At 39.8% G+C, this 266420-nt stretch overlaps 9 protein-coding genes and 4 long non-coding RNA genes across 15 annotated transcripts; 5 read left to right on the top strand and 8 right to left on the bottom strand.

Moving 5' to 3' along the window:
* The first annotated feature begins 27170 nt into the window (after nucleotides 1-27170).
* Nucleotides 27171-57579, top strand: LOC124256998 (glycoprotein-N-acetylgalactosamine 3-beta-galactosyltransferase 1-like). 2 transcript variants are annotated; one of them, XM_046690963.1, is made up of 5 exons: nucleotides 27171-27283; nucleotides 35145-35294; nucleotides 53236-53490; nucleotides 55954-56600; nucleotides 57255-57579. In XM_046690963.1, exons 3-5 carry the CDS (start codon nucleotides 53280-53282, stop codon nucleotides 57372-57374), a joined length of 978 nt encoding a protein of 325 aa, XP_046546919.1. In that variant the 5' UTR covers nucleotides 27171-27283; nucleotides 35145-35294; nucleotides 53236-53279; the 3' UTR covers nucleotides 57375-57579. The 2 variants fall into 2 exon arrangements, with proteins under 2 accessions (XP_046546919.1, XP_046546918.1); XM_046690962.1 differs by lacking the exons at nucleotides 27171-27283; nucleotides 35145-35294 and adding an exon at nucleotides 47570-47734.
* On the top strand, nucleotides 34524-37210 carry LOC124256992 (probable glycosyltransferase STELLO1). The gene is made up of 5 exons (XM_046690957.1): nucleotides 34524-34528; nucleotides 35145-35294; nucleotides 35445-36484; nucleotides 36608-36966; nucleotides 37196-37210. Exons 1-5 carry the CDS (start codon nucleotides 34524-34526, stop codon nucleotides 37208-37210), a joined length of 1569 nt encoding a protein of 522 aa, XP_046546913.1.
* On the bottom strand, nucleotides 55601-64368 carry LOC124256999. Its single transcript, XR_006893157.1, has 3 exons — nucleotides 64244-64368; nucleotides 59892-59901; nucleotides 55601-55611 (listed from the first exon to the last, which is right to left on the bottom strand). It is a non-coding gene; the product is annotated as an uncharacterized LOC124256999 (long non-coding RNA).
* Nucleotides 64369-79943: 15575 nt separating this feature from the next.
* LOC124256997 lies at nucleotides 79944-89992 on the top strand. Its single transcript, XM_046690961.1, has 6 exons — nucleotides 79944-80698; nucleotides 83735-83875; nucleotides 84491-84532; nucleotides 84913-84974; nucleotides 85697-85904; nucleotides 88476-89992. The coding sequence occupies exons 1-6, from the start codon at nucleotides 79955-79957 to the stop codon at nucleotides 88662-88664; spliced, it is 1386 nt and encodes a 461-aa protein (XP_046546917.1). The 5' UTR covers nucleotides 79944-79954; the 3' UTR covers nucleotides 88665-89992.
* Nucleotides 89993-96216: 6224 nt separating this feature from the next.
* LOC124256994 (glycoprotein-N-acetylgalactosamine 3-beta-galactosyltransferase 1-like) lies at nucleotides 96217-101597 on the top strand. Its single transcript, XM_046690959.1, has 4 exons — nucleotides 96217-96362; nucleotides 97768-97983; nucleotides 99500-100116; nucleotides 100878-101597. The coding sequence occupies exons 2-4, from the start codon at nucleotides 97824-97826 to the stop codon at nucleotides 101010-101012; spliced, it is 912 nt and encodes a 303-aa protein (XP_046546915.1). The 5' UTR covers nucleotides 96217-96362; nucleotides 97768-97823; the 3' UTR covers nucleotides 101013-101597.
* A 5944-nt stretch (nucleotides 101598-107541) lies between these two features.
* LOC124257001 (glycoprotein-N-acetylgalactosamine 3-beta-galactosyltransferase 1-like) lies at nucleotides 107542-114450 on the top strand. Its single transcript, XM_046690966.1, has 4 exons — nucleotides 107542-107692; nucleotides 111650-111876; nucleotides 112168-112775; nucleotides 113247-114450. Exons 2-4 carry the CDS (start codon nucleotides 111684-111686, stop codon nucleotides 113373-113375), a joined length of 930 nt encoding a protein of 309 aa, XP_046546922.1. The 5' UTR covers nucleotides 107542-107692; nucleotides 111650-111683; the 3' UTR covers nucleotides 113376-114450.
* A 1530-nt stretch (nucleotides 114451-115980) lies between these two features.
* LOC124257000 lies at nucleotides 115981-151829 on the bottom strand. Of its 2 annotated transcripts, XM_046690964.1 has the most exons (23): nucleotides 151710-151829; nucleotides 148435-148509; nucleotides 147960-148054; nucleotides 141052-141147; nucleotides 139753-139860; nucleotides 138748-139035; nucleotides 137506-137638; nucleotides 136107-136299; nucleotides 133937-134615; nucleotides 132996-133161; nucleotides 132519-132636; nucleotides 131339-131533; nucleotides 125646-125682; nucleotides 124605-124871; nucleotides 124306-124362; nucleotides 124008-124177; nucleotides 123363-123558; nucleotides 121775-121894; nucleotides 121255-121409; nucleotides 120256-120372; nucleotides 118421-118535; nucleotides 117690-117783; nucleotides 115981-117069 (listed from the first exon to the last, which is right to left on the bottom strand). In XM_046690964.1, the coding sequence occupies exons 1-23, from the start codon at nucleotides 151772-151774 to the stop codon at nucleotides 116934-116936; spliced, it is 3675 nt and encodes a 1224-aa protein (XP_046546920.1). In that variant the 5' UTR covers nucleotides 151775-151829; the 3' UTR covers nucleotides 115981-116933. The 2 variants fall into 2 exon arrangements, with proteins under 2 accessions (XP_046546920.1, XP_046546921.1); XM_046690965.1 differs by lacking the exon at nucleotides 148435-148509 and having other exon boundaries at nucleotides 151710-151823.
* A 6611-nt stretch (nucleotides 151830-158440) lies between these two features.
* On the bottom strand, nucleotides 158441-185469 carry LOC124256991. The gene is made up of 22 exons (XM_046690956.1): nucleotides 185366-185469; nucleotides 184822-185076; nucleotides 182024-182153; nucleotides 180530-180722; nucleotides 178953-179619; nucleotides 178152-178316; nucleotides 177764-177770; nucleotides 176831-176945; nucleotides 174058-174258; nucleotides 171961-171997; nucleotides 170990-171142; nucleotides 170186-170299; nucleotides 169998-170042; nucleotides 169283-169455; nucleotides 168183-168378; nucleotides 163895-164014; nucleotides 163094-163248; nucleotides 162248-162367; nucleotides 161808-161922; nucleotides 161196-161289; nucleotides 158695-161060; nucleotides 158441-158563 (listed from the first exon to the last, which is right to left on the bottom strand). The coding sequence occupies exons 1-21, from the start codon at nucleotides 185397-185399 to the stop codon at nucleotides 160925-160927; spliced, it is 3225 nt and encodes a 1074-aa protein (XP_046546912.1). The 5' UTR covers nucleotides 185400-185469; the 3' UTR covers nucleotides 158441-158563; nucleotides 158695-160924.
* Nucleotides 185470-188380: 2911 nt separating this feature from the next.
* On the bottom strand, nucleotides 188381-192610 carry LOC124257003. The gene is made up of 4 exons (XR_006893158.1): nucleotides 192501-192610; nucleotides 190787-190855; nucleotides 190017-190114; nucleotides 188381-188508 (listed from the first exon to the last, which is right to left on the bottom strand). It is a non-coding gene; the product is annotated as an uncharacterized LOC124257003 (long non-coding RNA).
* A 6992-nt stretch (nucleotides 192611-199602) lies between these two features.
* On the bottom strand, nucleotides 199603-202230 carry LOC124256990 (uncharacterized protein K02A2.6-like). Its single transcript, XM_046690955.1, has 3 exons — nucleotides 201721-202230; nucleotides 200178-201146; nucleotides 199603-199947 (listed from the first exon to the last, which is right to left on the bottom strand). The coding sequence occupies exons 1-3, from the start codon at nucleotides 202228-202230 to the stop codon at nucleotides 199603-199605; spliced, it is 1824 nt and encodes a 607-aa protein (XP_046546911.1).
* A 20775-nt stretch (nucleotides 202231-223005) lies between these two features.
* On the bottom strand, nucleotides 223006-245031 carry LOC124257004. The gene is made up of 5 exons (XR_006893159.1): nucleotides 245020-245031; nucleotides 244873-244878; nucleotides 227329-227334; nucleotides 223155-223226; nucleotides 223006-223042 (listed from the first exon to the last, which is right to left on the bottom strand). It is a non-coding gene; the product is annotated as an uncharacterized LOC124257004 (long non-coding RNA).
* Nucleotides 245032-252995: 7964 nt separating this feature from the next.
* On the bottom strand, nucleotides 252996-253616 carry LOC124256988 (vitrin-like). Its single transcript, XM_046690954.1, has one exon. The coding sequence runs from the start codon at nucleotides 253614-253616 to the stop codon at nucleotides 252996-252998; it is 621 nt and encodes a 206-aa protein (XP_046546910.1).
* Nucleotides 253617-256513: 2897 nt separating this feature from the next.
* LOC124257005 lies at nucleotides 256514-265898 on the bottom strand. Its single transcript, XR_006893160.1, has 4 exons — nucleotides 265862-265898; nucleotides 261152-261290; nucleotides 256898-257011; nucleotides 256514-256560 (listed from the first exon to the last, which is right to left on the bottom strand). It is a non-coding gene; the product is annotated as an uncharacterized LOC124257005 (long non-coding RNA).
* Between the last annotated feature and the right edge of the window lie 522 nt (nucleotides 265899-266420).

Raw genomic sequence — 266420 nt, 5'->3', positions numbered from 1 at the left:
CTAGCTAGTTTTAACTCAATTTGTGATAACCTAGTGGTTTTACTGTCCTTTGCTGACAGGGTTTTATATATTAAATGTATGTATTATGAATTTAGAACTAGTTTTAGTCACGATATGGCTGAAATATTGCCGATGTGACTTTAAATCTTAACTCACTCACTCACTCTAATTTATGCAAGGAAGGACAGGCTCTATCTCTGAAAACGTTGGGCTCTCAAGACAACGATACTCATGTCAGAGATGAGTGCATCTTCACCCAATGAACCTCTTGTAATACAGAGTGTGAATAAACGATTCATACAGATGTCACCTAATTATTTTAATTTCATCTTGATAAGATGTTATATCGTATATTTACCATGGCTCAACCAAACACAATAGCGTGCATAAGAAGTATGCTTATTTTCTGATGAGGACATTACTTCAATCAAATATTTGAAGCAGGTTTTTGATAGCATCGTTTACTGATGGTGGAACAGTAAACTGAAAGTCATTTACCAAACCCAAATATATCATGAATAGTGTTTTATAACCACAACTGATTCACACAGTGCAATGAAGCAAATATATTTTGACACTACTACCCCTACCCACGCAGACACACACACTTGATGATTCATTTTAACAACAGTACAGCTAAATCACCAAACCGTATACACAACGAAACAGTATATGCACCGTGCCTTTCAAGATCATTGAATAAACACACCATCCAGCAATAAAGAAGCTTCTATAAAATAACTCACGCGTGAAGAGCGCCTGTGCGCCCTTGTGTCGGTGGATGGCCGGAGCCTTTGCCTAACGGACCGATTCGACACTTACTTCACCAAGATGAGTAGTAGAATGGGCCCGGTTCTATCAATCGGCTGGTCACGCCAAGCCCTGTGTTTTACTTATATTTGCACATTGACAACAGGTATGTCATACTCTGCAGCTGTCTCACATCCTCCTATCATTAAAACAGCAAAAGAGACTGTTGAATCATCATATTCACAGGCCAATATGACATCGTCTTCTGTTGGTTACCAAGCCATGTTGGAATCTATGGTAACACAATGGCTGATGCTGTTGCCAAAGCAACACTCAACATATCTTTGACACCACTGCTGAAACGTACTATTAGATGCTGCATCGCAAGCTAAAGAACCGAAGTGGGTACAAATAAATTTAATGCAATAATACCAACTATCAGTTACACCAGATTTGATGAGGTTACATTACGACGAAGCCGTATTGGCCACAACAGATAAACACATGAATATTTATTATAAGGAGAAGTCTATTTTGTATCCTATGATGAGTGAATCACGATCAAGCACATTTTGCTTGACTGTGTGGAATTTTCTCTCACAAGGGATATGTATTACAAAGTTTCAGATTTAAAGGATCTTTTTTATCAAAATCATTTAAGATTTAATTACAGGGTTTTAAATGTAATAGGATTATTCAGCAGTTTTGGACTGGATGTGTTTTAACTGAGGCTGATGTCCCCCTGATGAATGCATAATAGTGTTATATCAATGTGTAGACAACCTGAGTTATATTTCTTCAATTGTATAATATTGTTTGAATTTATGGCTAGCATTGTGCACGACTGCTAGTGACTTAAGTGATGGTTTAACACCTGTTCGGGATTCATGCAGGAAGCTGAAGTACTGTAAGTCCCTATAATCCCTAGTAAGGTGGCCTAGCTTTAGTGGTCCATAGCCAACTTTTTATATCATTAAAAGTTACATGGATTTGTATTGAGTAGATTATTATAGAATTAGAAATGATTAGTTTTTAGACTCGAATTCTGTTATAATTGATATTTACTTAATTTGTTCTCGTCACTATATGGGGCTGAAATATTGCCGATGTGACGTCAAACTTTAACTCACACACTCTTTAAAATGCCTGTTCACGCATTGGCGTACATAGTTACATAACGCCAAAAAAACATTTGAATGCACGAGTGCACATTGATCTATAACATTACCCAGTATCGTCATCATGCTCATGACACATTCTATACAACTAATTGCTTTCTCAGAGGAGAGTTTACTACGGAGGTCTTTTAGGGCCATTCGCGGTATTTAAATTTTTCTTCATATGTATTAATAGCAACAAATCGCATGGCCCTAAAATGCTTCCATAGTTTACCTTAACAAGTAACGGCGTGTTACAGGACAGTTTATGCATCCATTATCAACAGGAGACATTGTGACTTGGGCGTTTTACATGTACAGAGAACACTGTGTGTGTGGCGCAGTTACAGGTAAGTAGACAATTTTTACCCATGTCATTTTAACTATTGGTTCGGGAAATGTTCGACAGTGAACATAGGGTATTCATTTACCTGTGTTTCCCCCACCCATTTATAGCTATATTTCTAAGGCACCACGCCCTTCTGTCAGAGTGCATGCCACTTTGGGAATAAAGGTGCGCCTTTTGCAATTCTGCCACCCCGCACTTTTTGTATTCTGGGGGAAGCACTATTTACAAAATCTATGCTATATTTTGCCATTCATATGGCACGGCCATCATCCGATCAAACTTCAGGCTCAGAAGCCACTCGAGAAGAGCAACCTCATGGTGAGTGCTGGGTAACGTTAATATCTTTTCCCCCGTGTGACACCTGAGTAGAATGTGTCAACAGCACTCCGTTGTTGGCCATAAAAGGAGGAAGGGCGTCTGGTGGTTGAGGCACTGGTTGCAGGAATAGTGTTCTGTCCCTGCCAGTTGTCATCAGAAATTCTGGCTGCCTGGCATGAAAAGTTTATAGTTATTACCACTGATAACGCCTCAAATAACATAACCATTATATGTAAACATTATTACATAAACTGTTTGATGAAAGAGCTTGGTATACGTGACATATCAGATAATGCCACATATAAGACCAGTTTGTTAACTGAGGAAGAAATCTGCCTAAACAATTCAACTGGGCTGTCAACGTTTGGCTTGGCTCTAATACCTGAAGACATGTTCATTCTTCTTTTGTACTGGACTCCAAAAACGACATAAAATCGGTACAAGCCGACGTGTGTTGCTAGTTCCAGCAAATGTTCCAGCAAATTTCTGTCTCAGATATTAACCATAAGCCTTAATACTATCAAGGACGGACTCTCTCGATATTCACAGACAGTTAAAGTTATGTGGATTTTCATAAACTGAAAGGATTTACTTACATTGTTAGAATCTCAGAAACAGTTTCGTCAAAACATTTGTTTTTCAACATTGTATACAACTATCCCACATAAGCTTAAGGGAAACCTTCATTCCTTGTGTTTTTTGTAAACAACCGGGATGAACAAAGATATACCTACATGTCTACATTCAGAGGTTCAGGACAATTTGTCAAAAAATGAATGAAAGCAAGTGTCATTTGAAGTTTACCCAGAAAACAATATGTGAAATGCAGCCCTTCTCATTGATAACATTTTTGTGACATTTTGAAGTAAAACATTTCGCCAAGAAGTAGGCATCCCCATGGGCACCAATTGTGCTCCCCTACTTGCGGATCTGTTTCTTTATGTATATGAATCTGAATTTCTGCTTGTTTTGGCCAAGTCTATTGGCAATCTTGGAGCTCTCCCAAACATGAGATAGAATGCTGAATAATTTGTAGATTCGTGCTTTGTGCTGTTATATGCATATACCAAAGGCCCAACGTGGCTCTTCCAATCCTTCTTGCTCACTGGGTCAAGTATTCCAAGCATGTCAAGAAGTGTTCTAACTCGGCCAGGATGACCTACGTTGTCTCGAAGGCAAAGCAGCACTCCCTTACGGCATCTTGTTGGAAGCACTAGCTGTTCCTGTACCTCACCGTTGTCTTGGATTACCCGCTAGAGCACACCTCTCTTCAGCTTGACATGCTCAAAGCTCTTCAGTAGAGTAATCATCTCTTTCCAGTGTAGTCAGTGTAACATGGTTTTGTCCGATTCCGAAGATGGAGCATAATGATATCCAGAGATGGATCTCTTCCTTGAGCTCTCCGCCAGTCTGTAGCATTGATGGAAGAGGTTTCATCAGTGTTGTTAGTTCTTCACCAGGCAAAGTATCAGCTGACAAACAAACCCTTTCCAAAATGTTTGTAGGCAAAACTTTGCCACAAACAGCCTGTACAGAGTCTTCAGAGATCAATACCACATGTTCTTTTGCTTGTTTGGATTCTGGAAGTCTCGACAAAACATCTGCATCAATGTTGGCTTTCTAGGGCAGGAAACAAACCCATTTTGGGGGGGGTGATTTGATCAAATTGAGAGGTATGCATGATCTATATATCAAATTAAAGCCGAGGACATATAGAATAATATTAGACATGATGTGGAAATATTCGCGTGGACACTTTCTGGTTAAACCGGATTTTGGGTCGAAAACACTAAAAATCATAATTTTCCAAATATCTTTATTAATTTTCAAACTATTCAAACAAATTCCCCATCTAATGAAAGGTTATTCTCTGTACAATAGAAAAATAATAGTGATTCCAATATTTAGACATAAAATTGTCATTGCATGCTTGAAAATTTGGGTCAAAAATGTAATTTTCGGTCCTCCTCTTTGACAATATTTTCCAGGTATGATATTGTAGAATAATAATAAATTTAATTGTTATAATTTCAAAATTACCTATTAATCACTCATCACTATCATCATTACAGATAAAGATACATTAATATATCTAAAATAGAACATCATTAAATATACTGAATTATAAGTGTAATGTGTTAGGAACCAGCAATCCTTCAAACTAAATTCATTTGCTTTCTTTTTGTAAAGCAATAGTATGCCTTTTGTGTTAAAGGTTATTGTAATAACTTTGAGAAAGAATAATCTCAAATATGAATTTCAAACAATTATACTGACCAAGCATTCCATACTGGACTCGTCCAATTTCAGGTTTAGTTACACATTAGATCAGGTTTAGTTACACATGAGATCACAGTTTGTTGCTTTCTTCGGTAAGAATTCCTCCATCCCAAATAATGTATAGTTAATATATCCTAAAATTATTAACAAAACCTAACACGACAATTACTAGAGATCTCACAAAAATACCTAAAAGCCCAAAAATTAATTACAATATATAGGGTCGAACCACGTTGTATGATAAGGGCCCCAGGCACGGTGATGTTACAAACAAATATGGAGGAACGGAAGGAAGTCTTTCCCTTTTCAGTTTCAAAGTTCTATTTTACAATCTTCATGTCATACATCAAATAGATTTATGAGTATTACACAGGTCATTCTTCATTGTCACTGGTTATCTTCACCAAGATCATTCATGGGGTTAGTGCAATTTTGTCCACCCTGTCCTTGCTTGCAAGGACACAGTTCAATACAAGGCAGATTGCTCTGTCTACAAATGCACCGCACTGAGGAGGATGGGGACTTGCAGCAGGTGCAAACAAGGCAGTCAAGAACTTCCGAAGCAGTTTGATGTTCAAACAATGTGGGGTGAGCAATACATTCACCCATGTCCAGCCAAGATCTTCAAGGTTACCAAACTCTGGTTTACCACAATGAGAACTTGTCCAGATGCTAGTTTGCCACATGACATGCTTAACATGCTTTCGAAAGCTTTCTTCGCATGAGGGAAGTTTGGCAAGCTCAATGTCTCTTAGTCGACATAGTCATGTCATTCAAAGAGTGACGTGGTTTAACCTTCTTCCTGGGGTCATACAAGGCTGATGTTAGTTTGCCTGCAGACCTCCACTACTGCATCAAGGGTTCCTGAAGATAAGACTTGATCACTTGAAAACAGATCTTTGTCTTTCGTCATAGCCTTGTTGACTGTCGTCTTGCCAACATGAAAAAATGCTGATGACATATCTCAGCCAGTAAAGGCATGGATTCCTGGCAAAGCAAATGACATTGATGATCAAAGAAGATGACAGATGTTATGGACCGGAATAAACCGTTGCTTGTCCGTGACTGCAGAAGACACTCCAGTTTTCACGGATATGCTCCATTTGTGGACAAAAGCAGATATATAGTATGAGAACATCTGTATCAGGGGACTTGATGATATGTCCTTGGGTATGACTCTCTTCAAACTCACCATTGCAGTACATGGCGTGGAAGAGCATGCGTGTATCAGCTTCTTCTTGAGAACATTCAAGTTATCAATGCAAGCATCACCAGTGGGAGGGATGAACTTGGTCACCATTCCATCTTCATATCTTCCTGAGAGATACAATCTTCCTTGTGGTTTTATCCCCACATGGGTACAATGTGTGAAGCCCATTTCTGGTGTCCCCCGCCGTGATGTTGCTGGAATATTGCTAAAAGCGGCATAAAACTGAAGTCATAAAGAGAATTCCTTTCTTAAACATAAAAGGTCATTATGATTTGGGTTAAGAGCAACATTTAAAGTAAATCCGTCTTACAAATACAGGTAGGATTTATCAATAAATAAGTGATACTATATAGATAAATATATATATATATCTAAAAGGCTCATGAGAGAGTGATCTTTTTAGGACTTGTCCTAATTTCACTGGCTTTGGCTCCATTTCTTCAAAGATTTAAAATATATCATTGTTACAGAGAGGAAAACATTTCATGAAAAGAAATGCCCTTCTTAAACACAAAATTTCATTTTGACACAACAAAATAAGTGATTTTCGTTATAAAAAATAGAGTTAGGATCTCATCACTGAATAAGTGACTGTATGCGAAACTACTGTGACAAACATACATACCTAAAAGATACATGAAAGTCTTCAATTTTGAACTTAACCTATCTTGACAGAATTGGGCACTTATGTATCTGTATTCCATGTGCACCTGAAATAAGACTAAGTTTAATCTTTAAATCTGTTTACATTCGAAATGTATCAATAAAAAGAAGAGAAAAACTATTTCAAAAAGGGAAATGCCTTTTTTAAAAATACAAGCTTTCATTATGATGCTACATGAAAATGATAGCAATTTAAAAAAATATATGTACATTGTATTTGAAAAGAATCAAGATATTATTAATTAATAAAAGAATGTATGTGAAACTACTAAAGGTAAAACTTTAACAAATAAATAAATTTAGTTCGCAGTTTTGAAAAAAACCTTTGCAATCAATTTTTTTGTTAAATTTTACCCAAAAAAAATCAAATAAAACTTCCAAGGTATTTTAGGGAAAATAATTTTTGACAGCATGCACATATTGAATTATATCTATGTTTATAAAATAATTAAATAATGTCGAATTTTAAGTTTGTGTTTATATTTTGGTGAAAGAAAAATATATACGGAAAGCCATTAAAAAATGCAATTTGACATTCATACTTTCTTTACTCACACTAATTTCAACATATATAAACCTAACTGGCAGATATGTTTTAAGTGAACATCTGTGAATAATTTCATCTGAAAATGTCCAGTCAACAACAACATCAGTGACGCAACAACGACATCACACAAAGGAGGGGTCACTTGCAGTCAATATCGTGTGTCTCCACCGTGCGCTGCAAGACATGCTCGCAGTCTTTGGGGCATTGAAAGACACACATTTCTCAGGAACAGCTGTTGGATGGGTCTGCAGCCTATGATGGTCTGTGGTCTGATCATGACACCAGCCCCGCCAAAACGATCATGTTCAAGGACACAGTTTGGCGCAAGTCTTTCTCCTTTGCGTCGATAAATCTGTTGACGTCCGTCTGCAAAGGATAAGTTAAACCTGGATTCATCTGAAAAAATGACATCTGGCCATGTCCTAGGCTTGTTGCCAAGATTGGCCCCATTTGCTGCCCATCGCTGTCTGGCAAGTCTGTGGCGATGCAATAATGTTGGACCAAGGTACGGGTGACGACACCGGATGTTGAAGGCAGCAAGGCGTCCTTGCACCTTTTGGGCGCTGAAATGACGTTGACTTGTCCCATGTCCTCCTTGCCTAATCATCAGCTGTTTGGAACCAATTTCGCAAGTGTAAAACTCGGATATTGCGGTTTTGTCGAGCTGTTATCACAGGTGGTGCACCATGTCGCGGACGATCAGCAACACTCCCGGTAGCCGGAAAACGTTGTCTGAGTCGACTTACACTGGATGGATGCACATTAAAGTGCCTGGCAATCATCACATCTGAAGCACCTTGGCTGACCATACCGATAACCTGATTCCTTTCGTCTTGTGTCAAGTGTGGCATTTTCTCAAAGTGATTGAGTTCCACAATTCCTTGTGCTTTTACAGGGCCTGGGTGCAGGTAATGCATGTGCACAACGTGTTTCATGAATGTGGTTGTGTTTACAAGAAATGTCAAAGGTTCAGTTTTAAGTATCAAATTTCATGTGAGAGGACTCGAACTCGAAATGGGCCAGAATAACAGCCTTTTATCCCTACATCCTCTGTATCGCAGGAAAAAATCTTCAATAAAACTTTTGTAAGTTTCAGGACAACAAATACCAATTGCGTTTTTAATGGCTTTCAGTATGTACAAATTATGTTTGGGGAAATTATATACGTTAAGGAAGAAATGATAAATATTCATTTATACCTTTTTATAATCAACATATGTTCTTTCAAAATCACTTCAAAACATAGTTTTTGCTAAAATTGGTGTGTTTTGGTAGTTGAGGTTCACAATCGGGTAACATGTTGTAGGGAAATATTGCTAACATGTTTAGGTCACATGCTTACACTGACCAGGCATTTTAAACAGGGTGGCCCTCTTAGGGTTTGAGAATGTTATCAGTACATGCTTTGAAAACTTCTTTGAAAAAGAATCATCAAAAACCTAATAAAATAATAATTTTATAATATTTTAAATATAATTGGACCAAAAAGAAAGATAAAGCATAAGATTCTCTGAATGTCATTTGATGAATATTTTCATCCTTAAAATGGCCTCTCAAGGAGTTTCATCAGTTAAAACTTTAGAGTTAGTTATCTTGAAATCTGTCAATGAAACAGTTGACTTTAAACATGTAAAATGCCATTAAAATACCTTAGAATATCAGGTACAATAACAAATACCTATTTGAAATGCATTTCAAAATTTTATAATCAAACAAGATTAGTGCATAACTAACCCACAGGTAATCTTCTGTAATTTCTATCATTGAAACATAAGATTCTGTGGAATTGTACATAATTAGAAAACCACTTACCTCAACAATGACATGGAAGAAATCTGAAGACTTGTCAATGCTTCGAATGAAAATCTTTGGAAAAAGATCTAACAAGTTGTGAAGTTCCAAATGTCAACACTGCTAGGACAGGAAGTGGTATCAGCAGACTGCAGGAATAAGCTGGTTCCCGGCTCCCTTTGCTCGCGCTAACGTTCGCCAAAGCTATATTGCGATATGCGAGACGGGGCCCAGCCTAACTGCAGGAAGTACTAGTAGTACTGTTTTCTTGATGACTCATTTTATGGCAGAGTTTCTCTACAGACTTTATTGGTTTGACATAAACATGTTTTCACAAGAAAATGTCGACATAAATTTCACCACATCATTTTTTCCCTTAATACTCAGATCACAAGCTTTCACTTCATGTATAGATTGTGTATACCTCTCTCAGATATCAAAAACAAATGGTTTTTGAAGGAACATCAGGTTTGTGTCCTGCCCTATTCCCTGCTCTGTACGTGATGGCAATGTTGTATGATGCAAGGGCAGCTAGCCATCGTTGTCTTGTGGCATCGAGCTTGGCACTTGTGAGGATGTAAGTGAGCAGATTGTTATCTGTCAGTACAGTGAATGTCTGTCCATAAAGGTAGTCATGGAATTTCACACAAATGGCCCATTTCAAGCCAAGAAACTCAAGCTTATGCGCAGAATAGTGGCGCTCCAACTTGGTTAGTCTGCTAGAGTAAACAATTACTCGTGGGTGCCCATCTTGTTGCTTATATAAAATTGCTCCAAGTCCATGACTGCTGGCATCTGTGTGCTGCTCAAAGAGGAGAGAATAATCCACATAGCCAAGAACTGGAGGTGTTGATAGACGCTTTTTGAGCTTCTGAAAAGCACTCTCTTGAGCTTTACCCAACTGCCACTGAACTTGCTCTCTCTTATGAAGGTGGGATTTCTTTCGAGGAATCTTAGGCATCAGTTCGGATAGAGGCCTGGCTATTTTAGAAAGGTTCTTTACAAGCTTTCTATAGTAGCCAGCAATCCGAGGAATTTTCTGACGTCCTCTGGTGTGCAAGGTGTAGGCCAATCCTGAATCTGATTGATCTTTCCTGGGTCTGCCTCAACTCCATCTTCAGAAACTGTATAGCCCACATATTTAACACTTGAAGAATTGGCATTTTTTCGGAGCTAGCTTCAAACCGCATTCCCTAAGTCTCTGTAGGACACGTTCCAGTTTCTCTAGATGTTCCTCTAATGTTCTTGGAAAGATAATCAAATCGTCGAGAAAGATTAGACATATATCCTGATTTAATCTTACGAGGTACTGTTCCATTAGCCATTGGTAAGTTGCCGGTGCATTGCACAAACCAAATGGCATATGAGGATGTTCACAGAACCCAAGAGGAACCAACTGTAAATGTTGTAGGCTGCTTATGTTCTTCCTCTAAGTGCTTTGGCGACTTCAGTCAAATGTTTCGTTGCCAGTGGTTTGGCCTCTTTGTAGCGACTGGTGACATCCACAACTTAGGCCAGGAGCATTATACATGTCATTGGAAAACAATAGTAGAAAGCTGAATTTTTTAGGAAAGCTTCAGAACATCATTGCCATGTACAAGATACAAAGTTCTGCAAATTCTACCTTGTGGCATTTTCAAAAGGCCGCCAATTTCTAGATGGCCTCCAAAATCCTTAAAATGATTATGCAAACAGATATTTTGTAAATAATTATGCCATGTGATATATCAAATGAAAGCTCATCTCACAGGAATTCCAAATATATTGATATCATGCCTTGTGGCATTTTAAAATGGCCGCCAATTTCAAAATGGCCACTGGGACCCGTGAAGAGCCACCTCCTCGTGGTGGGTGCTGGGTAACAGTAAGCACTCTTCGACCCCCCGTTGTGGACCCGGGGATATATTTGGTCCACCAACCCGCTTGCCGTGGGTTGCGCCCCTGTGTCGGTGGAGGACGGGAGTCTGGTGGTTGAGGGCACTGATTCCAGGAACAGCGTTCCTTTGCCCAACACACCACTTTGCTCCTTACTTCACCTAGACGGGTGGTAGAACTGGCCCGGTTCTATAAATTGGCTGGTCATGCTAAGCCCTGTACATGTAAATTTTGCTGTACAAATTTTTAAAATTATTTAGAAACATGTGTCTCGGCTTTATGATAATATGTTTGTATTTTGACTGTACAACTCCAATTTAGTATTTTGCCTAGAGTCCTATGTCCAGAAGGGAGTGGCTCATGGGCCAATCTGGTGGAATAATTACTTGTTGATTATTCTGCTTGAGTATATCATCCGGGTATCCTTGGTGCTGCAAGTTGGAAATCCACTTGGGATACTCTGTGGTGGGTGGGGAGCTCGGATGACGAATCAAAATAAACTCAACATGGCTTACGAATCACCCCCCCAAAACAAAACAAAACCAGAAGCGTCCACTTGATACTGATTACGACGAACAGCGACCTTCAAAATCCGTTGATCACTGGCCACGTTTTCTTGTTCTTGAGACTCTTGATAAAACTCAATTGAAGCTAAATCCGTTTGCAATATCCAAAGGTGTCCACGACATAGCAGGTGAAATTAAACGCTTGCGTACAGGAGCTCTATCACTCGAGTGTCACAGAAAACAGCAAGCAACTAACCTGCTGTCCACAGAGCTGTTTGTCGGAGTTCAGGTTATGGTCTCTGCACACAGAACACTTAACACCAGTAAGGGTATTGTACGAGACCGAGATCGTCTCTTTGCAGATATGGCGGAAATGGACATTGTAACGGAGATGAAAGATCAAGGAGTCCTTTACATGAAAAGGTTTACAACCCGTAAAAATAATGAAACTTTGCAAACCAATACATATCTCTTTTCTTTCTCTGCCCCGAATCCTCCACCATCAGTCAAGGCAGGTTACTGCAATGTAAAAGTTGATGTGTACATCCCAAGTCCTCTGCGGTGTTTCAAATGTCAGAAATACGGACACGGTGTTAATACTTGCACTTTGTCTGTTGTGTGTGCTTACTGTGGTGAGAAGACACATACAACAGAAGATTGTGTCAGTACCTTTAAGAAATGTACCAATTGTGCAGGTGATCACTCATCGTTCTCAAAAGATTGTCCCATTTGGAAAGAGCAGATGGAGATAAATAAGATAAAGTTTACTCAAAACATCAGTTTTGCTGATGCCAAAAAGCTTGTCTTAGGATCTGAAATTCAGGAAACCTATGCTTCCAAAGCCAAAACATCTTCAGACACAACCCCATCAGTAACTACATCATCTGCCAGCTGTCAGACGAACTTGACTTGGATAAAAACAAGTAGTAGATATACTGGGGGTACGAGATCACTTTTCAAGAAAGGTCGCTATAAAGCTTTATTTCACAAATAAAGCTTTTGTCAGGCCCTTAGATCTCGCCCCCATCGTATATACTACTTTTGAATCCCCAGTTAACTTCCCCGCCACGTGTGACACTATTGTGCCACTTCCTGATCACGTGGTGCTATCGTGATAGCTCTATGTCGTGTTGACCTCGATGAAACAGTTTAATGTGAATCGCCTATGATCTCTTTGGTGTTCGTAATGAAGGCTTGCTGGGCTTTTCGTACCCCCTGTTCTATGTACTTTTTTTTCTCATCTTCGCTGATAGCAGACTTACGAGACTTGGCCCGGATTTCTTGTTTCATCTTACGGTACTTGTCGAGTTCAGAGAGGAATGAACGAAATTCCTCCTCTGAGATCTTACTGTCAGTGAGTGCCATGGAAATACGCTCACTTATCGTGTTCAGCTTTGCTTCGGCTAGAACCTTGATCTCGTCGTGTTTCAGTGCCTTACGATGCAGTCTGCGTGATGCAAACTTAAACACCAACCCTGCCACCCCAGCTGTTATTTCAATGCCTAATACTATAGGTGCGGCCACGACTGTGGCTAACAACCCAACACGTGCCGCCTCTAGTCCCATGCTGGTTGTTGTAAGGGCCGTATCAGTCCCGTCCACGATATTGAAAGCTCTATGGTACTTCTTATATAGTGCTTTCCGCGTGTCGCGGTCTTGTTCTAGTTGGCATTTTACATCACATAACTGCCTCAAGCGGAACCCGTCTACGGTTTCCAGGGTCTTCGCGACTTCTTCTACGACAGGGTACAGCCCCATCCTGTGTGCATATAATATATACTACAAGAGATATTTTAATTGGACTTCATTTAATAGTCGCTCAACGTACTTGAAGCTTATAAGGTTTAGATTCGCGTATAGGAAGATACGGGAAAGGTCAATAGGTAACTTCTGGTCTATACTAATCCCCGACTGGTCTATTGAGGGTGGAAGTAATCTCGGTGGGTTTTCCCCACATTGTATGACGATACGGCAACGTATGGGGGCTTGTGCGGTGTCCCAATGTATTATCACCCCAGGTAAAAGGTGCAGGCCTGAATCCTTAATAACGCCCATAAGCATGACTTCTATAATGAGTGTGGAGCCTGGGCCCACAAATGGGTGGACATCGGACTTTAACTCTGACTCCACGACTGAAACTAACCTGTTGCCGCTGCCTTGGTGCTCTGGGGAAACATACACCTCACCATAACTCGGAATGAAAGACATGAGGAAGATGCCGTTGTTCATAATTCTGGTGACCTGTCTATGTTCGTTTCGTGAGATATAAGGTGCGGTGAGGGTCATGTTGATCAACCATTCGGGCTCCTTAAAGTCTGCTAGAGGCTGCCGTATGTACACACCATCTCTTAATAGCAGGACGTACAAGCCGACATCCTCGACAGGCTGATCGAACCCCTCTGTGTCTCCTAGATCATTAAGCGTGGCGTTGTGCCGATGATTGGCCATTGCTATAATACTGTTACGAGATAGTTTCCAATTGTTTTTCTGATAATTTCTCAGGGGTGCACTTCACCCCCAAGATGTGTATGTTGTCGGGTAGGAAGATCTTCGTGAGTGATATCGTGTCTTCCACGGTCACGGTCATGAAGCCCCCCCGATCGGTGTAGGCGTCGACACCCAAACGAACGTAAATAGTGCAAGTTTGATACTGCATTTGTTTCATCCACAGGAGTTTGATGCCCTTCACGATTTCGACTTCATTCCGCGATGATTCCCCTAGGTATACTTGGAGGACCAGTGTGGAGTTCACCGGTAGACTCTCCAGGATGTTGACCACGCCTTCGAATTCAGACACCAACTGCAATGTCACGTTTTGTATCCCGGGCTTGCTAGATAGCATGTGGGCTGCCATACTGGAGAGTGGACTGATGATTACACTACGTCTCTGCGTCGGGATGTAAGCCACGAGAAGGGTTCCGTTGTTCACGACTTTGTTTAGATAGTTGTCTTTGTTCTCCGTGAACACGTAGGGGGAGCCGAGCCTAATATTGAGAAACCAGTCTATTTTAGCGGGTAACAACACCCACTTGTCGTTGTTGGTGAAGACGAGGGTATACTGCTTGTTTCGGGCGATGGTCGTGCTCTCAACATCTTCTATGTCGAACAGTTTCCCTCCAAACGATGGGTATACCATCCATCTGTCATCACCGGTGCGGACTAGGTCGAACCGAGTGTTGAGGGCCGCCCCTGAGGTATCTACTATGTCACCTAGTGTTCTACCGATGGAGGGGACTTCAACGCGTTTGTAAATGTTGTTTTTCAGTTGCAAGGCGTACAATTTACCATCTACTCCGGGGTCGTCGAATCCGCGTGTGTCCCCGAGGTCGGATATCCCCGCAATGATGCATTTTTTCAACTTCATTCCGGGACCTTGTGCGCTGGTCATTTTATGTGCAGCGTTATTCACAGGATTATGCTTTATATCTAACACCGATATTATCAACTCAGGGATGTTGCCCCGAGTTAACCTCTTATACTGCCACGGTGAAAACGACTCGGTTCTACCGTATTTCTCCGTTTTCACCGGTACGGCTCTCAGTATCGTGGAAGGGTGCCCACCTTGAATGTTTTCCGTTGTGCTCAACTGACCGAGATGAATGCACAGCTCTCGGTACGGTACTAGGTCGGGCAACTTCGTGCCTGTGACGGTAGTTGTGGGTTTTATCTCATCAGGCGGCATACCGAGTGTCCTCGCAATGGTCAAGGGGTTTATTCCGTTGTTGGTTAACACCACTGTGCCTTTTGAGTTGTTCATCTTGAGTTCGGCTCCATAGGGTTTGAAGACCTCGTTGCTTAGTGAGCACACGCTGTAGTAGCCGGCGATTATCTGGTTGCGGGCGCCACTGATGAACAGCTTATTATTGCTGGCGTTGATGTTAGTCCATCGCGGTAGGTAGGTGATATCGCAGAGTGCGACTTTGAGTTGACCCGACGTGTTATCGATCACGTGCATCAGCTGAACGGCCTCGTTGCTCGTTATTCCTGGAAGTGTTACGTACATGTTAGAGTATATATATCCATTATATAATACTTTAAAAAATATACAAGCCTGGAGTGTTTTACCCTAAGATGGGCATAGACTTCACGAATATGAAGATCTTGGTCGCTGATGGGCTGTATTTCGGCGCCCAGTTTATGGATGTATTTGCCAGGTATAGGTTTTCGGTGACTAACGCTAAGGTAGTCCACGCTTGGTTCAACAACCCAATGCAGTTCTGGCAGAATCAACTCAACTTCGCCGTCTGGTGTGCGACGACTGGGTGTGGCTTGACATTGACCGACACTCGGCGGGAACCGCTGAGTCAGTCTGTGTTCATGTTCCAAGTGTACTACCAGATCAGACGTATCCTCAAAGAGATCAGCGCTCCGCTCCCACAGGACAAAGCATGGGACGCAGTGAACAACCAGTACGATAGACGGGCCTACGAACGTATTTGCAACGAATTCAAGCTAGACCCAAAGACGGATTGGCGTTTGCCGGGACCGAACCATGGGTTGGGTATCCCCATCGTTCACAACATGCCCCTCGTGGATGCCAGCGAGAAGATGAAAGAATGGGGGTACAAGTCGTATCATCACCTCACAACAAACGAGTGGGATGACCGTTACATGGCTTTCGACAACAGCAAGGATTACCGAGTCTTGAGGTTCGAGCAGGGGCCAGCGGATGACTGGGAAAAGTTCATGTTGGACACGTCGAGGGGGTTCACTCGTGCCGGCATCGAACGCTTGAACGACTCGATTCGAACGTACGTGTGGGCCGTGCTGGGCGCTCAGAATCAAACGCGTTCCAGTATCATCGGTATGGGTACTGCCTTATAATATTTCGTAAAATATTTCGTTGTTGTAGTTTTACATGTTCATGCTAGTTTTAGACTCCATCTGTGATACTCTAGTTACTTTACAGTCCTTCGTGGCTGATTATTTAGCAACTTTAATTTATTGTTTATCTAAAACATTTCTCGTCACTATATGGCAACACAATGGCCGATCTTGCTGCCAAGGCAGCACTCAACAAATCTGTGACACCACTTCTTATCCCATACTCTGATTATAAAGCCAGCATTAGAACATACATCCGTGATCTAATGCAGAAGTGGGACACCATACTAGGTATTAATAAATTACATGCAATAAAACCCTACATTGGTTACACCTACTTGGGTTGTCAGTCCAGATTTGAAGAGGTCATTGTGCGACGATGTCGCATTGGCCACACTAGATATACTCACGAATATTTACTGGAAGGCGAAGATCCTCCGTTTTGCATCCCTTGTGATGGAATATTCAACACAGTCAAGTATGTCCTGCTTGACTGTGTTGAATATTCCATCACAAGGGATAAGTATTTTAATGTCAAAATATTGAAGGATCTTTTTTATAATGTTAATTATCATTTACTAGTTGTATTTTTAAAAGAATTAGATTTGTTGACTGATCTGTAAATAGCTAAATATTTTATTGTTGGTAGTTTATATTAGTAACTGAGATTGTTAGTGGCTGTACCCTCAAAGGGGGTTGACGTAGCGTAAAATTATTGTCCTCCTGAGAGGGTACGTAAGTCCCAAAACTTTCAAAGTCAATTTAGACTTGCCGGGATTTTTAGACGTAGCATTCTTGTCATTTTAATTGTAGCTAACATTTCTTACAATCGCCAGCAGCTGAAGGGATGGTGTAAATCCAAGCAGGGTCCATGCAGGTAGCCAAGGTACTGTAAGTCCCCATGGTCCCTGGTTTGGTGATCTACCTTCTGGTGTTGGCGATCTATAGCTTGTTTTTATATTGTATTGTCTAAATAGTGCTATCAGTTTTAACTCTCCATACTAGTTTTAGTTGTAATTGTGATATTCTAGTTGTTTTACTGTCCTTCGTCGACAGGTTTTTATAATATACATATATTTCATTTCAATATCAAATGTGTTCGTCACAATATGGCTGAAATATTGCCGATGCGACGTTAAATATTAACTCACTATATGGCTGAAATATTGCCGATCTGACGTTAAATATTAACTCACTCACTCTCTCACTCACAAGATATACTCATGAATACCTATTGAAAGGTGAGGATCCTCCATTTTGTATCCCTTGTGATGAAAGAATCACAGTCAAGCATGTCCCGCTTGACTCTGTTGAATATTTCATCACAAGGGATAAATATTTTAAATCACGAACTATGAAGGATCTTTTTAATAGTATCAGTTCACATATAATTATTGCATTTTTAAAAGAATAAGATTTGTTAAATGATTTGTAAATACATAAATATTTTAAGATTGGAAGTTTGAATTAGTAACTAAGATTGTTAGTGGCTGTATCCTCGAGGGGGTTAAAGTACTGTAACATTATTGTCCCCCTGAGAGGGTATTGTAAATCCCCTAACATTCGAAGTAAATTAAAACGTTCCACTTTTTTAATCGTAGAATACCTGTTCTTTTAATGTATGGCTAGATTTGCAAAATTGCTAACGGCTGAAGGGGTGGTGTAAATCCAGCTGGGGTCCATGCAGGAAGCAAATGTACTGTAAGTCCCCATGGTCCCTAGTATGGTGATCTGCCTTCAGTTGTTGGCAATCTATAGCCTTTTTTATATTGTATTGTCATCTATAGTTCCAATACTTTAGATTTAAATGCTAGTTTTAAATGGATATCTGTGATACACTAGTAGTTTTACTGTTCTTCGTCAACAGGTTTTTAATGTCCTACTTTATTTATCTATAATATAATTATAAACTGTTCTGGTCACGATATGGCTGAAATATTGCCGATGTGACGATAAATATTAACTCACTCACTCTAAACGCCCTTCAAAGATTTGATCCGACATCAACATGGAGATGATGCAGTAATATCCTTCAAGTACAACAGGCCCATCATCAAGAGCGTCAAGACCAACAGGCATCCAACTTTTCTTAGATGGTTAGCCGAGACAACAACCTCGACCCCAGAGGATTCCAACTACCATCGTCTCTACGTTCCCCGTGATCAACAAGATCCTTCACCATGCCAGCTCGAGAATAATCCAGCACCAGATCCAGCACCAACACTCACGGAAAGCCTACCGCCAGACCCTGATTGATAGCACCAGAGCTCAACTTGAACACACCCTCCAGCCCGGCCTCTACCAAAAGACCCAATCCTTAGCCGACTACACACCTGATGAAGGAGCAGGCACACTCCGAAACGTCGTGTTATTCACAATAAAAAAGTTGACATTCATAAATCTTGCTTTTCTTATCCCCGGAATGATACATTTTATTTGAACAATTGACTTTATTTAGTGTTTTCTTTGAATAACATTTTTTCAGAATTCCAAAACTATCTAAAGACACCAGTTCACCACTAGACCTATCTAAGTACCACGTTTTGTGAAGAAATATTGTACACTTTTTGTACTGGAAGCTGTAACCACCCCCATTTTAAGTGTAGGTCAAACACGTTGCCACGGAAACTCAATAAACAGAATTTCAGAAATCTCAAAGTATCAAAAGACACCAGTTCTTCACTATTACCATCTATATGTCAAGTTTGATAAAGAAATACTTAATAGTTTTCAAGATCTGCTCCGGAAAAAAAGCACCCGTCCCATATGAAGTCAAATTTGTTGCCACGGAAAAATTATATCCCAAACAATCGAAAGGCACCAGTTCACCACTAGATTTGTCTCTGTGTTCAAAGTATGGTGAAGAAATATAGAACGGTTTTAGAGTTCTGCTCCGGATAAATATTTTATCAGTATGTGGCCAAAATGGTTTTGAAATTAAAATGATTCAAAGCATATTTCCTGCTTGGATGAAGGAATCTTTTCTCTAGAGAATATCTATCTATCTATCTATCTATCTATCTATCTATCTATCTGTACCATTTGCTATCTCACCTTCATCGTTGTGTGATATCATGGTAACCACATTGTAACCAAATCTAACATGCTAAGGGACCGCCTCCGTGGTGTTGTGGTTAGAGCATCCGCCCGGAGAGTTGAAGGTGACGGGTTCGATCTCTGATCGCGTCGTACCAATAGACGTTAAAACATGGCATGCGCACTTGTTGGCCCTCGACATTAATGGGTACAACAAGGACAGTGAGCGAGCACTATAAAACCAGCTCAAGTCTGGGCTAGTACAAGCATCCACACATACACACGCATGCACGTCGCCATATAAGCGAAATATTCGGAAGTACGCTATATCCCATGTCACCTCACCTGACATGCAAAGAGGTGTAATACTAAGTTTTCTTATACAAAGGAACGTGATATTTTCCTGCAATGACATATCATGCCACTAAACTCACTCACTCACTCATGCCACTTCAATGAATTCAGTTGTATTATTTATCGCTATGACAACGTATGCAGTAATATGAAGCCGAAAACAATCGTGTGACCTCACTGAAAACTGATATGACGCCATATGAAAATACCAATATCACAATATTGTGTAAATGACATACTTGAACGCGCTATTTCAATGATAAGAGGTTTCAGTAAAACCTCATATCTTTTTATCTCTTGACAGAGGACCAGATAAGCTGCGTATCCGGGTAAAATACGCATAGAAAATTTCCAATTACGCATTGAAAAATAATTGTTGCGTACCAATTACGCATTTAAAATGTTAGATACGCAAAAAGTTTAAAACAAATGCGTACGGAATATATTTATAAAAATCGCTTGCGTAATGAAAAAGACATCGATTGCTATCAAGTTGTACTGTTAGTATAGGACAAGTGTTGTACTGTCAGTATAGGATGAGTGATTTTTTATGAAATCATTTGCATTATATTTAACTATGTTTTGATTAGGTATGACATAAGGCAGAACATACCCGCTTAGTAAACTTACTCAATGACATAATACTTAGGTGAGTAATATGACTGAAATGCGCACATATTTGAAAGCAGTGGGTAACGGAAAATAAAAATACCCACTCAACATTCATAATACCAACTCCAAAACAATACAGTGGGTACAGTACCCACATGAGGTAAATCTTATCTGGAGCTCTGGTCTTGACATGTAAAAAACAGTTTCCACATATACTTTTCGGCGTACCTCGGTGAGACATACATAATATTTGACTAGAAAGACGAAATATTCTGTGGATACTTTAGTGTTGGTAATTTATCCAGTAGTGATATTTACTTCATCCAATCATAGAAATCGAAACAATTTGCATCGGTTCATTTTGTCTTAGGTGCGTCTTTTCATTTCTTTGTTGAAAGACACAATTGTTTGTTTTGAACACTTATTCTACCATATGACCAACATACTGACAAAGCTGACACAATGACACATCTAGAAAGAAATGAATGTCACTTACCTTTTCTGTCCGTAATTTCTCGAGGACTCGCTGAGGCACATCGCGAGACCGAAGGTATTCCACAATATCGTCAACACTCATAGTAAAGAACCTGTGTTCAAACACAAAGTACACCATGAAAGAACGGGAAAATGGACTATGCTGCACCAGCTATTTATCATCTTCTACGTAGGAGATAGTAAGTCCTACGTAGGAGATACTAAGTCCTATGTAGGAGATAGTATGTCCTACGTAGGACTTAGTATCCCTACGTAGGACTCAGTATCAAAGAGTCAAATCAAAGAGTCACTCATGTTAATCGGTTCACGTAGATACTAAGTCCTACGTAGGGGATAGTATGTCCTACGTAGCAGAAACTTAGTCCTACGTAGGAGATACTAAGTCCTACGTAGGGGATACTAAGTCCTCCGTAGGAGATAGTAAGTCCTACGTAGGAGGTACCCGCTTAGGAGTTACTAAGTCCTACGTAGGAGATACTAAGTCCTACGTAAGAGATACTAAGTCCTACGTAGGAGATAGTAAGACCAAAAAAACCCAAAACATTTCACCGTGGCCCTACTACGCTTCCGTAGTCCTCTGATGAGGATAGTAACACAACTAAATTTTCGGGTGCATTGAGCAGATTTTTGGCTGTATATACTGCTGACGGTGAATCACTAAAGTAAATCCATTAGCCACATCCAGAGCGATTCATAGCCTTGTTGGTGACGTTCAAACTGTTAAAAAGATTAGATCTAGTTTTCTCCTCATTGAGTGCAAAACGGCGAAGCAATCGGCTACCCTCATAGCCACAAACAGCTTGTGAATACCGAAGTTTCTGTTTCACCTCATAAGTCCCTGAACCGCAGCAAAGGAATCTTGAGAGGTAGAGACCGTTGGCTTGCTGAGTGAAACCGAAATAGTAGGAGAATTACAAAATCAAAGAGTCACTCATGATAATCGGTTCACGTTTAAGAAAAATGGAGAAACTGTAAACACAAATACTTTCAAAATTTCTTTTTCTCAACCTTTACACCCAATGTATATGAAAGCAGGATATTGTAACATCAGAATAAAACAATATATTCCAAACTCACGTCCTTGTTACAAGTGTCAACATTTTGGACTGGGAGACCAATCCTGAAGTAAGATATGGTGAACAAACTCATGGCGGTTCAGACTGTTTGTCTTTTTCAAAATATGTAAATTGTCTCGGAGAAGATATGTCTTCATCAAAGTCGTGTCAAATCTGGAAACGCGAAAATGAAATTATCAAAACCAGACGTCAAAGGATTATAAACTATCATGAAGCAAAATGTGTAGTAAATGCAGCCTCCCCTCAGTCATCAGGTATAACATAATCTGCAGTTGTTACTCGCTCTCCAACAAAATCTGTTACGTCTGTTGCATGTCTGACAGTTATCACCTGGGCTAAAACAGACAAACACACAACAATCACACCAGCTTCACCTGTTGACGAGAATATTCAAGATCAGCATGCTAGACTGAATCACGAACAGTATCTCATGCCATTAAGTAGATCACAGGCAAATATCCGATAGCTAACAAAAGGACTCGCGTGACGCTGTATATATCGATAATAAGTTTCAACTTTTGGAAGATATGGACGTCGCCGTGCGCGAAATAGCAGCAATTCGCTTCGGAAGGGGAAAAGTAGATCCTCAGTACTTCCACCTCATATAACATGGATTATATCTCCCTAAATCAGTGGAATTGCGGAGGACTTAGAAAGAATTTTAACGAAGTACAACTACTAGCATTCAGTTAACAAGATGTTTTATTTGAAACAAAACGATAAGTTCGAATTGAGTCAATACCATACTTATCATTCATTTTCACACCCGGGTGACAAAGCCACTGGTGAATCTTTCATTTTGGTAAAAAACATGGCATTATTCACAGCCCTGTCCCTCTGTTATAAATGCAATCCCAAGCTGTGCCTGTCCGTTTTACTTTACATACAGTCATTACTCTGTGTCCTTTGCGTATATTTCAGTTGTTGGCGATCTATAGCCCATTTTTACATTGCATTTTCCAGATAGTGCTATCAGTTTTAACACTAGTTTTAGTTGTAATTGTGATATTCTAGTTGTTTTACTGTCCTTCGTCGACAGGTTTTTATAATAAACATATATTCCATTTCAATGTCAAATATGTTCTCGTCACGATATGGCTTAAAATTGCCGATGTGAAGTTAAATATTAACTCACTCACTCACTCACTCACTCTTTGCGTATCTCACCATCTTCAACTCTTCACGAGTCCGATTTTCAAGATTTATTTGACTAACTACCTAAACCCTGTATCATCATGGGTGATCTTAATGGACATACCTTACTATGGGGAAGTACTGATATCAACATTAAAGGGAAACTTAAAGCTTCTTGAAGATTTTATCTCTAATAATTATGTATGCATACTCAACGATTGCTCTAACACACATTTACTCCCTGCAGCGGGAATATATTCTGTTCTTGACCTGCCACTCACCTATTCAAACGTTTATGATGAATTTGAATGGTCAGTCCATAATGATCTCTGAGGAAGTGACCATTTCCAACAGCAACTTAACACTTTTGATTGAGGCTATGTTGAGAATGGAGAGAGAGAAAAGGGCTTCACTTTAACGGACCAGTTCTCTTTACATAAGGCATTTTATAATACCACAAAGTGATATTTAGGTAGATATAGTACCAATTTATTGATTTAAACACATTTCAAGATACATGTGTGAGGTTTAAGGTGCGTTTGAGAGCCCGGACCAAGCCGGACCGAAAGCTTGTGATAGTGTGTCTTTGTTGAGAATGTATAGAAAATAGGGCGTCACTTTCAGCAGGGTGTTTGCTTCACATACAGCACTTTGAGACTACAAAGACGTACTTAGGTAGATATAACTCTATTCTATAGATACAAACACAAATCAGTATACATGTGAGGTTGAAGCTGTTTCTGACGGCCCGGACCCAGTCGGGCCGAACAGCGACTTAACACTTTTGATTGAGGCTATGTTGAGAATGGAGAGAGAAAAGGGCTTCACTTTAACGGACTAGTTCTCTTTACATTAGGCATGTTGTAACATTACAAAGTGATATTTAGGTAGATGTAATACCAATCAATGGATCTAAATACAAATCTGGATACATGTGTGAGGTTAAGGTGTTTTTGAGAGCCCGGGCCTAGCCGGACCGAACGCTTGTGGTATAGCTACCATGTTGGGAACATAGAAAGACGGCATCACTTTGAGCAAGGTGTTTGCTTCAAATACTACGTTTTGAGACTCAATAAAGAGGTATTTAGGTAGATAGAATACTAATCTATGGATTAAAATACAAATAAGGATACATGTTTGAGGTTTAAGTTGTTTATGACATCCCGGGCCAAGTCGGGCCGAACAGAGACTTAACACTTTTGATTGAGGCTATGTTGAAAAATGAGTGACAAGGGCTTCACTTTAACGGAGCAGTTTTCTTTACATGTTGCATTTTATAACATTACAAAGCGATATTTAGGTAGATATAATACCAATCTTTGGATTTAAACACAATTCAAGATACCTGTGTTACGTTTAAGTTGCTTTTGACGGCTCGAGCCAAGCCGGACCGAACAATTGTGGCCGAGATAACGTTGAGAATGTGGGGAAGAGATCGTATCATTTAAAGTTGGCATGCTTTAAATACGATGAATAGTGAATTTAAGGGGTGGTATGTGATTGGATATAGATGTAAAATTATTTTCGGGCCGACGGAAATGTGTATCGGAATTGAATGAAGTATTTATACGTTTTAAATCCTGTTTCGTGTAACGATTCCACTTTTAGACGTAACCTCGGTTAGCCGTCTTCATGAGTTTTAGCCGATTTACTCGTAATAAAGTTATTATGGTACGCGTTTGTGGCTTCCGATTGATCAGTATTATCATGAGTGTATGTTGCATTAATTAAAGGTAGGCATGGTTTTCGTTAATATAATGAGTTTATTAGCCAATAATATATTTGGGCCGCCTTGGCCCGGCCCGGCCCGACTTTTAGACCATTTCTTATCACGGCATTGTTTCGTTTGGTAGCCAAGATACCATTTTTTCCAGTGTGTAAGTGTATTTAACACTGAGTCGTTTTCATAAGTGATTTGTAGTTGCAAACCCACAAATGACCACAGCTTTCATTCATTTCCACAGACAACCTGTGGGTAAAGTTGTTTGAGTTCAGGCTCTCATCTTCGTGTAAACTCGAGTCTCGTCTCGTCCCATACCTGTTCATGAAAGAATATGAAAACTAATATTGCAATGAATGCCCAATATCACATCAAGTACAAAACAAGTTAGGAGTTCCCCGCCGTTTATCAATAAATTATTTCCGAATGAAATGATGAGTCCGAAACCACTCTATGCCCAATATCACCTGTTCCAGTAAGCAGTTTACTGTGATATACATGTACATGTATGGTATATGTTCTCGGGATCTCTATGCGACAGTAGGATAATTGACTTTATCAACAATCACATTTAAATTTCTTATGCAATATACAAGCGTTTGCAAATTATGTGATATCACTTAGTCATTTCCCTTAACCCTGAAATGTAGGTGCGATGGGTGCGGAAGAGGTGAGCCAAGGGCGTATGTACGTTTGGTAAACATACCTAAAGAATCTGGGGATTATTGTTGTCACTTTCATTTTTGTTCAACCTTTACAAATATGATTGCCATGATAGTCTCGGTTAGCAATTACGCTAGTCTGCACCTCATGCCTCACTACACCTCTTATAAAATATTGCTGAATCAGAGTACAGACCAGTAGGTACTCATAAACCGTGAATTTGTTGCTCATCACCAACAATGTTTATGTCACATGAGGCAATAATTTTCCGACGATCTGTTAGTATGTCTCTTTTTCACTCGTGAACACATGCAACGAAATATTTCCCATGATAATAACCTTCCTCCCAGGATTGAATTACTAACAAAAGCTGTTATGACACGGATGCTGGAGGATAGTCGAGGTCATCCTGACCTAACACAACACACTTAACCTGATTCACCCTTTTGTATAGCTTCAACTGTATGTATAGCCATGTGACACGCCGAGAGCATGTGCTACTGAGCTGTCAGCAATGCACTTCGACAAACATGTCCCCCCCAAAAAACCGTCATATCACTCTTGCTCAGAAGTTGTTTGATCAAGGATACAACATTCGCGGCCTCAGTAAAGCTTTCAAAACGTTTGTGGAGTCATTTCGAGGACATCGGTGACAAAAATGATGCAATTCCCTAATTTGACTTGTACCATACGTTCACAAATTATTTCAGGTGCATAATTGACTAGACTCTGGATGTGCTTATGATGGTGAGTGTGTGAGTGAGTTTTGTTTTACGCCGCACTCAGTAATATTCCAGCTATATGGCGGCGGTCTGTAAATAATCGAGTCTCGACCAGACAATCCAGTGATCAACAGCATGAACATCGATCTGCGCAATTGGGAACCGATGACATGTGTCAACCAAGTCAGCGAGCCTGACCACCCGATCCCGTTAGTCCCCTCTTACGACAAGCATAGTCGCCTTTTGTGGCAAGCATGGGTTGCTGAAGACCTATTCTATCCCGGATCTTCACGGGTCAGTATATATAGGAAATACGTTACTAAAATACTTGATCATAATTGACAAAAGTCTTGAGTATATATCCTTACGTCCTTACGTACATCGTCATATTCACAGATCTTTGTTCAAATATGAGTTTTCAATTTACAATGAATATGTAAAATCAGTTCTAACAGCCATAAAACCTTAAACCCAACTGCTTTATCAAAAATGTTTTCCTGTAATATTAGAACTATAATATAATGTTGTGTATTAAGTCCACCTATTTTTATAATTCTTAATAACAAGCGTACATCAAGCGTAGTTTTCTAGTTGAAGAAGAATGGCATGTATTTTATATTTGTGAAACATATTCTGTCTGTATCAGTAAATACAATTACGAAAGAAATATGTTAAATAGTAATAGCAGTGATGTAATAAGTGGTTCATGTCTAGGTTTGTACCCTGTAAATAAGACAAGAAAAATGTACATGCGCATTGTGTAAATAATTGTGATAAAGTTTGTAAGTTGGACCGGAGGCCTTTTATGAAATAAACTGCCTGTGTGTCTGTCTTCCTGTCCATTAAAGTCAGTTCACAATTCACAGGCATGGAATGCCGTATTTAAGATGCATACAGTTGAACACATTCAGTGTTCATTTAGCTCTTTTTACTACAGCGACGAAACTAAATTTCGTTTTTTTTGCACTTTCAACACATGGACACAGAATAACACCAAACACTAAAACCAGCTTAATACTTAAAGCTCTAATCTGTAATGTCTAACTGACAATCTTATGTGTGTTGCAGGTCCAAGGAACATGGGTGTTTTGCGCCGGAGCCGGTCACGGGTTATAATCCTGTGTGTCGCTTGCGTGTGTCTGTTGGTGGTTTACACGATTTTGGCTGGTCGACTGAAGAAGACCAAGAGTTGGACATCAAGGTTACTCAAGGAATTAGGAAATAGTACTGTTATTTACCAATCATAACGTATTGTTGATACGTTAAGGGTGCAACGGGATAGTGACTGGATGAAGCAAAATCCAGAACACCGGTTACAGGGTGAGAAATTTATCTCATGTGCAACAACACACGGTGAAACAATACATGATACAATATATACAATGTCATGCTATATACACAATATATATACAATGTCATGCTATATACACAATATATATACAATGTCATGCTATATACACAATATATATACAATGTCATGCTATATACACAATATATATACAATGTCATGCTATATACACAATATATATACAATGTCATGCTATATACACAATATTTAAAATCAGTCATTACACCGTTGAGATGAAATACTAGTCATACATATTCTAAACACGTTAACAACAAGGGGTGATAACTCCTTGAAGTTGGGATTCAAATTACTCTCCTAATTCAGGACATTTAGACAGAAGGTTGGGCTCCTATGGGTACAAATTGCGCTCCTCTTCTTGCTAAGCGGTTCAGTGCATGGGACGCTTTCTTCTGGGATGGGAAAAAGTACCAAACACTTCAGAAGTATCTATGATCTGATGTATACTGGACAAAATAAATTAGGTATATTGGTATTTTTTGATTGATATTTTGTCAGTGTGTCAATGAATAAACAGATCATTCTTCATAATTTCAAAATTTACATATATCCCTAACTATTTTTGTCCAGTATAGTATACGGCGGTTAACCCTACGGTTTTACCCAACAGAGCTTAATTAAATGGGTCCGGTGAACCGTCCTCATCGATGTCCTTATTAATCTGTGCATAGAGATCCAAGGACAATTAATACACACATGGCTGTAAGAAGGAAGGTGGTTTCCACGTAGCAAAACCCCCTGAACCTCATATCCCGAAGCTTGGGCAACACTGCATCACACTGCATCATACTCTCTACCCAGAGTTCCATGTGGAAATGGGAACTGCCAGCCTAGTAGGTGCTCTTTGCCCTCAGAAATGGCAGATCCTATAGGTAAAGATGATTCCGACGATTCGTACGTTGCAATGGGAACTGGTTTGGCCAGGTATAAATGGGAACTGATCCTATAGACGTCCTGGATCTTGGCGCAGGTGCTGGCTTTGGTGTAGCCGGTGCCTCAGAAATGGCAATTGATCCTATAGGTAAGAGGTGATTCCGATGAAGGGTCCTCTTCCTCCCCTCTCCTGTTTCTCTCTGCACAACAAACACAGGGATATCCTGGTTTGGCTGCGAGAGAACAACAAACGGATCCTCTTCCCAGCGATCTGCCAACTTATGTTTTCCATCGAAGGCAAGTGCCTTTACTAGCACTCTGTCTCCAATCTGAACAATCGCGCCACGCACTTTCAAGTCATAGCCAGTCTTCTGTCTATCTTTGGCTGTCTCTGATGCTCTGGCTGCTAGCTCATAAGCCTCTTTAAGTTTCTTTCGAAGAGAATCCCCGTATGATGAAACTGATCCATGTCCCTGGCTGGTTTCAATGCCAAAAGCCAGATCAATTGGCAGGTGAGGCTCTCGACCAAACATCAAGTAAAATGGGGACTGGTTGGTGGATTCATGCCTAGTACTGTTATATGCATGGACAAGGGGAGCAACATAGCTCTTCCAATCTGTCTTCTTGTCAGGCTGTAGAGTTCCGAGCATGCTGAGCAGTGTCCTGTTGAAACGCTCAACCATTCCGTTGCCCATTGGATGATATGGAGTTGTCCTGCTTTTCTCCATTCCCAAGATGGTACATAGTTCCTTCATCAGACGGCTCTCAAAATTAGCTCCCTGGTCACTGTGTATACGCTTAGGAATGCCATAGTGTAGAATGAAGTTTCTAAAGCACACTTCTGCTGTTGTTTTTGCAGTCATGTTGCGTGTTGGAATCGCTTGTGCATATCTTGTAAAATGGTCAGTTATGACAAGTACATATTTATGACGTCCTTTAGAAGCTTCTAGAGACAAAAAGTCAAGACAGACTAACTCCAAGGGCTGGGAGGTAGTTATGTTCATCAGAGGTGCACGAGCATTGGTAGGAGACTTCCTGCGTAAACATCGGCCACATCTTTGAATGTAATCCTCCACATCCTAGTGCATTCCTGGCCAGAAGAAACGGTCACGTAGGAGCGATAATGTGCGGTCTCTCCCAAGATGTCCAACATCATCGTGCAATCCTCTCAATGCATAATCTATGAAGGCAGAAGGCAATACCAGCTGTTGTCGCTCTTGTCCATCCAGGATAACCTTTCTGTACAGAACTCCACTCTGTAATGTCAAGCTGTCAAAGTGCCGATAAAAGCATTATTAGCTGGACATGGTGGATAATCCTGTCGTTTTGGCTTCTTCCTTGCTTTAACCAGTGCTATCCATGATCTCAGAATGTCATCTCCAGTCTTGCTGTGTCATTGTTGTGAGATGCTGTCCAGGTGGATCCATATCTGTGTCCTCTGGTGATATGGAGAAGGACAGTGACTGTATAACAGGGTGACCTTGCAGAGTATTGCATACTGCTCTAACTGACTCAGCTGGCATCTGGGACTGTTGATGACAATCCTCTATTCCCGGGAGTCTGGAGAGTCCATCCGCATCAGAATTATTGAGGCCTGGCCTGTAGACAATGTGGAAGTTGTATGCAGCTAAGGCTGCCAGCCATCGGTGTCCTGTGGCATCAAGTTTGGCTGTGGTGAGTACATAAGTAAGAGGGTTATTATCTGTGTAGACAGTCAAGCTATTACCATACAGATAATCGTGGAACTTTTCAGTCACCGCCCACTTGAGTGCTAGAAACTCAAGGCGGTGAGCTGAATAGTTACCCTCAGACTTGCTAAGCCCTCTACTTGCATGGCTGATGACTCTTTTAATTCCTTCCTGTTCTTGGTACAGAACTGCACCTAGGCCACAGGTGCTGGCATCAGTGTGCACCTCGAATGACTTGCTGCAATCAGCATATCCAAGGACAGGTGGTGAAGTGAGAAGATCCGTGAGCTGACAGAATGCTGATTGTTGAGACGGTCCCCACAGAAAAGGTTTATCAGCATCTGCAGTTCTTGTATTTCCACGTTTCTTGGGTCTTGTACTGGGAATTAAGGAAGTCAATGGTTTGACAATCTTTGCAAAGTCTCGTACAAACTTACAGTAGTATCCTGGAAATCCCAGAAACTTTCGAACTTCCTCAGGATTTCCAGGAATTGGCCAACCCTTGATCCGTTGTACCTTATCTGGATCAGCTTCTATACCATGCTCTGAGACGACATGTCCAAGAAATTTGATCTTAGTCTTGAAAAAGGAGCACTTGTCTGGGGTGAGCTTCATTCCAGTGTCTCTGACTCTTTGAAGGATCTGTTGAAGACGCTCCAGATGTTCGTCATAGGTTGTGGAGAACACGATAATATCGTCCAGGTAAATTAGACATATTTTTAGGGTGGAGTCCATCGAAACACTCAGCCATGAGCCTCTGATATGTTGATATGTATCTGATATAGTTATGCCTTGCCAGTTCCCCCTCTTGTAAGAGCATATTGCGGAATGCTATATACCATGGTGTATGGATATCAGCCTTTTGAAGAAATCGGCTTCCACACTGATTCTTGCATTCATCCATGTAGCAAGATAAAATATTTGTGCCTAGCCGCACTGGGACTGTGGTGTGATACGGGGTATCAGGGACAACAAGCATAATGCAAGGCAGTTTAGCTGAGGTTGCACCTACACCCTGTACTTCAACGTCTATATACCCATCAAAAGGGAGGTGCTGGCCATCTGCACACTCTATCTTCAGAATAGCATCTAAGGGCTGTAGGGGTGTAGCTGATAGGGAGTGAACGTAAAAACTATGGGACACAGTTGACAGTGTTGACACAGTATCCAATAAGGCTCTTGCCTCTATCCCATTTACAAAAACCGTTCCTTCATTAGGTTTACCTATCAGGGTGGCTACCGGCTGACTGCTGTTGGGTGGGCGTTTGTGATCAAAGCCTATGGTTTGCCCCGTCCCATAGGCGTCTTCCTGTTTAAAGAGAACTTGGAATGATCCAGCCTAACTCGACATCCATACTGTAAGTGTCCTGGCTGTTTACATCTGAAGCAAATAGGCTCTTGGGTGTCTGGACGTCTAGAACGATGCTGGTCCTGGGGAGTTCTTGAAGTTGGTTGATTCCACCTTTGAACCTGTGGTCCTGTGGGGGGCAATGACCAATGCTGCCCTGAGATGGGTATTGTGGATGCCAGTATGATTCTGACCCAACCGCTGTATTAAATCCCTGATGGCCATGTGAGTATTGCCATGGTGTGCTGTTGTCAGAATATGAAGTGTCCCGTTGCTTCTTCAGCTCAGCAACTTCAGTTGTTAACTGTTTCGAGATCCCCTTGATCTCCTTCATTTCAGGATCCTGGACTGCTACAGCGGCCATATTGGGGGTTGCACCCTTCTTCTCAGTCCTTGATCCCCTTTGCTGCAAGTCAGCCTCTGCTCGCCGAAGAGCTCGTAGAAGATCTTCATAACTGTTGCCCTGGTCAAATACATGTGCTGTCAGATCTCGCAGATCTGCTTTAGATCCTGACCATAGCTGGGTCCTCAACATCTCACTCCTGGTCTCCAGTGGGATGGATCCCTGTGTTGCAGCCTGGTTCAGTAGGTGTTCGAGCCTACAATCCCAAACAGCAATATCTTCCGACTCTCCCTGGCATGCACCATAAAAGCATGCTAACATTGACTTGTTCCTGTCATCGCTGCCGAAAATACTTTCTAACTTTGAGATGAGCTGTTTTAAATCAGCTTCTGGCCCTAGGCACATAGCAATAGTGGCTGCCTTCCCACGTAAAGAATGCTGCACAGTATTGGCAACAGCTTGTTGAGACAACGGTTTGTTCTGTAGCAAACATTCAACTTGATACTTCCAGACTTCGAATGAAGTCTTGCCCTTCTGTTCACCTGAGAAGGATGGTAATCTTGGGGCTTGTGTCAAGGTAACTGGTGACGGAAAACCAGAAGGAGATTGCTTCTGAAATTTTCCTGAACTAACTGCACCTTGAGGTTCATCTTCAGCCTCTACCTTGGTCTGAGTGTAACTCTTCATCCATTGTACTATGTCCTCTGGGCTATCGGACTTGGGCCAGGTCTTGAGCGCCTTGAAAGCTCCAATCAGATTCTTTACTTCTTCTGGTGTTGGTTCAGTCATAGTGACAGAAACGAGGGAAGTAGTCAAAAGTAAACGAAGAAAAGCAGGTGTGGTAACCGTATAGGTAAATGTCCAAATGTTCGCGAAATGAGCTGGCCATTTGACCTCATGAAAGATGAAAAATACCTTAGCTTGATACAAGAAAACCCAAAACCCCAAAACAATTAGGGCTAAATGCATGAGAAGGTGTTAGTTGTGATCGAGTGCTTGGGATGGTCATGAATCAGCTAGGGCAGCAGGGTAAGGGGACACCCATAGGGTATGTCGACTAAACCTAACACAACAACTACCCATTCGTATGAACCTCAACATCAAGCCAACAGAAGGAAACACAATTACTCATGATCCATGAAACCAGAAGCCTAAACACAGAGAACAAACCATGACCATAACCTGTTGAACAACACAACACCTATTTATGATATTAAAGTAGTTGTTGGTCTATTTACATGAATGCATAAATGCACTTTATTTGGTTTACTGCATGGAACTCAAACATTCATATATGTTGGGTATTCTCATTCACGCACACAATCACCGAAGTTGAGGTATAAACCCCACTAAATAACAGCTACGTTTATGGAAGTCAGTACTGAAGTGTATGAGCGCTCATTCTAAGTCTAAGTATTCACAACACATGCATGCAACAATATCTAAATTGGCCAAGAAATATTGTGCACGCAGGCACAACCCGGGTACATGATATTCAGAAAAATGTACAAGCAAAAATTCAGAACATGTTCAAACATTGACATTAAATAATGATCATGTGTACCTGAATTCCGTGTCTAAGTAATGGTTCCTTGAACCGCCGTTTTCAAACGTCAAGTATAACATCAGTACAGATCTGTACATACACAGTGTATAATATGTGTAGTTCGACCTACACTCAAGTGTCTCTATACCTGCAGGTAACAAGATACAAGTTGTATATCACAGGACAAAACGCACCTCGCGTCACGTTGTTCCCGTTGATCACGTCGTGGTTCCGTGAGCAGTTGTGGATAGGATCTCGAATGTTGATGACAGCAAGCTCGTCCTCAAATCTCCAGTTAGGCCATTCCTCACTGGGGGCTCCAATGTAGCAGGACTGCGTCAGTCAAGCACAGACAACAGACGCTACTTTTGTTGTTCTTCAATGGCCGATGTTTTATTGGAGATATGCGTAGGTGAAAACAACAACCCTGAAACAATCAGGTGTACAATATAATAAATGCAGCAATATACACATATCCTAAACACAGATATACACATATAATTCGTACATATGCTATAACATTACAAAATAGTTGCTTCAGTAAACAACTACTGTGTACAAAATGTATTTCATTTGATATACATAACATATATACAATATATAAACCTACCAGGTGTGTGGGCCTAGGTTTATTTCACACCTGGGGACGCTGCTGTCTTTGTATGAAATGTTCGTCTGTAGAGAAAATAACAATAATATGTACAGACATGCTACTAATGAACACATACAAAAGTATCCTCAGCACTGATGCAGTAATCACACACAAATTTGGCTGTAGCTGAGCAAGATATAAAACAATGCAAAATAAGACCTCATTCATTCATTCATTCATTCATTCATTCGTGCTTATTTTCATTCACCCATTTATGATTACAAAGCTATACTTGTGTTCATCCATTCATCACATGCTCACATGGTTAACCTTGCCTTTTATTAATCATGTTACTAATATTACATTATAATGAATGTAGAGTATTTATCACCAACTTCACAGTACTAATTTCAGATTAACACACACTGATACAACTACAAGTTATATCTACAAATGATATACATGAACAATAAATAGATAAAATATCCAAATTACCTTAGAATGTGATCCAAAGATATGTTAAGAAAATCCACATGGAATGTTGCTCATCTGACGATTGAATGTGGAGTGACCACAAACCTTGTAATGTGTAAAAGTGTAAAGCTTAGCTGATTGCCCAAGCTGGCTATAAAGACAAAAGAACGTAGGTGGGGAAGGGCTTATGTTATTGTGCTGTGTGGTGAACATGCGGTAAGCATGCTCAGTGAACTGGCTGTGGGTGATAGTTAGTTAAGGCAGGCTAAGTATCATGATAAAATAAAATGACTAAAGCTGTGCAATGAAATTTAAAGCATTTATTTACATGAATTCTTATCAATTTACAACATGTTAAAATATACAAAATCTGTTTCTTCCACATATGTACTGTCATAAACCTTACTGTCGTAGTTGTGGAAGAATATATATGTAACAATGTAAAACATTGTGAAGAGCGCGCCGAAAAGCTTGCCTAAGACCAGTCTCTTCTTATTATGAATATGCGCGCTTGTTACAAACAATTGTTGGTTTGATGTCACAACACATATTTCTCGGAAGTAAGTCTTTATGACATGACAACTGTTATAATTCATCACATCAGATGTAGTGGGGTTGGTGCACTTTATTTACTTGAATAGGGTGTGGGTGTTGGGGATGCGGGTGTTTTTTATATATTTTTGGGAAGATTAATCAGATAACAAAAAAATAAAAATAACAAAACAAAAGAACCCAAATACCATCGCCTTGTAACAGTTGCGTGGATATGTACGCTATATAAATATTCTATAATAATAATATAATAATAATATAATAATAATCTTTTATCTAGGCTACCAGACAAGTTCAGCACAGTTTCGTCAGATCGATGGATAGTTGTGACAACCATCTTCGACCCCACACCAGACATCAAGTTCATGGCAGAGATACCCGGGTGGAAGCTTGTTGTTGTCGGAGACACCAAGACTCCAAAGGACTGGAGGTAATGTCAGGGTCTATATGTATATTCAGAGGCGAAAGTAAATGATGACTGAACTATTAACGATTCCTATAAATGTATACATGATAATATATATTACCGTTTACCAATTCTGACACTAAACTTCCATAATAATATATGTTATCATTTCAGGCACCCAAACTGTGAATTTTTAAGCTTAGAAGATCAACGTAGTCTCGGTTTTGAATCAGAGTCACTTGTGCCGGAAGGGAGTTATGCCAGAAAAACAGTGGGATATCTGTTTGCAATAGCCCATGGTGCAACTGTAATTTATGAGACTGATGATGATAATCGTCCTCTTGATAATCTGAAATCCTTCATAATAGATCCAACAATGTGGGGAATCTTGTACAGAGGGGAACGGCTCTTTAATCCGTATCGTCATTTTGGACAGCCGACATTGTGGCCAAGGGGCTATCCACTTGGGTCTGTAGGGGAAAAACCAACATCTGAATATCTACTAAATCACTGGAAAACTCCATCCATTCAGCAGGGTGTGGTCAATGGTGACCCGGACATGGACGCTATTTTCAGACTGACCCGGAAACAAACCAGTTCTCAGCTGAATGTGACCTTTGATGTGAGAGCTCCACCAGCACTTGTTCCAGCGGGCGTGTTCTCTCCCTTTAATTCCCAGAATACCCTTTTTCTGTATGATGCATTTTGGGCACTCCTGATTCCAGCCTCTCCGACCACCAGAGTGTGTGATATCTGGAGAGGGTACTGGGCTCAGAGACTTCTGTGGGAGATAGGAGGAAATGTTGGATTCTTCCCACCAAATGCTGTCCAGAAGAGGAACGTCCACTCCTACCTGAGCGACGCTAAAGAAGAGACCGACCTCTACTTCCAGACAGAACGACTTCTTAATTTTCTGACCAAATGGAGGTGTGGGACAGGTTTGACATTCTTTGCTTGTGTGACTCAATTGTCAGCTGACATGGCACATCGAAACTTCTGGAAGGAAAGAGATGCAAGACTGACGAATCTTTGGATCAAGGATCTTGTGTCACTTGGCTACAAGGAACCACAAAGGATATGTTTTGGTTCTCTGAAAGACGGTGCTCAACACATACCAGAGGAGAAACTGCCAAACCAAACACGTCTGGCGGATCATCAGGTCAACCTCACATTCTGGGCAGCTGAGCAAACCCCACCTCAGATATATTCCCAAGGTACACACTCACCTGCAGTGTTTGCGCATGCTGCTAAAATAGCTTCATATTGTAGTAATCACTCGTTTACAACGCCAGAACTAAAACCAGTCATAACCTATCCAAACATCGTGTTAATTGTAGTGTTTAACTATCCACACTATGAGAACCTACAGTTTCTGGAGACAATGTACGGCATGCATTTCCCTCACATCGTGTACTGTGGAGCCAACAAAGATATATTCAACACCCACGCGAAGATACTTCCCAAGCCGTTGACCTTTATGGAGGTTGACCACAACGATGGCTGGTTTTTTCAACACTGTTTGATACAAGTGATGAAGATGCAGTTTCGAGTTGACGGCTACTTATTCATAGGAGACGATGTGCTGCTTAACGTGTGGAACATTCATAAGATGCCGTTAAACAAACTCTGGGTTTATCGCGCTCCAGTTGTACAACTGTCTAAAAAGCCAGTTGGCCATCGTGTTGAGCATCCCAAAGTAGGTATGACGGCATACAAGGCTGGTCTACAAGCTTTGAAAGCTGTGGATAGTCTCAGATACGAAAGTTTTACAAAGATGCTTTTCACCAATTCAAGGAAGAGAGACGGGTTCTATATTGGCCAAGCAGATATTCACTATGTTCCTGAACAATATAAAGATGACGTCCTTTACTACCTAGAACATTTCTCCCGATTTAATGTGTATATTGAGTTGATATTTCCCACAGTTGTCCGTGGAATAGAAAAGTTGGAGAATCTTTTCATGATGCCTGGAACCTACTTTTTGGTTGGTCCAGTCTCCAAGACGAAGAAGTATTTTAACAAAAATCACCTTTTTTGTCACACTGTAAAAATATCAAAAACAATATCTGTGAGTGAAGGGTTGGAATTTTATTGCAAGGTATTCTTCCCTCTTTCGTTGAACAATTAACCACTACTAGATTTGCCATGCAAATTTCTGTCACAGTGTAAACAAGTTCAATATTTTGTTAACTAAAACTTCAGTTATCCCAAATACTTGATTGTCAAACATGTATTAAAAGTATCAGTACCCCTTTGTCTGTTTAAGGGGCCGTGGGGCAGCCAAGTTGTTAAAGCTTTCGCTCGTCACGCCGAAGACCCGGGTTCGATTCCCCACATGGGTATAATGTGTGAAGGCCATTTCTAGTGTCCACTGCCGTAATATTGCTGCAATATTGCTAAAAGCGGCGCAAAACCATACTCACTCACTCATCCACTTGTATGCCCCTCTCCATCAGGAAATGTAATGTGAGTTTGTATGTCAGTAAAGACCCCGTCACCAGTGTCCACGAACATGGGACCCGTGAAGATATGGGATTATTATTGGTCTTCAGCAGCCCGTGATTGTCGTAAGAGGCGACTAGCGGGATCGGGTGCTCACTGACTTGGTTGACATTTGTCATCGTATCCAAATTGCGTAGATCGATGCTTTTGGTGTTGATCGCTGGATTGTTTAGTCCAGACTCGATTAGTTACATACCTCCGCCTAGTCTGTCTCACAGTCCCTGAACCACATTAATTTCCCTACTGCCAAGCCCTCTCTGCAGTGCTAAAGTCCTAAATAAAGCAAGTCTAGATTTCCTCAGGTTCAGGCTGAATCTCTGGTCTCCCTAGGGCTCCTTTTCAATATAAATGGACTTGTTTGTTACTATCAAAATTATATATATTCAGAGACTAAGCCTTAGTCTAACCTCCGCCATGAGGTGGAATATTGCTGAGTCTGGCGTTAAACAACACTCAATCAAAGTATGCAAACATGGGTCTCTGACGCTGCGCCACGGTGCGCCAGGATGCGATGTTAAGCCATCTATTACAACAAAGACATATAATTAAAATACTTGTGCAGTATGTTTTTCATAAATGGAAAGATTCCATAGGGATCGGGATAGATCTGATGGCCGTGTCTGGGAGCCCAGGAAAACATCTCATCGTCGTTACTAAATATTCAAATCCACACAGTAACACATGTAACACACGCTAACATCCCTCCTTAAAATCATCACACCCATTAAGTAACAATTTTATAGAAGATGATTCACCCGTTTTGTTACCCTGTCCAGTTTATATACATGCCAGAGATGACCTGTACGATAACTATATCTTAACTTGCACAGAAATTGCTAATTTTAATGATACGCAGAAAGTAAGTATTTTACTCGCCAGATCAGACGTGATTTTAGCAGTGGTCAAGGCCTGCAAAAAATGTTCATCTGCATACTGTTGTGATATTTTTAATGATGCTTATGTGATATGTTAATATTTTATAATTAAATAATTTATCACAACTCTCACACAGGGTGGTTTGTTACGTCTTAATATATGTTCTTATGTATGTATAACAGTTTGATTATGTAATGTAACCAGGTGACACTTTAATAAACTATCTGTCTCTCTGTCTGTATGTCTGTTTATCTCTCTCTCCGCGTTTGTTTACATGACGACTCCCGTGTGTCCCATTGGCTGTTTTCCCTGACGATCTACTCGTGAAGATCCGGGTTATAATTGATCTTCAGTAACCCAGGCTTGTCATAAGAGGCGACTAACGGGATCGAGTGGTTAGGCTCGCTGACTTGGTTGATACATGTCATCGTATCCCAATTGCGTAGGTCGATGTTCACGCTGCTGATCCCTGGATTGTCTGGTCCAGACTCGATTATTTACAGACCGCCGCCGTATAGATGGAATATTGCTGGGTGAGGCGTAAAACTAAACTCACTCACTCACTCACTGACGATCTATTTGGTTGTCTAAGTTCATTCAGTTTTCACACTCATAATGACATGTTTTAAGAAGTGATACATATTTGTACATAAGTATTGCAATGTTAAATAGCTTTCCATTTCAAAACAATAAATTTATACATTATATAACTTATCAACTTTAATTTTAAGTTAAGTCGTTTCTGGGATCATTCGTATCTATTTCAGCGTTTATATTTTAAAATTCTTCCAAGGTTAAAATCAGTGAGGTTGCATGCTAGTTCAGACAAATGGAAGTCACCGCGTACACTAAATCATTAAAGGACTCCCCACGTATCCTTCAGTCTGAGATATATTTAACATTTTCAAGTCATTCTTGTGCATCTGTTTTGGGACATTTTACTGTTGGCAAAATATATTCTCCCAAAAAAGAAACGCATCATGAAAATAGCAATTTCATGCAGCAATGAATTAAAACGTGATTCATTTTACATAAGGTTTTGCTCTGTTTATGAGTCCTATGGTGTTTATGTTTTGAAACATCACAACAAAACGCACCATCCGTAAAATATCCGTATTTAACAGCATGATTTTCAATTTCGGCGTGTAGTGTCACAGAATACACAATTCACATGCAATGCACGTGAAAGGTGGGGATCAGATAGTCTCAATGATGGGTATAAAAGGTTGATCGCTGTCTGTCGATTATTCACTGTGTTTGGAATATTGTTGATGAACGCAAAATGCCACGTCTAAGTGAAGCCAACCGTCATATCGCCATTGGTTTGCTTGAAGCTGGCCAGTCTCAACGTGCAGTTGCCCGACGCATGAATGTTCACCAAAGCACCATTTCACGGCTCTGGGAGAGATATCGCCGGCAGAATGCGGTAGCAGATGCCCCTCGTAGTGGGCGACCTCGAGCGACCACTGCGGCGCAGGATCGCTACATCCGGGTACATCACCTGCGTCATCGAACAGCTACGGCGACCAGTACCGCTCGACAAATACCCGGATTGAGGAGGCTTTCTGCACAGAGCGTCAGGAACAGGTTGAGAGAGGAAATCCGACGCCCACACCTCCTTCCAATCATTGATCGCCAGAGGGAGTTGTTTCAACTGGACAATGCCAGGCCCCACACACAGCACGTCACACTAGAGACTTCCTCCAGAATCACAACATCAATGTGCTCCCCTAGCCCTCAAGATCACCGGACTTAAACCCGATCGAACATCTGCGGGATGCCCTAGACAGACGGGTGCGACGCCGTAACCCTCAGCCCCAGACACTTCAGCAACCCGCAGAGGCACTACAGGCAGAGTGGGCTGCGATTGGGCAACACGAGATTCTGAGACTTATTCGTTCGATGCCGAGGCGATGCCGTGCAGTTCTGGATGCCCACGGTGGTCACACGAGGTATTGACTTTAGCGCCACCACACGTCTCCATGTGACATTCAAACTGACTTTCCTCGAGTTGGTGCCAAAGACGGATCAGTCTGCATTCCAAGTTTGCAATTTCGCTATATTTCATTGACTCATAAAGCCTACAAGATGTTTAAAAATAAACAAAAATACAGTTGAAATTCCTATATGCGTTTCTTTTTTGGGAGAGTATATTATTAAAGTTACCTATTAAAGAAACAAATCCCATCTACGATGCTTCAGGCATATTTGGAAATAGAAACTTGCAAATAAAAGCTGAGCAGCTGTTATTATTATATATATTTTCAACAAATCCTCTTTGTATTTAATACATCTTAAAATCTTATAAAATCGCCAATTTTCGACTGCTTCTGCAACTTTTATTACTGTTGGAATTACACAGAAATAGAGTAGGTCTGATGTTCATAAGCCAATGTGAAATCCTTCCAGATGGGCACGATTCGCTATTTGGCTTGTCCCGGAATAACACGAGTTGGTCACGAATGAGGTAGGGACACACGCTGTGAGTTGCGTCCCTTCAGTACATCAGAAACCTGTTTGTTGGTTCGAATCCCGGTGAGTGCGGCGTTAAACAAAAAACCAAACAAACACTCAATCGCCCTGATTAGTCAGGACAATTTAAAGATTGGCGTAAGAGGCGACTAACGGGACCAGGTGGTTAGGCTAGTCATGGTATCCCAGTTACGTAGATTGATGCTCATGTTGTTGATCACTGGATTGTCTGGTCCAGACAGATTTACATACCGACGCCATATAGCTAGTGTATTGCTGAATTCCGCGTTTATCAACAAACAAAGACGACAATTTAAGGTCAGAAATGAACCGACAAAATAAAATATCTCTGATTACACAATGCCATTTAGAAAGTGGTCAAATGTAACATATGTTATATTTGTAATTACACTTACTTAATAAAGTAGTGATTCTAGTATTTTTGTTGGGTTGAGTCCCATCCGGGATTCGAAGCCACACTCTCAGATTCGAAGCCACACTCTCAGAGTCAGGCACCAAATCCCCAGCACACAAAGTCAGCCACCTAACCCGCTTAGCCACCGTGACTTCCACACAGATGGAAATCGGACAACTGTTAGTCTAGACTGCGGACTTTGTGTACCCATCTGACAAGTGTAAATTGACACGGCTCCGGCGGCCGAAAGAACAGATTCGAGGTGGCTGAGCGGGTTAGGTGGCTGACTCAACCAAACAAAAGTACTAGAATCTGTACTTTGCTAAGCAAGTGTTATCCCAAATATAGCATATGTTACAAACAAATATTCCGTGTGACCTGATCAGCTGTTGACGGATAGATGATACGTTGATGGCAAGTTAATGATTTATATATTTATATAATTTACATTTTCCGGATGCCAAAGAAAACAGAATACACTAGTCTCTTCCTCTCTTCCAAATAAAGCAGAATCAGTGTTACAGATCGTTACTTTTCTTTTCTGATATAATAATAACAACTCTCATTGTAGTTTTTTAACCGACCGACCGGCCAAAGATTTGATCATGGTAGCTGCATGAAACATAAAAATGCACCCCGGTTGTGTTGACAAATCAAGATTATAAACCGTGTTGAATGTACGCACGTACTGTCATAGGTTTTTAGCAAACGGAAAGGACGTAATTCTTCACACCCAATTACAGCATCTTTGAAGTCGGTTTTATGTTAAATCTAAAAGTGATTCCGATATAGTTTATGGAACGTGTCGACCGAGTACAAGACTCGAGGCTCGATTATTCGACCACCGTCATTGCTTGAAATATTGTGTGGCGTGATCAGTCAATTAATTACTGCAAATATGAATGAATGTATGAATGAAAGGATGAATGAATGAACGTGTGTCTGCACGAATAAATAATGATAATTTGAAAACAATTTCCATAGAGCATGAACATAATTTCATCATGAATCAAATTGCATGTCCTTGAAACCTTTACTACACAGCCAGATCCAATCTTGAAATAAAATACATGTAGCACTGCTGACAGTCGTAAGTATTCATCAGTAGAATAGCAAAGGGAAGATAAAAACCCAACGTGAGACACGCGATAACGAAAACATTGTAAGCAAAATCCGTGCTCGAGGAGTTGTCTCCCTCTTTGCTCTTGACAGAGATTGATGCTCATGTTGTTGATCACTGAATTGTCTGGTCCAAACAGATTTACAGACCGAGCTAGTGTATTGATGAATCCCGCGCGTATCAACAGACAAACAGACAAAGACGACAATTTGAGGTCAGAAGTGAAGCGACAACAAAATATCCTGTTATTACGAGTACACAATGCCATTTAGAAAGTGGTCAAATGTAACACAATATCCTGTCGGGCCAGACAATCCAGTGATCAACAGCATGAGCATCAATCTCTGTATATTTGTGATTACACTTTCTTAGTAAAGTACAGATTTAGTACAGACTGCTGCCATATAGCTGGAATATTGCTGAGTGCGTCGTTAAACAACAAACCAAGTAAACATCCAAGCGTAACGCATTGTTAATGAGGATGGCCATGGCGTGCTACATTTAGACAATTCTGGAAGGTACTACAGGTACTACAACCCTATTGAGCTTTCCACTGTATTCTGAGTGAGTGGGTGAGTTTAGTTTTACGCCGCACACAGCAATATTTAGCTATATGGCGGCGGTCTGTTATAAAGTATATATCGCTTGTAGATACTGCGTGATCTCGCACAAGTGGAAACCAGTATTGGATGGCGAATTACCTTTGCAGTTGTACTGCCACGTTTGGAAATAAATTGTTTATTATATCACATTGCTTTGTTGGTTTCACACATTGTTCTTTTTACAAACTGATTCGACTTTTTAGTTTTAACTTGGAAATCAACAAGACTAAGTGAAAAAATTGAGTTTCTACTTAGGATCATAATCGTTTACAACATAAACATGATGATCGTTTGCAGGACACCCAAACGATTGGAAATGAACTTTTGTTGAAAACTGCTGCAAGGTGCACATTAGTTGAAACCTAGTTTGCTTTTACATTATTCAGACTATTTTGAGAAGATTTTACCATGAACGCGTGCCTGTGACCAATCTTCAACTAACAATCATCTGACTTTCTTTCAAACAACTCGTGAAGATCCGGGTTCGAATTGAAAAACATTGTAAGGAAAATCCGTGCTCGAGGAGTTGTCTCCCTCTTTGATCTTGACAGAGATTGATGCTCATGTTGTTGATCACTGAATTGTCTGGTCCAAACAGATTTACAGACCGAGCTAGTGTATTGATGAATCCCGCGCGTATCAACAGACAAACAGACAAAGACGACAATTTGAGGTCAGAAGTGAAGCGACAACAAAATATCCTGTTATTACGAGTACACAATGCCATTTAGAAAGTGGTCAAATGTTACACAATATCCTGTCGGGCCAGACAATCCAGTGATCAACAGCATGAGCATCAATCTCTGTATATTTGTGATTACACTTTCTTAGTAAAGTACAGATTTAGTACAGACTGCTGCCATATAGTAGAGCTGTGTATCGTGGCCTAAGTGGCGAGACGATATATCCCGATACTAGTTTAATGAGGCGAGACGATATATCATGAAAGTATTGGCAAGGAACCTGCGAGACGATTATCATCACGATACAGTGATGGCGATACGATACTTATCCCGATACTTTACAATCCTAAAAACAGGACATATATGATAGATAAAATGACTGAATCTTTATTTGTTATTCAGCAGAACATGTGTTACATTCACACACACTTAAAAGGCTGTTCATGTAATAAAGTTTCAGCATTTAATGCTTAAGAAAGTACAATCAAACATATTCAGTATACCTTGCTCTAGGTTTCCCTTGGAAAGTTGTGTTTCTGCACCAATGCTTGCACAGGCAATTTATACAGTAATTTATACCAGAATCACTGCAAAAAACTCATAAGTATGCTTTCTAAATTTTATCTTCTCTTTCTTAACAAAGCTAAGACATCGTTCATAGTTCTTAATAAATGGTGTTATTTGTCAAACAACTAAAACATATTTCAATTACTTAAAGACAAGTCTTTACAGTTCACAGAGATTGTTCACATTCTTTCTCTGATACACTAACTCCTTTGTTCATGTAACAAAGATGGCAGACACAAACAAATTCCTTTTAGGTTCAGTTTGTTTTTAAAATTCAGAAAAATTTCAAAGAGACTCCCTTCCTACTACTTATGCAATACTCCCTACAACTTTAAGTAATATTTAAGTTGTATCGGGATATATCGTCTCTTGTGGCGATACATCGATGTGTCATGGACCCTCGCGCTATAAATATCCTGATATATTGCCTAAACGTGTTTTGTATCGATGCACTCGTATCGCGTAGTTGACGATGCAAACATCGATACTATCGATGAATCGTTACACCACTACCATATAGCTGGAATATTGCTGAGTGCGTCGTTAAACAACAAACCAAGCAAACATCCAAGCGTAACGCATTGTTAATGAGGATGGCCATGGCGTGCTACATTTAGACAATTCTGGAAGGTACTACAGGTACTACAACCCTATTGAGCTTTCCACTGTATTCTGAGTGAGTGGGTGAGTTTAGTTTTACGCCGCACACAGCAATATTTAGCTATATGGCGGCGGTCTGTTATAAAGTATATATCGCTTGTAGATACTGCGTGATCTCGCACAAGTGGAAACCAGTATTGGATGGCAAATTACCTTTGCAGTTGTACTGCCACGTTTGGAAATAAATTGTTTATTATATCACATTGCTTTGTTGGTTTCACACATTGTTCTTTTACAAACTGATTCGACTTTTTAGTTTTAACTTGGAAATCAACAAGACTAAGTGAAAAAAATTGAGTTTCTACTTAGGATCATAATCGTTTACAACATAAACATGATGATCGTTTGCAGGACACCCAAACGATTGGAAAATGAACTTTTGTTGAAAACTGTTGCAAGGTGCACATTAGTTGAAACCTAGTTTGCTTTTACATTATTCAGACTATTTTGAGAAGATTTTACCATGAACGCGTGCCTGTGACCAATCTTCAACTAACAATCATCTGACTTTCTTTCAAACAACTCGTGAAGATCCGGGTTAGAATTGATCTTTAGTAACCCATGCTTGAGGATTGCAAGAGGCGAATAACGGGATCGGGTGGTCATATTCGCTGACTTGGTTGGCACATGTCATCGTATCCCTATTGTGTATATCGATGCTCATGTCGCTGATCACAGGATTGTCTGGGGTGGTGGGGTAGCCTAGTGGTTAAAGCGTTCGCTCGTGAAGCCGAAGACCCGGGTTCGATTCCCTACATGGGTACAGTGTGTAAAGCCAATTTCTGGTGTCCCCCGCCGTGATATTGCTGGAATATTGCTAAGAGCGGCGTAAAACTAAACTCACTCACTGTAATGCATCAGTTACATAAATGTAGGTAGCATATTGGCACAAAACCATAATAAAAGGGATCCCTCTAACATTTCACACAACAGAATGTTGGAAATTCGTCCACATGGTCTTGCCGTCACAAGAGCAAACATGGTCGACAAGCATGACGGAGACATATGGCGGTATTGATGTTCTCTTTACATTTGTTCATGTCAACTAAACTCACTCCCTCACTTTCTTTCACCAAAACAACAGGTCCATTTTGACTGCACCAACCTAAGTTAGTTCATAGCCTGTTGTAAGTGCAAGCAGACAGAAAACGAAAATTCATATGTTTCGCTCCTCCACTTTGTTTGTCCACGCTACAGGCTAGGGCCACCTAGTCTGTCTCACAGACCTTGAACCACATTATTTCCCCTACTGCCAAGCCCTCTCTGCAGTGCTTAAGCCCTAAATAAGCTCTGGTTCTCTGGTCTCCCTGGGGCTCTTTTTCAATTTAAATGGGCTTGTTTGTTACTATCAAAATTATTTATATTCAGAGACTAATCATTAGTCTAGAGCCACCCCTACAAGGCCCAGAACAAGAATTTGATACCAAGATACAAATCTACACCCTTTTTGTGTATAGTTCGGGGATCAGATATTGATCTTCGTTAAGTTGTTACACCCTCTAAAGAAACGTCAGTGTTTACTGTGTACGTGTATTTTACAAGACGCCCCCCCCCCCTCTCTCTCTTTCTCTACCCCTCTCTCTCCCTCTACCTCACGATATGGCTGAAATATTGCCGATGTGACTTTAAATCTTAACTCTCTCCCTCTACCCCCTCTCTCTACCGCTCTCTCTCTACCCTCATCTCTCTCTACCCCCCACTCTCTCTACCCTTCCCTCTCTACCTAGCCCGTGGCTAGTAAAAATCCAGTTGAGCCAATAAATCTCCTATGGCCCGACTGTCATAGGGTCATTTTGTAAATATCACTCTCTCCGACTTGTTATAATGCACTTTTATGTCATGCAAGATTATAGCCTGATGAAAATGACAATGACTGAAAACTCGGGCATTGTCTTTGTAGCCTGAAGGACTGTATTATGATTCATGTACGTCTTACCTCAGTTATTTGACCATACACAAAACATTTCAGAAATTCAGACATGTGTTTTCCTATTTGTTTTTGAAGGTATTTTTACCTATTTATAATCTCTTGCTTAGTTTCTACATTCACATATCCGGCTTGTGAATTATTTTGTTGGCTAACAACTTTCAGGCAGGGCTAGCCCGACTGGCTAGCACAATTGAGAAACTACTTTGCACACTGCTGTATACCCCTCAAAATAGCACCCCTACCTCTCTTCCTCCCTCTTTTTCTCCACCTATCTCTCTCACTCTCTTTCTGTCACACTCTCTTTTTCGCTCACCTTCTCTCTCTCACACACACACACTCTGTGTGTCTACCATGTCACTGTACCCCCGCAGATTGTTCAAAGCATATCTCGCCCTTCAGTGTTGTCAGCTCCTTTGTCATCAGATTTCAATAGCTCCAGTTCAGCGGGTACGCCTATTTGAGGGCGTTAAAACGGGGAGTTCTGTTACACCCGGAACAGTACGCTGTCAAGATGGCGGCCTCTGTCAGTCGAGTTTGACAAATGAATTCGCGACATACTTGGAGTAACAGCATTCTGAAGAAATGTACGGAACTTTCATGCAACGACACTACATGAAAACATGACACTGACAAGCAGGTATGGTCGTATTTCATAGTGTTAGTAGTGGGGCCGTAAAAATAGATGTTACGTTTTCCTAAAACAACTTTTTCTCGGTGTACGTTCGCGATAGCTAGTTATCTAGCCTCTGCTCGGTATGTTTTCACCGTTATAACGTTCACGGACCCGGACAGTGTTTACAATGAACGATTTCCCTGTTGATGTTTTCCAACCTTTTTATACAGCATACCAGGTAGAAATACGGTGATTCGTTGCTCGTCGTCGCCATATGTACAGTTTTGTTTGGTGGCATGGCTATAGTCCCGCTTGAGCCTCCCTGTAGTCTCGCGTCAGTGAGCATGGAACTGTTTATCATGTCTTCTATACGAGTAAAGCTAAGAACCGCTCCCATAAAGATTTAATGAATAACATCATTTATACTCCATATGGTTCAAATAGAGTCGATGAACGTACGAATAAAATGTTAAAAAGTCACTAAGATGTGCCTCTCTACACCATGTTTGAGCCAGCATGCTGGTGAATGACCGAGTTTATAGTTGACGTATTTCAATACGTACAGTCCAACCTACCCGTGAAGATCCGGGTTAGAATTGATTACAGACAGACCGCCGCCATATAGCTGAAATATTGCTGAGTGTGGCGTAATACTAAACTCAATGACTCATTACTGTCTAGATACGCACATTTCCTGAATCTGAAATCTCGAATATCTGAACACCTCCCCTATCCGAAGTCCGCAGAATAAAACACCCTCTAGTTTAAAATGCATATTTTTCAAACTTATAAGCAGTCAAAAATACGCCGATGTCTATCTGTGAAGTTAGGTTAGGAAACACCTGATCACAAACGTGGTCAGTAAAATGGGTACTTTTTTTAAATAGCAACTATATTCACTAAATAGTACTCAGGGGCGGTGGAGTAGCCTAGTAGTTAAAGCCTTGACTCGTCTCGCCGAAGACCCGGGTTCGATTCCCCACATGGGTACAATGCGTGAAGCCCATTTCTGGTGTCCCCCGCCGTGATATTGCTGGCGTAAACCTATTCTCACTCACTCACTCACTCACTCACTCACTCACAGTACTCACTGTATATTGTCATACCTTTTAGTCACTGTTTTCCATACACCGTGATACATGTATACCTTCTGTTCACCATATATATTACTATATATGGGTCCTACTCATTGCATCTTGTCACATCTATTACTTTGTATATATCATACACCCATTGTATATAATTATTATCCCACTCGTACAAAATCATCCCTTCTACTTTTTGTATAACATAAATATGTACCTACTCTGTGTATATCATTTCACCTTTTAATTGTTGGATAACAAAGTATACCCTTTACTCTTGCCTAAAAGTTCTCGAATTTCTTATTGTATAACATACTATACATACCACCTACTACATATCATAATGTACCTTCTACTTTGTGTATATAATGTTACCTTATTTGTATACAAATATACATTTTACTCTGAATATCGATAAAAAAGTATACATTTTACTTATTGTATAACATAATATACTTCCTACTTACTGTATAACACCATACACCTTCTATATAATGTTGCCTATATTTGTGTAATAAATTACCTTTTACTCTGAATATCAAGTATACATTTTACTTTATTGTATAACATAATATACTTCCTACTTACTGTATAACACCATACACCTTCTATATAATGTTGCCTATATTTGTATAATAAATTACCTTTTACTCTGAATATCAAGTATACATTTTACTTATTGTATTAGATAATATACTTCCTACTTACTGTATAACACCATACACCTTCTATATAATGTTGCCTATATTTGTATAATAAATTACCTTTTACTCTGAATATCAAGTATACATTTTACTTATTGTATAAGATAATATACTTCCTACTTACTGTATAACACCATACACCTTCTATATAATGTTGCCTATATTTGTATAATAAATTACCTTTTACTCTGAATATCAAGTATACATTTTACTTATTGTATAAGATAATATACTTCCTACTTACTGTATAACACCATACACCTTCTATATAATGTTGCCTATATTTGTATAATAAATTACCTTTTACTCTGAATATCAAGTATACACTTTGCTTATTGTATAACATAATGTATCATTATTATTCTACTTAATGTATAACATAATATACCTTCTACTCTCTGTGTATAATTTACTCAATGTTTTGTGTATAGATATATATTTGTTTAGTAGTAGTTTAAATTAGTAACTGAAATTGTCATTGGCTGTACCCTCGAAAGGGGTTTAAGCATTGTAAAATTATTGTCCCCCTGAGAGGGTACGTAAGTCTCCCAAAACTTCAAGTCAATTTAGCTCCACCAAACCTTTAATCGTAGTATATTTGTTGTACAATCGCCAGCGACTCAAGGGCTGGAGTAAATCCAGATAGGGTCCATTATGTAGCAAAAGTACAGTAAGTTCCCATGGGCCCTCGTATGGTGATCTACCTTCAGTTGTTGGCGATGTATAGCCTGTTTTTTATATTATCCATTATCTAAATAATGCTATTAGGTTTAACTTTACAATCATGCTAGTATTAATTCTAACTGTGATAGTCTAGTTGTCTTACTGTCCTTTGACGACAGGTGTTATAATTTATACATATTGTTTTCTCGTCACGATATAGCTGACAATGTGCCGATGAGACGTTAATTATTAACTCACTCACTCAAATAGTGCATAAAACCATATATTGGACTTATCATGTATGTGTATCAACATATGTCCTACTCACTGCATGTCAACATACCTTTCTACCTGTTTGGTATAGTGCTGTACATTATATTGAGATAACACCCGTGAAGACCCGGTTAGAATTTGTCTTCAGCAAGAGGCGACTAACGGTATCGGGTGGTCAGGCTCGCTGACTTGATTGGCACATGTCATCGTATCCCAATTGCGTAGATTGATACTAAGGATGTTGATCACTGGATTGCCTAGTCCAGTCCCGATTATTTACTGACCGCCGCCATGTACCTGGAATATTGCTGAGAGCGGCGTTAGACAACCAACAAAATAACAATAAATATGTAGTTTGAGTCCCAAACCCCAAAAGAGTTCAAACGACATTAGGCAACATCGAAACTCTGAACTACGCTCAACGATCCGATGATGAAGTAAGTGAATGCTGTCTACCATCGTATTCCAGCTTTGGGGTAGCGCTTAAAGCGTTCGCTCGTCATTAACCTAACCTGTTTATATTTATACAGTTCTATTCCCCACATGGGTATAATGCGTGAAGCCTATTTCGGCGTGAAGCCGTTATTTTGACTGTTGTTGGATCTACATTGTACCCATCTGCAGTGAGTGGAGTGGTTGAGTTTCAGTTTTACGCAATATTTTAGCATTACTCCAGCAACGTCACAGTGGGAGGGGGGGGGGGGGGAAGGGACCACAAATGGAATTCGCATGTTGTACGGGTCTTTTGCGAACGCTTTAACCATTAGGCTACCCCTCCGCCCCATATATATTCAAGTGTGACGAATGAACACATTAAGCACTAGGTTACACCGGTTAGTAGAAAGTGTCTGAAACAAAATTGGGTTTCGATGCTATATTTCGGTTTGCACTTTTCCCCTTCATTTTTTGTCATTTAACGGATTGGACGTGTTTTCTTCTACACCTGCCACGAAATAAAGTACATATATTTTTCTCGTCTGGAAGAATACAAGTAAGGGGTCATTATTTACAACTGAAAAATAATTTGTAAATATGTATGTGCCCTCACTCACTCACTCACTCTGTGACTATTATCGTTTCTCGCCGACTGGAGACCTTATAATGTCTAATCCCCATTAGTAATGACAACAGAAATGATATTAAATCGGACTAAAGTATCCATGATACAGACAGATTTTAATTTTGTTGCGGAAATTTTCAGAATCATTAACCTAACCTGTTTATGTACTAGCCATCAAAGTGTTCTTGTGAAAGTAGTCACGATGGCTAGGGTGTGAGAACTGTTTATTCGCTGATTCAACTGATGACAAACTCACACCCTGTAACAATGAATGAGATAATAAGAATACAATGTATCTCACAATTTGACATATAGGGGCAACAATTTACATAATCATAAGTAATACAGACATTAATACTTTATATAAGAAACAATTTACATCATCATAAGTCATACAGGCATTAATACTTTATATAAGCTTGACATATCGTAATCTTTGCAGTTACGCATGCAATACAGATATGGCATGACATTCTTTGTGTTATATTCAATTAATTAGAATGTATTTATGATATAAAGAATATATACATGTATATCCTAGTGTATACACACACATGTATACTATACTATACAAATATATGTACACATATGTACCCTGTAATTGTTGACACATGATAATCTTGTATCAACCTGTTCATGATATCAGGCATGCCCTGAGTACTATTTACACATTTAAATATTTCATCTAAACTATCAATTCTGTAATAAACTGTACAAACTACTACCATCTCAACAAAACCACACATACAATCCGATGTGGTATTTCTTATACATATCCACTCAACACAGAAAGTATATGTGACATGTGAGGTGAGGTGAGGTGAGGTGAGGTGAAATTGGGTTTTACGTCTTGCTTGAGAATATTTCGCGCATATGACGACGTGCATGCGTGTGTATGTGCGGCTGCTTGTACTAGCCCAGACTTAAGCTGGTTTTATAGTGCTAGCCCACTGAGATACCATGCCGCAGTGAAGCATGAATACCCCACTCAGACACATTATACTGACTCAGAGCCGACCAGTCCTTGTTGTACCCATTAATGCCGAGCGCCAGGCAGGGAGCAACAAGTACCATATTTTAACGTGTTTTGGTATGACGCGGTCGGGGATGGAACCTGCGACCTTCCGCTCTCTGGGCGGACGCTCTAACCACTACACGACGGAGGTGGTCATATGTGACATGGTTAAAACCACAACATTGATATGATCTAGATATATTTACATGAAGTCATTTATACATTACAATGGCATAAAAAGAACGTAATAGTAAGTAATTCTTTTAATTTCCGGTCCTGTGTCTGTCTCAAGTGTAGGTTGTAAGTGCCAGTGACAAGAATGCATAATGTGGAAACAAAGGGTTTGGAAGTAGGACACCTAATTTAACACTAGCCAATCATTAAAATATCTAGGCTTATACTTTGATTGCTAGCTGATCTACCCGACACTGAAGTGGACTTACCCAATGAAATTACTTAACAAAAAAAATGAACTGTTATGATCTTACTTTGCTTACAACTGCTTAAATATCTTATGCAGCCTGAAATGAGAGATTTGATTATTTATAAATCAGTGAAGATGATTTATAGATCTGAAATTAATGGAATAAATAGTTGTTAATTACTGTATTGCCTGAAACATACAAATGGCATTATTTTAAACATGTTAAAGTAAAACAGCTAAATGCTAAAACATAATCACTATGTACAGAACTCAACCACATTTATATTTGATTATTTTTCAGACACAAAATTGTGAGGTAGTTCAACAGTCGCACAGTTGTCCCAGATGAAATACTCCACGATCCACCTTCTCTGCGCCTTTGGTTGCGGTCTGATCTTCTCCTATGTGTTTCTCAGCAACCCCGTTCTACAGTCACAGACGAGGATTCAGGTCCAACAAGACTGCCCGGATGGTGTCAAGTTACGCCCTGTGGGAATTGATGCCCGAAACATCCTCAGCGAACACAGAGAGACCGTCCCCAAAGTTGATACCCATGGTAACCAGTTTAAGATGATTTGCAGCCCCCTCTGCAGCCATACGTACTGCATCCGTAAACCCCCTACGGATACATACACGCTAGCCTGTTGTTAAAGGTTACACAACACCAAATGTTCATAGACTTCTATCGTAACGTTATAATTTTTTTAAATCATCCAGGCTGTCAACAGCCATACCATGTACACACGAGTACAGTCTGGCCTTTAAACGACAATAAAAACACAAATTCCGGCTAACTTATCCGGCAAATATTCCGCGCAGAGGAAGCCGAACACACCAACACCAGTTCCGCACCAAATGTCACCTACTGGAAAATATCTGTGACGCAATAAGCATAAGTCATGGTGATAAAAATGACAGCACTAAATACTTAAAATTGTGGTCAGTTTTAATTACTGGATGGATGTGCTATTTAAAAAAAATTCTTACACCATTTCATTCAATCACAGCTGTCACATGTCTCTATCTCTTCAAATGTTTACATACGCTACTCACTCAGGGAGCATGTGATTCTGATTTAGTGTAGTGGAATCTAAAGTTATATTTGTGTGTCCCTCGCTATGATATCCCTTAAAGCGGCGAGAAATTGCTGGGATAATGTTAAAAATGCGTAGATCGTGACTCACTCGAACCTAGCAATGTTCCAGCTATATGGCGGCGGTAGAAAAATAATCGAGCCTGGACCAGACAATCCAGTGATAAACATCACAGCAATTGATGTACGAAATTGGGATACGATGATATGTGTCAAGCAAGTCTGCAAGCCTGACCATCCGATCCCCTTAGTCGCCTATAACGACATGCATGGGTACAGCAATTCTAACCGGGATCTTCACGGTCAGAAGTATAACTGAAAAGCAGAGTCGAGAGTAAGATTCCGACTATATCCTAAACATTTGTTTATTAATCGTATCCAGCCCCACCGATTGTCGATGTCAAACACATTCAAAGGCAAGGCAATTGTTCACTTGAAACAAACCCACTAGAATGCATTGGACATAAATCGTGTCAGTGAAGCGTCTAATTTGGAAATGGCAACATTTTTCCAACATGTAAGCTTTATTATGGCTTTGAATGTTGTAATCCTGACTAAATAACTCTTGAGCAAGTGGCGTAAGACGCATTATAAATATCTTCGCAAAAACTACAATCTCGATTGTACCTGTGAAACGTATGCATCCAAGGTTGAGTTGCTGGAATGTTGTTGGATATACAGGAGAGGTGAAATATTCCTTTTCGCCGAACAAGTCTTGCGAATTGTATTTTGTTTTGTCAATCTGAAAATGTAAATAATTAAATACGATAAAGATGAGATAATTTCACTGTTCTCCATAATTATTTCAACAGTGCAAGGGGGTTGGTTATATTTGAGCATTGATAAAAGTGTCAAATTTCGTCTACATAATTCCGATAAAAACAGTTCAGACCAAGCTGTTACAATGCGTTTACTGACATTATGTTTTCCAGTACTGGAATACCATTCCCGGCACTTTCCTTATATATATTTTACAGTTCATGTCTTTGTCAACCAATGATGACCTGAAATCTGGCAGTCTCACAACAATCGAGCTCGTAATCAATTTGTGGCAGTGGACTATCAATGCTCACAGCGCAATAAATCCTCCACATTGCACAATCCATGTCTTTGTCAACCAAAGCTGCCTCACAACAACTGCGTCGTAATGGATGTGTGGCAGTGGAGCGTCATTGTCCACAGTGCAATAAACTTTCTCTACATTGCATAATTCTTACTATTGACTATGACCACATCTGGATAGGGTTGTTTATCATAGAAGACTAGTACTCTTAACACACAATACAGGATACGGCGTGTCCTGTTAATCGATTCCAGATGAATGTATTACAGTTTGTTTTGAGATATACTCGAATTGTGTAATTACTGAATTAAGCTGTTCTTTGTCATATCCTAGCTGTATTAGGGCTGACAACAGAAGAAATGGGCAATAACACATTTGGATAGAAGGGCCCCGATCCTGTTACAGGAATATCAGCAGAAATGGGCTTCACTAATTGTACCCACGAGGGCAATCGAACCTGCGGCGTGAGAAGTGAACGTTTTAACCACTAGACTACCCAACAGCCCCCCGCAAATCTTGAACTACTGTTTGATGTTAATTTTGATTATATAAATCTTTTTTTTTTCAGAAATAGCTATAAACAAAGGATAATCAAATACTCATTTTCAAACAAAGGTGTGGTGCGGAACACCTGAATTAACATATCCGTTGTCTTGCCATTGGTCAAGATAAGGTTACAGCTCCGTTAAATCCCTGCTATATTTTTTATGGTCGTGCACAATAATTGCAGTATAACAGGATATCTTATATAATATACAATGATTAATGGTTGCCAGAAAACAATTGCTCATGGTTTGAATGACCCGCTTTTGATAAGGACTATTATGTTAAGTTTACACATCTTGGTGATCACCTTTTTTCAGATGTTGGAAAATGGCGTGATATCAGCAAAATCAGAGTCTTGTGCTGGATAATGACTGCGCCAAAGAATTTGAAATCCAAAGCTCAATATGTCAAGGAAACGTGGGGAAAACGATGCAATAAGCTCCTGTTCTACAGCTCCACCACTGATGAATCCTTCCCTACCATTGGTCTTGGCGTACCCGAAGGAAGGGAACACCTTACCGCTAAAACAATGCAAGCCTTCCGCCATATTTATGCAAACCACCGGACCGAAGCGGACTGGTTTCTTAAGGCGGACGATGACACGTATGTCCTGGTAGACAACTTGAAATATTTTTTATCCAAACAAAATAAAAACGAAGCAGTATATTTTGGGAACCATTTCAAGCATTATATCCCGGAAGGATACAACAGCGGAGGTGCTGGTTACGTCTTGAGCTATGAGGCTTTGAAAAGGTTCGGCGAAAGGGGAAGTAACTTGTGTTCCAAAGATGGCGGCGCCGAGGACGCAGAGTTCGGCAAATGCCTTGTGAAACTTGGTGGGAAAGTTGGTAGATCCCTGGATGAGGAGGGGAAGACGACATTTCATGCGTATCATCCTTTGACACACATGGCAGGCGCGTATGCACAGTGGGTGAAGTCTCATACTGTGCATGGAGCAAGAGCAGTGAGTGACTGATGTTGATTGTAATGGGATTGTTTACTTCATATTTTCTGCTGCATTTTACATGTTTTATATTCTGCCCAGTTCACTGTTTACCACAGAGGTAGTAACAACTTAATAGCAACGTTTGTTAATTGGTTCTTATGCCAATATGAGTTTGCTGTGTACGGGGAATTTCTTTTAAAATAAGACGCGTTACTGTGCTATATACCCGTGAAGGTCCGGGTTAGAATATTGATCTTCAGTAACCTATGCTTGTCTTTAGAGGCGACTAACGGGATCGGGTGGTCAGGCTCGCTGACTTGGTTGACACATGTCATCGGTTCCCAATTGCGCAGATCGATGCTAATGCTGTTGATCACTGAATTGTCTGGTCCGGACTCGATTATTTACATACCGCCGCCATATCGCTGGAATATTGCTGAGTGCGACGTAAAACTAAACTCACTCACTCACTCACTACTGTGCTATATAGAAATATTTTGTCATCCCGTTCTTTACAGAAACGCATTCGATCGAAGTGCTAGATAACTTGACACAATGTGTTCTGATAATATATACATCGTTTGGCTTTTTACGTCTACGTTTTGAAGTAGTAATGGTGATATACTGAATTTGGATCACTTAAATTCAAATATTCTTGTTCTTTTGTTTCAGGGCGCAGGGAACATCAGTAGTTTTCCCATTACGTTTCACTATGTCCGAGGAAATGAGATGCTGGCTCTAGACTTCTATATATACCACGTGAAACACGCTAGCGGTGGGGGAATGGATTGAAATGGGGGAAAGGAGGTTTAGTCAGACTCTCAGCTATCTAGCTCTGACTCACTTGTCAGAGGTACACAGAAAATTCTTGATATCAACTATCTGTTGTCAGACTTCCATTTCGTGGGAACCGGAGTGGCTGTGGGTACAATATTACGTTGTTGAACGAACCACTCAGCAATAGTCCAGCTATATGGCGGCGGTCTGTAAATAATTAGTTCTTGATCAACATCATAAGCATCAATCTACGCAATTGGGATATGACGACATATGTCAACCAAGTCATCTAGCCTGACGACCCGATCCCGTTAGTCGACCCTTACGACAAGCATGGGTTGCTGAAGACCAATTCTAACTCGGAATCTTCACGGGTCTTATCTTCTGAGTGCACTCGATCTGTATTCTCATTTCCCGAGTCTGGAGGAATAGTATACAACACAAGCTAGCTGTGATTCATTACAGTCACATTACCACCTGGTACAGCCCTGTATCCATTCCCTGCTGAGCAAGCAGATACACATTTCGGACTTTCCCAGTTACTTGCCTGAGGACAACTTATCGCTTGTTTTACTGAGTGAAAGTATGAACACTCTTTCAAATGCATAGTCTGGTTTTTGCGTATATAATTTATTTTTATATTTTATTATCCATTATTGAAGGACACAGGGTAGTATTTTTCCTGTAAGTCCCAACGGAGGTTACACCTTTTGGTGATTTTGATTGGCTGTTTCAGAAAGTAAAACATCCAATCAACGCATGGGGATATGGGGAATCTCCACATCGAGGGGTTCCTTATAAAGAATGCTGGTTTTATATCGAAAATTGATATGGGTAGCAAAAACAATAACCAAATCGTGCCGAGGAATGACAGACTCGCCAAGGCTCGAGAATTACTAAATATAACTCGGGAAAGATAATCTGTCATTCCGCGTAACTCGTCAGTTATTGTCAAAATAATGTCTTCATATTTGTATATCTGTATAAATCATGTAAATCATCTGGGTAAATAAATTATGATGGCTCAAGCTGTTCTTATTGCAGAAGTAGTATACACATATATAACACCACCATGAGTGAGTGAGTGAGTATGGCTTTACGCTGCTTTTAGCACTATCACGACGGGGGACACCAGAAATGGGCTTCACACATTCTACCCATATGAGAAATCGAACCCGGGTCTTCATCGTGACGAGCAAACACCTTAACCACTAGACAACCCCACCGGCCCCAACCATGAGTGAGTGAGGGGTTCAATGCTATTTTAGGATTAATGGAAAGACCGATGTCATGCAAGTTCTAGATATTTCGCCAGTTTGGCAAGGATAAAGTGTTAAGTAAAATATATAAAGCATGATTTATTGAAAAGGCTAATCACATAAAAATCACTTGATTTAACCACATTTGGAAAACATATTAATATGTAACCATAATTATTTAACTTTGCCACAACAAAGGTGATACGAGTATTTGTGTGAATGGTACTAAACAAATTATACATATGAGAACATTTATATAACGCATTTAAATGAAAGAAATATTCATTATAAAACACTTAATCCATAACCCAAACGGGGCCCTGTTGGTAATTCCTGTTTTGCATGCAGATTTCGCGCTTTCAAGACGTCCGTGGGAAAAAAGGCATATAACGTGCTCTTGAAAAAGTGTGTCTCTAAACCACGAATCATTGTCACCCAAATCATTGTTTAGACGTCGACAGCCCAACCAAAAGGTTTAACGTTGCACAGCAGTTTAACGTGCACAGGAACACCATATGCCGCTTGTGCAGACGCCATCAATAAAACGTCAATGTTGCAGACCGTCCCCGGAGTGGCCGTCCATCTGTAACCACATCACGCAAGGGTCGTTGGATTCGAACCATCCATCTGGGCCAAAGATTCCAACCAGCCACACTGACAGCCTCAACAGTTCCTGGTGTCAACAGGATATCAACAAAGGACCATTTGCTGGCGTCTGGCTGCACACGGGATACGTGCTATATGTCCTGCTAGACGAGATATTTTGACATTACATGAGTACGTGAATGGTGAGTGGTGCAGACAACAACTGCGGTGGAGCGCACGCGAGTGGAGACATGTTCTCTTCACTGATGAGTCCAGATTAATCTTACACCGCGCTGATGGCCGAACCCAGATCTGTCCCCTATCGAACACGTCTGGGACGAAATGGAGAAGGGGTTGAGACGTTGGCAAAATCCCCTAGTCTCGCTTCAGGAGCTCCACCAGGTGCTTCCACAGATATGGAATGCCATTCCACAAGACTTCTTACGATGTTTGATTGGCTCAATGACGCGCATGTGGTGGACATACACGTTATTGACTATGTGAATTTCATGTTGAACGTTCTCTCACTGTGACTGTTCTTCCACTGAATACGGAGCGGTGGGGTAGCCTGGTGGTTGAAGCGTATGCTCGTCACACCGAAGACCGAGTTCGATTCCCCATATGGCTACCATGTGTGAAGCCCATTCCTGCTGATATTCCAGTGATGTTGCTGGAATATTGTTAAGACCTGGGCTCTTCTTTCCAAATGTGTTCTTGCCCATTTCTTGTGTTGTTAGCCTTAATAGAGGAAGGATGTGATAAAGAAGAGCTTAATTCCGTATTTACACAATTCGATTATTTCTCACAACAAACTTTAATACATTCAACTGGAATCGATTAACAGGACACGCCGTCTCCTGGAGTGTGTGTTAAGAATACGGTTTTATGATAAATAACCCTCTCCAGATGTGGTGATTGTCAATAGTAAGAATTATTCAATGTAGAGAAAATTTATTGCACTGTGGACAATGACGCTCCACACATTCATTACGACGCAGTTTTTGTGAGGCAGCTTTGGTTGACAAAGACATGGACTGAACAATATCTATAGGGAAAGTGCAATGATTAGTATTTCAGTCCTGAAAAACACAATGTCAATAAATGCATTAGTGGTCGAATTGTTTGCTTGCAGACCCGGGTTCGATTCCCCACATTTATACAATGTGTGAAGCCCATTTCTGGTGTATTGCTGGAATATTGCTAAAAGCGGCGTAAAACCAAAGTCACTCACTCCATTGTATATATCGGTCGCGTAAAGCAGCACATGCGACCACAAAATCACGGTAGGTGTTTCCAAGTTATTGGTTAAGGTCAACGATAAAGTGGGATGTAGTCGTACACCCCTTCATATTATTACAAATGCACGGAATATTAAAATGAGCATTCATTCTGCTGCCTCATTAACCAAAAAATATAGTAAAACGCAAATATTATGGATGACAACTTTTTCTTTATTGTACGTCACAACGTTTCTGGGCTATTCCTTCCTTCCTTGAACACCAACTTCTAAATGCCTGTCAAGAACCTCAAAACATATACTAATACCTCTATACAAGTCAAGATGTTGCCGCATAGTCATACATCTCGATTGATTGTATGGACGTAAGGCCTCTTTTGTTCAAAAGGATTTCGTATTTTATTTATTTTCATATAACAGAGCTCGATAAGGGCTCGTCAACCAGAGCGCAAGGACTTTGCCCCGCATAATATTTTGTCAGTGGATGAAACCCATATCCTTCCATGCGTATGTAAACCGTGACATGATCATATCGGGTTTATTTGACCAGCTGGTTCTCCCCATGGTCTGTCCGCAACAGTGAAGCTGTAGCAATAGTGAATTATCCAAGCGTACGAAGAATTCAGTGTAGACGTCTCGTAGGAGAACACAATCGAACAAGGATTTGCATTTCTATACGAACCGTCAATGCTGGAGATCAGTCAGTCCCGAAAACAGATTCCGTTGGGTTGTGGTGAAAATTATATACATGGATGACTAAGGACACCAGGTGTTCGCAAAAAGGATAAGCACGGCCGACAGAACCCATGATTCACACAACTGGCTGAAAAAGTAAATGTTTGTAAGGAAACAGACACCTGAAACAGATTTCGTCTCTCTCTTTGCTGCAATATACCCGTTTTGCACTCATTTTAAAGCTGGAGCATGAGGTTGAACACATCTGTAATACTGAATGACAATAGAACAGAAACTTCATGATTATCTGATAATCGTGAGTCAGCATCGTAAGTTGAATCTGCAATGATTCTTGGTGTATAAGCATCGTACCTGTCGCGCTCATAAATTTCGCCAAAGGTTTGTTCGTCCAACGTCACTTTCCTTGACCTCAAACCAATGCAAACCCAAAATCTGTTTTATGCAATGTTTCGTGATTGGTTTCGGAATATAGAGACGACAGGTACTCACGGCGATAAAAATAGGAACTGTATCATGACAACAAGAGCTCTAACCCCAGGGAATACCACCGCACGGACAACAAGACCTCAACTGTTTACTGATATCATCGCAGGAAGCCATGACTACAAAACCTCAAACACGGAGGGCAGTAATGACAACGAGACCCACACTCCAGCGGATATCACCCGGGCAGCCATGACAATACGACTTCGGACAATAACGGTTGTCACGGCATGGAGCCATGATAATGAGATCTCAGATATCAGTGAGGGCAGTTATGACTAAGCAGCTTCACATTCCAACGGATATCTTCCGGGCAGCTATGACAATAAGACCTCAGACACCAACGATACCACAGTATGGAGTCATGGCAATAAGACTTAGAGATCACGGACGGCAGCCATGACAAAAAGACCTCAAACACTTACGGATATCACTTTGGGTAGTAAGTCAATGAGACCTCCCACTCCAACGGATATCACTCGGGCAGCCATGACAATAAGACCTCAGACACCAACCAATATCACGGCGGACCGTAATGACAGCAAAATCTCATACTCCAACGGATATCACCGTATAGAGTCATAACAACAAGACCTCATATGTCAACCGATATCACCGCATAACAACTTGGACGGCAATGGATATCACTGAGGTCAGTCATACAACAAGACATCAGACAGATATCATCCCGGGCATCCATGGCAACAAGCCCCGAGATCGCTGCGGATATCACAACACGTGGTCATGGCAAATGGATATCACTCTTGACGGCCAATATATTACCGCCAACCAACGTTGGAACACAGACTAAAAAGAATCACGGATATCACCGAACGAAGTCTCGAAAGACGACCTCACAACATTACGGACGACGGCTTTCATCGCATGGAGACATGACAGTAGAATGCGGACATCACCAAAGCATACACTCTGAAAGGTAAGGATGAATGCGATGCGCTAGAACTACTGTCATTCAAGCAAAAAAATTTTAACTGATGTTTTTACATACCAAATCTTGATTTGGTAAAAACGTTTTATTCTCAATTGCGTAATTAGAACTTAGCCAAACTTCGCGATAGATCTTAGATGATGTCAAAAGTGGCAAATATTGAATCCACAGTGAATATTAAAAACCAGGCAAGAGTTGATCTACTTTGGTAAAGTCGTAAACTGTAGCGTGAATTCTCGTCGTCAGAAGTGTGGTGTTAATTAACAACAAACAAAACACGACACACAATTCCCTAACCTGGTGAGGTTCAGGACATATTTATGTGTATTACATAAAACGAAAATAGGAAGTGTCGCCTTTAAATTGGAATCCTTTTAAACTGAATTCAAAATTGAAATTTTACGTTACTGAATATATATATATATGTGTGTGTGTGTGTGTGTGTGTGTGTGTGTGTGTGTGTCTGTGTATATATATATTTGTGTGTGTGTTTGTGTATGTGTGTGTGTTTCACACGCGTTATTTTGCTTTTTTGCTACCTCAGCAGCTCAGTTGACCAGGTGCACACAACATATCGATGTTACTAATGATATACAATCATTTTATTTTGTTTTGAGTGAAGGTAAATGTTTGTTTTATCGGGGATACGATTAACATCGAACCGAACAGAGGATACAAGAAGAAGTTTGCCAAATGCCTGTATCATTCCCATGGCCCTACACAATTTGGTAGGTATAAACGCTGTTTGGTCAATTTCTGTACACATACAAACGTCTTGGTTCAATTCTTAAACTAAGGATAACATAGGATACTTGCTTGTTCTGAGTTTGATTACTGTTTCAGGTTCATGGGATAGTATATCGTTAGAGCTTTGATAAATGTGTCTAAATAATGTCCCCATCGTATTTATGACAGTTTTACAGCATTTGAAAAAGAAGAATCAAATCTACATTAAATAAAGATACACGAATCTAAGAATTTCATTTTGGGTAAATTAGTTAATTAATTGTCTGACAATTTCTGAAGAGAGTATGTTTTAAGCGTCATATATGCTATATGCATATATGACATTTGCTAACAGTCTTTTCTAGTTTCAGTATGCCATTATGTGTGACATTTTAGCGAATAAAATAATCTAAGTATGAATGTGTTTGTTCAAATGTTATCATGTTAAAAAGCAAGGAATGTCAAATGTATGATACTAGACACATAATATGTCTAATTAACATGTGCGACCGTATCTAATAGTACTGAGTTTTTCTTTCTCGATTGTGGCATTCGGTTTTGATTGTGTTTATATGAACTCTTCAGCATGATGAAATACATGATCAAAGTAGCATTTTCGAAGGGATATTTTTGGATCACTTTTCACGTGAACTTGGTGGTGCGAGTGTCTTGGTCGTGTTTGGTGTAATTTATGCACAATTTTTCGGATCATTTCCGAATGCATGTCTTGATTGTGTTTATATCAACACTACTGAATGATGAGTGTCATCTTGGGGTAATTTACCGCCAGCACATGTAGGTGGCAGTGTGTTGTGACTCATGGTATTAACACGGATACTTGGTGTAATGCATTCACAAAGTAGCATTTTTTGACGGACTTTTTCGAACATTTTCGCGAGTATTTGGGGGCGGCGGGATGTCTCAATCGTATGTATAACAACACCGAAACGTTCTCGAAACGTTCGTAGCCCTAAGAATTCTTAACTTTGATCGTAGCAAATGTGATAAGAATGGGATTAAGAAGTTCGTAGGTCTACGAACGTTTCGTGAATAGCTAGCCAGGTCGTTATACTAACGTATGCATGTAGTGGCATTTCTAAACGGGATTTTTCGGATCATTTTATGCGTGAATGTTGTGGTGGTATGTCTTGATAGCATATATATAAACGCTATTAAATGATGTTTTACATCCACAAAATAATACTTCCAACGGAGTTTTAAGGATCACTCTTCGCGGTGGTGGTGGCGATGGTGATTATAATTCTTGATCCTCCTTCTATTAATAATGATATATGGAAAGAGTGGCATTTGTGTCTGAAATTGTGTGGATAATTTTCCGCGTGCACTTCGTGGTTGAGGTGTGTCTTGATTGTTGTTGTATTAACACAGATGCATATGCATACACAATGTAGCATTTACTGACGGATCTTTTCGGATCATTTTCCTCGTGCACGTTGTGATGGAGGTGTGTCTTAATTGTCATTGTATTTACACAGATGCATGTGCATACACAGTGTAGCATTTACTGACGGATCTTTTCGGATCATTTTTCGTGTGCATTTTGTGGTAGGTGTGTGTCTTGATTCTCATTGTATTAACACGGATGCATTTGCACAGTGTAGCATTTACTGACGGATCTTTTCGGATAATTTTCCGCGTGCACTTTGTGGTGGAGGTGTGTCTTGATTGTGATTGTATTAACACAGATGCATGTGCATACACGGTGTAGCATTTACTGACGGATCTTTTCGGATAATTTTCCGCGTGCACTTTGTGGTGGAGGTGTGTCTTGATTGTGATTGCACAGATGCATGTGCATGCACAGTGTAGCATTTACTGACGGATCTTTTCGGATCATTTTCCGCGTGCACTTTGTGGTGGAGGTGTGTCTTGATTGTCATTGTATTAACACAGTTGCATGTGCATACACAGTGTACTATATACTGACGGATCTTTTCGGATCATTTTCCGCGTGCACTTAGTGGTGGAGGTGTGTCTTGATTGTCATTGTATTAACACAGTTGCATGTGCATACACAGTGTACTATATACTGACGGATCTTTTCGAATCATTTTCCGCGTGCACTTTGTGGTGGAGGTGTGTCTTGTATTAACACAGATGCATGTGCATGCACAGTGACGGATCTTTTCGGATCGATTTCCGCGAGTGTATTATGGTGGCAGGATCACTTGACCGTGTGTCTTGAACACCAGGACACACACACATATATAAAGGAATTTCTGGGATCATTTCACACGTGAATGTTGTGGTGGTGGTTGTCCTGGTTGTATTTATATTAACACTAACGATTAGTGTGTTTATGAGTAGTACAACGTAGTACAACGTATAGCAATTACAACGGAGTTTTTCGGATCACTGTTTGCGTGCAGTACTGTTGTTGACAGTGTTATGCATTGCATGTGTTTGCATTGGCACTGGTGAATAGTGGAATACGTACATAAGGATATTTGTTTTCGGATCATTTCACACGTGAATGTTGTGGTGGTGTGTCCTGATCGTATGTATATCAAACATAACAAATTAGTATTATCGGATCACTGTTTGCGTGCACTTGGTGACAGTGTTATGTCGTGTATGTGTTTGCATTGGGACTGGTGAATAGCGGAATACCTACATAGGGATTTTTCGGATCATTACTCGCGGGAATGTTGCGCTGGGGGTATGTCGTATTTATATCAACACATATCGGATCACTGTTTGCGGGCACTTGGTAACAAGGTTTTGTCTCGTATATGTTTGTATTGGCACTCATGAATGCTGGAACCCGTTAGAACTGGTCTTCAGTAACCCATGCTTGTCGAAACTAACGGGGTCGGGATCGTATCTCAACTATGTAGATTGATGCTCTGGATTGACTGGTCCAGAATCGATTGTTTAGAGACCGCTATCATGTAGCTGGCATTTTGCTGAGTGCAGCGTAAAACTACACTTAGTCACTCACGAATGCTGCGATACGTACATAATGATTTTTTCGGATACCTTTCCGCGTGCCCTTACTGATGGCGATGGTACATGGACGTCTTGATCGTGTTTATATTAACGCTGATGAAGCATTTGTGTATGTGAAATTGTTACGATCATTTTCCTCGTGCACTGGTGGCGGAAGTATGTCGTTATTGTCATGGTTTTAACACAGATGCATAGTGTAATGGAAACACGAAGTAACACTTATTGAGGGATCGTTTCGAAGGTCGCGGGCTCGATCCCCGACCGCGTCATACCAAAACACGTTAAAATAGGGTACTTGTTGGTCCCTGCCTGGCGCTAGGCAATAATGGGTACATCAAGGACTGGTCGGCTTGGAGTCAGTATAATGTGTCTGAGTGGGGTATTCACTGCGGCATGGTATCTCAGTGGGCTAGCACTATAAAACCAGCTTCAGTCTGGGCTAGTACAAGCAGCCCCACATACACATACACACACATGCACGTCGTCATATGAGCGAAATATTCCCAAGCACGACGTTAAACCCAATTTCACCTCACCTATGCAAAATCGATATAATCACCCATAACTTCTGGAAAATTTCCCAATTCAAAAACAATTTACACAAATATAATTACGCACCCTAACGCCCCATTCAGGTTGCCATACATTTCGGTCAAATCACCCCTCTTTCGGTCAAACACATTTCCGGCCCATGTGCGAAACGCGCATTATGTCGGAAAGCGCACGTTAAATCTCCAAACGATAATCATCATCACAGTATAATTCATTCAGTTTCTGCTCGCACTCAGTGGCGGCGACAATGTCTGTATCATGTGTAAAGCAGACACGAAGTCTTTTTATCTTTTTATCAGATTACTATTCGCGTTCGCTTTTGGGTGGAGGTGGGTCCTAATTGCAATAGCGTTAACACGCACGCACGGTGTAGTTTATACACAAAGTAGCATTTACCTACGGACCTTTTCGGATAATTTTTTCGCGTGTGTTTGGTGGTGGCGTTATGTCTTGGTTGTATGTATAAGAAAACCAATCAAGGTAGTAAAAACATACCCATCCGCTATTTCTAAACACTTGATAACAGTGTTATGTCTTAAATTGTGTTTGTATCGACAATGACGATTTGGCGATTTGTTTGGCGTTAAACGCCGCCGTCCAGCTATATCGCGGCTGTCTGTAAATAATAAAGTCTAGACCAGACTATCAAGTGATCAACAGCATGATCATCGATCTGGCATACGATGACATATGTCAACTACGTCACCGAGCCTGACCACCCCACCCCGTTTAAACGCCTACGGCAAGTAGGGGTTACTGGGTCAATTCTATCCCGGACGTATTCTGATCCTGTGTGTAAAACGGGGCGGTGGGGTAGCCTATTAGGTAAAGCGTTCGCTCGTCACGCCGAAGACCCGGGTTCGATTCCCCACATGGGTAAAATGTGTGAAGCCCATTTTCTGTCCCCCGCCGTGATATTGCTGGAATATTGCTAAAAGCGGAGTACAATCAAACTCACTCACTGTGTGTAAAACGTGATCACCAGATCTCGCTTGTCGACTCTTATGACAATCATGGATTGCTGAAGACCAATTCTAACCCGGATCTTCACGGGTGTATTGGGCAAGGGGCATGACATGTATATGCACATCCATAATATTATGCAAATACGTGGAACGTCGCTAAAAGGTACATTAAAATCTGTGATTAAGAGGATATGTGTACTCTTTGTTTGGTTACACAATAAATGAATGTGTTTACTCAAACGTAGTTTGTGGTATTGTTTTGTCAAATTTATCGAGAATCTGTTTAGCAATTCACGCTTAGGCAGACGCGATATATTTCAACAAACGGTGGAAGAGCAGTCCTTGAGATGGATTTTCATTCGCTGATGTGGTTGAGCAAATGACCAGCAAATCTGAAGTTTCTTTGTCAACGAGACGGATTTGTGTATCACTACAGCAGGTTGTAGTTTCGAATGAATGCAGTTTCGTGGAATGTGATCAATGAAGGACGATACGTTTTCTTTACGGAAATTTCGTAAAATAATTGCACTGATATCCCGTAACACTTATTTTACGATTACGAATACTGTAACATGACCCAATATTTAACAAATATAATCCAATTTCATGTATATCATTTTAAAGAAAACTTTCAGGGTAAGGAAGTAACCAATGTATGGAAAAAATATTTCATTAATGAGTGAAAAAAATTACAATAGATGAACATTTAACATTTGCAAAACGCGTAAAGCGTAATTAAATTGTTTGTATTGATGCTATAACTGAACACACCTTTGAATAACGATATCATATATACTGATGTGCGTTTATTTATCTAACCCCCAAAGGCAATACTGTGTCAGGTGATTAGGAGCAGACGACATAGTTCTACTTCCTGTTGGGCAAGAAGATGTGATTTCAGATGATACCACTGAAAAATGACCACTTGTGGAACGGGTATGATGCTGCCAAACCAGAAAGAATCAATGAGTTCCTAGTCTAATTCAACCCATGCTCTGTATATTGCAACAACTAAGATCGACTGCCCAATGAAGGTAAGTTGAGGAAGATGTACCGATATTGAGAATACCCTCAATGGAACGAATAGATTCTGAATGTTATCTGGGGTAAATGCTATTGCAAACAAGGTGTTCTTTCAGGGGCAAGACGTTGCAGATTGTTTTCACAGCCTTTGGCAATATTCCTTGTGCGGAAGATGTACAATGTACTGATATTTCGAGTACTTTCCATGGAACGAATAGATTCTGAAAATTAGAGTAAATGTAATTTGTAAACAAACTGTTTTTTCACTCAATTTGTCTTTAAGGGGCAAGCCGATGTACATGGTTTTACAGAGTCTGTACCAATATTCCAGCATTGTCGGGATGAATGCAAAGCCTGTACTGACTGTTTGCATATTATCTTAATAAAATAAGAGCTATTCAATGTGGACTCGGAACGTGTATTTATCAACAATGAGAAAACTACCAAAAAAACGAAACATTATCCATTTAATAAAAATAGACACATTATGATAACTTTACACATTGGTATTATTTACAGGCTACTGGCAGATTATTTAGATCAACAAATGCAACAAAGATTCAGTAAGTCCTGGTGAAACTGGTCAGGCAATGAAACTGGTCAACACAGTCTCCTTGAATCCCTGCACGCAAGCCAGAAAGCGAATGGGACTTCTTCCAGGTGGCGCTGTCCAGTCGAACCGGCCAGAAGTTGCAGAAAATGCGAGGACTCTCTCATGTTCCATTCTTCTGCAGTACCCACATTTTCACAACGCCCGGGTCCTAGGCTGTAAGTGGCGATGGGATAGCCAAGTGGTTAAAATGTGCGCTCGTCACGCCCCGTTCGATTCCCCACATCAAAGCTTAAGTTATTACTTTACAATATGGGATTTGGATATATATGGGAAAGACAGTATATTAGTAGCTTAAATTCCTTCCTGTCTGAATTTATGATCAGGGCTCAGCATATATCCCATCAAGAATGGCATAACTCGTTATCATCAAGTTCTAACACGTATTCATATTCTCTTTTCAAGTGTAATCTATCTATGGAACCATATCTAAGTGTTATTAACGTGAGTAAATTTCGCATTGCACTCGCACAGTTTCGCTGTGGTTCCCATCAATTAGATATTGAGACAGGTAGATACACAAATAAGCCCAGACATCACAGGTTATGTAACATGTGCGACAATGGATATATAGAAAACCAGTATCTTTTCCTTTTAGTGTGTACTGTATACAGTTCCTTGCGCACTTTATATATTCCTGCCAAGTTTTACACATACCCTTCTTTGTCAAATTACAATATATTGATGACCTCAAACAATACCTTTGTCATCAGAAATGTAGCAATGTTTGTTTATTATGCTGTAAAGCACCGCCAATCATATATGGCTGCAAACATTTAATATTTGTATTATGGGCCGATGGCCTACATACACTCTGCGAATAAAGAATTTGACATGGGTACAATGGGTGAAGCCCAATTCTGTTGTCCCCAGTTGCTGTATTCCTGGTATATTGCTAACAGCTGCGCAAGACTAATCTCTATAGGCTGCAAAACACGAATACACTCCCAGCCATGGACTTATCAAAATGACATGGTCTGTTTATCCCATATGTTCATGGTTCGGTCTGGTTTTGTTTGGATATGTTTGAATCTGCATTATTAGTATGATGATAGTTGTTATTGTCAGCCATTATTAATATAAGCGTTATCCTTGTTTATTATTTTCGTTATTCAGTAAACATACAATGATTAAAAGGTCAAATTTGCAAAATACTAGTAATATATTATATTGAGGTGAAGAAATATGTATCAAAAGTAATATCACAGTAGTTTGTAATGACCAGACAGCGAGAGGATGGTAGATTGACATACAAACATCAATCCATTTTATTATCAATGGTAGTATAAATTAGCAAACTGCGATTGTTAGTGGCTGTATCCTCAAAGGGGGTTAAAGTATCGTAAAATGATTGTCCTCCTGAGAGGATACGTAAGTCCCAAAACTTTCAAAGTCAATTTAGCTCAACCATGCTTTTTAAACGTAGAATATTTGTTATTTTAAATTATGGCTAAATTCCCTTCCATCGCCAGCGGCTGAGGGGATGGTGTAAATCCAGCTAGGGCTCATGCAGGTAGCAAAAGTAATGTAAGTCCCCATGGTCCCTAGTATGGTGATCTACCTTCAGTTGTTGGCAATCCATAGCCTGTTTTATATTGTAATGTTCTCTTTACAAATATCGTTTTATGATAGCATGCTAGTTTTACTTTGATATCTGTGATACTCTGCTGGTTTTACTGTTCTTCGTCAACAGGCATTTCATGTCTAATTTTATTATTCTGTAATACAATAATTAATTGTTCTCGTCACGATATGGCTGAAATATTGCCGATGTGACGATACATATTAACTCACTCACTCACAATCTTTGGGACAGTCAAAGAGTGAAATTGATGTATTTTGTTGATGTTTAAAGGTAGCTATTTGACTATGCTACACATGTAGGCGTTCAAAAGTGTTGGGTATCAGATGTTGTGAATAGAATAATCAACATCTGTAACATCTGTCAAGAACTCTTGATTGGTTTTTCCTGGGCTGAGTCTAAGCTGCCCCAACGCTGCCAAGAAAGGATTTGCATATACATCACGCTACAAATCTACACCGTAAACCAGGTTCAAGGCGTGACATTATTATTCCAATCAATGGCCGCCATTTGGTGACTATTGCTGAGTGGTGCGTTAAACAACACACAAGTACAATCAATGGAACAGTGTGTTCTGGAATTCCATTCTCAGCTCATGACTTTTATATTGTTACCGTTCATCGAAGTAAAAGTATATTGAATCAAGGGCTGTCTGGTAGCTTTGCTGTTACAGCATTTGCTAGTCACGTAGAAGTCCAGGGTTCGATTCCCATATTGGTACTATGTAAGAAGCCAGTTTGTGGTATCCCCCGCCGTAATATTACTGGAATACTGCTAAGAGCGGCGGAAATTCACTAGTTTGAATCAACACGTCATAATGGAATACATCCTTCTGAACTGTATGTTCTATCACCAAGTACCTTTTCAAACAAGGATTATACAAAGGTGATACATATTTTAACTTGATTTTCAGACTCTACTGTTGCATTGTTGCTGCTGTTGCTAAAAGCCACAGTAACGGTTTGTGATCAAAGTCAAGACAAGGAAACTTTTATGTAAATCATAAGGATGTAATTGTCAGTACGTCAAGACTAGGAAAGTTTAATGTAAATTATAAGATGTAATTATCAGTACGTCAAGACTAGGAAAGTTTTATCTAAAAGATAAGATGTAATTGTCAGTAACGATGAACCCCGTCGGATGTTAGCCAACAACCCATGGTGTCACTTGTTAGTTTGAGAGCAAAACTGTCACGTACAGATGATTTTGATAATATTTTCTAGTTTGATATTCTATTTATATTCTATCCCTGCAAGTATTAATTTCAAATGATGGTTCGCAAGGTTCATTGATACGCTAGTAAAATATGTATCATTAATAACGGTTTGTAATTGTCAGTACGTCAAGACTAGGAAAGTTTTATGTAAATTATAAGATGTAATTATCAGTACGTTAGGACTGGAAAAGTTTTATGTAAATTATAAAATGTAAATGGCAGTACGTCAAAACTAGGAAAAGGTTTATGTAAATTATTAGATGTAATTATCAGTACGTCAAGCCTTAGAAAGTTTTATGAAAATTGTAAGATGTAATATTGTTGTCAGTACGTCAAGAGTAGGAAAGTTCTATGTAAATTATTAGATGTAATAATCAGTACGTCAAGACTACGACAGTTTTATGGAAATTATCAGATGTAATTATCAGTACGGCGACACAAGGAAGGTTTTAGGTAAATTAAAAGATGTAATTGTTATTACGTGAAGCCTTAGAAAGTTTTATGTTAATTATAAGAGATAGTTAACAGTACGTCAGGACTAGGAAGGTTTTATGTAAATTAAAGGATGTAATTATCAGTACGTCAAGACTGGGAAAATTTTATGTAATTATAAGATGTAATTGTCAGTAACGATGAACCCCGTCGGGTGTTAGCCAACAACCCATGGTGTCACTTGTTAGTTTAAGAGCAAAACTGTAACGTACAGATTCGCTTGGTGATTTTGATTTTGTTTTCTAGTTGGATATTATTCTGTGACTATTTATTGCAAGTGTTATCCTCAAATGATGGTTGGCGAGTTGCATTGATGCGCTCGTAAAATATGAATCGTTAATAATGGTTTGCGACACCTAGTGTATCAGAGTTAACCAATATAAGTTTCCGTTGAATGGCAACAACTATCTATTTAAAGACGCTTCGTGAGGTGACAGTTTCCAGAGGTCAGGCTGTACCTGGGAGTCGAGGCCCCGTTTTACTTAACTTGCGACGTATATATAGTATGACCAGAAATAATTGAGAATTATGTTTAATTGGATTTCTAGTATAAACAACCTTGACTAGCTATCAAGTGCTTGGTTTCATTCAAGAGAGACAGCTCCGTTAATCCTTTTTCATTAGTTTGTGAAGAGTTTTTTCCCCTTTGTTTACTTGCTAGCAGACGACATTTTCAGTGATCCTCAGTATGGAAGATTTAGAGAAGAGGGAGTCGATTTTTAGAGTATTATAACAAGGACATCAGATCAGCTAAAGTGATTTCAAGTAGAACAGGCATCCGTATGTCCACTGTTTATCGTGTTTCGAAAAATATTGCAAATGGATATGGCATTGAGCACCAGGGAGGCGCAGGTAGGCCCAGAAAATTGACTGTCGGTGACAGGAAGCGGCTTGGTATTCTTGTTTTTAAAAACAAACGAAGGAGTTTAGAAAACGTAAGGCTGGAAATGATTGATAGAGGAACTGTGGCTGTCTGTAAGGAGACAACTATGACTGAGCTGCATGCAATGGGTTGGCAGAAAAGTCGAGGAATTCCATCACCGATCATGAAACCTGAACAAAAGGAGCGAAGGTTGAACTGGTGCTTACAGCATAGCAATTTTAACTGGGACAATGTGATTTTCTCAGATGAAAGTTCTGTGTGGCTGTTTCCTAATACACTGAAATTCTGGACCAAACAAACTGAAAAACCTTTGTATCATCGACCAAAGTACAGTCCAAAATTTAACGTGTGGGGTGGCATATCTGTGTTAGGGGCGACGGCCCTCTGTGTATTTGAAGGGGAATATGAACAGTGAGCGGTACACAGATTTTCTCGAGAGACATTTACTTCCATCTGCTCACGTGTTCTATGGAAATGTTTTGGTTTTCCAGCAGGACAACGACCCAAAACATCGTTCAAAGCATTCACAGGCCTGGTTTCGGACCCAAAATAGGACATTATTAGATTGGCCAAGCTATAGCTCTGACCTGAATCCAATAGAAAATGTTTTGGGACTTATGAAGGAAAGTGTCAATAAGAAATGAAAGAAGAGGTGGTGCGATATTGGGACAGCATGGACCACGACTTTCTGACTTCTTTGATCAGTAGTATGCCCCGCCGCATTGAAGCCTGCATTGCTGCCCATGGTGACGTGACAAAATACTAACTGTTCACCTGTCTTTGAATCTGGAGTTATGTTCTGCTCATATTCACATTTAATACATGCGTAATGAGTGAAAAAAAAAATTTACAATCTTAAATTCTCAATAATTTCTGGTTGTACTGTATTTGCTCTTTCTGAAGACATCAACATCCTGCCATACTGATTCCTGGATTTAAGGGAGTGAGTGATTGTTAGGACAAAGTACTGCATTTAGGCTTGACAAAATTTATCCATGGACATCTATTTAATGAGCGTTAATGTATGTATACCAACGTTTAAGCTCCTGTGAGTGAGTGACTTTAGTTTCACGCCGCACTAAGCAATATTCCAGCTATATGGCGGCGGTCTGTAAATAATCGAGTCTGGACCAGACAATCTAGTGATCAACAGCATGAGCATCGGTCGACGCCATTGGTATACTGTGTCAATCCAGTAAGCGAGCATGACCACCCAATCCCGTTAGTCGCCTCTTACGACAAGCATGGGTCACTGAAGATCAATTCTTACCAGGATCTTTACGGGTGCCTAGATTTAAGAGCAGAGCACGTGCGTCAGTTAACACATTCGATTGTGATACAGTTTGGACATTCATGAAAGCACTGGCATATTTTAGGCCTGTATATCATTGCTGTGGCCACATTTTTACCCACTTGTATTACTTTGTATGGTTGTAAGCCCGTGCGTTTCAATATACATATTTTTATTTATTGTTCTTGTGTTGTCATTTACTGCTTTCTCTTCGAAACAAGGAAATCCAGAAATGTTCATAAATTGAGTGAGTTCAGTTATTTCCAGCTATATGGCGGCGGTCTGCAAATGATCGAGTCTGGACCAGACAATCCAGGCATCAGCATCATGAGCATCGAACTCCGCATTGGGATACGATGGCATGTGTCAACCAAGTGAGCATGCATGACCACCCGAGCCTCTGAGTCGCCTCTTACGACAAGCATGGGCTGCTGAAGACAAATTCTAACCCAGCTCTTCACGGGTCTTTTGTACACGGCGATTCTGCGATGCTGGGGGTAAAATGGCATATTTGTATAGTGTAGGTATCATGATCAGGGCGAATCTGGAACTCCCAAAAGCGCTTTAAGAACGTTATTATGTGAAATTTATTTTGTAAATAGACAAAATATCGATTATCATTTTTTTCTTCTGTATGCGTATTGCCATTCCTTATTAAAGTTGCCCTGCGGTGTGGAAGGGAAAATGATTTACCCGAACGAGTCAGTATGGTTTTACGCCGCTTTGAGAAATATTCCAGCAATATCGCGGCGGGGGACACCGGAAATGGGTTTCACACATTGTACCCATGTGGGGCATCGGACCCGGGTCTTCGGCGTGACGAGCCAAAGGTTTAACCACTAGGTTACCCCACCGCCCCCACTTCAAGCTGATGGCTCACGACTGATGGCACACACGACTGATGGCACACACGACTGATGGCACACAGGCGAGAGACTGAACAATGTCCACAGTCATGTGCTCAAGAACATCGATCGTCTTGCAAACACCTGGTGTCTGACACACATTCAATAATCCAGTGACATCCTTGTTCTTTACGGCCTCGGGAATATGCTATGGTAAATGAACGAACGAACGAGTGAATGAATGATGTGTCGATGGATATTTTCACGTATGTATTTATGAAGGAATGAAAATGACACCTTCCTGGAAAAAACTATTAAGCTCTAGAACACATGGTGTGCCGCACAAAGATATCCTATGACTCGGCATGTTTCGGATAATTGCATATACTAGTATTAGGTACAAAAGCTATTCCATATCTTCATTTATGGCTGCAGGGGTCTTTGTTGAACGGCCTATACTGTTAGGAGACGTTAAAGGGAAACTTTGTACTCTGAAATATATTTATTCAGCTTGTGGTTAGATTAGAATCCAACGTTAAACGAATCATTTAGATCACAATACGCCATTGGTCCGTTCGTTAAAGCGAATACGGAATTCTGCTCTGCAAGTTTCATTTGTTTGGCGTTTAACGCTGCACATCAGCTGTATCGCGGCGGTCTGTAATTAATAGAGTCCGGATCAGACAATCCAGTGATCAATAGTATGAGCATCAATCTACGCAATTGGGAACCGATGACATGCCTGACCACCCGATCCCGTTAGTGGCCTTTTACGACAAGCATAGGTTACTGAAGATCAATTCTAACCCCGATCTTCACAGGTCGATGGATGGATCGATGGATGATCGATAGATGAATGGATGACGGATGGATGGATGATGGATGGTAGAGTGAGTGAGTGAATAAAGTTTTACCCCAGCTTTAAGTTTAAAACCCATATCCGAAGTCCAGACTGAAAAACAGGATGTGACTCAATAGATATGGAATCCCGAATGGAGTCATCTAAATGTAATCAATAGATAATATACTGAAATTAATTTTGAGAATACTAAAATTCAAATAGTTGTGTGCAATATGAAACTTCACTGCTGACTTTGACAAAACGACAATAGATTATTTACACGTAGTGAATGTGGATATCGATGTAACTATAGAAGGTTTGCGTTATATCATCTCACCCTCTGGCGGAGATCAATGACCCCCAGATGTTGCACAGTTAAGACATACTCATGGGCGCATGACACAGGTGTCATATATATTGTGTTTCAACATTTGGGAACGTGTTTGGACGTTTCATTCATTGAAAACGGTTTGCAATGCTAATTGTTTTGAAAACGAAACGGGTTGAGATCCCGATTTTCGGTGAAAATTCTTTTGTTTGTTAATTTCATTTGTTGAAGGTCAATAATCAGGAACACAAAAAGTCCAGATTACCGTTACATTTCCACGTCATACGTTTTGAAGTTTTATCTATCGTTGATATTTGTCAGGTAATGTGGGAGCTCTTCGTGAAAATGTTTTTATTGTACACATTTGCACACATTTAATCGTCTGATCTTTTGGTGAGGCCTATCACTCACGACGGTAACACGGCATTCTATATAGCTTTAGTAAACGAGTGAATGAGTTTAGTTTTACGCCGCTTTTAGCAATATTCCAGCAATATCACAGCAGGGGACACCAGAAATGGGCTTCACACATTGCACCCATGTAGGGAATCGAACCCGGGTTGTCGGTGTGACGAGCGAACGCTTTAACCACTAGGCTACTCCACTGCCCCTTTCAGTAAACGACACAAAGATGTTGGGCCCAATCTCGGTGTGAAAGAAGTCTCAGTATTGCTAGACGAGACGAATGTCAAACGAAGTACCATATCATAGGCCCAGTTTCTAATCCGGTTTTGAGTGAGTGAGTTTTGTTTCACGCCGCACTCAGCAATATTCCAGCGAAATGGCGGCTGTATTTAAATAATCGAGGCTGGACCAGACAATCCAGTGATCAACAGCATGAGCATCGATCTGCGCAATTGGGAACCGATGACATGTGTCAACCAAGTCAGAGAGCCTGACCACCCGATCCCGTTAGTCGCTAATCTGGTTTTGATGTGGTTGTTAGGACAATGTACTGAATTTGGGCTTGACACCATTCACCAATGGACATATATTCAATGAACGTATAGCAACGTTTAAGCCCAGAGAAGCTTAGCTCGTCGCATTTTACAGGTGTATCTAAAAGTTCATGAGGTGTCAGACAAACATGAATGCTCTTACCGTTACATATGGACATCGATGAACTGGTAAATATTACGAAGAGTGATGGCAGTTATGATATCTTGATTGATTGTGGATGACATATTTTGCTTATATTTGCAGATGATGCTTCAATACTAGCTGATTCTGTCATAATTCTGAAAAAAGTAACTAGTTATAACTAGAAAGATACTGCTAGCAGGGATTAACTGTAAAGAGTAAATTTATGATATTCAAAAGCAAAGTTCACTTAATAATTAGACATCGGTTTGGATTGGTTCATCGAAGTGTGATATAAATATACTCCCAAGAAAGAAACGCACAGATGATATTGATATATGAAATTATAAATATTTTTTCAAAATGAATGTTTGTGATAATGTTTCCATTATAGAGCTGAACTGTTTTTGAGTGTAATGTGTCAACAATAAACACTTCAATATATTATATTTCAATTTAGATCCAAAAGGAAACGTCTGGAGGCTAATATGTTTCTGTGGCGTAAATGATAAACCGCACGATTTTTGTTAAACAACCCATGATGTTCACAAATGACGTTTAAGGGAGCCTAAACATTCCCCGAAAATTTGTTGGTTGGGTGGACTACCTTGGCAGCCCTCCCTTTTAGAGACGGAATTCAATGCCTGTAAAGGGAGAGGAACTGGTGAGGAATATTACCCGCCTGAAGGGGGTAGAATCACCGAAACCTTCTTTGATACGGGCATTTGTATCATTCGGTAAATACGAAAATGGACTCTTTGATCTGCCTTGATATACGCCCAGAGATTTAATTGCTTGCTGCTTTGTCGTGCACTCTGTCACATGTACAATCCATATACACCACAAACGCGTGTATAAATGTGCTGACGATACGTACTTTCAGTTTTTAAGAAACGTGGAAGGTGTTTGGACCCAGAAATGTTATTGTTAGGAATTTACGATGAAGATTTTCCCATTTTAGTCAAGTTAGAATAGACACCAGCACAAAATGCATGTAGTAACGGTGAATGTGTGTATCGGATGGACACACTCGGAAAATTGGTTGATTGGCTGTCTTCTGCTCACTAAATCAGCTACGTGTTGATCATGTCTCTATTATTAACAGACCGCCGCCATCGCGTGAAATGTGTTAACAATAAACTCTTTAATACACTATATGAAAATTTTGATCCAATCGGAAACGTCTGGAGGCTAATAAATTATGTTCCAGTGGCGTAAAATGATATACGCACGACAACCCAAAATTTGTTGATTTGCGTACTGACCTCAGTGAAAAAAGCAAAACCATGATCAAATCTAGAATAAGCTCCACTTTGTGAATCATTTTTCGATCAGTGATCATATCGATTTTCATAACTACAAGTAACTTACGTACGTAATCATAAAAAACTACAAACTATAGCATGATATAAGATCCAACACTCAATTATAAAATTATTTACACATACATAGATGATACTCTCTTGAATACAACAGTAGTTCGTGATTGTTACAAAGAAAACACGTATCAATATTTTGTGAATTATTGTATATATAATTTATTCAGTTTGTGATAGGTGAAATTTTTATTTTGCTTGAAGTGCAGGTGGCAATATTATTATTCATTATTATTTCATGTGGACATGTCCGGGTTCGAATCCCCACATGGGTACAATGTGTGAAGCCCATTTCTGGTGTTCCCCGTCTTGATGTTGCTGGAATATTGCTAAAAGCGGCGTAAAACCAAACTCACTCACTCACTCATGTAGACATGTACGTGTCAGGTGTACACGTTGTCGACTTACCGCAGCATAGGAGCGTTTTCTAAGTCATTGATTTAACGTCATAATGAATACAGTGCTTCTTTCACAGAATGATAAATGTGTCAAAACCACAACCTGTATTCATTCGCTTATCTGTATCGATATTAAATTCCAGAATAGTCCAACGTTGAAACAGGCTATAGAAAACGTCGATCACACACTGCACGTTCATATGAATCAATGATAATTTATTCTGCGGGTCTGGAAAGTCTAACAGTCATAGTCATCATGAAAGTGGCTTTGGTCGGATCTCTCACCCTTGTGGTGGTCATCTTGACCTGTACGACTGTCCACGGGGCACGTATTAAAAGAGATGGCCAAGGAAGTCCAGGATGGATGCAGACATTGTTCAATTCTCTTTTTGGAGGTGGGAATGACAAGAAAAATGGGAGCCAGACCACCAGTTCAGGAAATAACACTGGTACCCTTATGAAAGGATTGGCAGATATGAACCTTAACGGGACCTCAAACTCTTCTGCCTTTACAACAATGGGAGCTCCTGCTTCGTCAACACCGACACCCTCTACGAGGATGTCGCCCACGATGTCAACGACAGCAGCTGGAACCATTGCACGTTTCATTACGACATTATCAACGACGATTTCAACAAGTGGGAAGAAACGAAATCCCGAATGTGTCAAGGCAAATGATATGTCGACCTATTGCGAGATGTCCGAACGATTTCAGAAGTACATGAATCATAACACAACATCTGATGCAATGGCGGCCAAGCTGTTTTCTTATAATGTCGTTGACCAACTGCTCAAAATGTGCAAGCCAGGAGAGTGGTGCTTGTCTAACGATTACGTCAAGGCCTTTGCCGACAGCATGAGCACGGTGTTCAACGGCCCATTATGTGAAAAGGGCCTCCGAAAATGTATTGAGCAAATGCTGTACATGAGAGAGGGGTGTCCCGATATGACGGTAAGTGACATACGTATTTATAGAAGGACTACACTCAGTCTTTTCGAGCTTAGGGTCAATATCTCTAATTTCATACACAATTTGTATATGTTTCGCAAATACTACTAACTTGTTAGAGCGGTGAAAAGTACATGAATGAAGATTCTGAAACTTAAAAATGGGTACCAGTGTTTAGTTCTTCTTCGGATTTGCGTGTCGGAGTCAAGAGTCAACGAGTGAGCTTAATATTAGGCCGCTTTTAGCAATAGTCCAGCAATATCACGGCGTGGGGCACCAGAAATGGCTTCGCCCATTGTACCCATGTGGGGAATCGAACCTGGTTCTTCCAGCAAACGCTTTAACCACTAGGCTACCTTAACGGCTACCCAGGAGCCAAAAGTCTCAGATAAATAATACTAGTATTCCTCCTATATGGCGCTCATATCCGGGCAGATTGCCTGCTCACGGCGCTATCCCCGGTCATAGGACACTATCGTACTTTCCGATATTTTTTCAACTCCCTGGGGATCATCGGCCATGTTAGGCACAATAAACTAAACACTCACATTGCGAGCACATCCTCACGGGTACCCATTTTACAGCCGGGTGAACTGAGACAATGTGGATCTAAGTACTTGTCCAAGGATACTACGCAAATGTGCCTACCTCGAGACCCGAACCTAGGTGCCTCAACCGGGGATCGAACCCGGGCCTTCAGCGTGATAGGTAGACGCCTTACCAATGCACTATTGTACCCCACAGATTACACCTGAAGTTCACACCTGACTTATTTAGGGGTGACCGTTCGTCGACAGATACAAACACAGCGAATAACGGTGTTCATTTTATTAGTCTGTTTCACAATCCTTTAAACATAATATATTCCTTACGCCAAGCCCTTATCTGCAATGAGTGAGTGAGGGAATATTTAACGTCACATCGGTAATGTCTCAGCCATATCGTGGCGATCTAAATGAAGCAAGTCTAGATATTCGTCATCTCCGATGATTAAAAGGGAGTGGTTTCACTACGACATTCCACTTTTTCAGAGACTAAGCATAAGTCCACGTTTTATCTATCAACACTCTTGAGTATTATGAAATATTGGCATGTATTTTACTGGTAGTGCAAGACATTGAGCAATTATTTTACTAAGGTCAGATACACATCACAAAAGTTTTCATCCAACTTTTTCACGAAACTAGTTCCATTAAATATCAACGAACGTAGAAATTCGATATAATTTTTAATTATGTTGCAAATCGATGTCACCTTCAGAATACCTTTGTAGTCATGTATGGATATTCTTGTCACAGCTGAACTGTGTTTACGTGTTATATTCATGTTGACCGGATCGAAGACACTATCAAAGGGAGAGTATTGACGAGGACCATGTCACGCGAGCGTTATTCAGTGTACCATCTGTGACCAGTCTGTATTTATCATGTTGGAAACTGTCGAGCCGCAACTACAACGCTTACCACATCATGACAAGAATTACCTTTTTAAACATTGAGAAATTTTAGTCCTCAAAAATATCATTTCGTTAGGCAGTTAAAACTTTATGACCTTTATGAATGACTACCTGATTACCACGAGACAATGACATTATTTTAAATTAATGTGATCAATTAAAAATACATATTGTTTTACTAACACAGGTTGATGTTTGGGTTTTTTTCCATTGGGTAGAAAATGGGCACTGGGCCGCAGTTAATTGTACCTTCTTTTGATAAGTCAAGTCATGGAAAGCTCACTTTGTCCGGCACTGTCAAGCAGATAAAATATTGCTGAGTAAGGCGTTAAACAATTATCATGTCGGACCCTCGAATTAATTATGTATGCTTTACTAAATAATTTCCCTAAGGGACCGTTCATAATTTATGGCTAGGGGAGTGTGATGTTGGTGTTTAAGGGGGTCACTCATTTTGTTCTGGGGAAGCAGGAGGGCTATCAATTTTGTGCACACGTACTGGGTGCTGTCATTGTTTTGTACCTGACATGCAGGGGGTCACTTACTTTGTACATAAATGTTAGAGATGTGGGGTTGGGGTGGGTGGGGGTTGTCATCCACATTGTACATGCTTCTCCATAAAAACATCATCCATCCCCCTCATCCCCAAACACCTTAGCCATAACTTATGAACGGTCCCTATTTACACAAAGTGAATTTAAATTTTAAATTGTGCAAGTGTAGACAGCAAATCGGATATGATGTAGAAAGCAATCTCCCTTTAACGTTCATTTAACGTCCATGTGTAATGATAAACCTCAAAGTTCTTAAGGTTTTCTAAGTGTCCATAAATTCGAATGAACATTCACTCCTTCACCTTACAAACAAGTAGATGAAGGAGGCACTTGCTGTTGGCTTCGAGTGAAAGCTCGTTATTCCGAAACTGTCTAGAGCTGTTCTATTAAATGTTTTTCAACCAGCCACTCTGCTACTTTGTTCGAATGCCCATTTATCAAATCAACCATGAGGTGATCACAAAGGGCGAGGTCTATAAATACCTGCCCTAAATCCCATGGTATCCCGCGACATCCGAGACCGCATTGGGCTACCGACATGGCGGATTTGTTTACGTAGTACACACCCATATGACGTCGGTCGTATCCAGGAGATACATACATGCGGCAACAAGTGCTTGCACGGGTCAGGTGGGACGGGAATTTATAAAAATGAATATTTAACTATAGTACAACATATGAGCAATTGCTGAAAAAGAGTTATTGTCTCGCAAGCCAAGGCTGAGGCTGTGCGTGTCCTGCTCTCATTTTACGGTTTCACTCTCACTCTGGGAAGGGATTGATACTTTATATCCTTCTTTGTCGCTCACACTCTCTTGATAGATGGATGGATGGATGGATGGATGGATGGATGGATGGATGGATGGATGGATGGATAGATAGATAGATCCACACCGAACGTCTACCAGTAGTCAGGTCTCGTAAGCAGCGTGAATCAGGTACTCGACCCAAAGATCATCCTATTCCACAAAACCAGTTAGCATTGCTCACTCATTTAAACATAATAAAGATACATTTCTTTTGTTTCAGCGTCTGGCTACGCTCGACAATGGCCTGTCCCTGGTGTGTGAGATGTATGCTGTTCCTGAGTTGACCCCGGAGTGTTTTGGCCACACCCTGGCAACACTTCACGTCACCCTAGCGGATGAACTCCGAAAGACTTCGAAGAAGGTTGGTTAACTTCCAATTGCTGCGTCCTCAGAAAACGCACTGTCTTGTGCATTCTGGTTAAATGTTTCTTAAATGCATCAGGTTAACGTGTTAACGTCAATTCTGGCACAGAGTAGAGTCACTGAACGTATGTTCTTCGGCGTGAGGCTTATGCATGCCTAATGCACAACCAGCCACACGTAGGTGTCCTTTTCACTTGGACACATACATCCTGAGTCAATATCCCAAGATTTATATCTTGGAAGACTGACATGGATGTTTCATAAAATTACACCACAGCAGTCGTTAATAAATAGAATGTGTGTATATCACGATGGAGAAAACTCTGAGAAATCTGTTTCTTCTGTCAATTTTCATTATGTAAACAGGAAAATTAAATATTTTCCTTGTCTTCTAAAGCACCCAATTCTTCAAACCTTGCAAATTCTGACTTCTTATAATGCTCCAATTTGTCCATCCGTCCTAATGAAGATATGGTGTGGAAGCACTTGGACTGAGCGACTGTTATTGAACTGTACTGAACACGACTCCAGAAGAAATATACAACAACCTAATTTGGAGACTCCATCTCTATACACTATATCTCTGAATCAAATGATACTTTATGATTTTCAGAGGCTTACAGGAGATGAATTTTGCCTCGGAGCCTATGTTGGTGTGAGTAAAAAGACTGTTGTACCTCAACAGATAACTATAAATGTGTGAAAGCACGAGTATTATTTTTGGTAAATTAAAGTAAATTTCTTTGAACATTTTCAATATTTTTTTCTCATATTGTCTGGGAATTTTACATATATCACATAAATTCTGTACAACTCAGTGCTTCGTATGATCAAAGTGTTTACTTACTTACATGTAGTCAAGACATCCCGTTTCCAAAGTTGTTTTATTGATAAAAAAATTAACGTTTAAATTTGCTTACCATAACAGTATCATTTCATTTGCCAACAAACTTCGTATTTTGTTTAAATAACGTGCGGTTGGGCGGATTTCTTCTTCGACATTTCCAACAAAGAGATAACGATTTCCTCTTACAGATGACAAGGAAGTTTATGTGCACCTTGGAGAAATGCCCTCGCCACAAGCAACTGTTTGACAAGTATGTGTTTCATTAATAATTTTACTGATCTGTCTGAGTAATTAAATTTTAACTCACTGTTAAAATAAGAGTATTAAGCAATCTTGCTATAAATACTAATTTTATGATACTGGTATATCAAGCGATCATTACGATATTCAGCACTGTACAAAGAAAGCCTGTGTTATATATCATTTCAGTCGGCCATATTTATCGTATTTACATACATATATACATACATACAGACAGACACGCACGCACGCACACACACATACACACATACATACATCAAGCGACCATTACGATATTCAGCACTGTACAGAGAAAGCCTGTGTTATATATCATATCAGGCGGCCTCAGTTATCCTAATTAGACTAAAACATGACCCGCTTCTGATAACATGTATCATATCAGTCGGCTACAGTTTTCGTGTTTAGGATAAAACATGGCACGCCAATGATAACATGTGCCATAGCAGCCGATCAGTGTTGTCGCATTAACGACAGTCAAACAAGGAAAAGATATGATTAGCTGCTGCAGACCATCGGTATGATACTCACAATACAGTGTCATACAGGGTAATCATATGTACTTATATATATATATGTATAATCATCACTTTTATTTTATTATGTTTTATTTATCTTGGGGGCGGGGTGGGGTTTTCTTGTTCAGGTAAATAAAATGAATTTACTTGTATAACAATATGGACATGTTCAACAAATCAATACTTTTCACTCAAGTTTCGCCCCGTGGAAATGGTTCATGGAAGATGCCCCTGTCATCAAAGAAGTGTGTAAGCTTGAAAGCGTCTGTGGGGATTTAGAAGCAAGACAGGAAGCATCGTCTACAACAATTACGACCATGACGACATTAGCTACACCCTCGCAGATCCCCCCATCTAACGAGTCCAACCTTGCCGAAACTGACGGTGGTGCAGAGTTCGAAAGGGTAAGGATGTATACGGAAAACTATACTACAAAAAATAAATAAATATGGGAACACCCTAAAATTTGATAGTAATATATAAACTGAAACGTGGTAAGGTCATTTATACTCTCAGGTAAATGCAACTTTTTGTGTGCTTAATGAGCACTTTAAACGACATGTTGGAACATGCAGTGGAGCAACTGATTCAATATTCGTTGAGTTTCAGGGAAATGAAACACTGTTAAAAACAGCGAAAAACAAGGGTGCTGAAACACACCAGCACAAACACAACAGCCTAGTGCATGTGGAAGACAGACTTCCCATGCAGCTTGTGGCAACATTTCCTGTAAAAGAAGCTACAGACAGTATTGAAGCCTCACATCTTCTTCACCATGCCACAGCGCAAACCGTTATGCGCCTGCAACAGAAGCAGGACCATGTTTACAGGATGGTGAATCCATAGGAAGTGTTGCTCTCCGTCTTCAGGTGTCTCCCTCTGTCATTCACAGACTGAAGGACAGGTTCCAGGCCACTGGTAGAGTAAAGGACAGACCTCGCTCTGGAATACCCAGAATAGCATCAAGGGCAGATGACGGATATGTTATGTTCCCAGCCCTTCGCAACCGATTCACAACTGCCTGTGCCCAGTTGCCACAAGCTGCATGGGAAGTCTGCCTTCCACATGCACTAGGCTGGTGTGTTTCAGCATCCTTTTTTTCCGCTGTTTTTAAGAATGTTTCATTTCACTCAAACTCAATGAATATTGAATCAGTTGCTCCAATGCATGTTCCAACGTGCCTATTAAGCGCACAAAAAGTTGCATTTACCTTAGAGTATAAATGACCTCACCACGTTTCAGTTTAGATACGACTATGAAATGTTAGGGTGTTCCCATAATTTATGAATGTAGTATATAATGTAGCATTACGTAGAAAGCAATAATTCCTAACAGACATTCCAAGGAGATATTGATATAATTTGTTCTATAATAACAAAGTTGGGTTCTATCAGTTCTATATGGGAGGCAATCCCGGAGTGAAAGGGCTTAGGACATTTGCCACTCTTGGTCATACAACAAGTAAGGATATTTCAAGAGACCAAGAATAATTTTGGATTCGTTCCCGTAATCATTGGATTATGACACGCCTAAGTGACGCAAATCTCCAATAAGATGTGTGTCGTCTTAGGCGATTGGGCGTCCATTTTCCTACTGCACAAACATACCGAAGCTGTAGCATTACCGTTTATCTTACCTCACACATAAATGTCGCTTTCTGATTGGCTGAGCGCTCTTCTGTTATTTTCAATGTACCCCGCTTACAAGCGAGTAACATTTCAATGTACCCAGCTGTCAATGGCAACTCATTCTGTACTTCGTGGTAGTAATTCTTTATCTCGAATAACATTGAATCAAGTAATGATGTATGGAAATTACCGATGTTTTGCGAATGCAAATCGATGGAAGGGAGATAACTCTAAATGTGTTTTTTCTTGTCAGTAAAATCTAGCGATGGCTACAAAAAGATTTGTACCCGTGCTTCAAACACTTCAAAATTAAAATCAAGGTGTTCGGGCTCAGGGAACATAAACAAACATCGAGGGTACATCAACCCATGCCCCCCTCATGACCAGTGAACAACTTATAATGTACTGATGTGAGCTCAGAATTCTCGTTCAAGTAATTGTCTATTCCCTAGTGTAATCATTTCCGCACTTTTTAGGGGATGGGGTGGGGTCGGTATTCTCCATACTCTTGAACCTATTTCTAATCCTGTTATTGGCCTGTGTTTGAAACCGAGAGTACGTAAGATATTCGACATCTGCTAGATGCAGAGTTTGCCTGCAAGTTATTGTTGAAAGTAGTCTATCAAAGATATTTGAAAGTTCATATTTTGAATATATGACAAGTTTTACGGATAACAACTTCTGTTTATTCTTTACAGGACGTTTCAGAGATCATTCTTGATCCTTCACTATTCACCTAAGACTCTTTACAGGTAGTCTCAGAGCAAAATCCTGCTCCTTCTTCATTCACCTGACGAGGGAGCAAGAATTGTGAAACGTCCTGTAAAGACTAAAAAGAAGTTGTTATCCATAAAACGTGTTATGTATTTCACCCTATCAAGATTTCTACGAATTAATTTTGGTTTGATCGTAGAAACCCGAAGATATTGTAATATTTTGAACTCTGTAAGGTATTGTCCATTTTGTAAATTGAATTTTATATCGAAGATGAACACCATGTAATATTTATCTGTAATAATTACAGTCACTTAGAAAAACCTACCTTTGTAAATTTACACAGAAATATTGTCAATTTGTACAACATTTTGTAAATTTGATGTCTTCAACAAATAGTGATTGATGTTATTTATAATGTATGTCCTCTGGAGAAAGTCCAAATGTTAAGGGAAAAGGTTAATACTACTTTATTACTTTGCACATAGGTTAAACATTTTGTAAAGACTGTATTTTGGGCCTATGGTCTTTTACTGAACAAAATATGTCTGCCTCTCTATATTGACTGTTGAGATTAATACTAGTAGTTCAGAGTTTACATTTAAAGCATCTTCTTTCTTTCCTGTTTTTCAGCCTTTCTTTATCATACAGACAACGGACGAAAACACAAGACTGCTCATTGGCATCGTCACTGGAACACTTGTAGCTCTGCTTGGCGTTGTGGTTCTTCTCTGTGCTGTCCTCAAACGCGTCCGGAGGAAAGGCAGGCCTCTTCTCACAAAGGACGGCTATACGAAGCTTCCGAGTGAAGAGGTCCGTTGACTATTACGCAAAGAATAAAGGCAAAATGTGTTTGTCCTGGAGACAAACGAACCAATGACAATTTCATGCCTTAACGTATGTCCATTTCCACAGAAACAAGTGCGTTCCAGTTCATTATATTTCGAACTGTCGAAAGTAAGCATGACCTGCGACGTCTAATATTTAATAATTATAGTACCAACATAGTAGCTCTGGTACCCGGCTAACTTGTGAAATTATACTGTGGGATTGATAAACGAACTGTGTATAAATTGTACATACAATGCAAGTACTTAATTAACAACCAGAGAGGACAGTTCGAATCTATTTGAATGGGAACAGATACATCGTTATTCTTTAGGCGGTATTTGGTAGATTTAGCATATGTTTATTAGCTCTACTTATTTGTAATATAATGTTTCCATTTGTAAATGTCAACATTATTACTAAAAGAATCCATACTTACACTGCCAATACAACGGAAAAAACAAGACCATCAGACACTGTGGTTATTTGACCATGTTTGATAAGATTCCAACCCAAAGCAAAATACACATCAAGAGAGGTGTGTTGTTAAATCCGCTGTTGTCACAGTAAGTGTACATTGTGTAAGTGTGGAAACTTTTAGAATTGAAACTTCTGAACTAACGTACCTAAGCCACCTTATTTTCGTAAATGGACATTTCGATTTTTAAGGTGGGTTTTATTGTGTGAAACAAAAACCAATTCATGCCACTCAGTGCCTGCAGACCCGCTTTATATAATTATCTATACCATCTGTTATAGGTTGTACAATAATGTATCCTGTCAAGTTAATGAATTCAGTAAGGCCTATTCATAAATATGTTTTCTTCCCACATAGAACCGATGTTCGAAATAAAATAAACATTAAATTGTTTCAAAAACATGTGATAAATTTTCAGTGAGAAAATATAGTGTTATACGTCATGGAGGGTATTTCGAATTTCCGTTAATCTGCTCTTTTTACTACTAGTTTTGTAATATATTGCAAATTTGGAATGATGTCAATAATATCAATGCCTGGGGACTCGTTATATGCACGCATTATGTGCAGAAGTCCTAACAGAACACATACTAGTATCATTATAGCATCCTCAGTATTACAGGACTTGCGTCAGTTATTCTATGCACGTGAGTGATCACTCTACGGTACAAACGCCAGTTATACAAGACGTGTGAAGCAACGAATAAATCTACAACGGAGAGAAGTCAAGGTACTCCCTCAAGAAATGTGATGTTATTTGGCAGATACTTACCTTCTTACATTTTTTTCATGTAAATATGTTTGTTTATGTGTTTGAAGATATAAACTCATTACAAAAGTTGAATCAACCTGTGTTGTTGTTTGGTTATCTGTAAAAACATAATAATACTCACACCCTCAGAGTCAGGCACCTAATCGCCAGCACACAAAGTCAGTCGCCTAACCCGCTCAGTTACCGCGACTTCCACAAAATGGAAGTCGGACAACTGGTAGTCTAGACTGCAGACTTTGTGTACCCCTCTGTGTGCTGGCGATTAGGTGCCTGACTCTGAGGGTGTGAGTTCGAATCCCGGATGGGGCTCAACTCAAAAAGTACTAGAATTTGTACTTTACTAAGAAAGTGTAATCCCAAATATAACATATGTTACATTTGACCACTTTCTGAATGGCATTGTGTAATCATAGTTATAATAGTTCAAGCGTCCTCGTACTTTAACTATAATAGTTCAGGGCAAAAGTGTGTTTTATTACACTATACATGGTGGTAGAGCAAACTGTATTTCTTTTCTAAGATGCCAAATGTAATACTTTCTAAGGATAATTACGATTAATTTAAGGCAGAAAACAAACGACGGTGTCGGTGACCTAAATTGAGAATGCTCGCACGGGGCTAACAGGCGCGATGTCCAATTGATGTGTCTGCCCCCTACGTTAAGACGAACGTTATCAGAAAAAAACAAATGATAACAGTTTGATTACGGTTTACGTTCGGATAAAATATCTTCTCTGAATTATTTTAATTACATCTGTCATTAACGTAAACCATATGGGGCAATATGAACGTCGCATTTCTACTACCAACGTAAGTATAGATCAGTACATCCAGAAGAAACTGAGTAGTCAAGCGACATTCCACGATTGCATTGTGAGAATGTAAACATTGCGAACGTTACCGTGTCGCTGAAAACTTGTGAGTCGAATTGACACAATTTAACCGTCGTAAAACATAAACGTAATGTTTCCACCAGTGTTGTTAGCTGCTTGAAGCAACTGCAAACCAAGAAACGTGATGCTACGGAGTAGTTTACTGTAGGTGGCCGTACGAGGCGATGGCAACTGACATGCATCGTGACGTCGCTTACATTGTGACGTAATGTAAAATGGTTCGATTACGAGGGGGCAGACTAGAATGGCGCAGTGACGGGATAACGTCATTCAATTGTTACGTCATCCAAAAAACTATACCTTTATTGTCTGATAATGTAATTTTTTTTCGATTGTTCTAACCGCTAGGCATCTTAGAATTCCAGACTTAGGTAGACATGACAGAAATCTGTTCGGAGTTTGACAAATGGTATCATGAGAAGTGTTCCCCGGTTGTCACGATGTTGATTTTAGACACATGGCTGAGTCGGGATCGATAACGATACGTGATGTTTGTCGATTTGGCTGTAACATGTTGTACTTGGCGGCATCTGTAAACCTAATACCTCTACATGATGTACAATAGCACCAGCATAACTACACAATGAAGGTATGAGAGTCAGGGAGACATGGCTGTGCTTGTCGGCGAGAACAAGACTACACGGCCGGAATAAATTGCACAAATGGTGACTGCTTGACACAATGTTGATGCATGTATTTCACATTTAGAGCCTTTTAATATATTCATGTACACACGCATGTCTCATGACATTCTTAAAGTAATAGACCGCCTCCGTGGTGTAGTGGTTAGAGCGTCCACCCGGAGAGCGGAAGGTCGTGCGTTCTATCCCCGACCGCGTCATACCAAAAGACGTTAAAATATGGTACTTGTTGGTCCCTGCCTGGCGCTCGGCATTAATGGGTACAACAAGGACTGGTCGGCTCGGAGTCAGTATAATGTGTCTGAGTGGGGTATTCATGCTTCACTTCGGTATGGTATCTCATTGGGCTAGCACTAAAAACACAGCTAAAGTCTGGGCTAGTACAAGCAGCCGTACATACACATACACACGCATGCACGTCGTCATGTGAGCGAAATATTCTCAAACACGACCTAAAACCCAATTTCATCTCATCTTAAAGTAATAAATAGGAAACAATGCAGCCACTGGCAGCCATTTGATTGCCATACTTTTGCAGGTTGTAAGCACGTGACCATTAATAGACAACTCGTCTCCTACCACCTAAAAGCAGTAATACCAAATACGTCCCACAACCTATATCTGCGACCTCCAGACCAATTAATACCCATTACCCCCTATTATATTTTGTGTCTTAGGTTTGTTTTTTTTTGGTTCGTTCTTTGTTTAACGCAGCACTTAGCAATATTCCACCTATATGGTGGCGGTCTTTAAATAATCAAGTCTGGACAGGACACTCCAGTGATCAACGTCATGAGCATCGATCTACGCTGTTGAGATAGGATGACATATGTCAACCAAGTCAGGGATCCTGCCACCCAATCCCGTCAGTCGCCTCGTGGGTTGCTGAAGACCAATTCTAACCCGGATCTTCACGGGTTGCCAGTATGCACTGACTGCCGTTTTGTTAGAATGAAACAATATACAGATTATATTGACAACATTATGCACAGGTGGCCTATTACTTCTATGAAACCATAAACGCCCAATAGGTCCTGTTACCTATGTATGCGTCCTTCTGTAAACCATAAAATCCAAAATGTCTAACTACTTATAGCTGCGACCTACTTAAAACTAACATTACCGAATATGTCAAACTAATTATATTAGTGACCTCCTACGATAATTATACCCTGCTTCGTATACCTGCGACCTCCATATTAATGTTAACACCAATATGTCTTACTATTTACATCTGTCATCTCCTTATTATCATAAACAGTTTTTTGGTTTTTTGGGTTTGTTTTTTTGTTGTTGTTTTGTTTTTGTTTGTTTTGTTGTTTGTTGTTTGTGTGTGTTTTTTTTTTTTTTTGTTTGGTGTTAGCCCAGGAGTTCGTCACGCAGAAGACCCGAGTTCGATTCCCCGCATGGCTATAATGTGTGAAGTCCATTGCAGATGAATTGCGTATGGTGATCAGCCTTCAGTTGCTGGTGATCTATAGCCCGGTTTTATATTGTATTGTTGTCTATAGTGACATATTTTTATGAAAGCGTACTAGTTTCAAATTAAGAGCTGTGATATTTTAGTAGTTTTGCTGTCCTTCTATGACAGGTTTTTATTTTCTCAATTAATTGTTTTTAAATTGATATGAATTACATTGTTCTCGTCACGATATGGCTGGTATATTGCCGATGTGACGTTTAATTTTAACTCACTCACTCACTCAGATGAATTGTTAATGTATCTCTTCTGTGCGACCACTTTAAATCATTTTACCCAATACGTCCTGTTCCTGTATATGCCAGCGACTTAGAATCATTAACACTAAAACGTCCCAATATATATAATTCTCAAAGCTCCTTAAACCCAAAAGGGGCGGTGGGGAAGCTTATAGGTTAAAGCGTTCGCTCGTCACGCTGAAGGCCCGGGTTCGATTTCCAGTGCGTACATATACATACTTACATCAACATAAATATATCAAAAAGACATCCAGTGTGGGGGCGGTGGGGTAGCCTAGTGGTTAAAGCGTTCGCTCGTCACGCTGAAGGCCCGGGTTCGATTTCCAATGCGTACATATGCATACTTACATCAACATGAGAATATCAATAATACATCCAGTGTGGGGCGGTGGGGTAGCCTAGTGGTTAAAGCGTTCGCTCGTCACGCCAAAGGCCCGGGTTCGATTCCCCACATGGGTACAATTTGTGAAGCCCATTTCTGGTGTCCCCCGCCGTGATATTGCTGGAATATTGCTAAAAGCGGCGTAAAACTAAACTCAATCAATCAATCATCCAGTGTGACATGTGTGATCAACTGGCATGTGGTATATTCGGTAGAGTGTAGGATGTCAATATAACTTTCTTCTCCTCATATGACCCACCAGGTATATCTTATTCCGAAGCACAATGGAAACTTTGCAGGCAGCGGACTGGCTGCAAGCGTCAGTTACACATGTAACGTTTGTTATAATGTTTTGAACATCCATATATACAAGTTCGCGGTATGCAGTACGCAGATGTATGGAAAACCGTGTTCACATTTATTTCGAAAATTACTGATATCTTTATTTATTTATTTTTTTCTTCAATTAAATTAGACTGATCTTAGAATGAATTAAGATATTTCGAATGAAGAAAATATAAAGATCTACAAAAATTATTTCGGAATACATATGATGTATATGATTAAGCCTGTTATTGATATCGTAAATATCAGCAACTGAAATGCTTATATCTTAAAAAGAATTAATGATATCAGAATAGGATATAAAAGTTTTAAATGGCATCAGTAATGTAATCCCTGTTGTCTTGCAAAATAGATATCAGTAATATTATTATTAACGTCGTGAATTGGTAATTATATTCCATTCTCCCTTGAAATGATTTCTCGTTCGTTCCCATTTAAATTTTCCAAAGTTACACGTTTTTGAAAAAAGAAGAATTTGCGGATATGTGGCCGGAAGTATTGGAAGATATCTGCAAATCATTTCACACCCTCGTGGGCATCGAAATAATTGGCTTACCGTTCTTTCTTGTAGCTAATATTACATATATCAACAATTGTTGGAATTGTCATATTTGACGCTATCTTAAATTTAATCAAAGATGCCTCAAACTGAATTAAAAATATCGTAAACGATAGATATCATGAAATATTTTCTTGATATGTGTCAGACAAATTATGAAATATTAGACAGTAATTCTATTTCCATTATGAGAAATTGAAAGTGGTGTTCAGTTATGTAATGATATCTTAAAAACATTATTGGTATCTATGAAAATATTGCAGATGTCTATAAACAATTAAAGATGTAAAGATTTACTTGATAATAGAAATGGTAGGAGTTGATAACATAACAGATGGCGTATTCCAACTTTGCTTTATGTATGATACATGAAATGGAAAATAAAGATAATAAATAACGTCACCTAATGCAGCCCAAGTGGGATACATAACTGAAATATAGTTGAAGTCCATGCCTGACATGAAACAAAACAAAATATGTGATGAGGATATCATGCGTGCTGTTGAGATACAAATGTGATTTATGTCGGTTTACACTGTAAACTACACGTTTTAGTACGTTTTTTTATTCAGCCCTAGCCAGGATTCGAAACCACACTCCACGAGTCAGGCATCTAAAAGCATACAAGTCCAGCGGCTAAACCTAATCAGCAACATCGGCTTCCCATAGTCTAGATACTCTAGACAATTGTATAGTCTAGATTATACATTGTTTACCACTCTAATGAGTGTAAATTGACACGACATCCATGGCAAAGTGAGTGAGTGAGTATGGTTTTACGGCACTTTTAGCAGCATTCCAGCAATATCATGGCGGGGACACCAGTAATGAGCTTCACATATTGTACCCAACACTTTAACCAGTAGGCTACCCCACCGCCCATTCATCGGGGAGGCACTTATATGATGATCCTAGTAAGTACCATATTGCACACTTTATTGAGAAGTACACTTTAGAATGACATTGTGTCTTCATAGATTCCCGCTGTGGGTGCCAATTTACGATTTGTTGGGCTTTTGGTGACATCAGTCCACTGGGAATTAACTAACAGTGAGAAATATTTTTCGTATGTTCATATTTATATACTTTGTATTTACACCCGATGATTCCGTTCCATGGTTAATACATTAATTACTCCCGGGAAAGAAAATGTTCTGATCGTGACACTAAACAGGAGACTAGATGAAGCAGACGCACTGAGAGCAGGCAGCTTCACGTATGGCACTCAACACAGAATTTTCTGTTAAGATAAATTTCAAGAGATGAAAGTTCAAATACACAAACAGAAATACCATGTGTACCGTGAACAATGTTCTGACAAAAACTTGCCCTAAATTCATACACGCTCGAGCATGCATTAAACGATCAATCGCAGTTCGGAAACCCGATCCGTAAACACAAACAGCACTATTGACACGTCCTTGTAATATACCTAGAAAGGCAAAATATGACCTGAAACCAGTTCTGCCTTTGTGGGTATATTATTGGGACGTGTCAATATTGGTATTTGTGATTAAGGATCAGGTGTCATTAGACATTAGTCATTAGAATGACTTTGAAACAAAGGACGTAAACACAACGCTGATTTGTAAAGCAATGTTTTCATACAACGATACTGAAGGTTCTGCTTTAACTGTTTACCTTGATGCTATTGTAACATGGCACAGCTGGAAAACTTGTTTTGTTTAGGGATTCCGCGTGGTCAATTCCATATAAATGTTTTGGTCGATATGTGTAGGGATATCAACATGGCATTGATATTCTTGTTGAAAACCGGACGAGTCCTGACGTAGGGAATGTTCTCGCAAACAGGGAATACCTTCGGAGGCAGTCACAACAGCTTTCATTCCTTCGCATTAGCTTCAAGAGTGGTAATTACAAAGCCATCTTGATTCTACCTCATGTAAGTACAGCACATACATTTTCTGCAAACACTATTTGCGGTTTTCCTTGCAGTCTTTATTTATGGCATAAAGATTATATAATTCATAAACAAAGAAGTAGACTGATTTGTTTGAGTGGCATTCTAGAAGTTGGAGGTACAGAGATGACAAAACTTTATGAAAATATGGAAGTTGATCATCCATGAAGTTTTGCCATCTCAAAGAAGTAGAAATATCTTTGAATATTTCTGATTTCCGTTACATCTTACAAAACGACATTTATGTTATAAAATACAAAACATAGGCGTAGACACTTGTTGTTTTAGTAACTGCAAACAGTTCCATATTTGTTCATCTACTGCAATAGTTTTGTCTTTTCCATTTATTTAAAAAATGTATTTTTAGTCTGTACACTATGAATATGAAAAACAGAACACTTTTGAATTTATCTGTATCTCATGTACAGTGAATTATTATGTATTTATCCCCGATGGAAACATATGTTATCAACAGAAGAATTAAAAATGAAAATGACATTTATTCACGATGTAGGCGTAAATGCTTACATCTTGATTTCAATTTGATTATAGGGTGATTTCAACAATTCAGTATGTTTTTGTCTGAAACTGAAGTTTAGAAATAGGTAATTATCTTTTGCATTCATATCCCAATGAATTTCGAATGCAATGCCTACCTAGAAGGACTAATTTCATCGCAACATAATCTAGGAGAATCCTATTGCATGTTGAGGGAACTCTTTTGCAGTCTCAATGTATGTGTTTATGTAATTTTAGCGTTTTTTAAATTAGCGATCCGGTTCTCATCACCCCAACCCACTTGATATTCCAACTTATTATTTACCCACAACCTTTATTATGGCCATCCATATCAATGTAATTAATCTTTTCATCAGGTATTACCGTGTGTAAATTATAAAGATTCTACATCCATTTCAAGCGCAAGCTAATACTTGCCCTTTCATCAGGTATTAGCGCAGAAACGTCGTGTGTAAATAATAACGAAGTTGTACATCCATATCAAGTGGGCTAATACTTGCCCCTTCATCAGGTATTAGCCAGAAACGTCGTGTGTAAATAATAAAGAAGTTCTACATCAATGTCAAGTGGTGCTAATGCTTGCCCCTTCATCAGGTATTAGCCCAGAAACGTCATACAAAATACTACAGAGATCCATCGGAGGAAATTCCCCTTCAATAAGGACGTCCTGGACAAACATTCAGAAGTTGTACATTATCAAGGTATGTTTTAAATGCCTATCAAACGTGGTTAGTGAGATCTCGTTGTATGCTTTGAACTTATCATAAGCTATGCTAACGCTATTCATTACCCAATGAACAGGATACATTCCAACATGGTATTTAATCTTTTCTACGTTAAGTACCATGTATGCATTCTTTGTTTCCAGCGCAAGCTGCCATTTGTGATAACAGTGTAACGTCTTAACGATGATACATCTCCACAATGGTCAACTCCCACTGGTATATGGCCTTAGGCTTGATGACTGGCTTGATGACAACGGTGATAATGCTTGACGCGTTCGCGTCACGTCATACAAAACTACAGAGGGAAACACGGAGGAAATTCCCAATAAGGACTCCTGGACAAACATTCAGAAATTCAGGTATGTTTTACTACACGTCGTTAGTGAGATCGTTTAACGCTAACTCGTGAAGATCCGGGTTAGAATTTGTCTTCAGTAACCCATGCTTGTCGTATTTAACGGGATCGGGTCATGCCCGCTGACTTGGTAAACACATGTCATCGGTTCCCAGTTGCGTCGATCGATGCTCATGCTGTTGATCACTGGATTGTCTGGTCCAGACTCGATTATTTACCGACCGCCACCATATATCTGGAATATTGCTGAGTGCGGCGTAAAACTAAATTCGCCATGTTGATGCTGGAAGAAAACCCAAAATGATGAAGATCTGAGACGTTCATCACTTTGGTGAAACCCGAATGATTAAAACTAGAAACCTGATCAAACACAGTATTCAAACAAACAATCTTAGGTTTCTTGTACCCCAAGGTATGTAGCCTTTTCCTTTAAATGGCATAGAGAGCGACAGGGTAGCCTGGTGATTAACGTTTTGATACCAGAACAATTGGCCTCTGAAAATTGCCCCGTCAGAGAATCCAACTGCCCCAAGTAATGTCACACAAGGATCTGTTAATATTCCCCTGCTGAATACCCTACTTATTATACATGACACATTATACCGACTCCGAGCCGACCAGTACTTGTTTTACTCATTAATGCCTAGCGCCAGGCAGGGAACAACAAGTACCATATTATAACGTCTTTTGGTATGACGCGGTCGGTGATCGAACCCGCGACCTTCCGCTCTCCCCGCCCCCAGGAACTAAGGAGATCAAATCGTGAAACAAACCTAATTCAAGTTTATTTTTTGGGAAATAAAAGCTCAAGTACATATTATGATATCTATTTTATAAAATTCAAAGTATAGAAATTGCATGACATGGCTCGAGAGAGTTGTAACAGTGACATGTTTTCACTTTTTTTTGGTCCTAGTATATATCGGTGCTAGAATGGGTAAGTATTTACAATCAAAGTAAGTTTTCAAAGTTACTTACAGTTTGCGAATCCTTAACGAATCGCTAAAACATACTCCGATACTTGAGGATCCAAAACGAACACCAACACGTGCTTCAATGTCCCACACAAGGACATGTTTCACGTGCTCACGTTAGCCCCGCGCACTCGGTAAACCCGACACACTCAGACGCGTATAGATTCTAAAAATAGCTCAGAGGGCATGGAGTACAACTGATTTATGATGGATTTTGAAGCTTTGTCATATAATATAGGGCAGGCAGGGAACAACAAGTACCATATTTTAACGTCTTTTGGTATGACGCGGCCGGGGATCGAACCCGCGACCTTCCGCTCTCCGGGCGGACGCTCCAACCATGGAACCAACCTCCATGGAGGCGGTTTTCAATAAATAGTGTTGAAAAAATGACTTCTCAGTTATTCGTATCATTACTTGTCTTGTGTTGTATCAATCGGTGATTCTTTGGGCAGTTTCCTACTGTGGCGTCATAACGGGAACAATGCTTTCTTAAAATCCCCTTTTCATTTCAATTCCGCATAATAGACAAAAACATAATTTCAGGGATCAGACTCCTGTGCTGGATCCTCACCCAACCCTGCAATTTTGCCAACAAGACACGATCAGTCAAAGAGACATGGACGAAGAGATGCGACATTACCTTATTCTTCAGCTCAGAAGCCAACAGTGAAATACCCACCATTAAGCTGGATGTTCCTGAAGGACGTGACTACCTGGCTGATAAGTCGTTCGCAGTATTAAAGTACTTGTTCAAACATTATCACGATAAAGCGGACTGGTTCTACAAGGCAGATGATGATACTTATGTCATAGTAGAAAATCTACGTCACTTCCTAGGAATGCAAAACACAAATGGACTTTATTATTATGGTGAGGTGTTTGACAGAAAGGAGCTTGGGGTTTACAACAGTGGAGGTGCTGGTTATGCCCTCGGAAAAGAGGGTTTAAAAAGGATCGCTTTATTCAGCGACAATGTGGATGCTTGTCATCAAGCGGAAAGTGAAGATGTAAGGGTGGGCGTGTGTCTCAAAGCACTAGGAATTGATGTTGGAGAGGCAACAGACAGTTTTGGAAGGCCTATATTCAACTGGAACAAACCTGTGTCTATAATCCAGGGGGATTGGCCGGATTGGGTGATAGGGATTGCCTATGTACAGTCGGTAAGTTGACACTTTCAGTTAGATTATTTATCTCACGGGTATCAATCACTGAACGAGATCAATAATTTGTGATTCATCGTTTCTTCAATAGCCACGCTATATGAGTGCGACATGTCAATAATCAAGTGGACAAAGTATGGCATGCAAAAAGTGAAGTTACTGGCCTTACTGACTTAGGTAACTGGGAAACATCACTAGATTGTCTGGTCCACTGTCGATTTCTTTCCAAACAACATCGTACATCTGTAATACCGCTGAAACAAGCATATACTCGTGATACAGTCACCAGCCCCCAGTGCTCCTCTACAAAAAAACCCACAAAAAACCCTGTTAAATATGGACGAGATTTTGCCTTACGATTGCGTTTTGTTGGGGTTAAAACGATATTACCTGAGAAATCTTTACATTTCTTTTTGACATAACGACCTCAGTCAATAAATTGAACTTTTACTAGGGAACGTTGAAAGATTTAAAATATGTACGTATACCTCTCAAAACTTTGTACATTTAAAACATGTCATTACTGTTACTAAAATGACTCCGAGCACTGTTCACTTACGTCATCCTGATTGTAATTCATGAGGTGTCGTCTAAGGTTGCACAATCCTTTGTGCGATCTGCAGATTGTAAGTTATGTCACTGTCACAGAGAAAATCTGGGCGTAACCAAGAAGAAATAGTCTTCCTTTTATGTCACTTTTGAATTCATGTCCCCGTTCAGTTCCGGAATTTAAATACTCAATGTCAGGTTTCTTATTCCAGGGTGTGGATGCTGTTTGTCCCGTGGCCGCATCATTTCACTATGTGGGTCCAACTGCAATGCGAATCATGGACTTCTTCTTGTATAACCTGACAATTCATGACTATGACAAACCTCACAAAAGCAATCTATTCTAAAGCTTCATATCACGATCAACTGATGAGGAACAGAGAGCTTCAATCAATATTGGTTCCTAGCCGAGGGACATGCCAAAAGAACAGCACCAGGAGATCAGAACGTCCTCAACGATTAATCTACCTCAGTGTTAACGTAGGTAGAAGAAACGAGATTTTCAGAAGAATATGTTGAAACCTTCACTGAGACTACTTTAAAACAGTCAACGAAATCAACCACGAATACAAACAACACCTGTGGATCAGAAAGTCCTGTGGTATCAAAACAGTTTGACAGATACAGTTCCTAATTGTCGTTTGTCACTTCACTTGGTGACAGAGATTCCTGGATATGTTGTAATGCTGTATGCGTTAACAGTACCGAACATATTTATATATATGTAACAAGACACAATATCAATGGCGATGGAATATCGCTTAAATATTAGTTTCGACAGTTTGCCATTGTCAAAACTTGCCATCGATATTTTAAATTAAATCAAACGCTTGATTACTTCTACCTTGATGTATGAAGGGACTATTATCCTTGGTTTATCAGTATTAACTGGGAGGTACTTTAAAGTATAAATATATGTCTACGACTTGCAAGACTTCGCTCTCTTTCCTCATCATTTCTGTGTGAGTTACAAATACTGCGGTGTGACATAGCACGCACGTTATTTAGCAATGATCTCTGAAAATACTGCAGGAAGAGCTATAATATTGCTGGGTAACGATATCATCTAGTGTCCCAATGAAGTTCCCCGTTTCCCCGGCGGGACGTGAACTCCCAGTGTGGACCCAGTAGTTGGTTAGTTTGTTATTTAACTCTGCAATATTCCAGCTATATTGCGGCGGTCTGTAAACATTCGAGTCTGGACCAGACGATCCAGTGATCAACAGCATGAACATCGATCTCCGCAATTGGGATACGATGACGTGTGTCAACCAAGTCAGCGAGCCTGACCACTCGATCCTGTCAGTCGCCCCATACATGGGTTGCTGAAAATCTATTATAAAGTGGATCTTCACGGGTGGGCACAAACATGGGTTGCTGAAGATCAATTCTAACCCGGTTCCCCGCGGGTCTGAAGGTGTTAGATACAGGAGGTGACTGTCGATGTATGTCTGCAAAACTGCTTTCGCAGATTGAACCCAGTAACTCAAGGAATATGTAACATAATCATGTGGGCCACTTTAATGAGTTTTAAGCGATTTTAAAAAATATTCAATAAGAGGCATCTTTTCTACAAACACTACATCTAATTTACAAACATAATACATGTAGGTTTATCTCCTAAATGCACAAAAAATACCGCTTCCGATCGAATCTAGTACTGCATAGGTGCTGTCAACGTGACTGGAATTAATAAACGAATTTAAAAGGTGAGTTTTCGCTGTCTTATCTGATCCATGATTTTAGCTTGGAATAACGGAAGTAGCTGTCTTTGGTGAGTCGTGGCCATGGCGTATAACCTTTGAAATAATGATCTGATTGTGACCATTTATAGCTCATTTTGTAGGGAAATCATCTATCTTTTGATCCGTAGGCCTCGGTGGGGCCTTAAAAATACTTTGCGTGATGAAATCTAACTTTGATTGAGGTGGGGGGTGGATTACATCCCTTTTTTTGTATATAGTACTAGGGTTGGGTTATATACCTATATATCTTTCTAACGCTGTTTTTAAGCGCGATACGCCCCTGTGCTTCACACCAGAAATTGTACCCATGTGGGGAAACGAATCTTCGGCGTGACGATCAAACGCTTTAACCACTAGGAATACATTCTATTTCTGAGATAAGAAAAATCATATTGAATAAAAAATATTTCTGTTTTCATTACTGTCAAAAACGCAACAAACAACCAGTGCATATTCCTATCGAATTCCAAGATCCGCCGTTCTAACAAAGCATGGGTAAACATTGGTCAAAAGTTCATTTCCTATGGATCTCGTAGCGACATCTGTCATTTGTTTGTTGATGCAAACATCTGCTTCGCCCAATGTTCAAGAAGCGATGGTGGAGCGTAAAAGTAAGCATGTACATAGAAATCGATGAGCGTCAACGTGTTGAACATGGACCGAATAATGACCTGCATGCCCCAAACTACAGTGCTAACAATATTTATCGCCCACTGACGGTGCAATTAGTTGAAGATCATCCACTTTGCAACTGTAATACCTGATCAGCTAATGATTTATCTGCTCGAGAACACATTATTCACTCACTAACAGTGAAACGCATTGGACGGCATGACAATTTTAGTTCTCATGTCGGCTGAACTCAATGACTGCTAAACATGACGTATCTGCATTAGAAACCGGCATTTGAAAACACCCATAACTTGCTGTCACCAGATGTGTGCATGTATGTATGTATGTATGTATGTATGTATGTATGTATGTATGTATGTATGTATGTATGTATGTATGTATGTATGTATGTATGTATGTATGTATGTATGTATGTATGTATGTATGTATGTATGTATGTATGTATGTATGTATGTATGTATGTATGTATGTACATGCATGCATATGTATGTACATGCATGCATGTACGTACGTGCGTGTGTGTGTGTGTATGTATGTACATGTATGTACATGCATGCATGTACGTGCGCGCGTGTGTATGTGTGTGTATGTATGTATGTATGTATGTATGTACGTACGTACGTGTGTGTGTGTGTGTGTGTGTGTGTGTGTACATGTCTATGTAGAGAGATGGTGTATTTTCATAGTTTTACAATATAGAGGGGGCAACTTGTATAAATTGTATACATGTAATAAAGCAAAAACGTAATATCTGTGTGACATCTTAACCAAGAATTTGGTCTCGTTCAACCCTAATTTTGAAATGATCCCTTTTAAGGGTTGATGCGTATATTTCAAAATGTCTAGAAACCTTTTTATATGTGCATAGTCAGTGGTCCGCGCTCCTTCCTATATAAATTAAAAACTTTACTATAAAACTAGTTTTAAAAAATGACATTATGAATAATATTTTAAACAATCGCCAATAGGGCAAACAGTCTTCTAAGCGCACTCTTGCTTTCTGAGCAACCCGCGGCTTTCGAATGCTTCCGAACGATGTCAACGTGGTTTTAAAATGACATAACAGACTGATCAAAGCAATATTGTTAAAACTTTCATATCGGGTATGTGAAGTATATTGATTAATGATAATGTGCGATATAGTTTTACCGTTAGCAAGACTGCACTGATTAAACACGACTCGATTTTATGGGTTTATAGTGATATAAATCGGACACAACCCATTACATTCTACCTAGTTATGTTTTTGGAATTCCAAATATAGGCGTGCTTAAAGGTACACCAATACAGCGGTCTGTGGTAAATGGAAAAGTCAGCTTGGCAAGTAAAGTGGATTAGGTAATGTCATAGACATATATGAAGTTCTGGTTCTGCATGACTTGTCGACTTGTTTACATTCCAGAAAATATCCTTTGCAAACTCCTTAAAAGCAACATCCATATAGATCTGGTAACTCAGATCACTTGGCGAGAATTTGCTGTAAATAAGGACACAATATTTTCGTGGATGTTTTGTTCACGGAATTATCGAAAACAATCATACTCAAAACATTTGTGTCAAACGCGCACCTGGCCAATGAGTATACGCCATTGTCTTGTCTATAACACAACATAAACAAATTCAATGAACAAGACATATCCTTTACAAACGTGTGCATATATACATTTCATAAAATAAATAAATAATTTTTATTTATTATGTCAGTTTTACTTAAAATACTAAATGATGATAATGAAATTAGTTTCATGAAACCATATGTGAACGATACACAAAGTATACATTAATAATACAAGTGTAATCCGCAGGGCAGTGTGATTGTGTTTACTCTTATTCAACCGACCTTCACCTCAAAGAAATTGCCACATATGTCCAACAATGTTGATGTATGACATCACTACCGATGACCGATTTCTCATGAAATGGCGGCTTCGTGGATATGGGTGTCCATGATTTTGCGAGGGAACCTTTGTCCATAAATGTATGATGTAAGTAATCGGAAACATTCTGACTATCTGCGTATGGTTGTTTGTTTTTATTGTTTTCATTGAAAAAGTCAGAAATGCCGATAATTGCCTATGTCGTTCTCCATGATTTTGCGTCTCGCATGGCGTCACGCTTCACAGAACTTTCGTATGAATATGTATATCAAATTTCAGTATTGTATCTGTTTTAAATTTTCTAGGTCTTGCTACGATACTCTTTCCATGTATATTCTAAAAATATTGAGCTCATGCATGCTACGAATAGACGAACTGATGTCTAAAAAAAATTGAGAAAATGCTGCACAGTATAAAATCTGATTTTTGCTTTGTTTATATTTCTAGCAAGCGCTGTGTAATGAGCACAACGTCCCGTTTTCACCCCAATATGTTTCGTTGTTTCTTAGACACTTGGTGTTAGTGACAAAGACCATTTGGAATTTGATTCTAAAATGTATGAGGAATTTAGCGATCTGTATTTTATTGTAAAATTCCCGGAAAATTTAGACACCATGCCGGTCTAATCTGCATGATACTAGTGAATGAAAATCAGCTTGTATATATATGGCATTCATTCCGTTTTACTCAATATACCTTTGAGATACATTGTCGTAGTCTTATCACACACTGTAAATGATTAGTGAAATAATCTACTTTTGAATATTATGTGTTTATGGGTGCGAGTGTCAGTTGCAATGTTTTGGGATACGGAATATCAATGTGAGTCATTTCGTACGACCTATTTAAAGAGCATGTTAGGAGGGAATGAATGCCATACATGTATGTCATACATACATACAATAAATAACCTAGAATACATTTAAATTATACACCTTATTATCGACATTATGGGTTTACGAACCTAAAAACAATTCTATTTCGTTAAAATTAGCATTCAGTTTTGTTTATTTCGCAATGATATATTCACCGAGAAAATGGTTTGAGATAAACACCTTGTAAGTAACATATTTACTAGATATTATATACAAATGATGATTAGACCACATATAGTCATCCTTGCACGTACCATTTAGAACCTGTGAAGATCAGGATAAGAATTGATCTTCAGTAACCCATGCCTGTCGTAAGAGGCGACTAACGGGATCGTGTGGTCAAGCTCGCTGACTTGGTTGACACACGCCATCGTTTCTCATTTGCGAAGATCGATGATCGTGCTGCTGATCACTGGTTTGTATGGTCCAGACTCGAGTTTTTACAGACCGCCGCCATATAGCTGGAATATTGCTGAGTGCGGCGTTAATCAACAACCAACCAACCTGATTATAATTATTCATAAAATTTATGCAAGTTGGAAGCTTCAGTCAAATGACAATGAGTGTTGCCCATATCAATCACTCATGGCTAAAATAGATTATTTACATGCAGTCTTGAAGGATGAACTACGGATGAGACACACCAAGCAAACATATTTATTTAAAAATGAGACAAACACATGAGAACATGGTCACGAAAATCTATGAATCAAGTTCAACGTAGCATCAGAGTTTCGACAATTGAAGCTTAATATTACAACATTTGTCAAATGTTTATTGAAAAGGAGTGCGTTAGTGAGTATGGTTTTACGCCGCCTTTAGCAATATTCCTGCAATACCGGAGGACACCAGAACTGGGCTTCACACATTGTACACATGTGGAGAATCGAACCCGGATCGTCGGCGTGGCGAGCGAACGCTTTTACCACTAGGCTACCACATCGCCCCTGACAGAAAAGGAAAGTGTTAATGGTAACAAAACGTCATAACAAATTATGTTTTGTTCATAAACACGCGCATGAAAAGGATTTGCTGTACTGAAATAAGCACAACTTTCTTGGAAAACTACCCCGTACAGTTGCTAGGGGTGGGTATTGCAGAGAATGTTCATATTGCGATATATTGCGATGCGAAAGCATGTATTGCGATATGTATTGCAATATATTACATGAAGTTTTTTTAAACAAAAAACTACTTATAATCGTGGTAATGCTTGATTTATAGAGCAAATACAGAGCAAAATCACTATGCTTTATTAACATCTTTTATTCATGATTAAAAATAAAAATGTGAATAATATTTGGCACAAATGAAACCAGGAAATATCCGAAGATTTCCGTGTGTTACGAAGTTTTCCGAATGCAAGTCAAAATACCGGTTTTCGATCAGCGTATCGCAATACGTATCGTTTTCATGTCTGAACCGGTAAATACCGGTAAACCGGTTATATTGCACAGCCCTAACAGTTGCTGAGGCCTAGGGTGTTCATTGTGAAGCTAACATTGGCCTATACTGGTATTGACTGGTGAAATTCTCCTGACACATACAAACACAAACTTCAATGTATTAATTATGAACAAAAACGAGGCCATGTATGTCTCACAGGTTCTACCATGAATAAAACATAAGATTCACAGGAGCCGTATCTGTTCGAGTCGGCCATCTTAGTTAGCTACCGAGCTCCCTTCTTACTACGCACGTCGTTTGAGAGCGTGCACAGCAGGTGTTTTGTTCAGTAGGATGTATTCAGACGCGCTCACTCGCATCCAACGGCTTATTGAACGCAATTCAGGTGTTGTCGGCTACAGTTTCGTGTGTGCATCGACAAGTTTCCTCCATATTTGTCGACGTGAAGGTTTTACATCCCGCCGTCAGAAAAACAGGATGTTTCCAAGAGGTAAGCATTTACTTTGATGGATCAACCATTCCTGTAAACAGGTACCATGAGGTGCTGGTTCTGTAGTCATGTCGTGGTGTATGTGTCTGTGATCCTCATCTGTTCTGTAATGAATCGGGGCGGTGGGATAGCCTAGTAGTTAAGGCGTTCGCTCGTCACGCCGATAACCCGGGTTCGATTTCCCGCATGGGCACAATGTGTGAAGCCCATTTCTGGTGTCCCCCGCCTCGATATTGCTGGAATATTGCTAAAAAGCGGCGTAAAACTAAACTCACTCACTGTAGTGCATCAGTTACATAAATGTAGGTAGCATATTGACACAGGACAATAATGGGAGGGATCCCTCTAACAGAATGTTGGAAATTCGTCCACATGGTCTTGCCGTCACAAGAGCAAACATGGTCGATAAGCATGACGGAGACATATGGCGGTATTGATGTTCTCTTCACATATGTTCATGGTCAATACTGGCCTAGGACAAAGAAACATCCGATAATCTGGATGTTTTGGTCGGATGCTGGCTTCAGTCCCATCGTAATCAATGTTTCTTGATGTTAATATACTTGTGTTGAGTAATATGTATACTTCTTTAGATACAGAAGCTCTGCATATGCTGACCCGTGAAGGTCCGGCTTAGAACACTGGCCTTCCGTAACACATGCTTGTCCTAAGAGGCGACTAACGGGATCGGGTGGTCAGGCTCGCTGACTTGGTTGACACATGTCATCCGTTCCCAATTGCGCAGATCGAGGCTCCTGATGTTGCTCACTGGATTGTCAGATTCAGACTCGATTATTTACAGGTCGCCGCCATATAGCTGAAATATTGCTGAGTGTGTCGTAAAACTAAACTCACTCACTCACCCCGCGTACTCTAGCCTAACATCTAGTCTCAGAAATTAACATATTTTACAGGAAACACTGTTCACAAAGATATTCAAATGAAATATAATATATATAATATAATCCAAAGGAGCCCGGAAGTTTCTTCAGTTTCAGAAACTTTCGAAATCTAGACTAGCCACATATTTTGGACTTGCATGGACTTTCTTGGATAAATTTGTTTCAGGGTCTGTATGACAGACTACGCCTATGCTTGACATATCCTTCTCGCGAAAACCTAATGTCATCACGAATACTAAATGTAGTTTTCATCGCTGTTATAACACGGGGGTGACCACAAAAATGGTGAATATATTCTGGGTATTTTTCAAAGCAGTAAGGAGACGCATAAAACCCACGGCAATGTACATTTTGGAACAAACCATTTGTATTTAAAATATTTATAACGAAGAATCATAAATAGGGAGAGTCATACACTCCAACGCAATACTGATCCTGCAGCAGTCGTGATTTGTCACTAATGGGTCAAAGATCATAATATGGGGACATGTGAGATTCCAACCACAGACTTCTTTCTTCATTCTCTTCCCACAGAGGTTACTCCTGTCATATCTTCCTACGTAACCTCTGTTCTAATACGGCCCTTTCATGGTGTGAGCGTTCAAGCCTCGTGAATGGAGGCCATCAGATTTAGTTGTGCAATCAGCGACGTTGTTTCAAAAGTGATCATTCGCAAGGCCTCGGTAATTTCCGTATGCTTCGAGAAAACTAAACCTCTTCCCCTGCGCGATGCGCAAACGTTTCTTCTAGACAGAACTCAGTCATGTTATGGCGGATCAGTGGCGTCTCCATCGCCCTCGTTGACAACGGACAAGCTAGCCATTAAACGTCTTGTGTGTAATATCAACACAAGTCCCCGGCAGATGGGGATATTTGTGGCCCCACATTTGCTTGTGTTAGTCAAGTTGAATCTAAGTCGATGTAAAACGTGTTCTGATTGGATAGAAAGAAGGGAGATAATTCGTGTTGCGATCTTTTGCCGCTAGGGGATTTTACGAGAACCGGGAAATATGGCCGTATTAGAACAGAGGTTCGTAGGAAGATATGACAAGTAACCTCTGTGGGAAGAGAATGTTCTTTCTTATGAACGGAAATATCGACGCTTTAAGTTGTCTAATTTGCTTAAGGCAGGAAAATACCACATGAAGAGTTACTTCCCTTATATGTGCTGGGTACCGATGGTCATAGGTTCTGTTCAGTTGTTTTGTCAATATCAGCCTTATTGAACGACTGAAACATTAATAGTGAACCTGTAGTTACCCGAACTACAATCTATATGATCCTTGGCGAGGGAAAGGTGCTTATCATTGTGGATAAAAGGTGTTTGAAGTTGAAAAATGTGTGAGTGAGTGAGAGAGTTTAGGTTTACGCCGCACTCAACAATATTCCAGTTATATGGCGGTGGTCCGTAAATAATCGAGTCTGAACTATACAATTCAGTGACCAACAGCATGCACATATATCTACGCAACTGGAATACGATGACATATATCAACCAAGTCAGTGAGCGATCCCGTTAGTCGCCTCCTTCGACAAGCATGGGCTACTGAAGATCAAATCTAATCCGGATCTTCACGGTCAAAATTGAGTGAGTTAACCTTTACTGTGACGTCAGCAAATAGTTTTCATCCACATTGTGACTGGAACAACAGTACCTATTAAAATACATACATCATGGTATATATAATCTGTCGACAAGTACAGTAAAATATTCAGAGTATCACACAGTAATACATTTAACAAGCATCTAACCTTATAGCTGCACTACTCATAACGGTGCATTAAAACATACTCTGCAGGTCGCCAGCAACAAAAGGTAGGCCACAATTAAATTATTGATGTCAGAGGTATCCTTTGTAACCCTCATCCCTATACCAAGCACCAGGATTGTCATTTTAATGCTGAACTCTTAAACAGGTCAGATTCTGGTATGCATACAATGTCTGAATTCGATGTCTTAGTGTCTCGACCACGTAAACGCTTGATACATAATTACAAATAGGCTTCAGATTATCTTCATTCGCTCTCCTTGTCTGTAGATATTCGAATTCCCTGCCACCACGATCAGTTTATAGGACAATGAAGGAACCCTTAAACAGATTAAATTTTGACATGCACACAATGAGAAAATTCGATGTTTGGATGTCACGACCACGTTAACGCTGAAGAGAAAATACCGACTCGCCTTCAGACTGTCTTCATTCAATCTCCTTGTCTTATTGCCAGTAGATGTTCCCTGCCAGCACAGTTAGTTTTAGGTGAGATGAGGTGAAATTGGGTTTAACGTCGTGCTTGAGAATATTTCGCTCATATGACGACGTGCATGCGTGTGTATGTGTATGTGCGGCTGCTTGTACTAGCCCAGACTGAAGCTGGTTTTATAGTGCTAGCTCACTGAGATACCATGCCGCAGTGAAGCATGAATACCCCACTCAGACACAGTATACTGACTCCGAGCCGGCCAGTCCTTGTACCCATTAAAGTCGAGCGCCAGACAGGGACCAACAAGTACCATATTTTAACTTCTTTTTGTATGACGCGGTCGGGGATCGAACCCGCTACCTTCCGCTCTCCGGGCGGACGCTCTAACCACTACACCACGGAGTCGGTCGGTTAGTGTTAGGACAATGAAGTACGATGTCATTTTAATGATGAGCTCTTAAGCAGGTTAGATTCTGACATGCATGCAATGTCAACATTCGATGTATGGATTTCTCGACCACATTAACGCTGGAGAGATAATACCGACTCGGCTTGAGTGAGTGAGTGAGTTTAGTTTTACGCCGCACTCAGCAATATTCCAGCTATATGGCGGTGGTCTGTAAATAATCGAGACTGGACCAGACAATCCAGTGATCAACAGCATGAGCGTCGATCTGCGAAATTGGGAACCGATGACATGTGTCAACCAAGTCAGCGAGCCTGACCACCCGATCCCGTTGGTCGCCTCTTACGACAAGCATGGGTTACTGAAGATCAATATTCTGACCCTGACCTTCACGTGTTACTCGGCTTGAGATGATCTTCATTCACTCGCCTTTCTTATTAATTTTAGATATTCCCTGCCAGCACGGTCAGTTTATAGGACAATGAAGTACGATGTCCACCCGATGGCTGTATCTGTGGGTGACTGGTTTCACTTCCGGCGTCCTGGGCGTGGTGTGTGTCTACTTGACCACTCGGGTAGCACATCACATCGACAAGCAAAGGACAGGAAGAAGCCCAAGGACTTGCTTGTGCATGCTCACCCTACTGAACGTGTAGCGGTGCACAGAAAAACAGGTGCGTATTGCTAGTACAGCTGAATCCAGTTCGGTGGGTATCTGAGTTGCAATATAAGTGAGTGACTTTTACGCCGCTTTTAGCACTATTCCAGCAACATCACGGCGAAGGACACCAAAAATTGGCTTCACACATTGTGGCCATGTGTGATGAGCGAATGCCATAAACACTAAGCTACCCCACCGCACCTGCAATATAAAGACTGCTGCTTTCAGGTACCCCTTCAATCATCCAAAGTTCTTAGTAAATTCACAAAATATATCATACGTTCTTCTCCTCGTCGGATTTCAGATGTCAACATCCTCTGCTGGATCGTTGTCCATCCAAGAAACTTCGCAAACAGGAGTATGTCCGTCAAACGGACTTGGACAAGAAGGTGTGACACCATCCTCTTCTTCAGTTCGGAGACAGATCCATATTTCCCCACAATAGGACTGAACATTCCTGAAGGAAGAGACAACTTACCTGCTAAATCGTATGCGGCATTAATGTACATATACAAACACCATTACGACCAAGCTGATTGGTTCCTCAAAGCTGACGACGATACCTACGTCATCATGGAAAATCTACGTCACTTCCTCCTGAACAAAAACACGACGGAACCGTATTATTACGGCCAGGTGTTCCGGAATTCTTACAACAGCGGCGGAGCAGGGTACGTCCTTGGAAGAGAAGCACTTCGTCGGTTTGGCGAACAGGCTCCAAACACGGGCATGTGTACGCATGGCCTGTCTGAAGACGTTGTGATTGGTCAGTGTTTGTCCTTCTTGGGGGTGATGCTCTGGACAGGTACAGAGGACACTTTAGGAAGACCACTGTTCAACTGGAATAATGCATATGGGTCTCTGAACGGCGACGTTCCTGACTGGGCAAGGAACTCCACTCCCACCATGACGGTAGGTTTTGTTAAACAGTGTGAGTGGGTGAGTTTAGTGTTACGCCGCTTTTAGCAACATTCCAGCAATATCACGGTGGGGGACACCAGAAATGGGCTTCACACATTATCCACATGTGGGGAATCGAACCCGGGTCTTCGGCGTGACGAGCGAACGCTTTAACCACTAGGCTACCCCACCGCCATTTAAGGCGTCAAATGGGTCACTTTTCGTTGTTAACGTTTACTTCAATATTATTCAACAAACACACTTCTAACATGATCAGTGGCGGGGTTTGTGATTTTAGTGTTTTTAGCTAGTGTTACTTTTTATGGTATCAACCTTAGAAAAAGGGGCACAGTGCCAGATTTAAGAATTGTGTGCTGATGGAAAAATAATCGTATTTGGTTTGCGTTATTAGATTATGAAATTCATCTGTTGTGTTCTGTTATGAAACTGTAAATATCACATTTGTTTTCATTGTATTTTCAGGGTCCGCATAGCGTCAGTAATATTGCAGTTTCCTTCCATTACGTGAAACATCCAGATATACAATACTTTGAATTTTTCCTCTACAATTTGAGTGTGCATGGCTTCCACAGGCCTGTTTGGCCTATATGATCATGAACACTTATAGACTGCCTGATTTATCATCTGAAGGAAGTGGAATTAATTACCAGTGCGATCGTCGATAGGCATACGAATGCTACCTACACCACGTATGATTGATGGCACTCAACGGCCGTATGATGATTCATCACCTACATAATATATGGGTCTATTTATCATACAATAGGTTATGAAACTGTGATGATATATGATCGATCAAACACATGAATGTTTGACCACTGCTGGCTTTATTACTGATCACTGCAGGCTTTATTAATGATGACTAAATTGTTTAATTGATGATGATTAAATGCTTTATCAATGATCACTGCAAGCTTTATTACTGATAAAGTAAGGTTCTATGGATGATCATTTACAGGCTCTATGTTTGATCACATGTGTGCTGTTTCAGTGATCGCCTGCAGGCTTTATGGATGGTCATTTACAGGCTCTATGTTTGATCACATGTGTCCTGTTTCAGTGATCGCCAACAGGCTCTATGGATGATCATTTACAGGCAGTATGATTGATCACATGCGTCCTGCCTAAATGATCGCCTGCAGGCTTTATGGGTGGTCATTTACAGGCTCTATGTTTGATCACATGTGTCCTGTCTAAATGATCGCCTGCAGGCTCTATAGATGATCATTTACAGGCTTTATGATTGATACGTGATGTCACAATCAAAGCAGGAAGGGAAAGATCCACCAAACAAAAATGAAATCAAAATAGTATGCAATGCTTTATTTCTCTATAAACAGTACCAAATAAAGTGCATGTGGCTGAGGATAAGTAGAGTGGTGTTGACTATTGAATACAAACCTAATGTGTGCTTTCTACCTGCAATTAAACCTCCAGCTCCATTATGGTGCTTGAAATACATGTTCTTTTGAAAATGTTATTTGTGATTTACACTTTAATTTACACATTGTCGGGATAAAAATTGGATTTTACGAAAGCTTCTAACACCCGAGTGCCGCTTTTGCGAGAAAAGAAATTTTTATACTTGTACATTGCTTTATAATCCGGACTGAGCAGGAAGTCCGCCTGGCCAATAAACCTTGAAGAAACAATCCGTTGATAGGTTTGTGTATTTGTCTTATAAACTGAGCAGGAAGTCCGCTTGGCCAAGACCGCTTGGTCTAGCGGTGAACACTTATTCACATTTGATGCGATTAACACTAATTTGTAAACTATAATTGAGATGATCATGTAAACTCAGTGTCAATGTCACTATGCATTTGAGAGGCCTTCAGACACAGTGTGATATCAAATCAGGTCAAAATGTCTGAGCGACCACGAAAACGCCCGCGTACTGAATTGTCACTTGTAACCAAGATAAATCTAATCAATGATTCTGAAGCTATTCGAAAGATTTTACAGAAAGACTTGGCCGACAAATACCAGATAAGCAAACAAACTGTATCTGTCATTTTGAAGAAAAAGGAAGATTACAGATCACAGTTTGAGATAACTCCATTAAAATCTGTGTACCTCGGACTAGCTGTCTAATTTGGACATTTTAGTCGGTCCAAAGCCGGTCCGAATTAGACAGAGTGCACTGCATATATATAACAGGGCCTAACAGGAGCCGGAGCTCCAGTGTGTTCAGTCACTATATTCGAAGGGATGGTACTTTCTATCAGTGCAAGAAGTGGTGCTACGAGCTGATTACACAAAAATATCACAGCAAATCCTACACAACCAAATGAAGCAATAATATCTACATGTATGGTTGAAACATATTTATTTTCTGAAACCTGGGTTGGTAAACAAGCATTGTTATGCTTATATAAATACCACCCCAGCAACATAACAATTCCAAAATCATGATGGTTACAAGTAAAGGAAAATAATTAACAACTCGCGTGTTCTTAGATAAAGAAGCATGTGTTCATAAATAAATGAAGCAAAGGTGCGATTAACAACATGATGGCGAGTGCTGCAATGACGGTAAACGTACAGACATACAAGAGTTCCAGCTTTTTTAGATTTTGCAGTCATAATCATACGAAAGTTGCCTAAGCATTTACAAATCGATTGCTTTCAGTTATGAAGTTATGTACAGATATTAATATATCCATTTCAACATTTTTGCTTAAAGACTTGTTGCCATATAAGATAGTTTCTAGATTATATCCGTGGGTGTAAAAGAAGGCATTTTTCCTGATTTCAGTATATTTAGTACAATTTAAAAAAAATAATGATATGAGTTCTCAATTTGGTGCCCACAAGAGCAGACCGGGTTTGCTGATATGTGTATTTGGAATTTGTCCCAGTTAAGATCACTACATCCTAGTCTCAGTCGACTATGAGTTATTTGACAGTTTCTACTACCATAATATACGTCAAAGTAAACATTCCATCTATTTTGTTCTTTGATAAGGGTTTGGAAGTCAGATAGAGGCATACAATTTCTAACTTTGAGAGGCAGTGAAGTCCAGAGTTTAATTGTATCTGGAATGAATGATTTGGCATATCTTGTTGTTCGGCAGTAAATGCTTCTCAAATTAGTGCCATCACGTAAGGGATAACGACTATTTTCCCCGACTAATTGGGGTAACAGATTGCACAGATAATGATGATACATTTGATAAAATGTTGGCAATTTATAGTATTTTCGCCTTTCACTCAAAGAAGTGAAGGAAGTTTCGCGATAAATCTTTTCATGGCTTGTTCCACGGACAGCACCACATATTGTTCTAAGGGCATCTAGATGTAGTTTTTCTAAAGTTAGGGCTTGCTGATCTGTACAGTTGTCCCAAATATGAGAGCAGTAATCAAAGAAAGGAAGAATATAGGATTTGTACATGGTTTCTTGTGTTATTCTAGACAAGCTATATTTGAAACTTTTAAGACAATTAATCATGGGACTAACATTTTTTTATAACGTTGCGAATGTGTGCGTCCCATGAACAGACGCTCTGCAGTGTTATTCCGAGGTGTTTATGACTTTCAACGTCTTGGATAACAATCCCATTCATAAATAAGTTAGGCTTAGGGGTGAGAACATTTCTGCGCGTGAACTGCATAGTTGCTGTTTTTGAAGGATTAAAAGTAACTTGCCACGTTTTGGCCGAATTAGATATTTTTTCTAGATCGTCATTTAAGCAGTTAGCTGCTTCAGAGGGATCGTCTACGATAACATAAATGGACGTATCATCAGCGAGAAGTCTGATGTTACTGTTAATCTACATGAATATGAAATATATTAACACCCCCAAAAGATGCATGGTCATAGACTAACATCATATCTATCAGCGTGTCAGATTGAATAATTGTGTAATCATGCCCCCCCTCTCTCTTGTGTAAAATGTTATTTCTACGACGACTATTATTCTTATTATTATATGTAAACACAGATACTAATCACACAAATAATGACAGTTATCTAAACAATGGCAGCGAAGATACACCATAAAATACAACCTAAACAAACCCACAACAGTATAAGTATTGACAGAAATGACTTGGAAATAATATAATCTGAAACTGTGCAATGGTTACAAATTAAAAACATATCTGTTCTGATGCTACAAACTCAAATTTGGTACATTCGACATTATTAAACTAACTAGCGTAATAATATGTTTCATCAGAAGATGGTGTGAGACCGAACGTGGCCTGGAGTTTCCCCAACACCTCGGCAAATGTCGGCCGTGTTTCGGGAGAGCTATTCCAGCAGCATCGCATTAGTTCGTAATGCCTGTAGAGAAAGAACTTTAACCTTACTCCGCAAGCACATCAAAATGTAATGTGTAAAGGGATAAATAATGGAGTGAGTGAGTGAGAGATTTTAGCTGTTAAAGCAACATTCAAACAAAGTGAACCCCTGACGAGAATCAAACAGGGAAGCGCTTAAAACCCATTGCTTAAACTTAACGATATTTAATATTTTGTCTGGTTCATTTTCACAACCATCAAAAACCAAAACGGGTGGAAACATTATTTTTCACGAAAATAGACACAAAGTATCGGGTGGTCAGACAAGCTGACATGGTTGATGCATGTCATCGTTTCCAAATCAAATAAATCGATGCTCATGATGTCAGTCACTGACATTACTGGTACATATTTACAGACGGTCGCTATACAGATTAAAACCTGCTGAGTTCAACAAGAGACGGACAAATGAAGGGTAGAACTGACAAAGAATCCAAGAGGTTATCAAACCGTCATAAGGCTGAAAACAGTCGCCGAACAATACAAAATTTCAGGTTCAAAACATAACGATTATATATTTGTTTTTTTGTTTCCTTTGAACAACCATGAAGCAATGGTTGTACTGTCCTGTTCAAATGAGTATATTTACACAAAACTACTTACACATCTTCTGCAAGTTCAGGTCTTTCGAGTCGGTATCCGTTTTGAATCTTTGTAGGAAGATCTCGACTTCTTACAGCATCGTATGGAGTCTTCCCTGTTTGTAGGTTGAGAAATGATCATTGTTTATACTCAAGAAACCTTCTCGAGATCATATCTTACGAAAGACATTTCTTTTTCGTCATCTGTTGCCTCATTAAAATATTAAGAGACCGCACCTTCCTTCCGCTTATGCCATGGACATTATATGGCCTTGTATCTGCTTTTTCGTTAATTGTATTCATTCGTTTTTGCTAATAATACAGGTATAGATCTTGGACTGACTGACTGACTGAGTTAAGTTTTACGCCGCTTTAGCAATATTACAGCAACATCACGGCGGGGAACACCAGAAATTGGCTTCACACATTGTACCCATGTGGGGATTCGAACCCGGGGCCTTCGGCGTGACGAGCCAACGCTTTAACCATTAGGCTACCCCACCGCCCCATAGATCTTGGAGGGCAGTGATGTTACATGAACATGTTAACCAGTTATGGTATATGATTAAACGATACAAAATCTGAACTGAAGTTTGCCTGCAAACTGTATATGCAGGTCAGCTTTTATCTGATGGATGACGTTGACGAAACATATTTGTATAATTATAACCAGTTAAAATTGATATAAACATTACCAAAAAACAGCATATATATATGGCGATGACAAAGTTGAAAGGAATAAAGTTTACTAACCCATGCTGAAGATCTCCCACATAGTCACCCCAAAGGACCAGATGTCACTCTTCTCATTGGCTCCCTTCAGAGACTGAAGGCATTCTGGAGCCGTCCACTTCACAGGGATTCGATCCTGGAAAATAGGAATTTTTGTAACTGGTGCACAAAATCCTCACAAAAGAAGCATCCCTTTAATCAGATTCAAGTACTGGCGATGCTGTTATCACATGAATTTGGCGATTCAGAAAGCTGCAAAACATTAAATCATAAACTGCTGTACGAAAAAGTACACATTCGACACTTGATTATTTTTAGAACAATTCTAATATTTTGGAAAGTGTTTTGATTGTCTCCTACATTGTGTACAGTTGCCAAAACAGCAGAAACATTCTTCACAGTGCTGTGAGTAGAATCTCAAGTAAATTGTGTTTCTGTTGAATCGCAGGTCCATGATATTCGCCAACAGTTTGATACACAGTCGACTGAGTTTGTTATACCTGTTAAAATAACACATCAAAATACCAAGATTATCAGCAGCGGAGAGTGGACGAGCCATTGGAATGACGCAGATGGGGGCTTCGAACAGCCAGAATGTTCGGCATTTCAAGGCAGACCATCATCAGACTACTGAGACGCGTCAAACGGACTAGCCGGACATCAGACAGTCCAAGTGGTGGCAGACCAAGCGTGACCACCCTGAAGACCACCATCACCTGCACATTTCCCATTTGTACAACAGAAGTAAGTACGTGGGTGAGTTTACCTTTACACCGCTTTTAGCAATATTCCAGCAATGTCACGACGGGGGACAGCACAAATGGGCATCACACATTGTACCCATGAGGGGAATCGAACCTGTGTTTTCGACGTGACGAGCGAACGCTTTAACCACGATGCTACCTCGACGCCCCGGGACAAATGGACGTTCACAGTGACGTGATTGGGATCAACAGCCTCGGTGATGAGGCGACTGCGCATGCTGCGGGCATAGGGACCATGTCATGAAAGATAAGCATTGACTGAATAGCCTTTGTTGGGCTCTGACAGCGTTGCATGAACGTTGCTGTCGCATCAGCTTTGCTGCTATTCTGCTGTGAAGAATCTGTAATCATGGGAGTCGCCATTTGCTCTGTCCACTGGCGGACCTTTCCGCGGTTTTGGACTAAATCTTACGAATGATCTGTCACCATAATGTTCTACGATATGATAAATTTGCGTTGATAAAACGACCTCTTAGCAGATCTTAATGAAAGTGACTAACTGTAAATATGATACAGTAGAATAAATGTTGCTGAACTAAATGGCGGATTCTGATATCCCTTCGGACTTTCTGGTTCGTCTATCTTGTCTGAACGACAAAATAATTTCCTTATCAGTAAATCGCAGATCAGATGAAATATTTTCAAGACAAATATTATGTCAATTCATATCGGCCTAATAAGACTAATATCACCAGATGACTTATGTTATTTGATGTTATGGGGAGTTCTGTTGAGAAATGTTTTTTGTTTGTTAGATGATGTTTGGTGACGGATGATGATAATTTTATGGATACGTTCTATGTTGAAACGGAATAAAGAAGTTGTATATCCATAAAATTATCATCATTCTTCATCACCTTAACTTCAAGTACGCCCATCAAAGAAGTCATGTTTTTTTGTTGAGTTCAGTTGAGAAATGGTATTTGTTAGATGATGTTTGGTCTTATGGAGAGCTCAGTTCAGAAATGATGTTTTTAATGGATGAAGTTTAGTGTTATGGGGAGCTTTGTTGAGAAGTGGTATTTGTTTGTTAGTTGATTTTGGTGTTATGTGAAGCTCAGTTGAGAAACTGTATTTGTTAAATAAACACACCGATTTAGCCTTGTCGTCGCCATCCTCTTCCAATTTGCAGGGACCAAATCCAGTGATCTTTATCTCGTCGGAGGATGTTAGAAGGCAGTTACGGGCCCCTAATTTCCGATGAACGATCTGTGTTATTTCAGAAAGCATAGAAGTTAATCATAAAGTAATGAAATATTTATTTTGTGCCATACTTTGCTAGACAGAACATGTTAAGATTATATGCCCTGTGCTGAGAAATCAATACTGTCAAATTATTTGTCTCAAAATATTTTCCTGTTGGCTTTTGTCTCCACTGTCAGCCTAATTAAACTTAGGCTCAGTATTATTCGTTACACTGTTATACTGAGTCTAACAAACCCCAGTACGGCAGTAGAAGGTCGCGTCAACTAACCTTTGAGTGACTTATGACCGCCCAATCAAACGCGAGACGGCCGATTTAACCAATCAGACAACGGCTACTATTTTAGAGTTCGGCGGGATTTTCTCTTACCCCGTCGCTGACACTGATCTCTCAGCAAATGAAAATCCGCACAAAACACAGATTTTGATCTGTAGTATATACGCTTAGGGTTTCTGATGACATGGTTACTATAAGCTTATATTTCCGCAAGATGACATCCTGGAATATTGAGAAAAACGTTATTGTCAGCGACTGTTTACTCACTTGTTGTGAATGATGGCGTCCTCCATGTGTATCGGAAGCGATCGTGCGGAAAATAACATTCGGAATCGTTCGAGTACAAACGTTTTCGAGGTAAAACTTCAAACGGTATATGCGAATGTTAACTTTCGCGATTTGGTAAGCTGTGTTCTGATTGGTCAATTCAAGAAGTTAGCTGACGCGACCTTCTACTAGGGTTTGAAGACTCAGTATAGCAGTGTCTTTTCGTTAAGATTCTTTTTTTTCTGAAAAAAGTGTATAGAAATAATAACAATTTCGCCCGAATCATTCTGGTCAAAACACATGAACCAAATGGTGAATGGTTTGCTGATGTCTATGCAACTCACGCCTTTGTTCGTCAGGTAGTCCATGCCCCGAGCTACTCCAAGGGCAAACTGTTGGATCTTCTCCATGATGTCTTCACTGATCTTATTTTGGTGGCTTGACAACCATTTGTCCAGCTGTCCTTTCCGGCACAATTCCAAGACCATCACTGGTCCCACTGTAAAGAATACGAACATTGAAATATTGAAATACGTACAGTGTATTTCTGCTCCCGATCCGGTTACTATTTCCAGATAACACTTTCAAGAAGTGGCCTAGCACACAAATCGCCCGCATGTATAGTGATGTTGTAGATTCTGCTTGGTTACCATGCTCCTACCACTGGCCCATATTGGCCATTGTGGACTAACATTGGTTGCTGGTGAACTTTAGCCCGGCTTTTAAATGGTCGTGTCAAACCCTTTCAAATGTATTTGTACTTCAAATGTCACAGTGCGATCCTGTGATTGCCACATATCACCCAGTACTGAGAACGACGTGAATAACACTGCGATACGAGTCGACACTAAAATGAATACATACAGGCATCGTTGTTGACAACAGCCCCGATAAACTTCAGGACATTCCTGTGTTCTCCAACCTGGGTTGCTGCAAAGTTGATCTTTGCCATCATCATAAGTCTGTTGTCATCATTCACATCATCTGAAATGCACCAAACGTCCCACAATGCTTGTAGATGAAAATGCCCAAATATCTTTGAAATGTTACCAAATTTGTTGGATTCTGGTCTGATTGCCATCCACTGATTGATTAACTTAGAATTGGTAGAACTGGTTTATTTTCTTACAATGTCATCTGTTATAATATGCTTGTCAATGTTAGATGTGCCAAGATCTTTACGCATGGTTTTATATTCTGTTGGTTATTTGATGTAATGATTTTGTACCTAAAATATAGATGAATATTGATCTTAGGCATAGATCGATGTGAGTGAATGAGTGAGTGAGTTTAGTTTTACGCCGCACTCAGCAATATTCCAGCTATATGGCGGCGGTCTGTACATAATCGAGTCTGGACCAGACCATCCAGTGATCAACAGCATGAGAATCGATCTACGCAATTGGGAACCGAAGACATGTGTCAGCGACAAGTCAGCGAGCCTGACCACCCGATCCCGTTAGTCGCCTCTTACGACAAGCATAGTCGCCTTTTGTGGCAAGCATGGGTTGCTGAAGACCAATTCTACCCCGGATCTTCACGGGCCCATAGATCGATGTGCTACTTAAATGTGGATTGTCACCATCATATTATCATCATGCTGCGCATGCCACTGATCAGGCAGAGCTATATAGGATCATCTTAGTTGGATGGCTGGCAATGTTCAACGAGCTTGACTCCTGAGAGTTTCCAGGTCTTGGGTCCACTCCAACATTGAAACTCATGGTACATATGTCTTATTTCGAAGGAGACTGTTGACCCAGTGGTTATGTGTACACGTTAGAATTAGGTGGTTCAAATTTACCTAGTAGCAACTCGTAAGACTGTTTTGGTTAAATACTCCCCAGGGAGTAGAGAATGAAATTTGAATGCACACCGCGCCATCGACAAACGCATATTTAGAATATAAATTACAGTATCGGAATATTTTAGATTTGAAACATCTGCTCCCATCGCTCAGCAAATTGTGGTTGGTTTACTCCTGTATGGGACCGGAATTCGATGTGACGAGTTACCTCCCTTAGACACGACCGGTCTGACGATCATAGGTCCCAGTCAGATCTTTCCCGTTTGCCGTTAAAACCAAATTCAAGTGGTCATTGTATTGCCGGATCCAAGTGGAATTGGAACCTTTGATCAGCGGATTCATGTTCGATGAAAGAACGTAACTCAGTCCAGTGATGTACGACAGCTTGGACCATACATTCAGCGGTATCCCCAGTATTTATCGCATTCTTTCTTTAAGGTATTTAAATGTACATTTGGCCACTTTGGCCTCGGTTGTTTTTTCGCATCTTAGGGCAGCTTGGTTCTAATGCTCCTATGGGCGTATAAAATGAAATTCACAATGCCTCAAAGACAAGCCCAAACTTGGAATCATGGTATCAAAATGTTTTAAAGCAATTGTATCTCCTGGTTTCCTCTCACACTTTCTTTAGGTATCAACATGTACCTTTGAGTAGTTTTGCGACCACGTCAGTTGATTTTCCGCCTTGTTTGTGCGTGGCCTTGAGTATCCGAGCAAACCTGCCCACCTTCAGCTCCTGCTGCAGCTTCAAATTATCTTTAGGGATGTACCACAGCTGCTCCGACCCGAACTCCATACTGCCATACAGGTAGATGTCATCGTCAACATCATATGCATTGTTCTGCAAGAGATAGAACAAACATTCCTGATTCGTCCTGACTTTGGTTCTTGTTTTGTTAGCAAAACATCCACCTCTATGAGTAGTGACTCGTGATGATGACAATCCTGCTGCTAATGATGATGGATTAGGATGATGGTGATGATTGTGATGATAATGATGATGGTGGTGATGATGATGAATTTTTGATGATGATTGATGATCATAATTGAATGTGGTGGTAGTGGTTGTGGTGATGATGATGGTGATGATGAATGTTTGATGAAGATTGATGATCATGATTGAACGTGGTGGTAGTGGTCGTGGTGATGATGATGAAGATGATGATGATCATCATCATATATTCACGCTCAGATATATAAAGTGTGAAGAAGTATTATTGATCACAAATATAATGCATCAAAGAATGATAATCACTGAATGAAATCCTCGAAGGAGTAAGTATTTATTACCTTGTAAGCCTTCACTATGACTTCAGCATTGTTCATCTTTCCACGAGGACGTTCCTGATTTGTGCGCCTAGTGGTGTAGCGACTTCGCCGCCGTTTCATCATGGCTGCTGCCTTCCCTGTTTTCCACAGGAAGATGCCAACGCCAAGCACTACTACTATCAACAGAGCCCCTGGAACAAAAGTGTGAGTGAGTGAGTTTTTTTTATCGCATATGTTTTTCAGAAAATACACGACTCAGTTATTCAGACCAGTCACCAACTACGGAAACATACTCAGATGTAACAAGGGTAGTACCCACCTACTGCTATTCCAGCAATGGCTCCTATGCCAATCCCAGGTTCGGCCGGAGCATTCACTGAAATAATAATCAAATTGTTAAAAAAAAAATTCAATATCAGTATATTTGATTTCTGTTCCTGAGAAGTGCCATTAAATTTGTGAATGGAAGTAAGTAAATAAGTTACAAGTCGTACTGGCATTTTTCAGCTACTTCCCGACAAGACCAGCTTCATACATCTACTAAATTTGTATATGGAAGCAGGCAATTTAAAGTGCATACTTTATGACATTTTGTCAATCGGAACTACATGTACTCACATGTCTTAAAAGACACAGCGACCGGTTTACTTTTGATTCCGCCATAGTCTGTTGTGACCTTGACCGTGTAGGCTCTACTAGGGTCAAGGTCGGTCAGGTCATAGTAAGTGGCGTCCTTGTAAACTTTGATCATGTCAGAATGTCCAGTGTCCCATTCATAGTTTATCCAGATGAAGGTCCGGGGATAGCAGCTCGGAGAGTGATGCCACGTTACACGGACACTTGATTGGCTGATTTCCTCTGTCTTCACACCCATTGGCCCAAAATCTGGTGTACCCAATACCACAGGGATAATATGCTATTTCAACATGCATTGTTCGTATACGAATGTGAAATCGCTTGAACCTAAGTTCAATATACTAGATTTAATTGGTTGGTTGATGGGTTGGTTGGTTGGTTCTTAAACGCCGCTCTCAACAATATTCCAGCTATATGGGGGCGGTCTGTAAATAATCGAGTCTGGACCAGACGATCCAGTGATCAACATCATGAGCATCGATCTACGCAATTGGGATACGATGACATTTGTCAAACCAAGTGAGCGAGCCTGACCTCCCGATCCTGTTAGTCGCCTCTTACGGCAAGCATGGGTTTGCTGAAGATCAATTCTAACCCGGATCTTAACGGGTAGAGCGATGTCGGGAACAAGGGCGGTCGCGGTATCTAAGGTTGATCAGAGTTGGTTCCCTGTGGCGTAGAAGTATTTTATGATTGTGGTTCGAACCACTTATCATTAGGACCACGAGCCTGATCTTTGATTTCACCAAAGTGCTAAAAGTCTAATACTTGGACCAGTTTCCTTCAGCACCAAGCCAAGTACACATGCATATGAAAATGATGCAACTGGCTAGCCTTGTGCTTTTAGCGTTCTTTCCTCAGGCCTTAGACTTAGGTTAGATTCCCGACGTCTGTATGAGATATGGCCGTACATAGTTAAGTGCTTGAAACCACTCACCACTCACAATTTCAGCAAGGTAAAATAGGTCTACAGTGTCTTTTACAAAATTATTCTTATACATTAGCTACAGAAGTCATCCTTACAGGCTTCTGTTCCGTTCAGTGATGTCAAATTCGTCAACTGAAAAAACAGAAAATATGAAAATACGTCATCAGGCAGACTATGACAGCATCCTGACGTGCGGTTCAAATCTACCAATCACTCACTAATACTGGATTGTTCGAATCAGTGATCACATGACCAGAAAGACAACATGGCTATTACCGAAATTGTAGTCGATCAAGACAACCAACGATCCGTATATCATGGTGACATCTCGATAAAGTATAAAGTGTCCACCCCCTAATTAACAGCTGGTTACTGATAGAGAATAAAAGCTAGTGGTGTGCATGGGCAGGAGAGTTGCGATGTCTGCAGTTTGTTTCTTCTGCCATGTGAATACGACCTGAACTGCGGCACATGTCGCAGATAGTAATATCATCTTTTAGAAATAAACATATTACAATTAAACATATCTTACCTCACACATAAATGTCGTTTTCTGATTGGCTGAGTGCTCTATTATTTTCAATGCACCCCGCTTACAAGCGAGTAAGATTTTGTATGTTACCAACTGGGAATGCTCAACTGTTAGAATTCATTCGGAACTTCGTGTTAGTACTTCTTTATCTCGAATAATTGAATCACGTATGATGATACGGATATTACCGATGTTTTGCGAATGCAAATCGATGGACAGAAGGTAACTCTAAATTTGTTTTTCTTGTCTTCCGCTAGAAAGGCTGATTGCCTAACTCTGGTACTATTTACCAACCATCCGATACCCGTGCATCAAACAATTCAAAATAAACATTGATGTGTTCGGTAAGATAAATACGTTGTTCACTTGTCCTTCGGGGTTCATGGGTTGATGTACCCTCTATGTTTGTATACACCAATCCATGTCCCCCTTGTGACACGTGATCAACTTATATTACACTTTATCTTTACCAAGTCTGACCATCAGTTTTGAATGTATCTAAGAAATTGTGTTTATCGTTGGAAAACCATGTAAACTGTATGTCAACGCATTTTTTTTCTGCCATGACACTGGCTAAAAGTCTGTATGCAGAGAAACCTCGTTAATGGAGACAGTGTACTGAATGTCCGGCTTAATCAGTTTCCGGAATAAGGAATCAAATACTGTGTAGCTTAACAGTGTGTATGAGAAAAAGCAATGTGTTCTGAATAACGAGGTATCCATATACTGCAGGTTTGTATAAATGATTTATGTTAATGACTGAGGCGAAACCGCATTATCAGTGGTTCAAGGGAGGTTACTCTCTCTCACACTGCATCGGACATGGCTACAGAAGTCATCCTTACAGGCTTCTGTTCCGTTCCAAGTGATGTCAAATTCGTCAACTGAAAAACAGAAAATATGAAAATGCTTCATCAGGCAGACTATGACAGCAGCCTGACAGTGCGGTTCAAATCTACCAATCACTCACACATACTGGATTGTTGTAATCAGTGATCACATGACCAGAAGACAACATGGCTATTACCGAAATTGAAGTCGACCAAGACAAGCAACGATCCGTATATCATGGTGACATCTCGATAAGTATAAAGTGTCCACCCCTAATTAACAGCTGGTTACTGATAGAGAATAAAAGCTAGTGGTGTATGTGGGCAGGAGAGTTGCGATGTCTGCAGTTTGTTTCTTCTGCCATGTGAATACGACCTGAACTGCGGCACATGTCGCAGATAGTAATATCATCTTTTAGAAATAAACATATTACAATTAAACATATCTTACCTCACAAAATGTCGTTTTCTGATTGGCTGAGTGCTCTATTATTTTCAATGCACCCTTTACAAGCGAGTAAGATTTTGTATGTTACCAACTGGGAATGCTCAACTGTTCATTCGGAACTTCGTGTTAGTACTTCTTTATCTCGAATAATTGAATCACGTATGATGATACGGGATATTACCGATGTTTTGCGAATGCAAATCGATGGACAGAAGATAACTCTAAATTTGTTTTTCTTGTCTTCCGCTAGATTCTATGTCATCGGCTGATTGCCTAACTCTGGTACTATTTACCAACCATCCGATACCCGTGCATCAAAAATTCATAATAAACATTGATGTTTTCGGTAAGATAAATACGTTGTTCACTTGTCCTTCGGGGTTGATGGGTTGATGTAACCTATATGTTTGTATGCACCAATCCATGTCCCCTTGTGACACGTGATCAACCTATATGAAACGTTATCTTTACCCACTCTGACACTCAGTTTTGAATGTATCTAAGAAATTGTGTTTATCATTGGAAAAACCATTAAACTGTATGTCAACGAATTTTTTCTGCCATGACACTGGCTTCTTAAGAGTCTAAAGTCTGTATGCAGAGAAACCTCATTAATGGAGACAGTGTACTGAATGTCATGCTTAATCAGTTTCCGGAATAAGGAATCAAATACTGTGTAGCTTAACAGTGTGTATGAGAAAAGCAATGTGTTCTGAATAACGAGGTATCCATATATTGCAGGTTTGTATAAATGATTTATGTTAATGACTGAGGCGAAAACCGCATTATCAGTGGTTCAAGGGAGGTTACTCTCTCTCACACTGCATCGGACATGATATGAACGCCATCGGTTCAGATTTTGACCTTTGATGATATAGATAGGGGTCATATGCAAATCACAGATTTTTCTGCTTGCGGCGTTTTACGGCTACTTTACCGTGTCGAAATCATTATGGGATATGGACGGGTTCCGAGAATATTGCGTTAATTTAACGTGCTTGACGAGTCTTGTCAGCTTCAGTGTGAAGTATGATAAACTTCCCATCAAAATAATCACACTCAATTATAGTGATAATCATGACAGACGATTGTCTTATTGTTGCTTTTAAATTTGATGAAACAAAATTTCGATAAAGTGCATTTTTTATCACTGACGCTAAGTGACTGATTTCACTTTTAAAAAAATGAAATACAAAAGGCGATTTATATACTAGTAATTACTACTGATGTCAATTGCCTAGTGACAGCTGCTCTGGGCCTTACACATGCTTTGGTAAAATAACATGCTGCGTCTTTTTGTTTAGAATGAATAAAATCTTTACGCATGTGTTCGTTTTTCATCACTTAAAATGTTTTTCAATTGTGATTCTTGAAAGATAAGAAGAGTAGATTTACTCAGCCTAATTATGAATTTTGAAAGATAAATTACTTCTGATGCCTTTGTTTGTTGGTGAGGTCGTTTTCGTTCTTTTACATAACTGCAGTCAATATGTCTTTTTAAATGCTAAGATTTGTAGCTTTACTCACTTTTAAAAAAATGTGGGCTCTTTCACAAAAGGTCTCTATGAGAAAAAGATAAGTGGGCCCACATTTCTATTTTCACTTTAATATATGCAGTTTTGTTGCTGCTAATATCGTATGTAGAAAACGCTTTATATCTACAAACAAAGATTATGAAATTGCCACCTTTCCTGTCTCATATATCGGTTACTTCAACATCAGATGATACTCTTGGATTCATTAATATTCGAATAAAATATGAGCCCACATCCCCCTCTAACAACCAGCTGGTAAGTGATCCACAATTCAGTAATATTAACATATATGTCTAACAATCGTAAAGCAAAATGCTGCTATTCATACATCCTCGATAATCTCCAGGGTGTACATTACGATAAATCTCCACTATACGCTGGCTGCTCTACTGCTCGGCCCGATTATTTATAACCTCCCTTGGCTGGCTTTTTATCGTATCAGGTGTCTACGCTGGGAAGTTGAGCGTACTAATCACAACTCACTTTCGCTTCTTAAATTATCTAACCGATAAACTTGGCAACACAAATGATGCAGAGGTACTCTGAAAGAGGTATTCTATATATATTTTTTAAAGTTTCAGATAAATTTTTCTGTATGGTTCCCCTATGTTGAGACGGACTCAATATATCAACTCGCCAATAGTGTTGACCTGGCAAGCTTTGTATTTCAATTGGATGCGCGTGGCCAGCAAGGGAGGTAATAACATTCCCGTGCATTTAAAGGGTAGTTGTACATCGGAGAGAATTATGGTACCAAAACATGCAACATAAGATTTTTGCCGAGTTCAACAACAGAAATCTGAAATAGTCTTTACATTTATGCTAATAATACAGGTGGTGTAGAAATACGAATTAACGTTTTTTCCTAAACAAATAAATGTTGAATGTTTGTGTTACTTTACTTAATTTTCGTTTCTTTATTGAAGAAATATTAATATAAATGTTAAGTCTTGATAAATAAGTTTCCCGTCAAGCATGCACATCTTTATCACAGCGTCCACTATGGCCAACGATTTGCAGTCGATTGTTGCAAAGGTTTATAATTTTTTCTGATTGAAAAGGACAGAGATAAACCTTTCATTAGTATAGAAATGGTTATTACAGAACTTTGTAGCGCTGTTGGTATGTCTTACCAACAAGTTTACAAAATTGTTAACAAATCAGACAAGACAGTGACCGTCTCAAAAGCAAAACCGGGACGTAAAACCATCCTTGATAACTTTGACAAGGAGTGCTTAGACGGGCGGTCTACAAACTTTATGAGAAGAAGAATATAAATATTCTAAAGAAGCTACACCAGTAACTTCGTTAAATCTTTGGCCAATGTTCACAACTAGATTAAACTGAACGAATTACATCCATATTTTTTCAATGAAATATACTGTTGACATGCAAAACATTTATTAAAACGTTGCACATTTCTACAATCAATCGATAAGATAACACAAGTGATAGGATTCTTTCCAATGTACAGTAATTCGTATGTTTATTTCAAAACAAACACACATACAGAAATGATCCCTTACATAACCAATACGTATACTATACGTACACGTATTCAACATTTTGCAGAAAACATCTATTGAGATGACCCCTCGCCCGAGCGTGTGCTCAGGTGTCAATTTCACCTGTCGATACCGTGGATGCTGATGACGTAACACAGGCAGTTAATGTTTGTATCAAATAACGTCCCACTACTCCTTATTTTCTAAGTTTTGGTATTTTCATCAGTAAAACACATTTGAGATCATGTCTCAAAATTTATTCCCTCGGTCTACATTAGGTAGATGTTTCTTGAAGTGATATTTGTTATTTAAAGTAACTGTAATACCTCTGAATTTTAAATATAAGTCAAAAAGCATTTTTCTAGCATTTCCGACAGTACTTTAATCACAACTCACTTCGTTTCTTAAATTATCTAACCGATTAAACTTGGCAACACAAATGATGCAGAGGTACTCAGAAAGAGGTAGAAGGAGTTCTTGCATATATTTTTTAAAGTTTCAGACCTGTCAATTTTTCTGTATGGTTCCCCAAAATCTAACCGGACTGCGAACAAACCTTCGCCGCTGCGACTGAGTATCTGTGAGAATGCGCTGCCAGCAAAGGGAGGTAATAAAATGATCGGACTGAGCCATAAATGCATCCAGGGTGGAGATTATCGATGATGCTATTCATATAGATGGAAATGAAACTTATCGGGCCGAGCCATAGCTACTCAGGAGATTATCGATGATGCTATTCATATAGATGGAAATGACTCGCTAAATTGTATAGTTTTAATGATCATCTGAGTACGGAGGACGCAGTTTATCGCTTTCTCAGCTTCATGCGTTTTTGGATACGAAACTAATCAGTATACCTCCAGTCTGTATCTAGAGTTAGCTCCCTTCGCAACTCGATCCACTGGTAATGCGGTTTCGCCATGACTGATGTAGCTCACCTGAAGCACTTTGGAGGTCCTGAGACCCGCTCTGTTCACCACGTCTACGTTCAGGTTAACGGCGGCTGTCTGGAGGGACGTCTTGGACACCATCAGCCAACAGTTGCTAATGGCAACGGTGCTCACACGATTGTAACATACGTCCAGTGAATTCGGGCAGTAGCATTTCGTGACCCTGTCTGTGCACCCGGACATCTGAGACACGAATTCGTGAAACATTCATATAATTGTACGTGTAGTAACGCCGCAATATACCAGGTTCATATGAGGGCGGTATCTAAGTAATCGACCCCCAAGACATAGTAGAAGGATTTACATAATGAAAAGAAATGAGAAAGGAATACTATGACATCTATGACGTTAGCGAGCCGGAAAAGCGACCCATTAGTTACAAGTATGGTATATCCCCAGATCATTTGTAACAAGGACTGACTGACTGACTGAGTATGGTTTTACGCCGTTTTTAGTAATATTCCAGCAATATCACGGCGGGGGACACCAGAAATGGGCTTCACAATTTGTACCCATGTGGGGAATCGAACCCGGGCCTTTGGCGTGACGAGCGAACGCTTTAACCACTAGGCTACCCCACCGCCCCTTGTAACAAGGAAGAACGGTGGGGTAGCCTCACGGTTAACACACACCGTTCGATCCCCCATAAGGGTGTGTGAAGCCCGTTTGTGGTGTCCCCCACCGTGCTATTGCTGTGAGTGAGTCAGGTTTATCGCCGCTTTTAGCAATATCACGGTGGAGGACACGAGAAAAGGGCTTCACACATTGTACCCATGTAAGGAATCGTACCTTCGGCTTCGGAGTGACGAGCGAACACTTGAGCCACTAAGCTACCCGCCGCTCCGAATTGTTACTTAAGTTTCTTTTCATGAACACCATCGTGGACATGCTGTGTCGCGGGACAGTTCCGGGTAAAAGCAGGCCCCAGTTTGCTTGTCTTAAGACGCGAATTATAGATCTGGTAGTGACTGGGTTGCAGTTGATTGCGCGCCATGTAGTTCGATGACAATCGGATCCTAGTATCCGCATTGGGCCTGTAGCTGAGCATTTAATTGTTCTATCGATCTTGGATACAAATTGTTGTGTGGGAGGGTAGGACAGTAATTTCACAGGAATATAGTTAAAAACGACGTAATATCAAATTACTCAAACTATCACTGATGCTTACAGGAATAGATGACATGGGTATTGTTTTGTTGGTCAGAGAGACGCCGTTACTTTGCTGTGTGACCTTGATCTCTATATGCCCAAGACCACTCTCCTCGTCCATTGCCGACAACTCCAACCTTTAAAACACAGCAAGATCAGTAATGACCCTGTCGGCGTCATATTTGTACCATTTTTCAATTCAATCGTATACAGTTAAATATGTTTGAAATCGATATAAATCGTACCTTAACCACGTAAGTGACCGTTCATAATTTAAGGCTAGGGGAGGGGCGGGTGACTGTAATGGGGAAGAATGTACAATGTGAATGACACCCCCAAGTCCCCTGCATGTCAAAGACATCCACCCCCAGTAAGTGTGCAAAATGGATGACACACCCCGACCCACACACCCCACCAAAATCGGTGAACCCCCTTAAAAAATGTTTAAATTTAATTTGTACTTTCTTGTAATTAGAGAAAGGAATGTTTTTCTTACCTCGAACTAAACGGAATATTTGACTGTTTATTTCTGTGGAAGTTGATGTTTGGGAACTCGGGTGGAGTGAAATCATAAGTGACACTTGTTGAGTCCACTTTTGAGTTGTCGAGGATGTCGAGGGCTTTGATCCACACTGTGAGGGTACTGCCGCTCGTGACATTGTCTGGAAGACCAAGTTATCACACCTAAGTGTTTCTGGGAGCAATGAACTATGTACATTGGACCAGTCGAAGCTGTGTCTGAAATTACTCATACGAAACAAACAAATATTATGGAAAGAAATTTCATTCTTCAAATGATAAAATATGTATGCAGAGGTCTGCTAGCATTCGTAACACTTCGACGACACACTATGATGTTTGCATTCATATTGGAAATGGGTACCATCAGTTCTCTAAACACAGACTTATACAGAATACTGTTCGAGCTAAAAGAAATCATGGGCGAGCTCAAAGAAATCATGTAATCCCAGATAGAATAACACATGTGACAAGACATTTTCTGCCACCTTCAACAACAAGTCCCAAGACGCTGGGGGGTGGTGGGGTAGCCTAGTGGTTAAAGCATTCGCTCGTCACGCTGAAGACCCGGGTTCGATTCCCCACATGGGTAAAATGCGTGAAGCCCATGCCTGGTGTCCCCTGCCGTGATACTGCTGGAATATTGCTAAAAGCGGCGTAAAACCAAACTCACTCACACTCACTCACCTAGACGCTGGGATTATCCAGTCATTCAAGATTAATTACAGGAGACATCAGCTCAATCACCTTGTTGATTGCACAGGTCCTCTAATTGTCCTACCTGGTTATAATGCCACCCTGGATATAATGCCATATTTTCTCCTGGAAACAGTGGCATTATATCCAGGGTATACTGTACCTTGAATATTGTTAAGTGCGGCGTTAAATAACAAGCAAAACTCCTGTTTGTCACGTTACCTTTAGTTAGGCTCAGATGGAAGGAGGTGTTCAATCCAGCAACATCATTCCAGTTAGGTGGTGCCTCTTTGATTACCCCTCCGGTTTTGTTGATGGCACTAGTCCACAGGAACCGGACAATACCTCTTAGGTTTGGGATTGCAGCAGTCGTCCTTCTTCCTTCGTGGTCATCACTCTTATTGGCCACACTCTTAAATATCGGGGGGTCGTCAACGATCTTGACATTGAAGGGTAGGATTCTGTTGAGAAATTTGCCATGTTCATGGACATAGTTCATGAAATGATTCTTCCAGTCCACAACAACAGGTTTGGAGACATCGGTAATCCACTGAAACCACTTCTCCTGGTGTGCTGAGGATATGTTCAGGGCATGGTTTGGATCCGTGGTGACTTTTGACTCTTTGTCATAAAGTGCAAACCTTCTCATGTATACAGAGTTATTGGCCTTGTCCGCAGCTTCAAGGATGAAGGAATACATGCCTGGTTCATCAGGAGCATACGGAAGAGGATAGGCTATGGGAGTTGTGTGTTTAACTTGTTGATGGATCATGGGTCGCAGTCGATCCACCTCCCTCAAGTCTCCATCCCCATTGGGTTCAAGTTTGAAAGCCTCCCAAGTGTACCTGTACATCCCAGAGTTGGTGTCTGTCCAGCCTTCCCATCGCAACGTAATAGGCGCCTATAAAAGTGTAAAACAGTATGAACCTGTAATACATAGTATCACCTTCGTGTATAACTAAAAGTGGAACGTCAGTGCAAAAGAATACTCAGTCTGGACTATCTTCAGAAACAGATTCCGTTTGATGTATTTTCCATCACAAGGGATAAATATTTCAATGTGAAAACAGTAAAGGATCTTTTTCATAATGTTAACTGTCACTTCATTATTGAATTTTTAAAAGAAATAAAATCATTAGATAAATGTTGATGAATGATTTGTAAATAGATAAATATTTTATTATTGGTAGTTTAATTGAGCAGCTGAAATATTCTGTATCCTCACAGGGGTATTCTCAAAACAGTGTCGGCCCATAAGAAGTATGGTCAAATTATTGTCCTCCTGTGGGGGTACGTAAGTCTCAAAACATTCAAGGTAAATAAAGCTTACGAATATTGTAGAACGTAGCATTTTTGTGATATTAAGTTGAGGCTAAATTTACCAACGGCTGGAAGCGATGGTTTAGGGTGTGTGTGCGAATTATATCCAGCTAGGGTCCATGCAGGAAGCAAAAAATGGATTATCATGGTGATCTACTTCCAGTTAATGGCAATCTCCAGCCTGTTTTGTATATTGTGTTTATCTGTACTATTTGTGTAATTTTTAAAGTTACTGTGTTGTCTGTACTATTTGTGGCTAACTAAATTTTTGTTTTTAATGAAAAGTTACTTGCTAGTTTTAATTCTGTACTAAGTGTGATAATCTAGTTATTTTACTGTCCTTCGTCGGCAATTTTTTGTATATAATTTTATTGCGTTTATTGTTAATTTATAACTTTTTAATTCACTTTATAGCTGAAATATTACTGATGTGACTATAAATATTAATTCACTCACCATTTGGAAAAAATAATTGTGAAATGTTTGAATGGGTCTCTGAAAAATACCCAGTCTTGACTATCTTCATAACAGATTCCGTTTGGTGCAAAGTTAAAAATAGCTGTGAAATTTTAAAACAGTGATGACACCAGTTGTTCATGAAAGGTGAAAGCATGTCCTGCACTACTGTTAGAATCCGCCTTCACAAAATGTGCCTAATAAGGGAGGTAGTTTATGCCTGACACTGCGTGCTACACACTTTCTACAACTAACTGAAAATGTTTTCCTGCCATGCGGAGGCGGTCTGTAAACAAAACGTTTGGGAAATATGTGGTTATAACATATTGGGGTCAGTGTCAATGTTGAATCAACATGAATTGGAGTGGTTTGGGAAATATGTGTTATAACATATTAGGGGTGAGTGAGTGAGTTAAAATTTAACGTAACCTCGGCAATATTTCAGCCATATAGTGACGAGAAATGACATGAACTGGAAGTTATAATAGTGGAATTCCTTGATAGATGTTTGTTATTAAACAGTCCTCTTAATATATCAAACGGAGGGGTTAAATGCAGTTGCAATGACGTATGCAATATGGTTAATCATCAGAATCGGGAACAAATTGAATTTTACCTTAGTGAATTCGGGACTCAAATGGAATGCTTGATCAGGTCTTTGGTATGTTGGCATATCGAAATCAAAGTAGAATGCTACAGATTTCTCCACTTGGTTTCCCTGGAACTTTTCAGTGGCAGTAATCTTATTTGCATCGGTATCGTACAGCTGCCTATATCCCCCACTCGAAACCTTGAACGTGATTGTTAATCTGTGGAGAACAAGGATTTAGGATTCTCATCTTTCTCAATATCCGTACACTGTCTTTCTGCATATCACTTTACCTTTGATTTGCTGAACGGTATTGAGTGAGTGTGTGAGTGAGTACGGTTTTACGCCCCTTTCAGCAATTATCCAGCAATATAGAAAATAGGCCTCGCACATTGCTGGCATGTGGGACTAGAACCCAGGTCTTCGGCTTGATGAGCGAACACCTTATCCACTAGGCTACCCCACCTTCCTGAAACGGTCTGGATAAATAGCGTATCACACATACATACACTTTAAGTAATTGTGATCATGTCATTAATAGTTATCGTCTCTAGATGTGTCTGTCTTTGTGCTAAAACACTTGCGTTGACCTAGTCGACATGTAGACATGTTTTACTCTGTACATGTTCAGGAGATTGACATTTACATGTCAAGACATCAACCAGAATATCATATATATTAGTATTCCGCTTAAGCAAATGAATATGATCACATTCACTGCTATGAACGATTATACTCACACTTGTTTGTTTCTCCGTTTACGTTCGTAAATTGTGTATTTGTTTATGTTGTTCAAAGCTCGGTGTTGAAAAGCATATTTTATAGCTATTCATTTTAATATACCGATATTTAGGCACGAGTGTCGTAAACATAGTATGATGTGGGCACGAATATAAAATTCTGTTTATTACCGTCGACTAATTGAGAAAATAAACCAAAATCTACTTTCAAACACAGGCTGGCTATCCGCCGTCGCCGCATGGAGAACGCAACGTCACTGAAGAAACGTGACGTCATAGCCTTGTTCATGACGTCACGTCACCATGACAAAGTGATATTTTGCCCTAGGGCATCGTATGAAAAATATGAACCCCGATATGTTCGCCCTCGTAGGTAATAATATGCACTCAGCTATATTCCAGCTCCATGACGGCAGCCTGTAAATATTCGAGCCTGACCAGACAATCCAGTGATCAACAGCAGCAGCATCGATCTACGCGTTTGGGACACGACGTCATGTGTGAACCAAACCTGACAAACCGATCCCGTAGGTCGCCTCTTACGACAAGCATGGATTGGTGGTGATCAATTTTTACCCGGATCTGCACCTGTTAACTTGTAGCTTGCACCTATCCTATAAAAGCATGCATGGGTTGTTTTATCCACTAGCATAACTCGTAGAAAGAGATGACATAAAGTAGAATACCTGTCTCCATTTTCTAATGACCGATCAAAGTTTTCCTTGTCAACAAAACACTGCACAAGTGCCTGGGGATGGTTGCTGTCAATCGTTCCATTACAGGGGTAAGATTCTCGGAGGTTTACCACGTCCGCTCCACCTATCAGAAGGAGACGTACGCAGACATATATACACAAATAGCAAAGCAAAACAATAGCAAATCTTGACTCTACTTAGATACCCTGTTTGGTGTAAAGGGATATATTGCTGTAAAAAGTATGTGAATGGATCACTGGAATGTAGTGATTGGTTTGCTGGCTTGCCGTTTAACGCCGCACTCAGCAATATTCCAGTATATGGCAGCAGTCTGTAAATAATGGAGTCTGGACCAGACAATCCAATGAACAGCAGAATGAGCACCAATTTACGCAATTTTGATAAGAGGTATTCGCAATAATGGTAAGCATGTCCCCCTACCAATAACGCCCGCCATTCACAAAATTTGCCTGAAAGTGAAAGCGAGAGATAAAGCCATTCTCACGATCACACGACTTCATCCGTTCATGACACATTCTACATCAGTTGTTCGTCAAAGAGAACGGTCCAAAATCGCCGAAAAGAGTCAGACAACCTATCGGACGTCCGTTGCTATCCGCAAAGCACAATTGAGCACGACTAGATTTTTGTCAAGCTAGATGTCAATGGAATTTGACATCATGGATAAGGAAGGACCCCACTAGTGGATTTATTTGGTTCATGACTAAATGAACGCTTACCTCAACGTCAACTTCAACGTCTAATACAGTCACTGAGGAGGTCAGGGATACCGTTGGAGTTGGCGGAAGTTGGCGAGGGTTACAACAGTAATTGACATTGAGCTTGGTTCAAACATATTATATCCATGCCACACTCTTGAAAGTAACCGCACTTGCCAACGTCATACGACTTTAGTTATCAGCACTACAGAATGAAACAATCTTTTGCCTTAAACTACATTGTTTCGTTCATTTTGCTTTTAGATTTGCCATCTGATTATTCCTCGGTTTTTTGTTTATCCTCAAAGTAAATTAAAATGAGACTATGACGTATGGTAACATATTGATGCTGTAAAAATATTAGGTGTTGCGATACATTTTCCCATGTGTGTATTATTTGCATGATTTCACGTCATAAAATTTGCTGAAACACACAGCTGATAGCTTTATTGACTTCAAAGAACATTCTAGACTGCCATCCATATTTCAATTTGAACATGTTCTCATTTCCTACCATGAACATCCTTCTTCACTTGCACAAGCTGCACCTCTGCGCTCACAATGCCTGTATCTGCAGCTTTAATGAAACTCGGTAGAGGTGGTAGGGATGCACCGTTGAACATGGCAGCAGCCGTGATATTCAACATGTTGAATTTTTCCTGGTTGGTCCAGAGGGTGCTTCCATTGCCACTGCTGGCGTCAACCAACAGACCGTACAATTCGTTCTTGGAGTTGCCTCCCCTTCTCCAAAACGACATTCGAGCCCGCGTGAGAGTAATGTGTGGGGTTTGATCTTGTGTCACTGAAACAGACATATTTAGTGGTTTTAGAATGTAAGTCGTGAAGGGCCGTATTCACAGTATCTTAAAATCACCGGCAAACTGGAGCCCAAATAGCGTCGCGCAACAGTGTGAAAAATGACCATTTTTCCATGCGAGCGAAGCGACCAAAGGTTAGCAACGTACTTCTCTCGCTTCAGTTCGAAAAATATTTTGTCAAAATATAATAACGGCACCACACTTGTTTCCTCGCAGGCTTGTGCTCTCAGATTTCCAACATTATATTTAATAATAATTATATTTCATTCAACATCTTAAGCACCACTCGTGGCATATCAAATCATTCTTGGCCACCATTTCCCCTGCTAGTTTCCGGCTCAAAGGAGTAAAGAAACGTGAGTGAGTGAGTGAGTGAGTGAGTGTGTGTGTGTGTGTGTGTGTGTGTGAGTGTGTGAGTGTGTGTGTGTGAACAACAAAGGAGGTGTATTGTTGTTGTTGAATATGTATATTGAGTATGGAAACACAACATTAAAGTGATTATTCCAGATGTAAACATTGCCATATAATCACATTTCTGGATTGATCAGTAATCTCACGTAAGGCGGTTCGGACTAGTGCGGTTTCATTGTACCCATCTTCCTACATCGGAACATTGAAAAACAGTCAACATCACATTTTCTGTATGTCAATCCATTGCGAGAAAGTTGACTTTTCCCATGGGTAGAAAGGAACATACTTACTCGTTTTACAAAATTGACCTTGGAAACCACTGTCGCAGTTACATTTAACACTACTGCCACTGCTCTGGCAAACCGCAGGGAAACATGGCCGCTCGTGGTTACATGACTCTGCAGACAGAAACGTCATGTTAACATACACAAGGAAATGAGTGAGTTTAGTATTCGACCGCTTTTAGCTTTTCCAGCAACATCACTGCGGGAGGCACGAGATACGGGCTTCACACATTGTACCCATGGGGGGAATTGAACCCGGGTCTTCGGCGTGATGAGAGAACTCTTTAACCATTAGGCTACTCCGGCAACCCCTCACGGAAATGCTTAAATGGATAATACAGTTGGGATTTCGAAACTTGAAACCTTAATATAGGATATTTGTCTGCCCGCTCCTGAACATTCTCGAGTAAAATTCGATTAAGACAGTCGTTCAGACCAATCAATATGCATTCTGTTATATTTTCAACGTAAATATTGTGTAAATGAAGCTGTTAGTATTTACACGTATTGCACAGAAATTTCATATACGATTATAAAATAACAAACCGACCTATCACCTATCCGAATTATGTTAAATGTGAGCATTTACTTGTTCCTTAGTTCGACCTCTCGTACGAAAATGTCGAGATTTTTATTGCAATGGATAGGGCCATATCTAAATTATTGTATCTGAAATATAATTGTGGGCGATAATTTTTATCTATAACACAGATTTTATGTTCTTCAGTGGAATAGAAGTGTTTAGATAATTACAGCTACTAGTACAGGGTTTTACACAATCAGCACCGCATATTTAAATCAGGCACATACTTCGGATCATGACCGACATCATTCCAATTAAATGTACGTCATTTTTTTTCCGGGTGAAAGGGCCATTGAGGGAGCTTCCTTCCAAGTCAAACATGCAAACAGAATGTCACCAAAAGCGCTTTTACACTAACTACTAATCTTCAGGCTGTGAGGCATAGTTTACACGTTGCGTTTACATAATGTGCTCTATATATCCACATATCCTAAATATGGTTCCCCTTATATGTAAAATTAGTTAATAAAAATAGGCCTGCACTGATAATGCTGAGAAATGATGGGAGATTATCCGGTGGAATATCCCTCAACAATCAACGAATCCAAAGTCAGGAGAGGGCGTCTGAGAACCGCGAATTCCAGACTTATGATTATGATTATGATAGGATATTTATATAGCCCACATATCCACGCAACTAGTACATGCTCAAGGGTTTTGGCATTTTTAAGAAATCACTAAAACCTTTAATGATAAAATGGGCCCAGGTTCCTGATACTCACGTCCTCCACAAATCGTTCCATGGTATCCGGCTCTACATGAACATGTGTTCGGAGCGATGCACGTACCGCCATTGGCACACGTCGGATTGCACACGGCTGGAAATGTATAAGGCATGTATTTAATAAAACACAGTATGACATGCGAAGAAATGAAGGGAGAGCGTGTGAGTGAATATAGTTTTACGGCGCGTTTAGCAATATTCTAGCGACATCACGGCGGAGGACATCAGAAATGGGATTCACACAGGGTCTTCGGCGTGACGAGCGAAGCATGAAGCTACCTAAAGAAGGAAAGAATGAGAGAAAATATGTTTGACGCAATAAGGTGCTGATACAGTTATGTAAATCTTTTCCCATGCATTCAGCAGTAATCCAGATACACCACCTCAGCCAACAAGTGATGGACAGCATGAGCCAAATCGCATAGTTTTAGCCAACTGGATAGCTGTATCAGAGTGAGTGGTTGAGTTGGATTTTACACCGGTTTAACATTTCTGCAGGAATATTCACACATCGTCTGATGAGCAAACGCTTTAACCACAGTTAACTCCACTGCCCTTTAGTATTGCAAGTTACCCGTGAAGGTCCGGGTTAGAGTATTGATCTTCAGTAACCCATGTTTATCGTAAGAGGCGACTAACGGGATCGGGTGGTCAGGCTCGCTGAAGTGGTTGACACATGTCATCGGTTCACTACTGCGCAGATCGATGACCATGGTATTGATTACTGGATTGATCATTTACAGACCGGCCGCTGGAATATTGCTGAGTTCGGCGTAGAACTAAACTCACTCACTCACCAGTATTGCAAGTAGTAGTATTCTTGTTAGTATTGTATTCTATTCACATATAGTAGTAGTAGTAGTAGTAGTAGTAGTAGTAGTAGTAGTAGTAGTAGTAGTAGTAGTAATGATAATAATAATTCAGCTCCAGGGCCTGACGGCATTCGAAACCGGTACTGGAAACTATTTCCTGTGTCCAAACACCATTACTTCACTGTTTTAATTCTCTCGTGGTCACAGGTGTGGTCCTCCATGGTTCTGCAAAGGTCGCACAATACTCCTTCCCCAAAAAGGAGACTTGACTGATCCCAAAACGTCCGCCCTATCACATGTTTGAATGCGCAATACAAATTATTCACAGGGTGTTTGACAAACCTCGTGTCATCATACTGCTCTGCTAATGATATAATTTTACAGAGAGCAGAAAGGAGCAATAAAGGGATGTTGGGGTGCAAGGATCAACTTATTGTACAGAAAATGATTTTGGAAGAGGCTAAAACATATCACCGCAACCTCTCCATGTGCTGGATTGACTACAGCATACGACTCTGTCCCTCATGAATGGATTCTGAAGTCTCTTCGTTGTATTGACCTCCCGGAGCGACTACTTACTTGATTTACTCAAGTCTTTAATGAGTTGCTGGTCGACTCAACTTGAGATGTACTCGCAAGGGCAGGTGCAGACTTCGGAATCTATTCCAATCAGAAGTGGAATATTCCATTGGGACTCCTTCAGTCCTTTGCTTTTTGTTTGTCTCTAAATCCTTTGAGCTTTCTGCTCAACAGAGAGGAGGGTTACCATCCCGGACCTCCTCAGCACAGATGCCTAACACCGCTTACTCATCTTCTTTACATGGATGACATCGAGCTCCTTGCTAAAGGAGATACCAATTTGAAAGAACAGGTTCTCCTTGTCGAGTCCCTTCTAATGATATTGGCATGACATTTGGACTCGTCAAATGTAATACTCTTCATTTAAAACGTGGCAAGGTAGTTAAAGGGGAGGGGGAGTTATTGAGCATCTTGTGGAAGATCAGGCCTACACCTATCTTGGAATGCAAGTTCGAGACAAGCTCCAGAATGCCTAAATTCAAGACAAACTTCGGGCCGAGTACAAATCTCGTTTAAAGAAAATCTAGAGCTCAGAGCTAAATGCTCGAAACATGGTCAAGGCCACCAATACCTTTGCTGTGCCAGTCTTCTACTATTCCTTTGGAGTAGTTGATTGACAAAACAAGACATTCAGAGTCTTGACCTCCTGAACAGAAGGATCATGTCTGATAACAGAGCCCACCACCTTCGATTCTCTCTCAACCGTTTATATATGCCAATCAATTCTGGAGGTCGGGTTTGATTAATGTGGAGGCTCTTCATGATAGAATTTTATTGTGTACTTTTGCACATAATCTATTTATCGGATGATCCTCTGGTGATACACGTGAAGACTCATGATGAAAGCAAGGAATTCCACAGCTATCTTAAACGTGCCAAGGTTGTTGGACAGAATCTGAAATTTGAGGTTGATTTTACTGATGTACTGCTGACGTAAACCGATGGGGAGTAAACACAGGGTGAGTTCTTCACCAAGTCTGCCCAGAGTCGGTCTTTTGGTGGGGGAGGCTTTCTGAGAAGCCATTGCATCGTGTGTACATGCAGTGTGTGGAACAGAATAGCAATCCCACAGACTCCTTCGCCTGGATGAAGTCGGCTGGTCTTAAATGTGAAACTGAGGGCTTCCTTTTGCTGCTCAGGACCAGTCACTTTCCACTCGTACTAGCCAAAATGTGATTCTTAAAGAAAATATAAATATGAAATGCCGACTGTGTAATGAATTCTCAGAGACTGTCCAACACCTTGTCAGTGGATGCCCTTACTTGGCACAAACATCATATCTGAAACGACATGATGGCATGGCTCGTTGCTTTTACTACCGTCTTTGCCATGCCTGTGGCTTTAACTCCGAGGTCCATCCATGGTACAAACCTGAACATGTCCAGGGCGTCATGAAAATGATGCTTTCAAACTTCTGTGGAATAAGCCCATATACTGCCTCAGAAGAATTCCTGCCAACAAACCTGATCTTGTCCTTTTGATAAAGCCATGTGATTTATTTATATCATTGAATTTTCTGTCCCTTTGACAGCAATGTGATTAAGAAGACTCAGGAAAAGCATGATAAATATGCGGACCTCGCCTTTGAAATGTCTCGCTTGCATCCGAAGAACACTGTGGTCAGGCTCCCCATTGTTCTCGGTGCCCTTGGTTTGGTACCTCCTGATCTCTTGGCGCAGATCAGGAGAGTGCCCGGTTCTCCACCGGGAGCTCAGCCCTTCTGACGCTCTGGGTAATGCAGAAGGCTGCACTGTTGGGGAGCCTTCATATTCTCCGGAAAATTCTTGGTGGGTTCGACTAGGCAGCGTTTCCTGGGAGAAGTCCCATTCGCTGTCTGGGCTGCGTGTAGAGCGGGCAAGGGCCCTGAGCTGATGATGAGCCTTACCAGCCTGACTGTGCCAGGATCACCCGAACCCTCTCTGCTGCATTTTCATCTTTAATCTGTAAAATAATAATAATAATAACTAGGAGGTCTTCAGACTTCCCCATATAGCCCCTGTGGCTACCTTCACTTGTACCGTTTCTTTCTGGACGCCAGCTGGAGCGTCCATTTTAACTCTCGGAGTTACGGGTGTTTGAAGTGTATTTAAGGGCTAGAAAGCGTCAAAAAGCGCAGCAGAACACGTTTTTGACACGAGAGCGGATCGGTGAAATGCAGCCGGGGTCGCGGGGGTGATGTACCTTTGAAATAGTTCCCACAGAAGGTATAGTTCTTTCTTTAACTGGCCGTAGCTCCGCCGTCCTTGGGGTCTACGGTCCAAATGATTAATGTTCTGGAATTGCCACAATCCTAGCTATATCTGACGCATAGACGTATGTGCATACAGTGCATTTGTTAAACACCCATTCAAAAAAATATTGAAATAAAACTCATATCTGACTCTGCACTTACAATGTTTATTAATGCAAACTTGTTCTCGACGCTGTATGGCTAGGATAATGCCGATGTAACGTAAAGGCCAATTCATGGGAAACTATGTCTTTGGGCATTGGATGACGTTCCAACTCAGATTTGACAGCTCCTTTCATTGTCAATTACACCTGTCGGTGAAATTCACATCGCCACCCATATCTGCACGTGGACAACGCTTTGCAGTGGTAGTCTCTTTAATAGGACGCATATACTGTAAGAGAGATTACTGGTAAATGTTGAAGACTTTGTTGTGGTCAAAAAGTCAAGTGTATTCTTCTCACAGTGAGGCTGGAGAGATCACATCCTGGCAATTCCAGAACACTAATTCTTTTTGAATGTAGACCTAAGAACAACGGGGTGACGGCCTGTTAAAGAGGGAACTATTTCTGTGGGCACTAGAAAACCAGGACGTGGGTAGTGTTGCTAGATTTTACGACACTTCTTCCAGCTATCTCACAACTGTCACAACTGACAACATGCGAAATCCTAATGTCCCACCCTGTTTGTGGCATAATTGTGGCGTAATTATCGACTTTACATAATAATAATGTGAAGCAAGGATGTTCCACAATTCATTATCTACAGTTTGGTACCTTCAAAAATGAAATCCATTCTGTTTTCGCAGAGCTGTGAGCCCTATAAAAATGCGTTTTGCCAAAAATGACAAACTTCCAAGGGCAATAACTCCGACACTGTTCAAGATATCGACATACGTCGAACAAACTAAGTAGTCCGGAGTCCGATATATAGAACACTATTGTACTAGTTGCCGTTCAGGAGCAGAAGATTGTTAAACACAAGCACCGTCAAAATGTGCGGAAATGTGGAAAATCAGGAAGGTTGTGTTTGTGTCGTAATGGTGACGTAATTATTGATTTTTTACATAAACATGATGTGAAACAAAATGTTTCCCATTCAATTACCTACAGGTTGGTACTTAGGAAAATGGAATCCATTGATTTTCTGCACAATTGTGACCTTTTTCTAACCCTATGAAAATGCGTCTTAGAAAAATTCACCGACTTCCATTGGCGATAACTCCAAAACAGTTCAAGATATCGACATGCCTTGAACAAATTAAGGTGTCCAGGTATAGACTTTCCACGGTGTATCGAACGCGATTGTACTATATGCCATTCTGGAGAAAGAAGATTTTTAGACAGGCACCGTCAAAACCCTGAAATCGGCAAAAATTTCAGTTTTTCCAAAATTGCGGCCAACTTCCGCTATGCGTTGAATCGCTGGGGAATGATGTTGTCTACATTGAGTGAAAATTTTGTCCATTTAACTCTTATTAACGATTATTTATCAATTTCAGCACACAGGCTATCATCCCTGAAAGTTTCACGAAAATCGACTCAGCGGTTAGGTCAGGAGAGCTGTCACAAAATTTGTACAAATAATAAAGAAGAGGAACTAGGATTGCCTCCTGGGCAATACTGGCGGTCTTAAGACTTCCCCATACACTCCCCGTGGCTACCTTTACTTACCCTGTTTCTTTGGACACGAACTGGATCGCCCATTACAGTGTTTCTGAGATAGAATTACCAAGAAGTAAATGTTAGTTAATGTGAAATGTTGACGCCCTAATTTGGCGCTGATTCAATGCAGCTGACACAAACTGCCGAAAAACAAACAGGAAGACACAATCAAACAAAGCAAAATAATACTGCAATATCTACAGACATATACTAAAAAGTTACTGGTAAATATTGTAGATTTTGTTGTGGTCAAAAGTCAAGCGGATTTCTGTATTTGTTGTTATGAAATATGTCAAGTATGATCCTGTCACAGTAACTCAACTCAACTCAGGCTGGCATACAAAATGCTGGAGAGATTAGTTCCTGCCAATTTCAGAACACTTACTCTTTTGACTGTCGACCCAAGAAGAAGGGAGCTACGGCCTGTTAAAGAGGGAACTATTTCTCTGGGCATTACAAAGCCAGGAAGCGGTGCATGTTGCTATATTTTACTTGCGCCTTCTTCACCTATCTCACCAGCTATCTCACCACTAACCAAATGCAACCAATCCGAATGCTCGTGTTTGTGTCGTAATTGTGACGTAATTATTGACTTTTACATGACAATAATTCGAAGCAAAACTGTTCCCTATTCAATTATCTATAGTTTGGTACCTTGAAAAACGAAATCCATAGTGTTTTCGCAGAGCTGTGACATTTTATGAACCCTATGAAAATGTGTCTTGGAGAAATTGACCAACAAGGGCGACAACTGCACAACTATTCAGGATATCGACATGCCTTGAGCAAGCTCAGTAGTCCGGAGTGTGGGCTTTAAAACGATATATAGACCACTATTGTACTATATGCCGTTAAGGGGAAGAGATTTTTAAACACAGGCAACATTAAAACGGAAAAATCGACAGAAAAGTCAGTTTTTCCAAAATTGCGGAAAATGCTTTCTGCTGCCCGACTTGTTTTATGCGTTGAACCGATGGAAAAGGATGTTGTCTAGATTGAGTGAAAACTTGGTCAATGTATCTCTTAAAGTTTTGGAGATATTGAGGTTGAAAGATTTGAAATATTTTGACATTTTGGGTTATCTGCCCTTACCGGAAGCCGGAAGACGGGATTTGTTCAACATTGTATCACATTCAGCATACAGGCTATCATCCCTGAAAGTTTCATAAAATCGTCACAGAGGTTAGGTCAGAGCTGTGACATTTTTTAACACTATAAAATGACCAACTTCCAAAGGGTAATAACTTCGACACTATTCAAGATATCGACATGCCTTGAACATATTAAGGTGTCCATAGTATAGGCTTTCCAGCGGTGTATCGAACGCGATTGTATTATTTGCCGTTCAGGAGAAGAAGATTGTTAAACACAGGCACCGTCAAAACGTGCGGAAATGTGCAAACTCGCCATGTTTGTGCTTGTGTCGTAATGGTGACGTAAGTATTTTTTTTTATAACCCATAATGTGAAGCAAAATGTTTCCCCTTTAATTACCTACAGGTTGGTACTTAGGAAAATGGAATCCATTGGTTTTCGCAGAGTTGTGACCTTTCTTTAAACTCTATGAAAATGCGGAGTAGTAGTAGGAGGAGGAGCGATGTTTGTTTAGAGTTAACGCCAACCTGTGTTACAGTTGACTCCAGTCCAACCCGAGCAGCACTGTTGTCTGTAGGCAGTCCTGATGTGGGCGTCGTGCACTGTAGCGTGACTACAGCAACTGAAACAGAGCTCTTGTGACGTCAGGTGCACAGGAGTTGTGGAGATAACGATAGTTAAAGCATCTCTCAGGTCGTCACTTTTCAGACCATTAACCCACACGAAACACGTTACAAACTGAAATATTGTTATCGCGAACCACGTGGTTTGCTGTTTTGTCATATACGAATTCTTCATGTTCTCCATTGTTATAAACAACCTTCATAAAATGTGCTCACGTGAACAAATTTTGATTCTTATACACATAAACACACCTGTTTACGTTCATGGAGCAAGTTAAATATGTGGTTTGTTTCAATGCATTATGGTTGTTCTATGCGACAAAATGGGCAAACACAATTCAGCGTACATAATACCTTATACAATATCGATTTCACTTACTGCCACCAAAAGTGTCTGGTGCATATCGTTCTGTGCGTGTAGTATGTTGTTCTATATGCGACCGTGCAGTGCGTGCTGAAACATCAAAGTAGGTATCATAATAATAAAAATCGTTAATATATGCCAATCGACTCGTTCGGATCCGGGCTAGAATTGATCATCGACCCATGCTTGTCGTAAGAGGTTACTAACGGGATCGGTGGTCAGGCCGGATGACTTTTTTGACATGTCATCGTATCCCAACTGCGTAGATTGATGCTCATGCTGTTGCTCACTGGATTGTCTGGTCCATACTCGATTATTTACAGACTGCCGCCATATAGCTGGAATATTGCTGTCTTGCTGAGTGCGGCGTTAAACAACATACGATAACTTTAGGCTGAACATTAAGCTGATAACCCTTGACATAGACGAAACACTTCATCCCAACGTACTCATTTACTCCTTATCTTCACATCACATCAAGACAAAGTTATCTTGTTAACTCAAAGATAGCATAAACGATGTGTCTATATTTATCGACAATCGTGCGCCTTTCGTAGATAAGTGTGTAAGATAAAGTGTGTATGCTCAATGGGTGCCACCATACGTCTGTCAGCTATAGCGGGAACTTAGGCATTCAGCATGTGGCGGGCCATCCTCGATAATCTCCAGGGTATATGTTACGATCACTCTCCACTATACCCTGGATGCATCCACGGCTGGGGGCGATGATTTTATTACCTCCCTTGGCTGGTTCCGCATTCTCACAGTAGCCAATCAGCTAAGCCGCCGTTACAACCGAGCTTGCCAGTGTCAACAAAGATTGTGGTTTCGCAGTTGCAAAGGTTTGTTTGCAGTGCCACTCAGATTTTGGGGAAATAATAAAGACAAATTCACAGATCTGAAACTTTAAAAAGAATATATGAAAGAGCTCCTTCTACTTCTTTCAGAGTACCTCTGCATCAATTGTGTTGCCAACTTTAAACGGTTAGATAATTTAAGACGCAAAAGTGAGTAGTGATTGGTACGCTCAACTTCCCAGCGTAGGCACCTGACTGGATAAAAAGCCAGCCAAGGGAGGTAATAAAATCATCGCCCCAAGCCGTGGATGCATCCAGGGTATAGTGGAGAGTGATCGTAACGTATACCCTGGATATTATCGAGGATGGTGGCAGGCTTGAATTCTCTTACTTTCTCCAGTTATCTGATATATTTTTATCGTACACGCTCGGAAGAATTAAGCTTGTTACTCAATAAGGCGTAATACCCCAGCTATTGGGTCGGTGAGCTGTAAGATTTCACTCACAAGTTCCTATGAGGCGTTAGCATTGGACGGCGATCACATTACCATCACATCCTACTGGGTACCCCTTTGCTGATAGGTAAACATTTGCACGGGAGGAAAGTGCACATGTCCTTGACCAACGTAGTTTAATATTTGCTAGATTCTCACCCGTGCTCTTCTACACAGTACCATTATCAATAAATCATTCAATAGTGTGTCAAATTTGTATTGTTCTCGGACAACTTACGCTGTTTTAAAGTTTGATTTTGGGTTGTTGTTTTACGCCACACACAGCAATATTCCAGCTATATGGCGGCGGTATGTAACAATTCGAGTCCCGATAAGTCAATCCAGTGATCAACAACCTGAGTATCGATCTAGGCAAATGTGACACGATGCCATGTCAACCAAGTCAGCGAGACTGACCACCCGATCCCGTAAGTCGCATCCAACGAAAAGCATGGGTGACTAAAGACCAATTCTAACCCGGATCTTCACGGGTCTATTTTAAAGTATATATTGAAGTCAAGTGCATACAATGCTCATTATGAATCCAAAACCCAATTTCACCTCATCCATTGAAAGTATCTGCTAAAATAGGATTCGATTGCACAATTCTAACATTTTCAGGAGCACATGTTTATAAATAACCATCAATATAGTGATGATATCAGCGGTTCGCGAAAGGATCAGCGTATCCTGCCCCTGAGATGGCTTCCATTTCAAACATGTGCAGAGGCAAGTCACCTAAACAAAAAACGGGAACGTAAGATACAAGTCAAAATAGAAATTGCGTTGGACATCAGTTTTGTTTGATTTTGAAATTTCCCCACGTCTTCCATAAAACGCCTTGAAGGTTATCTGAGGCATAAATGTGCTCGGATCAAAACTTCTGAGCTGGAGTCGCATGTCGCTCTTTGTGAAATCGTGGTACGTCAAAAGTTGTGAAATGTAAACACCAATTGCAATGGCTTGAGCGGATGGCATATTGCCCGACATGAATGGAAATCATCCCATTTTTCATAGACACTTTATGCATAGATCAAAATGTGAAACACATGGGGTCGTTTCACTTATCTCCTTTAATTTCAGATGGGCAAATCAGTGGATGGGAATTGGCTCTTTGATGGTTCTGAGATCATCGATATACCTGAACCTAAATTGAAGTTACGTTGTACATGCTTTGTTAAAATTCTGATCTGTATGGTAATTTGCAAATGAGCAATTACCAAGGCAAAAATTAACATTAGAAAATGCATAGGTATAATATCAAGCGATGGTAGGTGGTGTTATCATATTTCACCTGATTCATTGTCATGTGAGCTTATGTCATGACCTAATGAAACTGACATGAAACGTTACATGTGGGTTCCCAGCAATAAAGCTTAACTCTTGACAAGTGAAGACTTTCCAACAGCTTCGAGAGGCGTGGGGGTAGCGAGTGGTTAAAGCGTTTGCTCATTACGCAGAAGACCCGGTTTCGATTCCCCACACGGGTACTATGTGTGAGCCCCGTTTCTGGTGTCACTCGCCATGATATTACTGGAATATGCTAAAATTGGCGTAAAACTAAACTTCAAATCCAAGAGATTGACCATATCGGTAGTCACCTATGGTCTTTTCTTCGTCATATATGTTTGCAATGAAATACCGTTTGTTAATTTTTTGTTTGTTTTGTTTTTGTTGCTGTTTGTTTTTTTGTTTTTATTAGGACTGCAAACGTCCCATCTGAATGAGTATGGTTTTACGCCGCTTTTAGCAATATTCCTGCAATATCACGGCAGGGGACACCAGAAATGGGCTTCATACATTGTACCCATGTGGGTCTCCTCTGAAATAGGCTTAAGATATAATTTTGGTATTTACATGTCCATGTGGGAGAAAGTTCCATGGTAATATGTTTCACGGTTGCCAATGTTACAATCTGATGAACGTTTCCCCTTTCCCAACCATCAATGAAGGATAATATAAGAAATATATGTTCGTAATGAAATTAAGTATACATTACCCGCTTGATCCCTTGACCACCAGAACCAGGAGAAGGGTCAGACACAATTGCAGATGGACTCCCATTGTTGGCCGACTGAAAGCCACTATTGGCTCACTGAACAATGGGACAGAACACCACACAAGGAAGTAATGATGTTATCTGCAAGCCATCATCACACTGTCTCGTGATAACGTATCTCATAATATGCTTAAAGGTATGTTATGGTTGTAGATTGCATATAAACATGTAATCATTTGGCTACTAGGTCACCAAAGTATTGTTATATTATAATGTAAAATATTGTAATTCTTTTTGTAACTTTATAACATTTTTATGTATTATTCAATACAACTTCAAAACATTGTGTTGTAACCGTAACTAGTTGTCAGGAACGTATTACTATGTAATGTAAGCAGTGGTAGGGAAGTTACTATGGTTAGATGCGTTTGAATCAGGTTTAATATTGAATCCTATGGAACAGTTATAAATGTATTCAGGATAGCACAGAAGGCGTTGTGACTATAATAGGGAGCAAGTGCATGTACATGCATCCATCATGTCACATTAAATCAAAACTAGCGGTTGTGTGTAGTGCTTACTCCTTCATCAGAACATAACTCAGATTCAAAGACAGGTGAACAGTTAGTATTTTGTCAAGTCACCATGGGCAGCAACGCAGGCTTCAATGCGGCGGGGCATACTACTGATCAAAGAAGTTAGAAAGGCGTGGTCCATGCTGCCCCAATATCGGACCACCTCTTCTTTCATTTCAGCAATATTTGTCAGATTTTTCTTATAGACACCTTCCTTCATAAGTCCCCAAACATTTTCTTTTGGGTTTAGGTCAGGGCTATAGCTTGGCCAATCTAATAATGTCATATTTTCGGTCCGAAACCAGGCCTGTGAATGCTTTGAACGACGTTTTGGGTCGTTGTCCTGCCGGAAAATCCAGAACTTTCCATAGGACACGTGAGCAGATGGAAGTAAATGTCCCTCGAGAATATCTGTGTACCGCTCACTGTTCATATTCCCTTCACATACACGGAGGGGTGTTGCCCCTAACACAGATATGCTACCCAACACGTTAAATTTCGGACTGTAGTTTGGGCGTTGATACAAAGGTTTTTCAGTTTGTTTGGTCCAGAATTTCAGTGTATTAGGAAACAGCCGCTTGTGATTCAACTATGTTGTTATTGGCGCTGAACACAATTAGTTTTATACAAATGAATTGATAATTCGGAGTGTGTGTGTGTGTGTTATATTGTGTCTTTTTTACTTTTTGTTGTGTTTTGGGTTGTTATTTTATACTTTTGGGGGAGTGGGTGGGGGTTGGGGTGGGGTTGGGGTATAAAACGTAACAGTAAACACAAGATGTGTGTAACTAAGATGTCTTGGATAGTTGCAATGTACATAAAACCTATATGATTATAATTTTCAGTGCAACAGATTTTGAACTTTAAACTTATGATATTGCTTTCAATATTTAAGAGTAAGAGTCAAGGATGGCGGAAGATATGATATCAGGCTCATGAACGTCATCGTGAACACCGTCCCCATCACCATCAATCCCAGTTTGGTTAGCAGAGATATCATTGACAAAACAAAGTTTGAAAGGGCTCGGACCAGGATGTCAATGATAATAGCTGATTAAGGCTGACTGATATAGGTGAGGTGAAATTGGGTTTTACGTCGTGCTTGAGAATATTTCGTTCATATGACGACGTGCATGCGTGTGTATGTGTATGTGCGGCTGCTTGTACTAGCCCAGACTTAAGCTGGTTTTATAGTGCTAGCCCAATGAGATACCATGGCGCAGTGAAGCATGAATACCCCACTCAGACACTTTATACTGACTCCGAGCCGACCAGTCCTTGTTGTACCCATTAATGCCGAGCGCCAGGCAGGGACCAACAAGTACCATATTTTAACGTCTTTTGGTATGACGCGGTCGGGGATCGAACCCGCGACCTTCCGCTCTCCGGGCGGACGCTCTAACCACTACACCACGGAGGCGGTTTGACTGATATAGTGTTTCAGTGTCCTCCACAAGGATTTGACATCACTGACATTTGTTCATTTCTAAATAGAAGAGCTATTTTCTTTCTAATTACTCTAATATACTCATGCTGTCTGCAAAAACATTTTTGTAGATCAATATCTTGCTTAAAATGCCTAAATGTCTCCAACCTGTAAATCACACATTCTTTATCATACTATGGATGGGTTATTGTTTTATGTACATATTCTGTTTTATACTGTGAGAAGAAGAAAAGGTTACACAAATTGGTATTTGTTTAATTACAGGTACCGTCATTGCACGTGATGCTCGCGTTTGCTCGTGGCACGTGCATATCTAAAACCAATGCACGGTGCGATCAAAGGGTCAAAATAGTCATACAAACAAGCATAAGTATGATTCGAATATAAATGAGTGAGTGAGTTTAATTTTACCCCGCTTCTTGCAATATTCCAGCCTTATCACGTCGGGGGACACCAGAAATGGGTTACACACTTTGAACCCATATGGGAATCGAACTAGGGGTCTTCAGCGTGACGAGCGAACGCCCTATTAGGGGGGTTAGAAGCCCATAAGAAGGTGTTGGGGTACTCTTTCCATCATCTGGAACAATCTGCACGTGTCTCTCAAAGAATCCCCCTCAATAGCCAGCTTCCAGTCTAACTTAAAAACTTTCCTGTTCAAGAAGCACTATGACATCTAAATGAACTCCTATTGTAAATATGTATATTGTTAGCGCCATGAGCAACCACTTGGTGATTGGATATAGGGCGCTATACAAATGGACTTATTATTATTATTATATGTGTACTGATGGCGAGTAGTACTATACGAAAGATGCACCATGACGTGGAACAAGGCAAACAACAAAGCTTGTTATCAGGTTTACCTGATAAATACAAACCGCCTTCATTTTGACAGGTCATCATAGCCACCGCGATTTGTCACTGCAATGAGACCCACAGAATGAAAGGCCTGTGGACTTTTAAACCTCATACCACAAAATGATCATTTTGTCCAGAAATCTGTTGGGAATGTCTGGATCAGAATATCCGTAACCTGAGAAAACATAAATTTTACTGTTTCAACACATTGCGATGTGAGCTGGATATTGTTGACGGAGATTATTCCATTTGCCTTCATAGCAATTGGAGCAAATTCAACTGCCACAAACACCTGTTGCCGGAAGCATACATCCCGGCCGAGAGGGCCACCTTCAACGATCCTTCGAGGAGTGAATGGGTGATCAGTTTTGTTTTACGTCGCACTCAGCAATATTCCAGCTATATGGCGGCGATCTGTAAATAATCGTGTCTGGACCAGACATTCCAGTGATCAACGACATGAGCATAGATTTGCGCTATTGGGATACGATGACATCTATCAACCAAGTCAGCGAGTCTGACCACCCGATCCAGAGAGTCGCCTCTTACGACAAGCCCGGAATACTGAAGATCAATTCTAACCCGGATCTTCACGCCTGTTGAGAACGAATATTGTACGGTTTTCTTTGGATGGCAAGACAAACTTTTCAGGAAGTTTTGTGACTGAAAAGAAGTATACTGTTCAACTCCTAATTGTGATGGTGCAGTGTCCATCGATACAGATTAACATACATAACAAGTGAATCACATTTAACTGTTTGTAAACACAACGTTTGCAAAATTTTAGTGTCGCAACACCTTCATTTTTACCCAAATAATGCCTTTTGCAATCATATCATAATTATTTGTGTTTGTATGAGTATTTGAGCCTTTTGAGCCTCAACGCACATGTTAACGTTAAACGATCATATTTATCCGTACTACAAATTGTTTGCCAAGTTTGCTTCCATGAATAAACAAACTGCTTTTCATTCTTTTTGCGTTTGAAATGTTCCATTTAATTATTCCATGAGGGTCAATATATCCAGATCGTGAGGTTTGGACGAGTTCGTTTGCTATGAGTGAGTGAGTTTAGTTTCACGCCGCGTTTAATAATATTCTAGTAATATCACGATGGGGACACCAGAAAAGGGCTTCATACATTGTACTCATGTGGGGAATCGAACCCGGGTCTTCGGCGTGACGAGCGAACGCTTTAACAACTAGGCCACATTATCGCCCCTCCAAGTCAAAACATTGAGTACATAACAGTCTCGTTTACTGTTGACTGTGTCCCGTCCTATAGCGCAATTTTGTACTGTAACCAGTCCAGAATTTGGAGACCAATTCATTTAACTGGATACATAATTATTAATCAGTATTATGTGATACATTTAAGCACTTGTATATTGCAACACTGCGCTCCTTCTTATCCTTGCAAACACGTCGTGCAGCGTGCTCTGTCGTACAGCGAGCTCTGACAAACGGAAACCTGGAAATCGTGGAAATCTCAAAACGAGGTTCTCCCGCTAGAAAAGTTTAGCGGTCTGGTACGGACTTGATATTATATCAATCAAATTGTGCGTTACAGAACTACACTAAATAAGCGCACAAAAACACCAACATAACAGGTGTAACCAGTGAGCCAGATGCATTGTGAATCATCTTACGACCTCATCAAACAGGGGCAATCTGTGACGTCTTAGTTTAGATCATGCTGCCTACACCTCGACATAAAATGTAGAAATACGAGGTTATTCAGGTATAACATTAAATTTCATTTGTAAATACCATTTTCGTGTGAAACAAGGAATTGGAATTAAGTGTAACCATAGTTGTTTGTGATGTCTATTTTCACTTTCACACGAGAAAATTCGGATCGGCTGAAAAGTAGGTCATTGTCTGAATAGGTTAATGAGACTCATGTTTCGGTTTGTTTGCTATGGTTAATGGTAGTAAACTCTAGGGCGAAAGGAACGTTACCAAAATTATTTTTTATCTTTTATCGTACACTAAGTAATTTTCCATATCCATAGTTCACACTTTCACCATTCAGAATGTTGTAAATCCACTTAATTTTCCAAATATGATTGTTAAATTCCCAAAATTTGAGTTTGTTGTTTTGTGACTTGTGAAAAAGCGAGGTGACGTTTCTTTCGCCCGTGAGTTTATATTAATACTGTGAAGGGGTGTGTGGATCCATGTGTATATTTCAACGGTAGCAAAGGTTGTCATAACTTTATGTATCTCCAAAGAATGGGACGTGTAACGTACTCTTTTGATACATACTGGAAAGTGCTGAATGCAAAACTGTTCACAATGCCAACAATACTGAAAAATGTCATATGTTGTTTAAGTTGAATTATATTTAATTATTTCCTCTTTGTCATGAGTTCCGTGGGGCGGTGGGGTAGCCTAGTGGTTAAAGCGTTGGCTCGTCACGCCATAGACCCGGGTTCGAATCCCCACATGGGTACAATGTGTGAAGCCCATTTCTGGTGTCCCCCGCCTTGATGTTGCTGGAATATTGCTAAAAGCGGCGTAAAAACAAACTAAGTCAGTCAGTCATGAGTTGGGCTGCAATCGTTGTCGACATACCGATGAAATCTTTGGACAAAGTCAGACCACTGCTTTCTGAGTTACAGTTAGTTTTAAAAAAGTGTATGTATATTTAGACCTAATATCGATGCCTCACATTCAATATATCGTAGAATCACACATATGTGTTTTAAACAAGCATACATCAGTGTAACACAACTGAGAGTTCATAGGTCTATGCAATGCCGGCGAATGGCGGAGTGGTCGGTAATGGTATATATATATAGGGTGCTTCCATCAGTTTGTGTTCACTGTTTGCACAATATTAGTTCAATATCGTAGTCTTAAGTTCTCGATCTCGCTCGGGAAATACCAACACTTAGGCAGTCGTGTCGTAAACATAGTATGACATGGGCACTAATATAGTATTCTCTATATAAGATGTGTTTCTGTTTTGTCCTGAATCTTCCTTTTGAAACATAACCTTTTCTCATGTCAGATCTAATTCATTTTTGCTGCAAAGGACCTAGCATCATAGTCTTGCTCGCTCACATGTACCACTTTCCCGACTGTTTCTGAAAAACTCATCACTGGATGTAGGATGACGGGAACATTGAAGAAAGTATTGACATTCTGGCATTCAGTTTCAAGGACAGGCAATTGTAACAGACCAGCCTGTTCAATAATGACAAAAGAAGCGATGGTACTGATAGGATAATGGATAATGTCTGAATACGCTTTCAAAAAGAAGAGAGCCACTCGCAAGTGCAAGCTAAGAACAGTTTCACTGCGAAGAACATTCCACAAAAGGGATGATTACAAGCGTTAAATATATAATTGCTCTTCGGCTCTGAAAAGGCAACATCATTGGAGATGCATTCGTACTACAAATAAACAATCTGAAGGCAAGGTGTCTTTGACTTTTGTCTAATACTGAGTAGGTTGTCATCGTATTCCAACTAGTAGATCGATGCTCATGAAGTCCATCACTGGATTGTCTGTTCCAGAATCGACTATTTACAACCCTCCGTCATATAGCTGGAACTTTGCTGGGTGCAGCGTTTAACATCAAACAAACCAGCTTAAATCGGGATTGTTGGCTACGATGAAAAGGGAACATTTCACAATCAATTGTCTTGACTCTCTCTGACTTCAATGCGTTAAATAAAGTTTTGTCAGTATTGATACTGTACCCCTTTCATGATGATATAGGTTTGCTGAGATCATGAAGGTACATTGAATCGAGGTTCCATGTCGTTCAAAGAAGAAATTAAAGTCCAAATGAAATGTTTCCGTTTCCAAAGTGCTGATAGAAAAGACTAAATTGTATCTGTGGTTTATTAGCATGCATGTTTAATACTGTGTATTTGAAATAAAAAAGGTGTGACGCTTTTCATGTACAATCTGTATATGACGTAGAACAAGCACTTAGTTTAAGACAATCTGTATATGACCTAGAACAAACACTTAGTTTCAGACAATCTGTATATGACGTAGAACAAGCACTTAGTTTCAGACAATCTGTATATGACGTACACTTAGTTTACAAGCAGTACAAGCGCTTTTTCAACAATCTGTATATGACGTAGAACAAACACTTAGTTTCAGACAATCTGTATATGACGTAGAACAAGCACTTAGTTTAAGACAATCTGTATATGACGTGGAGCAAGCACTTTCAGTAGCAAATTTTCTACTGACCACTTTAGCTTAATTATTACAGCACACGGGCGGCGGGCTATTGTAAGTGATCTGGAAGCCCGGAAAAGATTTAACTGTCAAAGGAATTTGGCTTATGTCTCAAACAGAGATGTGTCAATCAATGAAACAAAATCGATGATAGGTTATGCTTTTCACACATGTACAGACAGTGCACAGGAACCCGTTATCGCTATGTAGGTTAAACATAGATCATAGACACATGTCATATATATAAATAGAACATATATATAACGTGTGTGTAGATCTATGGTCTTTGTTTAACCTACATAGCGATAACGGGTTCCTGTGAACCCAAACTTCATTATCGGAAAAAATATTTAATAGCTAATATTAAAAATTAATAGCTGATGTCTAGACATTCGAATCATCACCCGACGGGGAACACTGTATGCATTATTATATTGAAATGATAATAATGTTACTTTAATTATTGAATATGTGCTCCAACAGTCAAAGAAGCACAAGCGGATTCATAGGGCTTAAACGCTACACACACCATTATCATAAGATGATAATGCTAACTCACTTATAGGATTGGATTGCCTCTACTAATATTTATGGTCCGCATCGCATTAACCCAATATTCTGAACACAATAAAACTGTTAAAACGATATCGAAGCGTATGACACATTTCAAACATATCGTTATTGACATATTTAAACGAGATTCCGTGAATAATGTTCATCTCGGACACTCAAGTCGACTTATTACATATAATCTACAATATGCCTGGTAAATGGTAAATTTGCAATACCCATACTTGTATATGTTCAGCTTTTTCTGAAGGTATAAAACATAATTATGGTAAGATAGGGGCCTTGCTGATCTGTTTCTTTATCAATTACAATAATTTTTTAAGCAGGGACAAACAGTACAATTTAATTTGTTGAATTTGACTTTTTCTCCAAGACATCAAGCATATCAAGCAAGCTGAAAATCTTGGGGTACCAGGTCTGTAGGTTTGCAACTTAAGTTTTCCAGTTTCTTCGGGGACAGAAGATGCTTTTCATAATACCATCAAGTATGAAGAAAAAAATGCTATGAAATTGCTATTATTCTCTTAGAAAAGAAATAAAAGGTTTAACAGGTTAACAACAGCGACATCATATTTTTCAAAACGATTGTATATAATGTACCAACTAATCGAGTCATACATAAAAGACACACTTGTGTTACACTCAATGCTCGATTGTTGTCAAATCAATGCTTCATTTGCTGAGTGGTTTGGGTGCGAATTGTTAACAGTACAACATAAAATATGATATCATTACATAAGTTTTAGGGCTCAAATGCTGTAAAATGTAAATCAAAGAATTACATCAACACAGAGAACACATAACGAGGGGCGGACCTCGAGACGGATAACTGATGAGACAAAACGACTTTCTCGCTCGCAAAACAGCGAGATTTGTTGAGGAATGAGAAGAATACATGGACGAGAACGACGTTTCGGTGTAGGTTCTGTTACCCTTATCAAGCAAGTGATGAGTGAGTGAGTGAGTTCATTTTTTAGCAATATTCCAGCAATATCACGGCGGTGGACACTAGAAATGGGTTCACACAATGTGCCCACGTCTTCTGCGTGAAGAGCGATCGCTTTAACCACTGGGCTACCCCATCGCCCCAGCAAGTGATGAACAGAATATGGATTGAAAGGCATATATACAAGGAGTGATTGCACAGTATAATGGGAATTAGGACTGAAACAGCATGGGGGAGCCAGGTAAATAGACATGGCTTAAGACAGAAACGTTACAGTTGATTCCAGTTACAGTTGATTACAATTGACAGAAACGTTACAGTATGAATGCAATAGACTTGGTTGATGGTTAGAGTGGGAGTGAGACTGATCGTTACTGAAAATACGCTGCGGAAGTCTGTCCCTGGGTATATGGTCTCTGCATCAAAACATTAAAACGTTACAACCTTAAGGCACCAAAGCTTAGTAACAAATGGTGAAGCAATCAAAAGGAACACTCGTCACCACTCGCCCCTGTCGTAACCTCCAGGAAGCTATTCCGCTTGTCCCGGAATAACACGAGTTGGTCACGAATGTCAAAGGGAGGTAAATCTGTGTCTTCGCATCAATCGGTTACTGGGAGTAGTAATACACTTCCTGGGAAGTGGGTCTGAGACCGAACGACGCCTCGAGCTTTCCCAGAACCTCCGAAAACGTAGGTCTTTTGTCGGGACTCTGCTGCCAACAAGGTTTCATCAGGTCGTAATGGCTGTAACATAAAATACATTGTACCAGCATATGTAGGTTGCAGGTCTATTTAACCAACAATGCATTTCATTTTAAGAAATGGTCTTATGTTTCATGAATGATGGACATGGACGAATACCAGAAAAGTGCTACTCACATATCCTCAGCGTATTCTGGTCTGGGAAGTCTGAAACCATTCCTGATTTTGACAGCTAGATCTCTGCTGCGGATGTCTGAATAGGGCGTCATTCCTGTTCAGGTATATATGAGTGTGTCAGGCAATTAAGAACCATTGGTCCGTAGAGACTAGAGAGGTGGAGATATAATGCTCAATCTTTGCCACTGTAAGTGAGTTTATATGCCTGACACAGCACGAGGACCCGGTGAGCTACTTTATTATTAGTGTCGAAAAATTAGTATCGAAGGACTATCTATTAGTGATTATCAAACACACGACATATCTGAAAGTTTAAGTAAAACTTCCTTGCCATTAGCCTTGTTTTGAGTTTGCCTATGAGAGCGGAAATTCTGATTCATGCATAAAGAAACAAATCAGCAAGAAAGTTACCTTCCAGAAAAAACTCAGTAATTAATGCTCTTGGTGAGTGGCGACACATTGAACTGTAATTATTGCTCATAATATCAGTCACTGGCTTATTTTCCTGCCGCCCTTATACACTGAACTGTTGCAGCGTCAAGCAGTACACCATGAAGAGAAATTAAACTTATCAAGAATCCAGATGGACAATTTTCATATTTTGAGACCTACCCATGCTGAAGATCTCCCACATAGTGATTCCAAAGGACCAGATGTCACTCTTCTCATTGGCTCCTTTCAGAGATTGAAGACACTCTGGCGCCGTCCACTTCACGGGAATTCGATCCTAAAATAAGTGTTCATTCATAAGCTACAGTGTCGTTATTGAGGCATATGTCACCCATATTTCGCATTCCTATTGATGCGTACACGATTATGACACAGCCAAATGAAATGTTTAAGTCCACCAATGTCCCCCACGCCACAATACTTGTCATACAGGAATACAAATTTGAGGATTTGATTGGCAAGCTCTGTGACGTGACTGGTCGTCCCATTCTGTGTAAGATGATAATTTTCCTTTTAAGAAATTCCTTTTTGTGTGTGTTTTTGCAGTGTAAACCAAACCAAACCGAAAAAATAAATAGAAATAAATATTCTTAAACGTTTACCCCTTTGGAGTTATCATCTTCAGTGGCATCATCCAAGCGAGATGGTCCGAAGCCAGCGACCTTCACCTCATTTGTGAAGGTCAAGAGGCAATTTCGAGCAGCCAGCTTCCTGTGGGTAATCTAAAATACATCGATGTTGAACTTATTATGCACATAGTAATCAAATACACCTCTTCAGAACGCTATGCACCATCATTCCTGATCACCAAGGCATTACTAATGGCGAATCTAGACCCACTCTTCGTCAAGTCTGTCCATTTGAGCTCATCTCTCAGAGTGGAAGTGAACCTGCTGCACCACACGTCATTTTTAAAACGTAACATATGCACGGGTTATACAATATCTTGAAACAATTATGATGATTTGATCAAAACATTTTGCTCAGGTTGGCTGAATGACACAAAAGACTGATTGGTGAGGGAGAATCACCACGGGTAAGGTTTGGTTGTTGCTTAACACAGCACTCATCAGTATATGGGGGGCAACATTCGTCAGATAATCCACTAATCAATAGCAATTGGGATACGACATACGTTAGCCAAGTCAGCGGGAATTATCACCTGTTCACGTTGGACGCTTCTTACGAACCAATTCTGCCTCATATCTTCCCGGATGTGGAAGGTTAAAGACAACTTCGGTGTTGGGTTGTCAAACAATTGTACTTACCTGCCCCTGATTTAAGAATTGAAACACACAACAGATTACACTGTTCAAAAATGCTCGGTTGTGGAAGCAACTCCCCATGAGGGGTTTAACATGGAACCGGAAACAGCACATTTACACATATACGAATTCGAGAACCAGTGGTTTATTAGATTAATTTTAACAGGTATACATATGACATACCCCTTTACTGGCAAGGTATTCCATTCCTCTTGCAACACCCAATCCGAATTTCTGAATCGTCTCTAAGATGTCCACGTTGACGCCATTTCTCTGGTTTTTCAACCATTTGTCCATTTGTCCGTTCTCACAGTACTCTATCACCATTACGGGGCCCACTGGATGAGAAATCATCGGTTACTTTCAAACATTATACTTAGCAAGTATGTTTGAGTCAGGCGAACGTTCTATTTGTCAATCCGTGTCGACAGTTCTGAATTCTCTATACAAATGCGTTCAGACCATCATGTCCAGAAAACGAATTCATCAGCCCGTCACGTAAATCATAAAGGTCGTACTAATTTATGTTATGACATTCTGAAATATTTTCAGCTATATCCGTTTAGTGAAAAAGGTTTTAGCCGCTTTTGGTCACCAGGAATGAGCTTCTGCATGCGGAACCCTTTCTCTCACAAATCAGCTCCCCCTCACTCACTCGTTCACTCAAACTTAAAATATAATTACCCTATAGCAGATGGAAGTATGTTGTATGGACCCGAGGCTGGTTTACCGATATATATTGTTACGAAGGATTCTTTATTGAGACTTACAGATGTAGTTAGCCTTTACCTACGAGCAGGCGCGATGGGGTAGCCTAGTGGTTAAAGCGTTTGCTCATCACGCCGAAGACCCGGGTTCGATTCCCCACATGGGTACAATGTGTGAAGCTCATTTCGGCGTTTCCCGCCGTTGCATTGCTTGAACATTGCTAAAAGCGGCCTAAAACCATACTCGCTCTCGCTCACTCACTCACTCACTACTTACGAGCATCGTTGTTGACAACAGCACCGATAAACTTCAGCACATTGCGGTGTTCCCCAACCTGCGTTGCAGCGAAGTTGATCTTGGCCATCATCAGTAAGCTGTTGTCTTCATCTGGAGTGTCTGTAATCAAAATGGTTGTTTAATGATTCATCGCTCAGTGCGTGACATACTAAGTGTTAAGTTTCAAGTATCTATTTTGAGTTTCATCTGGTTGTTATGTCGTAGTTCGGATTGTAGGGCTATGGAGACCGTGACCTTCAAGATTGGTACTTCCGTGAAAGTCGGAAATACTCTCTGGAATTACGAACACACGATGTCAGCACTGTAGCTCAACAATACAACATGGGTATATGTGAGAATATGATCATGTTTGGTCACTGTCGAATATCGCATATATATATATATATATATCGTGATGCAACTAAAGACTTTAATGTGCATGTCATGGACATTATATTACCATGACAATGGCACCATTGATACGTCATAAGTGACGTCATTTATCTGTTACGGTTGTGGGACATTTCCGCTTCGAATCCTGCCGGAAATGGAATGGAAATGGAATAAACATTTTCTATATATATATATATAAGTGATGAGAATACCGAGCGTACAGTAGTACGTATATAAGAAGTTTATGAAATAATCACACGACACGGATCTTCTCCAACATGTTTCACTATTATCTTCAGGGAGAAGACTTCTCCCTGAAGATAATAGTGGAACATGTTGGAGAAGATCCGTGTCGTGTGATTATTTCATAACTAACTTTATATATATATATATATATATATATATATATATATATATAAATAAGTATATATAATAAGAATATATATATATATAAGAAGAAGTTTATGAAATAATCCGTGTCGTGTGTTTATTTCACCAAACTTCTTATATATGTTTATTTCATAAACTTCTTATATATGTACTACTGTACGCTCGGTATTCTCATCACTTATATATATATATAGAAAATGTTTATTCCAATTCCATTCCATTTCCGGCAGGATTCGAAGCGGAAATGTCCCACAACCGTAACAGATAAATGACGTCACTTATGACGTATCAATGGTGCCATTGTCATGGTCATATAATGTCCATGACATGCACATTAAAGTCTTTAGTTGCATCACGATATATATATATATATATATATAACATTTTGTCTTATGATATGAAAAGTTCAGGATTAGCAGGGTTGTGCGTTGAAACATAGGCCAGATTGACAGTGTTATTTTTTGTTTTATATATATATATATATATATATATATATATATATTTGTGACGATATTCAGTGATATATATATATATATATATATATATATATATATATATATATATATATATATATATCATGATTTTTTTAGGTAATAAAAGGTTTAAGCATATTTAATGATTTTTTTCATATCGGAATATGTTCACTTTGTCAACGGTGTAGGAGAAGTAACTCTCGGACAGCCACATTGATAGAAATTCACTAGTCCATGGTCTAGGGGAAGTAACTGCATGGATGGAAATCCAGGCCGCTGACTGGCTGAAGAATGTCCCTGTCATGTTCGCTTTTTGAAGAATAAAACAGTGATAAATTTTCTTGACATTTACTCCTATATTCCAGGTAATTATGACTTTATTGCATCCACATTAATATATCTTTTCACGCCACATGTTGATCAACACAAATGTATATAAGTTATGAAGCCTGAAACTGTGTTTACTGTAACTTTAGCGATTTGGTTATAACGCTGTCTTGCTGTGTTTTTTCCCGCCAGTGGCAAAAGGGGCTATTGTGTGTTAGAGTGTGTATATCACCAGTACGTCACTGTAAATGTATTTTAAGGGTGTATTATTACTTTTCCTCAATGTCTAAATCGTTTGGTAATGATATGGACATGATTTTGACAATTTAGCGTAACCGGAATAAGCCAGGCAATGAAGCATACGTAAAACTTCTTCACTATACATATTTATGCATCAAAGTCAGATAACCGGTGTATGGATGAATATGGTTACGGTGTTGATTACAAGGCTCAAAACTCGTTCCTGAAAGTAGAATAACAATTGTTTTGAGTACTTATGAAAACATTCTACCATTCAGTAAGGAATTTAGGGTTCATTATTATACTTTGATTGTCTTTTGTACAAATCAACACATATGGCAAATCATTGATAAACTGAATGTAAAACTGAATTTCTCTTGTAGAAATATTTATGTTGTAAATATTTCCCTCATTAAACTACAAGTAGAAATTTATTTAAATGGTGTTTGGATTATTAATGTCATGTTCCTAGAACAAGGCCACGTTGTCACTGCTAAGTAGTTCCAAGCCCTGAACCAGGTTTAAATCTGTGTGAACTTTATTAATATGTAATCCGTTGCGCACGTGTCCAAGGACATATACATGTATGTACTCTATGAGGTTGGGGGAGTGTTCGCTTTTGAAAGAATATAACAGTGATCACTTGTCTTGACATGTTCCTCCTGTATTCCAGGGTGGGTCACATATGCAGTTTAAATGTCTGTTTTGGGTATTTCTGACTTCTGTTTTATTAAAACAAAATATAAAACTCTTAAAGGTCACATGCAACCAAAAAATCAAACATAATTAAAACACAATTATCACTTATCCATGACATATAATATACATTGCTGATTATGAAAAACATAAACAAAATTATAAGCGTACAATCGCAAATCAAAAGTGCAATATTTTGAACTTGGGTTTACTTCCCTCGAAACGAAGCACCGGGGATACCGAACCCAGTCAGAGCGGGTGGGTGTGCACTCAAGTGTAACGGAGCCTTTCATTGGCTGGTTCATTTGCCGATGTCCTCACGGCACATTGTGGTGTGTATACAGAGATGTTGGGTTTTGTAAATACATGCTCGTTTTTTGTGTATAACTTTTTGCAATCAACAGACATCATAACATGTCATGTGTACAAGTATCACACCTGTCTCTCTTTGTAATTACATAATGTGACAGAGGCCGAACTCGGGTGCTCAAGCCATAAATCAATGCTTTTTGTTTAAGGTGTATAGCCTGATAGGTGTTAAGTTCAAATTGCATGTGGTCAGTGATCGAAGTTGTGTATTGTATATTGTCATTAGCAGACAGGCAGGCAGACAGATAGGTGTCAATAAAACAGACATTGAGTTTGGTCTGTGACAAAGACATATCTATATCACAGGTAGACATTCTGTCAACGCTAAGTAATGACATTGCTTTTAAGTATCGAACTTAGAAAGTGACTCGGTAAGAAGAACGTGTGGTGAAATAGACAAATGAAATTATATAAACAGTTACATTGGTAATCTACTGTCATAAGATATAAAAAGCTCGCGCCTGTGAAATATCAACAAAACATTAGAAAAAAAGCTCACATCAAAGCCTTCACCGAGTACTCACCGCCAGCGAAGGTTTTCCGTCTTGAAAAGTCGAACGCCTCACTGGTTGACACATAGCTGAGTAGATCTAGATCCTAACAAAGTTCGTTTATGAAACGAGTAGATTATTTACTATTTGTTTTGATTAGACTACCCCTGCTCACGACCTTATAATCCGGACATCCCGCTTCCAAGCTGCGCGAACCTATTCACTGCGCATGCGCTATGAGCGCAGCCCAGCGCAGCACAGCACAGCTGTTGAAACCAGTTTTCACCCCAAGCTGGGGTGAATTGAGTGAATCGTTTGATCTCCGATTTCGCGGAGTTTTTTTCATCGCCTTATGTTTCAACTTTATAAGTTGAATTTGCATTTTGGAGATTTGTATCTGTAAGTCCATATTGAAAGGTATCAGAATCTGCAAAGTTGTGTTTTACGTTGCAAGTGACCTTTAATATAAATATCCCATTCACGTTTGCGCATTGATGGTGCCCAAAATGGCTTGATTTTGCTTTGGTTGGAAATATTTGGAAAAACATCATTATGAAGTTGAAGAACTAAGAATTAGATTTAGGAACAGTCTAGGGAAATCGTCACTGTATACTGGCACTCCAAAAGGGACGGAACTTGAAGAACGATCAATTAGGGAGCGTCTTAGGGAGTGTTTATGCAAATGGTCACTGTATCCTGCAAAGCCAAGGGACGGAACCCGTTGATACTAACACAGAGTGTGCGATTAAACGCCCAGTTTCTAATTGTTATCGACCCCCAACACAGCGAAAAATCCCGAACCTCAACAGCAACACAAAAAGGGAAATAGAAACACCCATACCTTACTACCACCCAAATCTGTTGTTTGTACAGGAACGCAGACACTGACTGTCCATTTGCATATCTCACCTTTCAACACTTTGGCTACCATGTCGCTCGATGTTCTTCCAGTCTTTTGAGAAGCCTTGTAGATCCGCGCAAACCGGCCAGTTTGAATCTCCTCCATCAACGTCATGTCCTCTTTGCGGATGTACCAAGGCTGCTCCGTCGTGAACGACATGCTGCCGTACACATAGATGTCGTCGTTGATATCGTATGTTTTGTTCTGAAGTGAAAATGCATAGTATAAATCACAAACTGAGTGAAAAAGAAACTTTGCTTGCCAACGTTGAGTGTTAGTAAACGTAAAGGGTGTCTTGTGTAAGTTTCATTTTTCATGTCATTTTGTGTGTTTTTTAACACCCAACTCAGCAATATTCCAGCTATATGGCAGCGGTCTGTAAATAATCGAATCTGGACCAGACAATACAGTGATCAACAGCATGCGCATCTTACGCAAATGGGATACAATGGAACGTGTCAACCAGTTCAGCGAGCCTGACCACCCTGTCCCGTTAGTCACCTCTTACGACATGCATGGGCTGCTGAAGACCAATTCTAGGCCGTGGGTTTATTTAATTAATATAACTGATACGCCTGTCGTTTGTGCACGCATCTAGTCAACTGTCAATCTGAAAATTATCTGTTGCTTTCCATTTTTCAAGACTAAGCCTTTGTTTTTACTAAGCAACATTAGCCATTGTTCGCGTCTGGACGAGACAAACAGGTGATTAATACGACGAGCAACGTCATATAATAACATCCGATGAGAACTCACATGTATGACTATAACTGCTAGACAATTCACCTCGTTTTAGTTCTTTCAGTCTGATGGTTTATATACTTGTAAATTGTTAAATCAGCTTTCCCTGTTTACTGTAAAATTGTTGTATAGAGTTGCAACGCTTATTCATGTCATGATCCGTTTATCATGGGTTCAAATCCCATATTCGTTTTCATGTTTATCAAAAATGTAGGTAAACGTCCTCGATCTACGTCTCGTGTTCCTTGATTAAGCGATAGTTTGAAATATAGGACCTCGGTAAATATCCAAGACGTCGATACACATAAATCTCACTCTCCCTCTCTGAAAAGGTTGCCTTAACATTCCGATGACAGATGAAACCTACATGATAGCACACTGTGCCTTTCCTAGGCCGGTGCAGGTCATTGTTGATTCTCCCAGTAACCGGTTTCTGACGTTCCCTGTATACGCTCTGACGTCGATTTATCAACGCCGCCATCTTGCCCGTTCTCCACATGAACAATCCCACGACAACGACTGCTAGGATTAGTATCATCACTGGTAACAAAACACAATCAATACAGGATGTACGTTTGAAATGTTTTTTATAAATTTCATTTAACGTCAATGCCACCCCTATCCCAGTATTCACGGTGTATGCCCCGATAGATTGTACTGTGAGGTATCATCCGCATGTCTACTACAATAAAAATTAAAAGCTTTGGGTTTGAATGTTGTAATTATGATAACAAAATATGTTTCTGCTTGCTAGAGTCGAATGAGGGCTAGGAGGAAGGAGACTTCAGTAGTATTTGCGGAGATGTATGTATTTGCCTGGGCCTCCTTTCACAAAGCACTTAGCTGATCGTAAGTTAATAAGATAACCTGCAGTGTTAAACAATGGGAGTTAAGTTTAACCTTACTAAAGGCTGCTTCGTGAAAAGACCCCCTGTTTAGCTATCATAGGCTGGGCACTTATTCCAACTCGAATTCCCACATACCCGCGAAACTTCCATTTTATGTTTTATACATATTTCTTTTTGGCACATTAATATTATCGACACGATGGATGGATGGATATTCCCAGTCTTTATACTCACCAACAACGATACCCGCTATAGCCCCAGCACCTAAACCTGTATCCTCTGAAACGGTTAGGGATAAGGTCAGTCAAATAGAAAAAGAGGACTTTTCAAATGAATCGATATTTTGCCATTGAATATATGCTCTATGTAAAACGATATCATAGTTTATAAACTATTGCTGAAACATATTACATTAGACTTACCCACAGTAAAGAAAGCAGATTTGGGTGGACTCTTGATGTCCCCGTAGTCTGCTGTGACCTTGACCGTGTAGGTTTCGCCAGGTTCGAGACCCTTCAAGAGTTGGTATGTTGCATCTTTGAAGAGTCGAAGTCAAGTTTATTTGAATGATGAAGAATATATACTCTGTTTATAACAAACTTTCATTTACTGCACGCGTACGTTATAGCCATAATACAAGAACATTGATGGATCTTTGCTCAAATTGCGAGGTAGCTTTTATGACTTTAGTTAAGTGTGTGCATGGTGACATAAGTTATCCTGTCATGAATAATCATCAACGGAACGAATAAAGGAAAAGAAAGTGAAACAAAGAGGTAGGAAGAGGGCCTGGGATACGTAGATATGATGTGAAATTTCACGTTCAAATGACAGGCAGCAAGCTTTTACTCTTACGCTCACAGGTTTGGGTATTAACAGAGTCAACCATATAAACAATCTCCATATTGGCTGTGTCACATCGACATGTAATAAATCCAGTCTAGAACTGGTGACTGAAAGAACGCAACCATCCAGGTCATCAATGTCATGCATTCTCACAGACCAAGAGCTGTAGATCTTTACAATACATCAGGGTATGAAATATCCACAAAATATTTTCATATACATGTCTAAATTTTAATCCGACCGTCGGGCAGGTGAATTTGACAATCTGGCAGTCCGTGTTGAAAATAACCCATCCCAGGCGGTCGGACAGGCAGTTATTTCAAACGCTGATTCATTACACATAAGGCTTTTGGGCTCAGATTCTGAACCGGGACGCTTACCTTTGTACAGTTGAACTGTCGCTGGTGCCACCGACTCGGATTCATATGTAACTGTTACAAATGTGCGCTCATGGCAGCTGGGGGCGTGTGTCCACGACACATTGGCCGTTGTGTCAGTCACCCTCTCAACTTTCACGTTCATGGGCCCAAAATCTGATGAACAATGAATACATCTGATGTTCGCAAAAGCGCAGTCATTCGAGTGTCTCTACTTGGTCACGTCGCGTGGTCTTCTATTAGTACAAACCAATGGATCAAAACGTCACCTCGACTGGTCAGAATAATATGACGTTAACATAAAATGTTGTTTTCTTTACAAAAATGAGGAATGTCTGGGCTCTTGAGCCAATACGATGTCTGCTTTTCTGAAACTGTTCGTTTTCGAATTTACTCCCTTTACCTTTATTAATCGACTTTTCGAGTTAGCAAAAGAAACGCACCGAACCAAATAGTCCATTGGGTGTAAAAGCAGTTGTGCCCAGAAACGAAAGTGTCATAACAAATCTGTATTTACATGAAACGTCCCGTCCTCAACTATTTAAAATGTCCCGTCCTTAACGATTAGACCAGCAAACAATTCAGTTTGATAACATTGTGGGGCAGAATACCCTTGTCAGTTCTAAATACATTTTTTTTTAAAATAAGCATTCTTCAAATTAACTGTGCTTCGATTAACAGTTTTTTTACGTTCTAATTTTATTGATTTTAATATTGATATAAATTAAAGTGTTCTCGTCACGATATGATTGAACTATTGTCGATGTGACGCTTTAAAAATCTAGTTTGTGCGGGAAATAACATGTCCTTGTTCGGGCCACCAGGATTACTTCAATCGGGGATACCACACAACGGTTTGTGGGCATCAGTTGCTTCAATGGTAAGTGGATATTAAGTTAAGTTGCCTGTCACGTTAAATCGATGTTGCTAATTAATTGTTAACATGTTAAGCCAATCAACACTGAATCACTTACATGCTGATGTCCCATTAATTTCCATGAGGTTCCTCACCTATGAACAGAAACATGTCACTAAAGACCTACGTCGCCAAGTTTCTGGAATCTCCCAGGGAAGTCGAGAATGCAACTGAATCCGCTATGAAGTTGCGTTATATATCGTTATATGACATAAATGGAAATGTGGTTGCATATTAAAGCGAAACTAGAGCCTGCGACCTTTTCCGAAATACCCTAAAAAAACCCATCTCCCACCAGTAACAACGTATCATGACGTATCTGCCTTCATCAAACCAGGTGATAGCTGACATCAATACTGCCTACCACTGATATATTTAACCCTATGTTGTCTTATGCAGAAGGGCCCGACCCAATGCCTCTTCATAAAATACTCTTAAAAATAGGAATAATGAAACATAAAAGTTAATACCAAGTATTTGGACAAGTAAGCATAAGAACGGGGATTCTTCAAAATCCCCACACTCAAATGTATCCTATAGTTTGCACATGCAGAACTATGCATGATGTAGAGTGTGTGGTATGTCACAAACTGATGTGTGTGATTTACTTGAATGCGTATATTGCCTATGGGTTTAACAAACTGTGAATAGTAGCTTACTGAATAGTAGAGGTGACTATTGAGGGAGAAACAGCTATTGCAACATACCATTGCGATAGCGATAGTTTATTGCGACCAACTATTGCGGAACTATTGCAATAGTTTTTTCTCTCCTTGAATTGTCTCATTTGAAGTGGTTTCCCAAATGAATGTATAGTTTGAATGAAATAAAAACAAGTCTCTTGTAATAACTGACAAGAAACTTGAAGCCCAGATCAAGTAAACAGTTAAAACATAAACCCAATGATAAACTCACATTCTATCGATGCATCGATAGTTGTTCGTTTCTACCATCGATTAATTGCTATCGGAGACTCAACAATTGCAATCCATCGATAGTTCTATGCATCGTTACAGCCCTACTGAATGATCATCAGGCTACTGTTGCACGAGTTGATAGTTGAATGTTTTGAAATCGTATACATGCGGGTCATCTCAAGGCCCGTTGTTAACGTTTGGTGCCTCCTCTTACAAATTGTCTTATTGCCGAAAGGCTTCAATAGTTAACATGGGATGACCGTCGCTGGTTTTGATATGAGTCTTGACACGTTTTGATCCAGGATCACTTTCCAATGCCTTGATAGTTAGTTATTACCGTTTCTGGCGACCTCATGGCAACATTGGCAGTGGATCCGTTATGGCCACTAAGCGATAAGGGAACGTTCATAAATTATGGGGGCGGTGGGGTAGCCTAGTGGTTAAAGCGTTGGCTCGTCACGCCGAAGACCCGGGGCTCGAATCCCCACAAGGGTACAATGTGTGAAGCCCATTTCTGGTGTTCCCCGCCGTGATGTTGCTGGAATATTGCTAAAAGCGGCGTAAAACCAAACTCAGTCAGTCAGTCATAAATTATGGCTTGGGGTGGAGTGGGGGGTGGGATGATAATGAATATTAAGGAGAATCATGTACAATTTCCCCCCACCCAAAAAGTTTATGTACAAAGTAAGTGACCCCCTCATGTACAATATCAATGACCACCCCCTCCCATTTTTAAACATAAATTATTATTATTATTATTGCTGATCCATCCCCACCCCCGTACATGTGTACAAAATTGATGACCCCCCTACCTCTCCGGAACAAAATGGGTGACTCCCTACCACTTAAATTCATCACCACCACCTCACACCCAGCCCCGCCCCTTAATTATGAACGGTCCCTAATTTGTAACCGTAACGTCTCTGATACAACACGATTATCACCACTTGCCATTACACATTCAAACAATACAATTAGTACATGCATAAAAAACCTATTCGCACTCAGGGTAAATAAACCCTTGTACCCTAACATGTACGGTCTCTTGTTTAATGAAGCTAATCACAATACAAAATCTCTGAGATGTCAAAGTACCTCGTGGTCTGAAACTTAACGACGGCGGTGGCAGTATAACGGGGACAAAACCTTGAAATCCTCCTCTAACATGGCGCTAAATTCATTTTGCCTGTGTAGAGACTAAATTCAACATATGTTGTATTTTTCAATAAATTACTCACCGTGTGTGCTCTGGGGATAGGCGTCCTCAGTCCCGCTCTGTTGACCACGTCCACCTCCAGCTTAATGTTAGCTGATTCGAGATCCTCCTTGGCCACCATCAGCCAGCAGTTGCTGATGTAAATTTTGTAGACTCGTCTATAACACGTGTTCAGGGCTTTTGGACAATAACAACTGTTTGGCTTACTTAAGCATGCAAGAATCTGGAAGAACAAATATGATCAATGATATCGCAGAATCTCATGGAGACAAAGGAATCAATCCACAGTGAAGGATACTGTAGCATGGACTAAGGCTTAGTTAATTTTGTTTAAATATACCTATAGATGATGTTTTGCGTGTTACTGTTTAGGAGTAAAATGCGAATAATATTTTAAAAAGTCACAGAAATATTACAAGTAGGTTGAAATATTCTCAGGTTTATGGATTACCTGTTGTAATCTTTTTTGGTAATTGGTTATATTTGCCTCTTATTACAAGTTGGATTAATGATCCTCAGGTTTGTGGTTTCCTATAGGTAAGTTGTGTTGGCAATTGGTTTATTTGCCTCGTAGTGAAAGTTGGTTAAAGTAGCCTCGGGTTTTGGGGTTACCTGTAGGTGAGTTATATCAGCAATTGCCAATCTGGCCCGGATTTCATATAAATTTCATTCATCTGAAAGATAACCTAGTTATAGCTGTGGTTCAGTATATTACTTGATTGAGATTGTTTCGTTCTGGAACAGGGTTGAATTTGTATATCACCAGACCCGAATTCTTAGCTTTTCATTGACTAACCTTTAGTCTATGTTACGGTACACCAATCTCACAACCTCAGTCACTGTGCAGTCACACTACAACACGTTAGGGATCAATATTAAGCACGTCAGTTAAATACTTAAACATTCTCAAGTGTTTTAGTTCTGTCATGTGCTCATAAAATCTGCTGTATATTTAGGGGATAACTGTACTGTGTTTGACGAATTGGGGACGTATACCGGTGGTTATATAGCCGCAAATTTAGTTATATCGGCGACGCGTAAGCGGAGCCGATATAACGTTAAATTTGCGGCTATATAACCACCGGTATACGTCCCCAATTCGTCAAACACAGTACAGTTATCCCCATTCTAATTCAACTCGTTTTACGCTGTTTTTTCGTGAAAGAAATTCATTATTTAAACCAGGTCAAAGTTCCTCTAGGTCAAAGGTTAATCATATCACTCCTTCAACTTACACCATCGCCAGAGAAAGTAGTTCCCTGTTCAAACTACACACGTTTATTATGTGCACACAGACTAAATTTGACAATGATGAATAGATCATAGTATTATAGATAAAATGGACTGTATTATGATGAAACCGCCCTCTAGTTACAGAAATGAGCGGCCCGCTGATTCCTCAACTACGGGCCATTATCAGTTCTGTTGTCAAATGACGTCATAGCAGGTGACGTCACGCTCCATAATGACGTCATAAACTTTGTTTCATGATCTAACAGTGTTGGGTCAACAGCCCGTTGCGAGTAAGTTGTTTGAACTTAAAATTAAATTTATGATACTGTTTTGTCTTTTTTAACACAAATTCCACCCATTTTAGCTGGATAGGGAAGTTAATTGACCAATGGCTTCTGCAAATGACAATGTCCTGCGAAACAGCGTTACCCCCAATAGTGTAGGGATACATTCAAAGGTTTCGGTGAATCGGTTTTCAAATTGCGACCGTATATGCTGATTATACGGTCGGAAATTTATGGCATTGACCAATCAGAACTCGTGTTACATACTAAGTTGAATTAGAATTCAACTTATACCATTATAAAAAAAGTAGGGGATATTGGATTTACAAGATTGATAAAATGCAAATGATGAAGCCAAGGAGAAAACAGACGATGAAGAAAACGTAAGGAAAATGTGACAATCTATACCATTCCTTTGGAAATATTTCATCTGTATTCGTATATATTACTTTTTCTCATATGCATTGGCATTGGCATAGGCTAGTGGTATCCTCGCAAAATGGAAAATCCCTACTTTTTATATGGTATATATTATTTAGTCACCTGTTAAAGTCACAATGTCCCGTAGGGAATCAATGTTGGTCAATTAACTAAAGGCTAAACGTGATTTGGTGAATTGAAATACATTTTGTAATTCTATGATGGGGCTGCAGGATTTTAGTGACGTTGACGCGATGACAGCCACGCGTTCTTGCAACGTTGGTGTGGTAGACTCCCATTTCGATCATTCCGATCGCCCATTCTTGTTGTCGCAAAGTTAATCGAGCCATTCTTTTTGTGTTTTTGTAATAGCATGAACACTTTAGCATTGGTTTTATACCCGTTTGGTATTTGGTTCGCTCTGCGCGAAAAACATGCAAACTATATCAGGACAAAAGCATGCATTGCATGCCTTAGTTCTAAGTGGAAAACCCATTGTTGCGTTGCGGCGATGTGTTTTCATGTGATATTGATTGCAGGTGAATTGTTTTGGTTTTTTGTAGTTTCAATTTTAAAGTGATTACATTTCTTTAGGCCGGGGGTTTATTTTGCACTGTTTTGGTACAATCAACGAAACACCATTGTAAGCAATTCAAACTTCTTTCTTTCTTCTTTCATTTTAAAAAGCTAGTGAGGTACTGGTATTAAACGTCAATTAAATCTAGCTCCTAAGAGAATGAGTATCAATTTTCCCCAACTTCAGCAGTTTGATGTTTAGCAATACCATGTCCCTATTTCTTAACTGGAATGACTGGAAATTACGTGGAAACTTGCGGCTGTGATTAAAAAAAACCTTACAGAAACGGCTTCTACAGTCAAATTCCTCTTCGTCAGTACGTTGCCGCCAACCTGCGTGACTTTGACCTCCACGTGATGAATACCACTCTCGGGGTCCTGCACCATCAACTCTAATCTGAAAACACATGATACACAACATACACAAACCTATCATGAAAACGTTTGTTATATGGCAGTGAACGCTATTGTTAAACACTGGAATTGTATAACACGGATTCTGTAAAAAAATCAGTAAAAGTACTTAACACTGTGTTTTATTGGTCAGTTGTCAGTAATATTTAATGAAGGAAACAGTGGGTGGACGTAGCTATATTTAGATGTTTTGGAGACAACTGTGCTCTCAAATCTTTCATGTTCAAATCTTTCTTTTTAAAGAAGACTATATAAAGTTTTATAATAGTATATAGTGCAGACGTTTTAAAGACTTTATAAGGCTATGTAAGGGAGACGTTTTAAAGAAGGAAAGGCTATATAAAGGGAGACGTTTTCATAGACTTTATAGTATATAGGGCAGACGTTTTTATAGACTTTATAGTATATAGGGCAGACGTTTTTATAGACTTTATAGTATATAGGGCAGACGTTTTTATAGACTTTATAGTATATAGGGCAGACATCTTGAAGACTATACACGGGGAGGCGCTTTTAAAGGCTATGTAAGGGAGACGTTTTAAAGACTTTATAGGGGAACAGATGTTAAAGACTACATAGGGGAGACGTTTTAAAGACTATATATAGGGGAGACGATTGCGAGGGCTATTTAGGGGAGGCGGATGTCGTTTTCTAGTGGTAGTGTGACTATCAGATTTTTATCATCGATATTCACCTAGGCGTAACTTGAAGCTTTTCCACTGTTACTGACAGGTGAATATTCACACTCTTTATAGCTATATATTTTACACCACCTTTGTAATCGTACTAACATTTTGGTACCTCCATTCTATTGGGTATTGTCACTACTTAACAGTAACTTGTTATGATTTTGTAAACATAGATATTTATGATACAATTGTTTATTAAACAGTTCTTTGTTTAATAGTTTCACACCAAATTATCTCTCTTGTGTACAGATTTATTGTTTCAACCTGAAAATTGACACGTCACACTTACCGAAGGAGGCATTACGTTAATTGTGCAAAAGCTCAAACAGTAGTAAGGGTTTATATATATTTATATATGTAGGTAGTCATATAACAACAAGCATAAACACATACTGTAAATATTGAGATAACAGACAATGTCTAGTTAATATGACCTGGTTGACAGTTTTACTGGAATAATTAAACAATGTGTGGGAACGTTGTTCCATTATAATGCTTACCCTGAACTGAAGGGATGTCTGATATCTCGTTTTGAAGGAATGTCATCTTACTAAACTGCGGCTTCGTGAAGTCATAGGTTACACTTGTCGAGTCCACTTTCTTATTGTCGAGGATGTCCCTGGCTCTTATCCATACAGTAATGGTGCTCCCGCTGGTAACGTTTTCTGAAACCAAGAAAAATAAGTGGCATGTACTTGATAATCATTACGTTTTATAGCGTTAATGTCAGTCGAACACCTGCAAAGGAGATGATATACTAGGCGAAATATCATTATCGAGGTTCAGTACACCACTGCAACGGATATGATATACTAGGAGAAATATCATTATCGAGGTTCAGTACACAACTGCAACGGAAATGATATACTAGGAGAAATATCGTTATCGAGGTTCAGTACACAACGGCATCGTAAGATTTAAAATTATGAATGAAAAGCAATTCTTCTCTGAAAACAGTCAGCATAATATTTACCTGGATATTTATAGCTGACTTTGGGTGACTGAGTGAGGCAGTTAAACCGTTACGTCTCAAGGGCAATATTTCAGCCATATCGTCACAAGAAATTAAATATGAATAGCTGATTTGGTAGTTACAAAATCGGTATATTTCTTGTCCAAGATAATTTGTCCTTCCGTTTGCATAATGCGAAAAAACAAAATAATTTACATTTGATGACAATATTCTATTCAGGTGCATGTACAATTCCCTCCTGCAAAAATGTTGTGCCTCATTTTAAAGATTTGCAGTTGTGACGCTTTTTACAGGCTTTTTACAATCATGCATACGTGTGACATTTTACCTGGAGGTAAGTGCAAAGAGGTGTTCAGGCCGGGTATGTCATCCCAGTTGGGAGGCGTCTGCTGAATTCTACCCCCTGTCTTATTGATAGCGTGGGTCCATTCAAACCTCACGATCCCTCTCGAATTGGGGATGGCCGCAGTGGTTCTTCTTTCATACTTATCGTCATTCGCTTCGATAACTTGCTTGTAGATTGGAGGGTCTTTCACAATCTGTTTCTTGAGGGGCAGGATTTTGTTGAGATATTTGCCAGTCTCGTGAACGTAATTACGAAAGTGATACTGCCATATGATCACTAGTGGTTTGGAAATATCAGTTATCCACTGGAAGCCATGGTCTTGCACTGCTGACGATATGTACAGGGCATGGTCTGGATCAGTCGTAACAGATGACTCTTTGTCACACAGTGCAAACCTTCTCATGTATACAGAGTTATTGGCCTTGTCTACAGCTTCAAGGAGGAAGGAATACATCCCCGGTTTTTCAGGAAGAAAGGGCACGGGGAAGGAGATTGGAGCTGTGTGTTGCACTTCTCCATGATTTACAGGTCCCGCCAGCTCCGACAGAGCTCCTCCGCTACTAGGCTGAAGTCTGTAGACTTCCCATTTGTATTTGTCCATTCCAGAATTAGCATCAGACCAGCCATGCCAATTCAAAATGATGGTGGTCTGTGATAACAAAGAGGACAGTGTTATTTGCTTTGTTTGATTCTATGGGCATTAGCTTCCCAATCCAGCTTGCAGGAAGACGAAGATTAAGATGACATATGTTATTTTATGTATCTGTGAATTATATTTTGCCCTCTACTCGTATGCCAATAGGGCCAGTACCCAGCGAACAATTTCACGTTGTCACAACGTTATGCTGTCGTTGTTATAACGTTGTTCTGTTAACGTTGTGGTAACGTTGTGGTATGACGTTGTGATACGTCACCTTTATGTCGCCACAACGTTAAGTTATTTGATGCTAACGCATTTTACGTTTCCTTAACGTTCTATTTGATGTTAATAGTTGACTAGTTTTCCCAGTAATGAACAGTACATAAGAAACAAAGCAAAATACAACAGTTATTCACAAATACAACCGTTACGGTATTCAGTACAGTACAAGTTCAAATACCCCAGTAAATCCTGGGTGGATTTGAAAAGCCGCTTCGCCTTGCTTTTCTGCAAATATTCTTCGCAAAGTCTACATTAAAGATCACAAAATTGACGGCATCATGCCCATTAAAATCTCAACAAAGTTATTTACTTGTACAAATACCTTTGTAGTGAGTGAGTGAGTGAGTGAGTGAGATAAACTTAATCGTCACTATTGGCAATATTTCAGCCATATCGTGACGAGAACAATTAATTGTTATACAAAGTAATTAATGGTAAATTATGAAAGCAAACTGTCAACGAAGGACAGTAAATAACTAGATTATAACAGATATGAATGTAAAGCTAGTAATAAAATCTAAAACAGTTTAACTATAGATGACAGTACAATATAAAAACAGGCTATAGATTGCCAACAACTGAAGTAGATCACCATACTAGGGAACATGGGGACTTACAGTACATTTGCTTCAAATACCTTTGTAAATTCAGGAGTGATTCGAAAAGCCGCGTCTGGGTCGCTGTAAACAGGTTCCACCAAGTCTATGTTAAACGCCACTGACTTGACTGTCTCGGTCCCTAGGTAATTCTCCGTAGCTGTCACGCGTCGCTTTCCAGTGTCGTACAACTTCCGGTAGCCTCCACTTGTCACCCGGAATGTAATTTTCAATCTAGAGAACAATATTAGTCCGTCTTCAGATTATATGCCAAAGTATGTGTAACCTTGAGATGCTGTTACCTGCATGGTACCCTTTGCAGTTATGTTGCATTGGGAGGGATGTTTACGTTTCCTGATTAATTAACCCTTTCTGCGAAACAATGTCAGTCTGATCATATGCATACATTTCCAACAGTAATTGTCTGGGTAGCAGGATTAACGGGTTAACGGGGTCTAACTGTAGTGAGTGAGTGAGATATGTGCACCGTGCAGTAAGTAATAGATTTCCTTGTTTGTGTGTTGTATGACGCCGCCCTCAGTCATATTCCAGCTACATGGCTGCGGTCTGTAATTAAAAAGAGTCGGGAACATACAATCCAGTGATCAACAACATGAGCTTCGACCTGCGCAACTGGGATACGTTGACATGTGCCAACCAAGTGAGCTCGACCACCAGATCCCATCAGTCACTTCTTACGACAAGCATGGGTTGCTCAAGACCTATTCTAACCCAGATCGTCACGGATCGGTATGTAATAGGGGTTTCAGTAGACAGAGACGCGCGGCCATAGAAAGTGCAACCGACAGAAAGTAAATGTAAGTTCTATAAGCCTAATTTTTTAATTTAAAAAAAGAATCTTCCGAGGTATCCTTCTTAACTATAGAAGAACTATAAGCCAGAACAGTTTAAACTTTTAACGAAACAGAGTGATATTATGCTTCTAATGTCCACAATAGGATCAAGACCGCCTCCGTGGTGTAGTGGTTAGAGCGTCCGCCCGGACAGCGGAAGGTCGCGGGTTCAATCCCCGACCGCGTCATACCAAAAGACGTTAAAATATGGTACTTGTTGGTCCCTGCCTGGCGCTCGGCATTAATGGGTACAGCAAGGACTGGTCGGCTTGGAGTCAGTATAATGTGTCTGAGTGGGGTATTCATGCTCCACTGCGGCATGGTATCTCAGTGGGCTGGCACTATACAACCAGCTTTAGTCTGGGCTAGTACAAGCAGCCGCACATACACATACACATGCATGCACGTCGTCATATGAGCGAAATATTCTAGAGCACGACGTTAAACCCAATTTCACCTCACCTCACCTCACCACAATAGGATCAGGAGAGCGAGTGACAATTGCTAAGCGGTGCTTTAGCAACATTGTAGTTATTCGCCGAGACAGATCCGTGTACTAATGGTTTGGGTATTATTGAATCCTACCGATCATGTATATTTGTCATAGTAAATACGAAATAGTATGTATTATGCAGTGCACAAACAAAAAACCCATGTGTATTCGAATTGTTTTCTACTTACTTGTCACCATCAATTAATCGGCTGGTGTACTGTTTTCCGAAGGAGCAAGTAACTATATTCCTGGGGTGCTCGGAACCGATGGTGTTATCACACGTGTGGTCGCTGTGGGCGGATGCTACAACGGGGCCATCTTGGTAGAGGATATAACATAATATAAAACGACGTAAACAGTACAGATGAACATTTTCCCTGGAATAAACACACATTGAATTGTACTCGGCAAAAAAGAAACGCCTATGAAAAGGGAAATGTCTGAGGGAGTTTAGCTGATACTCACAGAATAAATAGCAAATATGATTTTCTCATGTCTGCATGATACCAAAAATACCAAAAAAAGCTGAGTGACCGTGTAGCGGCCATAAAATTTACGAGTCCGTAATGGGATTCGAACCACGGAACTTCTGATCCCAAATGGGACGTCTCTTCCACATGACCCAAGAGGTTAACCCCTTCATCAAGCTGACAAGGTAAGGAATGTCATCTGTTGGATGACTCCACGCCCTGCTACGAACGCAAAAACGCAACCACGTTGAGAGCATGTCAACCAAACACACCAACAAGACGAGACCGACACAGATGCGGCCGACCTCTTGTCACAACTGCGGGCTCATACGGGTTGGTCACTTACGTTATAGAGTTACCACGGCCACCTCTACAGCTATCCGCAACAACAGGATTGCGTATGATTTCAGCCAAAACAGTGAGGAACCGTCTATAGTCTGTTTGCAGTGAAAACGTGCCAATGAATTTCACTTTAAACTTAAAAGTAAATCAATTTAAGTGAAATTAAGATTGCGAATCCTCATAATTTTACCTTGACACAAGCACATTTTATTCTCAGAATTTTATTCAACTTAGGATGAAAGTTGTTTAACAAACGATCATAAATTCAAATCGCTATTATTGGTTTGTATTACAAGGGGATGAGCGCAGTAGATGGAACAGTGAAACAAATGCACGTGCTGTACGTGATGGGCGTTAACTTAAACCAACACTACTTGTTCTCGGTGTTTCATTTAAAGTGCATACCCCCTTGTAATGCAAACCAATAATAGCGATTTGAAACTATGATCGTTTGTTAAACAACTTTCATCCTAAGTTGAATAAAATTCTGAGATTTGAATATTCAATTGGTAAGGTAAAATTATTAGGATTCGCAATCTTGTTTTCACTTTATTCGATTTACCTTTTTGTTAAGAGTGAAATTCATAGGTACGTTTTCACTGCAAACAGCCTATACGTGCCACTGGTATTTCCCCGAGACGACCCGTTCGAGGCGTGACTGATCGGTGTCGTTGGCTGCGACGTTAATGGTGTCATGGACACAGAGTATGGTCACAGCAGCGATGGAGACGTGTTTGGTTTACGTGACGGGTCACGTTTAAGCTTCTTCGTACAGACGGAAGAGGTCGGGTGGAACGTTATGATAAAGGATATGATCAAGAAAAACAGACTTGGCACAACACTGCACAGATGAAGTTCTTCAGACACGCATCCTAACCATTATCTTATTAAATGAAACGTCATTTTCAAAGGCGCCAGCCGCACAAGACAGGACTAACAATAGCTCTTTAGGGGAACTACAACATCGAAATTCTTCAAAGGCATTTAGAAGTTGGCGTAGTAATACAAGACAAATCTTATGGATAACAACTTCTTGATTTATTTTACACAACGTTTCTGGGCTAGTTCTTGCCCCTTCGTCAGGTGGATGTCATGGCCTTAACGGTCTCCAAATCGAAACCTCAGCAAACCATTATGGGATGCTATTGATCAACGTCTGCAATCAAGCATACAACAGCCAAAGTACCTCCAACAAGCACAGCATCTGCCCCAGGCCACAATTGGTGACTGGTACCATGGGGCGACTATGCCAGGCAGTCCTGGACTCTCATGGGTACCATATAACCTCTATCATGATATTCAAATGTTTCATGGATGCCATGAGTGAGTGAGTGAGTGAGTTATATTCCAGCTATATGGCGGCGGTCTGTAAATAATCAAGTCTGGACAAGACAATCCAGTGATCAACAGCATGAGCATCGATCTGCGCAATTGGGAACCGATGACACTCGTCAACCAAGTCAGCGTGCCTGACCACCCGATCCCGTTAGTCGCCTCTTACCATAAGCATGGGTTACTGAAGGCCAATATTCTAACCCGGACCTTCACGGGTGGGGATGCCATGAGGAACTTCGGTCAGTGACAATGACTTGTGCCGGGTTTGAACATTTAAAAAAAAATATTATGATATGCTGATTATTTAGATAACACATAAAGTATATATCTCAACCCGGGTACGATTCCTCGCATAAGTATAAAATAATCTGTCTCCCTCCGTGATAATGCTGGAGTTTACAACTAATTACTTTCTGTCTTTTAAGGTTCAGCCACAATTTCTCAGATATGAAACCAATGTGACAGTAAGCAAATCATTGATAACACGTGTGTAGAATGCTAAAATGGCGCACTGACAAGATGTGGACATCACCGTTTGCAGAACTGCTGCTTCTTTATGTCTGTTAATCAGCAATTATTCTCGGATTGCCAATTTATTGCTGGGATATTGCTAAAAATCATATTGGGTAAAACCATTCTCACTCAGTCACTGCACTCTCAGCAAGTAGAGTCTAGAGATGCAGGTTTTAGGTTTACAAGTTTACAACGTATTAATGAAGATAAATACGTTCCAACTGTTATGAATTAAATAAAACTCTCCTTCGGGCATAGCAGTGGTATTCCTATACATAACATCAGCTTTAAGTTCCGTGGAACTGGGAGCCCATCTGATCGCTTACCTAGTCTAATATAGGCCCTGGCAATTCCAATAAGTGATTCGCTAATATAAGCAGGGGGTGCGGGAAGATCTCTACATTCGGACATCGCACTGGCAGTGACAGTGAGGTTGTTTAGCTGGTTCAGGTTTGTCCATACGCCGGCATGTTCTTGCTTCCCTGAACTGTCCGCTATGACGCCATAGACTTCCTCCGGTCCACGACGGTATAAAAAGCTGGCTTGCAGCTGTGTTACCTTCGGTGCCTGGATAGGTTTCACTATGTAAAAGATACAGATTTAAATTATACTGCACTTTGATTATTTAACAAACAATGAAAGCCAATGTAGCGTGCCATCATTTTCTTGATAGAAGAGCGGAACAGAAGGAAGGATTCCGAGGACGTACATGTACACATCCCATCCTAAAATTAGATATGGCATATACACCATTCGTTTAAACGTCATGGGACATTTATTTCTGATAAGCCTTTTTGTAACCGATGAAGACTGGTCGAGAATCTCTTAGATATCATGAATACTTCTTCCTTTGGAAACAGCTGCACTTACACTCCTTGCAAAATGATCCGGCGAAGTCGTCCATGCAATTGCAGACAACGGTGGCGCCGTTAGCTTGACATTTCCCCGGAAAACACGGACGTTCGTAGTTACAGTCCACTAAAACAAATGAACAACGCGTAAGCCTTTGTTGGAAGCAGAGCATAATCGTAGCAATATGAAAATAATCACAGCAAAGGAAAATAATCGCAGCAATAGGATGATAATCAAGCAATAGGAAAATAATCGAAGCAACAGCAAAATAATAGAGGCGGCGAGAACATAATAGAAGCAATAGAAACATAAAAGAGCAATAGCAATATATTCATTTCAACAGGAAAAATCCGAAGCAATAGGAAAATATTCGTTTGAATGAGAGCTTAATCGCAGCAATAGGAAAATAATCACATAAATAGGAATATAATCGAAGCAACAAAAAAATAATCGCAGCTACAGGAACATAATCGAAGCCAAGAACATCCCGATTGAAACGAATTGTGCTGCAATATACATTCGTTCTAAACACCCCTTATATCTTGCAAAAGAAACCTGTCAATCTTTAGCGAGATGTGATGCAGCAATAATACTGTTTAAGGCAGTGGTAAAGCCAATTGTTTCCGTTAGTGAAGGAATTGTTGTGGGGACTTTCATATACAGTGTAACACATGCTATTTGAAGGGAGTTAAATATTTTACAGTTTACACTTTATCTTCAAAACAGAAAGACCTGTGGGTGTTGCTTTATGATGAATATGACAGACGGCACCCTTTATTAGCGAGATGAGCTTATCACGTGTATTGCGCTGACATGAAATATAATTGTAGTGATTATTGCATGTGTGTGGCTGTTTGTACTAGTCCAGGTACCAGTATAAAAGTTTGCTTTTTTGTAGTATCCCATCTATATGACAGTGGTCTAAATACTCGGATATCAACCAGACCATCAGGTGACTGGCATCATGACCATCGATCTACGCAACTGGGACACCATGACTTATGTCAATCAAGTCAGCAAGCCTGAACACCTGATCCCTTTAGTCGATCCGCGACACAGACAGCAAGGTGAAGACCAGTTCTAACCTGAGTTTTATTGAACAAGACCAGTAAGATACTATGTTTAACAATCATACCAAACACTGACACGGTATGCTGATACGCAGTTCAAAAACAATGTGTTCAGTCTAATAATTGATGTGACGCGACCAGGGACTTTGGTCTTTGCGTTTTCAGACAGAATCTAAACCACATAGGCGTTATCCCCTAAACGAATGACACAGAGAGAGGGTGGTCTCTGAATATAGCTAAAGTAAATATGATCCTGAATACAGAGGAATGTAACATGACTGGTTTTAAAACCAGTCTTACATTTCTCAGTTACGTACAGAACGCTGATAAGAAGACATGTGGGCAAATGGGACAGGGGTCGAAGTCTACAGTACATTATACATTCAGGTTCATACCACCAACAATGTCTCTCAATGGGTAATATTATGTACGTGGCCCTTTTCATTAGTCCAAGTCAACTGAGCATCGTCTGTCATGCTGGTATTAACATATCAAATACTACACATATATACGACTTAAATAATCATAACCACCAAGGTTATTGAGTGTGCCCACAGCACAGGTTGCTGGGGACAAACATGTTTACTCGGAATCACCACGGGTTGTTACCAAAGAGTATGAAGGAGACAGACACAAAACAAGTCGGTCCTTGTGTAACAGTGAAGTGGCATATTATCAGTTTAGTATTGACGGTTCATCACTAAAGATACGCTTTCACACGGTACAGCTAATGATGTGTAGCTAATGGTGTGCAGCTGCATGGGTAATGGTGTACATGGTACTGGTAATTGTGCGTACTGTATGGGTAATTTTGAAAACATAGTACTAGTAATTATGTGCACCTGTATTGGTAATTGTGTTCACATGGCGTTGGTAATTGTGTGTTCCTGTAAGGGCAATTGTGTATACATAGTACGATATGGCTGAATTATAGCCGATGTGGTGCTAAAGATTAACCCACACATGCTACTGGTAGTTGTGTGTACTTGTATGTGAAGTGGTGAATCAACCAAGTGAGCGAACCTAGCCTTCCCTTACGACACTTCTTGCGACAGACATGGGTTGCTGAAGACCAATTCTAACCCGGGTTTTATTGAGCGAGCCCAATAGGATACTATTTTAACAATCATACCCAATACTGGCATGGGTAATGGTGTACATGGTACTGGTAATTGTACGTACTGTATGGGTAATTTTGAAAACATAGTACTAGTAATTATGTCCTGACTAGTACTCGGCCAACAATAAGTACAATCTGTTTATTTGATATGACGCTGACGGGGACTTTGCGCTCACAGACAGACGCTCTCACCACTATATCATGTACATGTGTAAGATTTCTCACGAAAGATTGCTAATAATACTTTCAGAACTAACAGTTACTCTTGTGAAAAAAATAGATATCAACCGAGAGTACTGTCAGACAGAATGTACTTTCAATAGTCTTCTCAATTAGTTCTTCTCAATTAGTTCAGTAACTTAAGCACTGAGTCATGTTGTGACGTTGATACCTGTGGCAAGCGGAAGCGAAAGGAACTTGTAAGATAATGGTGTCTGACTGGCATGACCGCCTTGTATTTTGTCTGGTCTCATGACCACAGTTGTGCATTAGTACATGACACAACAGCCATTTGTGACGTCACTCCGGGAACTGCGCACAACCCAAAGCTAGGGTGACCCTCCTTACAAACGTTTCCTCGTATCTCATGATTATGAAGGCGAAGGAAACGATAGGACAAGATAAGACCTAGAAACATGTATTACCATAAAGTTTCGACACACATGTGAGTTAGACAAAAGCACGTCCCGGGATTTACAAACAGGAAGATAGCCCGCCACAATTAGGTCATCACCATGAAGTAGCCAATCACGGACCTGGAATTCGACCTCACGCATATATTTAATACAGTTATCTTACATGGGATTCTCACCGACGAATGTGTGAGAAACCGTGTTCTCTGATATCAATCTTCCAAGGTTACACGTTGGTCCTACCTCCACTGCATGTGTCGCCTGTGTATCCAGCCCTGCATCTACACCTGCCTGGGGAGTAGCACGTGCCGCCATTTTCACACGGGGGGTAGCAATGAGCTGAAGAACAAGCAGGTGTAACGGCATGTCAGATTCATTTCTTACTGGGGACGGCAAGGACATAGTACGAGGGACAGTCAAAAAGTAGTAAGCCTGACCTAGTAAATGATTCAAATGCAGCTGTTTTTATGTTTTATTTTTCTAAATATTATCTGTCAACCTCAAGCAAATTGGTTTTGCTACGTTCCAGCCTTCCGATCCCCATTTGTTTGAAATTTTATCTTAGTACCCCCCAAAAGCGCAAAATCTGCAATAAATGCGCCACAAACTTCAGGTAACAAAATATGCAAGAAACATTTTGTGTGTTTGAGATAGGTAGACGTCCGCCAGAATCAAACTAAGAGGATAAAAAAGCAATTTGAAAGTAAAATCGCTTGTTAAAGTGATTCCCCATTCATGTTTACTGAAACAGCTTGTTTGGGAGACACTACCCACCCCCTTTCAGACGACAAATTCATAAGGACATAACTTATTGTAATGTTTTCACTTTTTCACACATGATGCTAATCGTTCAAAGTAAATACTGAATGGTCACACAGGTGTCAACTCTCAGTATATTGTAAACAGGGCCAGCTTGAATTTCTGGACACAATGTTTTTGAAAGACTAAAATGGGTGTGTCCTTAAAAAAACAGCCCTGTCTGAACATAAATCAAGCAATCCAAATCTTTTAATGTTGATTATGACGGGAAATCATCCAATACTATACTAACATATTTTATATGACATTATCTGAGGGCATACCATTATCCAAGAGGTACTGACGGGTCGTTTTGCATTTTTTGCATTTTTTCTAGAAATATTATACCCCAATGTGTTGTGATGACTAATATCTCGTTAATCACATTACCCACATATGTGATTTTTTTTATACGACTTTGCTAATGATTCCTACAAACTAAAATGGAAGCTTTTCAAACATTGGACATCGAGAATATAGTTAGGCTGAATACTTTTTGACCGACCCTCGTACGAGTATATCGCTGTGCGACATTTCAAACGTTTGTCTTATATTTGTTAGTTCGTTGATTAACGCCGGATTTAGCAATACTGTTCCAGTTAATATTCGATTATGGATCAGAGAAATCAGTGATTGATAGTACAAACAAAAAGTATGAATGACGGGTTCCCTTTTCGATGTTATCACCTATAGGGTGCCGTGATTAAGCTGAAAGAATTTGTTTACATAGTTTGGCGTTATAAAAACAAACCAACACAAAATCTATCAATTAGTTAGCCATTAGCTCTATATGTTTCTACCACGGCCAGAAAAGAAATAAACATAAATTCTGACACACATTTATACATCAACCCTTCTTTTTAATACAAATACAGACATCGGCGAAAACTAGTTTTTTAGATATGTTTATCCACCTAAGTGGGTCCATAAATCGATGCGTCTTAAGAACCGATGACGTCATACACGATAGCGGCTGATAAACGTAGCCTCGTTTTCGAATAAAGATTGAGAAGGAGAGATAACGGTCAGTTAAACTCCCGGAACTTTACCAATATTACAGTTGTAGTCTCCGTTGTGAGTCCAGCCAGGGCAACACTTGTAAGAAGTGGTTGTAACTGGTGTTTGAATAGTTTCTCGATCACAGCAGCTGCAACAAATTATATCAACTTGATTGTTTGCACATTTATAGAACTTGTCCACTCTACGGGGCGATTTCGTCGGATGTTTGCTTACAACATATACCCCTTGTCCAATGAATACCCTCATATTTCTATGTTTAAAATGTTTTGTATTTTTTAATGTTCTATTTAATACGTAGGTCCGTAATTAGTCCAGTCTGGACCAGACATTCCAGTGATTGACATAATGAACATCGACAAAGGCAAATGATATCATCACTGTGTCAACCAAGTCAGTGGGCCTGACCACACGATACCGTTCGGAAGCACAGTCTATTAAAGATAAATGCTAACACGGATCTTCAAGAGTTCCGAACCCATGCCAGATGCAGGGCAAACCGATGTCATTACATGTATTAGATCTTTTAGACCTGTGTGCATTCCGGGTTTAAATCCGAATCTCCTAGAACCCCTGCAAAGATGCGACAAAGAGAGCCGGTGGCTGGGACAAGTAACACAGCTGGAAGGCAGTGCATCCCAGATTACACGTATCAATTCACATCGTGACAGTCACCGGATTGTCTGAGTAATACTTATCTTTATCAAAGCAAACAAGCAAACATGTATAATATATTGTACCAGTGTTCTGATGTCTATTCAACATATGTTATACGAAGCGAGCTCTATTTTTAGTGACTTACTGCCACCAACAATGGGAGGTGCAGATTGTTGTGCTGGTGTAGGTGACCGCTTGATATGGACAGGTATGTCTGAAAATAGTAAAGTACGATTGCTTAAAATAGTTACATGCATCTGTGGAAGGGAGAACTATGTTTCCTCTCACACAGACATAGCTTGCTGTAATTTATATGTGAATAAACCTTTACTCAGTCACAGTAATAGTGAGTAATATAAGGGTAATGCTATTTTTGAGGGCATTATCATTTGCAGAAGCCCGAGGTCTTCCATGAACTGCCCGACGAAGGAAGGCAGTTGATAAAGACCGAGGGCTTCTGCAAATGATAATGCCCTCAAAAATAGCATTACCGTTATTATTGCTAAAATACATGGAATTTGTGTTGAAAAGAAAAAGGAAACAATGAAGGAATTTGACTAAGTTTACCCAAATCAACTTCTTACGGGCTTGACTGCCCGAATGCAATTACGTCATCGAACAATTCAAGTGACGTCACAACAGAAAATGACGATATTCGACCTTGGCCTTTGACAAGACCATAGCCTGCAACATGTCAAGCTATGACAGTGTTCGGTTTTGGTCCATCAACAGTCTTAATAGTGCAATTGTTAAGGTTAGCACCAACAAGAAAGCCCATATCACCGCTATTTAAAGCGGGAATTTTGGTTGCTTTGACTTGTTTGACCCAGAATATCTGCCAGTCGAAAGCCACTAATGTCGAACTATGACGTCACTTGACAACAGAGCTGATAGTGGGCCGTCGTTAAGGTTGAGCGGTCCAATATCATTTGCAGCGGACCGCAAATTTCTGATAACAGGAGGGCAGGATGAGCAATTAGGATGCGATGACATGTGGCAACCAAGTCAGCGAGCCTGACCATACGATCCCGTTAGTCGCCTCTTACGATCAAGCATGGGCTACTGAAGATCAAATCAAACCTGGATCGTCACTGGTCACAGAAATAACACTATTAATATGTCCTTCAAACAAAGAACCCAGCAGTTCCCTCTAAAGTATAGACAAACAAAATTCATCATGTGATTTGATATCCAATGCTGACAAAAGTTATTTATATTTGACGAATATTCATTAAGAAAATAAATACGTTGATTTAGGAATACTAAATATTGATGATTGAATTTATGTTAAACGATATTTAGATAACATATTGTCAGAACTGATGTATACACTGGCTAAACGGAATCGTGTGAAAATGGGATTTAAAAGTTACTATAGCTCTATTTTTATTAATATCGGGAGAACACGAGACCTTAATTTGTGAGCTGTTTTACTTCACTACGAGATCGGGACGCGACCTGCTTGCCTGCATTTAAATGGCTGCTTTTCGAATTGATCGCTCATATGGTGTGAAGCTTATTGTAAAATCGATACATGTACGTTGTGCCAAGTGATTAAAATGACGACTCGTTATGCGTTAACATTTTAAACACATGCACAGTTATTACAAACCAAAACGCACGCATAACCATATGAATTATAAAGGCTGACAAAATAAATAAAAAAATTATTTAAAAAAACTTGAAAAAGATTCAAAGTCAAAAACATGTTTTTGACAATGACCGTTGAACATAATTGAAGGTTTGGTGCTAATTTATAATGATACAATTGTTTATGCACAATGCAACAATAATCCAACTTAAATCAAAATGCAACATTGGAAGAAACTGACTTAGAATAAATAAAATAAATTGCCTACCCGCTAAATTGGAAGGAGTAAGGAACAGAAACTGCCAACAGCAAAACTACGTATTGGTTGGCGTCCATCCTAAGTTAGATAGGGAATGGGTAGGCTGGGCGTGATATATATTGTTGAACAAGGAAGTAAGAAATGAATAAACATATGCACAACGTAGGGGTCATAGCTGATAAGACTGAAGTGTTTTGCAGCCATATATGTACTGAATGCAACACTGTTGGTTACCTGTTATCAGCTAGGTCAATGGCGCCGTCTTAGTCATAAATATCAACGGTTCGCACTTCCTTTTACAGCAACTCGTCACGCCGAAAACCGGAATTCGATTCCCCACATGGTTACAATGTGTGAAGCCAGTTTCAGGTGTACCCTGCCGTGATATTACTGGAATATTGTTACAAGCGGCGTAAAACCATACTCACTCACTCTGTTTTCGGCAGTGTGGAATATTATTGCTACTTTCTTCAGAAATGACAAATGTAAGAGCAGTCATTTTAGTTACGTCACATGCTACCTTTTACAGGACTCTCAAATATCACTGTGACCTTCTTTGGTTATGTCGAATATTAGAAGAGCAGTCACTTTAGTTATGTCAAATGTTAATGCTACCTTTTCCAGGACTCTCAAATATCACAGTTACCTTCTTCAATTATGTCAAATATTTGGATAACCTTCGTTAGTAATGTCAAATATTAGGGTTATCTTCTACACTAATATCAAATATTGGGGTTATCTTCTACACTAATATCAAATATTAGTGCTATCTTCTACACTGATATCAAATGTTAGGGTTATTCATTTCATTAATGTCAAATATTAGACTTACGTTTCTCAGTAACGTACAATATAAGCGTTATCTTCTTCAGTAACGTCAAAAATAAGATTATCTTCTACACTAATATCAAATATTAGGGTTACCTTCTTCAGTGATGTGTCACAGTACTGTTACCGTCTTCGCTAATGTCAAATATTAGGGTTCGTTTTTTCAGTAATGTCAAATTTTAGGGTTACCTTCCTCACTAACGTAAAACATTACGGTTACCATTCTTAGTAACATAAAATATTAGAATCAGTTTCTTCTACACTTATGTCAAATATTAGGGTCACCTTCGTCAGTATGTCAAATATTATGGTTACCTTTTTTCAGTAATGTCAAAAATTAGACTTAACTTTTTCAGTGTCGTCAAATATAAGGATTAACATCTTCAGAAACGTCAAATATTAGGGTCCCCTTCTTCAGTAATGTCAAATATTAGGGCTACCTTCTTCAGTAGCGACAAGACCCGTGAAGGTCCTGGTTAGAATGAACCTTCACTTCCCTGGCTGACCCGTGAAGATCCGGGATAGAATTGATCTTTAGTAACCCATGCTTTTCGTAAGAGGCGACTAACGGGATCGGGTGGTCAGGCTCGCTGGCTTGGTTGACACATGCCATCGGTTCCCAATTGCGCAGGTCGATGCTCATGCTGTTGAACACTGGATTGTCTTGTCCAGACTCGATTATTTACAGACCGCCTCAATATAGCTGGAATATTGCTGAGTGCGGCGTAACACTAAACTCACTCACACACTCAAAACTCACTCACTTGATATGTGTCCTCCTCAGATGTTATTATCACTTGTTTATCTGGTCCAGACGCGAACAAAGGCTAAAGGTTCTTAGTAACACAAAGATCTGGTCTTGAAAAATGGATCCCCGAAAGCAAGAGATAATTCGTGCACAAACGACATGCGTATCAGTTGTATTGATTTATTAAACCCGCAGCCTAGAATTGGTCTTCAGTAACCCAGGCATGTCGTAAGAGGCGACTAACGGGATCGGATGGTCAGGCTCTCTGACTTGGATGACACATTATCGTGTCCGATTCGCGTTGATAGATGCGTATGCTGTTCATCACTGTATTGTCTGGTCCAGATTCGATTATTTACAGACCGCCGCCATTTAGATGGAATATTGCTGAGTGCGGCGTAAAACTAAACTCACTGACCCACTCACTCAGTAACGTCAAATATTCGGGTTATCTTCTACACTAATGTCAATATTTTGGCTACCTTCTTCTGTAATAGCAAATATACCTGTTACCTTCTTGACTAACGTCACAAATTAGGGTTACCGTCTATATATACTTATGAATGATAAGTTAGAGCTGTAAATATGTAGTATTTTAATATTTTATTGTCTTAGACAGAGCCTATTGAAAGTATTTTAACTGAAATGTTCCGGATGACAATCTCTCTTCCGCAATGAAAAGGGTACACCAACGATTACAGTAGAAACATTAAACATTAAACATTGAACATTGAACATTAAACATTAAACATTAAACATTAAACATTAAACATTAAACATTAAACATTAAACATTAAACATTAAACATTGAACATTGAACATATTGACAACTACTTTTTCGAATCTAAACAATCAAAGCTTAATATGTACAAGCGGCTGTATATATGACTCAAAAGGTGGCTTGGTCGCTAGGAAGTGATTGCTCGGGGATGTTAGCGGTCAAGGGCGACTGATAAGAACGTGTTAAGCACGTGTTCTTAGCAGCTATGGGATAGCCAAATAGTTACAGATTTGGCTCGTCACACCAAAGGCCCTAGTTCGATTCCACTTGTAGAATTCAGTGTGCGTTGCCAGGATCTACCAAATCACTCTTCTGGAGTGGCACTGTGGCACTGTTTATGGATAAACATAAAAGCGTTTTGATACCCACTTCACTTGCTCATGGTGATGACGTGTCTGTTCGTGGTTGGCAGGCTCAGTTCAGTTCAGTGCAATAACCTTCAGATTTTGATGATGGGGGATGGCCTGGCGACAGTGTTAAGTTACAGGGCCTAGATTTTCGAAGCTCTCTCAGAACTAAGATAGTTGTAAGTTAATGGTAATGTATGGCACTTAACGACCATTTTGACACTAAGAGAGCTTCGTAAATCTAGGTCCTGGCCACGGATTCATGCGTTGTGTGTATGGGTGTAAAATGCAACATTGTATACCCAAGTTCGAGGAAATGCAGCATTTGTTATCACGTCATTTTCACGTCACTTAGCTCAGATGCAGCGTTCTTGATCAACGTCATTTTCACGGAGCTTAGCTCAGATGCAGCGTTCGAAATAATCGTTGACCCGAAGGCCCAGCGCCGGTTGTCATTGCATTGGGCCGGCAGTTTCAAATATGTGCTGGCGTTTGTGGCCTTCGTTAAATTATCTGCACTTTTTTTCGGGAATCTTTCATGATCCACCATGTTACGGTAACTTACAGTTTCACTTTCTGGTATTTCAGCGCTTTGCGCACAGAAATGCCATGATCTTTCACTCAGCGCCATAGCCTTCGTTAATTGATGAACATGTAAAACATCTTAACTATGAAAGACAATACAATATAAACGAAAACAGGCTATAGATTGCCAACAACTGAAGGTAAATCACCATATTGTAGATATTAAGCAACTGTTTAAGTGCTCAAGATTACTGATGCGGATGCTGGCATGTCCTTGATGATTGCAAGATATGATTTTGCTGATAGTCTTGTCTCCAGATCACAGAAATACTCGCACAAAACTCCTCTTCTGTAGAGATTACACTGGCTTCCCACGTAAGACAGAATCCAATATCAACTGATCCTTCTTGTTTTCAAGTGTCTCACTAACCTTGCTCCAAAGTATCTATCTGACCTGATCACCAGATATCAGCCCAACCGAAGTCACCGATCTTGGTCTTCTTATTGTCCCACACTCTTAGTCCAGTACCAGGTTTTGGGATCGATCATTTCAGGTGGCGGGACCCACTCTCTGGAATCAACTTCCACTGGAGTCAAGGACAGTTAACAACATCTAGATTTTCAAATCTAAATTGAAGACATACCTTTTAAAGAAAATATACAGTGTCTAACTTTTCATTCTCGAGTTGCTCGGAAAGCGGTACTGAGCAGTACTTTGTTTTCTTTTCTAATTTTTAGTTTTACGCCATACTCAGCAATATTCCAGCTATATGGCGGCAGTCTGTAAATAATCGAGACTGGACCAGACAATCCAGTGATCAACAGCATGAGCATCGATCTACGCCATTGGGAACCGATGACATGTTGACAGCCTGACCACCCGATCCCGTTAGTCGCCTCTTACGACAAGCATGGCTTACTGAAGGCCAATATTCTAACCCGGACCTTCACGGGTCACTTTGTTTTCCACTGAGTACAAAGCAAATAGATGTCAAAGTAATTTGAGGTCGTGGAGAAGTTTCAATAGTCGGACGAAAGAGTTTAGTTTTACGCCGCTTTATTTTAGCCATATTTCAACAATATCCCAACGGGAACACCAGAAATGGGCCTCACAATTTGTGCCCATTTGGGGAGTCTTCGGCATGACGAGGTAAATCTACAGTACGTTTGCTACCTGCATGTACCTAAGCTGGATTTACATCATTCGTTCAGGTGTTGGTGATTTTTGCAGAAATTATACATAGATTAAAGTACCCCTTTCATTTCAGGCCGTCCCGCACCGCAGAAATGTTTACGTTGGGTTTAACCCAACTGTCCGTACTCAAAGCCATACGATGATCATATGAATGTGTATCATTTTACGCTGCTTTCAGCAACGTTTCAGCAATGTTTCAGCAATATCACAGCGCGGGATAATGGAAATTCGCCTCACACATTGTAACCTTGTTTGGAAACGAACTCAGGTCCGTGACACTCAGGTTAAAATACTAAGGTGCCTATCCGCTCAGGTCATGATCGCGTATACTTTTGCACTGCTTGTATATCAACTACACTCGTGTAGAGTAAGTAGGCTAGCGTCCCCCTCAGAAGATGATTCATGTCGTACTTGAGGGTGCTCCAGATAAGGGTTTGAGTTGCCGAGTGTTTACTCACATGCTATCAAACATGTATTAGTTAAGAAAAGGCTCGAAATCAAGTTGGCTATGGTGATATAATCTGCTTACTGTATTCAAGTATGCAGCTTATCAGGAGCTCTGTCACATACAGGAAGGCGGGGTAGCCTAGTGGTTAAAGCGTTCACTCGTCACGCCGAAGACCCGTTTTCGATTCTCCACACGGGTACAATGCGTGAAGCCCATTTCTTTTGTCCCCCGCCACGGTATTGCTGGAATATTGCTAAAAGCGACGATAAACTAAACTCACTTGCTCACTGTCGCATACAACGAATAACCCAAGGCGTGAGAGATGACATACCCGTGCTGGTGTGGGATCGCTGATGATAAAGCTTAGTCGTTACATACTACTAGAATGACACCTAGTCTCTGAAACATTATACTTTCGATACAAACAATGAAACTTCTTTTAAATTTTAAAGAATTGACATTGGAGAATCAGAAATATCTAAACCTGACTCATTTAAGGCTATTGTGTTTCACTTACGGCTTGCTGGACTGACTGACTGAGTTTGGTTTTACGCCGCTTTTAGCAATATTCCAGCAACATCACGGCGGGGGACACCAGAAATGGGCTTCACACATTGTACCCATGTGGGGATTCGAACCCGGGTCTTCGGCGTGACGAGCCAACGCTTTAACCACTAGGCTACCCCACCGCCCCTTGTTAAAACTAAAACATATCTACCTGTGAACTGGAAAGGAGGGCTCAAATGTGCTTAAAGCGGCACAAAACCGACTGACACACTTACACGCTGGGTTTGTGGATTTGTGTGATGGGAATGTCGGTCCAGGAAGCAGTAAGTGAGTTAACAGTTAAAGTCACATCGGCAATATTTCAGCCATGTCATGACTAAATCAAATTATAGATTTACAAGGATTTGTTTGAAGGGTGGGATGAGTGAGTTAAATGTAAAATGTAAACATGTCCTCAACGAAGGACAGTAAAACAACTAGATTATCACAGATATTAATTTCAAACTAGTTATTAAATCTAAAATAATTTAACTATACATGACGATGCAATATAAAAACAGGCTGCAGATCGCCAGCAATTGAAGGTAGATCACCATACTAGGGACCATGAGGACTTACAGCATCTTTGATACCTGCATGGACCCTAGCTGGATTAAACCATCGCCTCAGCCGCTGGCGATTGTAGGAAATCCAGGAAGCAGAACAGATGCAAGCATCTGGACGCAAAGATTCATTGGGGACCAGAAAGAACCTTCAAGTTGACAAACAATAAGATAAGCGATGATATTTGAGCATGGATGCTAAGTAAACTGCTGTTTGTTTGCATTGTCAGCGCTGATGTTTCCAGAGCAGGAAACTTCCTTCATACAAAGTTATGCTATCGCTGCTATTGAGATAACAGACTCATCATCACTGCAGAAAATTCACAATGATGCAGTCACATATTATAAGCTGTCGACGATAGCCTACGAGCTGTAAAGGAGCAAGGATTTTTTTCTCGTATATTTGATTCGAAATGTATTAGGACGGCTTTATTATCTGTTTCTCATCGCCCGACCTACCCTACTAATGTTATTGCCGACCCCCGCCATTGTCTTATCGACGTGCTAAATAAGTTATCACCCAATTACTTCATGACATGTTTCTCATTAGTTTAACAATATATTGTATGATTTATGGCATCCCATGTAATCTTTAGTAATCTGCGCACTATTGAGGAACACAATGACAACCCGGAACCTTATAAACTTATAGCAAAGTCATCCTTTGAAATGGTGATTTTGATATGGAAAAAGGACCACCGACAAATGTCGCAAGAACACGCAGAAATATATGGAACCGACTGAGTGTGAAAAGAAACCAGTAGAGAGAGATGAGAGAAAATCATTGTCAAGTATTACACTCAACGGGGAGTATAACAGTATTTTATTCACGTTTGCGTGAGTACACATGTGAGCACATGGTCGCCATGCTGTTCGCTGTTCGTGCGCATGCGTGCTCGTGGAGTCCTCCTTAATACCTCAACAGGGACCATTAATTTAGCTATTCTGCCACTGCTGTCCCGATACATCACATTTCTCCCTTCTTTAGATATGAGATATACAATAAATTGAAATTATTAATTAACTTCAACTCAATTAAAGTCTCTTGTGTTAATAAAGCTTATTTGAATGAAACTAAAACTTTAAAAGTCTTTTGACTAGAACTATGTCAGAACACTGATTTTTACAGTCTACAAGTCAAGTCGCACAGGAGCTTGAGGGGCTCGACAAGAGCGCCGCAGAATGACAGTCTCTGATTTGTCCGATGACTGTGTCACCTTTACTGTAGTGCCATAGTTAGTCGTCGGCACCTCATCCTGCGTTGTTGGAATGCTGGTTGGAGTTGCCTGCATGTTGTCCAGCTGTCGAGTAGGAGTGACTGTCTCCGGAATCACTTCAGATCTGTGCTCTGGTGCTTCAAAGCGTTGTTTCATGTGATCCATGTGTCGCCGTACCTCGCGACCATCAGCCAGATGAACATCACAGATGGAACTGACTATTTTTTCAGCACAGTTCCCGGGATCCACCTCTGACCACTGCCAAAGTTAGTGACATAGACAAAATCACCAACTTGAAAGGTCTTGGTGTGTGCATGATCATCTTTATAGGCCTTTTGTTTACTCTGGTGTCGCACAATTTTCCTGACCTCATCAGGATGGACCAAATCCAGACTGGTTCTCATTCTTCTCCCTATCATTAGCTCAGCAGGAGACTTCCCTGTGATGGAGTGAAGTAGTGTACGGTATCTGAATAGGAACCGAGTTACCTTCGAATCTACTATACCGCCGTTCATTTTCTTGATTCCCTCTTTCAGGGTCTGAACCGATCTCTCTACAAGGCCATTTGATCCTGGATGGTATGTAGGGGTGAAGATGTGTTCGATTCCGTTTTTGTCCATGAACATCTTGAACTCAGTACTGGAAAAACATGTGCCATTGTCTGATACTACAGTCTTTGGGAGGCCAAAGATTGCGAAACTTTCTTGACGCTTCTGAATGGTTGCTGCGGATGTTGCTGAGTTTGATACGTGTACGTCAATCCATTTGGAATGAGCATCTACTATAACTAGATACATCTTTCCCATCAGATGACCGGCATAATCGATGTGCAGTCGTTGCCAGAGGCCACTGGGATACTCCCACGGATGAATGTTCACCGGAGGGGTGGCTTTCCCATTCACCTGACATGTGTCGCAGGTCTTCACCTTCCCTTCAATTTCCTGATCCATACCTGGCCACCATACATAGTGGCGTGAAAACATCTTCATTTTCACCATTCCTGGATGTCCCTCATGTAACAGTTCAAGTATCTGTACGCGACCTTGTTCAGGTACAACAACACGTTGTCCCCAAAGTATCACGCCACCGTGTGAACTCAGTTCATTTCGTCGTGAGAAGAACTGTCTCATCGAATCGTCATTCACTGATGATGGCCATCCACTGTTGGTGAATCTTCTCACCCGTGAAAGCAGTGGATCGTGGTTCGTCCATGCAGCTATGACTGTGGCAGTCACTGGCGTTGAATCCAAGAATTCTAGTAGATTCAACGTTTCTGGAGGAGTGGGAACCGAGGAAGGAGCATTGTGTAGTGGTAACCTACTCATGGCATCCGCATGACCAAGATCCTTTCCTGGAGTGTAGACGAAGGAGTAGCTGTAGGCAGACAGGGTTATTGCCCACCTCTGGATACGCGGAGAAGACATAGCCGAAATGCCTCTCTTTTCTCCAAACAGGAACTGGAGGGTTTGTGGTCATTTGACATCAGAAAGTGTCTCCCGTAGAGATACTGGTGGAATCTTTTAATTCCAAATATGACAGAGAGTCCCTCTTTTTCGATTTGAGAGTACCCTTTTTCTGCCTGGTTGAGTGTTCGTGAAGCAAATGATATGGGACGCTGGGACCCATCAGGCATCTTGTGAGAGAGGACTGCACCCAGTCCGTACTGTGATGCGTCCGTAGCAAGAATAAGTTCTTTCTCACTGTCAAAGTGCACCAGGACTTCTGCTGAGTTAAGAAGTCTTTTTGCTTCTATGAAAGCATCGTTCTGTTTGGCACCCCATAGCCACTTAATGTCCTTTTTCAGAAGGTAGTGTAGAGGAGCTAGGACCGTTGATAGGTTTTGCAAGAATTTCCCATAGTAATTTAGTAAACCCAGAAATGACTTAAGTTCAGTAATGTTTGTAGGAGCAGGGGATCTTTGATGGCATCCACTTTCTCTGGTAGTGGGTGTAGGCCCTCCGCACTGATTCTATGCCATAAATACACAACATCTGGAGCTTTGAAAACACACTTTTCTTTCTTGATCCTTACGCCTGCTGTTAAAAGTTTCTCCAACACAGTGGTGAGGTTCTCCATGTGTTTGGTATCATCCTGACCTGAGATGATGATATCATCCTGGTAACCACCAGTCATAGGAATGTTCTGTAAGAGATTGTCTATGCAGCGCTGGAATATGCCCGGTGAGGATGAAATTCCAAAAGGCAATCTGTTGAATCTGAACAACCCTCTATGGGTGTTTATGGTTGTGTAGTCCTTCGACTTCTCGTCGATAGGAAGCTGGAGCAAGGCGTCACGGAGGTCTATCTTTGTGAACGATTTTCCTCCAGAAAGTTTTGCGTACAGATCTTCGATCCTTGGAATTGGGTATGGGTCTGGCTTGCATGCTTGGTTCACTGTGACTTTGTAGTCTCCACAGAGTCTCACTGTTTGATCTGACTTGAGTACAGGGACTATCGGAGTGGCCCACTCCGAGTGTTGTACTGGTTCTATTATTCCTTCTGCAAGGAGACGGTCAAGTTCTTTGTCGACCTTTTCCTTCATGGCATAATTAAGTGGTCGTGCTTTGAGAAACACTGGCTTTGCATCTGGTGGAATGTATATATCTTACCAACCATACCCTTGATTCCACCTTGTTCCTGGAAAATATGTGAGTATGTCTGGAGCACATCCTCGATGTCCTGGGGAGAAGATGATACATTGTTCAGTTCATCAAAACGTGTCACATTGAACAGTCGAATCCAATTTCTTCCGAACAGACTGGGTCTCTCACCTCTGGCTACGAGGAGTTGTGATGTAACTGTTTGGTTCTGGAATGTGATGTTTACCTCTGCACATCCTATCAAGTCCACAATGTTTCCCGTGTAACCCCGTAGGATTAATGAACTTTCTTTGAGCTGAGGGGCTTGTTCTGTCTTCCAAATGCTCTTGAACGTTTTAAGACTCATGATGGAGATGCTTGCACCTGTGTCAAATAGCATGGTTACGGACTGGCCGTTGAGATGTACTGTTATCATGATTGGTTGAGACATTGGTTCACTTATGGTGTAAAGTTCATATTCTTCTTCTGCTTCACTTATGTCTGACTGATCGACATTCTCGAGAAGATTTGCTTGGTGGCCTTGTCTCCGCTTACGTTTGAAACAAGCACGTTTGATATGTCCTTTGATGTGACAATAACTGCACTCCACATCCACATATTTGCATTGATCAGGGTTATGTGAGTCGTCTCCACACCTAAAGCACTTGCGTCCTTTCCCCTTATCATGTGAAGGTTGAGGTCTGTCCTTTCTATTGAACTTGTGTGAACTGTCTCTTGGTTTTGAATACTGTTTCTTCTTTACAAAGTTTATGTCTGCAGATGCTTGATCTTTCTTTCCTGCTGGATTCTGAATGTCAACAATATTCTTAGCTGCCATCTCCATACCTTGAGCAATTTCTAAAGCACGTTTGTAGTTTAATCCTGCTTCAAACAAAAGTCTCTTCTGAATTGCATCATTAGCAACACCACATACTATCCTGTCCCTCAACATTTTCTCCAATTCTGTCCCATAATCACAATATTCGGCTAAGCGCCGTACTTCTGCCACATATTCAGAAATAGACTGACCTGGCTGACGAAAGCATGTGTTGAATTTGTACCTCTGCACAATAGCCGACGGTCGTGGATCGTGATGAGTTTGAACAACTTCCACAAGTTCTTCAAAAGGTTTATCCTTTGGCGTGGCAGGAGATATCAAATTCCGAATGAGTCCATATGTCTTTGGTCCCACACAACTGATGAGAATCGACCTCCGTATGTCAGCGTCGTCAATCTTGTTTGCCGTGAAGTGTGCTTCGAGCCGTTCGGTGTAACAAGTCCAGGTTTCCACAGCTGGGTTAAATTCTCCAAACTTACTGCAGTCAGACATCGTAGAGATGGTTGGAGAGGTTTCACCTCGTCGCCAATTATGTCAAGTATTACACTCAACGGGGAGTATAACAGTATTTTATTCACGTTTGCGTGAGTACACATGTGAGCATATGGTCGCCATGCTGTTCGCTGTTCGTGCGCATACGTGCTCGGGGAGTCCTCCTTAATACCTCAACAGGGACCATTAATTTAGCTATTCTGCCACTGCTGACCCGATACATCACAATCATGAAAATGATGATGAAGTGGTCGCGAAGGTTCCAGTATTTTTCCAATCAGGAAACAAAAGAAATGTGAGGCTGGGACACGTTAACAACATACCTTTCACACTGGAGGAGTAGTGCGGGCCTTTACATCGACCGAGACCAACTACTGTCAAGTTTCCAACTCTGGTATGAGCCGATTCTGTCTTGTGTTAAAGTTGTAGTTGGAGAGTGAGTTACAATTTTACGTCACATCGGAAATGGTTCAACAAATTTGACATTAAAAAGAATATACATGTGTATTATATAAACCTGTCAACGAAGGACAGTAAAACAACTAGAATGTCATAGTTGGAATTAGAAGATAAAGCTACTCTCTTTTCAATTTTGCAAGACCGCTAAATGTAATGTAAAAAACAGAGTAGCTTTATCTTCATTCTAGCACGACTGATAAGCGTTTTAAAACCGAACTGGTTGGCTCGCAAGAACACAAGGCGCGAAGGGGCCTTTTTCCTGGAAATCGCTTGGAATCGTCCCGTTGAGGGACAGGTTGTGTAATGAACAAAATAAGGCATTTTCAACAACATAAATGCTTTATTTCAGGAACCAGTATGCTTGTATTTCTAACAAGTAGCATACATAAATAAAAAAAATACAGTTTATACTGTGAACAAGAATAATTATTTGATTTTTCTCTAGCGAATTATTGATCTCCCCTACTGTATGACAATCGACTCGCCCAAATTCAAGCCGTGAACTCGCTAAGTTTAGTCGCCGCTAACTTTATTAACGGAAATAATTGTTGATAACCACTCTACTATTTCCAATATGGAAAAGACCTGACATGCCACGTTTTATGTGGGATACATGGACAGTGGAAGTGGAAGGACTGGGCATTACGGACGCGGTCAGGTTAGGACGTGTGGGCCGACGTGTGTTGTCGATGTCAAATTCTTCTTCAAACTGTTCGCTTTATACTTCAAAGACACCAAAGATGCTGCCGAGATAGAAATTGCCGATGTCCGACATGTTTGTGTACAAACAATGATCAACGAGTTCGTTGTATTCATACGCGGTGAATCGTCACTTTAATTAGCGGTCTTAAACTGCCATTTCAGTACGGTTTTGATGAGCTCTCAGCCAATCAGAATTGAGTATCACACAATGTCGTGCTAGAATTAAGAATAGCGGGTAACATTAAGATAATAACACTATTTGGACAATACACAATATAAAACAGGATATACATCGCCAGCAATTGAAGGGTGATCCCCATGCTAGACTGACTGACTGACTGAGTTTAGTTTTACGCCGCTTTTAGCAATATTCCAGCAATATCACGGCGGGGGGACACCAGAAATGGGCTTAACACATTGTGCCCATGTGGGGAATCGAACCCGGGTCTTTGGCGTGACGAGCCAACGCTTTAACCACTAGGCTACCCCACCGCCCCCCCCCCCATGCTAGAGACCATGGGGACTTACATTACTTTTGCTACCTGCATGGACCCGAGCTGGATTTATATCATCTCTTCAGCCGCTGGCGATTGTAGTCAAATTTAGCCATAATTTAAAATCACAAAAATTCTACGTTTAAAAATGTGGTTGTTTAAAGGAGAATACTAACGTAAACAAAACTTTTCATAGGGGTAAAGTCATTCTAAAAGTCACCTTCCGTGCTTAAAATTGAACAAAACGTTTGTAAAATCGCAATAAAAACACAACAGGACGTACTCGTATTTCCGCCAATAATGGAAACACATTTAATGAGCAGTGGGGATATCACGCTACATGACGTCATATGTGCCTGTTGCTGACGGATTCCTCTTTGATTTTACCTCACAACTTATGTCCATGGATTCTGAAGCAATAAAAGATGTTCCTGATGTCATTTCAGAAATGGATGTTAGACCGGATCAATACGATCCGATTTTACATCTTGCAAACCAATATTCCGGTGAAAATGCAGAAGAAGAATCAAGCGAAACAGAGGCACCGCTTGATGTTAAAATATTTTAAAAATAGACCATATAATTTATCAGGAATATTATTTGTCAGCAACATGTGATACAGTCAAACCAGCACACCCATCCCTATAAATAAATTATCAGTCCCTAAGAAAACATTTTTTGCGAAATGTGACTACACTTCCTTTTTTGTCAAATGGGTGACTGCAGGGTGTCTGAGATTTAAAAAGAAAGACCGGGTCATGCTTCAGACGGGGGAAAATAGACAGTATCTGCTACAAAAATTACACTGGAATTATTTTGTTGATTAAAATTAGGATCCTTGTCCCCATTAATAAAGTATCAAGTCCCCATACGATATCCGAGCTTGGTGGAGTAGAGATAATATAAGCCACGCAGAACTTAATAAGTTATTCCCCGAAAACTGGCGAATTATTAAATCCTAGTCAGGACAATGTATGTTTCGCTAGATTTTGCTTATGTAAATAGTTATGTTGCTCGCACATAACCTTAGAATGACATCTTGTCAGCCAGTGAGAATACAGAACAACTTTCACGGCAAACACTACCGATAAATAGCGAGTCTGGTGCCGACGTGCGCAATTCGACAAAATGGAAAATAATGAATGTAACTAGCACTTCATGATTTGCCGTTGTATTCGGTAATTTTTCGGGCTGACTGCAGCATTTATGGCTCCAAACCGGAACGAGCGTTATAGCCAAACATTTTCAAGATTATGTGAAATCTGTTACTGATATATATCTCATGGGTACCAGACGAACTGCCCCAGCAAATTTGGTCATTGATCCTAATGTCCTCAAATCTATTTACAACGATAATAATATATACCATAAATGCATAGTTTTGGTCAACTTTGATATCATGTTCTTCATATAAAAGTTATTAGGAATACTTTGCTTCTCTAAATATCATATTTATTGTAGCAACAAACTGGCTTGCTTATTTTACCCCATTCAACAATCACGAACTGATTACCGCCTCGTTTTCCACTGACTGCTAGTTTACAGTAACATCGGTAAAAATGTGTGAATTTAAATGGCTTCCGTATTTTACCCCATTCCATGTGCTTACCACGTTCATGAGGGTCCGTATAACCTTAGTGTTGATTATATATATTTTACATAAAAACTGTAAATAAAATTACCCAATGCTAGGATATATTTCTTTGGGTTAAATAATAGTATTCTGTATTATATTTTACTGACGCCTGCGTCAGAATTCATTCCGTTATATTATTGTGCATGTTTGAACTTGTTCGCCAGGAAACGTGTGCAATGATATTTTTATCGTTTGAGGGACGAATGAGATAGAAATTACTTTCTCCTAGCGTAGGGGAATACAACAAAGGGGTGTAATTCAGTCGTAGGTGGCGCCTAATGAGAGTATATAAGGCGTATGATATTTGAATTGTCATTCTCGCTTGTTGTGCACCAAGTATACATTGCGTCATGGATACTTCTGAATCTGGCAATCCCATTAACGACAAACTCGACGCCATTTTAAAGCGCATGGACTCTTCTCAGTTGGATTTGGAACGCAAGATCCAATCTGGAATAGAGGCTAGTCTCGAGGGTGTGAGAGAAGAATTTGCAAAAACCACAAACGAAATCCAGAAATTGAAGGCCGATAAAGACTTTACATGGTCTAGAGAAGATGTCTTTGAGATTGCGTACGCTGATGACATTCATAGCCTTTCAGGCCCAGGCAGAGAGTTGGTTAGTAGAATTCCAGAACTTTTGCAATTTGCACGAGCTGATTCAACTAATAAGAAATATGATTATGGAATGCAGAGGTGGTTAAAGTGGGCGAGAAGTAATGGTATGCCTGTACATTTTCCTATAAAACCTTTACATTGTGCCATTTACCTAGGTCTGTGATGCAACTAAGCCATTCTTTTTCGCCCGTTTATACGGCTTTTTATAGCATTCGTCATGCTCATAGTATTATAGGCTTGCCCAGTCCTACTGATAATCTTATGGTGAGAAATGTGTTGGAGGCTGCTAAGCGAAAGTTGGCTAAACCAGTGTGTAAAAAAGAGCCTATATCTATCGATATATTAGAAAGTTTGGTTGATTTTTATTCGGATACAGGATGTTTGAAAGATGTCCGCATTGTGTCAATGTGCCTGCTTGCCTATGCTGGGTTCCTGAGATCTGCAGAGTTGCTCAGTTTGAGACGCACTGACATTTTGATTTATAAAGCTTATATGATGGTTTTCATTGAGAAATCAAAGACTGATATGTATAGAGACGGGGCATGGTTATTGATCAGCAGGACAAGTTCCAAGATGTGTCCAGTCATGTGGTTGGAGAAGTATCTGGCGTTAACGCAGTTTCCCGAAGAATCACAAGAGTACTTGTATAGGAACATTTCCAAGTGCCATGATAGGTTTGTCCTTAGAAAAGAAAATAGAGCTATGACTTATTCTCGTTTAAGAGAGTTGTTTATTGAAACGTTTTCTCCTTTCTTTTCTGATATTAGACAGTGCGGCTTACACAGTTTGCGTGCAGGTGGTGCCTCTGCGGCTGCTAACAGTGGCATCCCGGACAGGATGTTTAAGAGGCATGGCAGATGGAAAAGCGAGAGCGCTAAAGACGGTTATGTCAAAGATTCTGTAGAGAACCGTTTGCGAGTGTCGCAGTCACTTGACCTCTAGTTTGCCCGTTCTTTGAGTCTCTTGCGGTGGTGCACAGCATAGCCATCCAATGTGTGTTATGTTATTTGTTGTATTGTGTTGCAAGGGCTAGGAGAAATGATATTTTTATCGTTTGAGGGACGAATGAGATAGAAATTACTTTCTCCTAGCGTAGGGGAATACAACAAAGGGGTGTAATTCAGTCGTAGGTGGCGCCTAATGAGAGTATATAAGGCGTATGATATTTGAATTGTCATTCTCGCTTGTTGTGCACCAAGTATACATTGCGTCATGGATACTTCTGAAAAGTTTTGATATTGTACTTTAACCTATTCTAAATGTTTCAGGTCATTGTATGGCTCGGTGCCATGAGAGCAGCTCCTCGCTGTCTGCAGGCTCGTTGCTACAGGAGAGGCTCGTCGCCTTTGAGAGGCTTGTCGCCGTTGGCTATGCTTGAGCCGATAGAGGCTTGTCGCCACCTGAGAGGTTTGTTGCCATTTTGAGAGGCTTGTCGCCGTTGGCCATGCTTGGCGCCGATAGAGGCTTGGCGCCACTTGAGAGGCTTGTTGCCATTCTGAGAGGCTTGTCGCTGTCGGCCATGTTTGGTGCCGACTGAGAGGCTTGTCGCCGTCTGCTGGGCTCGTTGCCAGTTATATTGGTTTGTCAGTGTCTCTGAGAGACTTGTCGCCTGCTTCCGTTGAGGCTTGTACATACTTGTAAATATATATACTCTTCTTTCACGCAATACACCGCGGTGGTGCACAGCATAGCCATCCAATGTGTGTTATGTTATTTGTTGTATTGTGTTGCAAGGGCTAGGAGAACAGCTGATTGCTATTTCCGGCTCAAATACACACGGTAATCTTAATCTTAATTAATTTACAGAGCAAAAACTGTAACTTAAATTAAACAATGCTAGGATATATTTCTTTGGGTTAAATAATGGTATTCTGTTTTATATTTTACTGATGACTGCGTCAGAATTCGTCCCGTTATATTATTGTGCATGTTTGAACTTGTTCGCCGGGAAACGTGTGCACAGCTGATTGCTATTTCCGGCTCAGATACACACGGTAATCTTAATCCCTGCAAATAATACAATGCCCAGCAAAAAACAACTTATAACTTAAAACGTAAATAATCTTGTCTAGTGATGTTTAATTGCAAATTTGACGTCTCTACTGACAAAGTTGTCTTCTGTTGTTTGTTCACGCGAAGTGATACGATGTTGTTTTCTTACCCCTGGAAAAAAGTTTGACGAAAGCGTAACCCATGGATAAGACGACCCCCTTCTACAGACTGCTTTTTTTGGTCCTCAAAATTCGGCTGATAGACGGTCATATACGCTATATATATACATATATACACACACACATACATAAAACTTTTATATGAAGTACATATTATCAAAGTTGACAAAAACTATGCATTTATGACATATATTAAATCATTTTAAATAAATTGGGGCATTTTGACCAACCTCTGGGGCAATTTGACAAAAAACAAACCGGGTCAAATTTACAAAATGTGCTGGGGCATTTTGTAGCAATTCGACTGGTACCCTATCGGAACATTTCTCCTGCCTAAATTTGTCTTTTTACTTGGAAAACGAAAGAAATGGTGGCTCTTGCAATTCTTCGATGATGCTGTGCATCCCAAGGCATCCTTACACTATCGTACCATTTACGACAGAAACAACACGATTTGTATTACTATAGAGCTTGGTCTTTGGCAATATGTCTCTCGTCACATATGACGTCACGAGCGGAAAGGTCACGTGGGTTCCAGCGGATTATGCATAGTGGTCAAAGCTCACATAACAGAAACTGTTTTCGCGATTAAAACGATAATTTGGATTCACAGTCGTCCTACCCTTACCCCTTAATTGAACGACCCTTTCTGGACTACGCGAGTACATCCCGCAGGACAATGTGGAACGCAAAACGAGATGGTAACAGTGGTGAGTTGAGGTGAGGTGAAATTGGGTTTTACGTCGTGCTTAAGAATATTTTGCTCATATGACGACGTGCATGCGTGTGTATGTGTATGTGCGGCTGCTTGTACTAGCCCTTACCCCCTTAAGCTGGTTTTATAGTGCTAGCCCACTGAGATACCATGCCGCAGTGGAGCATGAATACCCCACTTAGACACATTATACTGACTCCGAGCCGACCAGTGCTTGTTGTACCCATTAATGCCGAGCGCCAGGCAGGGACCAACAAGTACCATATTTTAACGTCTTTTGGTGTGACGCGGTCGGGGATCGAACCTGCGACCTTCCGCTCTCCGGGCAGACGCTCTAACCACTACACCACGGAGACGGTCTGGTAACAGTGGTAGGGTCCTTTTAATACACAGTTAGACATGGTAGAGTTCGTGGGATTTTCTTGTCAACAATGCTTAAGACGATCCCATTCTTTGTTTCACAAACTGTCGTTCCCACCTACCCTTCCGTCACACCGCCTATTTTAACAGCAGGGATATATTGTTTTTCTCTCCATTTTCCCCGTGAAGTTGGGATGCCTGATGTAAATGATGCCGATGCATCTGAGTCTGCTGACAGTCCTGTTCCATCTCGTCTCCTTTTGGAGAAACATAGCACACTCTCTAGCAAAGGTTGGTTGGTTGATTGTTTAACGCCGCACTCAGCAATTTTCCAGCTATATGGAGGCAGTTTGTAAATAATTGAGTATGGACAAAACAATCCAGTGATCAACATCATCAGCATCGATCTACACAATTGAGATACGATGTCAACCAAGTCAGCAAGCCAGACCACCCGATCCCGCTAGTCGCCTCTTACGATAAGCATGGGTTACTGAAGATTAATTCTAACCCGGATCTTCACGGGTACAGACGCAAAGGGTGTATAAGGCCGACCTAACGGACTGTTTTAATAAGTAACCTTCCAAACGACTGGTCTGTTACCTGTGTGCGCCGACTGACCCAACGCAAGAGTGACGAGAGAAGGATGTCCTGGTCGCACTGTTCCATTTGGAGCACGTATTTCTTGGTCGACATGACACAGTGATATTAGGAAATGAATACACATGGCCATTTAGAAAGAGATCAAATGTAGCATATGTTATATTTGGCATTACTCTTTTTCAGTAAAGTACAGATTCTAGTACTTTTGTTGGGTTTAGTCCCATCCGGGATTCGAACCCACACCTTCTAAGTCAGGCAGGTAATCGCCAGCACACAAAGTCAGCCGCAAAACCAACTCAACCAACGCAGTTTCCACAAAGTTGACAAAACAATGTTGTCTCCTTTTGAGTAACGAACGCAAAACGCATATTGATTCTGAATTGTTATTGTGTACTACACATATCAATATAGTTAAGGAAACAAGGTTTTTAGGCATTACATTTCATAGCAAACATTTCTATTCCATATCAAAATTTATACCAGGATGGTTAGAGCCAGTTGATATTTTCTACAACTCTTTCATAAGAGAGAGCATACACCCAAACCCATTAATCTCCACTGAGCGTCAGTCGAATCTAAGCGGGACTGTGTGTATTATGTACGGTTCAGTTCATAAATTATACTTACGTGAGCTTGAACGTTTTCATCACTGGGGTCTTAGGTTCTATTTTGGTGCATTTAAAACTTCGCCAGTCTAAAGTCTATGGGTTAAGGTTGACGAACCATGTCTCAAGTTACGAAGGGTAAACAATATATTTGTTATCTAAAGTTGAATTCTTTTAATCCAGTCACCGAAAGTGGTTTCTAACTTGCTTTTTCTGTATCTTCAATGTATCTCAGTGTTGAAAGAGTTATACAAAAATATAGAAATAATTCTAATCTTTACACAAATTCATCTTGGAATCCGGTAGACTTAAATAACAGGACTTGTCTAATGCTAATAATAGTGCTTAACTGGTAGTATTGCATTAGTACCTTATGTCAGCAATTAGTTTACTATATAATTACATTACTAAATACACTGAGTCAAAAAAGAAACTTCACAAAATGTAATTTGAAAAATAATGAATAATGTCTCTCTGATGATACATTTATGTATCCGAAATGGCATCCCTATCTTTCGACTCTAGAAAAACATTAGCAAAACCCACTCAAACCCATCCATTCGTCGTGCAAATGACGTTAGTGCCAAATCAGGTTTTGCACGTGCAGTCGATCACATGATCTTCGCATCGAAGTTTTCTTCATGTGCACGTGTTTGCATTGGCCTCAAGAATTGAAAAAAACACACTTTTAAACCACAGTTCTAACGGTACTTGAAATGCCACGGTTGTCAAATGTGCAACGTGAACGTGCCGTTGGCATGTTGCAAGCGGGAATTAGATCAGTTATTGACGTCGCAAGAGCAATGGGATGCAGCCGTCGTACTGTGTATGACTTGCTAGGTCGTCTACAACAAACTGGCACCACTTCTGATCGCCCAAGGTCGGGTCGTCCACGCGTGACGTCACGAGCAGAAGACCGTCAAATCGTCCCACGTCACCTACGTGACGGATTTCTGCCGGCTACACGAACCAGGGCTGAGATGTTTAGAGGTCGACTGTCCTCACAGACCATTCGAAATCGGTTGCGAGCTGCCAATGTCCATTCTCGACGTCCATATCGTGGGCCAATATTGACGCCAGTTCATCAATGAATTATATACTCCCCATAACAAGTGTAGACTCACTAGTGTAAATGAAGCAACTTACTTCATTGTTCTAAACATGATTTTGCAAAATATTCCATTCAGTTTAAAGGTACTGTTTACACATGAACTGCAGTATTGTAAAACAAATTCGTAACGTTGAAATGATTATTGTCATGAGTTCAGTAAAAGATGAAAATCAGTGAAAATTGGCGAATTCTTAACAAAACATTGCACCAAAACGCAGCTGTTCACATGAACGATATTTACACAAGTGACATGCTTTTAAGCAATTTGTTTCATGATCGTCGTACAATTCATCTGCATAAAGCGTAAGTTGGTTCCTCCCAAGTTAGTGGAGAAATTCATCTTCGATATAACCATATATATATACACATAACATATAGTGAGTGCTTTAGGTGAGTCTAAACTTTTGATGGGTAGTCTATATTTTTGTAGTGTTTTGCATAGCATTTATGTCTTTGATATTGTGTTTAGATACATGGACATACTATTGATAGCGTTCTGTTGAGGAAGTTCCAGGCCATTTGATACAGCCCTTAGCTGGTAATTATGAATATTTTTGTAGTTTCTATCTGTAATGCTAATGTACATAATTGCCAAAGCGTTATCACTTGCCATATGTGTTTTTTAATGTTTGTGTTCAATATTTAATGGGTTTTGTTGCATTTAAATGCGAAATTGGTAAGACACAATGTGTATATGAAAATGTTTCAGAAGTGAGTGTAAACACCACCTGGCATGGCCACAAAAAGAGAACTGCCCTACTGCTGGACCTTCTGTCATTTCTTGGACTAGCCCGTCTACAGTTACAAGAAACAATCGGTCAAGGGAATAACATATAATACGTCGATTCGTTGATCAATGTCCCTTGCATAGTGGATTTGTCAAAAAAAAGTGGTGCAATATGTGTTTACTACAGCAGAATGATACACCCTTATCCCGGCAGTAAGTTCCTATGCAAAAACAACAGACTTGTGTGCAACATACTCAGTCCACTTCACATGACCTTTGGTTTCATTTATGAAGCTGTCCTGAACCACTGGATATGGATATGTACGTATACCTGTGTTCACTATGTGTGTTGAGAAATGACACAGGGAATCAACGAATATAGTTTATCTATAAATTTGTCATGTGGGATGACTTTGTAAAACGTTGAAAATATTTGGTCCTTTTCTGAGATTGTACAAATTCGAGCTGAACCTTTGAGGGTATGTGAACCCACATGATATTAATTCTTTCAGTAAATATGTAGAACGTGACGCTCGGGTGGAAGTTCGTGTCACTTGTCAAAATAATGATAATACATAATTCTGAAATACCGACCACGTGCCTGATAAAATATTCTTGGAGCTTGATGTGGGTATTGTGTTATTTTATGAGGCATCCTTTTTAAAGAGCGGCAAAGTTTCCACGTTGTCCGGCGCTTTATAACTGACACAAACACACACACACACACACACACACACACACACACACACACACACACACACACACACACACACACACACACACACACACACACACACACACACACACACACACACACACACACACACACACACACACACACACACACGTGTTATTTGTGATGTGGGAGGTGTTCAAGATCAGACAACTTTTTTGAGTAAGTGAGTTAATATTTAACGTCACATCTGCAATATTTCAGCCATATCGTGACGAGAACATATTTGACATTGAAATGGAATATGTGCATATTATAAAAACCTGTCATCAAAGGACAGTAAAACAACTAAAATGTCACAATTAGATTTAAAACTAGTGTGGAAAGTTAAAACTAATAGCACTATTAATAAGACAAAACAAGATAAAAACAGGCTATAGATCGCCAACAACAGAAGGTAGATCACCATACTAGGGTGAGTGAGTGAGTTATTATTTAACGTCACGTCTGCAATATTTCAGCCATATAATGACGAGAACATATGTGACATTGAAATAGAATAGATGTACAATGTATATTATAAAAACCTGTCGACGAAGGACAGTAAAACAACTAGAATATCACAACTACAACTAAAAGTAGAGCCAACGCTTTAACCACTAGGCTACCCCACCGCCCCTTGTTAAAACTAAAACATATCTACTGTGAACTGTTTCATGTTCAACCTTTGCACACAGTAAGTGTTTTCTTTTGAAACTGAAAGGTAACCATTTGTCAAAAAGCCAGTATTTATTCTTTTTTTCTTTTTGTTGTTGTTATTTTACATATAGAATTGTGGGAATCAATACAATAGACTATCGACATCGCAATAGTAGCATGCAATAGTCTATCGATATCGCAATAGTTCCCTAGACCTAAATAGTCACCCCTACTATTTACAAAACATATTCTAAATTTATGTAGTAATTCTATATTTTGGGAAATTCAATGATTAAATGATAATTTACATTAAAAAGATCCTTCGCTGTTTTAACATTGACCGTTTTAACAGTCAAGCAGGACATGCTTGAGCGTTATTCTTTCATCACAAGGGATACAAAACGGAGGATCCTCACCTTTAAGCAAATATTCATGTGTATATCTTGTGTGGCCAGTGCGACATCGTCGCATGAGTACCTCTTCAAATCTGGACTGACAACCCAAGTAGGTGTAACCAATATAGGGTTTTATTTCATGTAATTTATTGATACCTACTTGGGTGTCCCACGTCTTCTGCATCGGATCACGGATATAAGATATGATGACAGCTTTATAATCAGAGTATGGAAGAAGTGGTGTCACAGACTTGTTGAGTGCTGCCTTGGCAGCAAGATCGTCCATTGTATTACCAGAAATGCCAACGTGGCTGGGTAACCAACAAAGGACAATGTCGTATTGGCCAGTAGCAAGATCATTATATAATTCAATAATTTCTATTAAACGTGGATGTTTGCAAGAAATATTTTTATTAGCCTGAATGCACCAAAGAGAGTCGGAAAAGATTATATATTGTTTGTATTTGGGGTGTTTTTAAAATATATTTTAAGGCTGTTAATATGGCGTTTGCTTCTGCTGTGAAAATAGGGCTGTTATCAGGTATTCGAGAAGATACTGTTCTGGATCCAATGACAGTGGCACAAGCAACAGCCCCACTATCCTTGGACCCATCTGTAAATACGGATTTGTATGTATTATATTTACTTTTTAATTGATTAAATTCTTGTTTATATTGTAAGTCATTAGTTTCTGATTGTGTATACTTTGTCAGTGTTAGATCAACGTCTGGCCTCACCAATTGCCAAGGAGGAGAAGAAAGAAGACGGGAAGGAGATATAGTTTCCAGATCAATGCCAGCAGCAGATATAAATGGTTTAATTCTAAGCCCAAGAGGCGGAACAAGAGAAGATTTCTTATTGTATAAATCCTCATATTGGGGATTGAAGACACAGTTGAAAGCAGACTTAGATTCGTTAGAATATAATTGTGTAATATATTGTAATGATAGTTTTATACGGCGTTGTGCAAGAGATGGTTCATCTGCCTCGACGTAGAGACTGTCAACAGAAGATGTTCTGTAGGATCCGAGTCAAAGTCTTAGACCTTGGAGGTGGACAGAATCTAATACAACTTTTTTAAATGTAGTATTTTACAATTGAACAACTTAAACACAGAAATGAAGACATGCTGCATCTTCATAACTTTATTCTATCGCATGATATTACAGACGTTAATAATAGGGTACAGGTTTAGGGCAAATGTGGCCGGAAGTTACGTCATTGATGCTTCTTGCTGTTTCAGAAGCGTCGATGTGAAACACGTGGGTCAGAACAGGGGAAGAAGCGACCGAGTCGATGGTGGTGTTGTCCACTTGGTCAGTGACTGTCACCACAAACACTTCCGCCTTGGCTTTCAACCCATCAATGCTACTTCTCACATCTTCATTAGCGTCACTGTACCCGTCAGTCAAGAGAAGAACCACATTCGGAACGTCAGACCGATCCCCATTGGTTTCCGTGAAGACTTCAGATGTTGCAAGTTTGATAGCATCTCCAAGAAATGAGTTCCCCTCTGTATGCATTTGGGAATCAATGGCTTCCATGATGCTTGTCTTCTTGTCCCTGTAGGTATTCAGGTGGAATAAGACTTCAGCTGTGTCCGAGAAAACCATGAAAGCCACGTTATTTCATGTTTCCTTTGAACTTTTGGAGATGTTTCTGATGGTATCAACCACAAAGGCCTTCGTTTTCTCATAGTTATGTGGACCGATAGATGCAGAAACATCCTCTATGATGATACCATCTTGTATAATTGGTGTGCATTCTGAAACACAGAAGGCGAGATTTATGTTCATCGTCATGAAGATAGAAAGTAGCAGATATAGATCAGGACGAAGGTCATTTGGTGAAGGTGGCAAAAAGGTTGACATTTATGTTCATGATTAATTTTACTGAATATAATATGAAGGCTGAAGGCATATTGTTTCATGCCGTAGTCATCACTTTTCCAGTGATATCACAGCAACATGTATGCAGCTGAATAATATTAAGTTTATCTCATTATGTTTATTATTTAATTTTCAGAATAGATTTTGTTATGAAATGATTTACATATGATTATAGCTACCGATAAGACATACCAATACCGAGAAGCCTTAGGCACAGGTGCAAATGGCTCTGTTCTTATTCGGCACACACGTTCCATTGTTCCAACAGAAGTAGTTAACACATGCATCTACATCTGGAATATACCGGTATATTTCACCTATTCTCAAGACAGGTGCACCATTTGTAATTGTATGTGTCCCCGCATGAAACCCCCCACTCATTTCATGTTTATACTAGGCGACAGGTATGTCAAACTCCCCAAAATTTGCATGTCTCCAGTGATAGTGAATATTTAAAAGTAAATATTCATCTAGTGTGAACAAAACAGATTACATTTCGACATAAGGTATTGTCCCTTTCGTCCATACCCAGATCATATCTTTATATGGATTATTTTTGTTAGAATTTTCGTTCAATAAGATGTCTCCATAAAAGTGTAATCCACGTTACTTCATGAAAATGACCATATTTTTTTTTAGAATTGTATGTATTTATTAGATAGTATGCCTTATTTACAATTTTATATTGGGACAATACAATATCAATCCCAAAGCCACTAAATTTCAGCCGATTTCTCACAATGATACTTCACAGGTTTAATGTTGAAGAGATTTTTAAAGATGTTATCTACGTGACGTGACACCATAACATAAAACCTGTACACCCATTGTCACTATAAGGATTTTTAAATAAATGGACCTATTCAGTATAATAATCTAGTGAAGGAGATGCTCTTTCATTACTTTAACCGTTTGAGTTGAGGTGAGGTGAAATTGAGTTTAAACGTTTGATGGGTGCTAAGGGATGTCTGTGTAATCTACATGACCTCATTCCAAAATAAGCATATTTTTTTCGCGACTCCTACTCAGGTAAGACAGTTTTATGGGTCTAGGGTTATGGCGTGAACTATGCCCCTGGCAGGATTCAATTCACAAAATTAATAATTCCGACGAAGAGACGGGACTAAAATCTTCAACTTCTACTCTACGATTTGTTTAGATGGGTTTCGAGGCCTAAGCGCATTAATAACATTAAAGTTCAGGAAAGGATGACGATTTTCTTAGAACAACATGTCGTTAGGGTCAAGGAGGAAAGTATAATCCGGGCTTTCCTGAAGGTTTTTGATGTTGTTTAGTGTTGTTGACATTTAACCTTGTGTGGTAACGCGATAATCCGTCACATAACTTCATGAACTGATAATACCTGCACTCTCCATCATATAAATGTTGCGCATAATGAAACTAGGTTTGGTAATCAAGTTTTGTTTCAATGCAAATTGAAGTAACCACAAAGCTGACGTATTTTAGAACAGAAAATGTATGTCACTCATTAGGAAAATTATTCATGCTTGGTAAAACATCAAGGTGATACACAATCAGATTGCTGTAGGCACTCTTTCTATGTAAGGGATGGCGGGGTAGCTAATTGGTTAAAACGTCCACTCGTCACGCTAAAGGACTGTGTTCGATTGACGATGATGATAGGATATTTATATAGCGCACATATCCACGCAACTATTATATGGTCAAGGCGCTTGAGTGCTCCCTTGATCAACGGGTGTCTTTTTTCTGGCATTCTTTCAACCATCTCAACTCCCTGGGGAGTATTCAGCTCATGCAGCCTGTTAGGCGCAGCGAGTTATCACACAGCCTCATCCTCACAAGGTACCCATTTGCAGCTGGGTGAACTCGGACATATAGTCACAGTATTTTGTTCCATAGTACTGCTCGTTAATATACCCGCAACTTATGATACCGTTCTAGTTTTTAATTGAGAGCTGTGATAATCTAGTATTTTTACTTTCCTTCGATGATAGGTTTTTACGTTTTAAATTTATTAGTTTGAACATTGTTTAATTTGTTCTCGTGACAATATGGCTGCAATATTGCCGATGTGACGCTATATATTAACTCACTCACTCTGATCTGAAAAAAACCCCAGCGGTTATTATTAACTATCAACCATCTATTCTACCTGACAATTCTCGGACAATTTGCCTTGTACCAACTCTATAACAAATTCTAAATAACGCACCTTCAGATAAACGAACGAGAATAGATGTTAGCAACATCATGAAATGATATAACTACCTTGGATCCACAGCAGGAATAGGTTCCCACATGCATATATAGTATAACAAAATAAAAAATGATATAACTACCTTTGACCCACATCGGGGCAATGGTTCCACATGCCGCTCCAGATACAGGTCTGGTCAGAATGCTTGTCGTATTGGTGGAGTCATACCATCCGGGCGAAAGACGGCTGTCTTGATGCCAAGCGGAAAGATCGAAGTTGGATGGGCCTCTTAACTGCAGATAAAGTTGGTCAAGAGTGAGTGGAGTTAGTCTTACGCCGCATTCAGCGATATTCCAGCTATATGTCGGCCTGTAAATAATCGAGTCTGGACCAGACAATCCAGTGACCTACAGCATGAGCATCGATCTACGCAATTGGGATTCGATGACATATGTCAACCAAGTCTGACCACCCGATCCCGTTAGTCGCCTCTTACGACAAGCATGGTTTACTGAAGATCAATTCTAATCCGGATCTTCACGGGTCAGTTGGTCAAGAAGAATTGCTTGTACATATATATATTGATTCATAAATCGGAAATGTCTGACCCGTGAAAGTATTCAAACAGAGCTTTGTCCCAAGGATCGCTGTTCATATTCAAGTCAGGGTCAGACAGATCTTTGAAACTGTCACCAACGTTCTACAAAGTCTGAACAGTGTGAGGCATGAATGTGGGGAATCGAACCACCAGACTACTAAATCTGGCCCTAAAGGATTTAGTCACAAACGGAAGTAAACTGGTACGGTGAAAATGTAATACTTACCACCATCAGAAGTAGGGCCTGTATGTCCTGCTACACATTTGCATGTGAAACCGTCACGGCCTGCGACACATTCACCTCCATTTGCGCATGGCGAACGGAGACAGTAGTTAGGGGCTGAAAAACACCCATAAAATACCACAAAATTCATCGGGGCAGTAACACTACTCTTCAAAATCACAATTACCACATTCCCCAGCTAGGCTAATGATTATTCCCGCTGTCGACGGGATAGACTGCTGGCATCTTCTCGGGGAAAGGGACATAACTGACCATGAAAGTCCAGTTTCTACCCTTGCTGAAAAAATCTGGCATTATGTAAAGCTGACTAGTGTAACAAATCTATGCATATTCTGCCATCGAAATCGCCATCCGAGGTAATAAAAAATGGATTTCTACGGCGCCTGGTATCCAACTCGAAGCTGTTCAACAGCGAGTCAATTCTTTCTGCACATCTTATCGTCAGGCGGGTGGAGTTCCAGGGGGTTGGGCAGAGACAGAAAAGCCATGACTGGCATGTTTTGCCCCGGTATTTTTCCAACCGTAGGCTCCGTGCTGGTTTACAGAGACTGATCAAGTCCCTAAGGTACACAGGGTAGTCTTGATTAATCACCGCTCCATATGAACCGGCGTCTTGAACCTCAACAGGTAGCCAGCGAAGTTGTTTAATGACAACTGTGATGTGACTCTCGCCGCTCTTTCTGCAGACGTTGGATATTTCCAACTCCGTAGAGTAGTTTGATGCAATAGTCCAGTCTTGATGTTACATTATTACATAGGAGTGGACTAGCAACTGTGTCGCATCTGTGTCAAGGTAGCGACGATCTTCCCGATGTTCCTCAGATTGATATTCGCTGTCCTGCATGTGTTCAGAGCGTGCTGGTCTGGTGACATTGTCTCAGAGATTCTTCACCTTGTCGGTCGGGTGTATGCTTGAGTCATCAATCATGAGTGGGGATGTTGTCACTTTGTTAAATTGTGCCCAGGTGCTAAAGATCATGTACTCCATTTAGTCATCATTCAACCCCAAGAAGTCTACTTGCGAAAATCTGCAAGGCATGCTTCAATCTGATGTTGGCAAAGCGGTACAGAGTTAGGTACGACAGTCATGTATAGCCAATTGCCGTCAGCATACCAGTGGAATCGTAGGCCATGTCGCCTAATCATATCACCAATTGGCGAGATATACAGCGAGAATAATACTGGGCCGAGAACCGATCCTCGAGGCACGACAGATTCTAAGTGATGGTCCTCAGATGTTGGACCATCTACTGACACCCTCTTCACTCTATCCGACATGTATATTCTGAACCAGTGTAAAGCAGTTCCGTTGATTCTGGTGTTTTCCAGCCTGTTGAGGAGTATCTGGTGGTCGACCGTGTCAAAGGCCACTGATAGGTCGAAGAGCACAAGTAGTGTCAGTAGTAGGAAAAAGACATGGTGACTTCTGTGGAGATTTCCATTGACTGCAGGATTTGCAAAGCATTTGAAGGATGTTTTCCAAATCCTTCCAAGTCAAAACACCTGGTGCACTTCGCAAAGTAATGTTCGTCATGGGTGGGTTCTGCCACAAATGTTCTATTTGAAGTCAGTGCAGGTGATTTTTAATTTGGTCAATTGGAAGGACATAGAAGGGACATAACTCATGATGAGCACAGTTGGCGCTAGGATCGAGTCTCCAATTTCTATTAGTTCGACAAAGGTGGAAACGGAACTTCAACATTCTGTTAACTCCCTTGGTTTCATTGCCATTGGCTCACTTTCTACCAGGTATCGTCATGTGTGGGTCATCTGTCTGATTGTAATGCTCAGTACTAAGAGGTGTGCATGGCTACAGTTGGTAATGATCAGGATCAGGCAGGGATGTCTGAACTGTTTGACACTACATACAATAACAACAGTTTAAACAACCACACAGGCTCTTTACGTTACACAATTTTCCAAAGTCGATTCGGTGGATCATAATTGTAAGGTAGTAATACCAAATATATTTTTGTTCTACGATGACATTGTTCCGAAATGTGTTCAAATGTGAGTTGTGCTGAACGCCGGTTTGTGAGAAGTATTTTTGATTCAGCCATGTGAATATTGCATCGGAGGAAAGCCATTTTTAGTTAACTAACGAGATTGGCATTCAATTAATCTGCAATAGAATCCGGACATTACGAATTCACGCAGCTCTGAATCGCAATTTGCAGTCACAACTGATTGAACTTTCTTCAGTAAGCTGATTTAGGTGAGTTATTTATATCACTGTTGGCGTCCTTGTACATATCACTAATTAGGCCTGGGTCAAATCCTGGCTTCCATTTGTTTATTGGCTTTTCCCTTGTTAAATGCCACCATTTTTTTCTCATCATCCATGCCTGGAAAAAGAATCCCCTGGCTTCCACTTGTTCATCCACGTTACGAATTTAGTGCTAATTAACTACTGGCTTCCCTTGTTATCTTATCACTCTTATTTTTTCATGTACACATGTAGCTGTCTGTTTCCTAGTCTTTATAAAGCGAAATAGAAAGCCTATCAAAACAATTAAAATTCCTAAAGTGGCAAAGCAAATACCAAAATTCAAATTCTAAACTAAAACACCTACTAAAAACACTAAAAAAACTACCAAAATAAAATAAAAAACATTGACAGGGCGATAACCTAACTACAAACAGGTCACTCAAAATTAAATTCCCATCTACATAAACACTACCAAACAGACAAATGCACACACTGCAACGAAACAGAAACGCCAGAACACGTCCTACTACACTGCACACACCATCTTGCGACTGTCATGGTCGCACACATTTTGCAATTGTTTTTGACAGTCAAACACACTCGCAAACCCCTTTGCAGCTGATGGAGAGTAATTGCGATCAAAAGTCCATGTTTGAAACCGCACTGAGACTAACTTTCGACCTTATTGCGAGTCTGTAAGTGATGACGAGCAGAGGCCAATTTTCGGTCGTAACTCGGTCGCAAGACCGGTGTAACCGGGCAGTTAGTGTCTACTGTCGGAATATATCCATAATTATTGAGCAGGAAAAGCAAAATGCAAGTGGAAATGTACGTCAAGACTTAATACATTGTAAAACATAGAACAAGTGTCATGAGGCCCGATACAAAACCAACACATGAGACAAATGCAAAATATCATGGAGCACCGTCCATCACAATGTAGTTTCTGAAGGCTATGACCTTAGTGATTTGGCCGATTACTGATTTACAAATACAAGTGTAGAACGCGTTTGAAATATTTACCTTTCCTCCCAATAGGATATATTCCTCCGCAAGAACCTACACCTGGTGGATAATCTAACATGCTCCCACCATCAGCAGATGTCACGGGGGTCGTATTATTCCCTGTATCATCTTTACCAAGGTCTCCAACATGTGGCCACAGCAAGTGGAAGTCCTTCGGGAAGCTAGGATTTCGGTAGATAACATCTCGTGGATGGTTTAAACATATTTATTCATTTACTCATGATGGGATTGGCAAACAAGCAATAAAACATGCTTATATCAATGCCGCTCCCTAACAATGATACAAATAGTAATAACAATAATGATAGTGACGTACACATGAGCTGGGTGCAAAACATAATGTGAATCTTCAAGGAACAATATTGACGATATAATGTGTTACAATTTGCAAACTTTCGTTGAAGGCAAATAAACTAGAAGCTGTTGTGATCTCAGTATAACAGCAAGGCACGGCATGTACAATACAACTAAGTTAAACAAATTGCGAGAATCTCCGGGAAGATATGATGTAGTTATGTACCGATTTTAGTAGTTCCAGATTTACCTGTTCTGATGAGACCGAATGACCGAATAAGATTGATGACAAATTACATCCTCTACTAAAGAAGTATGCATTTGATCTCATGTCGTTAAATATGGGACAGATGAGGAAGAAATCACACAGTTTCATTTAGGACTATCAGATATATGTCTTGAAAGCTTATCTCCATTTAAATCGCTACACCCAAGCCGAAGTCGGGAGTGGATTATCTGGCAAGATCTTGAACCATGGGAAAGATTAAAGTAGATTTCACTGGTGTTGTGTTCTTTTAGTTTGTTTTTGAATTCCCCAAGAGTATTGGCATTTACGATATCAGGAGGGAGAGAGTTCCAGATGTTTACCGTGTTAGGGATAAATGACCTGGAGTACGTCCACTTACAGATGATACATTTCCTGGAACTAAACTAGACAAATAATCTGGAACTAGTTTGTGAACCATTTTGTAAAATATGTATAATTTTTGACGGCGTCTTCTATTTTCAAGTGAGGAAATATTTGTCTCAGAATATAGTTTGTTATGACTTGTGCCGCGAACTGCTCCGCAGATAGTTCTTATAGCGTCTAGATTTAATTTCTCTAGAAGAAGCGTTTGCTCTTTAGTGCAATTATCCCATACATGACACGCCTAGTCAAATATTGGTAAAATAAATGATTTGTACATTGTCAGCAGCATTTTCCTGTTGTAGCGATATTTAAAACTTCGTAGGCAGTTTATCATTGGACTGACTTTTTTTATGACATTTTCAATTTGACTATGCCACATACAATCTTGTTGAAGAGTGAGTGAGTGAGTTAATATTTAACGTGACATCGGCAATATTGCAGCCGTATCGCGACGAAAACAAGCCATACAATAGAAAGTAGAAACATTTTGAAGATTAAAACCTGTCGACGATGGACGGTAAAAAGACTAGAGAATCACAGTTATAAATATAAAACTAGCGCAAAGTTAAAATATTCCAATTAATGAAGACAATACAATATAAAATACGGGCTATAGATCGCCAACAACTGAAGGTAGATCACCATACTAAGGCCCATGGGGACTTACATTACTTTTGCTACCTGCATGGACCCTAGCTGGATTTACACCATCCCTTCAGCCATTGGCGTTGATGGTGAGATTTAGCCATACATTAAAAACACAAAAATACTACGATTAAAAACCTGGTACACTTAAATTGACTTGAAATGTTTTGGGACTTACGTACCCTCGCAGGAGGACATTAATTTTACGCTACTTCAACCCCCTTTGAGGGTACAGCCACTAACAATCTCAGTTACTAATTCAAACTACCAATAATAAAGTATATATCTATTTACAAATCACTTAACAAATCTAATTCTTTTTAAAATGCAATAATTAAATGAGAACTGACATTATTAAAAAGATCCTGCATAGTGTTTACTTTGAAATAGTTATCCCTTGTGATGGAATATTCAATGCAGTCAAGCAAGACATGCTTGACTGTGATTCTTTCATCACAAGGGATGCAAAATGGAGGATCTTCGCCTTTCAATAAATATCCATGAGTATATCTAGTATGGCCAATGCGACATCGCCGCATAATGACCTCTTCGAATCTGGACTGACAACCCATGTAGGTGTAACCAATGTAGGGTTTTATTGCATGTAATTTATTAATACCTACTTGGGTGTTCCACTTCTTCTGCATCAGATCACGGATGTAGGTTCTAATGCTAGCTTTGTAATCCGAATATGGGATAAGAAGTGGTGTCACAGACGTGTTGATTGCTGCCTTAGCAGCAAGATCAGCCATGGTGTTCCAAGAAATGCCAACGTGGGTGGGTAACCAACAAAAGACGATGTCGCATTGGCCAGTAGCAAGTTCATTGTACAATTCAATAATTTCTAATAAAAGTGGATGTTTGCAAGAAAGACTTTTAAAAGCCTGATGACACGAAAGAGAATCAGAAAAGATGATATGATGTTTATATTTAGGGTGTTTATTATTATATTGAAGAGCTGTTAATATGGCGTTAGCTTCTGCTGTGAAAATAGAGCTGTTACATGGTAATTGAAAAGATATTGTTCGGGATCCAATGACAGTGGCACATGCAACCGCGCCATCATCCTTGGACCCATCTGTAAATAAGGATTTGTATGTATTATATTTATTTCGTAATTGACTAAATTCTTGTTTATACTGTAATTCATTTGTTTCTGATTTTTTAAATGTAGTTAATGTTAGGTCAACTTGTGGACTAACCAATTGCCAAGGCGGAGAAGAAAGAAGACGAGAGGGAGCTATATTTTCCAGCTCAATGCCAGCAGCAGAAAGGAATGGTTTAATTCTGAAACCAAGTGGCGGAACAAGAGAAGACTTTTTATTGTACAAATCCTCATAAAGAGGATTGAAAACACAGTTAAATGCAGGATTAGACTTGTTAGAGTATAGTTTTGTTATATATTGTAAAGTTAATTTAATACGGCGTTGTGTAAGAGATGGCTCATCAGCCTCAACGTAAAGACTGTCAACAAGAAGGTTCTGATGGACCCAAGACAAAGTCTTAGACCTTGGTGGTGGACAGAATCTAATAGTTTTAGGTTACTTTTGTAGGCTCAACAATAAACGATGGAGCCATAATCAAGTTTCGATCGCACCAATGATCGATATAGATGTAGGAGGGTAGCTTGATCCCCTCCCCACTTTGAATGAGAAACTACTTTCAATAAGTCAAGTGCCTTCAGGCATTTATTTTTCAAGGATTTGATATGCGGAAGAAAAGTTAAATGGGAGTCAAAAGTTAGACCCAAGAACTTGGCCTCTTTGACAACTTTGATTGAAGTGCCATTTAAGTTAGTTCTGGGTCCTTGTGTGGCTTATATTTTCTACAGAAGTGTATACAATTAGTTTTTGACTTAGAAAATTTATAGGCGTTTTAAAGACACCATTTATTTATTTTGTTTAAACACAATTGCAGTTGCCGTTCAATAGTATGCATATTTTTACCGCGACAAGAAATATTGAAATCATCCCCAAACAGCGACCCATCGATTGAATCATTTAAAACCTTGGACAAACTATTTATCTTGATACTAAAAAGTGTGACAGACAAAATGCTGCCTTGTGGAACACCCTGATCCTGATTGTAATGATCAGACAGGGTAGAACCCACGCGGACTTGAAATTGCCTGTCAGTTAAAAATTTGGATATGAATTGAAGCAAATGGCCTCGCAATCCAAAATCGTGTAAATCTCTTAAAATCCCATGTTTCCAAGTAGTGTCATAGGCTTTTTCTAAATCGAAAAAGATCGACACTGCATGCTGTTTTTGAATAAAGGCATTTTTAACAGGATTCTAAACGCACTAAATGATCGATAGTACTTCTGTTTTTACGGAAACCACATTGAATATCCTTTATAAGATTATTGGTTTCCAAGTACCAAACAAGTCGATTATTTATCATGCGTTCCATGGTCTTGCAAACACAGTTAGTTAGTGAAATCGGTCGATAATTCGAAAGATCAATATGGTCACGTCCAGGTTTAGGGATGGGAACAATAATAGCATCGCGCCATGATGAAGGAAAGTTTCCAGATGTCCAAATATCATCAAAAACATTTAAAAGGGTCTCTAAACATGAGTCCGGTAAGTGCTTCAGAAGCGTTATCAGCCCCTGTAGCAGTATCATGAGCCTGGTCAAGAGCAGTGTGAAGCTCATGAATAGAAAATAGTTCATTGTAATCTTCCCAATTATCTGAATTGAAACTAATAGTTTTCTTTTCCTGTTGTTTTTTATAATTTTGGAATTGAGGTATATATTTCGATGAGGAAGAGTGTTTGGCCAAAGTTTCTCCAAGTTTATTTGCAATATCAGATTTACTAGTTAATAATTCGTCTCAATCTGTAAGATGCTTAATGCTCGATTGAGCGCCCTTACCTTTTATTTTCTGGATCATATTCCATACCTTTGATATCAGCGTTCGTGAATTTATTTTTGATACATAATTTCGCCAGGACTGACGTTTACTTTGCTTGAAGGTACGCCGTGCCTTAGCATTTAAAATGTTTAATTTATTCAAATTATGGACCATAGGATGGCGACGGAAATAGTGCTCAGCCTTCTTCCGTCCTTCCTGGCTTGTTTGCAGTTATCATTAAACCATGGTTTACGAATGTGTGGATTTGTAGAGGACTTAGGAATGCATTCATCGGTTCTTCAGCTCATCAGAGAATAGTTGTAAAGGGTCAGAAACGGCAATAAACAGATCAGGTTTGAATTTAGTAGAAGCAAGCATTTGAAATAAAGACCAGTTGGCCTTAGTAAAGTTCCATCTTGTTGTTATTAGAAATGAAATCTTCTAAAAGCTTCCCCTTAGCATTTATCTGAGCACTACCCCAAAGTGGGTTGTGTCCGTTTAAATCGCCCATAATAACACAGGGCTTGGGGAGTTGATCATAGAGAACTTGAAGTTCAGACTGTTGTATAGAAGAAGATGGTGGAAGATACAGTGAACACAATGTAAAAGCAATGTGCAAAGTTACACGGACATCAAAAGCTTGAAGCGGAGTAGTAAGATGGACAGGGCTAAGGATTAAACTACGTTTCAGTAAGAGAGAGGAACCTCCAGTCGCTTTAGCTCCAGGAGGGGAAAATACATTGTAGGAAGTATAGCCTCTTACGTCAACTGTATCCGTGTTTTTGTAGAATGTTTCTTGTAAACAGATAGCCGATGGTTGGAAATCTTGAAGTAATAGTTGTAAATCATTTAAATTATTCCTAAGACCTCTACAGTTCCATTGTATTAAGGGATTGGTAGTCATTTAAGGTGGAGTTATGGGAGACCGTTCACGGTCTTTTTTCTTCGGAGAATGACTCCGGTAGCGGGTGCTCTGAGGAGAGGACACATCCATGTCGTCCAACACCCCAAACTTATTAAACAGAAAACAAGGGTTTTTCTGAGCTTTGGGTACACGGCCAGATTGCTCTTTTGGCTTTGAGTAATTTACATTTGCATTTTGTTTCTTTTCATTGGAACGAGTAGTTGTTGTCTGAGATGAAGATGTCTGCTGAGAGGGTCTGTTCCGGATTGTAGTAGACAGTAAAGTTGGAGCAGATGACTCAGTCCAAGTGTAATCAGTCTGGCAACTTACTGAAGTAAATGAAATAGTTTTAGGAGTTGATGATGAGGCAGAAACAGCAGTTGCATATGATGGCCCTTGTTTTTCTTGAGCGAGAACCACTTTCTTCGCATCGAGGAAAGATATGTTACGCTCATGTTTGATGCGTGAAATTTTTGATTGTAGTTTCCACGTTGGGCAATCTTTGGAAGATGAGGGGTGGTTTCCAGAACAGTTTACACAGGAAGGAGATTTGTTACATTGTGAGCTATTGTCACATTTCCCACCACATCTATGACAGGCAGCTGGGTTTCGGCATGATTTCGAGCCATGTCCATACTTTTGACAACTGTAACATCTAAGGGGATTTGGTATAAAAGCATCTACCCTTAATTTGCAATAGCCTGTTTTGAGTGAGTCCGGGCGTGTTGGGACACAGAAGGTGAACAAATACGTATTCGTCTTTATAACTTCATTGTCTTTTCTGGAAGTGAATCTCTTTACATCGATAACACCCTGTGAGTGAACTTCTGAAATAATGTCGCACACATTCATGTCTGAGAGGCATCGTCCAAAATCGCGGACAATACCTTTACTGCTGTTTAAGATTCTGTGAGGGGACACCTGCACAGGAACATTTGCCAGGGATTTGGTAGAAAGTAAAATTTGAAATTGGATCTGTTTTTTACATTCTATAAGTAGATGTCCAGATCGAAGCTTTTTCACCTCTTTTACAACTCCTGCAAATCCTTCAATGCCTTTTGCTATGGCAAATGGATTCAAATGTAGAAGATTGCCAACCGGGGAAGACATTACAAGAAATCGTGCCCAATGGTCAAGGTTGACAGCTGAGACGATATCATCATCCGAAGAACACGAATCATCTGATTCGTGCAAGCGTTTTTTTTTGTGGGGGTGCCATGTTAGAAATATATATGATTCACCCTCCTAGCTCCCCACCCACCATGGAACGTCAACAAGGACGATGCCTCACGTCTGTGGATCTCCAACAGACGGCACCAAGGATACTAGGAGGGTATACTCAAGCAGAAAATATCTTGAAAAGATACATCCTACCAGATTGGCCCATGAGCCACCGCCTTCTGGGCATTATGACTCTAGGCAGAATACAAAAATAGAAAATGTATACATGTATTTCAAAATTCAAATTGTATATTTCAAGAGAAATATTACTTGGCTAAGACCACTGACAAAATATTTTAGAAGTTTTAACAATTTGTGTAACAAAATAATGCTCAGGGATCGGCAAAGGAACACTGTTCCTGGAACCAGTGCCCTCAACCACCAGACTCCCTTCCTCCACCGACACAGGGGCGCAACCCACGGCAAACCGGTTGGTGGACCAAATATACCCCCGGGTCAACGGGGGGTCGAAGAGCTCTTAGCGTGACCCAGCACCCACCACGAGGAGGTGACTCTTCACGGGCTATTCCCAAATGTTTGTGAGATGTGACGTCGTTTATGTTAGTGTTATCCATCGATAAGACTGGTTTGATATTCTGAATGTGTTTACGGGTAAATTGAATAGAGACCGTTTTAATTGGATTAAAATCAACTTGCCATTTTTTAGCCCAGTCTGATATTACAGATAAATCATTATTCAGACAGTTGTGCTGCTACATTTGGATCGTTCATTACTACATAGAGCGAAGTGTCATCAGCAAACAGACGTATATTACTGTCAATGCCATCGACAATATCGTTGATATAAACTAAGAATAATAGCGGTCCTAAGACGGAACCTTGTGGTACGCCAGTTGTAACTGGTTTTAATTCGGAACGCTGTCTTCTATCGTCGAGGTAACTTTTAAACCATAAAAGTAGTTTGCCACAAATACCGTAAGCTTTCAATTTCTGGATGATTCCTCGGTGCCATACTTTATCGAATGCTTTGCTTATGTCGCAAACAACTGCTCTTATTTCCTTCCCTTTATCTAATTCTTTAGCAATAAAATCATAAAGGTAAGTCAATTGGTAAGATGGTGAATCTCCAGGGGTAAACCAGGACTGAAGATTTGTTAGTAAGTTATTGTCTCTGAGATAATTAAATACATATTTAAAAACACATTTTTCAAAAACTTTGGCTAAACAACTAGTTAGTGCTACAGGTCTGTAGTTGTTACATTCATATATACTACCTTTCTTATGAATTGGTATTACTGAAGCCATTTTCCAAATGTCTGGAAATACTGAGAGTTATTAAGAGTGGAATTAAACAATTTAGATAATGGGTCGGATATTACCAGAGCGCTGAGTTTTAATACTCGATTACCGATACCGTCATGCCAGGTTGCTTTAGTGACATCAACAGAAAGTAAAATATCTTCACCTTCATTGGAGCTCAATGTGATGGAGGATAATCTCTGATCCGTTTTTATCATTAATTCTGGTAGGTTTTGGTCAGGACTTTTTACAGTAGCCTGAACGCAAAAGTCATTATTCATAATTGTTACGATATCACCAAGATCATCGTATACTAAATCCCCATGTGCAATTGGAGGAAATATTGTATTATTCCCGGTGCATTTCAAGTAGTTTTTGACTAAGCGCCACCAATGCTTACTACCGTACGAGTCGTTTATCTTTCTATCGAATTTAGAGACATAATTTTTCTTTGCTGTGCGCACAGCTGCTACAACTCTATTTCGGAGTTTACGAGAGTTAGCCTAATCGGAGGGTCGGTTCGCGTTTTAGCGATTTTGTGTACACGGTTACGTTTTCGTATCAAACTACGCACTTCGCCAGACATCCATAACGGATCATTGGGTCTAATAGTAATTGTTGTTAGGTATATTTTTAGCACAAACCTCTAAGAAAGACTTAGAGAACGAGTTTGCTGTTTCATCAATTGTGTCAGATGACAAGATATATTGCCAAGGAACTGCTTTCAATAAGGTTGTCTTTATCAATTTTGTTGTAATTATAAAATACTGTTCGGAATATTGTCCTTAAAGGTTACGAAAATCGGACAATGGTTGGTACATATTGGATCAGACACGCCTGAACATAACGCGCTATCAACATTCGATTCAAACAACAAGTCAATCAATGTTCTAGAAGTGGGTGTGATCCTAATAGGTTCGGTAATGAGCTGTTTCAACCCGTACATTGCCTTTAAGATTTCGATTTTAAAATTATTTTCATTTAGTATATCAAGGTTAAAATCACCCGCTATAATAGTTTGCATATTTAAGGACATGGCATTGCATATTGATTGATCTATTAACTCCCAATAGGCTTCGCTTTTATCTGCGCGATAAATGGTTCCAATTAAGTATTTTTTGGTTTTACATATGATTTGTATCCATTTTGCTTCTTGTCCTGGTATTGATAGGTGATCCATATCGTTAACGTAGAAATTATTTTTAACATATATAGCTACACCCCCACCCCGCTTGGGCGGTCAGTACGGTAAGGCGCATGAAAATTTGGAATCGAAATATCACTCTGAGGAATACCGCTATGTAGCCAGGTTTCTGTCACACAAATTACATCATATGAAGAGAGATCGGACGAGAGTAAGTCTACTTTATCCTTCAGACTCCTTACATTTAAATGAACAATCTTCAGATTACTGTCTTTGCAAGGGCCCGGATTTGTATGAATATCGCTACAGCATAGTAATAAAATTGAAATGTAAATGAAGATGGGAGTTTTTAGTTTGTCTATACAGACAGACGAATATAATATAGGTAATAAGAGAAATGAGCAACGTGCCTTGCTGGAGATATGCAAGTGAAATAATCCAACCGCCCGCCTGTACTGAGCTATATCAACCGGCATCTGGCATAAGTAAAAAGTAAATATACATAGGGACGGTTGGGAAGCGTAGGTAAATGTTTTTGCCAGCATTTGTTTCATTGTAAAATGACATACAGTACAACATAAGCAGAGACAAATAACATACTAAGTAAACAAAAAATTCCTTGTTGAAGTTGTAATGCGCACAAATTATATTTATAAAAGTAACACAAACAAAAAGTGAAAAGATAAAAAAGCAGAGAAATAATATAATCTGCATAAGAGGAATGTTTTGGTGGGATAGGATTCAGAATAGGTGCGAGTTAGTGACCGCGTCAAGTGAGTTGAGAACGCGGCGTGTATAGCAAGATGCTCGTGCATGTGTGTCCGCTGACTAGGGGAAGTGTTGTGTAACATGGCAATCATGTCGGATATATCGTTGGATAAATTACTGTGATTTTACTAAAAATGTGACTACTTGTGTGAGATTGTGTCAATTGTAACAGTGTAGATGGTTATATTTGTTTTGTTAGATTATTTGACAGGTTATTGTGATGAAGCCTTAAAGGGAAAATTCCAATTTATGTAGGAAAGATAAAATATATATGCGGTTATGTAATATCAATCTTAGAGATAAAACGATATAAACAAAAATACTGACTGAAGTTGGGTAATTAGAAATGTTTAGATTTATAGTTGTGTATGAGTGAGTGAGTGAATTTAGTTTTACGCCGCACTCAGCAATATTCCAGCCATATGGCGGCGGTCTGTAAATAATCGAGTTTGCTGAAGACCTATTCTACCCTGGATCTTCACGGGTCATTTGTGTATGAATTACTGTGATTCAATTTTACTGATAAAGGTAATACTTGTCTAGGATTGTATCATTTGTAAAAGTTGATGGCTATATTTGTTATGTTAGAGTATTTGACCAAAATTTGACCAGATTTATGTGAATAACAACATAAATAGAACATAACCCGATTTGAAAGGATACAATATAAATTATTTTAAACAATACCCTATTTCGTCGTTCACTATCAAATGCAATAACACATATTTGTGGTACATTTGGCCGTTGAAGTTACTGGTACCAATATGGTTCAAATGAAGATACACAGATCAATAGGAAAATATGAAATATACTTCAGCTGTGCATGGATAATCAAATGTAATCGCGTGAATATAATGTTGGTTGCTAGAGGTGGTAGCAAGAAATGATTCCAAGAGCTTTGTAATAATGTAAGTTATCAGTACTAAAGTAATATTGGTGAAAACTAGAAATTGTTTACAGCATATGTACTTGCTATTAAACTAACTCAGTTGAGATAGTTTCAAAAATACAAACACGAGATGCCCTATGTAGTATCTCGAGTGCAAAGTGTTCGCATTTTCAAAGGGAGGGAGACAGCAGTAACTGAAGAAAACAACATCCAAGTATATACAAGATTTTACCTTTTCACGTGATAGGCAGGTATGTAGTAACAATTTCTTGTTTGGAAAAGATACATACATACAACGTGCAGAAGGCATATCACCGTCGAGATCTGTTTACATGTTTTGTCAAGAGTCACATTGTTATTAATGTCACACAGTGTTAATGAGACAGCACTTCGAGGTAATGTGAATCAATTCACTTTCTCCTGGCTAAGATTGATGGTCATCTCCAGCCCTGTAGCTTCTAATATTGACTGAAATTGGGTGGCATTTGCAGCCTTTTTAACTGAACCATCTTTAAGCTTTATCAGCACCACCCCGCCCGTGACCCAGGCTGAGTCGAACCGACCCACGGACACCAATCGTCTGGACTGTCTGGCGAGATCGGCTCGCGGTTTAGTCAAGTCTTCATTGATGAAGATACGCAGACTTGATTTGTCTGACCTCAGAAATTTCAACTTAGAGCGATTCTTTAGAAAGGCTCGCTGTATCGTGTTCCTCACGAACCGTACTAGAATGGGTCTAGGAGCGTCCTGAGACGTGATCGGGCGGCGAGGCACCCTATGGCTGATATCTATGTCGTTTGCGACAACATTAAGTCCGATAGATTTGGCGATTTTAAGAACATGATCGTTGGTATCCTCACCCTGTTCTTCTGATATCCCCGATATCCGGATGTTATTGCGGCGGGAGAACTGTTCACTCCGATCAAGGCGCTCGCTGAGGGTCCTAATCTCGTCGTTTTTCTCGTCTAACGATGATTGCCGAGTGGATACGGTTGATTCTTGCCAACATTTGTTTCATTGTAAAATGATATACAGTACAACATAAGCAGAGACAATTAGCATACTAAGTAAACAAAAAATTCCTTGTTGAAGTTGTAATGCGCACAAATTATATTTATACAAGCAACACAAACAAAAAGTGAAAAGATAAAAAAGCAGAGAAATAATATAATCTGCATAAGAGGAATGTTTTGGTGGGATAGGATTCAGAATAGGTGAAAGTTAGCGACCGCGTCGAGTAGGAGTTGAGAACGCGGCGTGTATAGCAAGATGCTCGTGTATGTGTCTCCGGTGACTTGGGGAGGTGTTGTGTAACATAGCAATCATGTCGGATATATCGTTGGATAAATTACTGTGATTTTACTAAAAATGTGAGTACTTGTGTGAGATTGTGTCAATTGTAACAGTGTAGATGGCTATATTTGTTATGTTAGATTATTTGACAGGTTGTTGTGATGAAGCATTAAAGGGAGAATTACAGTTTATGTAGGTATCATAAAATATATATGTGGTTATGTAATATCAATCTTAGAGATTAAACCATATAAACAAAAATAATGACTGAATTTGGGTAATTAGAAATGTTTAGATGTATATTTATGTATGAATTACTGTGATTGAATTTTACTGAAAAAATTAATACTTGTCTTCACGGGTCATTTGTGTAGGATTTGTATCATTTGTAAAAGTTGATGGCTATATTTGTTATGTTAGAGTATTTGACCAAAATTTGACCAGATTTATGTGAATAACAGCATTAATAGAACAAAACCCGATTTGAAAAGATACAATATAAATTATTTTAAACAATACCATATTTCGTATTTCACTATCAAATGCAATAACTCATATTTGTGGTACATTTTGGCCGTTGAAGTTACTGGTACCAATATGGTTCAAATGAAGATACACCATGAAAACATATCAATATGAAAATATGAAATATACTTCAGCTATGTGCATGGTGGTAGCAAGAAATGATTCCAAGAGCTTTGTAATAATGTAAGTTATCAATACTAAAGTAATATTTGTGAAAACTAGGACTTGTTTACAGCATATGTACTTGCTATTAAACTAACTCAGTTGAGATAGTTTCAAAAAAATACAAACATGAGATGCCCTATGTAGTATCTCGAGTGCAAATTGTTCGCATTTTCAAAGGGAGGGAGACTAAAACAGCAGTAAATGAAGAAAACAACATCCAAGTATATACAAGATTTGACCTTTTCACGTGATAGGCAGGTATGTGGTAACAATTTCTTGTTTGGAAAAGATACATACATACAACCTGCAGAAGGCATATCACCGTAGCCATCTGTTTACATGTTTTGTCAAGAGTCACATTGTTATTAATGTCACACAGTGTTAATGAGACAGCACTTGGAGGTAATGTGAATCAATTCACTTTCTCCTGGCTAAGATTGATGGTCATCTCCAGCCCTGTAGCTTCTAATATTGACTGAAATTGGGTGGCATTTGCTGCCTTTTTTACTGAACCATCTTTAAGCGTTATCAGCACCACCCCGCCCGTGACCCAGGCTGAGTCGAACCGACCCTCGGACACCAATCGCCTGGACTGTCTGGCGAGATCGGCTCGCGGTTTAGTCAAGTCTTCATTGATGAAGATACGCAGAGTTGATTTGTCTGACCTCAGAAATTTCAACTTAGAGCGATTCTTTAAAAAGGCTCGCTATGTCGCGTTCCTCACGAACCGTACTAGAATGGGTCTAGGAGTGTCCTGAGACGTGATCGGGCGGCGAGGCACCCTATGGCTGCTATCTATGTCTTTGCGACAACATTAAGTCCGATAGATTTGGCGATTTTAAGAACATGATCGCTGGTATCCTCACCCTGTTCTTCCGATATCCCCGATATCCGGATGTTATTGCTGCGGGAGAACTGTTCACTCCGATCAAGGCGCTCGCTGAGGGTCCTAATCTCGTCGTTTTTCTCGTCTAACGATGATTGCCGAGTGGATACGGTTGATTCCAGGGCTTTGTTCTTGGACATTAACGCCTCCATTTCCTGTCTGAACATAGGCCTGATAATCTCTGTAACGGTGCTGCATATTACAGTCATAACATCCTTACTCTGGAGCACTTTCAAGAGCTTTTCATGAAACTTATCCTCACCAGCATGGTCCTCACTGTCACTACCCGTATCTTCCATCATGACTTACGTGTCCGACTGTCGAAACTTAAATTACACTGCCGTTTAACGTCCTCAGAATCTGGTGTTGACAATTCGGAACGTATACGTTTCCCTGCAGGTGTTTTCTTCATACGGACAATTTTCAGCTGGTGTTTATCGAATATCAATTTAAACAGAATTTGGAAGGCAGTGTTAGAAGTGGACACTGAAAAGTAGTTCACACCGCGTACTGTATCACATTAAATCATGGGCGATAATACACTCGAGAATGTTCAGAATTCAATCCGTCGTGTATCTCAAGTTTAATATGCCATCTATTCACAAAACTGCATTTGCTGGCTAGATAAAGTTATTTGGCACACATACCATTCATCTGCGGTCGCAATATATGAGCAGAGTTCCACCAGAGTTGAAAAGTTTACATCACAACACAGGAGCTCGTTTCGTTGCGTCCGGCCATCGTGACGTCACCGGAATCTCGTGGATCTACAAATCATGTCAGTTATATATATGTATATGTAGATATATATATGTATGTAGATATATATATATATATATATGTGTGTGTGTTGAGCCCTTTGCTGTTTTCGTTATATATAAACGAATTGATATATACTCTTGAGATAGTGGTCACAGAGGGATACAGCTATTCCCGCCCGGAATATATAGAACATCTCATTTTACTTCTTGCGGATAATATAATACTCTTTTCAGATACAGTTATTGGTCTACAAAGACACCTCGATACGTTGAATGTTTATTGCAGAAAATGGAAATTGCAAGTAAACTAATATTGTCGTGTTTAGAAAACATGGTGGTCTACGAAAATTTGAAAACTGGTACTTTGGTAATGATTTAGTTAAAATAGTTCCACAATATAAATATCTTGGGGTTTTGTTTACATATAACCTAAGCATGCAAAAATCTGTCCAAAGTGTTTGTATTAAGGGTAAAGCTGCAATATATGAGTTACTGAGGTCAATGAAATCGCTAGGCAATCTATCCTACGAGCTGTACTTTTAAATATTCGATACGAAGATAAAACGTATTTGTATGTACGGCGCAGAATTGTGGGGATTTCAAAAGTTTGAAGTCTTAGAACGAATACAAATTTAAACAACAGCCTGTAAAAGATTCTTAGGAGTACCGCGTAATACACCAATGTAATGGCTACTGGTGAATGTGGTAGATTCCCAATTCATGTAGGAACATTTATTAGATGCATTAGCTATTGGCTATCATTACTACACATGATAGATAATAGACTTCCCAAAAAGCTTATAATATGATATTTTGTTTAGATATACAAAAAAGAGTTAGCTGGGTATCATTTATTAGAGAATCATTATTTAAGCTCGGGCTCGGATACGCACGGAGAATTCTATGTAAAACAGAATTTTGACTGCTCTTGCAAAAACATAATATATGTCATAACATGCACAGGCTACAATGGACAGTATATTGGTCAATCAGAAAATTGAAGAGCCCGGGTTCGTGTCCACAAACAACAAATAAAGTGTCCTGAAACCCGATGTATCCCACTGAGTGAACATCTAGATGTCTGTGCGAAAGGAAACGATGTTAAATTTACAATATTTCCTTTTTATCAAGTTCAAAATTCGGACAAAGTAAAACGAATTTTAAGAGAACACTACTTCATAGTCAAGTACAAACCAATGTTAAACCATTGCAAGCTGTGACCTTGTCGCTCTAGAATGTTTTCCCTATTATGACGTCACAATATATATGTAATGACGTCATACTTTAACCGCTACAATATCCCTGAAGAGTAAAGAACGAAACATGTTGGAGAAAAAGGCATTCTGTTTTTATTTATCTATGCAATATTTTTGACTGAAAACCTGTACTATTTTGGACATTTTGTGCTTATATATATATATATATATATATATATATATATATATATATATATATATACTTTAGGCCACGAGGCCTTGAATACCTTCTTCTTCTTGTTATATAGAGAATCTCACCCAAGTGTCTACTGATATCGAGGCCTTGAATGCGAATAAACTTCTTCTTCTTGTTATAAGCATATCCGAAACAAAACAATTACTTTTAGACCCAATGATCCATTATGGATGTCTGGTGAAGTGCATAGTTTGATACCAACACGTAACCGCAACCGTGTACACAAAGTCGCTAACCGACTCAGCCGACCCTCCGACTGTGGTTTCTTTGGTAAACTTCGGAATAAAGTTATATCGGCTGTTCGCACAGCAAAGAAAATTTATGTCTGTAAAACCAATAGTAAGATAAATGACTCGTACTGTAGTAATCATTGGCGGCGCTTTGGCAAAAACTACTTGAAATGCAACGACAGAAAGAAAATATTTCATCCTTTGGGGATTTCGTTCTTGATGATCTGGATGGTATCGTAACAATTATGAATGGTTATTTCTGCGATCAGGCTGCTGTAAAACCATCCTGACCAAAACCTACCAGAATCTGAGATAAAAAAACATCAGAGTTTATCCTCCATCACATTGAGTTCCAATGAAGTTAAAGATATTTTACTTTCCATTGATGTTACTAAAGCAACCGGGCATGTTGGTATCGGTAGTTGACAATTAAAACTCGGCGCCCTGGTAATATCTCAGACTCATTACGTAAATTGTTTACTTCCTCACTGAATAATTCAATATTTCCAGACGTTTGGAAATTGCTTCAGTAATACCAATTCATAAGTGAGTGAGTGAGTTTAGCGTCACTTCGGCAATATTTCAGCCATATCGTGACGAGAATTTGAATCTTAAGACTAAATACATAAAAAATAACCTGTCATCGATCGACAGTAGAATAACTAGATTATCACAGTTGAGTGACAAATAGTTGATTTGAAAGAATAGATAAATAACAACAACACATCTTAAAAATGGGATATAGATCGCCAGCAACTGAAGGTAGATCACCATACTAGGGACCATTGGGACTTACAGTGCTTTTGCTACCTGCATGGACCCAAGTTGGATTTACACCATCCCTTCAGCTGCTGGCGATTGTAGAAAACGTTCAGCCGAAGTTTAAAATAAAACAAATACTACGTTTAAAAATCTGGTAAGTTTAAATTTAACTTTGAATGTTTTTGGATTTACGTATCCTCTCAGGAGGACAATAATTTTACGAAACTTTAACCTCTTTTGAGAATACAGCCAACAATCGCAGTTGTTAATTTATACTACCATGTCCTATTCATAGGAAAAGGTAATATAAACGAATGTAACCAGTAGCACTGACTAGTTGTTACCCTAAAGTATACTGAGGGAAACAAATAAGGGATCACGTGAAAGCACAAGTGTTAATGTATTTTATTCCAGGTTTCTTCACAAACTTTGGACACCCGTGAAGAGCCACCTCCTCGTGGTGGGTGCTGGGTAACGCTAAGCGCTCTTCAATCCCCTCTCTGCTCACAAAACATTAAACACAAGTAAAGGCATCGTCAGAGACCGTGATCGATTGTTTGATGATATGTCAGAACTTTACATAGTGTCAGATGAGTAAATGAAGTACCTTGAAGGAGTCATTACAGTTAAGTACTATATACTGCCGTTTACTTGGTTGCTGCTTATCATCGCATTCACATTTGGGAGATGATGCCAATCACTGCATTATCTACTACACAAATGTTTTTTTTACAAACGGTAGTAGGAACTTCAAGACTGAGGAGCGGAGATTTAATCACCAAACAAAGATAATGAAGGCATCATTACTATATAATTAAAAACTCTGGCGCACATGAGTTGAATAAGGATTTACGTTACTCTCACCAGGAAGGCATAAACGTGGGCTGATCATACAATGACTGACTGACTGAGTTTGGTTTTACGCCGCTTAGGGATTTGAACCCGGGTCTTCGGCGTGACGAGCCAACGTTTTAACCACTAGACTACCCCACCGCCCGATCATACAATGAAGAAATATGTGAGGGCTACACTGTGAAGCAGAATAATACATTCAAACCTACCTTTCTGTTTTGATGTTCCTCTCAGTTGCCTTTGCCTATATATGGCAAGGATTTAAACACGCCTCTCTTAAATAGTCTTAATTTGGAGGCAGTACCATCACAGCTGCTATGTGATTATTTGATGAAAACGGCATGACAAGCCACAGAACACGAATATATATTATGCAATATGTAACATGTTGTTAACAGACCAGATAACGTGTATATTATATTTGCCTGAAATAATAATATATGATTACACGTTGTTGACGCATTGAAGGTCCAGTTGTACAATATGATTCCGAGCTACATGAAAAACATCCAATAGGTAGGCTGGACAAGCACAGCCACAATTATAGACATGATTATATGAACTAGAAGAGACAATTCCAATTAGTATGATTTATTTTTTTAGAAAGGAAAAGCTATTTAGGAAAGTACCATGTACCATAAAATCTCACCTACCACATGGCAACTGATCTTCATAATTACGGAGGCATTACTCTAATGTATGTACTCAGCAAGCTGTTTGAAAGTCTTTTACTCACCAAAATTGAACGATATTTCAATACTATGCCTGAGTATCCACACCATCTACAGCTTGGATTTCGAAAACTATTGCCGGGGGAAAAGACAGTCTGCTTGAGAACATAGCATACTAGAATGAAAGGCAATCTGTTGTCTACTGTGCTTTTTAGATAACTGTAAGACGTTTGATCATGTCTGGCTAAATGGCCTGCTTCTCAAGCTATTTGAGATGGGAATTACAGGTAAAACGTGGCGTCTATTGCATAATGTGTATTCATCTATGCAATCATATGTGACATTTTCAAGCTGTGAATCCGAGCTGTTCACAATCAGTCAAGACGTGGGCCAAGGACGTGTTCTGTCTGTCTGGCTTTTTACCGTGTTCTCATCTGTGAATTTAACTGCTCTGGATACGGCTTACGGTTACCCTTGTTACACTATCCAAGCCAATTCCTAGCTGACGATACAACGATTGCCTGCAACTCACCACATTTAGTGGCAACTGGTGCATGATGTAAGCAGATGCTTCTCTTCTCACGCTGCCAGTAAAATGTGCTATGTCCAGATCTGTACTGTGGACAGAGTAAACTCCGATACAAATCGTCAGTGACCTATGCTGGTGTACATCTAACATACAATGGAATGTCATTGGAACGCACTTTAGTTGCTTGTGAAAAGAATATCAATATATATCATAGCCATGGTATACTCTTTTGGGGATGACCCCTTATCACCTGTTCTAATATTAGAACGAGAAATACTACCTTGTGCACTCTATGGTTGCAACACCGGGGGACAACTCTCTCTTAGAGAATATGATTTGTTACAACTGTCCCAAAGATACTTCAGCTAAACGGTTCAAGGCTTAGCTAAGGATACCCCTTCACATATTGCCGTGTATTCATTGGCCGATTTGGGCAGTATACATGTGAGTCTAATAACGATAAACGATGCTTCTGCTCACCTGCCTTCAACATCTTCAGACTCGCAAAAAGTCTTGAAAATGAGGTCAGGCACTACGTTGATGCCTGCAATCCTTTCAGCAAGCCTCAATGGAACCAGCTGGTCACAGATAGAAATAGAAGCTTCGATATATCTACTCGAATCGACTGACTAGATCTCTCTATATACATGACTACTATGCAAGAGACTTCCCCTGAAATGTAATATGTAAAATTGTCCACATTCCATGTAAACCACTAGAATCGCGCGAATGTGCATGTGGTACAATTGTCTATGACCTTGTGAACCATGTTTATATTTTATGTTCCAAGAACATGACACGGAGTTTAGTATTAGTTTTAGTTTTACGACGCTCTCAGCAATATATGGAGGCTGTCTGAAAATAATAGAATCTGGACCAAACAATCGAGTGCATCGACGAACAGCATGAGCATCGATCTACGACAAGCATGGGTTCTTGAAGACCAATTCTAACCTGGATCTTTACGGATCAGTAAACTACAAGGGACAATGGCTACAGGGACAACAGACACTATATCATTCTACAGTTAAACAGCCTCATTTATCGCCCGTGGATGATACTGCAGTTTCATATTTTTACGGCAATATTACAATAGTGCATTGTCAATAGCTATTCGTCATAATGCTTTACAGTTATGACGTCACAACGCTAATACCTCTGTCACAATGGTATTAGACCTTGCTTGACTCGCGGAAAATTGATATGAGTTTCTATCAATTTTTGGTGGAGATTAATAAACAGAATACTAAAATCGCTTCCATAAACTACCATTTTTATTTGATAGACTTTCGATCGTTTGATACCGAATCATTAACTCGTTTAATAAAAATGGTATTACACGGAAGGTCGTTTAGTATCCTCTATATATACAATATGCTTCTTTCCTCCTTAGTTTGTGACACTTCACGAGACAAAAAATCAAAGTAGATAGTGGTGAACACTGTATTGGCATAATATGGACGGAAATACTCGGGCTACGTAGTAGGCAAAAAATCAGCGAAATATGTTATGATGGACACAATAATACTGAAAAAAACATAGTAGGCAAAAAGAGGTAGCAGAAACATGTTTGTTCAAAGTGAGAAAGACAATGTCAATCACGAAATGAAAAAGCTAAAACGTTTTATGCATTTGGCAGATTAAGCAGAAACAATATCAGTTTTGGAAAATGGTGATCACCAGCAAGCGATATAGAAAAGAAAAGTTGGCAAAAGAACTTGAGGCAGGGATAACACTGAAGAGGATGGTGAAAATAAAACTAATTTAGGACAGAATTAATGACACTTTGAGAAATATGTGAAAGACTTCTTCTTTCTTTAGAAGTAATTCGTGAAGTTCCTGAGAAAAGATGTGTTATTGATAATGCTTCTTTCAATTAATGTTCATTTTCAGTAACGTTTTGCCTGCTTTACAAAGAAGACGAATGGTTCGTTGTCTTTGCAATGTTGTATCCAGTCAAAATGCCTACCATTATAGTTTTGTTTTATAAACTTTTATTTTTTAAACACCCTTTTTTCATATTTCATCAGTGTTAAAAATATATTGTACTCTCCATGCAGACATGGTTCTCTGTAAGTCTTACACCAAACAAATTATACAAGGAACGAATTGTTTTGGGCACACAGGTGGTAATATATATTTTATTCTACCACCAATATGTAGCTGGTCTTGAAAATTGTTTCAACAAAATTATATGCGATCAAAAGGCGTCCACAAATTGTGACTAGTATGTTTGTTAACTTGGGAAGAAATTGTCCACATCCAATCATCAGCATCATAAACGTAACATATCTGCATTCCTCCTTCTAACTGAATTTCAAAGCACGAAATCTGTGTAAATAGAAATATATTGCCAGGTCAAGCAAGTGTACCACCAAATTCCTGTCTCAAAGTTTAACCATAATCCACAAATAATTGAAAGACGTGGTTCTTATAAACGCAACGAGTGAGTGAGTTTAAATTTAACGTCACCTCGGCAATATTTCAGCCATATAGTGACGAGAAATGTTTGACATCCACAATAAATTTAAGTTGCTAAAATAATCAGTCATCGCAGGACTGTAAAATAACCAGAGTATCACTAATAATAATAATAAGTCATCCTCTATAGCGCACAGTCTCCAAACACCAAGTGATTGCTCGCGGCGCTTAATCAGAATCTGATTCTTATTACCCCGGATAACCCAAGCTGCCTGCTAGGCGCTAGAAGGTTATAGTCACATGACTTTATCCAACCCGGTACCCATTTTCTGCTGGGTGAACAGAGGCAATTTTGAACAAACTCCCTTGCCTAAGTTGAGACCACATGAATCACATATGCTTCGTTTTCGGGCAGGCCTTAAGTCCTAGAAACTCTCAGGAGTCAAGCTGCCAAACGCGGTCACCCATCCAAGGACTGTCCGAGCTCGACGTTGCTTATCTTGCACTGATTTGTGACCTGAGCTCTGTGCACAGGACCACACGCCACCAGAAGATGGAGTCTAACACTAGCATCTACATGTACAACTATTTTATTTACGAAGACAATACAATATAAAAACGGGCTATAGGTCGCCAACAACTAACTGAAGGTAGATCACCATACTAGGGACTTACAGTACCTTTGCTACCTGCATGGACCCTAGATGGATTTACACCATCCCTTCAGCCGCTGGCGATTGTAGGAAAATTTAGCCGACAGTGAAAACAACAAAAATACAACGTTTTAAAAATCTATAAGTCTAAATTTAACTTTGAAGATTTTGGAACTTAACGTACCCACTCAGGGGAGATAATCATTTAACAATATCCATAAACGCCACGAATTTGTCTCAATGTTTGCAATGTCCAGAATGAATCATGGTCTTGTTTCATCTTTGTACACCATTATCCCACACCACAAACCATGGAATCTATACTATTTCTATACATTGTTGATACAAATTCCAGCATATGAATTTATAAAACAACAGAGAAAACTTTACAGCAGAGACCATAGAATACACCAGTCATATATCACAGCATACGAAAAAGCCTGACTGTTTTGGCTAACATTTACATATTTTCATAACAGTGTATTTCTGCGTTAAAGTATTATGACTGTGGATTAGAGCAAACAACTGTTTCAAAATAGGAACATTTAAAAAGTGACGGATTAATGTAGTAATGATACAGGCTAAAACAGTGTTAGCTGTCTTAAATGACTTCACATGGGAGCACCTTCTCCCTTTAAATCAACAAAAACGGCAAACATCGTGGCTAGGACGGGTGACTCTTGAAATACTTATGATCGGATATTATGCAGTTTTCCGGTTTGATTATCCCATTTTGACTGTCATCAGTGATGAACATATTGCCGAATAACTGGCATAGGGTCAATGTGACGGTGCTAAGTGTTGGTGACTGGTTCATCAGATTTTCTGTTGGTGTCAATAAATCCAGATAGGTATTGTAAGTATCCAGCGTCTCTAGTATGGTGATCTGCCTTCAGTTGTTGACGATATGGACTCCGTTTTCATATTGTATCACTTAGAGAATAATATTTTATGGTTACTTGCTAGTTTAAAATCTAAAACGCTGTGATATTCTTATTATTTTAGTGTCCATTGCTGACATGTTTTCAGATCGTTAAAGGTTGTTTTTATTAATCTGTAGGTTTCATGGTCATGATAGGGCTGAAATGTTGCCGATGTGATTTTAAAATCTAAATTCAGTGTTGTTATCAGCTTTACTGTAGACGTCAAGTTTACACGTGAATCTGGATGTACCAACTTCTGTCCTTTCCCGCTTTGAGGGTTGATCCATTCGTGCAGTTGTTGACTCACTGTTATCAATTAAAGTTTTAGTTATGGAATTAGTCACTTCTAGTTTATACACACACGTGTATTTGATCGTGTGTGAGATGTCTGCTGTGCCAGTCTACAATGCATCAGTTACATGTAATGAGTGGTGTTTTTCATCTTCAGCACTCGGAATCATATTATACAGCTGCTGTACTCATAAACAGTATATTTGACAGTTTCACAGAGGAGGACCTTCAAACCGTGTAATTATAGAGTATTATTTCAGGCAAAGTCATTTAATGGGTTTTAATACATGCACATGTCGACACACATGTACATTCCCACGTGTGGATACGGGGTAGAATGTGTCCACAGCACCCCTTTGCTGGTCGTAAAAAGCGACCAAATTGGGCAACCTGTTTGCCGTGGGTTGCGCCCCTGTGTCTGTGGCCCGCTTCACTCAATCGGCTGGTCATGCCGAGCACTAAATCTTCATTGCCCTGCCATTATTTGGCTTGGTGTTTTAGACCTGTTTGTTTTAGTATATATAATATGTTAAATATATTTTAAATCTTCATATAACTTGCCTCGATGCACCGGAAGGTTGTGGCTAATGGGCCAAACTGGTAGGACTTACTACTGATGTATATTATCCTTATATCCCTGGTATCTGTCTGTTGGACATCCACAGGCAGTTAATTACTGCCCTTGTTGGCACTCGGTGGCTGCTGGGGAGTAGGGATGATGAAACTTTATTCATACAAACATGGCTTTCCAAACCCGAGGTAAAAATCCAAACGTACTCTTGATACTGAGACTGACTATATGACAGTTGAGTACTGGTCATGATTCCTTTTTGTAGTTGTATTAAGAGCATTCATGGAATAACGGGTGGTGTTAAAAATATCAAAAAGGTTGAGAACTGGATCAATCCTCATTTAATATGACAAAAGACAACAGGCAAAAAACATCGTTAACTGATACACGTCTATGGGTCCCTGTCAGTGTATCTCCTCACACATCTCTCAACACTAGAGGCACCTCGTGGTGGGTGCTGGGTAACGCTTAGAGCTCTTCGTGGACCGGGGGGCATGTTGGTCCACAGCACCCAATTGCTGGTCGGATTGGGCAACCTGTTTGCTGTGGTTTCGCCCCTGAGTCTGTGGAGGACGGGAGTCTGGTGGTTGAAGGCACTGGTTCCAGAAATAGCGTTCCTCTGCCAAACACACCACTTCGCCCCTTACTTCACCTAGACGGGTGGTAGAATTGGCCCGATTCTCTCAACTGGCTGGTCACGCCAAGCCCTATGCTTGTACTGTTGCACAAAATTTTGAGAATTAATAGAATTTCAAACACACAATTTCATGTATGTTTTTGCCTAGAGTCGTATGCCCAGAAGGCGGTGGCTCATGGTCCAATCTGGTGAAATCATTAATATTTTAATTTTTCTGCCGGTGAAGTTAAAAATATTAAACGCTTACTTTCCGGTGCTCTGCTAGTTGAGTGTGGAAAACGGCAACAAGCCACCAAAATTATTGAGTACAGAATCGTTTGTCTGCATTACGGTCACGGGTCATAAAACACTAAACACGAGCAAAGGAATCATCAGATACCGTGATGGACTGTCTGCTGATATGTCGGGACTTGACGTCGTATCGGAGATGAAAGATCAAGGCGTACTCAATGGCAAACGTTTTACAACCCGTAAAAACGATGCTATCATAAAAACAAACACCTACCTGTTTTCATTTTCTTCACCAAATGCTTCAAAATCTCTTAAAGCAGGCTATTGTAACATCAATGTTGACACGTACATTCCGAACCCTCTAAGGTGCTTCAAATGCCTAAAGTTCGGTCTTGGCGTAAATACTTGCACATTGTCTGTTGTATGTGCTCACTGTGGTGAAAAGACACATACAACCAACTGTGCAGGGGATCATCCCTCTGACTCTATGAACTGTCCTGTTTGGAAACATCAAATGGAGATAAATAAAATTAAATTCACCCAAAACATTAGCTTTGAAGATGCCAAAAAAGTAGTTCAAAGCTCAGAACATAAAGAAAGCTATGCTTCCATAACCAGAACACCGTCAGAAGCAACCACTAGAATAACAAAGCCATCTGCATGCAGTCAGACAAACTTGACTTTGGTTAAAACGGAATCTCCTCTGATATTTTCACCTGCAATATCTACCCAAACAGAATCACTTCCAGGCACGTCTAAAAGCAAATCTGAAACATCCTCAGATCATGACTCATCATCACCATTAAACTCAAAAGCCTTAAAAACAAACGTAAAAACCACAGATTCTTTGAAAAAACTGATTGCCAGAACCCCCAAAGGGTCAGATTATCAAATCAACCTATACAACAAATATGGAACCCTTGAGGACATGGACGTGTCCGAAAACGTCTGCTCTAGGGCACACAGCCTAGCGCCCACCAAGAAAGTACAGGGAACATCCCCAACAAATCCTCCCAAAAGATAGCTTATCATAATCATATTATACAGTGGAATTGTAGAGGACTAAGGACTACTTTCAATGAATTACAACTTTTAGTCCAGGATTTATCACCAGCAGTGTTCCGTCTCTAGGAGTGAGTGAGTGAGTTAAGACTTATAATCAAGGCAATATTTCAGCCATATTGTGACTTTAAAAAAGTTGGAAATTAACAATAAACACACTTACATTATAAAACATCTGTCGACGAAGGACAGTAAAACAACTAGATTATCACAGGAATAAATTTAAGACTAGTAATTAAATCTAAAATATTTTACCTATAAATGACAATACAGTATAAACATGGGCTATAGATTACCAACAACTGAAGGTAGATCACCATACTAGAGACCATGGGGACTGACAGTACATTTGCTTCCTGCATGGGTCCTAGCTGGATTTACATCATCCCTTCAGCTGTCAGCAATTTAGATATATCTAGCCATACATTAAAATTACACATATTCTACGATTTAAAAAAAGAAGTTTAAATTTACCTTGAATGTTTTGTGACTTACATACCCTCTCAGGGGGACAATAATTTTACAGTACTTTAACCCCCCTCGAGGATACAGCCACTAACTATCTAAGTTACTAATTCAAACTTCCAATCATAAAATATTTATCTATTTCCAAATCATTTAACAACTCTAATTCGTTTTAAAATGCAATAATTAAATGAGAACTGATACTACTAAAAAGATCCTTCATAGTTCGTGATTTAAAATAGTTATCCCTCATGATGGAATATTCAACACAGTCAAGCAGGACATGCTTGACCGTGATTCTTTCATCACAAGGGATGCAAAACGGAGGATCTTCACCTTTCAATAAGTATTCGTGTGTATACCGTGTATGGCCAATGCGACATCGTCGCATAATGATCTCTTCAAATCTGGACTGACAACCCGAGTAAGTGTAACTTATATAGGTTTTTTTATATAATTTATTTAAACCTACTTGGGTGTCCCACTTCCTTTGCATCAGATCACGGATGTAAGTTCTAATGCTAGCTTTGTAATCAGAGTATGGAATAGGAAGTGGCGTCACAGATTTGTTGAGTGCTGCCTTGGCAGCAAGATCAGCCATTGTATTACCAGAGATTCCAACGTGGCTGGGTAACCAACAGAGGACGATGTCGTACTGGCCAGTAGCTAGATCATTATATTGTTCAATAATTTCAATTAAAAGTGGATGTTTGCAAGAAAGATTTTTAATAGCCTGAAGGCATGAAAGAGTCTGAAAAGATGATATATTGTTTATAAATATATTTTAAGGCTGTTAAGATGGCGTTAGCTTCTGCTGTGAAAATAGAGCTGTTATCAGGCAATCGAGAAGATATTGTTCTGGATCAAATGAGTGGCACAAGCTACTGCGCCGCCATCCTTGGACACATCTGTAAATAAGGATTTATATGTATTATATTTATTTCTTAATTGACAAAATTCTTGTTTATACTGCAATTCATTAGTTTCTGATTTTAAGTCAACTTCTGGCCTCGCCAAGGAGGAGAAGAAAGAAATCGGGAAGGAGATGTATTCTCCAGCTCAATGCCGGCAGCAGAAATGAATGGTTTAATTCTGTGTCCAAGAAGCGGAACAAGAGAATACTTTTTGTTATACAAATCCTCATAAAGAGGATTGAAGACACAGTTAAATGCAGGGTTTGACTCGTTAGAATATAGTTTGGTAATATATTGTAAAGATAATTTTATACGGCGTTTGGTAAGAGAAGGCTCATCTGCCTCGACGTAGAGACTATCAACTGGAGAAGTTCTAAATGATCCCATACAAAGTCTTAGACCTTGTTGGTTGACAGAATCAAGTAGTTTAAGGTTGCTTTTGCAGGCTCCGCCATATACGATGGAGCTATAGTCCAGTTTGGATCGGACCAGTGATCGGTATAAGTGAAGGTGGATAGTTTGGTCCCTTCCCCACTTTGAATTGAAAACGACTTTTAACAAGTCGAGTGCCTTCAGGCATTTGGCTTTTAGATGTTTGATATTAGGAGATAAATATACTGTGTTGAATAATCAGAGGTATATATATGAAATTATAACAGCTCTCAATTTCATTTAAACCAAACGCGTTATATACCTCTGACTTTCCAACACAGTATGTTTATCTTCATTCTACCATAACGACGTTATTAAAATTATATTTTGTATAAATACAGTGGAAGCCCTCTAAACCGGCTTTTGTTGGGACCGGCAAAAAATGCCGGGTGTGGAGGGCATGCCGGTTTAGATAAATTTTCCCCTTTTCAACCTGAGATCCTCTATATACTGTGTTCGAAAATCAGAGGTATATAACGTGATTAAATTACTCAGAGTGGCTTCAATTAACCAATCTTAATCCAGTATTTACTGAAGTCATGGTAGAATGATCAATACTATTTCGATTTTTTCGGAAACCACATTGAATATTTGTAATGAGTTTATTGCTTTCCAGATACCAAATAAATCTATTACTTACCATTCGTTCATGGTTTTACAGACACATTGAACGGTGTCTACTTTGGCATTAGGAAGGAGGATATGCATCAAGTCCGTATTTGATCAAATATTTCTAAAAGGATCTCAAGACGTGCTTCACATCTAGACCAACGTTTCAAGAGCTTATAGTGAATATTATCAGCCCCTCTTGATGTATTATGCTCCTGCTCAAGGGCAGTATTTAGCGCATGTCATGAAAATTCGTTGTGGTATTCACCATTGTTGGAAGTAAAGTTAGGTATTTTGAATTTGTCTCACATTCCATACTTGTGACATCTATGTACGAGAACTTATTTTGGAAACCTAGCTTATTCTGTTTCAATTCTGTTTCCTGGCTTGCCAATTGAAATTATAACCTTATCTAAAATATGGACTGAAAGATGTTTAAGCTTCTCACATAATGACCAATTTGCCTTGGCAAATTTCCATCTTAACAAAGGTAAATCATCACCAGGGTTTACAGCTTAATGAATGGCAGGGAGGTGATCACTCCTAAATAGAGGATCGTCATGGTTTGTTCAAAGTCACTGTATAGGTTTGACGAGCATAATAAATCAATACCATCCTTGAGTACCTCCACAGAAAAGATTACCACGTCAGGGGGTACGTGCCTATGTAAAAGCAAACTACTGTGCGCAACATACTGTGTTTTCTCAGTCCACTTCACATGACATTTGGTTTCTTAAGTTGTCATGAACCACTGAACATAGATATGTAAAGTATGCCTGTGTTCACTACGTGTATTAAGAAGTGACACAGGGAATCAAAGAATACTGTTTTTCAATAAATTTGTCATGTGGGATAACCGTGTACAACGCTGAAAATACTTGGTTCTTTTCTGAGATTGTACAAATTCAAGCTGAACCTTTGAGGTTATATGAACCCACATAGTATTAATTCAGTTTGTTTCAAATACTTTCAGTAAATGTGTAGAACGCTCGGGTGGAAGTTCGTGTCACTTGTCAAAATAATGATAATACATAATTCTGAAATACAGACCACGTGCCTGATAAAACATTCTTTGAGCTTGGTGTTGGTATAGTGTTATCAGGTATCAAAGTTATCAAAGTGTCTAATTTGTTACGTGTACGCACGTACACACACACACACACACACACACACACACACACACACGTGTAATGTGTTATATGGAAGTTGTTCACGTTCATTCAGCTTCTTAAAATGTAATATTTTGCAATAGAAGAATAGTGGACAACTTAAACGAAGAAATGAAAACATATTGCATCTTTATAACTTTAATATATCTCATGAGATTAGAGACGTTATTTAACGTCCCATGTGGTCAGTGCAAATCTGGAGAGAGGTTACATTCTTGATGCTTCTTGCTGTTTCAGAAGCGTCGATGTGAAACACGTGCTTCAGAGCAGGGGAAGAAGCGACCAAGTCGATGGTGGTGTTGTCCACTTGGTCAGTGACTGTCATCACAAACACTTCCGCCTTGGCTTTCAACCCATCAATGCTACTTCTCACGTCTTCATTAGCGTCACTGTACCCGTCAGTCAAGAGAAGAACCACATTCGGAACGTCAGACCGATCCCCATTGGTTTCCGTGAAGACTTCAGATGTTGCAAGTTTGATAGCATCTCCAAGAAATGAGTTCCCCCCTGTATGCGTTTGGGAATCAATGGCTTCCATGATGCTTGTCTTGTTGTCCCTGTAGGTATTCAAATGGAATACGACTTCAGCTGTGTCCGAGAAGACCATGAAAGCCACGTTAGTTTTCTTTGAACTTATGGAGATGTTTCTGATGGTATCAACCACAAAGTCCTTCATTTTCCCATAGTTACGTGGACCGACAGATGTAGAAACGTCCTCTATGATGAGGAGATCTTGTACTGTTGATTTGCATTCTGTAACACCGAATATGAGTTTTAGTTTCATCGTCATGAAGATAGATTGTAGGAGGTAAAGATCAAGGCAAAGGTGATTTGAAATGTAAGGTTAACATTTATGTTCATTAATTATTTTTACTCAAGATAATGTGAAGGCTGATGACTGAATAAAAGCATATTGTTTCATAACATAGTCATCATTTTTTCAGTCATATCACTGCAACAGTTAAGTAATGTTAACGATATCTGGTTACGTTTATTATTCAATGTTGAGATTATAGTTTCGTTGAAATGATTAGAATACGATTTTAACTACCTATTTGACATTCAGGTCCCGAGAAGCCTTGTTGACAGTTGCAGCTGTGTTTGGCATTATTTGGCACACATGTCCCGTTGTGCATACAGGGTTGGTAGACACATGCATCTACATCTGGAATATAACCGTGTAGTTCTATACAGCGCAACAAAATTGAAACGGACGTCGACATCGGAGGTGTGCTCATTGTCGTTGGACATACTCATACCAATAACTTAAATATTGTTCAACTGCTGTGTTAGGCACAATAATGTAATAATTTGAGATGCGCATGTAGTGATCGTTTGGCCGGTTGCTAGAAAATACGTAGGTGGGTTTGGAAATACATCGTTCACAAAGTATGCCAGCACCCACGACAGAAGCTTGGCAAAAAAAGATATGGCTTCTGCTACAGCAACATGATTTCTACTGAAATGCTTCGCCGGGGTTTCGTTGACGTAAAGAGGCCACATGACAACTGATCGACCATTGTATTGTATATTGTTGTTTTTTCCACGCACATGCCATTTTACAGAAGTGTGTGCCCCTGGCAGGATTCAATTCACAAAAAATACTTTTGATGAAGAGACGGTTTTAACATCTTCGATTTCTACACTACGATTTTATTTTATGAAAGGTACTGACACGTGAGTTTCGAGGACGATTTTTTGCACAACATATCGTTCAGGTCAAGGAGGAAAGTATTATACGGGCTTTCCTGTTTACGTTGTTAAGTGTTGTTGACATTTAACCTTGTATGTTAACGCGATAATCCGTCACATAACTTCATGAACTGATAATACCAGCACTCTCCATCATATAAATGTTGCGCATAATGAAACTAGGTATGATGATCAAGTTTTGTTGCAATATAAATTCAAGTAACCACAAAGTTGATGAATTTTAGAACAAAAAATGCATGTCACTCATTAAGAAAACTATTCATACTTGGTAAAACATCAAGAGGAAACACAATCACATTGCTTTAGAAATTCTTTCTATATCATGAAATGGCGGTGTAGCTAATTGGTTAAAACGTCCACTCGTCACGCTGAAGGACTGTGTTCGATTCTCCACATTGGCCCAATGTGTGAAGCCCGTTCCTGGTGTCCCCTGCCGTGATATTGTTGGAATATTTCTAAAAGTGTTGTAAAACCCAGCTCCCTCTCTTTCTTACCATAGCAGTAATTGTTTGGGCCACTCGGGGGCAGCAACCGGAACACCCGCCTCCCGTCGCTGCATGTTTGGGTCCGTGTATTAAGGAAGGCTTGATAACAGTACAAGCCGCGAGTCGACAAACACACCATTGCCAGGTCGCCTCTAATCTCTAAAACATTTTCAAACATGCAGTTCCAAGTATATCAGTATATATAGTGGTTAAAATAGTAAGGGATATATGTAAATTTTGAAATTATGAATAATGATCTATTTATTCATTGACACACTGATAAAATATCAATCGTAGAAATACCAATATCCCTAACTTATTTTGTCCTATATTCTTTCAATGTCGTTCCAAATTGGTATTTGCGTGAGCTGAATGAAGTTATTAATGTTACTACCAGACCACTGAATAACTAGGATCATCACACGAAGATCATCTCGGTGAGTTTTGACCGGAATCCCTGGCTAAAGTAACAACTGCAATATTGTGATAGTCGTGATCTAGGTATATTACTTGATACCAATATTATATGTCAGATTTAGTGAGAGAATGAATGAGAGTTAAACTGTCAGTAGCACGTGACAGCATGAGTAAATACAGAACGTGTGTGCAAAATACAACAGACTATCCTCAGAAACACATTCTAGTATGAATGGATCTCTGGTGACGATACCATGTGTTTGAGTAAGCATGTCCTGCCCTACCGGAAGCATCCGACATCCACAAAAAATGGAAGTAATTTCCAGCCTGAAACACTCCTCTTGCTTTGAAAAAGGCGGCTAGTAAACGAACCAGACAATCAACGTAATCGATGAACCGAAAAACATGTTAATAATTTCTAATTTCGAATAAAATGGTACAGATTCCGATGAATAAAAGTAATCTAAAGCATTTGCAAATATGACTGACAGTCAAACCGAAAGCTTAAATATCACATTCGTTTTTGTTAAGGGTTTTGTTTAGACAGGGATATGAGGAAATACAAATGCATGCTGCAGAGTTATGTTCACTCATGCCGTCAGTACTAAATGATGTTGGCTAAACACAAGACGTTTTTGCGTTAATTCTAAGCTTAAATTCTAAAATCACGCTTAAGACGCCATGGTTTTTGACAATCCATTAATATAGTATGCGAGGAGGGAGGCCTGAGTATGATCTGGAGATAAAACACCGGTTAATATTAATGCTGATGCAATACCAAGAGCCACTTATTCTTACCTGACATTTGTCGTACGAAAAGAACAATTTTCCTAATACCAACTCTATTCCAGATTCTAAATAAAGCACCTTCAGATAAACGAATGTGAATAGGTACTTGCAACATAATGACATAAAAAATGATATAACTACCTTTGACCCACATAGGGTTAATGTTCCCACATACCGAGCCCCATGCATATCTAGTCAGTATGCTTGCAGTTTTGGAGGAGTCAAACCATCCAGGATGAAGATTTCTGTCTTGAGTGTGTTGAGAAGGATTTTTGTTGGATGGGCCTCTTGCCTCCAGGTACGGTATGGTTCTAGACACTTTACAAGGATCTACAAGTATATGTGTATCTACATTAGTCTTGTCTAATGGTTACAAGTACACCTGCACTCGAAAATAATAAGTACAGCTGCAGATTATTTGGTCAAGAAGCGTTTCATGTACAGTCAGGGTCAGACAGATCTTTGAAACTGTTTACCCACGTTCTACAAAGTGAAAGAACAGGGTGAGTGAGGCTTTACCCTCACTTTATCACTGCAAATGGCTATAAGGTCAGACTAAATATAATGCATCAATGTATGGAATCGAACCACAAGGCTGCTAAATGTTTCACTAAAGGATTCAGTCGAAGACGGAAGTGAACTGGTAGGGTAAAAATGTAATACTTACCACCATCACACGTAGGGCCTGTATGTCCTGTCGTACAATTGCATGTGAAACCGTCACGGCCTGCGACACATTCACCTCCATTTGCACATGGCGAACTGAGACAGTAGTTAGGGGCTGAAACACACCCATAAAATATGCCAAAATACATCGGGGCAGTAACACTACTCTTCAAACTCACTAATTTCCACATTCCCCAGCTAGGCTAATGATTATTCCCGGTGTCGACGGGAAGGCTGCTGGCATCTTCTCGGGGAAAGGGACATAACTGACCATGAAAGTCCAGTTTCTACCCTTACTGAAAAAATCTGGCATTATGTAAAGCTGACTAGTGTAACAAATCTATGCATATTCTTATCAAATATTGCAAACGAAATCGCCATCCGAGGTAATGAATAATGGATTTCTACGGCGCCTGGTATCCAACTCGAAGCTGTTCAACAGCGCATCACAGGAGGAAGGGATAGGCTTCTGGGAAGAGATAGGTTTTCAGCAGTCTGCAGTCTGAGTCAATTGTTTCTGCATATCTTATCTTCAGGCGGATGGAGTTCCAGGGGGTTTGGGCAGAGACAGTTTTGTCCAGGTATTTCTCCAACCATAGGCTCCGTGCAGGTGTATGGACACTGATCAAGTCCCTAAGGTATACAGGGTAGTCTGGATTATTCACTGCTACTTAATTCTTGGTTTTCATTACCGCCCGACAAAAAGAATTGACCCAACCCCCATATTGTATTTTTCATTTTTATGCAACTTTTACTTTCAAAATGTGCATGCAATTTTCTGAGAAAAGGTTGTACATTTCCACAGAATTCAAGGGGTTTAGGATATAAAATAAAATCAAACATATTTTTTTAAAAGTGATGAGAAACAACAATATTTTGTGTGGCCTAAAATAAGAGATGCACTGGGACAGTTACACTACTCTTCAAAAACCAACTAATTACCACATTCCCTAGCTAGGCTAATGATCCAACCTTTTATGCGGGCTGAATTTGTCTCTCAGATGAATTTTCTCTCTTATACACTGCCAATGAACATAGCCGTAGCAAATTAGGAGTCACATGGCAATGTGGGTAATCTGAAATAATTGTTCCGCTTTATTTCATAGTTAATTTGGAAATCAAGTTTTCCATCAATCTCAAATTTAAGCACATTCTGTGTTTTTAATGATCAAACACGATAACAAACTGATACACTTTCAATTCAAATTAATTTGAAACGTAATACAGCACACATGTACTAGTTCAGTGTGTAATTTCGAAATGCAGAATCGGAAAATTCATTCTATTTTAGAAACATCCATGAGCCTTTCCAGGAAATTAGCGAAACGTTCTAGAGGCGTGTTCAGTAACAGGACCGCGAGGGCTGAGCGATACATTCTTGGAAATCGCTGTGCAAACCCACGCGTGTTTTTAGAGGCTACCCCTGGCAGTAGCACTTCTGAACAAGTTTTACACATGGAAACCAGTTGGATTTGGACTCCGCATAGGGGTGGCTGAATTTCTTGGCTTGAGTGCACTTTACCGGGCCCAGCCTGTGCGGCTCAAGTGCTGTCTGGCTATATTGTTCAGGCTCACTTCGCTGCCAGTCTACGATCTGTAGGGTTAGGTTAGGTTAGGGTATGGCACCCTTTCCAATCCATAGGGAGTTGACTCTTTCGAGGCGATCCTTGATCGGGTAGGATGCAATTGAGTTTTGCAATTAAGCGGGGTCCCTTTGGGGATGTCATCTTTTGATAACTCGTTTCCATCTGACCTTTGACATGACCAGAGATCAGAAACAGTATTTGCTACTAGAAGCAAGTCTCTAACAGACGGTGCTGCTATTGAAATCAGCTTCACTTCATCTCACGTCATTCTCGCTAAATTTCCTAATTATCTCAGGTGCCTCCAATGTTTTTCTTGTTTCCGGTTTGGTGGGATAATTAGCTAGCATCTCCCCGACGAAATGGACATAACTGACCATGAAAAGTCCAGTATCCATCCTTGCTGAACAAAATGGCATTATGTAAAGCTAACTAGTGTAGCGAATTGCCAACGAGAATCGCCATCCGACCAGGGAATTGCACAGTATATGAAGCATTGGCTGATGTTTTCCAAATCCTTTCAAGTTAAAAGACTTGGCGGGCTTCGGAAAACAAAACATATTCATTACAGTTATGATCTTGTTTGTCTCAGGTGGAATCTGCCCAAAATGTTCTATTTGAGGTCAGTGCAGGTGATTTCTAATGGGAAATCTGACTGGTCAATTGAAAGGACATAGAAGTGGCATAACTCATAATAAGCACAGGTTGCGCTCTCCAACCCGGCCACGAACTTCGACAAAGATGGAAATTAACCTTTTACAGCCTGTTATATCCCTTGGTTCCAAACCACAGACTGCCATTGGCTCACATTCTGCCGGGTATCGCCATGTGTGGGTTTTCTGCCTGATGGTAATATTGGTCAGAGGCTACGGCCATTGGTACCGCGCAAAATAATGCTGGGCTGTTTATACTGTTTGACACTTCATACAATAACAACAGTTTAAACAAGCACCAGGGCTGCTTATGTCACACAACAGTTTAACTAGAGTCAGGGTATATTTTCCAACTGCCACAGGTTACAATTTTCAAAACTCGATTTGGTCGACCATAATTGTAAGGTAGTATTAGCAAATGTATTTCTGTTTCTAGAATGTTTCAAAATGTGTTCAAATGCGAGTTGTGCTGAACGCTGGTTTCTGAGAAGTATTTCAGTCATGTCCGCATAGCATCAGAGGAAATACCGTTTTTGTTAAAATGCAGGCAAACTGTAGCCGATAGGGTTGGGCAAGAGAGAGAACAATTACCAGTCGTCCTATATACGAACGAAAATGGCAAAGGTTGGCAACGTACTCGCTTCGGTTCGAAAAATGTCAAAACAAAATATCGCCACCATCAGAGGTAGACACCCATTTCCTCACAGGGTTGTGCTCTCAGATTTCCAACCTTATATTTAATAATTACTCACGTAAAATATATTCCATTCAACATTTTAAGCGCCACTCATGGCATACAAAAATCGTTCTTCGCCTGCATTGTCCCGGCCAGCGTCTGGTTCATCGGAGAGTAGGAACAAGAATGAGCAGAAATGACAAGAAATATCATCTTGCCTAATTTTACCATTGAGCTTTTGAAGATAAGTTTTCTTTTCAACTGTCGTTATAGTTATATTTTTATTATCTATTTATTCTAAAAATACACTTCTGACGCAGGGCTGAATGGATGCAAGGAAGGTAACTCTGCAAGTATTCCATCATTCATGACTAACTCCTGTAATTCCGGGACAAGTCGTATAGCGTCTCGTGCCCCTATGGAAGGATTTCATATCGGCGCATGAACATCCAAACTACTTAAACAAGAACGATAACTCTATTCCTGTCTGCTTCCAGTTTATATCACTGAAGGAGTCGTATATTGTATTGATGTTTTCGGGGGGTTTTGTGGGGTTTTTTTATTCAAAGAATTAATCCTCTTTGAAACAACTGAAAGAAGGAGGGAATAAAATTTGTTAAAAGACATAATCAAACTTAATTATTACCAGCTGTTCACCTTATATTTCAAAATGTGTATGTAAATAGGGATTAAGAATCACAAATGGGATTTATTTTATTGAATATGTAACCTTTCTGCCATACCCCTGGTTCAATATTAAATGAATATGCTGAAATAAAAATGAATAACCCCCCAAACGTCAGACGTTCCCCAGATGTTGGAAATTAAAGATTGAAGTTGATCAGTTACATATATTTTAATATGATGGTTTTGAATCTCGTAGCGATAAATAATCACATTTCCTAAAAATGTTGGGAAGCGCACGTACAATCTCCAAAAAAAGCCCATAAGATCGTCAGAGCCATGAGAGCCGTTATGTAAACAAACACACGTGCGTGGATTTGAATCTCACACCTTCCATGGCATTATTCTTACTAAAAACAACATATGAGCCCAAACAATTATATGAGCTATGTTATTTATACTTTTAATATTTTAATTTGTACAATGACATAGTGTCATAAACGATTTAAGGATTCGGGATTATTTTTATCGATGCACCGCAATCATTACGCGAGTTCTGATTGGTTAGTCGTATAAGAATGAGTCAAACCAAGATGTTTTGGCCATGATGTTAATCTTGTATTCTCTGTATCAGGCTGGATTTATTACAGATCGTCATGGCATTGAATATTGCTGAGTGCAGTATTATAAAACAAACAACAACAAATAACAGATCTTACCAAAGCAGAAGACACTTTCGGGAACATTCGTCTGCAAAATGTACCATTCCCTCCCATTATTACTGCACGTGTGTGTGTCGATTTCGAATGTATGGGTGCAGTTGCTGGTTTCGGTTTGAACACATACAGTTGAGGTATTCTCTTTTTTCTCTGCAAGAAAATTAAAGGAATAGCACCACGGCACAGGTGAGGTGCTCATATGACGATGTTCATGCGTGTGTATGTGTATGTGTGGCTGCTTGTACTAGCCAAGACTTAAGCTGGTTTTATAGTGCTAGCCCACTGAGATACCATGCCGCAGTGAAGCATGAATACCCCACTCAGACACATACTGACTCCGAGCCGACCAGTGCTTGTTGTACCCATTAATGCCGAGCGACAGGCAGGGACCAACACGTACCATATTTTAACGTCTTTTGGTATGACGCGGTCGGGGATCGAACCCGCGACTTCCCGCTCTCCAGGCGGACGCTCTAACCACTACACCACGGAGGCGGTCCATCGCACAGTAATACCTGGATATGTATCCAGTAGTTTCAAATGTCAACAGCTACTTAACCAACGATATTGTTACCATTCCTATTTAACCACTGTATACATTTTAATGGAAAACAAATGTACTAACAAATTAAAAAGAACACCAAATATCGGTAAACAAATCGACCTCAAGTTTCTGAACATATCAACAAGAACCAAGACTACACCATCAAATGGGAAGCCACCACAGTCCTGTCTACTGACAACAACTGGCGCCAAAAGAACCCATAGTGTGAGTGACATCGGCAATATTTCAGTCATATCGTGACTATGAAACCTACGTACATATATAGATAACAATCTTTATCTTGGGTGAGTGAGTTAACATTTAAAGTCGCAATATTTCAGCCATGTTGTGACTTCAAAAGTTCTAAATTCATAATAAACGCAATTAAATTATAAAAACATGTCAACGAAGGACAGTAAAAGAGCTAGACTATCATAGATAGAGAATTACAACTAGTATGTAACTGTAAAACTAAACAAACTTTTATAGACAATACAGTATTTAAAACAACGGGCAGGAGATCACTGGCAACTAGGGTCAGGTCACCATACTAGGAACCATGGGTTCTTACAGTACTTTGCTATCTGCATGGACCCTATAGTTTGGCATGAAATACATGTGGACCCGGTTTTTTGTAAATATCTCTTCATCCAATGACCCAATCGATCTTAAACTGTGCAAGTGGATGTTTTGTCAGACAACCTAATCACATTGCAAATCACCGATTTTATGCATTTGTATTAAAGAATCTGTCTATGTAACTGTCAACAAAATAAACAGCAGAACGCAGAATGTTTGCAGAGGGAGGGAGCCAGTGACCTGTAACAGCGTCAGTGTTGGGTCATAAAGGTCAACGTTCGTCAATGTAGGTCAGCTATGCACGTGACAGGTATGAGGAGGTGTCACAGGTCGTGAATAGGGTAAGGTGGGTGCCAACTGTTAACCATCATAAGGAGTTTGTTTCTCTGAGTTGTTCAACATTAACCACAAAACCCATTAGTGAGAATTATGCTGTCGGTTAAAATCTTTAAATTTTCAAATAGCCGGCGAATGACATCTTTGATGACCCTGATGTCAAAAGAATCTAACTTTGGATGCCTACCTTTTTGTACAAGGTTTTGTTTATTGGTTGTTGGGTTTTTTTCACAAATTTTAGCACGATGTTCTTTTCATGCCAAGAGCAAAAGTTGTAGTTTCATGTAATCCGACACCTTGTAAATCGGTTTGCTACGTTTGCTCTCTTTTTTAAAAAGATTAAACGTTTAGCATCATCTGAATAAGCTTTCATGATGACAGCTGGAAGTGGTCAATGTGAATAATCCAACCGGTCTATCACTGTGCAGTGCACAGGTAACTCTCATGAACTGCACGTGCACTGACCTTTATGACCCAACACTGACGCTGTTACAGGTCATTGGCTCCCTCCCTCTGCAAGCATTCTGCGTTCTGCTGTTTATTTTGTTGACAGTTACATAGACAGATTCTTTAATTCAAATGCACAAAAGATCGATTGGGTCATTGGATGAAGAGATATTTACAAAAAACCGGGTCAACATGCATTTCATGCCAAACTATAGCTGGTTTTACACCATCCCTTCAGCCACTGGTGACTGGCCTTAAGTTAAAACACACACATTCTACGATTAAAAAGTAGTAAGTTTAGATTTACAGTGAATATATTGCGACTTAAGTACCCTCTCAGAAGAACAATATTTCTACAGCACTTTAGCACCGTGAGGATACAATCACGAACAATCTCAGTTGCTAATCTAAACTACCGATTATAAAAGTACATCTATTTACAAAACACTTTGGCCATTGGATTTCTTAATCAGTTCTATCTATTTTAAATATTCACTGATAAAATGGTAATTCACCCATAAAAAGATCCTTCAATGTTTTCACTGTGAAATACTTATGATGGACAATCTTTATCTAATTGAAAACCTTCCAACAAAGGGCAGTAAAATAACAAGAATATCATAGCTTTAGTTACCATAAAATGATATGTTCCAAACATTACAATTAAAAACGGGCTATATATCGCCAACAAATGAAGGAAAATCATCATACTAGAGTGAGTGAGTGAGTTAGGATTTAACGTAATATTTGGACAATACGATATAAAAACAGGCTATAGATCGCCAGCACCTGAAAGTAGATCACCATACTAGAGACCACTGGGACTAACTTTTACATTTGCTACAGGTATGGCCCCTAGCTTAATTCACCCATTCCCTCAGCTGTTGGTGATTATGAACAAAGCTGGCCATGAATTAAAATTACATATATTCTACGATTAAAAATTCTGCTAGCCTTTAATCTAGCGGAAGGTCGTGGTCTTACACGACGACAATATTGTCCATAGACATTAGGAGATCACAACCAGAAATCAACAGTTTGCCTGGCACTTGAGACTCAATCATCACTTCTGGCTTCCTTGACCTTGTACTCATAACTAATTAGACCTGGCTTCCATCTGTTTTTTGTCCTTTCCCTTCCCTCCATTATCTGGAATATTGCTAAAAGCGGCGTAAAACCAACCTCAGTCAGTCCATTATCTCATCATCCATGCCTGGGGTAATAATCCCTAGCTTCCACCTCACCAGTTTAGTGCCAATTATTTACTGGCTTTCCTTTTTATCTACTGTGTTGAATTCTCCATCATAAGGGATAAATATTTCAATGTAAAAACAATGAAGGATCTTTCTACAAATGTTAATTATCATTAATTATTGTTTTTTTAAAAAGAAATTGATTTGTTTGATGAATTCTCATTAATGTATTTCGTAAATAAGCATACTTTAAAGATTGGTAATTTAGATTAGTAACTTAGATTGTTAGTGGCTGTACCCTCAGAGGGGGTTAAAGTACTGTAAAATTATTGTCCTCCTGAGAGGGTACCTAAGTCCCAAAACTTTCAAAGTAAAATGTAAATTTACCATATTTTAAACGTAGTATCTTTGTTCGTTTAGCTGCCGGCTACATTTTTCTACAATCGCCAGCGGCTGAAGGGATGGTGTAAATCCAGCTAGGGTCCATGCAGGTAGCTAAAGTAATGTATGTCCCCATGGTTCCTAGTATGGTGATCTGCCTTCTGTTGTTGGCGATCTATAGCCCGTGTTTTATACTGTATTGTCCTCTTTAATTGAAATGTTGTAGCTTTCCTCGCTAGTTTTATTCATATCTGTGATTCTCTAGTATTTTTACTGTCAATCGTCGACAGGTTTTAATCTTCAAAACGTTTTCTCTTTATATTGTATGAATTGTTTTCGTCACGATATGGCTGAGATATTGCCGATGTGACGTTAAATATTAACTCAATCACTCCTTGTTATCTTATCACTCTTGTTGTACACATGTAGATGTTCCGTTGTCTTTCGAAATATAAAGCCTATCAAAACAATACTTTTCATAAAGTGGCAAAGTAAATACCAAATTCCAATCATAAACTAAAACATCTACTCCAAAGATACACCCCCCCCCAAAAAAAACCCAAAAAACTACCATAAATCCTAAAATATTGTCAGGGCGGCAATTACTAGAAATAAGTCCCACACAGTTAAATCTACATTAAATATAACAACACCTATCAGACAAATGCACATATTGCAATGAAACAGAAACGGCCATACACGTCCTACCGCAGTGCATAGCATACACTACCAACAACACAGAATGGTGCTCCAGAAGAGTTAACTGGAGACAAACATACACCTAACAATCCCACGCCCACTAAATAACACCCAAACCTTCAAAGACTTGGGCATATTTCGTATCCAAACTGGCATTTTACCCACTAGTTCTAGCATAAAAAATAATACAAAACAATATATAAAATCAAACAAATCAAATACCAACCAAACCATCCCGAGATATTTGAGATACGAGAAGTATGCGAAGATGCAATTAGTTTCTATTGTCGGAATGTATCTATAACTATTTTGCAGGACAAGCAAAACGCAAGGTGAAATACACCTGAAGACTTTGCACTGTAAAACAATTGTAGAAAATCTGTCATGAGGCCACAAAAAGACAAAACACATAAGACAATCCAACAATATCCTAGAGACCTGTGCATCACAAGGTAATAGTAAACGTTTCTGAAGGCTGTTGCCTTCGTGATTTGGCCGATTACTGATTTACAACATACGAGTGTAGAACACGTTGATGTTTACCTTTCCTCCAAATCGGATATCTTCCTCCGCAATGACCTACACCTGGTGGATAATCTAACATACTCCCACCATCAGCAGATGTCGAGGGGCTGTCGTTGTTCCTTGTATCATCTCTGCCAAGGTTTCCAACATGTGGCCACCGCAGGTGGAAAGCATTCAGGAAGTATTTACGTGAGCACACGTTGTTTGGATCTGCAAATCATGTGAGTAATAATTAATCCTTCATATTTCTATGTGAAACTTACAAGTAGATTCACATTTACTACGATGAAATGCCCATTACAGCGTATTCCCCTTCATATTCCCGTTATAAACTGTATTATGAGGCACTGACATAATATGAAGAAATAAACAGAGGTCTTGAGTTCGGCATCCGTGGTCAACTGGAATATTCTTTTTTACATGAAAGAGCAAAATATGATGCTCTCTTCTCCGAACATTTTCATCTATTGAAAGAGACCTAAATTACTTCAGAATCCCTGTATACAACAGCATTTACATAAGATTTCAAGGAATGTGCAGAAAAATGACACCATTTCTGAATGTC

This window comes from Haliotis rubra, unplaced genomic scaffold (assembly GCF_003918875.1).
Source record: "Haliotis rubra isolate DU_JTF1 unplaced genomic scaffold, ASM391887v1 Scf647, whole genome shotgun sequence".
Lineage (NCBI taxonomy): Eukaryota > Metazoa > Mollusca > Gastropoda > Lepetellida > Haliotidae > Haliotis > Haliotis rubra.
The sequence above is the reverse complement of the archived record's forward strand: the minus strand, read 5'-3'. Positions and strand labels throughout refer to the sequence as shown.

Bases quoted from the DNA above. Each gene is read 5' to 3' on its own strand.
- LOC124256992 (XM_046690957.1), top strand. The intron at 35,295-35,444 runs GTAATGTCAGGG...TTATCATTTCAG, and splicing joins AAGACTCCAAAGGACTGGAG to GCACCCAAACTGTGAATTTT. The intron at 36,485-36,607 runs GTACACACTCAC...TGTTAATTGTAG, and splicing joins ACCTCAGATATATTCCCAAG to TGTTTAACTATCCACACTAT.
- LOC124256998 (XM_046690963.1), top strand. From the start codon at position 53,280: ATGAAATACTCCACGATCCACCTTCTCTGCGCCTTTGGTTGCGGTCTG. The intron at 53,491-55,953 runs GTAACCAGTTTA...ACCTTTTTTCAG, and splicing joins CCCCAAAGTTGATACCCATG to ATGTTGGAAAATGGCGTGAT. The intron at 56,601-57,254 runs GTGAGTGACTGA...CTTTTGTTTCAG, and splicing joins CTGTGCATGGAGCAAGAGCA to GGCGCAGGGAACATCAGTAG.
- LOC124256997 (XM_046690961.1), top strand. From the start codon at position 79,955: ATGATAATTTATTCTGCGGGTCTGGAAAGTCTAACAGTCATAGTCATC. The intron at 80,699-83,734 runs GTAAGTGACATA...CTTTTGTTTCAG, and splicing joins AGGGGTGTCCCGATATGACG to CGTCTGGCTACGCTCGACAA. The intron at 84,975-85,696 runs GTATGTGTTTCA...TTTTCACTCAAG, and splicing joins CACAAGCAACTGTTTGACAA to TTTCGCCCCGTGGAAATGGT.
- LOC124256994 (XM_046690959.1), top strand. From the start codon at position 97,824: ATGGTCAACTCCCACTGGTATATGGCCTTAGGCTTGATGACTGGCTTG. The intron at 97,984-99,499 runs GTATGTTTTACT...ACATAATTTCAG, and splicing joins ACAAACATTCAGAAATTCAG to GGATCAGACTCCTGTGCTGG. The intron at 100,117-100,877 runs GTAAGTTGACAC...TTCTTATTCCAG, and splicing joins GGATTGCCTATGTACAGTCG to GGTGTGGATGCTGTTTGTCC.
- LOC124257001 (XM_046690966.1), top strand. From the start codon at position 111,684: ATGAAGTACGATGTCCACCCGATGGCTGTATCTGTGGGTGACTGGTTT. The intron at 111,877-112,167 runs GTGCGTATTGCT...GTCGGATTTCAG, and splicing joins AGCGGTGCACAGAAAAACAG to ATGTCAACATCCTCTGCTGG. The intron at 112,776-113,246 runs GTAGGTTTTGTT...TTGTATTTTCAG, and splicing joins ACTCCACTCCCACCATGACG to GGTCCGCATAGCGTCAGTAA.
- LOC124257000 (XM_046690964.1), bottom strand. From the start codon at position 151,774: ATGGGAGTCCATCTGCAATTGTGTCTGACCCTTCTCCTGGTTCTGGTG. The intron at 148,055-148,434 runs GTAAGTGAAATC...GCTCTGTTTCAG, and splicing joins ACCAGACACTTTTGGTGGCA to TTGCTGTAGTCACGCTACAG. The intron at 125,683-131,338 runs GTGAGCTACATC...CTGTTTTTTCAG, and splicing joins GGACCTCCAAAGTGCTTCAG to TTGACGAATTTGACATCACT.
- LOC124256991 (XM_046690956.1), bottom strand. From the start codon at position 185,399: ATGGACGACTTCGCCGGATCATTTTGCAAGGAGT. The intron at 168,379-169,282 runs GTAGGTTTCATC...TTTTCACTTCAG, and splicing joins AAGGCACAGTGTGCTATCAT to AACAAAACATACGATATCAA. The intron at 162,368-163,093 runs GTATGTCATATG...GATGTATTTTAG, and splicing joins AATACCTTGCCAGTAAAGGG to ATTACCCACAGGAAGCTGGC.
- LOC124256990 (XM_046690955.1), bottom strand. From the start codon at position 202,230: ATGAAGGAAAAGGTCGACAAAGAACTTGACCGTCTCCTTGCAGAAGGA. The intron at 201,147-201,720 runs GTAAGGATCAAG...CAAACCCTCCAG, and splicing joins AGAAACTTTTAACAGCAGGC to TTCCTGTTTGGAGAAAAGAG. The intron at 199,948-200,177 runs GTAACTCGGTTC...TAACTTTGGCAG, and splicing joins GCGGTATAGTAGATTCGAAG to TGGTCAGAGGTGGATCCCGG.
- LOC124256988 (XM_046690954.1), bottom strand. From the start codon at position 253,616: ATGACGATGAAACTAAAACTCATATTCGGTGTTACAGAATGCAAATCA.